Raw genomic sequence first — 254,529 nt, 5'->3', positions numbered from 1 at the left:
CTCCTTGGCAGGTTGGCAGCTGCCTGAGTGGAGTGTCTCTGGAAGGCAGAAGGGCCCTAACATGGTCACCGTCAGTCTGCACAGCTGCCAACTTTGCTAAAATACACCCCCACAGCCAACACTTTACAAAGAGCTGTGTATGATAGGATGAGAGCTCAAAAGACAAATAAGAGAATACATGTAAAGATGCTACATTTCCTGAGGTTTGAACTTAAACTTTTCAACCCTTTAAGCCTGCTGATGGTTTAGGCCAAAAATACATCTGTGATATGTTCAGAGAATATAAACCCAGCAGAGCTCTTAGATCCAAGGACTCAGGCCAGCTGGTCCAGTCCAGAGTCCAGACTAAACATGGAGAAGCAGCATTTAGCTGTTATGCTGCAAACAAGTGGAACAAACTGCCAGTGGAGATTAAATTTACCAAATGTAGACATTTTTAAATCCAGGTTAAAAACATTTCTTTTCTCATGTGTCTATGCATGGAATCTGCACGATATCTTTTAATTTATCTGGACTGTTGCTTGTTTTTAAATTCATTTAAATTATTTTATTTGTTTCTCTTTATATTCTTTTATGTATTTTTAATGCTTCTTCCACTCCCCGCTGCAATGCTTTTATTTTATGTGAAGCACTTTGAATTGGTTTGTACATGAAATGTGCTATACAAATAAATTTGATTTGATTTGGATTTGATTTAAACCTCCTTGGCTTTCCACTCCATTGGACAATCCCCGTCATTATCAGTGAAATAACTCCCCAGTTACCAATTTCACAAAGTCACAACACTAGTGTCAAAAAAACATCTCTTGTGTGGCAGTATATTTTAATAGGCCTCTTCCCATTACACGTGCTTTGGTCATTTGGGGATTGGGATGTTGTTTTAACATCTCTGAATGCTGTCAAACGTGCTGCACGAGCCTCATTTAGAATCAGGGTTAGTTGTATCAAGTAGCTTTTGTCTTTTTCAATGCTCCGATAATGTGCGTGCAGAGGTGGCGGGGAGTGCGAGTGACTGGGTACGAACGTGCTAGTGAGCCTCTCACAGTTATCTAAAGACCACTTACCCGGCGACTGTCAGCAGAGTAATAACACACATAGAAACACTTCTGCATGAACGACGTGGCACATGGACGCAGCGATGCAAGGCGGACGTGTCAGCAGATGTGAAAGCTTTGACAAGCACACAGAGTGTTGCCTGGCAATGCCATTAAAGTGTGCAATTCAGAGTTGAATGAGGGATGAAACCATGTTCTTGTATGAATTACTCACTCTGCTCTCATTAACTGAATGAATATATTGAATAGATGCCAATGTTGTTGTCATTACCTTTTGCTTAAGGTATATGGATGTTTTTCTGTGCCATCAGAGTTTGAATACGAATTTCTAATGTTGAATTTTTACAGCATCAAAATCAGACTTTGAATTGGAAAAACCAACAGTGTAAAAAAAAATAAAATTTGTAAAAACAAAAATCAGTGTAAAAAAATTCAACATTTAAAAAAAAATTCAATGGAAAAAATTTCAACTTCAAAAAATTCAGTGGAAAAAAATCTGTCCAATGGAGGGTAACTTGATTGGCTGCCGTTGGATGAATTGAGAACAGGGATCGATTGCTTCTCCCTGTTTACCCGGATGTTGAGTCTGGTTCTTTTTCCACTGAATTTTTCTTTAGATGCTGAATTTTTTTACACTGATTTTTGTTTTTAGAGATTGATTTTTTTTTTACACTGTTGGTTTTTCAAATTCAAAGTCTGATTTTGATGCTGTAAAAATTTAACATTAGAAATTAGAAAAGTAAAGACTATCACCTGTCCCTTTTCCATCTAAAAATGATTGACTGAATTAGACTATGGAGATTTAACTTGAAAAATGTGCTCAAAGGAAGGAATCAGTTGGCCATGAATCCAGTAATTAGAAATAGAAAATAAAGTAAAATTAAATGAAAAAATACTTCATACATTATTCATTATTTTTAAAGCAATCATTACATGCTTTCATGATAAGCAGTTGTTGCTACCGGCAGGAAGGACCTCCTGTATCTTTCTTTTTTTTGGCAGCGGAGCTGAAGAAGCCTTAAACTGATCACACACTCCATTGTTTCAGCCCCAATGTCTGTTAGAATTCCTCAATGTTGCATTTCCTGTCCAGGTATCGGTATTCCTCAGCCACCTCCATGTCCTCATCCAGGCTTACTCCTCGTCCTCCTTAATTGCACAATCATTTATTTTGCTTTGTTTGTGTTTAAGATGAGGGGATTGTTCTCACACCATGCGACAAAGTGATTAACTACCGTAAATTGCGGACTATAAGCCGCTACTTTTTCCCAGGCTTTGAGCACCGCGGCTTATAATACGGTGCGGCTAATATATGCTCTTTTTCTTTTGTTTTCATGCTGCCAAAAACATTTTGCATTAGCCCAATACAATTAAGGAATAGTTCACAGTGGTCCAATGAAGTTGTACGATAAATCAAACACACTTACACTACTAAATTATTGTAAATCAGTCATTTGCACTCACTCTCAACATGGAAATCAAACGAAGAAATGCGTATGATGCAGCTTTTAAATTGAAGGCGATCAATGACTTTTCCTGGTAGGCTACTGTCTTTTTTTTACCAGCCGTGTTACAGGCACTGTTCGGAAAAAAAAGCATTTGCAGTGTGTATTTGTTTCTGTTACCTTATGCATTTAATTAAAAGTTTAAAAATCCTCATGTGTAACATCTTTCTGTGTCTCTGGAAGTCTGAGGTCTACAGAGTAAGGAGAAATGGTGAGAGTACATTTCCCTGTGGTGCTCCTGTGCTGTTTACTACCTTCTCAGCCACCACCCTTCATTCTCAAACTGTGGTCTGTTTGTCAGGTAGTCCATAATCCAGGTGATCCTGTATTTTTTTGGAGCTTATTACATAACAGTGCCAAGTGACATAAAATCTTAAAATGTGGCACCATCCCACACTGCTGTGTGGAGGTTTGCGGAGTGTGGAACACTGGGTAAAAATGTTTGTATCCAGGCGCGTTAAATCTCCTTTTAGCGTTAAAAAAAAATTAAAAAATGAACACCTCAGCTCATCAGAGAATGAAAATATATCATTCTTATCGCTCTGCTATCTGGAGTGATCCCCCACTGTGATAGTTAAGTGGTGCACTCTTCAGATCAGGGCACTGAGGGACTGATGAGAATTTTTTTTAATCCCAGAGCCTGCTGAATATTTGCTCATCATCATCCAGAAACATCTAGTTTCTGAGCATGAACAGACTTTCACACAGATGTTTTGATGCGGACAAGTTCACTAAGTAGACACGAACATTTGACTTTTTTCGTAACTACTGTGAAACAAAAAGTAGCTATGTTGAAACCACATTGTCTCTTTTTTCCCCCTTTAGTCTGACATCTCTCTTTGCAGCCCTCTCTGAGCTTAATGTTCTTGCATGGACCAAATAGAGACGCGTCCTCGATCTGAATGACAATCTCATTATTCTGCCGAATGAACTTTGCCACCCCTGTCATTCCTCTCTGGCCCTCAGATGCTAGACTTCTAATATGTTGACTAGCGCGTAATTGTCCAGACTCAGGCCACTTGGAATGGTCTGGTTCCATTACGGTCCCTTTAGCACTCTGAGAATTCCTGAGAATGTAGGTTGCAGGAAGTGCTGCGACCAAAAGTAAAGCCCTTGGTTTCCAGTATCTTTTCTATACGTTTGCAACTCGGATACAAATTGCAAATAATTGACAATAATTTCAATTATTCACATAGGCCTGATGTTATGCTCAATAATGGCAGTTTACATGCTTTGTTAGTTGGGGCTATTAAGTGAAGGAGTGTGACCATGTTAACTTCCTTTGAAGGGTGAAGATGCATGCAGAACTGATTTTTCTACATTCATTTATGGAAGCCTTTAATCAACTCGCTCTTTCATCAACACATACAAAAAAAAACAACTGGTGGGATGGGATCAGACCTGAACTGAAATGCAGTTGACAGTTTTTGCTAAAACAAATGCTCGAAATACTCATATCTTAGCATAAAGAATGGAACACCATACAACCCCAAACAGAATAATCCAACTCAAACTTATTTCCATGTGCAACAGCAAAAAAAAAAAAAACGGAGCATTTTTGATGCAACTAGAAATTCAAAAGGGCTTCAGATCAGAATATTTATTTCTCCCAATTTTTTTTTTTGTCTCAGCAATAAATGCTTAGAGAGTTGCTCAGCATTGTTACAGAACATCTTAAACCCATTCAGGGCAGCAACGGCATTGATTTGAAACAATAAAAATAATTTTTATGAATTTAGATATTCAACTTTATTTATTGTTCAAACATAAGTGCAACCCAAACTATTTAAAAGTAAGAATTTTTTCAAAATAAGGATGGGAAATAAAAGACGATAGATTGTACAATTGTGACTGGGTAATATTAAACCTCGACAACCCAGAATTGGAGCAAGACACTAATATACTCAAAAAATATTTTATTTACAATAAAATTAAAGGCTTTAAAAGGTTAAATTGGTAGTGTAAATGCTGCTTATCACAAAGAGGAGGAGAACACCATTTCCATTTAAATATACTTAGCAGAACAACAAAGACACTGACCACACAAAAACAAAGGGAGACCATCTGGCATTACTATAGAGGCTGTGGTGGAGAAATAACAGAAATAACAACTAAACTAGCACCATACATAGAAATTAAGTAAGCAAAAAAAACGCTATAAATAATGGTAATTCACAACTAAAAATACTCCCAATTAATCCGTCCCTTTAATACAGCCAAATGTCCTAAACAAAGAAAAAGGCCCATTCAATTGGTCAGCTAAGACTACCCCAAAAACTAAAAGTGGGGAAACACAGTGGTAAACACCTCTGATGCTTTACTGGTAAAAGAACAGCAACAAAAAAAGAAATGTCAACATAAAGTGAAACATTGTCAAATCAGAGACACACAGATGACTGAAAGCTGTATAAAGCACAATGTTAACTATCCAAGAAATGTATATGAAGTTAAATAACTTTTTCCTGCTTAAGCATGCCTTATATCTTGGCTGTATTGCTTAAGCAACCACTCCAAGTTTTGTGATCCTCACCAAACATGATAACAGACAAACACTGCTCTCAGGTGTGTCAGGTCAAGAAGTCGGACCCAAATGAAACTCTCCACCCCCCTTTTATAGCCTCTCTGCCCCTCGGCTCAACTCTACTGCCATGCATACTACTGTAGTAACCCACCATTCCACATAATGATAAAGAAAACATGTAACATGTAAAGATCAAATGATGAAAACAATTTTAAAGCAATTTGCAAGTAGCATCAATTTAAAAGGAAAAAGAGAGGAAGAACAAAGGGGTTAGACATAAAATATTAGAAGAGGAAGAGCAAAAGCAGATCAACCCATTAAATACAAGTTCTTACAAAGATTATTTTTAGTATTAATTTAAAAAGAAAAACAGAGAGATTGTCAGCATTCCCTGTGAAGACAGAGCTGGGCCTGAAAACTATTCACCTATTTAGTCAAACAAATTGTTGGTACCATAGACATATCAGTATTTTGGGAGCAAGGAGCTCTTGTGGGGTTATAGAGAACAATAAGATCGTTCAGATAAAATGGAACTTTGCTATTAAGTTATCTGTATGTCCTCATAAGCATTTGAAATTCTGCTCTAAATTTCAACCAGAAGCCAGTGGAGAGTGGCTAACATGGGAGGAATATGATTTCTCTTGGTGGCACCTGACAGTACTCTGGCAGCTGCTCTTTAATCAACTGAAGGATTTTAAAAGAGTTGTTTGGGTATCCAGCTAAGATGGCATTACAGCAGTCCAGCCAAGATGCGATGAATGCAATGACCACTTTTTCATAATCAATTGGGGACAAGATGATTGTTGAATTACATTCTAAGAGATGTCAGGCAAAGCTGGTTATTGTAGGCATCTTTAGTCATGAAAGTGCTTTAAATTGTGACTTGGTTGCTAACTGTGGCCAAATGTGTGCCAGCTATAACACAGCACAAAAAGAAACATTAGATTGGATGCTACAGCTGGAGAAAACTCGGAGAAATAACAGTGCGACAGATGAATGCACTCTCTTGCGTTGTGCCGGGTTTGCTTTGGGTCTTGTTGGTAAAGTCGCAGAAGGTATATAATCAGGAAAAGAATACAAATCATGATAACTAACTAATATAACATGTTTATATACTTAAGACATTTACTCTGTATCGCAGTTGACAGAAAATTGGCAACATTAACATAACAGTGTGTGCATCTGTGTGAGCATTGCTTTGTCGCTAAGTCGAACCAAAGAAACGTTTTGTTTTTTAAATATAGTTTGTCTAGCTGCCTGGTCAGCTATAGCCTGAACGTAACATTACAACAGAAATTGCTGACAAAAATGAGAACAATGGTTAAATAATAGTAAGATTCCAGCACGTTTGATTCCTGCATTTTGGCCTTTTTTCTAAATATATTGATTTGACATATTTGTGTCCTTTAAGTTGAATTGAATGTTTTTAATATTTTAATACTCCTGTACTACTTTCATTACCTGACTCCCGCCCTCTGGTATTCGCATACCATCTGGGATGAGCCCACAACCGACATGATTTCAAATGGGGCTATTTTTTCTAAAACTCGTGCATGTGATTGGATGAAGAATCTGTCCGTCATCTTGACTGGCACGCCACTGCAGCCACTCCCAATGACTCAACCCGTGACGTAGCTCAGAGTTTACCTGACTCCCGCCCTCTGGAGCATGAATGGGCGGCCATAACGTGGCCATTTCATCCAAAGTCCCACCCAGCGATTAATGATTGGCTCTCATTATTTTCTAATCGGACGAAACACATATGACGTAGGAAGTTTTTCTGTGCCATAAGAGTTTGAATACGAATTTCTAATATTGATTTTTTACAGCATCAAAATCAGACTTTTAATTTGAAAAACCAACAGTGTAAAAAAAAAAATCAATTTCTAAAAACAAAAATTCAAATTCAAAATTCAAAACTTCAAAAAATTCAGTGGAAAAAGAACCAGACTCAACATCTGGGTAAACTGGGAGAAGAAATCGATCCCTGTCTCAATTCATCCAACGGCAGCCAATCAAGTTACGCTCCATTGGACAGATTGATTTTTGTTTTTAGAAATTGATTTTTTTTTTTACACTGTTGGTTTTTCAAATTCAAAGTCTGATTTTGATGCTGTAAAAATTCAATATTAGAAATTCATATTCAAACTCTGATGGCACAGAAAAACTTCCATATATATATACAGTATGTCAGTGGTTTTTTATGGGTTTTATGGGTCTAAAAGTATAACCTCATTCAGTTTTGGGAGTCTTTTAAGCATAAAGTCATGAGAAAACTGAGTCGCAGATTTATAGAACAGAGGACAAAAGGGTAGTGGACAGATCTTATCCACCATTCAAGGACAATGATTTGGAAAACATTGTAAACATTTTTGCGATGCTTGTTTTCCCTTTTCTGCATTAGATCCCCCCCACCCCTGTATCTAAAATAAGATTCTCACATCAAACCACTGTCAATATTGCACAAGTCTCAACCTCTGCAGTCATGTTAAGTGATTAATTGGCTCTATATGAATGAATTGGATTATTTTATAAATAATTATGATTACAATGAATTGAATTCCAATTGGCTTGAATTGGACTTTATTATTTAAGTGCCTTGAGAAGACATTTGTTGTATTTGGCGCTACATAAATAAAAATGAATTGAATTGATTGGCAAGCACGGTAGCGTTGGGTCTTAATTTGACAGATTTGGCTTTTTCAGGGGTATTCAGCCGATTGTTTTATCACAGAATTTTTCAAGCTCTCCTACTTCATGGTTTTCCCCATGATTATGAACTGTTTCTCATGATATCCCTGCCAAATGAAAGAGCAAAAACAATGCTTGAGGTGTGCCACAGCATTTGATATCCAGCTGCAGCTGCAGCTTCTGTTCTCTGCTCGACTGTATGCAATCTCTGAAACTGCTCCTATTTAAACACCATTATGTTTAACAGCATGCTTATTAGGCTTCTTATTAGACACACGGCAGTGACTTTGGATACAGTGTCTATATGTGAGGTGAACAGCCATGGTTGTTACTGTGGTGCAAGTAACCCCCTGACGAGTAAGAAGCCAATTAGATTTATTTTAACACCATCTGTTTAACAAGCTGAAACATTTAGAAAAGAAATGTTTCAGCTTGTTGTCGACTTGTTTTAGGAAAACTGACTCTTTTAGATTTGAATGTTCCACATCGCTTGTTGTACTGTCAAGTCTCATTTGGAAAATACTGGCTTTGTCCATCAGCGTGAAGGCATTCATTTGGAAAAAGAATGTAAATGTATTTTATTTATACAGCCCTTTACAGACAATCCTTACGATGTACCAAAGTGCTTTACAGCGGGTTATAAATAAAGAGAAGAATAAGTAAAAACAAATAAAAACAATAAAAGAACAGTGAAAGCAATAAAATACAAAAAAAAAATCAAATAAGATAAAATAAGATAAAAGTGTCATCATACTACTGCGTATTAAAAGCAATCCTAAATAAGTTAGTTTTTAGCCTAGATTTGAAGAGGCCCAGGTCAGAAAAAAGACGCAGCTCAACGGGGAGCTTCTTCCAGAGCCTGGGGGCAGCGACGGAAAAGGCTCGAAATTTAAAAAATTCCAAAAAAATGTAACCAATGTCAAAAAGAATGAATATGATCTCTTCAGTGGATTACTGAAGCCATCCATCCATCCATTTTCTATACTTGATTAATCTAATTTAGGGTCGTTGGGAGGGGGGACAAGAGCCTATCCCAGCTGTCATTGGCCGAGAGGCAGGGTACACCCTGGACAGGCTGCCAGTCCATCACAGGGCCACACAGAGACAAACGAGCCGGTAATCGAACCTGGGACGCTCTTGCTGTGAGGCGACAGTGATTACTGAAGCCATCAATGTGAAACATCTCATGTTTGAAAAGTATCAGGGTTCATTTCTTTACTACAGGAGTCACAGGATGGATATGAGAAAGAATGCAGTTTAAAGGCTTAATTTATTACAAGGTTGTGTCCATCAATACATTAAAAGCAGATTCCTTCAATGTACAATAGTGACAATCAACCCTCAGAATACTGTAAATATAATCATTTAAAACCTTTACATTGGAGAGGTGGAGATAAAATCATGATACCTGGCTATCATAATTAGAAGAAAATATCTCATCATTAGTATTAAAGAGCTGAACTTCATAATCATTAGAAAGAGTTAAGATGCTTATCAGTGTGCTGTAATAGCAGCATGTATGAGAGATCGAAGGCAGCATTTACAACATGAGGACTCTACTTGTATTTGTGCTAAATTGTGCTAAACTGTGAGGTATGCAAAATGAACTGGTAGCAATTTATTTTTGCTGTGTGTGAGATATGCACTGTATAAGTACCGTATGAGTGAAAAGCACTTCTGAGATTCAATTCAAATGAATTCACTTAAAAATATAGCTGCAAGCAGCGATGGGGGGGCCTAGCAGCATAGCACAATAGGGAAGGCTTGGGCTGCTCAGGAAGGCGTCATGAGTCCATGCACCAAGTTTGGCATCGATACATCAATGCATCGCAGAGATGCGGCCTAACATCCCGTTTGCGCGTCAGCGTAGAGTTTGATTGGCTGCCACGGGCAAACAGAAGCGAAATGAAAAAATCCACATGATAACTTTTGTGCGGCTTGGTCTGAAGATTCTATGTGCCAAGTCCCGTGAAAATTGGACAATCTGTGTGACCTGAAATGCTTTTTGAAGGTTTTTGATAAAATTCAAAATGGCGGAAAATCTAATTAGACAGAAAATGACGTCATAGATGCTTGGACTCGTCTTGATCCAAGGATTCATATGATGCCTCATTTGTTAATGAAATTTGAAATTTGGACCAAGGAGTCCAAAGTAATGCAACTGAATGCACTTTGAACTTTGACGTGTTGGTGGTGCTAGAGAGTACACTGTTGGGGCATGAAAACTCTTGAGGTTGATTTTGGCACTGTGCTGAATACGTGTGCCAAATTTCACAACTTTTTACCATTGCGTTCATGGAGCTGCCATAGACTTCAATTGCAGCGGAAACGGATCAATAATTCGCTGCTAGGCCCCCAATTCCACACAGAGAGGCCCCAGCTGGAATTCAAAATAGGAACCACCACATCATGATGCAGCCCAGCATTTCTCTCTTGTCTGCATTTTTTTTTTTTTAAATGAATTTTAGTGCTCCAACCCACCATCGATCCTATGAACCAGATCTGCATCCTTACACCGTTCATTTGAAGCGTTGAAGTGCACGGCCATCCCGGCTGATGTAACTCAAGGCAAATGAATGTATTTAGTAAGTAAAAAAATGCATACATTCTTTCTAGCCTAGTTTCATTTCAAAACTTAAGTTTTACTTTTGCACACAGTCCATTGATCTTCATCGTAAGTAGTTGTCACATTTTAATTTAAATGAGAGAGGAGCGCACGCAGAGTACATCTACATGTTCAACACAACCGAGAATCATTTTTCATATGACTTGCTCCTAATCTGTGTGTTACCTCGGTTAAACATTAATTGCCTCGTTAAATCACTGCCAGCGGCCTGACACCAGTGTGAGATTAATAAGGTCTCCTTGTGATGTGGAGAAATCCTTAATGTAGCTGCAGTGTGGATATTGCGCCGTTCTGAAATAGAGGAAGAATGCAGGCAAGACCGCCTCGAAATTAAACCAACTTTTCAGCAAACTCACCCCCAATTAATCTCAGCAGCTCTCTGTGGTCACAGAATTATTGTTCTTTTCCTCAAATTAATCATTGCTGTTAAAACGAGCCAATAGAGCAGGTACACTCGTCTGCAAGAGAGCCAGATTAGCTGCTTTATTAGTCACTGGGTCTGCAACTACAATCATACGTGTACCTCAGATTGCTCTTGTTTCCTCCCACTGAAAATGTCAAAACGCTCATAACAGTGAGTGTGAAAGCTGTATAACTTCACAAAACAAGTTAGAGGTTGAGAGTAGGGCTGTGCGATACTGCAAAATTTGGGATCGATCCAACACCAAGTAAATACAGGGCCAGTTTTACCGATACCGATACCAATACCGATACTTTTTACTACTACCATCTACTTTTGTGTAGGGGAGAGCAATGTATCATAATTAATTAAGTGAATGCGTCATCAATATGTATATTTGAATGAAAACTTGAATTTTCATGATTATTACATTATTTTGTAAGTTTTCCTTTAATTAATCATGTTTATGATAATAATAAAACGAAGGAAAAAGTTTTCAGGCAAATAAAAAGTAACTCAGAAATGTTTATAGAAAACTTAAAACTTAAATTTTGTCAGGATCTGGAATTTAAGTTGTGTCTTGAACTTGGTTTGGTGTCTTTATTCTGTACTGTGTGTTTTCGGTATTTAGATTTAGTCTTTGTTTCATTATAGTTCTGTTTATTCAGTATTCAGTTATGTTTTATTTTCTCCTTGTGTATTCCCTTAGTGTGCTCTCTCTCGCCCCTGTGTTCTGCCATCTCTCTCTCTCTCTCTCTCCTCAGTCTCTCTCCTGCTCTCATTCACTCACCTGCAACCCGTTTCCAATCAACCACCAGTTCCTACTCCAGTAATCACCTCCCCAGTATATATGTCTGTCTAGTTCAACCACTCCTTGCCGGATCCTCTTCATTACCTTCCCAACTTTGGTCTTCGATGCTTTTGTCTTGAGTCTTGTCATGTCCCCCCGGTCCCTGGTTTTTCCTAGTCTGTTCTTTTGCTAATGTTTTGTTGTTTTCTAGTTTCATGCCCAGTTTAGTTTTGGTATTCCAGCTTTGCTGCGCCTTTTGTTTATATTCCTTGGTCAAATAAACCCTTTAACTTTATTTTGCCTCCCGTCGTGTCTGCACCTGGGTCCTCCCTTAAAGGGGCACTAGGTAGCATTTTCACCTAAAATTATAGCCTTCAGGAGATTACCAAAGGTTAAACAAGTCAATAGTAAGCGAATGAAGCCTGTCTCGCTCCCAACAGGGGTCTGTATGCTGAAAATCCCATATGTAACTTCGGCAGGAGCGACCCGCTTCTGAAGTGTCGTGATGCGCGAGAAGAGTCGTTTGTGTTTACGGCACTTAGCTAGGTACTGTATGCTAGCTGTAGTTGTAGGCTATGTGTTCACTTGCGTTGAAGAGCCAACACCAAGCGTTTCCTATTCTGCCTTTCACAGACTGAATATGAAACGTTCGATGTTGGCACTTCCCATCTTTGTGAAATTTCTCCAATCGTGATCTTGTTCATCTACCATAGTGATCTGCGTTTTAGATCGTGAAGAGACAGGTGATGACGGTGCTCTAATTCCTCCTGAGTTCGAGACATAGCCTAGCTTCAGAAATACACGGACTGACCTGATTATAATAAGAATAGCGTGTTGATCCGAACAAGAATTGTTATCTACAAATGAAAATTGATTAATTTGTGATTGTAATCGGAATAGTGTCGAGCTAGTCTGCGTTTATTGCGGCGTGTATGTTGGTAGTGCCTGCGCGCATCTCTGTCTAAGATGTAACTTTTGTAAGTGTCTGCTAATACAAAGGAATCACTCCACGAATACACCATGAGGGAAGAATCCCATTCAAGATCAGCAACAGTCCATCCATACCTCTATCCATCCATTATCTGCCGCTTGTCCGGGGGTCGGGTCGCGGGGGCAGCAGCCTGAGCAGAGAAACCCAGACGAGCTGTCCCCGGTGGCCACTTCCTCCAGCAACAGTATTATAGCATATTATCTTGAGTTCTCTCTTCAGAAAATCTCTGATTATAGTATCTTACGTGGGCAGTCTACACTTGTGAATCAGATGACCTAACTGCACTGACTAAATAACACAATGGCAGCATTCGCCACGATGTTTAGTTAGTGGGTGTGTATAATACAAAGGTGGGCATTTTTACGACAGTGTAGAATTTCAGTTTGACCAATAGAGATCGCTATACTGCCGCTAAACTACCTTGTATCCCTTTAAACGCATCATGACAAATTTCCAGTTTGGGGTGCTAATCTGCATTTGCAATTAACAAACTCAAGATTTTTTTAAAAATTTGAAATGTACTAAGTAAGTTGTGCAAATAAATAAATACATAAGTACATGGTACATAAATAAATAAGAAAATACTCATCCTGTGTCCTAGAAATGATCCCCTGAGGGTCCCATTTTGAGACCTCTACCCTTGTTGAGAACTACAGATTTATAGGTTTTTGTTCAGAAACAATAACATGTATACATTTTTCCCTTTTATTGAACTTCTCCTCTAACTTACTAATTGACCTGCCTGGTACGGATGTTGTAATTACTGTCAGGGGAGGGGCTAATTGAGCATGAGAGAAGTGAGAGAAGAGCGGTGTTGTACAGAAGAGAAACTTAAGAATCCATCTCATCACACAAGTATGAATCAATACCCAATACCAACGTTAGTATCGATACTATCGATATTTTAAATCGATCCGCCCAACCCTAGTTGAGAGCAAGAAAAGACTCCACAAACTTAGTTGACTCAGAATCTTTTGAACAGCTAGAAGTTGATATTAGACAACATTCCTCTCCCAGAGGTCCAGTAACTAGTCAGTTCCCAGACGTTTAGAGACTATTGTTAAAAGAAGAGGGGGTGCTAATTTAATTGGCATCTAATTAAAAATCAAGAGCTTGTCATTTTTTCGTGAAATAGGAAAACGTCTCACTATGAAATAAAATATTGTTTTTTTGAGATTTCAAATCATTGAATTCTGTTTTTTATTTACATTTTACACTGAATCAGAATTAGGGTCGCAAAAAAGACACAACTGTTGACATCTTTCATCACAATTAAATTCATGTCGTGTAGTCGATTGCGAATAAACACGACTTTAATCAAAGGTGTGATCAATTAAAATTTCTTGACCAAAATGAAAGAAATTTAAAAAAAAAATTTAAACGCAAAACGGCTCCATTCAAATGTACTCTTACAGGTGCAGTCTTCATATTTAAGCGGTTGGGATTATGAGAAAGGTTAGATGTAATCTAGTAGCTGTGGGATGCAACAGAGGACAATCTGTCTGTAGCTGAAAATTGCATTCTGGCAAAGGTGAACCAATTACTTATGATCAGTTCAATTCAGTTTATGCACGTAACACTAATTCACAACAAAAGTATTCTCAAGGCTCTTTAAGGATAAAGTACAATTCAATCATATTATAATCCAATTACGTTCAATATGATCAAAATGACTCTGGTTAATTTAATGTCAATCGATAAGTTATGGAAGCCCGTTTCCGCCACCTAATAAAAATAAATTTAGAAATACCATCTTATGAGATACTAAGTCAAAATTATGAGATACTAACTCAAAATTATGAGATATTGTCGAAATTATGAGATAGTATCTCATAATTTCGACTTAGTATCTCATAATTAATTATGAGATAGTATTTCTAAATTTATTTTTATTAAGTGGCGGAAACGGGCTTCCATAATAAGGGCATGTCTCCAGTCAAAAAAAAAAAAGAAAAAAGACAGCAGTTTGACGTGCCTCCTTAAACCTCCATCAGTGATGAAGACCCCTTTGGTCTTTCGGAGCAGAGTGGACAATCCAAAGGGACTGAAATTATGTAAAGTAACACACTACTGGCTTTTTATAGTGAAAGATTGCCTCTTGTCGGCATGGTAACCAGCCACCATAATTGGTCCGTGATTATTAAGGGTGTGAATTTAGACATTCCTCCATTCACAGTCTCTTGCATGTACAATTCTAGATAATTGAGGGAATGACGGCGCGGTGAGCGAATTTGAACAGGCTAATCAACACATGCGTTTTACTTTACAGAGTTAACAGCAGCCTCTCCTGCACCCCCCTCTATCAGCAGCAGTAACCGCTCTCATCCTGACACTCCATTTTCATCCTATTTTAGCATCTGGCCTGGCTGTCTGATGCCATGAGTTGCCTGGCACATCACTTAATCTACCAGCGACATGTTTTTACCACTTCCACAAACAACATGAAAAGCTCAAAACCTCCTGAGTTGTAGTGTTAGTCATCATTCTTCGCACGGATCTGATATTTGGTATCCAGTGAGAGCATCATGATATGCTAAAGTTTATCAATGTTGTGAAATGGACCACTGATATTGAAGAAATCCTTGTGTTTTTTTTTTTTTTTTTGATGGATAGATTTTTATTTTCGAACATGTATAAAAAAAGAAAATGTATGTAACTATTTGTACATACAAAAGAAAGAAAAAGAGAAATTAAAAAATAAATAAAAAATTCAATCACATAAAGTGCTAATACATAATAAAACACCACACATTGTTAAAAAAAGGAATGGGAAGAAGTACAATACTTTTTTAGTTTCCCACCCCTTTTTAACTACTCTTCAGATTGTAAATATCCTAACTACAATACACCTATATAAATATAAGCCATATATACATTTCCTAAATATCTAAATAAATATATAATCACAAAAATAAATATATACTACACACATATCCTTGTATATATAAATGTGAATATGAATATATATATATATATATATATATATATATGTATATATATATATATATATATATATAACTATCCCCATAAATAAATATATACTATATTTACCATATACTAATTAAATTACAATATAACAATTAACCCTATTCTATTCATATATTTATCCCTCATCGTTCTCTGTTAACATATTTCCTCTTCCATGTACTTGTTTAAAAATAATTTTTTTGTACCTTTTTTTTTAAACAGAATTATATTTGCATTTTGTTTTATTTCTGTCTCCAGACTGTTCCACAAAGTCACTCCACAGCTCGGTACGCACATGCTTTTCATATTTGTTCGGACCTTTGGTTTTTTAAAATTTAGGTCTCCCGTTAGATTATATCCCCCCTCCCTATCACTAAACATTCCTTGTATGTTTTTTGGCAATAGATTATTTCTTGCTTTGTACATTAATTGTGCCGTTCTGAATGGTTGGGTCCATGGTTGGGTAAATGACTGAAGGTGTTCAGGTCCTGTGGCTGCAAAACAAGTCCAAACCATCAGCCCTTCCCCACCACGCTTGACTTTTGGTATGAGGTGTTTGATATGCTAGAGCTGATAATGCTGTGTTTAGTTTTCACCAAACATGGCACCGAGCATTGTGGCCAAATTTCTCTACTTTGGTCTCCTCTGTCCAAATAACATTGTTTCATGTGTCTTGTGGTTGTTCAAACTTACGCTGTGCTGTCATAGTCTTTTTAGTGACTAAAGTCTTTTTCCCGGTAGCCCTTCCTTGTCACAATTGTTCAGTCTTTTGTATTTTTTTACTGTCACAAACTATAGAATTGAACTTACGAACCTGTGGAGGTTGAGATGTAGCTCTTGGGTATTTTTAAATAATTTTTTTTGCGGTTTCTCTGAGCATTGCACTCTTACCTGGAGGTGAATTTGCTGGGACGTTTACACTCGGAGAGATTGGCTGTCTTGAATGTTTTCCTCTTGTAAATAATCTTTCTCGCTGCATGAATGATAAATTCCAAATTTTTTTTGGAAATGGCCTTATAAACCTTCCCAGATTTATTACTGCTGCACAGAGCAATTGATCACTAAATACTGATGACATTTGCAAGATTTAAAAAACAAAAAACCCCAGCCTGCTCAGCACTTGTTTGTGATGAAACTGCTTATCGTTGTTGAGCCAGTTTGCACACACACATGCCAGTCCTTATAGATCTTGCTGAGAAGTGTGAGACCTGCCAATATGTTATATAGAATATAGGATTTTTTGGAGTGAGATTTTATCTATTAGGGGAGGCGCGCCTTGAAATTAGCCAGCAGTGGCCCCTTTGGCCCCACCCAATTATCACATATATCATATATATATACTACTCATGCTGAGAAGGGTAAAACCAAGGTGTTCCGTTATGTAGAATTCATGGATGAGGCACTGGCATGCAGGGTGGACTTCTCTCCAAGTTAACAGTTGTCCCAAGATATACAAAGTTATTAGCCACCAATCTGCCAATCAGAAAATACTTTTAAAATATTTTTAAAAGGGTATATTACTATCTTTAATCAAGTGAGTTTTTTTTCTCCATATTTTGAGCAGACTGCCATGTTTTCACACTGAGTTATCATACTGTTCCCCCTCAAAACTCTACTCTCACACTCAAAAGTATCAATGGAGTGCCTGATATGCCGCTGACGTCACTGCATCTTGCAGTCATTTTACCTCGCAGGATCCTTTCTGATGATTTCTGGTCAACTAGCTTCAGTAAATCACACATACTCTGATGAAGTTTTTCCCCTTTCTTTGTTTGTATGGACACAGGAAACAAAGAATCATCGCCTGTGTGCATAAACAACATCTGCTGCAGCAGCTCAAATTGACACACTTCACTTTTCTACGATGTCATAACACAGTGTCACAGCTTTTCATCAAATAGGCCCGTATTGAGTGGTGCACCACATTTGAAACATTAAAGAGGCCACAGGGGTTAGAGGATGGCACTATATCCATGACTGACACGTGGGACAGAAAAAAAAAGCCCCAAAAAGTCTAAAAATCACACCCGTCATTTTTTGTGTAAAACTTTCTAATAACTTAGTGGAGACTTGTCCATCTGGGTACATAAAAATGCAGCGCTCTAAAATGTGTGTGCTCCTGCCAAAACAACTTCCCCCACCAAGGACAGACGCATGTTGTAAAGTCAAAAGCATATTTAACGAAAAGGTGGTTATAGGTTACAGCAGGAGCCGGTGTTGGGGTGGCTGTAATTCTGGAGAAAACAGCAGTCATATGCCCGTTGGAAGGTTGGTGGTTCTTATAGCAAAATGTTTTGGTTATTGTATTTCAGCTAGGCCTCTGCATAGATTAATTATTGTATTTGTGTATTTGATAAATGTCAGAGAAGAAGCAAAGAAAATTCTTTTTCATTCTGTGCCCCAAACTTTAAAAAGGTTGCCAGGTCAGAGGAAGAGGTGGTGGTCAAGGGGATCAATAAAATAAGGATTAGACTAAATGTAAGATTATTTAGATTATTACCTAAATGTAAGACGGGTATTGGAACATATATTCATCATTTTTGGAAATGTCCTGTTATATCCAGGTTCTGGAAATGTGTAACCAAAGAGATCAGTGGGATTCTAAAGACGAGAATTTATAAAGATCCTGGGCAGTGTCTATTGGGGCTGCCACCCCCAGACCAAAAAATAAAAGGGAAAAAACTCCTGCTCACTAATAAATTACTATTCTTGGGTCGGAAATGTATTCTGCAAAACTGGATTTGTGAAAAACCTCCTGCAGTAACTCAGTGGTATAGGGAAATATTTGGAGTTATTCCAATGGAGAGGTTAAGTGCAAAATTAAGTGTAACACTGAAAACTTCAAAGCTTTGTGGCGGCCCTTGATGGACTACCTGCCCGGAGATCTACGCTCTGACCTTCTTAAAGGAGAGCTTACTTTCAACTGGAAATAGTGCCTGTCAGTTTTATCTATTTAACTATCCCCCCCCCCCCTTTTTTTTCACATTTCAGTTTGTAACATAACCACACCAACTCTGTGTAGTGTTTGTTCTGTGTTTGAAAAATAAAAAATACTTTATAAGACAGCAGATGGGGAATGTACCGTAATTATATTTGATGAAACCTGATAAAACAAAACCTAAATTATATTTACAATATCATAAATACAGTTTATGATAGGGAAACTAAATGTCATGTCATGGTCATGTACTGACACAAACTACATACACAAATTATTTGCATGCAAACAAGTGCCTATGCTCATTTCAATACAGGGGTTGCATATTTTGAATTAATTATCTGTTAGAATAGTTTATGTTTTGATCATCTACGTCACATTCGTTCAAACAAATAACACATTTGTCCATTTTCCTTTTCAAAGTTAGCTAATCAGACAAACTTGGTCTAAATTCAGATCTGATGGCGTCGAAAAGCTGCTGATGTTTGCTTGGAAGAGCTCAGTGAGAGCTGGAGTCATTCAGAGGTTAGCAGAAACAGGGTCGTCACAGCTGACGGGCATGCTGCAAATAATGTGAAAGACTGTGTTGACAGACCCTGCTGATTTGGAGGAGAGTGAAAACCACTGATTTTGGCTTTTAATAAGCACTTCTACATATCTGTAGACTTTATGGATAAAATAAACTACTTTCACTACAACTCCAACCAAACAAAACTCAAGGCCAGTTGTATTTTTTTGATTTATCTTTTTCTTCTATATCGAAGGACATTTTTAGCTAATTTCATGAAGATTATTGGCAACTCATAGGCAAGGCAAGTTTATTTGTAGAGCACAATTCGTACACAAGACAATTCAAAGTGCTTTACATCAACATCAAATCACAAAAAGGCAAATAAAATCATATCAAAAACAATAAAAAAAAATCAAACATAAAAATAATCATTAACTAATTAAATTAAGAACGAAGAGTGCAGATAAAATACTTTAAGTTGTCATATGCACAGCTAAATAGAACTGTTTTCAGCCTAGATTCAAACATTGTCAGAGTTGAGGCCTGTCTCACATCTTCTGGAAGACGAGAGCATAAAACTAGGAGCATAAAACTGAAACGCAGCCTCACCTTGTTTAGTCCTGACACTGGGCACCAGCAGGAGACCCCTCCCTGAGGTTCTCAGAGCCCGAGTTGGTTCATATGGCTCTAACATGTCAGAGATGTACTTTGGTGCTTGACCATGAAGAGACTTGTAGACAAGCAGAGCTGTTTTAAAGTCTATTCTCTGAGCGACAGGAAGCCAGTGCAGAGACCTGAGCACTGGACTAATATGGTCGTATTTCCTGGTTCTAGTCAGGACTCGAGCAGCAGCGTTCTGGATGTACTGCAGCTGTCTTACAGCCCGTTTAGAGCCCAGTGAGCAGGCCGTTACAGTAGTCTAACCTGCTGGAGAGAATAGCATGGATGAGTCTGGTTTAGACACTATTCCTTTGATTCTGGCAATGTTTTTGAGATGGTAAAAATGTTCTCAGCTTTGTCACACAGGATGTTCTTGTTGCTAGGAAACATCTGAATAGATCTTTGACCTTGTACATTACATTACTGCGGTAAGTATTTCTTATCTGTATTGTTCCTGATGTCTGCTCATTTTATATCTGTCTGACAAGCTGGGTTACCAGTGCCAAGAGCTGATACTCTCCAAATCAATAAAGCATGATATCACTAGAAATTGCCAAAGAAAAGTCCTGCCTGGCTTATTTTAGAGTTTCTGCTTGGTTTAGAGTAACTTTTTGTAACTGATGGTTATTTTTGATTAATTTATGCAGTCTTCAAATGAAAGACATAAATCAGAGATATTAATTTGTTAAGCACTTGTTATGTTCATAAATGTGTCTGTGGGGTGTCATACCGTGCTTTCTAATTTTTCATGATAGTAACATTTGCAAAGTGAAAAATATTGACCCAAGCACAGAACCCTGAAGATTCCTTGTTTATGTCAACAAACTGAAATCTACAGGATAAATATGACTTGAACCAGTCTAAAGTGTTTTTAAAAAAAAATCCCAATAACATGTTCCCTCCGTAACAGAATGCGATCTATCGTATCCAAAGTATCACTGAGATCCACGAGGACAAGTCAAGATGAAGTTCCACTCACAGACCATGAAAAGATCGTTGGTAATTCAATCAGTAGCCTCTTCAAGAAGTAGCTTCTCTAAACCATTGCTCATGATTTAAAGTTTCACACCAATACAAAGTATTTGATATTGCATTTCAAACAACAGTGTGTACCAAAATGATTGTATATAAATTTTCCACTCAGCCATAAACAGCCTTGTCCACAAGAGGTGGGGTAGTGTCCCCACTATATATTCACATATTAGTTCAGGATTAAAGTTTGTTCCTCTTGTGAGAACTGTGCACCCCTTGATAAGTGACTGATCAGAGGTCCATGTTGAATTAACAGCTGCCATCTAGATGTAATGCTGGAACATCTCAGAGTCTTCGTTATTTCACAAAGCATGGTTGCAACCTGCTAAACTGTTCCTATTATTGCAAGAAATTTAAATTTAGTTAAATGTTGATAACATTTCACGTGTCCTAACTTCTAATCTATATGTTTTTTTTCTGTTCATGTATGATGCAAACACACACAGAAATTACCTAGCCTTAAATCATGATTTCCTCTGCCCTTTTTTAGATATTTAGGAAAAACTTGATGAAACATGATTATCGTTTAACTGATTTTGTTTGAAATAACAAAGTGAGTCTACTCTTCCTTTGGTAGAAACAGGCTCTGCTTCTGCAGCCACTGATTGGACTTCAGGTGTATTTAATGAGTTTGATTAAAACAGAGCACCTGTATAAGAGTAGCCTCTGCCTGCTGTAGAGAAGTTGTTATACTTGAGATACTGTTCTGAGGTAAACATGGTGCTGGAGTGTTTTGAAAGGTCAGTTTTTTTCAGTTTTATAGGCAGTCTGACTAGCTGTGATGATATCAAGGGTATGTAAATGTTTCACTGTCTGTGTTACAGGATTTCTCAGATCTGCCTTCTTTTAGGCATTGTTGCTTGTTTTCCTGCAGGTGAGTCATGATCTTTGAAGCTCTATAAATCAAAATAAAGACCCTCTTCTGATTTGCTTATGGGGCTGACACAGAAGGGACTTTCTAGCTTTACATGGTTATTTTAAACTACCTTGTCCATGCATTCTCAAGATGACAAACTACATGTATGAGATGTTGAAGCTCTTTGACTGTAGCTCAAAATGAATAACTTGGCATGTCTTGTCCAGCATCTGGGTTTCCTGACACAGATTTCACAAGATCATTAGTAAGCCTTCAATCTGAAGACTCTCCCATAGTGAAACTGTTCCCATCCAGCGCTGGAGCTGCCAGTACAGTTTCAGGTTCCTCACCAGCATTTGGGCCAAGAGGCTTTGGCTTGAATATTGACTCTTACGAAGATCCCATAGCCGCAAGATACACGGCTACTGAGAAGACTCCCAACTTCCCTGTACAGTCTCTGCCAGGATCAGGTAGTGGAGCCCCAAACGTGCCATCCAGAACCAGGAGTGGCACAGGCTTTCTCACAAGTGGCTTTCTTGCTGGCGGGCCTGGAGGCTATGCCGCTGGAAGCTCTGGCGGGCCTGGAGGCTATGCCGCTGGAAGCTCTGGCGGGCCTGGAGGCTTTGCCGCTGGAAGCTCTGGCGGGCCTGGAGGCTTTGCCGCTGGAAGCTCTGGCGGGCCTGGAGGCTTTGCCGCTGGAAGCTCTGGCGGGCCTGGAGGCTTTGCCGCTGGAGGATTCACCGCTGGCCCTCTGGAAGTTGACAAAGAACTCTCCAATCTGGGGAGCAGCTTGCTTAATGCTCGTCGGATGCCGCTCGCTCAGGCCTGGAATGCTGGCCAAGTGCCCCTGGGCATGGTTATGAAGCGTCCTCTGTATCCTTCATCCTACACTGCCCACTTCAACAGTGGCTACCAGCGAGCAAGGGACTCTCGATCTCATGCCAAATATTCCGATGATACCTTCGACCATATTCCTGTATCTAAAACTCACTCGACTGAACATAAAGGGCAAACGATCCAGAGGTAAAAAAAAAAGCTTCACTTGCTTGTGAACTATTGAACATGGTGGTATTTATCCTCACTTGCCTGTCTTGTCTTTCAGGGTGAACTGAACCTCCGCCTGCAAGCAGTCTTTAAATAAAGTTGCCATGAGAACTTGGTGTTTCTTTTACTGCTTTAGAGTTGTTACATGAAGCAGCCAGATCTAGGAGTTGGCTTTGACCGAAGCAGGTCTTTAGCTACATACTACCTCTGCCTACTGTTTAAATCGGGTGCCCAACCTTTTTTGACCCAAGATCTATTTTTCAAGTAGCCAACCTCCCGAGATCTACCAGTCCAGTGTCAACGTCGCAAACCCACACATTTCCAGCTTGCAGTAATTAACCTTAATATGAACCAAAAATAAACCAGACAAAACGGGTAGATTTCGAGTTTGAAAAAATTCAATTAAAACTTTATTTATCATTTGGGCAATTTTTCATGATAGTAACATTTGCAAAGTGAAAAGTATTGACCCAAGCACAGAACCCTGAAGATTCCTTGTTTGTCAACAAACCAGAGGTAGGGACTTGGACTCGAGTCCTGATTTTGATGACTTGCTTGACCAAATCAAGACTTCGACTTAACTCCCTGGACTCGAGTCAAGTCACATGCAGCAAGCACAAATATAAAATATTTTTTTAAAAGTGTCGCCTCAATACTGTAGCTGTCAGTGACACCAGGGGCCCGTTGCACAAAAGTAGGATTTAGACATCCAGGATGAGTTACTTAGCCAGGTTCAAGGAATCCAAAACATGGGCGCTCAGGCTTAGTTGGTTGCACAAAGGCCAATCCAGGATGAGCAGACACGGATTCATTAAGCCAGGTGAAAGCGATCCTGGATAAGTGCTGCACACGGCTTTCTTAAATAGACCCCACGATCGATCATAGATTCACTGATTCACCATGGCAACAAGGGCGGTGTATTTCTCCCCAGCGGAGCAATAATTATCAATGGAAGCATATGAAGAGGTGACGGAGAAAATAAAACAAAAAGGAAATACTGCCACAGTTAAAAAACAAAGGGAGCAAGCGTGGCAAACCATTGCTGACCGCCTGAATGCGTAAGTAGTGCACAAATACACACTCACCTCTCCACTGAAATCATCACAATTAGGCAGTGTTCGAACTACGGGGGACTCGGGGGATCCGAGACCCCCTGAAACTGACACGAGACTCCCCCGAAAACATGATTTGGGAAATGTTGAGGGGTCTCTAAAATATTGGCAAAATGTGATTTCCCCTAATGAGTTATGATTGCAGACGCGATGCGTGTGGAGCCTGTGTGCGTAATTGGCATAAAGCTGTGCTGTCCGCCGCGTATGATTCTGTATAGCTTCTCATGTGTTTTCGAGATCCGCGCTCTGAGTCAAGCGCAAGCAAGCAACCAAAATGGACATGGCAGCAACTTTTTATTAAGAATGTGCCTGCCCACACATTGCCTGTACTGTTTTAGCAGTGAAAAAAAAAACGCAATTAAAGGACTTGCAAGCATCTTCATCTCCTTCCCTGGGCATAGAAGACTCTGTGACATCAAGGAGGAGTTCTATAGGATTGCAGGTAAGAATTTTTTTTTTTTAAATTACAGTTACAATTACAATTTTAACATTCAGAGTAAGATACTCATTGCATCGTATTACAGGTTTCCCCAATGTCATTGGTGCAGTGGACTACACACACATCAAAATAAAATCCCCCTCAGGTGGCCATGAGGGGGATTTTGTGAACAGGAAAAACTTCCACAGCATCAATGTACAGGTGAACATGACTTTTGATAAAGTTAATGAACACTGTACATTGCCTGTGATGTGCATTAATTGGTTTAACATCTTATCATTTCAGATGGTCTGCAATGCTGACTATTTGATCAGTAATGTTGTGGCAAACTGGCCCGGCTCGGTCCACGACTCCTGAGTGTTTCGGAACTCAGAGATCTATCACAAGGTGAGCCACAGAACCTCTATTGATAACCACTTTTAACATCATGGCTGCGTTAAGACTGTCACTACTTATGAGGTTGTGATGGTAACATTTTGTATTCAGAGGTGAATTCCTGGGTGTATTGCTGGGTGACAGAGGGTATGCCTGCCAGCCTTTTCTGCTCACTCCATTTGCAGACCCTCTGGAGGCACAACTGGCATACAACCATGCCCATGCCAGAACAAGGGCCCGGATCGAAATGACATTTGGCCTACTGAAGGCACGCTTTCTGTGTCTGCACCACCTGAGAGTCAGCCCAGACAGGGCATGTGATATCACTGTGGCCTGGCTGAAAAAGGAGAGGGCCCCCAGAGTGCCAGCTCTCATAGACTGGGATAATCCTGCCATCTTCCCGGATGACGACTGTGGTCGGCTGGTCAGAGACCAATATGTGGTAAATTATTTCAATTAATATGCATGTTGCTTTAAGTTGGGCCTGCAGTGGCAGAGGAATTTTTGTTAGGTTTTTGTGCTGTATAGGCAAGGCAATTTTATTTGTATAGCCCATTTTTACAAACAGTTTGTCTCAAACTGCATGCTTTGATTCTGTGCTTTTTGTCTTGTAGAGCACTGTGTGACTTCAGTTTTGAAAGGAGCTGATGGTTTACTTGCTTTGATTCATCCTTGTTCAATAAAGGAACATCATGGTACTCTCTAATGTGTATTCATAGTTATATGGTGATGTACTTTATGTGTAGTCTGTGGGAAACTAAATTATCTAGTGGTTCATCTAAAATCATCAGTTATCTAAAATGATTTCAATTAATGATCACAAATGTTTCAATAATGATAGTGGGTATAGTTAAATGTTTTAACAATATGTTCTAGGCAGTGGAATAAATATTGGTTTCCAATTGTGGCGACCGCTGACTGAGATAAGGAATGAGATTAAATAGATCCTGGAACTTAGCCTGGTCTGGAGCAGGCTAGCTTCACAGAATAAATCTCCATGGTAACTTACGTCTGAACATATCCCACTTCCCTTATCCTACTTTTGTGCAACCGGATCACGGATAAGTTGATCCAGGATAGCCAACATATCCCCGCTTAATCCCTTATCCTACTTTTGTGCAACAGGCCCCTGAACTTCATGCAGCCCGTCACGTCTCGTTACCTTACGCACAGCTGACAGACCAGTGGTTCAACCTGGTCGCAGCTGGTTTTGAATTTTTTTTTTTTTTTACGTGCAAGTTTGTGTAGAAAAAAGGAGAAATACCTCCCAAAGTCTATTGATTTACAAAGGCACTCCTGTTATCAGTCTTGGCTGGGTAATTAATGCCAATACACACAAAAGATACTAAGGATATCGCCCAATTTTTTTTCAATTTCAAATAGCTTTATTGGCACAAGAAGGCAGTGCTTATATTAACGAAGCATCTAAACACAATATTAATAAAAATAAGTGGCAGAACATTAACAATAAGATATAAACAACTTGAGGCGTGGTCATGATCCGTATAATTAATTATAATCGATTTGTTAGGACTTGGTTGGGACTCGAAACAAAAATGTTAGGACTTGGTTGGGACTCGAAAACAAAAATCTTAGGACTTGGAATTGACTTGGACTTGAGAGCAAAGACTTGAGACTCTGCTTGGACTTGCAACATAGGGACTTTCTCCCACCTCTGCAACAAACTGAAATCTACAGGATAAATATGACTTGAACCAGTCTAAAGTGTTTTTAAAAAAAAATCCCAATAACATGTTCCCTCCGTAACAGAATGCGATCTATCGTATCCAAAGTATCACTGAGATCCACGAGGACAAGTCAAGATGAAGTTCCACTCACAGACCATGAAAAGATCGTTGGTAATTCAATCAGTAGCCTCTTCAAGAAGTAGCTTCTCTAAACCATTGCTCATGAATTAAAGTTTCACACCAATACAAAGTATTTGATATTGCATTTCAAACAACAGTGTGTACCAAAATGATTGTATATAAATTTTCCACACAGCCATAAACAGCCTTGTCCACAGGAGGTGGGGTAGTGTCCCCACTATATATTCACATATTAGTTCAGGATTAAAGTTTGTTCCTCTTGTGAGAACTGTGCACCCCTTGATAAGTGACTGATCAGAGATCCATGTTGAATTAACAGCTGCCATCTAGATGTAATGCTGGAACATCTCAGAATCTTCGTTATTTCACAAAGCATGGTTGCAACCTGCTAAACTGTTCCTATTATTGCAAGAAATTTAAATTTAGTCAAATCTTGGTAACATTTCACGTGTCCTAACTTCTAATCTATATGTTTTTTTTCTGTTCATGTATGATGCAAACACACACAGAAATTACCTAGCCTTAAATCATGATTTCCTCTGCCCTTTTTTAGATATTTAGGAAAAACTTGATGAAACATGATTATCGTTTAACTGATTTTGTTTTAAATAACAAAGTGAGTCTACTCTTCCTTTGGTAGAAACAGTAGGGATGGCCCGTTTGACACGGACGCTTCGGCGCTTGTTTCATCTTCGTGAAGCAGAGTGGTTCGGCACAATGTTCCGGGGCGTGTATCAAATGGCGCTGATCACGTGATTGTTGACGTCCGAAGCGCCGAATGCATTGTTTGGTCGAACCACGGTTCAGAGGTCTCTCATCGTTTGAACACTTGGGCGCGCTATTCTCTATAAAAGGAGAATGAATCCCAAACGATGTTTCCCGACCAGTTCTGTTGCCCTTTCAGAATTGAATTCAATTCATTGCTCTTTTCCATGGCTTCTGGCAAGAAACGTTCTGTGGCTTGGGATCCCTTCACCTTGGTTTCTCCTAATAAGGTGATACTATTGTACAATATACTATTGTGTGATGTAAGATGTTTGCTTGTTTTTGTTTTTCAACTGTAAATATAAGCTTTATTATTATTATTATTATGGGTATGCATGCTAATATAGTTCTCTTCTTAAAAAAAGGGGGCAGAACATTTAAGAATCTAAGTTATGTAGGACAATATATTAATTTTGGACTTGTTTATTTAGCGCATATCACAAACAAAGCGCTTACGGCCATTATTACACAGCTGTGTCCGACTCCTGTGTACCAAACACCTTTCTGTCTGTTCTGACAGAAAGGTGTGTTTATGATGCAAAGTGTCTCTGAATTTTTTAAAACAACTAAAGTGTACTATTATTTTTAGCTATTGATGTCTTTGACCAGACATAATGTGGATGGTGGGTGCAAACAGTCTCTTAACTGATAGCTCAGTGATTAGCTTAGTGGATTTTGCATCCAAAGGTTATGAGTTCAAAACCAGCATTTTACAAGTTTGCCCTGCGTTTATTTTCTTGATATGCAGAATTTTATTTTTATAGTGTCAAGGAAGCAAAAGCTTTATTCTGTGTTGGTGGATATGATTGTAATGGATGTGCAACCATTTTCCATTATGGAAGATTAAGGTTTCAAGGTACGGTGGCCAGTAGTCTATAGCATTTATAGTATCAATACATGTTTACCAAATGAGCTGTATTTCATTTAATGTCACCATAAGCACACCCCCCTTTCACTTTATACTTATTATTCACAATGTAACACAAGCACTTCTCATAGAAATCACACATTTTTTTCTTTTACGCTTTTTATTTTGTACATATTAAAGTATACCATGGACAACGAGGCTGGTTGAAGCAGATGATACTGCAGTGCACCATCAGATGTCGCTGTTCTGTGTGGTTTCAAAGCCCCGAAACTTTGATTCATTTACTGGCACAATCAGATGAACCCTGTGCAAGCTTCATGAGGCTTCATCGGCCATCCCTAAGAAACAGGCTCTGCTTCTGCAGCCACTGATTGGACTTCAGGTGTATTTAATGAGTTTGATTAAAACAGAGCACCTGTATAAGAGTAGCCTCTGCCTGCTGAAGAGAAGTTGTTATACTTGAGATACTGTTCTGAGGTAAACATGGTGCTGGAGTGTTTTGAAAGGTCAGTTTTTTTTTCAGTTTTATAGGCAGTCTGACTAGCTGTGATGATATCAAGGGTATGTAAATGTTTCACTGTCTGTGTTACAGGATTTCTCAGATCTGCCTTCTTTTAGGCATTGTTGCTTGTTTTCCTGCAGGTGAGTCATGATCTTTGAAGCTCTATAAATCAAAATAAAGACCCTCTTCTGATTTGCTTATGGGGCTGACACAGAAGGGACTTTCTAGCTTTACATGGTTATTTTAAACTACCTTGTCCATGCATTCTCAAGATGACAAACTACATGTATGAGATGTTGAAGCTCTTTGACTGTAGCTCAAAATGAATAACTTGGCATGTCTTGTCCAGCATCTGGGTTTCCTGACACAGATTTCACAAGATCATTAGTAAGCCTTCAATCTGAAGACTCTCCCATAGTGAAACTGTTCCCATCCAGCGCTGGAGCTGCCAGTACAGTTTCAGGTTCCTCACCAGCATTTGGGCCAAGAGGCTTTGGCTTGAATATTGACTCTTACGAAGATCCCATAGCCGCAAGATACACGGCTACTGAGAAGGCTCCCAACTTCCCTGTACAGTCTCTGCCAGGATCAGGTAGTGGAGCCCCAAACATGCCATCATCCAGAACCAGGAGTGGCACAGGCTTTCTCACAAGTGGCTTTCATGCTGGCGGGCCTGGAGGCTATGCCGCTGGAAGCTCTGGCGGGCCTGGAGGCTATGCCGCTGGAAGCTCTGGCGAGCCTGGAGGCTATGCCGCTGGAGGATTCACCGCTGGCCCTCTGGAAGTTGACAAAGAACTCTCCAATCTGGGGAGCAGCTTGCTTAATGCTCGTCGGATGCCGCTCGCTCAGGCCTGGCATGCTGGCCAAGTGCCCCAGGGCATGGTTATGAAGCGTCCTCTGTATCCTTCATCCTACACTGCCCACTTCAACAGTGGCTACCAGCGGGCAAGGGACTCTCGTTCTCATGCCAAATATTCCGATGATACCTTCGACCATATTCCTGTATCTAAAACTCACTCGACTGAACATAAAGGGCAAACAATCCAGAGGTAAAAAGAAAATCTGCACTTGCTTGTGAACTATTGAACATGGTGGTAGTATTTATAATCACTTGCCTGTCTTGTCTTTCAGGGTGAACTGAACCTCAGCCTGCAAGCAGTCTTTAAATAAAGTTGCCATGAGAACTTGGTGTTTCTTTTACTGCTTAGAGTTGTTACACGAAGCAGCCAGATCTAGGAGTTGGCTTTGACCGAAGCGGGTCTTTAGCTTCATACTACCTCTGCCTACTGTTTAAATCGGGGGTGCCCAACCTTTTTTGACCCAAGATCTATTTTTCAAGTAGCCAACCTCCCGAGATCTACCAGTCCAGTGTCAACATCGCAAACCCACACATCATTTCCAGCCTGCAGTAACTAACCTTAATGTGAATTGCACAGAAAAATAAACCGATACAGAACGGGTAGATCTCGAATAAAAACTTTATTTATTTTGGTAACTAAAGGCACATGGAGCAGCTGGAAATGACTTCTACCCTAGTGAGAGACCTGTCACTGGGAGTAAGCTAGCTTCTCGTAGTCAGGAGTGTAGGGGCTGGATGCAAGGTGGTCATTGTTGATCTGTACTTGGACTTGATTTTTATGTGTGAGAAGGCAGGCTCGCACAAATAAGTTGATCGAAAAAGAGCTGTCAAAGCAGATCTTCTGAGATTGGGATACTTCTCCACCAGTAATTTCCAGAACAGTACATGCTCTCCAGGTTGAGCAGATGTTGATCTGGCTTTGCTCTCGATGTCAGAATCTCATCGAGCTGAGCTTTCCATGTTGAAGTGATTCAAATTTGGCAGCAATGTCATCAATTCTGGCGCCAAATGGATAACACAAAGCTGGCTACAGGCTCGATGGCTGCAAAGTCAGTAAAACACATCAAACTCTGACGAGATGCTCTGAACATCTTTCCAACTTTCCTATTTGATAAACTTATAGTAAGGGATGGCTTGCGTGACCCTGAAACATCCTGCCGTTATGCTGCTACAGGCCAGAGTGATCTCCCATTACACTTACTTTCTCAGCATATGTTCCTCGCTTGGTGTTATGCTTGTTGTTTCCTCTTTTCATTTCTCTCATTCCATATTAAGGAAAATGGCCACCCTTCCTGAGTCTGGTTCTGACAGTGGTTTCTTTCTGTTAAAAGGGAGTTTTCATCTTTCCACCAAAATCTTGTGCATGTGCAGGATGGGAGATTGGATCAAAGAGAAGTTTCGGTGCAATCTGTTGGTTTCCTTAGGCAATGTATTTTTAAAAATTTGTATTTTTATGAATTGGACTAATTTGGAATTTAATGAATCTGACTTGACTGGATTATGAATGTATTACAGTGAATTAAATTTCTAATTGGCTTGAATTTGGGTGTATCTTTGAAAAATCTTGAGATGACATTTGTTGTGATTTATAGCTATATAGATAAAAATAAAATGAATGGATTTGAATAGAAAATCTTGAGACTTTCTGAAACTCAGGATTTCCTTGTCACACATCTTTCCCCAGCTTTCAAAGTGCTGCAGTGAAAGATCTGAAGAGAATTGTCAAGAGAGATTAGCTTTTTTTTTTTGCCTGCCTGTAAGATCTAGGAAAGAATTACAAATTCTACTCATACTCTGAAGGATAGTTATCTTGCATACCTCCAAGTTCCCTATTTTCCCAACAGCATTTCACTCAAAGACTTCAGGTTTATTTGTGGTTCCAAAGGTAATCTTCAGTTTTCAGGCCCCTCTCTTGAAGAATCAGTTCTCAGTTTGGTTTCAGAAGGAAGACACTAATTCAACTTTTTCTTTTTTTTTTTTTAAAAAGCACATTGTCAGGCCTGGCTGAGGCGACCCTTAACCTCAACTCTCACGATGCTGTTGTAGAAAATGGGCAGCGACGTCACAATGCATTGTTTTTGGGATCTTGCAAGGAATGGTAACAAACTCTAGTTGTAAATAAATTGAGTCTAATGCAAACAAGGGCTATGGAAAGAAATATGAGAAAGAATAAGTTTTATTCTGAAATGTTGACAAGAGAACCCAGAGACTGCTTTTTGAAGAAGATAGAACTTGTAAATGATATGGATTCACTCGAGAGTCCTCACAAACACTGAAAAGCTGATCCATGGCCCTCTCCCTCCGCTAAACACGCCAGATGAGTTTTATCTTGTGTGAGGTATTATTACATATGAAGTCAATTAATTCAGTAATATGAATCTCTTGACACACATGTACAGTTTACAGATGGCTGGGTACAGGAGTTACAAACTGCTGGCAAACTGTATGAAACAGTCATTGGCACAAATGTATGTGGAGTCTAAGCTGTTGGGCAGCCTTGCACCTGTCTCCATGTGTCTTTAGCATCTGTTTTTCAAGTCTAGCACAGCTATGTTACATAACCTACTGTGCCTTAGGGATGTGCAAAATAATCGTCCTGACGATGCATCGCGATTCTAATTTTCACGATCTACTGCATCGATTCTGGACGCCAAGTATCGATTATTTAAAGGGACACTATGTAATAAATTAAGTAATTTATTAGCTCAAATCAAAATATTCATTAATAAGTTAGTCCTTGTTGGTGTAAAATGATCTCTGTCAAAAATCTCACTTATCCTCCTGAGTGAAGAATAACTTGTCTGTATCTACATAGAGCAGGTAAACTCTATGGAGGCTGCCATGTTCTTCCGGTCTATGAAAAACGACGAAGTGCCGAGAGGGACATAAAGCACTTCGAATCGCGATTTCCCCGCCAGACCTCATTGTGACGTCATTACCGCCAAATGGCTTATTACAGCCGCTAATGCTAAATAGATTTTATTCCTTGGCACATATGTTTTTGTGTTCATTAGCTTTCTTTTTGTAAGTGCATCATGAAGGTCATCTTCTTATTATTATTATTCCTATGCTCCCCCTGGCTATCTTCTTTTTGGCGTTATGCTCACATGAAACTGTTATTTTGTTGATTTACTAATAAAGTAAAAAAAAAAAATGCTAAATAGATTTTATCTCGTAAATTATCCCACTAATAATGCATTGATTGTTACCAAACTTCTGCCGTAGTACACATAGGCTCTTAACTCACAAAACGAGGCATTAGAAAGTTTGTAAGTTTACCGGGAGTTTATTTACCGCCGCTAATGCTCCTATTGCTAACGCTGCTAATGCTAATGCTATGTCGACGTCACTTCCGGTAACTCCCGGAATATGACTAATTGCATTGCTTGCACACCAAAGGAGATGTTAAGTTATCTGACATGTTATCTGTCATCTGTATTTATAGTGTTGTTGTATGTGTGTTATGTAATCATTTGTACTGTGTGTCTTGATTTCTTTTTGTTTGTATGGACCTTGAGTCTGAAGCTATAGCTTCTTGAATCTTGACACATTCCGCTTGCCGTAGTTCAAGAAGTTGCAGCGCACATTTGAAAACGTGAGGCGCTAGAGAGCAAATTCATTCGACTTTGCAAAATAAAATTCCACCACTAGATGGGGGAAGAAATTACATAATGTCCCTTTAAAAAAAAATAAAAAAAAAATAAAAAATTATTTTTTATTTTTCATGCCTTTAATGATAGGACACATGTAATTGATACATTTCGCTGCAAGGGATGTTTGCAATATATATATATATATATATATATATATATATATTTATAGTTTTATAAAGCCTATGCACTTTTTTTGTCTGTACTGATCATCCCTATTTTTTTATTTTAAGTTTTATAAAACTTTATCACTTTTTGTGATGAGTGTGTCCAGTAATAGTAATATTTGTGTCCAGTAATATTTGTTTTAATGGCAATACCTCTAAAAGTTGTTTCAATAAATACAGTTATGAATTGATTTGCTTTGAGTTATGTATCAATTGAAGACACTATCCAGATCATACACAGCCAGTCAGCCACTGGTAATGGCTGTATTTTTTTTTTTAAGTATGTTCAGTGAAAATATCGCAATGCATCGCGATGCATCGCAATAATTCAAGTATCGTGATGCATCGTGATAGAATCGCATCGTGGCATGTGAATTGTGATTCGAATCGAACCATGACTTCTTTGCCAATACCCACCCCTACTGTGCCTTGAAGCAATTCTTATCATTTAGAAAGAGAAATAGTGATTGACAGAGATTTACTCAACTCCTATATAAGCATCTCTGTTTAATAAGTGCAAGAAAGCTCTAAATAAAATCCATGATGGATGACTCTAGTTTTGTATGAATGTGCAAGTTGTTAATAATCAGCAACAGTAGTTCCAACTTTGAAGGTAGATTTTTAACAGATTACAGACAAAGGCAATTGAAGATAATTGCCAATTACTCAGTCCACTAGGATCCCAGCTCAGCAGTATTTTGCATTTCCTCCACCTGGCCCAGTTCTATAATTTTTTTTCCCCATCAAGATGATTGGAAGCACTACTGCACTTGGTCATCACACAACCTTTTACCAAAATTACACACCTGAATAAAAAGTACGACAGAATTTAGCAGACACAGACTGTTCTTATACAGGCGCTCCATTGAATCCAAACTCATTAAATAAACCTGGAGTCCAATCAGATATAGAGCCTGTTTCTACTGATGGAGGAGTAGACAAATTAGTCAAACAATCAGATTTCCATCTACACTGTTTACTGATTTTCTGGAAATAATGAAATTATCATTTAAGGCTCTAAATGCACAGAAATAAATGCATTGGTGTGTGTACTAGGACATTTTTTTGTGTGTGTATGCACTGTAAATGGTCAGTTAAAAACTAACAGTTATACTAGACGTCAGGAAACTTGAAATGTTAACATTTACAGTTCATCATTTTGTAACCATATTTTGTGTGATAACATTCTGAGACGTTCCAGCATTAAAGCCACATAAAAAAAGGTTTAGTTCAAAACAGCTCTATGTCTAATCGATTATCTGGAGCTGCACAATCCTCAAAAGAGGAAAAAAAGATTATTTTGAACTGATAGAATCTGACAAATATTTGAATGGTTTCCTCTTTAATCTTATTTAGTAGCATTAGGTGTGCACACAATGGACTAGGCTGTTACTGCAGATATAAACTTAGATGGGATATCATATGAGGGTGGAGAAATGGTCATTTCTGGAATACATTGTAGTTATTTTGTGTATATTTTGATCAAAAGCTTCCATATGTTCACATGAAAGAGGTGACAAGAGAATCCTTATTTTGCCTTTGCTGATTGCAAAGATCAGCCATATCTTGTCAATCAAAGATGCTGGGGCGTTTGTGACTTGGATTGTCATAATTTCTTACTGTTTGATCAGAGAAGATTTTAAAGTGCTGCTGTTACCTAATAAATGATAAATGGCAAAGGACCAAGTCATTTAGCTAACCTTGTAAGACCATATGTACCTTGTGGTCACTATGTATTGGTTTTCTGGAGGTCCCAAGGATTAGAAAAAAGACGGTTGGGGAGCGATCATTTTAACGCCATCCATCAACCTTGTGCAATAGCCTTCCGTCTGATTTTAGACTGTTTCATTCAATTCAATTCAATCCAATTCAGTTTTATTTATATAGCGCCAAATACAACAAATGTCATCTCAAGGCACTTAAATAGTATAGTCCAATTCAAGCCAATTGGAATTCAATTAATTGTAATCATAATTATTTTCAAAATAATCCAATTCATTCATATAGAGCCAATTCAAAAACTATTTCCTAGCTAAGGAAACCAACAGATTGCACCGAAACTTGTCTTCAGTCCAATCTCCCGTCCTGAGCGTGTCTGAGGCGACTGTGGAGAGAAACGACTCCATTTTAACAGGAAGAAACCTCTGGCAGAACCAGACTCAGGAAGGGTGGCCATCCGCCTCCACCAGCTGGGGTTTGAGAAGACAGAAAAGAGGGGAAATAACCACTGTAACACCATTCAAAGGATACCTGTTGGAAACAAAAGGTAATGACCACAATAATGTCCCATGTACATTATGACATTTGAGAAATTAAACGGGGGAAAAAGAGAGTAAAGTGAGGCAGATGAGGCCCCCCAGCAGTCTAAGCCTATAGCAGCTTAACTATGGGATGTTTCAGGATCATTGAGGTTTTAAGAGCAAAGCTTAAGATTCTCTTGTTCTCTTCTGTTTACAGTGTGTTTTTAACCTCTTCTGATGTCTCGATATTATCTTAAATCTTTCTTTAATCATATCATTTGAAGGATTGTGTTTATACTCTTCATGACTGTCTGTGTTTCCTGTAAAAGCCCTTTGATGAAAGGGCTCTATAAATAAAAATATCATTATTATTTTCATCAAATGAAATATCGAACTACTTTGTATTACTGTGAAACTTATGATCAGTGGTTTATAGAGAGGCGCTGCAGAGTGGAGTGGTGGTTAGAACCATCGCCTCACAGCAAGAAGGTTCCTGGTTTGAATCCTGGCTGGGGCCTTTCTGTGTGGAGTATGCATGTTCTCCCCATGCCTGAGTGGGTTCCCTCCACATACTCCAGTTTCCTCCAGCCCTTCAAAAACTTGCATGGCAGGTTAACTGGTGTCTCTAAATTGTCCCGAGTGACAGTGAGCAATTTAGGAATACATTCTCTTGCCTTGCAGTTGCTCTGAATGGCATTGTCATGTCAGTCAGTGCGACCTTGAGTAAACCTTGGAGGTAAGTTTGACCAGGATTTGTAATTTAACCTAAAATGTAGAACGAGTTTCTAAGCTGCCTTATTTTCCAACCATTTTTCTGAATTTTCTTTTGGGATGGACAAAGCACTCTGTCTTAAAAGTACATGGGGAGTTTGTATGTGCGCATGGATACTGTTGCCGATAACAGTGCTGTCATTTAAAATGTTTTGGTAGTTCATATCTACCAAAGAAATTAAGAGAGAAATGAATCACACCCAGCGATTTCAAGATTCCTAAAAAATTTGGGGTGAGATTTTATCTCTTAGGGGCAGAGCCCCTAAGTTGTGACAATTTATTCAATTTTCCATACATTTTTCTTCTTAAAAAACATTTGATTTGACCCATTCTTCCAGCACAAATATTAATTCAAAATACTTAGTTCATCTAAAAAAAAAAAAAATACAAATTTAGACAAATTCAATTAATTGTTGTTTATAGATCTAACCCTTATTTTATTGGTCCTCTACTGTCTCCCTGACTGTCTCCTCAGGCACCAGCTCTTCTACCATCTCTTCGTCTGACCTTGCAACCTTTTTAGGGGCTTGACCCTTTGATGCAGAGAATGAAAGAATACTCTTTTGCTTCCAAACTGATATTTTTTAAATACAGAAATGCAATAAACACTGTATGCATAGCCATAATAAAAAACATGGTCCTTCCTGGAATATAATTACTAAAATGAGGCGTTGCATACGTATCGACATCTTGAGAGATGACACATTTTTTCTGCCTCTATATCACATATAAGTTGTTATCAGCATTTGATTGTTGTAACAGCCTAGTTCAAGGAAGCTGGAAGAATGTATCATTGAGATATATATTTGTTAAATTCTTGAATGAGCTCAAAATGATAGATTGTTCCTTTTTTGAGGATTGTGCAGCTCCAGATAATTGTGACCAGAGCCCTGCATTGAATTAACAACCTTTTTCATCTGCGTATAATACTGAAAACATCGCAGATTTCTTTTTCTTTTTATAATGAACATGGTCAAAGCAAACTGTTGCTGTGATTGAGAGAAATACAAAAAAAAAAATTCAAATGATCTCCTGCATTTTGTGAACATTTCATGTGTCCGAACTTCTAGCATAACTGTTCATTTTTTTCTGACCATGTGCAGTGTGCACAAATGAAAAGATAAAGAAAACAAATCAGAGTTTGTCTACTCTTCCATCAGTAGAAACACACTCTGCTTCAGTAGCTTCTGATTGGCCATCAGGTGTTTTAGATTAGTTTAATTAATATAGGACACTGATATAAGAGTAGCCTCTGCCTGCTGAGAAGATGTTGTTGTACCATAGCTACTGTTCTGAAGTAAACATGGTGCTGGAGTGTTTTGAAAGGTCAGTTTCTTCAATTTTATAGGGAGTCTGATGAGCTGTTATAATATTAAGGGTATGTAATTGTTTAACTGTGTTACAGGGTTTCTCAGATCTGCCTCATTCTAGGCATTGCTGCTTGTTTTCCTGCAGGTGAGTCATGGTCTTTGAAGCTCTATAAATCAAAGGAAGGACACTCTTCTGATTTGCTTATGGGGCTGACACAAGGGACTATCTAGCTTTACATGTTTATATTAAACTGCCTTTTCCCATGCATTCTCAAGATGCTGCATGTATTGGATGTTGAAGCTCTTTGACTGTAGCTAAAAATGAATAACTTGGCATGTCTTGTCCAGCCTCTGGGTTTCCTTACACAGATTCCACAGGATCATTAGTAAACCTTCAATCTGAAGACTCTCCCATAGTAAAACTGTCCCCATCCAGCGCTGGAGCTGCCAGTACAGTTTCAGGTTCCTCACCAGCATTTGGGCCAAGAGGCTTTGGCTTGACTCTAAATCCTCACGAAGATCCCATAGCCGCAAGATACACGGCTACTGAGAAGAATCCCAACTTCCCTGTACAGTCTCTGCCAGGATCAGGTAGTGGAACCCCAAACATGCCATCATCCAGGAGTGGAACAGGCTTTCTCACTAGTGGCTTTCTTGCTGGTGGGCCTGGAGGCTATGCTGCTGGAAGCTCTGGCGGGCCCGGAGGCTTTGCCGCTGGACGCTATGCCCCTGAGGGCTCTAGCAGCTTTGCCCCTGGAAGCTATACCACTGGAGGCTTTGCCGCTGGAGAAACTGGTGGGCCTGGGGGCTTCACGGCTGGCCCTCTGGAAGTTGACAAAGAACTCTCCAATCTGGGGAGCAGCTTGCTTAATGCTCGTCGGATGCCGCTCGCTCAGGCCTGGAATGCTGGCCAAGTGCCCCTGGGCATGGTTATGAAGCGTCCTCTGTATCCTTCATCCTACACTGCCCACTTCAACAGTGGCTACCAGCGGGCAAGGGACTCTCGATCTCATGCCAAATATTCCGATGATACCTTCGACCATATTCCTGTATCTAAAACTCACTCGACTGAACATAAAGGGCAAACGATCCAGAGGTAAAAAAAAGCTGCACTTGCTTGTGAACTATTGAACATGGTGGTAGTATTTATCCTCACTTGCCTGTCTTGTCTTTCAGGGTGAACTGAACCTCAGCCTGCAAGCAGTCTTTAAATAAAGTTGCCATGAGAACTTGGTGTTTCTTTTACTGCTTAGAGTTGTTACACGAAGCAGCCAGATCTCGGAGTTGGCTTTGACCGAAGCGGGTCTCTAGCGACATTGTGTTTAATAAAATGGCCACCACTATAGTTTGTGGTGACTGGTTCATCAGCATTTTGTTGAACTTGGATGCTGTGCTTGCAGATCACCAAAAAATAACTGAACATCAAAAGCAATCCAGAATGCTGTATTTGAGAGGATAACTACCATGGAAGACTCGAATAGAAACAACTCCTTTGCAGTTTACACTGACAACACAATGGCTGTCCCCTATAAATGTCTATATTATGTTTAGAAAGGAGCAGTATGAGATTTTGGGATTCAATTTCTTTACGGAGATGCTGCAGTACTTGCCAAAATAATGAAAATATTACAAAATAACCCAGAAACTAAATTTGTATTTCAGACATACAATGGCACTGACGCTATGAGTGGTCAGCATGTGGGTCAAAGTAAGGTAGTACCCATATGCACTTTTTATACAGTTATGCTCCTTTAGAGTTGGCTTAAGGAGCTAAATACATTCATGACACAAGTACTTTTTGTACAACTGGTATGTTTTCATGATCTGCTAAATGACCAGCTCTGAGGCTGGTTTAACATTAGTGCCAGGATGCCCTGCTGCACACTGTCAGTGTGAGGGACCGAGCCGGTTAGACATGAGGGCACAGTGGGTTTACAAAAAAAAATGGATTTTATTTCTGCAAAACTCAACAAAATGAACTTTAATCATTGCAGCAACTTAATCAACAAAATCTGACCTGACAAACGATGGGAATTTAAATACCTGCCGATCAGTCTGACACACAAAGGGAAACGGCTACTTACAAATAATCTAACAAAGTACCCAAAAAATTAGTTTAAAGTGACCGTTAAACTAATTGTAATCAAACAATAGTAAGTAAATAACTCAGAAATAAAAGAAAATACCAAATATTTGAGAAATAAATGCATTACCCCCCCATGATGGAGCAGTTCATGGTATGGCCCAACCAGCTATGCATGCATGCCACACTGCTGCTTCAGAAAGCTTCCCCAGAACCGGTAAAAGAAAAAAAAAACATGAACATAATTGAACATGCAAGAGTCAACTAAATGTGCGCACTACAATCGAACTTATGCATTTCAAAAATATCAAATAAATACATGTAAAGAATATTATATCACAACATATGAAATTAACTCATATAAAAGTGTTGGTGCATGGAGTTACCGACCTCGTTAGAAAGTAGGGTAGTGCAAGCAGGGGGAGAGGGTCTGAAATTGCACCATTGCTTGTAGCATGACGCTCAAGGAAAAGCTTCAAATGTGTATTTATCTATTTATTTATTTATTTGTTTTCGTTGTTTCTGAGCATTTCTTGCTACACAGAGGTTTTATTTCAAATTCTCTAGGCCAAGGACCTTTTGATTTAAAGCTGACCTTCCATCACTTTTATCCAAACCATAGATGGAATCAAAGTTCTTCATAGTTGTGCAAGATTCTGGGAGATTTATAACAAAGAATATAGGGACTGGATAGTGTAGTGGTAAGATTGCCACCTTTAATGTGGGTGACCCAGGTTCATATACATGAAAGAGATGAGACAATTAGTGATATGGAAAATCTGGACTTTTTCCATTTGCTTGATCCTACAGTATTTTCTGATTTTGCCAAGCTCAGAGGATTCCCAGATGCTGAAGTGGCAAACCTGATATGAGTCTATTCATTCTTTAATGTCTGCAAATTAAAAAACAAGATCTATGTGAGTAATGAAATTGCTCCACTCTACAAACTTCTGGTTGAGCTGCCACAGATGGTCATGTGGGATGAGAGTGCTGATGATCTGCCCAAGGTGGTCAAATTATTGAAACTGTGTTTGAGCTAAAAAGATTATTCTCCTGTTATAATGAGCGAAAACATACCCATGCATCACAAGTGGACAAAAAAGACAAAGACAAAAGACAAACATGGCAAATATTTTTCTTGGATTTCTGGGAAATGATACACTGTATAACAGTAATAAAATTACCACTTCTTCTACAAGTAAATAGTGAGTATGAATGTCCCTCCCATGATCGCTTATTGCAGCATTATGCATTAATTTTCTTCCACATGTTCAACTTGTAACGGTGGGTTTAATTGCCAGTGTTTTTCGTTGTTATGCGTAATCTAGCCTATCATTTGTCTTTTTGGGTCAGTGACTTGTAGCTCTAATTGACAATGGTATTAGTTAGTTATGAAATATATCAGATTAAATGAAAAAATTCTTTGTTTATGTAGAGGATTCTGGGCTCGCTAAAGCAAGTAGACATTGGCATCTTCAACTCCAATCCCAGGATGATTAGCAAATTGGAGCTTAATTAAATTTAGTTTTATTTATATAGCGCCACATCATAACGATGTCATCTCAAGGCACTTCAAAGATACAGTCCAACTGACGCTAATTAGAATCAAATTCATTATAATACTATCATAATCCAATCAAATAAATCACAGAAACATCCCCCACCCTGAGAGTGCACAAGGCGACTGTGGAAAGAAAAAAATCCCTTTTACCAGGAGGAAACATCTGGCAGAACCAGACTCAGGGAAGGATGGCCATCGGCCTCGACCAGCTGGGGGTTGAAAGGACAGGAAAGAGGGAACAACAAGCTCCACAACAGCAGACCAGGGATATTTGCTGAGAAAGAGAAACACAAGTTAATGACAGCATTAATATTATGTTTACATCAAGAGTAAAAGAGAGCAGGGTGAGGAGAGATGCATCATGAGAGATCCCCCAGCAGCGTAACTATGGGATCTTTTAGGGTCACCTATGCCATTCTTAACTATAAGCTTTATCAAATACGAAAGTTTTAAGTCTAACCTTAAAGGTAGAGAGGGTGTCTGCTTCCTGGACGTATACTGGAGTCCAGTCATCTCCAGAAAAACTCTGATGACTCAGCTGCAGTTGTTGGGTGCAACTTCAAATCTTCAACAAGTTTGTTGTGGAGAGTACAATCCTCAATAATGTGAATGCCATCTGTTAGGGCAGCAGTATTAGAGAATCAGAAAATGAACGAAGGCTGGCTTTGTGCTGGGGACTGCTCTGGAGAATAATGCTGCGCTTGTTGGTTAGCATAAAGAACAAACACTAACCATCCTTTTCACAACATCATGTTGAAACAATGGAGTGTGATCAGTTTAAGCTTTCTTCAGCTCCGCTGTAATAGAGAAAGATACAGGAGGTCCTTCCTGCTTGGAACAATAACTAGCTATAAATAGCTTGAAAAAGCTTGAAATTATTGCTCCAACAATAAAGAAAAAATAATTAAAATCATTACAGCAATATAATTTCCCTTTGAGATAAATAAAGTAATTCTTAATTAAATTTTCAATTTAATTTCATATTGCTACTACGCTCTCATAAGTACTCCAATCTTGCCCATCCTATTTGCTAGCAATCTCACATTCCCCATCAGGATCAAGGTGAGAAATGGCTTAAACTCCTTCCATCCATTTCTTCCTCTTTCTCCTACTCGAAATCCCTGCTGTTTCCTTTTCTACTTATCATCGATTGGCGAGCTTTTTTAAAGGTAGTGTTCAGCATTTGGAAAGTTCAATCAGCTGCTTACATTTGCAAACTGTTTTTCCATTGGCATGATGATACAACATAACGGATGTTAAAAAAGTGTATGAGGTATGAGCGAGAATCCACTTAAGCTGTACAGTTTTTAAACCAGCACTGAAAAATCTCTCAAAAAACAATGTTTTGTGTGAAACAAGTGGGGAAAAAAAGTTAAAATATATATGATTGAAGCCAATTCAATTTGCCACGATGGTGCAGTGCATTCTAGAATAGGTAGACCGGATGATATTCATGTTTAGTTAAGTCTGTGAGATTTCAGTATTTAAAAAAAAAGAAAGAAAAATAGACTTGCTATTTCAGATTTTCTATCTATATTAAATTACATGTTTGAGTTTGTGAGTTTTTTCGTGGACCACTAATCACAGTTGTTAAAAGTACGTGTTGCAAAGGGGTCAGTGCTCGCAGAAATGAGCCTTTTTTTTCTTGCCCTTATGCTCTGAAATTGGTTGTCAATAATTACTCTTGAGCTAAGTCTCCTAGCTGCAGGATTTTTAGGTTAAGTTAGGAACACTCTGACAAGTTTCTTAGAAATTCCCACAATTTCCAAAATCTTTTACCGACAGTTAACTCTACCCCTTCACAAGAAATGATCATTTCTGCTGAGGACTTGTTGCATCATGATATGAACTAAATACTCCAAGAGATTCATAAGAGCGGCACAACAAACTTGCAAAGTGGAAAATATCAGGTTTGAGCACTTTACAAATCTGCACTCTTTTCAATAGTTGTCTCTGCAAAGAGTTCAAAAACTTCAAAGCTCATTCATGTAATGAAAAACCTCAGAAATAAACGCTTCCCACCTGCAGCTCAAATGCTACGCATTGAACGAATTTAAACAGAAAAAAGCACGTTATACTTCTTTTCCCCTTTTTTTTTTTTTTCCCCTTGTCCTGTCCAGCATTATGGCAGCAGAATTGTAATCTGATTACCGTTTATGCTAAACACATTTGCTATCCCCCTTTTTTTTTTAAAGTTACTTTTTATTAGGTCTAAGTCACAGGTTCATAGTAATTTTTTTTATTTTCCCCACGGGGAATGAATAAAGTACACTCAACACTCAAGTCTTTAATGGCCAGCGAGAATAGAGATTATGTCAACCCTGTAGTTTTCCTAAGCACAAAGCCTCGGCTTTTGGTCCAACTATAATGTTAAAACTTCTCGGAGTAATATTGGAGCAGTCACTGTCACAAAATAGTGAGTAAATGCGGTGAATTATTAGGCACAATAGTTCAACTTTTTCAACATATTGAAGGCAAATTCAGGGGTGAGGAAAAAAAGAAAGATGGCCGAGTTTTGCTCATGAACTTCTGGCCCACTTGCACATTTACACATTGCACAGTACATGGGAATTAGGCGTTTAACCGTCATATTGATAATGAGAATTAAAAATGAATGCCTGCCTCTAATACAGACCTGTAAAAATAAGCATTTGAAGTAAATAAAGGTAAAAGTCAAATGTAAAACAAAAAATCTTTATCAGTGAGCTTTTTTCCATTCGTGTGAGATGCAGGTTTTATCGGATGGTTATTGCTTTACCTCGGAACTTGGTATGAAGAGAATTGTTTTTTTAACTTAAACAGAAAGAAAATATTATTTTGATTGAGATACATTTTAAAACTAAAATTAAAAGCTCTTGAGACTTTCGTTCCTATCAGTTATGAATAAACACAAATCTTTACTCCATTTTATGGAAAACACAACATTCCTCTTTCTCATTCATACTGATTCTGGGACATTTGACAAAGACACTGGACTCTCCCTTTCTTTAACACTTCAAGTCTCTCAACATGTTATGACATTTTTAGTGGCATCTGCTGAAATTCCAGCATTACAATGAGCTATTTGAATATTTTTTCCCCTCCTCCGAGTATAGTGGGCAGGGTAAGTTGATAAAATCAATCAATTTGGGGGTGGTCTGTGGCGTAGTGGGTACAGCAGCTGCCCCATGTACAGAGGCTACAGTCCTTGCTGAAGCTGGCCCTGGTTCAAGTCCTGCACCAGACAGCCCTTTGCTGCATGTCTTCCCCCTCTCTCTGCTTCCTGTCTCTCTCCAACTGTCCTGTTCATTAAAGGCATAAAAAGCCCCCCCCCAAAAAAAATCAATCAATTTGTTACTTTTAAGCCGACATGAAGACGATTTTCGAGTTCATGTCAACTGGCAGTCGAGACAGTTTGCTTATCTTTAAGCTTCTCTAGCAACTACTGTGGATCTGTGGACAGATCCTAAACAACTGTTATGGGTGGAGTGGACTGAGTGCTTCGGTCACCTCTTGTTTTTCATGTGGAATCCCATTTAGAAACCAGCAGTTGAGAACAACAGAGAATAGAACAGGCAAGCTAAGTGAGGCATAAAGGAAAACAGGGCTGCTTTTTTCCCCATGGGAGGCAAAAATGAAAAGAAGAGTTGAAAAAAAACAGCTGTAATCGCAATTATCTCAATTACATCTCATTGGGACCTGCAGGTAATTTGTACTCGGGTAACCATTCCAGCCATGAAGAGGAGACAGCAGTGACATCATCAGACCTGTCAAACATTCGCCTTCTGGGAGCTGCTGCTGACCAGATCGATTTGACTGGCTCTGATAGTCACGCCTCATCGGTTGCAAAAAGGACTCACTTTTCTATCTCAGTCCACCTGTCGTCATTTACATTTTGATAGGTCTCTAGTTGCCATAAATATTTATTCCTATCAAGGTCAAAGCTGTAGCGCCTGAAGGAAGAGAGAAACCCAGATGAAGGTGATGAATTGGTGTTGATGATGATGAAGGAAGAGGAGGAACACCTAGAGACTAGGTGAATAACTGAAAGGTCTATGACCAGTCTGATTGGACAAACGAAACTGAAATAGGAAGAGATAAAACACAGAAGCCAAGAAGTAGGAGAAGGACAATCAATGAATGGTAGAATAATTTCAGTTGAAATCGGTGCAGTTTTATTTTTATAGCTCCAAATCACAACAAATGTCATTTCAACAAGGACAGCTTAAATAAAATATTAACAAATTTATTAGCCATACAATGATAAAAGATTGAAGAACCAATGACTGGAATGAAGTTTGAGAAATGGGATTAAATCAAAGTTTTGGCAGTTAGACTCCAGTGCAGCATCAAAGCAGACGTCATCTGAAGTATGATAAGAAAACCCAGCAGATCCTGATGGTGGTCATCGGAGGGGACTCTATCTTGGGCTAAAGAATAGGGTAAAGTTGGGAGGGAGTTGGGATGTGTGACACATCTAGGTGGAAAAAGAGAGCTGAAATGAGATTTCAAAAGTAAAGGAAAAGAGTGATTCTGATTGGCTGGGAGAGAAAGGAAGTGGAGCTTCTATTGGAGAAAAGCAGTGACATCAGAATTAATGTGGAAGGCTTTGACAGTGTGGGAATAAGGGGAGTGGCAAGGGAGTAGAGGAAACCCAAGAGATAAGAAACAGTAAAATAAATGATCAAATCTTTTCTATGGAACTTTAGCAAATGTTTCATCTCAAGATATTTTGAAAATACAGTCCAATTAAAGAAAATTGTGAATTTAATTATAAGCCAGTTAAAAACAATTAATAAAAATCCAAATCAGTCTTAATGATGTCACGTCAGTTAAAAAAAAAAAGGTCCAGTGCTAAGGAAACCAACTGATCGTATTGAATCTTTTCTTCAATTATATCCTACATGCTGAGCATGCACGAGACGACAGTGGACAAGAAAACTCACTTTTAACAAGACGAAACCTCTGGGAAGAACAGACTCAGGATGGGCGGCCATCTTCTTTGACCGGTTCGGGGTTAAGGGGACAGGTAAGAGATTTTCAGAGCACAACAACCCCAGACCAGGGATTGTTCATAAGAGGTCCCCTAGCGGTCCAGGCTAAGAGCAGCAAAGCAAGCAGGGATGTTTCAGGGTCACCTGAGCCACCCCCTCACTTCACTCAGGACAAATTTTAAACACCATAGTGGGAATGACTGATGGTCAAAAACCTCATACAACACTCTGACAGATCATCCTCCAGCATACATGCTGCGATGCACTCATGCATACAAAAAAAAAAACACAAAGAGTGTACTTTTTCTTTTGAGCATGACAACACATTCTGTAATCAGCTTGAATGTTCTCAAAAACGGAATAATCAAAAAACAATCATATGCATGTCCCTTTAGGAGCGTTATCATAAATTACTATAGTTTTACAGTAAAAAGAGACTTGTTAGAAATTAAAACTTTTCAATGTATTTTAAAAAGTTGCGTTTTATTCCCAGTTCACTTTACAGTGAAATCCACTGAGACTGCAATTATGTGTCAGAAACAGAAGGATCAGACAGTTTTTGTGATGACATGCAAACAACATACATTTGTACAATGGTGCCATTAAAATACCCTTTTTCTTTTTTTCTTTTCTTTTTTTTTAACGTGTCCTGTCCGGCTGTGTGGCACTCAGAATTATCATCTGAATGTCAAGGTAAGGCCCAACAGATTTGCTTTCATAAGCGGAGCATTTTGGCTTTCGCCATGATGTTCCCCTTGGTATATAAAACGTTATTAGAAATTGCTTTGGGTTTATTTCGATTGTAATGGACACAAAGAAGAAAAAAAAAGAGAAAGGGGAAAAGAGAGATGGAGGAAAAAGTTTGAAGAGAAAAAAAGGGGATAAAAGTGGAGGAGAGAAAGAAAAGAAAAAAAGCATAGAGACAAAACAAGTCAACACCCTTAAAATCTGCCTTGGGACCTGCGGAAAGAGAAAACAAAACAAAGAATCCACAACAACAAAAAGCATATGCAGTATATAATGATAATTATAACTTCAATGGAATGTACACAAAGCCAGGTAATGCAAGAGGGTATTTAGTGACAACTGCAGCCCAACTGAAGGTGTATCTGACAGACACCTGAATCTAGATATCTGTGTATATGTGTATCTATAAGGTTTCTCCGTAAGAATATGAGGACGGCACGAGGAAGAGCGGAGGCACAGACACCCAGCGGCCCCCAAGCCGGAGCCCCGGGGGGCCCCCGCAGGGACAACCGGACCCCACCCAGGAGGGCAGCAAAGGCAATTCCCAGGCGACCCCCAGCAGCCATGATGCAGTAGCCCCAGGGGGCCGCAGCGACGAGCCCACTACGCCAGAGCAGATCCGGCCATGGATAGAGAGACCTGAGCCCAGAGGGCGCACCACCCCCCAGCCAGGGCCCGACCGAGCCCAGGCACCCAGGCCCCAGAAAGAAGCCACCAGGGCGAGCCGGCACATACCCCGGCACCCAGCCCCAGACCAGAGCCACCCACGCACCGGCGGGCAGAGGCACCAACCACCGGTGGGGGGTGTGATGGTGGGAAACAGGCCCTACATTTTAATGAGGGGCCCAAGATGATCCAGGAGAGGTGGCAGCCCAGAACCCAACCTGATAGATAAACAGCCATACACAAACACAATCACACATTCCCACCCACAAACTCACATACAGAAACTCACATCCACTCGTCCAACATAAATACAGACAGAAAAAGGACATAACACACCTACTCACACCCCCATACACACTCTATACTCCCAGGTCCAGGTGACGTCCCCCAAAGGGGCAGCCTATCCCTGGACCCAGGAGATGGTCCCCTTCTCTCTGGGGTGGAGACAACCCCGGTCCAGCCGCCAGCCCCGACCCCATCCAGAGACAGGCCAGGAAGAGTCCACCCAGTCCCGACAAACCAGCCAGTTAAAAAATACCCTTTTTTAAACCAACATAACACATTTGCATTCCGAAGTTATTACAGACTCTGTCAATAGCCCCTTGCTTCAGTTTCCAATATACATTGTGCCTTCTAATGTGAGTTTCTGAAGCAGAGAGAACAGTTCTACAGCCTCACATTACTAAACAGCCTTCCAGTGCTCTCACTGTACATGCGTGGGTCCTCTGGCTTCCTCCCACCATCCAAAAACATGCATGTAAGGTAAATGGTGATTCTAAATTGTCTCTAGGTGTGAGTGTGAATGTGCATGGTTGTTTGTCTCTGTGTTGGCCTTGGGATGGACTGGCAACTCATCCAGGGCAATTACAACTGAGATGTGACCCAGAATTGGGTCGCGGGGGGGCTGGAGCCTATCCCAGCGGTTATTGGGCGAGAGGCGGGGTACACCCTGGACAGGTCCATCACAGGGCCAACACAAACGCTCACACTCTCTCCTGGGGACAATTTTAGAGATACCAATTAACCTAACATGCATGATTTTTGACAGTGGGAGGAAGCCGGAGTACCCGGAGAGAACCCACGCATACACAGGGAGAACATGCAAACTCCACACAGAAGGGCCCGAGCTGGAATTTGAACCTGGAACCCTCTTGCTGTGAGGCGATGGTGCTAACCACCACATCACCGTGAAGCCCGTGTTGGGAAAAGATTGAATTAAAATACACAATAGCCTACATTTTACTGCAGAAAGCTTTGCTGACATTTTTCATGCTGCCATGGTGACCCATACAGTGACTCCCATTGCCAGCACACCAGGAAATCCAACACATCCAAAAGAGATGCTCTGGGTGTTACCATCTGCATTAAAAATTGACACAGCAGGCTCCTGGCCAAGGAACAACATGTGACAATTTGAGAATGAAAGTTGACCAATATGTGCAACACTTGATTTTTCAATTTCATCTGTTTAAAAATGTCTGCTAAAAAACCTAGAATGGCAAACACTGGCAACAAAGAACACACATGCTTCCGAATAGATGAGTAACTTGACAAAGAGAAAGGACAAGTCCTAAGCCATGGTAATGTGTGATGTCAGCCTTTATCCTGTGTGGACCCCAGCACTGATGTATCCACGGGGATATGTAGACATAACTTTTGCAGAAAATACAGTGTTTTTACTGGCATTTTTTAACAAATAAATCCTCAGAATTAGGAAGGACAGCCACCTGCCAACATATTGGGTGAGGGGACAGCAAGAGGGAAAAAAGAACAGTATGTTAAAAACAGAAAACAATATAGAATAGAGTATAATATTAAACACTGGGCAGGTTGATCAGGGCAGTCACCACATATCAGAAACATGCTCAGAAGCAAGAGTAACCTGCAGGTAGAGGCACAGGCACAGGAACACACAAAGTTCACCTAATGAAGGTATGAATGCACTGGGCAGGAAGGTATGGCTTATCAAAATTAGAAATAGATGAAAACCAAAGCAAATGTTTTATGTGCATGGTTATAATGGTCTGGGGAAGATTATACATTAGGCCAGACTCTCAGAAAAACGTCTAAATTTTGTAAGTGAGTAAGTGAATGAGGCTCCTAAAACAAGCACATAATCCCATCACCAGTGTCTAAGGAGTTTCTTGGTATTTTTGTTCATTAAAGCTATGGTAGGTAATCCTAGAGAGCTAGCAAGAGAGCTAGCAAGATTCGAAAGTGTCCCCTCCTCTAAGCTCCACCCCCCCTCCCCATTCCGTCAGTGCTTCATCCAAAGCCGGTAGAACCACGTGCGCACACGGAGCAGGGAGCCGACAGAGGGGGGCGTAGGCAGAAAGCAGAGGCATCTGATTGGTTTTTTGTAGGCGCTCCAATCCGAGATCAGCGTCCCGCTGATCTTGGATTGGTCAGCTTTTTCTCAGTCCTGCAGCTGCCACAGAGGTCTGATTATTTTCGTCCCTTTTTCTAAATACATCTTGTATAGATTTCTCTCAGGATAGACGGACCATTTTACCCAGTATTACAAAATGTGTTTCTGAACAGGATTACCAACCATGTCTTTAACAAACGGTTTGTCTGTTATTTGTTTGGTCCATCACTTTGTTCCACACTGAATGCAATAACTATCATTCAACTGGCCTGACTTAAAATTTCATAAAGCTACTGACAATTCCACCTTGAGTCATATAGCAGACGTCATTAAAAAAGGATAACACTTTACATAAAGGACCCAAAATCGTGAGTTGTTACAGTAGAATAAATGGGGAATGAAAGTAGTAACTGCTAGTTAACAATCACTTAAAACTACTTAATCAAATGTAATTAAGTACTTAATGATAAGTTAATTTAAAAAGTCAGAAACACATCAGGGATAACTTGGTAATTGATTAACAATACTTCCCTTAGAAATCCAAATGGAGAATGATTACTGGGTAACAGACTGCGAGATCCTTTATGAACGAACCATTTAGTATTCATTAGCTCATAAATATCTGTGAATTGACCACCCTAATTTTGTCTATGAGTGGCTCCTGAATTAGTCTGACCCAACCAGTGAACAGCACAAACCTGTCAACTCATTACTAATTACCTTGTTACGAAGTAGTCCCTTATAGCTTCATCTTTATCTAAACATTATTCAAACCTTTTTGTGTTCTTATGTAAAGTGGGTCAACATGCTGGGTGTTAAGTGAGTTACTAAATCATTACTTTTTCATTAGTTTCCAAGTCTCTCTCTCTCTCTTCACTGGTGCAACATTAAAATTACTCACAAAATGTAACTTGGTGATTACAACATTTTGTCCAATCTTCAATAAGATTGGTTATTTCTTTCAACGGCTGGAAGCCACAGCTGTTCCCAGCTGGAAGCTGTGGGCACACTGGAAGGGGGAGTGTCCTGTGGCGGAGCTGGTTAGAGTGTCTACCCACAGCAGCCTCTTGGAACAAGTTTAGGAATGTTTAGACGCTGGGGACCTCGATCCGAGACCACATCAGATGGGAGGCCGTGAAGGGGAAGCATGTTGCTCCAGAACTAGTTCAGCGGTCTCTTTGGCTGACAGAGGCTTGGGTGGAGGTACAAAGTGAGCCATCTTACTGAACCGGTCTACCACCATCAGGATAGTGGTGAATCTACCTGACAGTGGCAGCCCGGTCACAAAGTCCAATGATATATGGGACCCGGGCCTATGTGGCACAGGCAGAGGTTGCAGGTAACTGGCAGGGGCCTGGTGGGGAGCCTTATGCTGGTTGCAGATCGGGCAGGCATTGAAAAAACCTCTAGTGTCCTCCAAGGTGGGCGACCAGAACCGTCGCTGCAGGACCTCTTTGGTGCAATGAATACCTGGGTGACAGGTGAGCCGGCAGCCGTGGGCCCATTGCAGGATGTCAGACCTTAAGCCCAAAGGAACAAACAGGTGGTCATGGGGACAAGAACTGGGACCCGGCTGATCATCCAGCGCGGCCTTCATGTTTTTTAAGCTCCAATCACACACAGATGAACATATTGGGGGTGTTGTGGGGTTCAGTGGCTTCCCAAAAGACACTTCGACATGGATGCATTTGGGACTGAACCACCAACCATCCAGCCAGAGGACGGCAGCTCTACAAGCTGAGACTTGGCCACTCCTACTAATTTAATATTAACTAATCATTAGCTATGTATGCTACCCCTAATTTCAATCTAAGTTTACACTGTAGCTTTTACCTTAGCTCTTAACTCTACCCAGGAACCCAGAACCCAGAACCCAGCTTTGTCGCTTTAGGGTTGGGCTTTGGTCCTGATGTGGCTACTGGTTCCCAAGAGGTCAATAAGTATGCCAAGTCCCAATGAGGTAACAAAAACAAGCACTCACACACATAGACTCTTCAGATAAGAATTGCTGCTCAAACTCTCAGGTGCAGCTCATTAGTTTAGTATGACTGAATTTGAATTCCAAACTCACTTTCATCTAATTTCTCTTACATAATCCTTTTCATATCTTCAGCCTCTTTGTCCTTAGAGTGAGGTCTGTTGCTATGGTGACCTGTGAAGGGATGGATGCTGTTTGAAGGGCAAATGGGGGGGAAAGGACCGGCAAATGGACTGAATTAGGAACCCAGCTGACTGCATGCCTGTAGAGATCGACCCTGCAGCTCTCCTTCTGTCCTTCTATTCTTCCCTCCCTTTCACTCACCCCACCCCCCCAAACACACACACCGAGTCGTCCAAAACTACTTCTCTGTTGTCCGAAAATAGAGACACCTGCATGGGTGATACAGAAACAAACATGAGGCATCTGAGAGCAGATTTTTAACCAAAGACAAATTGCCTCCCTCTGTTGGGAAAAAGAAGGCCATGGCGAGAAAAGGACAAGGTAAGACCCAGCCTCTAGATTCTCAATAGCCCCTTTGAAAAATAAAACAACAACTTTGTTTTAAAAACTTCTAAATACTTGGCTTATTTGCTTTTAGTTGTGCAAGTTTAAAATGTATTTTAATTGATATATATAAATAAAAAAAATAGAGCTGACATCAGTTAGCATGACATTTTCTTTTCAACAACAACCAATTTGTTCATGACATTAAGAATAAATGATTGAAGCAAACATCACACACTTTGTCTGAACAGATACCATTGCAAGAAGGATGACCATTTTAAATTTAATACCAGTATCGGAGTGGATACACTGTTGTGTTTCCCAGCTTCGTTGATACACACAGTCATCCATGACATTAAATTACGGGCATCAGAGCCTACAAAATGTTGTTTACGCCCTGGGTCTAATTACTTGAAGGGGTTGTTTTCTCCCAACTGGCCATGTAGTGATGATAAATCTGCCATGACTGGAATGTAGCATTAATATTGAATAGCCAGCCACATATTGTAGGTCGAGCTGGTTCTTTGGCAGCTAGGAGCTTCGCTCTATCAATTAATTAATAGTAAACTTTTTCAGGGGCAGTAAAAAAGAATCCACAACAGCAACATTCAAGGCTGTAAAAAAACAAACAAATCATTGTCAGGTTGATCAAGACAAAAATCTTTTTTAAAAAACAAACAAAAAAAATCTAAATACCACGATCCATGAAAGGAAAGCGTAAAAATCGAATCAAACAAAAGCAAAAGTTAACACAGGTTCAAGTAGTATTAGAAATTGTACTTTTTTTTTATTTCTCAGTTAACGATTAACAGCTTAGCCGGTTAATGATACTTTTGATTAGTTACTTAACATTTACCAATAAATACCCACAACTTCCATCGATATTTCCACCCATATTGGGTCAATTTGACAATGGCTAAAATCATATTCATGATCATTCTGGTAAAGATTATGTTCGTTATGATTCAACACAATTACAAAATGACTTTGAAAGCAACATCAATTTGCTGTTTTTTATTTTCAATGAAATCCATTTTTTAAACGTCGGATTTTGTTGTATTTGAGTAGGAAAACATAGAGCTGTCAAGCACCAACAAAAATAGATATTTAGAAAAATAAGAGAGCAATGGAGGAGTTGGTGGGAAATACACAGTTATTGGTCAGTAGTTGTGTAGACAGGTCTACAACGTGTTTGTGATCTGCAACCTTTGAGATGTGCAGGGGCAAAAAAGAGGCCAACTTGTGCACCTGCACATGTAAAAGTTTCCGTAAGTTGTTACGACTTTTATTTCCCCTAAACAGCTCGTTACCAAACTCTCTGTCCAACTGCGTTTACTTCTGCTGAACTGAACATCCACACAGCCTGGGAGAGTCAATTTGTGCTGTACTAGCAAAAGTGGGCCTAAGGGTGCGCTGTATTTAACACAGAAGACACAAAACAGTACCATCGTTGTGAGATGGGATGTTGCACATTAATAGTTTTATGCTGATTATATCTTTTTCAACATTGTTGGAGGCCATGATTGTAAACAAAATCAAAAATTCAATTAATCTCTCAGCCCTATGGGAAAAAAAAACTGTTTTGCCATACTATCCATTTGCATTTCTTAGCAGCTACAGACTTACTTAGCTTTGCAGAGTTAGTTTTAGACATAACAGATAACCGCAAAATGATGATTCCAAGGCGCATATACCAACCAAGAATCTGACACAACTCACAATAATAAATACCTGTGCTGCTGTCTCATTGAGGTTGGATGTTTTCCTTTTTGATGTTTGTGCATAGTAGCTGTGGTGCTGTGGTTGGTCATTTCTGTTTTGCAAAGAGTATAGAGTTCTTTGTTTGAAAAAAGTTCCCACATTTTGGAAGATTTGTTTTGGAATAGTTGTAAAGATGATGTAAAGATGTATGATCCATCGCCTTATTGAAAATTGACAAAATTATGTAGTTTATGGCATAGATACGAGGTTGCAGCCTCCGATTCAGTGCATATATTAACTACGATAGATTATTTTCCGAATTCCTCTGTTGTTGCCTCGACCAATTATCTACTGTCTTCATTTGCAAATGTGGGCTGAAGGAAGGGTGAAGCAAACATTGACGCTTCTGGTTTCCCACAAAGTGTCTCCTCTCCTGTCTGCTCTAGACAGTCCCTGCTCCGCTTCGGCCTCTCTCTGGCACTATCCTAGGAGACTGGCTGTAAACTGGTATTTTCTTAAGTCTTCTGTCTGCCTGCCATGCATCCTAAGCTTGCTGCACCTTGTGGTGTCCATCAAGTTTGCTTTGTTCCCCTAAAACTAACATGACAGTCTCCAACTCCTTGTTAGATTGGGAAACGGGTGGAAACCCTTTCCAAACAGCCCATTACACTAATCACTGTTTTCTATACAAACCTATAGGATTACCACAATATGAAACTGGAGGTTTTAGGGTCTCTTTGGGTCTTGGCGTATTGCTCATTTGCTAATTATACTTTTGCTCATAGAGCAGTTTCTCTCTAATGGTTAAAATGTTGGCAGGGGCCTGAGAAATTCCAAACCAAAGCGGAGGAAACTGATTCTCTTGTTTCCCCAAACTGTCAAATCATATCACATATTCCGCCTCATGCCCCGGAACCAGCAGATTTCACAGATTTTTTTTTTAATTGATAAACAAATTAGGCAAAAGTTCCTATAGCCTACACGAGTAATCATATTTTTGTGCAGTAACTTAAGGTCTGGGTGTCAAATGCAGTAAATTTTGAAGAGTATTTTAAACAAAAATCGGTGATAGTTAATACCTTTATCAACAGAAGTTAAACATAAAAGATCATGCATTTCTTCACAAGTCCCTTAAAACATACAGAGGAAACGCAGTCATATTTAAATAGACTGAACTGAACTAGCCATTGGAAACCATCTGCCAGGTTTCATTTTTCACATACCGAACAGGTGTGTGGGCTCCTCTCAACAGGCATAATGTTTACTCAGCAGTCATAAACACCAACTGCTAAGCTTTGCACTCATTGTAACTGTCCCTCTGTTTCCGCAGTTTATGAATAACTGTCAAATTAATTTGCAGAAACATTTCAAAGAGAACTTCGTGTACATTCAGATATTATACCACAATATTTGCACTAGGAGAAGGGAAGAAAATATTTAATTTACAAATGCTTCGTTGTCAGAGTGACCATTCTCATCAGAATTTATATCAGGTATCTGTGTGCTGTCAATCTTTTGCAGCTTCTTTATCATCTTTATTGCAGCAGGACTTGTGTGTATTCTAGGTTGTCCATATAGATAGAATATTTATTACTTGATTTGATTATTTTTGTGCACTGGAATGTGTAACAAACTAAAATATAATGCAAAATTTAACTGACCAAACACAAACACTCACAAAAAAGACCACTTAAAATGTATTTGAACTCTCACATAATTTATATGCACTATCTGTGTTGAAGACATGTGGAAAAATTGCTATTTTAAAGAAATATAAACGTACGCTTGCAAAAAAAAAAGCTTCCACAAACACCAACCGTTGTTTAAACCAGCATTTATAAACTTGACTGGCAAACGTGAGACACCAGTTTGCATAGAAAAAAATGTTTTTCTTGTGAAGATAAACTGTCTCTCTTCATAGATGACAAGTGACATAATTACTTGGTTCTGTTGTGGTTCTCTGGCCATGGAAAATGAAACCAATTCTTAGCTTGAACCAACTTGGAACTGGCTCTAGCATCAGCCCTGAACAGCGCTGGGACTACTTTGATTTTTAACAAGTTAAGAAGTTTAGAAATGTAAGTATTTCAAAGAAATCAAAATGAATACTTATAAAAAAAAAAATAAAAAAAAATAAATAAGAGGGTTTCACACTTGTTAAAGGAAGAAAAGGTGGTCTATTGATAGAAACTAACGGGAACAAAGAGTGAAGAAAACAGACTTGGGCATTAAATTAAGCTTGCACATCACATGAATACATAGAAAATAACAGCAGACAAGTGGCAGATGCAGTGAAGGAACCTGAGATGATACTATTGGAGGAAGTGAAGAAAAAGAAATGGGACGAGAATAAACATCAGATCGTATTTTACTGCAGGAGACAGCTAAGAGAAAAAAAAATCGAGTGCAAGACAGCTGCAACTTTGTTGTTGCTATTATTAAGTAAGATATGATTATTTTTCTTGATGCAAATTTAGTTTTTTGCAGGTTTATAATCACGAGAAGACTTCGATCATCATTATTTCTCCCTCTGCTCTGCAAAGGTTGTAAATACGAGGGAACTTAAGCTGTGGTTTATTCCTTAAATAAAACTGATTTGTTCTGTTTAAATACTCCAGGTACCTGTGTGCTTCATATTGTAGCTGTTAGGAAATAGACAACGTTGGAATAGCAGCATGTTTAATCCTTGCTATGTAATTCGTCAGAGATTAAAACAAGTCATAACCTTATTGTTGTTGTCTGCCTCACAAATAATGCCTCAGTGAGAAATCTCAGTCCCGTTTCGCTTTGGAACAGGATCTTCTCTATTAAAAAACGTTTGGTAAATTTCTGAAAGGTTTGCACTTGGAAGTTTGCAACCTTTCAAAAGGTGATCTGCTAACTTGCAATCTGTAGGACTGTAGATACAATGCAAACTATGTTGCACATGGATTGATTTCACACATTTCTCATTCAATTTCTTAGAAGGTATAAATCCGAAAAAAACAACAACCAAAAACATATAAGTAAATCAACCTCAACTTTTTTTGTTTTTTTTCTTGTTGTGAGATGTTTTGTTTATCACATCTATTAAATTATATAAGAACATCCAGTCTTACTCTTGTTGTGTAACGTCACCCTACCTTGTCGATTGAAATTTTTGGCGGGCCCTGGAAATGCCTCTTGCATCGGCCTCTTCAGCATGACAACAAATTCACATGCGAAGCTGCACATGTGCAGGGCTCAGACAGTTGTTCTGTTTCTTACGAGTGTGGTGTTACATGCCACAACTGTAGGGGGAGCCAAAGAGATTAAAAAAAAAAAAAAAAAAACAACAGCCAAATTCTGTAATGGTGCTTTAATATAACAGCTTTTGAAAACCTTCTAAGTGTGCTACTCCAAAGTGACAAGTGATGCAGCTTGAGAGTTTGAAATGATATGTGCCCTTGGTTTCTAGAATTGTTATATGTTAGCACTTAACAGTGGTGTCCGGAGTGTGAGCATCCATTAATTTATGTTTGGCTCCCATTTAGCACTGTAAATGTTATCAAAGTCTAAAAACTTAACCAAAGAGCACTAAAAGCTTAACTTTACATTAAAAGAACTGAAAACAATTCGAAGAAATTACATCAGTTATCTGTACAGTACCCGTTATGTACTACATTGGTTACTAGATACATGTCAAAGCTGGTGCGACTGGTGTGAAGCCACGAGCGGTGGAAAAATATCTGTCCCCACACAGAATTTCCCAGGATATAAAAAGTCTATCTTGTGTACATGTGAGGACTTGCCAGCAAACATTATGCCAGATGGCCTCCTCCTGAGGCGTAGCTTACCCATATGTCAATCCCCAGTAATGACTCTCATCAGGTTGGCAGAAGGAAGAAAGGTTACTTGCTCAGCCATAGGCTTCACCCACCTCCCTAGGGAAAATTCAACACCTAGGAGTTAATGATGTGGCTCTTGCTGTAGATATAGACAAATTTGACCCACTCTGTGTTAGTTTTAGCTATTTTATCACTCTAATTGTGTCTAAACATAAGGAAGGGATTTGAACATAATTTTTTTTATAGACAGTCATATGTGTCACATGCGGTGATGAATCACGCTTCTTCTTTTTGAATGGCAAATTATGAGAAATGATGCTGTCTTTTATCTTACTGAACAGGTCAGGTCAAATGTCCAAGTGTTTCATTTGTCATTTCTTGCTGCAGTTGAAGACAAGATGTCTTGTCTGGATCTCCACCGGCCCAATCTGCCGTCAGCGGGACTTCGAAATGTCTGATTTACAGCGTGAGCACATGCTCACATGGGAGAAAGACTCAAAAGACTTACATTCAGTAGCACAGCCGAGGTGAGATGAAAAGACAGCCATTTCTATGGCTTAAGTTTTTCTGAAAGCTCCAAGGACGAATCCTTGTGCAGTGAGAAAAAAAAACCTTGGCACTTTCAACTGAAGGTTAACAACTTAAATTCAGTATTTCATGGTCTCCATGGGTACAGCATAAAAACTTTTTTTTTCCATTAAAGGGCATACAGTAGCCTCACTTTGACGACAGCATATTTTTTTCAAGTATTGGATTGCCAGTTTATTTGAAAAGAATTCAGAAGCCTTTCATTCAGTGTTCTGTGATGCAACCATTTCGTTCTTGTAAAGTACGTCAATACAGAACAATTACTGTGTGACTTTTTGAAAAATCTATTCAGAAGAAACTGGACATGACGTTGCAGCACTTATCCAGACCCGATAGATTCAGTAAGAATTATTCAGGTGATCCATCAGTCTGAAATAAAGGCTGAATTTATTTGTCCAGTTGACCTGAAAGCCCCAACAAAGTCATAATGTCATAATGCTCTGCGATAATGTCTGATCCTTTCACATAAGCCTTGTCAAAGAAAATCTGCAGCAAACCTTTCACCTAACCTTGATGTCTTCACTTCATAGACTATTAGTGAGTATGAACAAGGCTAGCAGAGAACAAAAATGTCAAACTTAACAAACTAAGGAAACCGCCAGAAATATAAAGACAAACACTGAGATGTCAACAATTGGGAATTTGCGATAGGAACGGCCAGCAAATGACACAAGACTGCTTCCGTTGAGTGTCTTACTTTTAACCTTGTTTATATGCTAATTTTATATGCTAGAAAATGTTAAATGAAATATTAAATTCCACGTCAGATATATATGTAGTTTACAGACAGTCTAGAAGCCACATATTCAAATAGTTAAGATTTCATCCGTAACAGACATAAGGAGTCAATCCTCTTCCCCTGACTGTCGCCCAAAGCTGGTCGGGATCAGTTAAAAAGTAGGGCTGAGCGAGTTAACTCGTTATTATCGCGTTAACTCGTTAATTATTTAACGTTGATAAATATTTTATCACGCATTAGCGCAGGTTTTATCATTTGTTTTATTATTGTAAAAGTCTGTCACTCACAGGCTTTTATTTTGTAAAAGTCTGTTGCTGTCTGCTGCGGAACCGGAAAAGAAAGTAATCAGCGGATCCACCAAACATGGAGAAGGGTATGGAACATTTACTCGGCCATTTTCATTTTAAAGTTCTTCCAGACGGCAGAGTCGACAGAACCAAAGTCATCTGTAAACACTGACAAGTTGAATTTTCTTATCACTGTAGTAGTTCCAGTCTAAAATATCACTTAAAGGCAAAACACACAACTGATAGCAGCAAGTCATTCAAGGAAACAGACAGTGGAGCGAGGCTTCTACATAAAAACTACAGAAAGATGCTGATGTTAAAAGTGTGTTTACACAACAAATATTATGGCACTTTCATTCATATGGCAGCACATTTAAAATAAAACTAAATGCTAAAAGCTATACACTACTTTTGAATTCATTTTTGGATTTTGCGTACAAATGCGATTAATCGCGATTAATCAGGGAAATCGTGTGATTAATTAGATTAAAAATTGTAACCATTGCCCAGCCCTATTAAAAAGGTTTATCTAACTTAGAATAATAAAGATCCTTTATTACTAATTGAATTGAATTGAACTGAATTGTACACTATTAATCCCTTGTTAGTGACTGGCAGGATTTTCCTACCCAGGCTCCGCCCTCGCAGTGACGCAACACCTTCGGCTCTGCTACACTTACTCAGGCCAACTGCTCATTCAGGTGGATTCGAGTTCCCGAAAAAATGGGAACTCCACCCACTTTGTCGGGAAGCAATCAACTTTGAGCAGCGCCAACCAAGGCGGGTTCAAGGTAGTGACGTGGTTGAACTGCCACTCAACCCATGGATTGTACACGGAAGCGCTTCATTCAATATCAACATGGAGCAGCGTCAAGCTTGTGACACTGCTGTAGATGCTGTAATGAAAGTGTTCGACGGGAGATTCTCGTTAAAAATCGAGCAAAGAACAGCCCTTGAATCGTTTCTTGACAGGAAAGACGTTTTCGCCTGGCTTGCTCCCTACTGGCTTCTGTAAGAGTTTAATCTACCAGTTAGCCCCGCTGGTAGCTAAATCATACGTTAGAGGAAAGAGTGGTGTGATTGGCTTAAGCTTAGGCACAGCCTTTTCTGGCCACAACCAGTAGCAACCCGAGGGAGGCGGGTTGACCAGGCCATTTCGAATCGTATTCGTTATGGTCTTGGTCAGACCAGAATCTCGAAGAGATTTGAAAGTCTATGTTAATCAGGCTAGGATTTTCCATTCCTCCTGTCCATTTCTCTTTTCCTGTTGTCTCCCATTAGTTTTCCTCTGTCTGTCTGGGCTTCCGCCAAGGTGCAGCTGTTTGTGTGGTGTACTGATTACCCACGTGACTCTTCTGTGGCTCGTCATCCTCCCAGCAGTTGTAAGTCCTCTCTGCTCTTCATCAGTTCATCTGTTCACCTCTGCAGTACACAACAGGCCGGTTATGTGTCCTGTGCTCATTGAAGATTTTATGAAACATCAGTTATCTCCGTTGCCTCCAGTTAGTCTCAGTTTTAGTCAAGAAGTGTAGTTCTAGCTGTGGGTAAGAATGACTTTCTGTACTGATCTTCGTTGCACCGGAGCTAAAGAAGCCTCTTACAGAAAACATCTTGCTGTTTGAACACTACAGTGTTTTGTTTTGTTTTCCTCACCAAAGCGGTTCCAGTGCTGGTTTTGAGCCAGAGCCTAACTTGGAATCAGTTCTTTTTTTTTTTTTTTCAAACGCCAAAGCACTGGCTCCTGCATCAAAAAAACTGTTACATCTGTGGCTAGGGGTGGGGTAATGGAGAACAATCAGGCCAACTAAAATGTGAGCACAATGTTTAAAGGGATAATCCGGAGTAAAATGCACTTTAGATCAATTTACGGGATGATTGGGAGTACATATGTTGAGTTGACGTCAAAATCATGTCATTTGGATGTGTTTTGAGAATTTCGATTTGACCGTTTTTAGCCAAAAGTCATTAGCCTGGAAGTGACGGGGGCATATCATATCGCCGCTACAAAATGCTATTTTTATACCTCTTCTACAGCTCCAAGCAACATAACACTTACGTGGTAGTGAGTAGAGGGTCCCTAAAGCCAAACCGAAGTGTCCCGAGGCCTTCATGTGGTCGGATAGAGAGTCCAGAATGAATTTAATCAAGCCAGTACCTGCTCTTCTCTGCAGCTCAATCAGAGCCTCTTCCGTCAACAGGAGGCTACCTCACGCGAGACATCACGTCACGTGAGTCCGTAGGAGTTGATTGCCGAGTGTGGAGTAACACGCTCTGGAAATTCACAATTTCGTTGCCGTTTTTTTTTTACAAACATAGTCCAGTATTTCTTTCGAAAGTGAAATGAAGTTGTATGCAACAGCAAAGCCTAGCTTACTAACAGGTTGGAATTTTGAAATGTCACTCCCAATCATCCCGTAAATTGATCTAAAGTGCATTTTACTCCTTTAAAAATCCCGAGCAAGTGTAGCTTCTAGTCTACTTACTTCGAGTGGAGGAACATGAGGTCACTGTACTTCTAATTTTCCTGCTGTTTCATGTTCTATATCACCATTTGCATCTGTAAATTCAGCTCAATGTAGTGTGTGTGAGTGTTTTAATCATCAGCTGACACTGGCATCTCATCAGCTGGCGTTGGCAAAAGCTCATACATATCGTGTTTGAATTGCGAGTCAGTGTTTCAAAATGCTGGTCTGCACTGCAAAGAACTTTCACAAACGCCAACTGTTGTTTAAACCAGCATTTATAAATTAGTCGTGAGAAACCACTTTGCAGAAAAAAATATTTTTCTTGTGACGATAAACCTGTCTCCCTGCATAGGTGACAAGTGGCACAACGGCTTGGTTCTGTTGTGGTTTCGGTTCATGGAAAATAAAACCAATTCTTAGCTTGAACCAACTTAGAACTGGCTCTAGCATCAGCCCTAAACCAGCGCTGGAACCGCTTTGGTCGATAGAGGATAAATGTTTAGTAGAGGGTGCCGAGGAGTCCCCTGCGCAGAGCCAGCCTGCACCATTTATGCTCCTGCTCACCATCCGTCGTGTTTCCTCTTCAACTTATTGGGGAATTGGGGTCTTATTCTGTTGTGGATAAAAAAAAGAGAGTTGTCAGGCTCATCTTTGCAGCCTATTAGAGGAATTTTATTAACATATTCAGCATAGGAACATGTCACCAGAGCAGCATCCAAGGATTCCCAAAGACAACATATTCTTAGACTTTCTTATACCTTCTAATGATTTTCTGTGTATCTGGCCAAAAAAAACACCCTTAATGTGGTGAAACAATGCCTGCGCCATATAAAGCAACAATTAAGCTTTTATAAACAAAATTCACACTATGGCATTGTTGACAGGGGCTTCATCTCCCTCCGTGGAGCAATAGGATTAAGCTCTTTTTTAACACAGGTTAGAAAAAGAACTGCCAAAATCGGTCTTTTGAATGCACTTGGACAGTGTAAAATCTTTATTCAATCCTGCATCAAATGACTCTGCTGTAGTCACAGAGCACATACACAACCGAGAACAATCTTGCGATTTTTTTTTTTTTTTTTTTTTTTAGGAAAGTGATCTCAATAAAAAAAATTTGATGGGTTCTTCCCTTTGCCGAGTTTCCAGAGTTCACCCATGAAACTCATCCCTGTGGTTTATGCACAGACACACATCAGTGATTCGATCCACGGCCAGTCGGCCACATCCATGTGTCAAAGCATCCTTGGACGTAATACTGCACCCCAAGTTGCTCTCAATTAATTCATATGTTTGTGAGTGAGACTAGGAAATGCTAAATGGATGTATGTGTGAAAGGGTGAATATGTATAGTACTGCAAAGCGCTTTTAAGTGATCAGCAGGAATTGTGCTATATAAGTAAATACTCAATTTACCATTTGCAGTAAAGCTGTGATGCACTTTTTCAAATGACTGCTGCCTGGGTATTGTGTACCACATTTAGTGTATCAGAGTCATTCTGAATATAGTAATGTCAAGAAGGTACTCTGGAATCATGTCTATGTCTGGATAAACAGCATGTGGCTTCGGTTACTCTAGCAGGCCATTATGAAATAGTAGAGATGGGGACTCGAGTCACTGTGACTTGGACTTGAGTCGACTCGAGTCACTGTTTTGATGACTTGTGACTTGACAAAAAAAGAAAAGACTTGAGACTCGACTTGGACTTGGAAGTTGAAGACTCGGCACTTGACTTGAGACACTATGACTTGAATGACTCGAGAGTTATTCAGTTCATGTTTTCAGTTTGAATATGAAATTAATAATTAAAAAAATAATATTGATTACCCGGTAGGAGCGCAGGATCAACATGTCAGCGGGAGGGGCACCGAGAGTCGTTGTCTTCGGCTTTCGTAATTACCATTTTGACAGCAAAAGACGAACAGCAAAGTGTAAGACATGCGGCAACAACATCTCGGACAGCCAGACGACAACTTCCAACTTTGTTCGTCATTTGAAGATCCATTCTGACCAGTAAGTGCTCGTCAAATTAGATAATATTATCCTGTTAGCCTAGTCGGTAGTTAGCTAACGTTAGCTTAATATGATACGGGGTGGGGGTGGGGGACAGTTACTTATATATTGTCTTGTATTAAGATCAGATTCTGCAGGTAAAATTGCAATAATAAGGTGACTTGACTTGCCCAAGAAAAAATTACTTGGGACTTAATTGAGACTTGAAAGCTAAGACTTGAGACTTACTTGACTTGGTCCCATCTCTGTGAAATAGCATTATCAGCTAAAGTAATTGTTGTCACGCCCATGGGGTTTTCCCCATGTTTTTAGTTTTGTTTTATCATGTTTTAGGTTGTTTTATGTCTTGGTTTTTCAGTTCATGTCTTGCATTTAGTTTACCATTGTCTTCCCCACAGTTTCTGTTTGCTCATTAGTTTCACTCACGTCACCTGTTCATTGTCCCCAGCTGCACTCATTCACAATCACCCAGTTCCCTATTTAGTTTCCAGGCTCCCCTGTCCTTTTGTGAGATCTTTACCTGATTTTCACCCCCTCATGCCACGTTAAAGTTAGAGTTAAGGGGTTTTTTTCCCACGTTTTGCCAAGTCTTTTGTTTTTGTTTTTGTTTTTCTTTTGTCACGTTCATGTTCATGTTCTTGTCCCACAGTTTAAGTTTTTTGTTATCCGGTTCAGCCGCGCCTTTTGTTTTAACTTAAGTTAAAAATAAAACCAAGTTTGCTTTCTACTTCTCTCGAGTCCGCATCCGAGTCCTGCCTACCCACCCCATCCTGACAATTGTCCTATCTGTGAGCAGCATGCCCCTTTGTAATTCACCAAGTCACTCAGTAATGTGCCACATCAAAAACACAAATATCTAAATACTCAAAATATTCAAGAATGTTTCAAATAAACATGTCAGTGACACACACACACACGGCCCGACCTGGACTGGCCATTAGGTGCACTGGAAAAAGTCAACAGATTCCCATTCTATAGGCAAGGCAAGTTTATTTGTATAGCACAATTCAACTACAAGGTGATTCAAAGTGCTTTACAGATACATTAAAACAGTAGAAATAAAAAGCACGATTTAAATTTTAAACAAGAAAGAAAGAGATAAGAACAATTGATAAAATCAGTAGTTAAAATGTGATTAAGCTTTGAAACTCAAGCTTCAAATTTGGAGCTTTATTCAAATGCAGCTGGAAATAGGTGCGTCTTCAACCTGGACTTAAATACACTGAGTGATTCAGCTGATCTGAGGCTTTCTGGGAGTTTGTTCCAGACATGTGGAGCATAGAAGCTGAATGCAGCTTTTCCATGTCTGGTTCTGACTCTGGGAACTGATAAAAGACCGGATCCAGATGACCTGAGGGGTCTGGAAGGTTCATACTGGGTCAGGAGGTCACTGATGTATTCTGGTCCTAGACCATTCAGGGCTTTATAGACCAGCATCAGAACTTTAAAGTCTATCCTCTGATGGACGGGCAGCCAGTGTAAAGACCTCAGAGCTGGACTGATGTGGTCCACTTTTTTGGTCTTAGTGAGGACTCAGCAGCAGAGTTCTGAATAAGCTGCAGTTGTCTAACGAACTTTTTAGGTAGACCTGTAAAGATGCTGTTACAGTAGTCAAGCCTACTGAAGAGGAACGCATGAACTAGTTTTTCCAGGTCCTGCTGACACATCAGATCCTTTAACCTTGATGTATTCTTAAGGTGATAGTAGGCTGACTTTGTTACTGCCCTAATATGTTTTTCCAAATTTAGGTCTGAGTCCGTTGGTAGTTTCAGCCAGGCCATAGTGTGAAATGGAAACAACACAGGACATCCGACGGCTTTGGGTGCTGTAGATGCTCACGTGTTAGAGGTTGCAAAGCATGCACAAGGCAACATTTCCTCGTTGAATAGTGTGCACATGACAGAACAATGTGAGAGAGAAAAAAATGGACAGTAGAAAGGGAAAGAGGTTGATCTGAGAGGAAACACAATGAACAGGAAAAAAATAGTCATGAAGGAAAGTGCAGCTAAACCATAATTAGGTCCACGAGCAAGTGTTTGGTGTTTCAGCATACATGACTGGAGTGCTGCTCTGATATCCATATATCAAATTCTGCTTTCCAAGTTGATTCTAGTTTTAAATGAATGGCATAGTACAGTCAGGCTGCTCTTATACGCTTAACTATGTCACTGTAACCTGAAACAAAAGCTTGTGCCCTTCTCAACTAAGTTAGACGCCGTCTGAAACAGTTACTGCGCAACAACTAAAAGAAAAAAGACTCAGAAAAAGTTAGAACAATCATGTTTGTTGCAAGCCACTTTTTAGTATTATTTGAATTTTTTTTTTTTTTTTTTTTTTAATGGTTCCCAAAAGCCGAAGCAATTTTAGCTGCACTCAGAGTGAATCAGCCACTACTTTGTCTGTCGATGATTGTCTTCTCTTTTTTTTTTTAATCCTCAGAGGAGTCATCATTGTGTACAAAGAGGTTGTTTTTCTGCTTTAGAGATGCCACCATTTTAGCATTGCGATTCACCTCTGTGCCTGTTGCCAAGCAACTCCCGACACTTTAGACATGCAGAATGAATACAGGAGACGCTGTGGTGTTGCCATATTGTTTTGCATTGTGCGCTTAAGGTTTTTTGGCTTCGGTTTTGCACTAAAATTGGCACAGCCTTTACAAAACAAAAAGTCTAAAATGGTTATATTTCTCAAATCCTGAGAGGAAAAAAATAACTGGAGAGGGAGGGGAGGGTGGAGATGATACAGCAAAATACAGTCTTCCCTTCTTTTTTACAAAGTCAATGTTATTTTTAAAAGAGAAGAGGGTTTCTTGGAGATCTTTCCCTAAAAGCCATACTTGTTCAGTCTTCTTATAACTTTACTGTAATGGACTTTAACTTCTAACAACTGAGGCCCGTAGAGTCTGAGATGTAGCTCTTGGGTTTTTCTTTGAGCATTGCACAGTCATGGAATGAACTTGCTGGGAAAAAGATTTGCAACTGTTTAAACTGTGTGTTGATGAAGATTCCCAGTCATCCAGGTCATGGTAATCATAAGAGCTTGAATAAGGGCAACTGGACTTCTTCTTGGATCTTGAAGACATTTCACCTCATCCGAAAGGCTTCTTCAGTAGAATTGTCTACCTGTCTGAATCCAAGGTGTGAACGCTGCATTGCAGGTGCTGGCAAGCTGATACTTGAGACCACCTCCTCTGTTCAAAGATGTTTATTCCAGTTTAACATGGATGGCTTCATTGACTCCTCTCTTAAAAACCATCTGTCTTCTCTGTCCAGAATGTTTAAATGTCCTCGAAAGGGTGTCCCTTTGGTTGAACCACTATTTGTCTTCCTCTCAGAGACTGGTTCACCCAAAGGACAAAACACCCAAACAAACAGGTGTACACATTGTCATGTCTGTTAGTTTTGTTAAGTTTTAAGTTCCTGGTTAGTCTTTAGTTTTTTGCCATGTTTTCCTTAGTTTCTTGCCCTGCCATTAGCTTCACTCACGTCACCAATCCCACTCCTCAGTATTTACTTTTCTCATGCACATAGCCAGATCCTCACCGTCCCTGATGCTAGGTTTGTCCATGTCGGGTATCTTCATGTTTTCGCAGTCATAGTCAGGTTTAGTTTCGCTAAGTTTTTCCATAGTTTAGGTTTTTGTATTCCGGCTCAGCCGCGCTTTTGTTTTTTTGTTTTTGTGATAAATCAAGTTTTCATTTTTGAAATATCTGCATCTGGGTCCTCCTTCGACCACACCACAACCAACGTGACACATGCGACTGTAATGACCCTCTCTGCTTATATGCTGATCCTCCCCACCATCGACTTTAGAACTGAAGAAGCCTTACAGATGAGAGCTGAAATGTCTTCAAGATCCAAGAAGTCCAGTTGCTCTTATTCAAGATCTTATGATGAGTAAACTGTCAGATGGTGGGCTTTAAATTGTTTGGAAATGGCCTTAATATCCCAAATTCCCAAATTGATGGGCAACAACAGTTGCTTCTCTAAGATCTTTGACTGTCCTCTTTGGCATTGTGTTGACACACAGCTGAATGCTCCAGACCAGCAAACTGCTGCTTGTATAAATGCTCACTTGGTTCTAGGATGGTGCCACACAAGTGGTTGCTTGCTGAAGTAGGTCTGAGCGTATTGTCTTTCTTTGTATTTTATGAGATTTAATGAGTATTTCCTGTGAAAACACACAATGAAACTTTTCTTTACGCTGGTTTGGATACTGTACTGCTGGAAGAATTTATTCTGATAACTGGACTTTTTTTTTTTTTTACATTTGTTATGACGCATAGCCATGGCAGCAAGAAAGTTGCTTGCATGTAAAAGCAGCTGATTGAGCTTTTCAAAGCCCAAGTAATGCCATGTAAAAGACCGTAAATCCACTTGAGCTGAAGAGAAGACATCTAGGATGCAGAGTAGGAACAAAACCGAGAGAAAGGAGGAGACAGTTTAAACCATTTTTTTTTCACACACATTCATTAGTTGAATTTAAAAAATGCTACCATGCTACTCAGTAGCATGGTCGCTGAGCAGTTGTTGTGTCGTCCTGTGGTTTAAGGTAATCTGTATCCACAGTTGTATTATATATGATTGCTGCTGCTTGTGCTTTTTTGTTTGTTTGTTTGTGTGTTTGTTCTCTGCTTGTCTGCCTACAGGTGCTCCTGGTGGCTCTAAGGCTGGATTCCCCACAAAAGCCGTGGATTGTCTTCAGTTTTGTTTTTACAGGTGTAGCAGATGGTTGTCTGATTTTTCATTGTTTTCTATGTTTGTCTCTTCCTATTTCTGTTCCTTTTTTTTTCTTCTTCGCTCTCCCTCTTTCTCTGTGCCCCGGTCCGGTTCGGCACTATCACATGTTAAGTGTTGTAACAAAAATAGATAAATAAATAACCAGTTGATGCAGCATCAAGGGGAGCTTTACATTCATAAAGGTTCCCTTGGCATAGCAAATGTGTTTGGCATAAACGGTATTCAGATTACAATTCTGCTGCCATAATGCTGGACAGGACAAGGGGTAAAAAAACAAAACATTTCTTTATAATGAATCCGGTCACATCAGCGAAGTTGCTGCCAAGGTAGAGAAACCACACAAATTCATGGAAATCTTTAAGATTTCAACCACACCTCTCTCTCTTTGCTACACTTTACTTTTGCAAAGTTTGTCAAGTGATTTGATTTTTTTTTTTTTCATTTCATTTTGTTATCTCGCTGTAACATTTGTTTTTTTACATTGCAGCAGTATAATTTCCCTTCAGGGATCAATAAAGTCATGTCATTCAACTGAACTGAATGAAATTGCTGATGATCAATGCACCTGGCTGCTATTTACTCTCCTAATTTGCACGGAGGCAACAAGGGTGTATTTAGTTTTTCACAAAGAGTAACTACTTCATTGTGGGACTGTTATCTCCATGCTCAGGAGTCCCTTGCTGGCTGCCTCAATCTATTAAACGCTGCTTCCCACAAGCTGCATAGGTAGCTGCTGTATTTACTCTCGCTGACAGCTTGATGGATGTAATGCAGCCTTGCTGCCGCTTTAAATGCTTCAGCTAGGTCTGTTTGAGTATTCTGCTGAAAAAGATAGACATGCTCCCACTGCAGTGTGCTAGAGGTGGGGGGATCGGTGCGTGCGCTTTATTTTAGGTAGTTAAACCAACCTTCTTTATCTTCTCACTAAATTCCACCTGACCAACTCTTCACTGAGCTTTCTGTTTTGTCACATTATCTATTGCAAATTTCGACCTGGCCTGTGAATGCAAACATGCTCTGCATAGTGGGTCTTTGCTTTCTGAAATTTGCATTTTCTGTGTTTCTTTTTGAGTTTATTGGTTAAAAGGTTGTCCAAATTTTCGGTCATCTCACTTTATTGTTAACGATTACACACATAATGTATATGCTGGCATACATGGAATCAGGGCTGGACTGGGACCAAAAAATGGCCCGGGCATTTTTTGGCCATGGCGGCCCACCATGAATATTTATACGATCACACAAGTAATCTCATCACTTTCTGTGAAAAATGCAATTAAATCCTAACACAAATGTATTCATTTAAATAAATCTCCTCACCTTACAAAAGCAGTTTTTTTCATTAAATCGCTCTTCTCTGCCACTCTGTCAATCACTGTGTCAGTATCAAGGGACACAAGAACATCTTTCTCGGTGGCCATCAACATAAAGGCTTCCAGTTTGCTGACAGAAAGGCAACTCCTCAGTCTGTGTTTGATGTAGCGGAGGGTTGAAAATGACCGAAAATGACCGAGGCAGGAATATTAATTTCGAATTTCTCCGGTTACCTACCAATCCATTTCAGCAAAGCAATGTTTCACTAATATTACATGGGCAACTGTAACCTGTTACACCTGCAAACAATATAGTTATCACAAGCTAAAATAACACTGAACACTTTGGTGTCTACATGAGTGTCATAAACATTAATGACACACTTGATATCTATGACTGATGTCATTGGGTATTTGCAATATCTGCACACCAGTCAACTTTACATAAGCCTACAAAATGGAATGGCACTAGATACGTTATAGCCTTTCCTACATTAATGATGGTTTAAGTACTGTAATACTAATGACAGGCGCATGTCACGTTTACACCTTCAAATAAAGTAAATCTACTCATAGCATTAGTTGAAAATAAAGACTGAATGATCTCTGTGACAGAAACGCGCAGACACACACACACACACACACAAACACACCACAGTCGGTGACCACCTCCTAACCAACAAGGTTGTGCAAAAAACAGGCTAGGCTTTTTATTCGTGTTCCAGCCTGAGTGGATAAAATAAGTAATAATTTCAGCATGATCAATTCCCCCCATACTGATGTAGTGAAGATGTAGCCTACCAGTCGTTTATCTATAGCCCCTTTCACACTGCGACCCGCTACCTTAGCGGGTCCAAATTGCACCTTCGACCCGCGTCGAGCAATGTGAACGCTTGGCTTGTCAGGGTGACCCGTGTCGCCTGAAGCCGAGTTCAGGGGGCGTTGCCCAGTGGCAGAGCGTCACACGAAACACATAAAATCAGGGCTCTCAAGTTTTCAAGTTTGCTTGGAGTGAGATTCGGGCGGGGCAGGGGCCGGGCCATGTGCGTGGGGGGGTTTCTTTCGGGTTTTTTTGGGGGGTGGTCCCTTGCAGTATCCCATCGCCATAAACTAGCTACTTCAATTCAATTCAATTCATTTTTATTTATATAGCGCCAAATACAACAAATGTCATCTCAAGGCACTTAGATAGTAAGTCCAATTCAAGTCAATTGGAATTCAATTAATTAATAATAATCATAATTCATAAAATAATCCAATTCGTTCATATAGAGCAAATTCAAAAACAATTTCCTAGCTAAGAAAACCAACAGATTGCACTGAAAACTTTTTGTTTTTCGGTCCAATCTCCCGGCCTGAGCGTGCCTGAGGCGACAGTGGAGAGAAACGACTCCCTTTTAACAGAAAGAAACCTCTGGCAGAACCAGACTCAGGAAGGGTGGCCATCCGCCTCGACCAGCTGGGGTTTGAGAAGACAGAAAGGGGGGGAAGGGGGAGGGGGGCGGCCGCAGCGGCGGCGGCACTGTAACACCATTCAAAGGATATCTGTTGGAACAGGGAAACACGAGTTAATGACCATAATAATATCACATATACATAAAGAGAGTAAAGTGAGGAAAGGTGTGACAGATGAGGCCCCCCAGCAGTCTAGGCCTATAGCAGCTTAACTATGGGATGTTTCAGGATTACCTGAGCCATCCCTATTCAAGGTAAACACAAGAAACTTGTGCTAACGAAAAAATAAATAATAAAAAGACTTAAAGAACAAAGAAATTGTTTTATTTATACCAAAATCACAAATCTTCACTTTTACACTAAATTCTGCTATATTTTAAAATAAATTGTTTTAGGTATGCAAAGTCTTAACAAACAAAAAAACAGACAAATTAAATTGAGAAAAACAAACATAACCCTATATGGGCCCCTTGAGCAGTCCCTCTGTGTGTGTTTGTTTATGAATGTTGTTGTAAGTGTTTGTGGCAGATTTTGATGCTTGATGACTGATATTGGGGGCTCCCATTTAAAGCACTGTGGCTCAATGTCAGCCATTTTCACAGTCATGATGGATGACAGAGTTCCATTCAGAAACAAAGTGTTCCTGGTCTTGGTTTTATTGAGCCCCACCATGGAAAAAACCCTCTCTGCATCAGCATTTCAGTGCGGCAGAACTAATACCAGTTTGGCAATTGTAGATAGCCTTATTGGGAATCTGTTCATACCAGTCACCTTTGAAAAAAATTAACCACGGAAGCCTAATTACACTCCTACATATTTTTAATTTTTCATTAAGTTGCTCATGTCAAAGGGTGTGTGCTGAATATTTAGGTCTACTACTCCAACGAACACTTTAATCGGCAGGTATTGGTCTTTTACAAGGAGTAGGAAAACTATAGTAACTAATAAAAGATTCAAATAAATGAAGATATGACCTGCTGATGATCCTGACGGTTCTCTTCCACCTCCAGCTCGTCTACAACTTCTGCACGCATTCAGAGCATAATAGGCTATGTCCGCTGTGCATTCATGGGACGCGTGCTTGCAGCTGAAAGCTATTTCACACCCGGCAACAAGAAATTCTGTTTTCTGATTGGCTGAGAAATTCTATTTTGTGATTTGCCGATGGGTTGCTAAATCAAGACAGCTGTACCAGAGCTATAGTTCTGAGCTGTACGAGCGCACAGTAACCTGCCATTGACTCGTTTATAGTATCGGCCATTAGAATTTCTGTGCGACGAAGTTGATCATTTCTCAGCGTGAGAAATGGCATGTGTGGCGTGTGAGCGTGTGAACTTGTTGAAATGCGTGTGTCTCACGCTCATTGCGTGAGACTTGAGAGCCCTGCATAAAATGCTGGGCGTGTACAATGACGTAGGCACAAGCCATGTGTCGGAGGTAGGGTTAAATACACCTTGAGATGTCATTTTACGGGGTGTGGATGGTTACAACGTGGGATGCCGCCGAAGAACATATGCGGAGAGAGCAAGAGCACTATAGTCCCCGAAATGTGGCGGTAAATAACGTCCTCTGCTCGGAGGCTGAGGAGCTCGCGGACCTCCTTGTCTCCCCAGTTGGCCATATTAAAAGATGTCTCGAACTTGATGTAGGTTAAAACAGAGTAAAACTTTTCCTCACCTGTCGCTGTTGTTCTGAATCAGCTGTCCATTCTGTCTTTTAAACTCCTCACATCTCGCCACGCCCACGTCCGACCCGCGTCGATTGTGTTCACATCACACTCGGCTCGGCAAAAAGACTAGGGTCCGACGCGGGTCGAAAGGCGAGTCGAGTTGACGCGGCAGCCCGGGTCGGCAGTGTGAACGCAACAGCGGACACGCTAAATTCGCGGATTAAACGCGGGTTATTCCTCAGTGTGAAAGGGGCTTATAAATACCTAATTTAAGTCTCCACGCACATGGAGGTATCCATTCTGCTATTGTCCTCAGTCCTCCCATTAAAAAAAACATGTAATTCTGCTAACATTTCGCCTAACATTAGCCTACCTCTTAAGGCCGGCGCACACCTTTACGATTCGTGTACAATTTTGTCGGCCCGATGACTTTGCATGGGAATCGTAAAGGGGTGCGGAAGCAGCCGACAGACGATTTTGTCGTTTCATCGGATCAAATCATACATGTTTGATATTTCCGTACGGATTTTCCTTGTGCCGAATACCATCGTATGTGTGTGCAGTCTCTGTTCCGATGTCATCACGCAGGATTATTTAAACAGCCAGTGGGAATAGCGCACTTAGTCACGTTGGACGACTACGACACAAACATGGCTGCCCCTAGTTTGAAAGTCACGTGATTTGTGGCTTCCTATTTCGGTCATGTGATAACATTCGGTCAAAAAACTCTTAGGTTCGCAAGTGTGTGCGGTGGACGTGCGAGCGTGTCAAATACGGTTCGAATTTTTATGCCGATCACCCGACAAACAATGCAACGATGACATCGTAAAGGTGTGCGCCGGCCTTTACCGGGCTGGCTATTCTGACCTCCTCAATCTGTCCCTGGGTCACGTCTGTCTCCTCCTCCTCCTCCTCCGCCTCTGAATCCACCTCGATAGCTTCTTCCTCTGTGTTTGGCCTACACTGTTCTACGGAGACACTCGTGCACTGGGGGCTGCTGATGATGTTGACGGCCCTGGCCCTGCACCTGATGGCCCTGCACCCGGTGCTGTGGTCGTGGTGGAAGCACTTGCAAACATGTCAGTAAGCTTCGCACATTTTGCTGCTTGTAGGCTTTTTAGCCTTTTATCTTGCAGCTTCTGTGCGCCGCCACCACCCTTTCGTTTCTGTTGTTTATCCATTTCGGTTTTTGACTGTTCTCTCCTAGTTCGTTCAGCTGAAATGGTAGGATTGATGACCTGTGTCAACGGTGAGGGGAGGGGCGGGCCAAAGAGGTGCTGAGAGATTTCATTGGACTAGCCCCGTCAACATTAAATCGTGGGCCGCCCGCCGGTCACTTTTTTTTTTTTTTTTACATTAATAAAAAAAAAAAAACGACATCACCGGCCCTCGAGGGGCGTCGGCCCACCGGGAAAATGCCCGGTATGCCAGACAGTCAGTCCAGCCCTGCATGGAATTTTTGTTTTACCATGACTTTTGGATACTTGAATTCTTACCTTAGGTTAACTATCTCAAATATATTTGCACAAATATGTTAAAGAAGTATAATTCTTTAAATATAATTCAGTATTGTCCTTGGATATTTCATTCTACATGTTTACACTAATTTTGTCATGTTTATTTTCATTCATTATTGAATATATAAGTGTCTTGAAAAATATATAAAAAAAGACATTTTAGGATTAATTCAGTATCACTCATGCATGATGTCATGCACGTTGCAACACAACATGCGTGAGTATGCATAATTGGCTGCTGAAGTCCACAGTTAGAATGAGTGAGGATTTTCTAAAGTAAATGAGAGCATTTGCTCATTTACATATAGGGTCTTTAAGAAGGTACGGTTGCATTGACGCAGCAACAGCTTGACTCATCAACAAGCAACTCAACTAGCCACAAGAGCTGTTTTGTGGGGAAAAGAGGACCAATGCAAAATGAGGAGGGTGGCCATAATGTTATGGCTTAAGCAAATAAAATGTTGGGTGTTTTTCATAATATGTCTACTGGAAGTCAATCAAGTTCTAAATAAACAGGATTGCATTCACATTTAATAGTGCAGCAGTCAGTTAAACGCGACTCTTAACCCAACAGAAATACAGTTGAAAAGGTTTGGACCCTCAGGAAGATGCTCGAGTCAGAGGTGAAGACAGCTGACAGAATGAATTTGAGATTTCCCTTCACAAGGTAACAAGCACATAGACAGTTTAATTCTTGAAGGAAGTCATGCAGAGCAAAGATGATCAAATTGAGAATAATATTATTTTGTTCGAAATATTCTTAATAAGGTGAAATAGGATCAGCTAAGGACCCATCCTATCAGAGATGCTTGCTATAATTAAGCGTTGAGTCCTACCTGAAGAATGTTCTGACTCCAAAAACCACACAATTTGTTTCTCTTCGCATGGTCTTATCAGGGAATCAGAAATATGTCCTAAGTTTTTAGATACTTCACAGTAACAAATCTCTCTAACAAAGCTTATTTTGCTGTCAAAAAATGTCACCTTGAGTTGGACGGTAGCGGTCCTTAAAAAATGTAAGATGCAGCGCTTCTGTGGGTATGCTAATGAAGGTAGCTGTGACAGATTTAAATATGAACTAACTAACTGCCTGCAGGGCATAGCAGTCAGCTCTTAAATGTTATGGCAGCATCAGTTGATCGACGCGTCCTACCAATGCAGGTGGACTACACAGTAGAAACGCATATCCTTAAAAACTTATGTCTTCGAGATATTTGGCAATAAGTCTTTTTGCCAGCACGGCGCAGTTAGAGACATGCAACAAGAACTCATTGGTGAATTTCAACTCAAACAGATCACCGGAGAGGACTTTTCCGTGAAAAAGTATGTGGGGTTTTTGTTTCAAGAAAAATACCTGTAACTGTCCAGCTTTTTGAAGTCCTATGACAATTCTGCAAATGGACTTACTTGTTAAATGGAGAGACTAATTGGGAATCATCGTCTATTTTCATTATTTTTCATTTATTTATTTATTCCTTTTGCATGCTGTGTTCTCATGTGTGGATAATTCAGCCGATTCAGCAAAGGACGGACCTCTCTGTGTGTGAGTGTGCTTGAGCAGCCCCAGTTTTGCATCCTTAGTCAGTGAGAGTGTTAACCTTTATACCGGAATTTGTTGTTTTTTGGGTAGTTCTGTTGTGTTGCTCCCACCAAACCAAGAACTTACTGTAAAAATAATTTAATTTAATCGAGTCCCAGCTCTTTAGCTGAGTGGCTTTGTCTGTTATAATTGCTTTGCGTATCACATACTGATCTATAAAAAAAGGCAGACTCTGCTCTGTTAGTGCAGCAGCTCCATCACCGACAATAAGAAGAAAGAAACCACAACAGACTGACTGACTATACGCTTCAGCTGTATTTACCCAAAATCTGACCATAAGGCATCTCCGCTTTAGAACTTAATTGTTGTGATACGAACCCAATATCAGCTTTTAGCACATTCAACAGCTCTTGCTTCCTGTCTCATCCACCTACTATGTCTTGCTTATCTGTTTCCTTTCTTCACTTGAGTATTGGTATTGGCTATAATGGTTGCGGTACCAACCTTTGCATATGCTAAAATTAAGGCCATTAATATGGAGGATTTCCCCTTATAGATACTCAATATTCCTTTACCCAACTGCCTTTACTGCCTCAAACCTTTACTGGGTTTTCACCTGGACCTGTTTTTAAATAAGGGCAGGCTGAGGAAGGTAGGGCAGGTTACCCTCTCTTTTCCCACATTTCCCAGCTCCAACTGTATGATTCCAAAACGTTTTGCATGCCACAAGGCAGATCCAATCCCTTTAATGTTTCTGCTCTGATCCTCGAAGATGGACTTGCGTGGAAAAATCCAAGTGATCCATCAAAGAGGCTTTTGTAAGATGATTTGGGGGGGCAGAGATTTTTACTAATCCAGACATTTGTGATAAAAACATCTCTGACTCACATTAGGCCTCTGTAACGCATTAATTTAGCCTCATTGTACTATTCTCAGGATGTGATGCATGCACAAGATATTACCTTCTTTACATTATCATCTCATTCACACCCAGACGGACGCTTTCAACTGTGAGCATGATGCCAGAGATACTCAGCTCTCAGACACTGGTAATCGAATGATATTAATGACACAAGGAGGCCTAGCGCCTGAGGCTCAGCGCTGGCCCGCCTCGGCTGATAACATAACCAATCAATTCATAGCACTTTGAACAGACAAAGGCCTGTTGGAAGAAAGGAAAAAAAACGAGAGGGAAAATAAGAATATTTTGCTGCTCACTCGTCCTAGCTCACTAGCTTACTTTCAGAGAATTGGCTAAAAACAGTATATTTTGAGTGAATATACTAAGTTAAAATGAACATGACCTGTATGGACTAGATTACATTAATCGGGTCAGTAGTTTTGAATGGGTGTGCCATATCTGACTATATACTATTGAACTATATTATTGAGCTGGAAAATACTGCATTTGGCTGAACACTGTAGTTTTAGGTTACTGCAGATCATACAAATCAATTACCATCAAAACAATGCACAGCATTTCATTCAAGATGCTATGCTAATTCAGCGAGCAACATGAAAAAACAACATCTGCCCAAAGAGCACTTACACAAATAAACCAACCAGTTCTACCTATTCTCCTCTCCCGTTATCTCCCCCCAACATATTGAATAAACAATAGCATATTTAATGTAACCAATATTTTTAAATAAAACATCATCTTTAAGAATGTATGAATTAGAATTTTCAAGGCCTTGTTTATTCAAGGAATCTATGATGAATGCAACTTTAAAGGGTTTCAATCTTTAAGCCCACTTTAATTCACCCTCTCTCACATAGTTGGTGGGGCCTCACTAGCTGTCTTTTCAGAAAGAAAAATTAGCCGTTCTTTTAGTTGCTTAAACTAAAAGAGAGGTAATATCTATCTTTTAGTGTTATAGAAGGTAGACTTTTGCCTTAGGCAACACAAGTAGAAAACATTTACTACTGTAGCCATCAATATATAAACATTTTTTTTTTTTTTACAAGCAACAGCCATGTTGAATTTTGAAGTAAGGACTGGTCACAATTCCTCAGAATCTTTGAGTAATTCAATTGATCTCTCTTTCTTGGAACTTGGAAAGTACATTTAAACTCATGACTCTAATCTCAAGGCTGCAGCATGGTAGACAAACCAAGAGGACATCATAGGGGCCACATCCATTTTCTTTCTATTCAATGAGTGTGAAAAACATTTTTGGCTGGTTTGAGAAAATAATTTATAGCTAACAATGTCTTTTTAAATTCTATCTCTCATCTTTTCTGTTTTTACCTTACTTTTCAACACAGTGCCTATGGTGACAATTTTATGTTTGGTATTTATAGTTTTTGCTCCAGTTGCTGTTTAATTGACGTTGTATCACATTATAATAGCTGCCATATGATGAGCAGATTTACAAGGATTTTGTGAGAGGGCTGTATACATGTGTGTGTATTTGTCTAAAACACCTCAAGTTCGCCACAGAAACTCATGTGACAAATCCATTTTAGAGCTTTGAAGTTGCAAAACCTTGACAGAACATAACAGAGGCATTAATTGGATAATCACTGGCTGACAAACGAGAGATGTGTAATGCTGCGTGTACACCAAGAGCGACCTACGCTACCTGAGCGCCGGAAATCATTATTTCTCTATGGAGGGTGAGCTACCTGGGCCACCAGAGCGGAGTCTCCAGTGGCGAAGCTACCTGAGCGACCAGAGCGGATTCCAGCGATTAAACTCAAGCAAACTTTATGGTAATGAGCTATGACGCGTTTCAGATTGTAGGGGTCCGACAATCCGCGGGGTTCGCGGAAACAAACGTGTAAACTTTGGTTCCTATCCAAACAATAGTCGTTTAATCCTGAGACTGTTGCAATTGCCGTGTCGAGTGCTTCAATACAATAGTGTAGTAACCCCACGCATACCTTTCTCACTGCAATTACGTTTGATTTCGGATTTATTTCGGATTTAGTTTATTTTCACAGCTGCCTCTGCTTTTCCTGCTCTTCTCAGGTGTACCTAATGTAGTTTTACATAATTTGTAACATGATGTATATCTTGTATAACAAATTGTAAATAACAACACGTTTATTCATGTCCCTGCCCTCTCTTTCCTCATGTTTTTTTCCGTGGGGGTGCTGCACAGCCGCGGGGGCCTTTAAGAATTGAACATTCTAAATGTGACGTCACGAGCTACCAAAGCTACCAAAGCAAATTCTCAAGCGAAGCTTCTCCAGCGACCTCCGCCACCAGGTAGCAGAGGTCGCTCTTGGTGTACACGCAGCATAAGACTCCAGGTGTAAGACCTTGCTTCTGCTTCAGCTGCACATGCACTCTTGTCTTATGGGGCTGAGTAAGCTTGGTGCACTGAGCTTTTCTAAAAATTACTATAATGGGCTATGCAAAGAAGGGGCTGGTATTTTTATAAAAAGCAGTATTGTGCAAGTCGGATGTAGGGAAATAATCCTGCAAACAAAAAGAACATAAAGACTTTGCTCTAAGATAAAACAGCAGGCAAAATGAGGGAGTTATTATAATTAACTTAGATTAGGCAAAGAGACTGTTTTCTTTATTGCTCAAGGCTAATTCCAGTGTTTTGACATGGTGACCCTGTCTGAGTGTTCCTTCCTATAAGCCACAATATAGGCTCGAATGTCAATGGCTGATTACAGGAACAGTGATGTTGTTTTTGTTAAGCCAGATCCTGGAGGTCCCCAACATTTAATCAGATTAATAAACTGATAAACCTAATGAATTCTGACTGTCAAAGCAGGTGAAAAGGGGCAAATGGAAGTACATAACTTGCCTGATTTCCGTTGGAGTGATAGCTGGTCCTAATTCAGACGATAAAACCTACGTGTAAAACTTTAACCCCATGATCACATCAGCTGCATGGCTAGGCAAGAAGTTTATGAGGCAGCGAATGAGGATGAGGAAATTGACTTTAAAAACAGCAAAACATTGTCATGGTTGATACTCCGCTGTTTCCATAACTTCAAACAAAGAATTCTAATGAAACACACAACTGACACGCACTATTTGACCTATCTGCACATCAACGCTGTTTTCTATTGTACTTGGGTGGCATGGTTGATTTATGCAATGAGTCTCTAACATAAAAAATAATGGCAAATGGCATTTCCCCACACAATACAATCCAACGTTAGCTTCTTTTCCCTTAAAATATTCATGTGCCATTTAATTTATCTGCAATTGAACACATGGTATAGTGCAGCAGTAACAAGAAGACTGAGTTGTGTGTATTCATGGGAATAAATTACAGCTTAATGCACTTGACTGAAGCGTTGTAACAAAAAAAAATCTGTTGTTTGTCAGCCCCGTCTCAAAAGAAAACCCACAAATGTGCATACATTTGTCCAAATCAATAAAACTTAGTACTGTCACAATAGATGGTCGGAAATAGTGAGCAGCAGCCCATCCCCAGTGTGTTGTTTGGAGACATCAACCTTGAACCATGTGTAGCAGAAGGAATGTTAAATTCCTACCTTGCTTTAGTTAACTGGTCCCCTTTAATTGCATGCCACTTACCAGCCTGTCACTCAAACGCAGCAGCCTCTATAAGCAGGTTTTGGCTGCAAATGGAGTGTATGTGTGTTCTCAGCTCCAGTCTCTGCCAGCTTCCTGGTTGCCTAGCCTTTGACATTGCTGCAGGTATGGTTTGCTGCTCCTGCAGCTTTGTTCTTCCTTTGTAAACTGAAGTACAATTGCTTATTGTAGCTGTTTCTCCTTACATCTTGTTTCAGTGTTGGCCCTTACTTGGATAATATGGATCACCGCTGGTACGTCCATCTTTCTTCATGGTATTGTACGATGCTGAGTTGATGAGTAGTAACGAGTGTGTTTCTAGACCGAGGGCAAATTAGATTTCTGCAACTGCGCACATCAATTGTCGCTTGGGTCTGGTCGCGAACCAGTTTTGCTGTTATGCATCTGCGCCCTCGGTCTGGAATTTCTAGGGACGCACAGCAGTTTCCCCCCAAAAGTATTCGAGAACTCGCGAGAATTTCGGTGGGCAGTGACGAGAACTTCGGCGGCGCTGGCGGAAGTGTTTCTTTCAAAACAACAATGGCGTGTATGCAAGATATGGATCTGGAGTTGCTCGACATCGAAGAAGAACAGCTTCTTTTATTGGTAAAATGGCGCGCCCCAGCACTGAACGAGAAGAACAACCACACAGACAACCGGAAAGGCATACCAATGACCAATCACAGCAGCTTTTTGTCTGCGCACTTCCGCTTGAGCTCTGCGTGGGTTTGCGTCCGTCCGACGTGTAGTCAGGATTTTTTTGAGGTGCGCGACGACGGGTGCAGACCCTCTGCGCGGGGGGCGTGGTCGCGCACAGAGACAGATTTGACGGTTGCAGAGGCTATGCGTCGAAAGCATAAACTCAGCTTAACAGGTTGAGCTCAAGCTCTTGGTCTCTCCCTGGAGCCAAAGAGCACTTGCCTGATCGGTATGTATGGTTTACCCCTAATGGCGTGGACTTCCTTACTGTCATACATGCCAGCTAACACGTTCTTTTATGCTTTATAGGATCTGTAAGCCTGGATTTAGCACCTTCTTGCTCTTGTTTCTATAAATAAATATTTGTACTGGGAAATGGAATCTTGCCTCCTGCTGCTTGGGTGAGCAAACCTGGGTGCCTTAAATGAAATTCACCTCACGGAACATATCACTGGGTGCAATTCCCAGGGTGGTGTTGTCGGACTTCTTCCTATTTCTACCATCCCAATCCCACATGGCAAAATCAACTACACATGGATAAGAAATGCCACTACCCATATATAATTGGTGACCACTTGTATTTTGCAACATATCAACCTCACCTTGTAGACACAGTTCTAACCATGTATACTTCACATCTAAATTAAGGCAATTGGAAGGTAGAGCATGAAAGAAAAGTAGGACTGTGGGATTACTTTGAACTATCTTCTATTGTACTTGTTGGACTAACTCATCCTACTTCCACCCATTTTCTCATCATGTATACCTCTCAAGTATCTGAAGCCAAATCAATGATGTAGAACATTTGCAACATTACATATCAAAATGTTGAATGTAACCAGTCCGTACATCTAAAACACTTTTTTTTTTTAACCTTTTCTTAATTCCACAAAGCACTTTCCAATCTTTGTATTCACACAAACACAGTGCTTCTGATTGTACTTTTTTTTTTTTCTTACTACAAACCCACTGACTATATTGGGGGCACCTTGGGGCTTAGTGTTTCACCCAAAGAAACTTCAACATTTGAAAAAGCTTAGGATCAAATTGCCTACCTTAGAGTTGGAGGATGACTACGGTATTTAACCAAGAAGATGAACGTCGCCACTTGGCGAGACATCAATGTTCTAAATAAGTGAGACATAAGCTGTCTTAATTTAGAAATGAAAATAGTCAAACGTCAATCATAGTCAATCATAGTCAATCATATGCATTTTAAACAACATTTGAATACAAGTCAACTTGGCATGCCTTTGTCCAACCTAGATGCAGAAGCAAACTACATCCAATGATCAGTTGATCATACACTATTTATTTTGAATTTGAACATTCCACAATTATGTTATTATGATATACATAATAAAAGTTAGTGAGTATAGGCTAGATTGAAACAAACTGACATGCTGTATGTCAGATGTGAAGACAATAATTCATAATCTCCTAAATTATTCAACAGCTTGGCTTTTCAGCAGTGGACAAAATGAGCTGCTGAGCATCATTAACAATGCTAAGTGCCTCACACTTACCTATGACACAAATCCTGATGGAGCGTCCCTCTAATAGCAGGCGAATGTTATGGATGACGGGCCAAATGTTGCTGCTGATGGAGAGAGCTGCAGCACTGAGATTGGTAAATGAAGAGATTATTTATTGTTTGGTGACATCATCACACCTAAAAGCAGCTGAATCCACACTGTATGAACATCTCATGACGACAAAGTGGAGTGGATAGAGGGGAATTAAAATGAGATTGATGTGCTTTAAAGCAAACTACAGAGCAACCCGAGATTGAGATGTTTACCCCATAGCCACTTTGTGCTATATGTTGGGCAAGAAAAGGGTCCTTCTTGTGCAGCTGTCTGGGATTATTATTATAACCACATTTTAGTTAACACATTTAGACAAGAACTGGGATTACTGTGTTGGTATTGTGGTATTAGGGGAGATGGATGACTGCAGTTTCTTTACTGCTGGACAACATTGGTATGCTGAAAACCACTGCTTTGACCTCTGTCACTTGTTTACACTGCAAGTCTGCTTAGAGTTTTAGCATCTGAAAAGAAAAAAATGATCCAAGAAATAATTCATCTTGAGTAAAGATGAATGGTGCTCCTTACTCAAACAGTAACTTGGCAAAATTGCTTTCTACCAAAGTACTCAAGGAGCAAGGAGAAGAGATTAATTACTTTTTTTTGGTACCAGACACTGACTTGTCAAAGACCAAAGATTGGAATCCTTCAATGAGAACACTGAAGCAATTTAGAATTTTAAACTGTGACAGAAATTTTGCCATGTGCTGTGATGTTGTTGATTTATGTGTTATACCATACTTTGCATGAGATATGTGTTCTCAAGTATTTCAGATAGCTGGGTTAACGCATCACACAATGCATATTACAATGCAGTTATTTCCTAAACTGATTTTCTATAAGATGAAGTGTTTGATGACATATTGATGTAGTGATACGAACACTGACAGAGGTCCTAACCAAGATCGCCTGAGTTATGGGAGAATAACTGTAGCTCAGAGCTTTTACTGGCATTTGTTCTGTGATTTCCAGTTTAAAGATTACATTTGAATAACACAACAGTGGTATCTTAGCACTTTGAGATTTTGTTGTAAATGTAAAGTGCGTTATAAATAAAATTTATTATTATTATTGTTATCTTTTTCTAAGTATGATTCACAGCCATAAATGGCTTGTTCGATGTGACAGAAGCAGTTCATAGATGACTATCTTAAATATATGTCTTAAAATTAAAAGATCAAGCAGAATCTTTTTAAATTGCGAGGATTAGGATTTTACCCCCTTTTATTGCCAGTTTTGTCCATTATATCAGGTGAAGTGCAAAAGGTGTAGCTATTAAAGTTTGGGCGAAAACTAATGCCATGAATAATCTTGATTTTGTCAGTTAACCTGAGTAAAGATATCCTGAGCCAACACTTTTATAAGCCAAAAATAAAGATGATTTTCTCTACTGAGTTGCTGCTGTGTCCAACATTTTCTCATGCCCAAGTAAAACTTGGCCAAGGGTCAGTTTGCACGGGTTTTCAACCTTTACTGTCACTTTCTGACACACAGGGAACTGCTCGAGAGCTGCATATCCCCAATTACTCTTCTGAAGCAGTAAGTGACGCGCTGGATACAACAAAATTAAAGGGCAACAGGAAATCTTTATTCCATAGTGCTGGATTGTAGGAGGTGATAGATTCACACATCACAAACATGAGACTTGTGTTTGACTTCCTTCACTTTACAACAGTATTACCTTGTAATATAAATTTGCTTTTTTTAAAAAATGTTTTGGTTACATTTAGAAAAACATGGTAAGGCCTTTAAATATTTCAAAAGCAATTAAAATAATCAAATCCGTCTTATTGCAGAAGGATTTATTTCAACATATTCGATAAAGTTGCTTAGGCAGGCAGTTTTGCAGGACAGTTTGGTTTTCGTATTTGTGTTCATAAGTCATGGCATGGATACATAGCATCAGAGGGTGTCGTACAGTGTCTGGTACTACGGCATTAGCAATACTGTAGATAATTTAGGCCCAGCGGGGGTTGGAACGAGGTTTTGTGAATTGGGTTTGCCTCCTAAAGATGCCATCAGATTGGTATCCAGCAAGTTTGGAGGTCTGGTGAACACCTCAAACTGTCTGTTGTGTTCTTTTTCCAAAGATAATATTGCTTGTGACTCAATGAGTAGTGTTACTCTGCAGGTCAGTGGCTAATGTGGCTGCTCAGTGTATGTTGAAGGCTCCATGGCCAACTGTTTGTCAGTATCCCTGCTCCTTAATCACTGTCCTTGCGCAGGATTCAAACTCACTACTGCAGATAAAGGTAGGGAAACTGATTAGAAACACTTGCAACATTGCTCATCACATTTGTTCACATTTGTCCGTAGCCCATTGTTTTCTGTAAGGCAATGTTATCATGGCATGACAGGAAATTCGATGCATGAATATAAAAAAAGATAAGCCGTAGTTATGTTGATTTTGGTAACTGTGTACTGTGTGTTTTATAACATTTATAAAAACTAGTCCATGCATTTCTTATTTCAAGGCTGGACTACTGCACCTCCTTCTGATCCAAAATAATGTAGAAAAAGTTCTAATAAAAAGTGCCAGTGAATTGGCCAATGAATTGGCATTTTTTTAAAATACTGTTATACTGACCTGGACTATGTTGAGCTGAATTAGAATGAATTGGATTTTAATTTGAATGAAATGGATTTTATATTATTTTGGACTTTAGCAAATTGTGACTTGGCATTAATTTTATTGTGAAGTGGTGCTATGTCAACACTGACTGATCAAAAACTCGACCGAGTAGCCAAGAAAGATTTGTCCTTTTCCTTTGTTTAAATTCATCATTCCTTTTAATAATTATTCGATAGTTAGATTTAAATACAGGACCACATGTAGACTCAATGTGTTCCCAGAGAAAATCATTTTGAAAGCATTTACATCCACTGACATATTGTTGTATGATACAGTTACATGGGCATAGTATCTGAGCTCCAGTGACTGCTTTTTTAAAATGTCTAATGGAATCAGCAATTCTGGAAATTCTCTTGAGGAAGTTGAGGAGTATTTTCAGTGGCAGATCAATCCATATTTGGTGGTCTAGAGTTTCTTGCTGCAAGTTTGTTTTCAATGAAGAAAATATGTGCCTTTTGGGGTTTGGGAGAAACATTAAAGCAATGCTCACTAATGTCTCAAACTGATAAGCAGTTGGCAGAACAAAAATAAAACTGGACTGTGTTTGCAGAATGCTTGAATAAGGCCTTAACCTTTTTCGTTGACCCTTCTGCACATGTCTTGTGATTCTTACAGATTTACTTCTGTGATATGAGAGAGTTTTAGAGTGATGAAAAAATGTAATTGTTCATAAATGCCAGCAGAAACCTCGTAAATCTGAACAGCATCGCATCCAGTTCAGCCTGAAAAAAAATCAGTGTGCTCATTGAGAGAAAGCTCAGTGGAAAATCCCAGAAGAAACAATATATGACGTGAGTTAAAAAAAAAAAGGAAAGAAAAACATTACTGTGTGAAGCTCTTAGTTGAACATCATAAAAAACATGGTGCTTTACAACCGGAAAAACAAGTTAATATCACAAATGCAATCAAATTTGTGAGAACACCTCTGTCTGTGGGGAAGCAGCAGTCTAGACTTTAATTGAAGCTCAGATAAAGGCTCTTAATTAGATCGAGGCAGGGCCAACAGCAGAAGCAATATAAGTCACATATTTCAACGCGTACCTCTGCAATACTATTTATGAATTAGTCTGCCGCTGGAAACTGAAAACAAGTTACTTGATTAAACTGTGATTCTATGAGTGCATGGGGAGATAATTCTTTATTAACAACAATCACGTTTACAATTCGAACAGGACTGATAAATAATGTCATTTTAATCTGGGCTTGGCATATATTAGGTAAAACCCACATTGGTTATGAGCTTGAAGGGATAGTTCGCCTCTTTCGACATGAAGCTGTATGACATCCCATATTAGCAATATCATTTATGACCATGCTGCGTGCTGTGAGCCGAGTTCCAGCCTCGTTTTGGCGTTGACGAAGGTAGTAAAAGGACAAAACGTCCTGATGTAGGCCAATGTGGGGTCTACCTCACCGCAACTTACATGGTGACTCAAAAGGGAAAAGCTGCAAAAGCCCACATACATAGTTTGTAGAATAAGTGTGGGTTTGCCTGCCCACACTGACCCACAGTAAACCTACAATTACCCACGGTGGGTCCACATGGGCATGTTTATTGGGTACAGTATGAGCTAGTACCCAAAGTCCAGCTTTTGGCTCAATTGTAGCATTCCAATATCAAAGTTTTTTTGGTAATTGCTATCCAAACCATGTCATCACAGTTAAAAAAACATCCCACTGGAACATTATTCTATACTCCTGTGAAGACAGAGTGTTTCTGTAATCTGATCGCATTCCACATTGGATACATAAACTATGGGTTTTACCATGGTGCATTCTTCATTCATTCATATAGTATCCTTAAATAAAAGTGCCACAGTACGTTGAAAAGCACTGCATAGTACATACTTTGTACTATGACACAATGCACCGTGGAAGACTTTAAGGTACAGTAAAACATAATTTACTGTACTAAATATATAAGATACATGTATGGCACATCTGTATGATGTCCAAGATATCCAGGATCAATCCTTTTTTTGGGCATTAAACTATGTCATTTAATACACTACAGTACATAAACATTCTACCATATACATACTACTGTAAAAAACTAGATCCATGTAGCCTACAGTCACTCCTTTTAAGAATGAAAATATTCTTTTTGTTTTTTGAAGGAACTGCCTCTGTAAACCTGAATAACTATCCTCATCTTTGCTATTTTTACATTTTAACAACGCAATCTTCTTTTTCACTTCTCAAAAGGCTAAACACTAATTAGATGTAGCTTCCACGATGTTGCTAAAGTCTGAGTTGCTTGGCAACGTGAGTGATCTCTGGCTGCTCACAAACTCTTTGAGCTCCCGTTCACTGTGTCTTTCTAATGTTGTCCCAAGTTTTTGCTTTGCAACTAAGCAGGAAATAGAGCCTCTGATCGGAACACGGGCTTACTGGGAAATAAATGTCATGTCTCTGAATTCACTTTTCATAACGAACAAACGGAGAGACTAACTTGCTGTCCCTCGATTAGGACTAAAGAGCAGTGAGGGCAGAGAAATACGTTCTGTGTATATCAGATATAACCCCAATTACAGGTGTAAGACAAAGTGTCCAGCGATAGCTTTTGTGGTGCTCCGTCATTTTTCCAGAAATGGGGTGAAAGTTTTCAGTGACACACAACTCTACTTGACAGTCGTGGTCACTCCTCAGGCTCCACATTCTCGTTCACTTTTTGTAAATGTATTGTCATGGTTGTGTTGTCTTGGTGTGTGCTTTTCATATTCTGAGTTTCAGGCGGGGCTGAGCAGGCTTCCAGGAAGTCCGGGGCAGAGTCCGTGTTGCTCCTGCAGGCACACTTGTGATCCATCTGCCTTCATTATGAGTTGGCCTCAAAAGGAGCTGCAGCAGAACTGCAGTCTCCACCAGATTAGCACACTACCTTAGTGGTAAAGACGGCCTTTCCTGTGCGGGTATTTTAAGCTGGAGCTGTCATTACTAACTTTGTTTCTCGTTTCTCAGCTTTACCGCATCCTGCATTTCCTCATGCCTGGTCATCAAGGCGGTCCTGACATACAGCCATCTGTTGCCTACCGCCTGCTTGCCCCCGCCAGTCCCGGACTACACGGACCAGCCTGCAACCACTGACTGCCTCTCCTACCCTGGACACTGTGGACCTGCCCACAATCCACTTCAACTCAATAAACTGTTTTCACCTAGATTCTTGTCTTTGTCAGTTTCTGCATTTTTTTCCATGATAAAACACACATACTGGATATTGTTCATTTGGGTGCTTATAAGTGGAGAATGACGTTAGACTTCCTACTTTCAGATAGAAGTCCACGGGATAGAGACCCATCCATCCATCCATCCATCCATTATCTTCCGCTGGTCCGGGGATCGGGTCGCGGGGGCAGCAGCTTGAGCAAAGAGACCCAGACGTCCCTGTCCCCGGCCACTTCCTCCAGCTCTTCTGGGGGGACCCCGAGGCGTTCCCAGGCCAGCCGAGAGACATAGTCTCTCCAACGTGTCCTGGGTCTTCCCCGGGGCCTCCTCCCAGTGGGACGGGCCCGGAACACCTCACCGGGGAGGCGTCCAGGAGGCATTCTCACCAGATGCCCGAGCCACCTCATCTGACTCCTCTCGATGCGGAGGAGCAGCGGTTCTACTCCGAGCCCCTCCCGGATGACCGAGCTTCTCACCCTATCTCTAAGGGAGAGCCCAGCCACCCTGCGGAGGAAACTCATTTCGGCCGCTTGTATTCGCGATCTCGTTCTTTCGGTCACTACCCACAGCTCGTGACCATAGGTGAGGGTAGGAACATAGATTGACCGGTAAATCGAGAGCTTCGCCTTCTGGCTCAGCTCCTTCTTCACCACGACGGGCCGATGCAGAGCCCGCATCACTGCAGACGCCGCACCGATCCGTCTGTCAATCTCCTGTTCCATTCGTCCCTCACTCGTGAACAAGACCCCGAGATACTTGAACTCCTCCACTTGGGGAAGGATCTCATTCCCGACCCGGAGAGAGCATTCCACCCTTTTCCGGCCGAAGACCATGGTCTCAGATTTGGAGGTGCTGATGGTCATCCCAGCCGCTTCACACTCGGCTGCGAACCGCTCCAGTGAGAGCTGAAGGTCACGGCCTGACGACGCCAACAGAACCAAATCGTCCGCAAAAAGCAGAGACCCGACTCTGAGGTCGCCAAACCGGACCCCCTCAACGCCCTGGCTGCGCCTAGAAATTCTGTCCATAAAAATTATGAACAGAATCGGTGACAAAGGGCAGCCCTGACGGAGTCCAACCCTCACAGGAAACATGTCCGACTTACTGCCGGCAATGCGGACCAAACTCTGACACCGGTCATACAGGGACCGAACAGCCCATATCAAGGAGTCCGGCACTCCATACTCCCGGAGCACCCCCCACAAGAGTCCCCGAGGGACACGGTCGAACGCCTTCTCCAAGTCCACAAAACACATGTAGACCGGTTGGGCGAACTCCCATGCACCCTCCAGGATCCTGCGGAGGGTATAGAGCTGGTCCACTGTTCCACGGCCAGGACGAAAACCACACTGCACCTCCTGGATCCGAGATTCGACTATCCGGCGGATCCTCCTCTCCAGTACCCCCGAAAAGACCTTACCAGGGAGGCTGAGGAGTGTGATCCCCCTATAGTTGGAACACACCCTCCGGTCCCCCTTTTTAAAGAGGGGGACCACCACCCCGATCTGCCAGTCCAGAGGCACTGCCCCCGATGTCCACGCGATGCTGCAGAGACGTGTCAACCAAGACAGCCCCACAACATCCAGAGCCCTGAGGAACTCAGGACGGACCTCATCCACTCCCGGGGCCTTGCCACCGAGGAGTTTTTTGACCACCTCGGCAACCTCAGCCCCAGAAATGGGAGGTCCCACGTCCGAGCTCCCCAACTCTGCTTCCTCATCGGAAGGCGTGTCGGTAGGATTGAGGAGGCCCTCGAAGTATTCCCCCCACCGACTCACGACGTCCCTAGTTGAAGTCAGCAGAGCCCCGCCCTCACCATACACGGTGTTGACGGTGCACCGCTTCCCCCCCCTGAGCCGCCGGATGGTGGACCAGAATCTCCTCGAGGCCGTCCGGAAATCGTTCTCCATGGCCTCCCCGAACTCCTCCCAAGCCCGAGTTTTTGCCTCAGCAACCGCCGAGGCTGCGTTCCGCTTGGCCTGTCGGTACCCATCAGCTGCTTCCAGAGTCCCACTGGCCAAAAAGGCCCGATAGGACTCCTTCTTCAGCTTGACGGCCTCCCTCACCACTGGGGTCCACCAGCGGGTTCGGGGATTGCCGCCACGACAGGCACCGACCACCTTGCGGCCACAGCTCCGGTCGGCCGCCTCAACAATGGAGGCACGGAACATGGCCCATTCGGGCTCAATGTCCCCCACCTCCCCCGGGACATGGTTGAAGCTCTGCCGGAGGTGGGAGTTGAAACTCCTCCTTACAGGGGATTCCGCCAGCCGTTCCCAGCAGACCCTCACAATACGTTTGGGCCTGCCAGGTCTGACCGGCTTCTTCCCCCACCAGCGGAGCCAACTCACCACCAGGTGGTGATCAGTTGACAGCTCCGCCCCTCTCTTCACCCGAGTGTCCAGGACATACGGCCGCAAGTCCGACGATACGACTACAAAGTCGATCATCGAGCTGCGGCCTAGGGTGTCCTGGTGCCAAGTGCACATATGGACACCCTTATGCCTGAACATGGTGTTCGTTATGGACAATCCGTGACGAGCACAGAAGTCCAACAACAAAACACCACTCTGATTCAGATCGGGGGGGCCGTTCCTCCCAATCACGCCCCTCCAGGTCTCACTGTCATTGCCCACGTGAGCATTGAAGTCCCCCAGCAGGACGAGGGAGTCTCCCGGAGGAGCACTCTCCAGTGCCTCCTCCAGGGACTCCAAAAAGGGTGGGTACTCTGAACTGCCGTTCGGTGCATAAGCACAAACAACAGTCAGGACCCGTCCCCCCACCCTAAGGCGGAGGGAGGCTACCCTCTCGTCTACCGGGGTGAACCCCAATGTACAGGCGCACAGCCGGGGGGCAATAAGTATGCCCACACCTGCTCTACGCCTCTCACCGCGGGCAACTCCAGAGTGGAAGAGAGTCCAACCCCTCTCGAGGAGGCTGGTTCCGGAGCCCAAGCCATGCGTCGAGGTGAGTCCGACTATATCTAGCCGGAACCGCTCAGCCTCGCGCACCAGCTCAGGCTCCTTCCCCAGCAGAGAGGTGACGTTCCACGTCCCAAGAGCCAGCTTCAGTAGCCGAGGATCAGACCGCCAAGGTCCCTGCCTTCGGCTGCCGCCCAGCTCACACTGCACCCGACCCCCATGGCCCCTCCCACGGGTGGTGAGCCCGTAGGAAGGGGGACCCGTGTCGTTTCTTCGGGCTGTGCCCGACCGAGCCCCACAGGCACAGACCCGGCCACCAGGCGCTCGCCGGCGGGCCCCACCCCTGGGCCTGGCTCCAGGGGGAGGCCCCGGTGACCCGCGTCCGGGCAAGGGAACACGGCGTCCAAAAGTATCACTCATCATAAGGGTTCTTGTGAGCTGTTCTTTGTCTGGTCCCTCATCTAGGATCTGTTTGCCATGGGTGACCCTACCAGGGGCTTAAAGCCCCAGACAACATAGCTCCCAGACTCATTGGGGCACGCAAACCCCCCCACCACGGTAAGGTGACAGCTCAAGGGGGAGGGGATAGAGACCCATCCAACACAATGTTTTTAACAGTTATTTAACTTTTCTACACCACTTTAAACGCGATTCCTTAAAGGGATAGTTTGCCTCTTTTGACATGAAGCTGTATGACATCCCATATTAGCAATATCATTTATGAACAATGACTTACCCCCCGCTGCGTCCTGTGAGCCGAGTTCCAGCCTCGTTTTGGCGTTGACGAAGGTAGTCCGGCTAGTTGGCAAGGGTCCCGAAAATGCGTTTTGCTTCTCAAAACAATATGCGTTCAAAAGAGTAATACATTTGCATCACAAAATCGTTAGCCAGAAAAAGTCAGACCTCACAATCGCTTGGCACTATTTTTGCCTCCCTTCATATCAATGCGTTCAGCCACCTAGCGATAGCCGCACCTGTTACGGTGTTTACTGCTCGGAAGCAGGGGACTGCTCGTTCTGCACTCACAGTTTACTCAGCCCGTAGTGATACGAAGGGAGAGAGAAATAGCGCCAAGCGATTGTGGGGTCTGACTTTTCCTGGATGAACGATTTTTGTGATGCAAATGTATTACTCTTTTGAACGCATATTGTTTTGAGAAGCAAAACGCCTTATTTTCGGGACCCAAGCCAACTAGCCGGACTACCTTCGTCAACGCCAAAACGAGGCTGGAACTCGGCTCACAGGACGCAGCAGGGGGTAAGTCAATGTTCATAAATGATATTGCTAATATGGGATGTCATCCAGCTTCATGTCAAAAGAGGCGAACTATCCCTTTAATTTTCTATTTTGCTCTCATACGTTGATGGTTGGCACTTAAAACACGATTTGGTTTAGAATAAATAAACATGGTTAGGTTTAGATGATAGCTGACACAGAGTTTTGATTTAAATAAGATAAACTGCAAAGAGCTTGTGCGTTTTAGATATTTACGCAGTGGCATCATGGTCATTTAAGGTGGACACCTACAAAAAAACAGGAAATATATGTATATGCTGACATCTACCTATTAAATCTATCATATTTGTTAAAGTGTCTCCTTTGTTTTTACCAGTTCTGGCTTCCTAACTAGTGTAACGCCTTTGTTTTTTTTTTTTACAAGGAAAAGTCATAAACAACTTAGCCTAGGGTAACAGTGGGGGAGTGTGTAAGCATCATTAGCTTTTCTGTTCCTTGGAACAAATGTTTTCTGCCTCGGTTGGCATTTTACCACACTTAACCACGTCGGCGCCTATTAACATGAGAGTAAACCGAAAAATGTTTAGATGTTGTGGAGCTCAAAGACGACATAATCCATAATGTTGCACGGTTGCAGGCAGTGAGCGTGTTTACCAAACAGAGATCTCCCGCTGTAATCTTTGTTGTGGTGTGTGTTTGTTGTCTTGCTCACTTTCATATTCTGGAATTGATTATCATTTGAACATGTACTTTGTGATTTGTGGTGTTGTGATGCTTAAAAAAACGCAGCATATTTGTCAAAGTAGTAGCTTCCTAACTGCTGTAACACTTCTTCCAAATCCTCCCTTTCTCAAGAGGACAATTCCCCCAGGAGAAAGCTCTCACTGGCTCTGAAATGATTACCAACTATTGTTTGTAGTGCACATCGAGGCTTTGGGGAGACAGGCTGGTCTGTTGTGCAGGCACTTATCTCATGAAACAAATTTACTAAACATGCAAACAAATCAAATGAAATGTGCAAATTAACTAGTAAAAGAAAACAATGCACAAGCAACAGCATTTGGGAGCGCAGTGTGCTAAAATCCTTTTTTTCTGTGTCTGTGGATTCATATGCTCAGCCTGATGTACAGTTACTTTTTGAAGAACTGAAAAAAGTGTTTTTCTTTAATGTTATTTCCGTAAGGATTCGTCTGTAAAGTGCACATGTTAGGACTGCAATTCAGTTTCAATTCAGTTTATTTATATGGCGCCAAATTACAACAAATGTCATCTGAAGGCACTTAAATAATATAGTCCAATTCAAGCTAATTGGAGTTCAATTCATTGTAATCATAATTATTTTCAAAATAATCCAATTCATTCATTCATATAGAGCCAATTCAAAAACTATTTCCTAGCTAAGGAAACCAACAGATTGCACCAAAACTTCAATCTCCCGTCCTGAGCGTGCCTGAGGCGACTGTGGAAAGGAACGACTCCCTTTTATCAGGGAGAAACCTCTGGCAGAACCAGACTCAGGAAGGGTGGCCATCCGCCTCCACCAGCTGGGGTTTGAGAAGACAGAAAAGAGGGGAAATAACCACTGTAACACCATTCAAAGGATATCTGTTGGAACAGGGAAACACGAGTTAATGACCACAATAATGTCACATGTACATAAAGAGAGTAAAGTGAGGAAAGGTGTGACAGATAAGGCCCCCCAGCAGTCTGGGCCTATAGCAGCTTAACTATGGGATGTTTCAGGATCACCTGAGCCATCCCTAACTATAAGCTTTATCAAAAAGGAAGATTTTAAGCCTGGTCTTAAAAGTGGAAAGGGTGTCTGCTTCCCGGACATTTACTGGCAGCTTATTCCACAAGAGAGGGGCCTGATAACTGAAGGCTCTGCCTCCCATTCTACTTTTAGAAACTCTGGGAACCTCAAGTAAACCTGCTCTGTTAGGAAAATATCTTATCATGAGAGAATGCATCATATTTCATCGCAAAACATAACAACATAACAGATTCCTCTGAACTTTTCTCTGTTTTTGTGTGTAGCGATTCTGATGATTTTTAATACTCTCTCTGAAGCATTGTATTACTCGCTTAATTTCCTTCCTCTGTGCAAACACAAACAAAAAAACACAAACACACAAAGCCTGGGTGAGTGCCAACTGGAAGAGGCCCAGACCATCTGAAGGCTTTCTGTGAGACAAAGTTGCCACTCTTAAAGCGATTATGTTTCATTACAGTGGAAATGGGAGAACAGGGTTTCCTGGCGCCTCAGGATCAATAACCCCACATCCCCTTCGTCAAACACATGCTCGCACATACGCACATCTGCTTTGTTCTTATGTGTGGGTTCCTGTTGGTTTGTTTATGAAAATGCTTGTAATCCTTAAAAGGAAGACGGTGATTATTATTCTTTATTCTTTACTGATATTGTGCAAATGTTTTCATCTCTTTTCATTTGCATTACTCATGAATTCATCTAATTTTTCACTCCTGAGAATGGAATCGTGTTCTTATTAGAGGCTGCAGGCATGAATGTATTTTTTATGCGGATGTAAGCACAGTTGTAGGTCAGAAGGCCACAGTGACTCAGGGTGTGTGTAGTTGCTGCTTGTATCTTGTTCTGTCTAGGTTGGAAGCTTTATTTGATATCAACATCAACCCCCTGTGAGTAACTATAACACTATGACAGCACAATTTCAGTTGCAGGATGTGTAAATGTATTTCTTTTTATTTCATGCTTCTATGAACTCTATTTCCTCTACAAATTCAATTTGTGCTTTATAGTTATACAGTATCGAGGATCAATATGGTGAACAAAATGCCTAAATAAGACAACTTGGATAGAAAGAAAAGGGCAAATAGACAGACTTCTGGTAAGTATTTGGCTATATTGTATCACTATCATCTGAATTATTCACTGTTTTGAGAACAGAGGGAGGGCCAGATGTGGGAGTTTTTTTCCCCTGTTGTCATTGGCACCGTTCTTTAACCCAGCATACGTGTCCAACCACTATCAAGTACATTTGAATTTACCTCGGAGACGGCCTCTGGCAATAGTTCAGCTGATAATTAAGAGCAGTGAAAACAAATTCTGTGATTTACAGCTCCCACACCTTTGATTCTACATTAAACATACATTTTCGAACCCTTAAAAGCTTTTTATCTCCCAGATATGAGATGACTGTTGGACACTGCTTCAAAACTGTAAGAAAGTCTAATTGTTAAAATCAGTATTAAGATCAGATTCATTGTCATGCATACACACAAAATTTGTCCTCTGCATTTTAACCCATCCAGGTCTGCACCTGTTGACACACACATGCACAGGGTCACACACTCTGAGACATATACTAACCTGGAACGGTGGGCAGCCATCCACAGCGACCGGGGAGCATGGGGGTACGGTGCCTTGCTCAAGGGCAGGTGGACTGAAGCCCCTCCAGCTGTCAGTTCCACCAATCTTTTTTTTTTTTTTTTGAGTGGTGAGAGTGGGAACTGAACCACCAACCTTCCAGTTATTGGATGACTGACTAACCACTGAGCCACAGCTGCCCCAAAAAGCTGAATAGCCCCTCTAATTGCCGTCTGAAGGCATCTTTAGTTTCAACAATTTTTATTGAGACAGCAATAACAATAATGAAATAAAATAAGCAATAGATAAGTACATTCAGATATCTTAAGAAATATACATACACAGTATACATTTAAAAAGGGTAAATAAAATAAATAAATGTGTAATAATAATGATAATAAGGGTAAAATAGAATAAAGTAAGATTAATTAAAAGATAAAATAAATAAGTAAATAAAGTAAATAATAATAATAATAGTTTGAAGAACTGCATTTAACTTAAATGCATTGCATATTTTTCACAGTGGAGACAGAAATTCGACTTAAGTTCTGTAATTAGGATATTACTAATAAGCTGAAAGATACACATAAAGAATGATTTTTTAATTGTCGTCTTGTTTTTTTTTTAAACACTAAGGACTGTAATCTCACATAACTCCAACAACTTGTCTACAATTACAAACTATCTCAGCAGTTTTCCCCTTCCTTGTACACTAGTCCATTTTACTGGTGGCAGCACCTGAAGATTTCCTGTCCAGATAAAGTGGAGTTGCTGATGTCATCAGCTGGACTAACCAAAGTGAAAGAAGCTACCCCATCATGTGGATAACATGTGTATCATTTGCTATAATTACATAATGGCACTGTTCTGTTACGGACTTATTAATGTTGCTCTTTGGGAAAAACATGTCAGATTGTGCTTTATTGTTCGATGTGTCTAAGAAGGACTGGCCACCGGGATTTGCTAAGATAAGAGCAATAACGGCTGAAAGAATTCCTTGAGAAACCTGAATGACCCAAACGATAAAAGGAAAAGAAAGAAAATCCTCGATGCAAACCACCTACTCCGATGCCCAATACGCACAAATATGACCCTCCAAGCGGCCACCACACCCCACACGGACAGCAACCGCTGCCACCAACGCGCCTAACAGGAGGGAAGCAGTGCACAGAAAAATGCCCCCCGCAAACCCTACCACTTGCCATACCGGGAACCAACACTAATCAATAATAATCCAAACATAAAGAGTGACTACCAGCCCTTTGAAATTTGTCAGAAAAGCCATCAAACTTAAATGAATCTCAGGGTGGTCACGACTGGAAGCCTAGCCACCAAACAAACACAGAACTCGATGGGAAGCAGAGTAATGAGCATTTATTTGTAAGAGGAGTTTGTGGAGGTCCGAGAGTGGAATCTGGGAGGATATGGAACTCTGTGGAAAGATGGAGAAGGTTAGAGGGATTTCCAGGTTGGTGTAAAGTCCAAAAGTGGTTGGTTTGTCCTTAATTATCTCCAGAGGGAATCCAAGATGGAGGGGAGGGTGCTGGCTGTGGTGCAACGTTCCTGAGTTGGTGGTGGGACGAGCAGACAGGTAAGTGGAACAGGCTGATGAGAGGAATCCAACCATGCATGTCGATACTGGCATGAGAAAACCAGATAATGGAGAGTGGGCGAGGGAAACAAGCACTAGGACAAAAAGACAAGGTAAATACTTGGGGGAAAAACTCACAATGACGAAACCACTGGAGTCAGCCTAATTACCGCTATGATAGTGAGATAATCTAGCGATGACTCGTTGGTCCTGCAGCTCCTAAAAAGGTGTCCTGATGAGAAGCAGGTGTGACAGCAGGAGCAAGCCAGACTCCGCCCCAGGCTCCCAGGAAACCTGCCCAGCCCCACCTAGGACTCAGAAACCAAAGCAACAACACAGCCAAGCATGATCGTGACAAGGAATAGACACATTTTGCTGGACCAACAGCTGCAAAGAACTACAGATTTCACCAAATTTCATCACATACTCTTTGACTTTGGCATACAGAGATACACTAATGTAAGGTTGGATTAATATTTAAGTGTGGTCCCTCTAGAGGAGCCAGATAGCAGCTTGTTATTGCCTACCATTCCATGGCAACCATGAAGTGTCATAAATGACACACTGAATAGTGAGGGTTGGATAAAGGGAAACATGAAATGAGTGACCTTTATTACACTAAAATAATTCAATTTATTCAGCGTTTAAGCACAGAGGAATATTGCCTCCACTCTGTTTAATTTACTTGTTCATTTTTCCATGTATAAAAGATGATTCCTGCAGCTTCCCTGCTTGTACCTAAAAACCATGCACAGCGAATGCAGCATGATTTGAAGTTGAATTTGGGTGAAGAGGCAGTTGGAGAGACTGTTTAAGTTTTGGAGTGTGATGCACTGCTGCAAGGTTTAGAACCTCTATATGAGATTATTCAATGTGTTATGGAGTGGAACTGCTTACATTGAGCGTTGGTAAATGTGTGTTAATAAAATAAAAAGTCCATTTTTCCACTTTTGCAAACTTGAATGAGTTTTTATTTTTTATTAGAAAGAGTGAAAGAGGCTCAAACGTGATAAAAGGTCCATAAATAGGATTTTAATGGTAAAAATTCACAGGCTGTTGAAAATATGTTGTGTAACAGTGAATGTTTAGAGCACACCTTTACATGTCACCAGCTGTCTTCTTAATGTCATCCATTTTCTGTGTTTGAGCCTGAGGAGAGTATTACCCCTCATTGCCAAAATACTGCAGTCAGTGAAGGACTTCGAAGGCATCACATGCTCTGAGTCGATTCATAAGGTCTCAATCTTTGCTCCTGTACATTTGAAATTCAGGTAAATGATGCTGTAATTTTCAATATCGGAACTGTTTGGTACAAATTTTAGTGAGAAACTAAATTGCCAAGCGAGTTATTACCAGTCAGCTCATTGGGTGAGCACCTCCAATGCTCCCTAGCACCATTAAAGTGGTCTGATGACAGATTTAGTCATTTAGGCATTCTTATAACAGCATCTATATCCAATACATATAATAATATGTTCTCTGCGAACTTTTTACCACTGGTTGAGAAACCCTAACTGGTAACCTTTTAGGTATTGACCCCCAACTGAAGAAAGGCATTTCTGTTTTATATTACTCTTCGTACACTGACTCTTATGGACAGCATGGGAGTGTGACATGAACATTAAATAAACAGATTCGCTATGGTAATGGAATTAAGTTTTCATCTCAGCCTTCTGGGCAGTTCATCTCATATATCTACCCCTCAAGGAATGAATGAATGAATGAATTAATTTAATCTTTAACATATCACACAAAATAGAGTATAGCACTTGTCAACCTGGAGGGCTAACCCTACTAGCGTGCTACAGCTGACAAAACAAGTGATGTATCTGTTACCCTATAATTATACCCTACCCTATAATTACCCTATTATCCGTGTTCATATGAAACATTGCACGTTGCATGTGGTGAGTTGTGTGAGTGTTGACGAGACTGATTTTCCAGATTTACATACTTATGACTCACCTTGTCAAAATATTAGTGTGCAAAAAAGGCCTGTCTGGTTTTCATTTGTTTAGTTGAAATGAAAGCCATACATCCTTTCTCAACATCATTAAAATATTTGACGCTGAAAGGCTTCAAAGACTCCTCAGGTTTGCTGACTGTTGTGGAGGAGATTAACTGTATTGAAGGGGAAAAAGCTTGTCAACCTCAGTGAGATCACAAATCCAACATACTATATTTAACCTGCTGATATGTGTACAGCTTGCAAGGCCTGATGGAATGGTGTGCACACAGGATTACCTTAGCTCGACTGGCTCATTAACACACTGACGGGTGTGTCTGTAATGACACAGAGGCAGTTGAGCTGGATAAGACGGTTCAACTGATCAATGGGAATATCTGATGTCAAATATTTAACACTCCAACCCTCAGACATTTATGGCTCAGCATGCTTAAAGTTTCACTTTTTAATGGTATGTCGTGAGACTCTGGTTACCTGAGGACGTTTGAAATGATAGCCTGTTTTTCAGCGCTTTGAAAATAGTCTCTATTTGGCTAGGCAGGCAATTACAAGACATCATGGCAGCATCACAGTGGGTACATAAACTGAAAGTGAGAACAGCTCAGAGATTTTTACCCATTACCAATAAAAAGACATTTCGCTGTTCTTAAAGTAAGCCCATGCATAAAAAAAATAACATTTCTTCACTTCATGTAATATATTTGAACCAAGAGATCATGGGAGGATACCAGCGGTGCTAACAATTCTCAAAATCTTGTATTACACTTATCTGTTAACTTATTTAAATATAGGTAACATGCCTGAAAGTTTTGTTATTGGACTTGAAGGGATAGTTCGCCTCTTTTGACATGAAGCTGTATGACATCCCATATTAGCAATATCATTTATGAACATTGACTTACCCCCCGCTGCGTCCTGTCAGCAGAGTTCCGGCCTCGTTTTGACGTTGACGAAGGTAGTCCAGCTAGTTTGCTAGGGTCCCGAAAATAAAGCATCTTGCTTCTCAAAACAATATGCGTTCAAAAGAGTAATACATTTGCATCACAAAATCCTCCCTCCAGAAAAAGTCAGACCTCACAATCGCTTGGCGCTATTTCTCTCTCCCTTCATATCACCACGGGCTGTGTAAACTGTGCAGACCGAAGTGCAGACTGAGCAGTCCTCTGCTTCCGAGCAGTAAACACCCTAACAGGTGCGGCTATCGGCAGGTGACTGAGCGCATTGATATGAAGGGAGGCAAAAATAGCGCCAAGCGATGTGAGGTCTGACTTTTTCTGGCTAACGATTTTGTGATGCAAATGTATTACTCTTTTGAACGCATATTGTTTTGAGAAGCAAGACACTTAATTTTCGGGACCCTAGCAAACTAGCCGGACTACCTTCGTCAACGCCAAAACGAGGCTGGAACTCGGCTCACAGAACGCAGCGGGGGGTAAGTCAATGTTCATAATGATATTGCTAATATGGGATGTCATACAGCTTCATGTCAAAAGAGGCGAACTATCCCTTAAATACAGTTTTAACGATATTGTATTGGCAAGATCTATTTTTGAATAAATGGGCATTTAAAAGTTCTCATAATCTCCTTTGTGATGGGCCCTACTGCAGAAAACGTACCCCATTCTGCTCCAGGATAAGAAAAAAAAAACCTTTATCTTGGAAAACCAATTGAAACTTGAATTCAAAGTCAGGGCATTATTTTCCCACCAGACAATATAGTCGGTCCTGGTTCGTTTAAACCTCAGGGTGCCAAATTAGAGCCAAATCTTAGTTTAAGCTAGGATGACTGAATTAACCCTGAAACCAAGTGGTCATTTCAGCAATGCCATGATGCAGAAAGAAAAAGGATAGTGAAGCAAAGACAGATATGTAATCTAAAACGGCAACAGAGCGTAAATTAAGTGTGGAAGTATGCATGGCAGGTAAGTATTAGCTATTAGCTAATACTTATTAGTGAATGGTGGAAAGCTTTGGAGACGAGCTTACGTATTACCTGGTGTGCTCAATCTTTAAGAGTAATGTTGCTGTACAGAAAACATGTGACAATGGCCCAAATAAGATCTTTACCATTTTAGAAGATGTGCAAACCTGCAAAATAGATTAAAACATGTCTTAGACTGTAAGGGCAAGCATGGTCAAATTTTGGAAAAATAGAGTGAAGACAGTTTTGATGGTGTGCTTTGTCTAGCAAATACCGTCGCTGTTGGTTTTTCTGTTATGATCTCAAATCTTTCCTATTCACATACATTTCTCTGTGGGTTTTTTGGCCATTTGGGCTCAGGCAAATGCGGTTTTAGGCCACTGAAAATAGCGTTTTTTTTTTTAAAAAGTCACCCTTTTACAGTTAGATCTATATCTATATAGATCTACATTTAGAAAAGATAGATAGATAGATAGATAGATAGATAGATATTGTAACAAATTTTTTGGTAACTAGTATTTCTTTTGTAGAATCTGCATACATCTTAGAGTGAAAAAATTAAGAGAGAAAAGAAATCAAAGCCTTTTACTATTCACTATTCACAAGATTTTTTTGTTGTTATTTTTTCAGGTGTGCTGGGAAAGTGAAAAAGCTCAGAAATAAGTAAACTAAACAGATAAGACTAAAAATCTTTACGATAGTTAGAGAACATTTGCATGGCCGTGCCTCTGCTTCTTGCTATCGCTAAATAAAGAATGAAACTCGAAGTATCCCACATGCTGAAGTGAAGTGGTGAACAGGACTGCTGAAGGGCCATTTCATCCCACAGCTGGATTATCTTCACCGTTTTCAATTTCTCGCATTTCATATCTGCTGTTTATCTATTGTTTTTAATCATTTCTCAGTTTTCTCTCTGAGCTGAAGTTCATATTTGCAGTCTGTGCATTTAGCGCACTCCACTGCACACCGCTCCTGTTCCTACCAATAAGGGGCTCTATGTCAGTGTGCGAGTACTTTAGAGCGTTCTTGTGGCTTTTTGAGTATGCACCTTAAACAGAGCCTGTAAACGGAGCCCCCCACTCTGCTGCCTGACTCACTCTACCATTGTATGGTGTGTCTAAGCACACAAAGGCTGATCATCACTAGTGCTGGATACCTTCATCTAAACACCTGTCTGGAGCATCACTCTGTTTCCAATGTTTCCACTCTTAAATTGGTGTCAGTTTGATTTGAACAATTTCTCTGCTTTAGCGTTTTATATAATATCCAATACCCAGTTTTAGTTAAACAGTAGCTTGGCTATTCCAAGCTACCATTCAACATACCACGTCAAGTTATCTTAACACTACTATTTTCCTAAGATGACCCACCAACTCACTGTTTGGTGACACATCTAAAATTTGTATTTTAGACATGGAAAGGTTGTTAGCAGTAATAAGCACAGTTTCTTACTTTACAACAACGTAAACAACTGTTTCCATCACACGTACATGTACTATAAGCTTGGTGTCGGCAGCACACAGTCGTGTGAAATAGAAGCAACCTATTCTAATTCTAAGGTTTTATGTTGGAAAAATCCTTACCAGGTCTTAGAATGATGTTAATAAAACTTCAGATTACTCACATTACTTGTTTAACGACAACTAAGCCAAAACGTAAAAGCATGTGAATAACTAAGTACACCCCATGATTCCATAGCTTGCAGAACCAACCTTAGCAGAAATAACTTAAAGTAATTGTTCTTTGTAGGATTTTTATCAGTCTCTCACATCATCATGGAACAATTTTGTTCCATTCTTCTCTACAACCTCACTGCAGTTCATTGTATTGTGCAGGTATTTGTTAATGCATTGCTCTCTTAAGGTCCCACCAAAGCATTTCAATAAGGTTGGCTCTGGACTCGGACTTAACCATTGCAACACCTTGATTCTTTTCTTTTCAGCCATTCTGTTGTAGATTTGCTGGTGTCCTGGGATCATTGCCCTATGACCCAATTTCAAGCTTTAGCAGATGGCCTCACATTTGACTCTAGAATACTTTGGTATATAGTTAGGTTCGTGGTTGACTCAAGTCCTGTGGCTGTGCATCGAGGACAAACATCTGCAATTTCCCCTCATTGGTCCAAAAGACATGGCAGAAGTCATTAAAATGTATCATTTAACATACTAACGGATGCCTGTAGAGTTTGAGATGTAGCTCTTGGGTTCTTTGCAGTTGACCTTGGGTTGAACTTGCTGGGATGCCCACTCCTGGGAAGACTGGCAACGGGAAACATGCCCGAAACCCTTCTCAAATTGACAGGCAGCATCAATTGCTACTCTAAGATCTGATGTCTTTCCTTCTTGGCGTTGTGTTCACATTCAACTGAATGTTTCAGACTGGAAAGCTGCCAAATTCTCAGCTTTTAGAGGTGCTCACACTTGCTGATGATCAGCAAGTCAAGTGCATTTGATTATCTGCTACTTACCTACTTAATTCTAATGGGTGTATTTAGTTTTTCACACAATGTTTCTGAATTATGACTTAGTTTTTGTTCAATTAATAATGTCACACTGTAAAATATTATGTGCTGTTGACAATCTGAGGTCGTTTTTTTACTTAATTTTAAGAAATTTTTTTTTTAAGGAAGAATTCTTTAAGAATAATTTCAAGAATGGAAAGCAGGTGTTTGAATTACCCCTCAGCACACACTGGGCAGTCCAAACAGTCCCTAAACTGCACATCTGCATAATCTGCAAAAGGCGGTGAATTACCCCCCAAAATTTGATTCGCATTTCAAAACTTAGTTATTGTATCATTAAATTGATCATTGCCACAGATATAAAAAGTTGCTTTGACCTGCAAGGTGGTTTTTTTTCAATGACAGCAGTCAAACATGAACATTTTGTCTCTGAAATCTCTGTTTTGCTTTAACTTCAACTACTCGCTATACTCGACATAGATGTCAGTTTTCTATGGATAAGAGCTGTTTTGTATCACATAGAGTTTTACAAAGCACAATGTATACCTTAATATTTTTTCGTGTGACAAAAACATTTCTTACACATACAATGAAAATTTAACAAAAGGATTTTCTGCACTGAATGGATCGGCTGTGACGTGTTTGACAGTTTTGATCAGAATCAAGTCATCCATTTTTAATAATCAAGCTCTGTACAAGTGATCCTTTTTTTCTTTTTGCAAATTGTCAACAGTTTAATAGTTTTTTTGCACACAAGTCTGCAATTTGTTTTGATATACGAGCAATTAAATCTACTGCAGAAAAACGAGCTTTTTGGGAAAGGCCGTGATAACTGTCTGGATGTGATGTAGAATCCATGGACCATGGGGGATAAATCTGAAGTTACATTCCATTTCCATTCCTTATAGCTGTTTAAATGTTTAAAATACAGTCCCAAAATAAGACGCAGTACAACTGCTTATCACTACGAAGAAGATAGGAAATGTTATTATGCCAGTGGTTGTAAGTGTTTTATAAGAGATTTACCTGCATTTTTAGCCTCTTTGGCTAGAGTCATCAGTTTGTTCGGTAATGAAACTGGACATTAATAAAGCTTTCTTAATGATTTATTTTATAAAACTGACATGGAACACTGGTAAAAAACTAATCAAACAGAATTAGCCTGATTCTTTTTTTAAAACTAACACGAAAATTGGATTTAATGAGAGTGATATAAAAGGGCAGCAAAGTATGACCTTTTTTTATCACAGTCCCTCTTGTAGTTAAAGCTTTTATCCAAAGCAACAAGTGCATAACGTGTCCATACACTTAAATAAACGTTGGCACTGCAGGTTTTAGCATCTTGCTCAAGTACACAGTAACGGGGGATTCCAACTGCAAATCTTTTGACAATAAATACCTGTTTCATTATCTCTTTTTCAGATTCAGAAGTTATTGTCATTGTACAGCAGCACAACAAAATTAAAAGCTTAGCCTTTAAAGTTTAGATCACTTAACAGACATTAAACAATCAACAATCGGTGCCATCATTCAGCATTCAACAGTTATTGCCTGAGCTGAGTATGTAAAGTGCGAATGCATAACAAGATAAATGTACTCTACCCTTTAGGCTGGTCTGGGTGAAGTGTGTGTCTTTTCAACCAGTTTCAAACAGCTTGGGATACAATATTCATATCACGAATTTGGTATTTTGGTATTTTAAGCAGCCGGCCCCAAACACCCTGCCCCATCCCCAGGCAGGGGGTGGAGGTTGGTAAAGTGGAGGAAGGAGTCTTGTTCTGAAAACACACTTGCAACTCTGGCTGTTTACATCTTTTTGGCACGTCTGCGGCTGTTTCCGTGACAACGGGAGTAAAGATAGTTGGGATGTCTCACAGAGGCAGTACGCCGGGTGGTGCCAATTGCTGGACGTGAGCTGAAGGAAGAACAGCAAACGCACGATGTGGGAGAGGACAGTGCCGCTGGTGCCATTGCCTCAGCGTGAACCTGTGGGAGAAATCAGCAGACAAATGCAGCTTCTGTTTTTAGGCACCAGCTGCCTTGTTTGCCTTTCACTCTAACCCGGGAAATGACATTTCCAGCTGCACTAGGCTTGATGTTTGGTTAAAACACACCTGTCTTATTAAAATAAATGGCAATGTGTCTACAATCACCTCCACTTTTAATTGAGGTTGCTGGTCTTTTGACCAAATGACATTGTCGGGTAAAATCAATAGTCTGTATTTTTGTCTTTAGTTATATATACATTATATATTCAGATACATAATTATTTTATCATATCATTTTATCATAATTATTCAATCCACTTGTGAAAAATATTCAAACTCTGCCACACTGAAGTCTTCCAGCATCTGGTTAGCATCTGTTGCTATGGTAATAAGACCAACCTAGCTGATATGTGGTACTTAAAGTACAGAATTTAATAATTATTCATGGTCCAGGGTGTCTTTTTTGTGTGTCCTGTGGGCAAAACAAGATTATTAATAGAACACACACCGGGGACAAAAAAAAATAAAAAAATGCAGGTGCAGCCTGGTAAAGGATATGCTGCATGAGGATAGTAAGGAGGTGTGGTATTAAAAGAAGCCACCAAGCAAACTTTAGTTTTTCCACTGCTTTCGAATTGGATTAGTTCAATTTGGTGCAGGAATGCCAAAGAATGGCAGGGAATGTATATATCAAGACAGAATAATTAATTAAATATATATATATATATATATGGTAATTACTTGTGGCCGTATTCACAAAGCTTTTTATCTTACTGCTAGGAGTGCTCCTAACTCGCGCTAAAATAAACTGAAGTAGGAGTTTTTCCTTAAAAGCAATTCACAAAGTCGCTGAGACCTACTCATACTAAAGATATATCACTGAGAGTTAACTAAGAGTGACGCACTGTTGCTATGGATTACGTCGATTCTTGTGCACGACTTTAGAAGCGCTCAGTACGGTGATTGGTTGTTTGAGTGCAGGCGGTCTTGGCGAAACTCGATGCTCGATGTAGTGACACAATGTATCTACAGGCCCGTGTTCTCCTGCCGTCAGTGACACGTAGATCTGAGTGTCATCTGCATAGTTGTGGTAGGACACATTATAGCTGCGTATTAGCTGGCCTAGTGGAAGCATGTACAGATTGAACAATACGGGTCCCAGGATTGACCCCTGGGGAACCCCACAGGTCATAGCCATTTGGTCTGAGACACAGTTACCAATTTCAACAAAATATTTCCTGTCCTCCAGATAGGACTTGAACCAGTTTAAAGCACGAACAGAGATTCCCACCCAGTCTTCTAACCTCTGCAATAAGATCGCATGGTCACTGTGTCAAAGGCAGCACTCAGGTCCAGCAGAACTAAGACTGTGACTCTACTTGCATCTGTGTTCAGGCGGATGTCATTTGTCACCTTGATCAGAGCTGTCTCAGTGCTGTGGTGGGGCCTAAAGCCTGATTGGGAAGTATCAAAAGCATTGTTAGACAGGAGAAAGTCACTAAGCTGTTGGTATACAACTTTTTCTAGGACTTTACCTAAGAATGGCAGGTTTGATATGGGCCGGTAGTTGTTCAGTACTGTGGCATCAAGAATGCTCTTCTTTAGAAGGGGCTTAATGACAGCAGTTTTTAAGGCCTTCAAAATGTTCCAGTCTGGAGTGAGATGTTGACTAGATGAGCGAGTTGTGGTAACAAACTGCTCAGCTCAGACTTTAGAAATCTAGTGGGCAACTCATCAAGGCAGCACGTTGATGAACTCAGACTGCAGATGATCTCTTCGACTGTTTTGTCAGTAACAGGTGTGAAATGTGTCAGCTCTAGGTGTCTAGCTGGCTGCAGAGTTAATGCCTTGAACTTTGTCATTAAAGAATATTGCAAACTCATTACACTTGGATGTAGAAATGAGTTCTAAAGGCAGTGAAACTGGAGGGTTTGTTAATCTGTTTACTGTAGCAAACAGGACACGAGAGTTGTTACTGCAGTTTTTGATGATTTCAGAAAAGGTGCTACTTTTAGGCCTAAAATCCTTTGTGAATTGCTCTTAGTGAAAAAAAATAAGGAGTCCTAAATTTAAGACTGACACATTTCTCCTAAATTTGCCAGTTAGGAGCTACTTTTAGCCCTAAGATCCTTTGTGAAGATGGCCACTGGTCTTTAAATGATGTCAATTCAACCTTGCATCAACAAGAAGACAAACATTTTACAAAAAGTAAGGCAAAATGCACACCCCATTATTCAGTAGCTTGTAGAACTGCCTTTAGCAGCGATACTGTAACTTGAGAATATAGACGAAAACAAAGAGATTTATAGACAGGCTTATAATGGAACCTGCAGAATTCCTTTCAATTTTAACTCTTAATGTATCACGAATTAAACCTGCTGGTAGGAATATAGGGTCATAACTCCTAACATAATCCAAAAAACAGGTGCTGCAATTAGTTTGATTTTAAATGTTTAAAAAGTAAGTGGTGTTTTATAGCACAGCCAACAATATTGTGAGAGAAAAAACCCAAAATGAATCAAAGAACACCAGCAGTTAAAAGATAAATAGTTTATGTGAATCCCTCACATAGCATTTACCTTTACTCTATACACAGTGTGATATACAGTATGTCATCTTTTTTTGTACAGTTTGACATAATGTTTTTTTTTTTGTTTTTTTTCCTCAGCATGCACTTTAGAATGCCAACAAAAGGCTCCACAAATACAGACTTCAAACTAGTATTTTTCCTCACAGTAAAACATACAAAACATAAAACTGGATCAAAAGGCTTGACAGTTTGAGGACACGGTGGAGAAAAACACAGCATCAGACTACCATGACTTTAACAGGTAAGAGCAATGCACTCAACAGTAAGACACAAAAATACATGTTCTGGATTTAAAAAAAATAATAAACACCTTTTTGTCTTAAAGTTACAACATTGTCCGAGAAATACACAAACAATGATGCCCCTTTGACATTTCAAAGAGTAAAGCAGCATGTTTACTACACAAGGAGGATTATGGGTATAGAATGACACTTGAACAGCTAGCCTATAACTGTGCAGGTCGCTACCAACATGCCACATAAGTTGTGCCGCTTGTCAGTCCTGCCCTTTAGCATTGTCAGCTGCATTTTCCCCCTTTGCTTTTCCTTCTGCCTTCTTGTTTAACCGGGCTGCTGAAATCACAGTGTGGATCGGCGCTTTTTGTTGTCGGGTGCTTATTGCAAATCCGACCTGATTGTTTAGGTACATGGGATTGCTACTGTGCAGATGTAGCCATTCTAGAAGTCCCGCTTTATAACTGAATTTCTGCTACACTTTTGCTCCACCCCAAAAAGGGGAATCGTTTGGAAGAATCAAGTCATGCAGTTCTTTTTTTTTTTTTTTTATTATTTGATTTTTTTCTTTAGCCACCAGGAGTTATGAGGAATATTCTGGTAAGAATAATTTGGTTTTTTTGAAGAGACAAACATCTGCAGCACTGACGCAGGGTAGTTGCATGTTGAATACACAGGAAGAGGGGACTTCTACAACGGCATCTGCACTGACAGGGGAGCTCTGTCTCATTCACCTTTGTGCTAAAACTAATTGGGAAGAGTCCGCATCAGGTCCACTCGCTGGTCTTCCCTGACCTGTTCTTTCAAACTGCAGATCTCAACCTGGAGTTTTAGGATATACACACACACACACACACAAACCAGACACACACATTTACACACAGCTGAGCAATTAACCTATTGCAATGACCAATTAAAGCAAAAGCAGAGAAGACCAGAATGTCACATTTATTCAACTTCGCACATTTGTCTTTCTATACTGTATATACTTTTAAGTAGAATTTCATATGAATACACCCCATTTTTAGAACACAAAGTGACTCAACTGATACATCTCAATACACTTTTGCGAGGGGGGGGATACCACAGCAAGAAAAGTGATCGACGTTGAGTGTCATGGCGCAACTTGGCAACCACCAACCTGGTTAACCGACTCGCCATTTAGAGGACAGACATGTGGACGGAGCCACCTGACCCAGATGTGCTGTGTTCTCGTATTTACAGGAGCAGTAACTATCCATCACTTAGATAGTATTTTTTTTAAAGACATGTTCATTTTTTTCCCCCTTGTTTTTCTCCAGATTTCCAAAACAGAAGCAGAAAAAAATTGAAATCAGGTAAATTTGGAGGCATATCAAAGTCCTCCCAGAATTCTTCTTTTTTTTTTTTTCCAACATTAAGTTCTTTCCCTGCTGGCTGAGCCTTTTACTGGGCAGCTGTCACTGAAGAGCTTCTGCGAGTCCTCGTCCATACTGTCCAGTAGGAGTGGCCTTCTGGCTCCAGATGTGGTCCTCCACTGCAATAGGTCCTCATTACTGATGACATTCTCATCCCGCTGTCATTTAAACAGGAAATGATTTGTCTAAATAATCACATCACAGAGTATCAGAAGCACATCATCTGTCTGCATCATTTCAGAAGACTCTACCGCGCTCAGACTTTTTGTGTCAAATACAGTTGATGCACAAACATGAAAACAGTACAAATCTACGGTGCTCTATATGTCTACTTCCAGAGTTCTGAAAGCTTTGTTGTACATTTTAGTGGTTTAAGGTGGGATAATGGGCTGTGAGTGAATCAACAATTAGGAGTACAGACAGAGAGAAATGTTTGCGAGAGCAGTTCTTTTTAATTGTTCAACTTTTTGCCGAGCTGTGTGTAAGATGAATCTAGCTGTGAGCCAGTTGCTAAGCAACCTTGTGCTACGGGTATAGACACACTGTAGGGATGGGTGGGGCACATTGCTGCACGGTTGTCTGCTGTCCCACACCTGTTGGTGTGCAGAGACAATTTAACACCTGCCATTGCAAAAAACAGACCAATTAACAAATACAAAATGCACCCTTTCAGAAAAACCAAATGGCTGTTTTCAGTTTGATGTCAAAGTTATTATAAAATCCTGCAAGATGTTCTCAGGAAATTCCGACTAGTCTTTCTGGTTTGGGGATTTGAGAGCATTAAACATCCCTTTTAGTGCAGACAAACAAAAACACAAACCATAATTATTGACCAAAAACGTTTTCCACACTGCAATCTGACCCTCGCACCCCTACAGCCGGTTACCTTTCTGCCACGGTGGTGCCTTCCCCCAGACCATTAAGATAGAACGCTGCTCTCTGCTTGTGTGAAACCAGTAAAGACAACCTCTTTGCAGTTATCTGTGAGTAAACCAGAAACACAACAGTGGTACTCCATCAAAGGAAAAGTTGAACAGAAATGGATGTCAGCAGCTGAGCAGAAGTACACATGCAGAGAGAAACGGACAACCGGCTGGCATTCTGTGTGTCTAGTCTGCTTGGTAGATTGTTGGTGAAGCCAAAAGCAAAAAAAAAAAAAAAATGAAACAATATACAAGTTGATAACCCCCCAGCATAATAACATTGAATTAATAGTTATTTTCCAAGCTTTCCTTACTGTCAGCCTCAATTGTTTGCTGAGAATGGCTACACGATGATCCATGCACAAACATGAGCAGGCAACAGCCGGTGAAGAGAGACAGACTATGTGAGTGAGCTGAATCTAAATTCTGAAAGATTAATTCCTCAGCCTTGCACACCATCCCCCCCCCCTCCCAACCCAAAAATGACAGCAAACCAAAATCAAAGTCGCAGTTGTTGTGTGGATAAAATGAAGTGACATCTCTTTTTTTTTTCTATTTTTGGAAGCACAACTTTTTCAAGGTATCTAAATATAGCAACACCTAATATCCCTGATTATTAATATGTATTAAATGTCATGGCTGCTACTTTTGAAGCCATCAGTCAGAGTTGTTTTTATTGCAAGTCTCAAAGTACAACAACACCAAGCAAAAGGGAACTCCAAGTTACACAGGAGAACAGACAAGTTACTTAGGGATGTTTACTAAGAACATGTACCTTCGAGGAGAAGGGGAAAATGGGAGCTTGCTCATATTGCCCTGACTGTTAACATTGGTCCCAGCTACAGTTTTAAGTACTTATCCACACATCACAACATCTAGAGTAGAGTTCAGACAATGATTCCAAAGAGAAGTGGTCTGTTAAGGGGGTAGGATGTGGGTTTTGGGCCAAAACGGCAACAGGATGGACGTCTCACAGGATGGAGGGAATAGGGGAGCGAGAGCGGCGCAGCGGACAGGGCGATCCATAGGGCGAGGTCACAGGAGACAACCTCAAGGTGTTACCAGCCATGCCCGCTATGTTGTTTAAGCTCCGAGATTTCTCATAGCCTTCAGATGAGGGGGCGACAAAAGGTGGTGGTGGAGGTGGTTGTGCAGGTACAGGACATGAACACACACAGGCAGGCAGGCAGGCAGGCAGGCAGGCAACGATCCGAGTCCAAGCCAGCCGATTGAACCAAGACAAGACAGGAGACAGGAGTGAAACAGAGCAACAATAACATACTGTACTGTGAGTGCATGCACATCACATATCCTAACTGTGACAGTAGGGCAGACTGAGCTCAGATTTTTAGAAATGGAGTTGCTTTGGAAAGAGAAATAACTTAATTGGCTGAGTAGGTGTTATACTGCAGTTATTCTGGCTTAACATGAATACCGTGTACATTGGAAAGTTTAAAGGGATAGTTCGCCTCTTTTGACATGAAGCTGTATGACATCCCATATTAGCAATATCATTTATGAACATTGACTTACCCCCCCGCTGCGTCCTGTGAGCCGAGTTCCAGCCGAGTTTTGGCGTTGACGAAGGTAGTCCAGCTAGTTTGCTAGGGTCCCGAAAATAAAGCGTCTTGCTTCTCAAAACAATATGCGTTCAAAAGAGTAATACATTTGCATCACAAAATCGTCCCTCCAGAAAAAGTCAGACCTCACATCGCTTGGCGCTATTTTTGCCTCCTTCATATCAATGCGTACAGCCACCTAGCGATAGCCGCACCGGTTACGGTGTTTACTGCTCGGAAGCAGGGGACTGCTCGGTCTGCACTTCGGTCTGCACAGTTTACACAGCCTGTAGTGATACGAAGGTAGGTGGCTGAACGCATTGATATGAAGGGAGGCAAAAACAGCGCCAAGCGATTGTGAGGTCTGACTTTTTCTGGAGGGACGATTTTGTGATGCAAATGTATTACTCTTTTGAACGCATATTGTTTTGAGAAGCAAAACGCTTTATTTTCGGGACCCTAGCAAACTAGCCGGACTACCTTCGTCAACGCCAAAACGAGGCTGGAACTCGGCTCACAGGACGCAGCGGGGGGTAAGTCAATGTTCATAAATGATATTGCTGATATGGGATGTCATACAGCTTCATGTCAAAAGAGGCGAACTATCCCTTTAACTGGAGCCAGAAGATACAGGGGGCCACCACATTGACAAGAAGACATCATCAGAGACCAGGAAATCCTAAGTTAATTTGCAACTTCATAACTTATCGACGACTTTGCAAATAACACTTTTGATAGTACTTTTTTATACACCGTTCTTTACTTTGATATAAAGGTATGGCTCATTTTGAGGCGAAATACTAATATTGTTGATATATTTTACCACAGCTCAAATGTATGGGCTGTATCGTGTCACCAAAGCCATCATTCTCAACAACACTGTACAGTCATACATAAATCTTTTGCAAGACACTGGATAATTAGTGCTGCAATTACTTTTGACCTTTCCAAATTGTCTTCAGTATTCACGTCTTTGTCTTGTATGCTGCTGTTGTTCTTGCTTGTGCCAGCTGTTTCAGCATCCACAGATTCAGTAATGGTAGGGACTCACTCTGATGTTTACTCTGATGTTGATGCAGAAATTCTCGTTTTGACTTTGATAGATTTTAAGGGTGGAAACGTGCCATGGAGTGGTTTGTGGCACATTTTATTCATACCGACATGAATATATTTACATGGCGATTTCTTTGCACTCCTAGGTCAATCTTCTTTACTTTTAAATTGTTTTGGTGCCGGGTACTTTATGATAGTCTCTCGCTAGCTAGAGAAGCCGGATAGCTGAAGTGTCGATATTCCAACATGATGAATTAAATAGTTCAGAATGGGTTAATACAATGAAATCACTTCCATTCTTATTTTGAACCGTTTGAAATTTCTATCGTACCTAAATGTAGCTTATCTCATATTAACTGCTTGTTCATACTATGGCATATAAATTAAACAGGACATGAATCTTACAAATCATCAAGAATACATTTCAGTAAGAAATGTATCAGATATTGTAGAGTCTATTGTGCATTTAAATCTAAGTTGCACATGCTCATGATAATGAGAATCGTCCTAAATATCTCAGTTCAATCATCTGTACAGGTTTGCACTCGTAAACACAAGCCGCATGTGATGCATGCCGGCAAATTTGCATTCAGTGCAAAGTAAACAAGCGAGCCAAACCAATCAGATCATTAATGGAGCGTGCCAATCAAGCTGGCGTAGAACACTGATGAGGAGCAGCTAATGGAAACGTTGCCTCATTATCATACTGCATCCACCACCATTTGTTTCACTGAGAGTGTATTTCAAACTGGAGCCATTTCAAAAACCAGCCAAGCAAGCACAACAAGGGATATCTTGGGTCTGTGCCAATAGGTAGCACAGACTAAAGCGTATGTTTTATGCATTAACAGTAGAGTGGTGGCGACTGCAAGCCCAGCCGCCGGCCGAGGTGGCAGAAATAAAGGCACCAATGCTACAAAAAAGAGCCCAGGCCAGACGTCCTGCTCTGAGAGACACAGCAATCATGTATTTCATTTACAATTGTAGTGTAACCTGCTTTAGTATTTCACCCACCTTGAAAACAATCACCAGGTTATCTAAATTTAGTACAATTTCCAAATAAGGATCCACCAGCAACCCTAAATGATTTATAGTATTCATCAAAATTTGTGTAAAATGGCAGTTAAAATCACCTTGAGAAAATCATCACTATATAGCCTAAGGGTATGGTAACAGTGATTTGCCTGCTATAAGCTGAGTGCAATACTAACATGAGCAATAACACTTAGAACATTACGTTTGATATTTTCAGGGAGAGGAAGTTAACTTCAATTACCCAAGGCCTAATGGTTCCACTTTATGTCAGCAGGGAATTGTAAATGAAAGTATGTTGAAGAGATACGATGTTCTCATTTATCAAATCAACTGCAGTTTGACCTTATTTCAACCGTCTGAAATGTTTGTTTGATATTGTTCTTTTCGGCCTTTGAAAAGAACAATATGCAAAAGCGCCAAGCGATTGTGAGGTCTGACTTTTTCTGGAGGGACGATTTTGTGATGCAAATGTATTACTCTTTTGAACGCATATTGTTTTGAGAAGCAAGACGCTTTATTTTCGGGACCCTAGCAAACTAGCCGGACTACCTTCGTCAACGCCAAAACGAGGCTGGAACTCGGCTCACAGGACGCAGCAGGGGGGAAGAAAATGTTCATAAATGATATTGCTAATATGGGATGTCATACAGCTTCATGTCAAAAGAGGCGAACTATCCCTTTAAAGAACTATTTATGTGCATGGCAGACCAATCATTTTCATGCCCTAACATTAGCTGTTAGCTTTAGCATGCCTATTTAGCCAATTCGTAAACTTCGGACAAAACATGACTTAGCACTACTTCCGATTCCATGACTTAACATATCATTAGCAAACAACATTAACATGTTTGTATCAGTTTATCACTAATAGAGTCTCACATCTATACATAAACTGTTAGTATGTGTAGGATAGTCACGTTTTTTTAAACATTACTTTATAAGCAAGCAAACATTGATGTTTCTTGTTTGTTTTTAAAGGTAGCTTTTAAAGGTAGGTCCTAGTTTGTAGCTAATACACTTTAAATTATAATTCACGATACATATATGCAACTTAATGTCGCAAACATTGTATTATAGCTTTTTCCCCCCCTTTTTCTCCTGGTTGAGGTTAACAGAATTCGGATGCAGTAGAGCTTATCCTTAAAAAAAACAATCAAGCCCAAGACTGCTCCAGAAAACAGACTGAATTCCTCTTTTCCTTCATTATTATCGTCGTTAAACTAATATCAATCACCAAAGTAATTTTTCTGTCTGGTGTATTTTTGCGGATGAAGCGAAACCTTTTTTGTGAGGGTCTAGTAGGGCTGGATGATCAAACGATAATGATAGCTATCGAGGAAAAGTTATTCCTCGATTGAAAGCAAACTTTTACAAACACAGCCCGGAACAAGTGCTAATTTTCTGCCAATAACAATGCCTATGCAGCAGCAACAGAAGACCATAGAGTCTGCTTATTCCAGCCCCATGCCGTATGAAAAATAAAAAATCTAAGAGACACCGTTATATTACAAATGCAGTCGCATGCAGACTTTTTCCCACATCACCCAGCCCTAGGGTCTAGTATTTGATTCCTCATGGTGCTGGTAGAACTGTGGTAAACTAGCTTCATCCCACATAATGTGCATTGGACTTTGTTGTCCAGTTGAGTGAAATACTGCCATGCTTTGCTTTGTTTTGTTGCCGACATCTGCTCCGGGTCTGTTGCTTCTGCTGTAGGTGCAAACTTCAGCAGCATGGAAAAACATAACTCTCCTTCTGCCCCAAACAAAAATGATTTGAATCTTTAAAAAAAAAAAAAGTGCGCCGTTCTGACTAATCAAGCACATCCCTAATTAATACATTATTCTTCAAGTAATAATATCCAAGGGATATATTTGAATGATTCCTGTTGGCTATTAATATAGTATACTTCTTTTGTGAGAATATAGAGAGACTACATAAAGAATATATTTAAAAGACAACATTTAAACTCTAGCACTAATCTGAATAGGACCACCAGAAGAGTGAATTATTTGCCATCTAAAACAAGTCAAACCTCAGTGCCGTTGGGGCAAATACTTTGTTTTTATATTTTTATATGGCGTCACTTTGGCATGAAACAGTTACACAGATTTGGTTCCTGTGGACTGTGGTGCAACGTGCGCTTTGCAGTCAAGACCATGTGAACAACTGTCTGATGCTGAAGTGATGTGCTTTTGAAATTCTAAACATAAGTTTCACAGGAACAGCTCTGAAATTTTTGAGGCTTGAGTTGTTTTCGATAGGATTTTTTGAGAGTTTTAGAAAAATTCACACTTCTCGTAGCTCGTTCTGAACAGCTGTTCTCTCGGCTCGTCTGTCAGATTTCCCCTCTACTTTTCCAAACTGAGAGCGCTTTGGTTGCTGTCTACTGCAGACAAGACACTTATTAGTACACAATCCCACTACATATCCCTTTAAGTAATGAAAACAGTTGGCATCGGTAATCAGTGAGTGACCGGCAGCTCCTAAATTGTAAGAGTTGTCTCAAGGAGTCTTTTTTTAATTGATTAATTAAATTAATTTTTAATTTAATTGATATGATTTAACTTTCTCTGATACTGCTTGATTTTAGCCTAACCTAACTCTTTGATTCATTATTAAAACCTTTTCTTGCATAATTATGACACATGGTTTAAAAAAATTAAAAAAAATAGTGACACCACATTATAAAAGTTTGAGATATTACTATATTGTGTATTTTCTTCAGTAAACATCAGAATGTTTCAATACAGGGATAATGTCTTTATTTCTCTTTTATTGCGCCTCGTATTTGTCACAATTTCAGAGATGCATCATCAGAGCAAACTAATGAGGGTTTGACCTGCATAGCAACAGTAACTAAAGGGGAAGGGACTTTGCAAAGGGTCAATAATATGACAGATTTTTGTTTTCTGTTTTGCTTTGACTCTATGAAACTATTACAGTTTTATATTATAACTGAAAGTCATGCTTATGAGTTGACAAGATCAAAAGTGCTCCTTTGAACCATTTTCAGTTCCTCTGGTAGAAAAAAAAATCTCTGCTTCTGCCTCATCGTCTTGGGGACAGATGATACTGGGAACTTATGTTCGAGCTGTGTACATGGGCAATGGATGTGGCAACAGCAGAAAAAAGTGCAAGACGCAGTCAGAAATTTATTCAAGTGTTTCCAAGCAACAAGAAAAACGTGAATAAATTGTCAGAGAGTCAACTGCATGTATGCACTGGCCCCTTAGAGTTGCCAAAAAACATTGCTGTGTATGTCATTGCTGAGAGTCACAACAGCAGATGTACAGCTGCATTACCTGAGCTGACTAGCCCTGAACAAACAGCCTTCCCCCTTCCAGGGATGTGTTTTTACCTGTCACTCAGGACATGGATCAACTGATGAGGACCCGTTTGATGTCTGTGTCTTGAAGGCCCTTTTTATTTCCTTTTTCTCTTTTATATCTTCTATAATGTTAACCGCTAAAACATATATTACGAAAATAAGTAATAGGCATGGAAAAAGAAAAGAAACCTGACTCAAACTTGTAGGGGATTTCTAATCAATCAAATCAGTATAAACACTCAGATTTTAGAAAGAAAAGAACAAATTTACTTTTTTAATTTAGTCTATGTTCAACTGAATTAAATACGAAATCAGAAGTTACCTGTTTTTCGTATCCCTCCATCTGCCGGGCAGGTGTAGTCACTAGCAGCAAGAAGGAAACATGTCCCCCCACTCCGGCGGTCCTGCTCCCGGGTGCTGGATCTTCTCATGGGGATCCTCTCCTCTGAAGACATGGTAAGGTCACTGCCCCCGCTGCAGTCTGCAGATAGAACTGTGAGAAAAGGAAACAAAAAAATGCAAAGTTCCTACTTTTTTTTACAGGCCTAAGAGAAATACATTTAATTTTCCATCTCTATGATTCAGGCAATTTTGTGATATTCTGACATGGAACAATTTAAACCTTGGCTTATAATTTAACAGTCATTACATTAAAATGGTGGCGTCAATATTTTCAAGTGCTTAACAGACACATAGATTCCTTTTTTTCTTTTCTTTTTGCCAGTTGCCAAGCAACTGAAATGACTTTTTCTCCAGTGATAAAAATGGAGGTCTTCTTCAGAGTAACATTTCCAAAATGAACTTTACAGTAACATGCTATTTCGTAGCACGGTCAAGTTGTGATTATGATTTTTGGCTATGTAAGTATACATACATTTTGTAGTCAGAGCACAGGTATATCAATCCAAAACAAATGGAACCAGAATCAAAGTGTGATTTGCAACTATTAAGCAGCTCCTACTGTAGTCATTGCCAAACTGAAAGAGCCAGAACAGTATTTCATCTGGTCTTTTCCATCTTTTTGTTCGAAGACTTTTCAACAATTACTTAGTATTTTGGTTCTTTGGGGGAAGAAAATCTAGAAGCCTGTCTCTAGTTGGATGCGCTGTGAATTCAACTCACACAGCACGAGATTTACTAAATGGCACTGCATTAAAAGAAAAGAAAATTAAGATAAAAAAAAATACTTTACTGTGCAAAAATCTTGAGCCACCCCTTCATCTATTTCCAGTATTGTCGAGAAAAACAGGAAATGCGGGGAATGGTTTATTAAAACGTGCAAACATTTGTAGAAATACAGTAGATAAGGCAAAAACTTTGTTTCTAGAATTCTAACAAGCTTGAAAGTCCATATTTTTTTTATGGTCTAAACCCTTTTAGAAAAGCTTTGTGTGAAATGTCTATGAGTAGTCTTCAGGAATAGTTCACCAGGCTTCCTGAAGGACACTCCAAGGCTCTTCTTTGGATGTTGGCTGCCTTTTGTACCATTCTCTGTCAAGATGATCCAACACTGCTTCAATAATATTGAAGTCCGGGCCCTGGGAAGGATTAATCACTCCATGGGACTTGCTGTCACTGATTTTCAGTCTAGTTCCTGTGTCATTTGGCATACCTCAGCCTTTGCTATTAGTCTCCCTTCCTTAAGAATGGCTTCTTGACAGTTAACCTTCCATAAAGACCATTTCTGATGAGGCTTCAGCAGCTTCAACAGTAGATGGATCAACTGAAGCTCCAGATGCATCTCTCAGGTCCTGTGTCAGGTCTTTGCTATTTCTTAAGGACATCACTTTCAGATAATGTCCATCTGCTGTAGATTAATCATGTCTTCTTTTGTTTTCCACCCTCCAGAGTTTTCTCAGATTTCTTAAGGATTAACTGCGCACCATGCTGAGATTTGCCAAGTTTCCAGCTACTAACTCTTTGGGAATCCCTCTCTTTTTGAGAAAAATACTAGTTAAAGCAATACTATGCAACATTTATACCTTAAAATAACAGCTTGAAAAAAATTGTGCGGCTAGAATGAGTTTTAATATTACGACTGGCCTGTCTCCTATGCCCTTCGGGGGTCTGAGTTGGAAAAACTGCGCTATGTAACTTTGCTGGACCGGCCCGGGAGCTGAGCGGAAGTGCTTCAACTTACTTTCTGGCACACCTACCGCAAAAACAAATAGACCCCTCTCACGCTCCCAGGTACATTTGATTACTCTTACCTTCAAGGTCGACATAGCTTGCACCTTCTGACTCCTCGCTGGTTCGTCAACAAACGTGAAAGCGAAAGGGTGTTGTATTTACGACAGTGTAACCGTACATTACCTCCAAGCCTGTAGGGGGAGCTCCATAGTGGGCTTTTTGAGAAGTTACATAGTATTGCTTTAATTCCTGTTAAACTGTGCTAATTTCTCACTTTTGTAAATGCACCTGTTGAAATGAAAGCTGAGAATGTCTTTGTGACAGGACGCTACCAACAAAGTTCCTAAAGACGCAACTCAAAAAGGGTTCTTTGGCAAGTTGTCTCCTATATGTGGACATATAACTGCTTCATATGGAGCAAAGAACTATGGAGTAAACCAGCAAAAATACAAATTCAAAAAGCATAATTCTGGATCAGGTCAACTGATGCAATAATTTAAGCAATAATCTGGTTCATCTTTTAAGTTAAGTGCCTCTTTTATGCTTGAACAATTCATAATCAGTGTTTAGTGGCTTAATAAACAAAAAAAAAACAGCATTCCTCTGAAAATGGTCTAATACAAGGACTGGACAGAATATGAGTAAACAATCAGCCCAAAGAATTTTTTTATTATTTGATTATTCTTCCTTGCTCTTGTCAAAGCAGGACTAGATAGGAGGATTTCAATCTTAAGGGAGGGTGATTTCACCACAAAGATACAAACTTTGGCAGAACATTAATACCCATCTGAAGGATTGAATGCCACCTTCAGTGAATATTAAAAGTGGCAAAAATTACTTTTTTTCATATAATGCAAAACATAGGCATGGGACAACTTTAAAAGTTACAGTGTGTAACAACAACAAATGTCTATGAGCGAAATTGTTATAAAAAACTAGGTTTTAAGAGGTACCTTATTTCTTAAATCTTAATTGAGGCTCTTTTACAAAACCATACATGGTTCAGTTGCAGCTGTGGGCGAGAAAACAGGAGAGCTTGGGGTGACGGATGTCTTGGAGTCACGACAGACATCAAAGACACCCCACATAAAAAGTCTGCACACCATCATGCAGCATGGTGGAGGTCAAAGCTCAGTTGTCGTGTAGCGAGTGTGGATAACAAAGATTCATTGTTTCCTTTAGAGAGTTTTTACAATAAAGGTAATTTGTTTCTCGAAGTGTGCTTAAATGTAACATGTAAAACGCCATATTCAAAGATATAATGTATTTTGTCCCAAATGTATCATTTACCTGTGTCCAAAAAAACTGATAACATCACATGAACAGTTTTAATGCTGATCTTTAGACATTTCTTCTCAGTATGGATATAATATGTTATAAATCAAACACATGCAGCTATTTTATGTGGTTTTAATTGCTTCATTATGACAAGAGAGGTCTTGTTCAAAGTGAAATAAGATATAAAAAGGTGTCACTAGATACTGGTAGTAAGATTGACCCGCACCTCCAACCCCTTTTTGTCTTTTCCTTGCGATCTTGCCACAGAATTGGCTGAGAAAAGGTGAGAAGAAGTAGTGAGAAGTAGTGTCTGTCATCTGCCATGGTGGATATCCAGTTTTAAAGTGTGAGCCATCTATCCAACAAACAATAAATCAAACTAAGCAGGCTACTCTTTGTTATTCTTTAGCTGCTAAACTACAGTACAACTCCTGTTTAGAGAGTGGATGAGCAAAATGTCAACCATAAAAAAAAAAGGATGAATGAAAAGCAATAAAAACAATCAGTGTAGCACAGAGCTAATTGTATAGCAATACCCATGCCCCGCTGTGTTAGTCAATTAAGTGATATTGGCTGTGATGCCACATCTTGATCACGAGGAAAGTTGATTAGATTGAACAAAAGTACTGAATTTTTAAAAACTGTTGCGATAATGCAAGTGCAAAAGTCAACAAAATATTCAACAGTTGTCCAGAAGTATTTAGACATTTCATTGTAGCCGTGATAAAACCGTATTTATCCTTTTCAATTGGAACTTGATGCATGCATCAATCTAAAGAAAACTGCACAGTAAAGTAATATGGGTATCTTAAATGACCTCTAAAGAAATCACACAGGACTAAGCAAGATTGATTCTGTTTGTGCATTCAGTCTAGCCATAAATCATTCTATGCCTATCAAATACAGGGTTCTAAGACCTAATAAACTAGTATACTATGAGGAGAGGGAAGTGCACACCTACCCTCAGAGGAGTTTCTACACTAGAATTTAAGAAAGCCGGCACACGAACGTCAACACTAATTTCCAGTAAATTATTGACATGAGCCTGGAGGAAAAACAGCCACCTACGGTTTGAACAACAAATGAACAATCCCCTCTGGGCGAAAGACTTGGACATAAGGACTGAATTCTTATCAGCCTGAGCCATTTCTTACAGCCACCTCTTTATCTCACTATCTTTTCCATTGCTTCCTCTATCACTGTGGCAACCACAGAGGCAGTCTGCAAGACATAAATGCTGTGAAAGTCATGCTCTGGTGCACATGGGTCACAAGGTGAAACCATTTCTAGTCTCAAGGGGGAAAAAACAGCTAAATGTTTACCACTTTCTACCTGAGATCAGGCCCCTCATGGATTCTCCTTGTTGTCACTGAATTTATCAACAGCTTAAGTGAAAGTATTCATTATTTTTCTCATCCACATGGTCTTACCTGAACGGTTGCGCTCCAGCACCCTTCCTCCTTTGACGTGGCACAGTTCACCTTGAGTGCTGTTGCAGGTGGTGTTGAGATCGGCTTTGCAGTAGGATGGAGAACCTCCCTGCACTACCTGAGGGATGTGTTTCTTCCTCTTCCTGGGCAGCTTCTGCTTGGCCATGGCCAGAGAGTAGTACATCCCAAAGTTATTTACAATAACTGGCACAGGCATGGCTATCGTTAGTACACCAGCTAAAGCGCATAACGCGCCCACCACCATGCCTGACCAGGTCTCTGGATACATGTCACCATAGCCCAGTGTAGTCATGGTTACCACTGCCCACCAGAAGCCTATGGGGATATTTTTGAACTTGGTGTGAAGGCTAGCAGTAGGGTCATTGGGCTTGGCACCAATTCGTTCAGCATAATATATCATGGTGGCAAAAATTAGCACTCCCAATGCCAGGAAGATGATGAGCAGCAGGAATTCATTGGTGCTGGCCCGCAATGTGTGCCCGAGCACCCGAAGCCCCACGAAATGACGTGTCAGCTTGAAGATACGTAAAATACGAACAAAGCGCACGACCCTGAGGAAACCCAACACATCCTTGGCAGCCTTTGAAGAAAGGCCACTTAGCCCTACTTCCAAGTAGAAAGGCAGGATAGCCACAAAGTCGATGATGTTGAGAACACTCTTAACAAACTCCAGCTTGACTGGGCAGAAGGTCACACGCACAAGGAACTCAATGGTGAACCAGAAGACGCAAACTCCCTCCACGTACGTGAGCGCGGGGTCAGTTTCAATCTCATACTGTGGACCGGCGTCCGGCCCGCTGCTATTCCGCGTATCCGTTTTGTTGATGATTGTGTTGAAAGCCTCGTGAGTCTCCAAGCAGAAGGTGGTGATGGAGACCAGAATGAAGAACAATGATGCAAAAGCGATAAACTGTAGGAGAGGAAAAGAGAAAAGAAAATATTAATGTCAATACATCCCAACATTTTAGCTTATTTAGACAACCAATACACTGATTCATTGTGTGCATGATACCTACAGACCAATCAATTAGTTTGCTCTTAAAGAGATTGAGTTCAGACAGGTTCGATTGACTTGCACCAGTCTGAATAGATTCTGCTGTTGGCATGTCAGTGAGTTGGCAGAAACACAAGTAGGACATTAGTTAAGCTGACCAGGAAAACACAACATAACAAAGAATAATCGAAAGAAAAAAAATCTTAATTGCCAGTCGAGTTTGTGCAATTGCTTAAATAGACGTCTAACTGATCTAAATAGCACTAATAGATAGTTTTGTTAAACATTAATAAACTAAAACACCTAATAAAAGATGCAAAGTAATAAAAAAAGATACTTGGAATGATTAATCTTAACTTAAGATGCGCTGTTTCCCTCTCAATTCTATTCAAGGATTGAAGAATGTGAAAGTCTTCCCTGAAAACGTAAAATTCCCATCACTGACGTGCTGATGAGTTCTGTAAGATGGCAAAAATAGTCTGTTGTAATTGGTTTATCATAACTGATTCCCTGTAAACAGATTTATCTTTAGTTTAGACGAGAAGAGAATTTGTAGAAGACTGAAATAAAAATGCTTTTATAGACCTACTTTTCAACACTTTTAATAATTGGAACGTTTCCCCCGTGCCCAACATGGTCTGTGACCATGTGAGTCTCACTATAACACATAACAAACGCATCATCATGTTGAATTGGCTGCAGATTAAAGCCATCATTCTCACTTGCCCCCCCTGTGTCTGGGAAGTATTATCGAAGGGCAAACTCAGGCAGAGACTGGAGCAACTAAATGGTCCTCTTGAGTGCTTTTAGTTACCCCTACATTCACTTTTTTTTTTTTAACGGCCATCGTGAAAAAGAAAAGTAACCCAAATAAACGTGTTTTATTGGGCTGCTATATTATCGCCAGCTTCAGGAAAGGGAACAGAGAAGAGACAAGGTGACGTCAAGGAATATTCAGTTTGTATAAACGTCATTGTCAGCAGGGAAAAAAAGAAAGACATGCGTGACAGTCAGCTCAGCAGCACTAACAGATAACATGAACATTTTTAAGTACAGGATGCAGAATACATTTATTTTATATCTATTGTACTGATCATAAATAAGGTCTGTTCCCTCAAAGAAACAGGATCATTCATTGGCTACTGAAATAAAGTCTCTAGGCTTACTCATTTTTTTTTTTTTACTCCAAATGTAATCTGGTCTCCTGTCAGACTCAGAGCTCACATCCAGAAGCTCGGCTGCCCTGGAAGAAGCTCAGGCTGACTTCGCAAGCAAGAGTGTTTCTCCTGGAGCTGATTGAGCAGATTTCCACACACAGCCTACTATGCTCCTTCTCCACTTTCCTCCCACCATCCGTCCACTAGTGCGCTCTGCCTACTGAGCTCTGAAGAAGTTGTTTCACACTTTGCCTTGTTTTTGGATCGCATGACTCACACGCTCTTAAAATATCACTGCCACTATTTGGGTCACCCTGAGCCTGAACCGTGTGCGTGCATTCCCTCTGCTGCTTCTCTTTATATATACTACCAGCCTCTTTATTGCACTATAATTGTGTGTGTTCCAATCTTCTTTCACTTTGACTGCTTCAAAGGCACCACATGACACCAAATGGTACCTTGAGTTTAAAGAACATCACACTACTTTGCCTGTAGCCACTAATGGATCTCACACTTTTCATTGATTAGAACATAAATTTACAGTATGATCATTTTAAAGGGATAGTTCGCCTCTTTTGACATGAAGCTGTATGACATCCCATATCAGCAATATCATTTATGAACATTGACTTACCCCCGCTGCGTCCTGTGAGCCGAGTTCCAGCCTCGCTTTGCGTTGACGAAAGTAGTCCGGCTAGTTTGCTAGGGTCCCGAAAATAAAGCATCTTGCTTCTCAAAACAATATGCGTTCAAAAGAGTAATACATTTGCATCACAAAATCGTCCCTACAGAAAAAGTCAGAACTCACAATCGCTTGGCTCTATTTTTCTCTCCCTTCGTATCACTATGTGCTGTGTAAACTGTGCAGACCGAAGTGCAGACCGAGCAGTAAACACCGTAACAGGTGCGGCTATCGCTAGGTGGCTGTACGCATTGATATGAAGGGAGGCAAAAATAGCGCCAAGCGATGTGAGGTCTGACTTTTTCTGGCTAACGATTTTGTGATACAAATGTATTACTCTTTTGAGCGCATATTGTTTTGAGAAGCAAGACGCTTTATTTTCGGGACCCTAGCAAACTAGCCGGACTACCTTCGTCAACGCCAAAATGAGGCTCACAGGACGCAGCGGGGGGTAAGTCAATGTTCATAAATGATATTACTAATATGGGATGTCATACAGCTTCATGTCAAAAGAGGCGAAATATCCCTTTAAAACTTGAAATCATGCGCTTTTACATACATTGACCTACTGAACCTGTTGCACTCACGAGTAAGGAACATGTAGTGGATGCAGAGGGTTTAAGCATCACAGTAGCAGGGCACCAAGGGTCTAATGACCTATTTTCCTTCTCTACACACAGATCTAAGTTGAATGCTTAAGCAAACAAGACATTATTCCTGCACTGGTATGTCTTAGTGCAACCCACACATAAACACTGCACAGTATTAGTAGTAGAGCACTGTACTGTATGTGAAAGATATTACCTTTTTTTTTTTTTTTTTTTTTTTTGTTTTGCTTTTGCTAAGATATTGCAGCATTCTATTCACATCATAGGTAATAAATCAATTAGTTACAGTTACTTCCTGGTTGCTACTGAGGCTGTCATCCACTCAAATACGTCCCCATGGTGCAGACCGAAACAGCCTATAATTACAATTGTAGAATATGTGACCTCATGCTGTTGTTACAGTAACTGCCTGTCAATTACAAAGATGGTAGTCGCAATCACAATATTATTTTATTACTCGGTCATCACCTGCAAAGTTAGCTGCAGCTGAGACAGTAAAGTTGCAGTTGTTTTGATATCCCTAAAATGGTATATACATCAAAGTTATCGTGATGTTCTCTCCTGGGTTACTTATTAGGCAGCATAAAAGAAGAAAGAAAGAAAGGGCCAGGGGCTCAAGTGAGTAAATGTTTCTAAAACAATGAATAGGGAAAGAACATCAGACATTGATGATGCATGTCGAGAGGTTACGATCTCTAATCTTTGACCTGCGATATAGCCGGAGAAATATGATGCCCCTTAGAACTGTAGACAGGTCAAGGTATAAAAGAGGAGTTAAAAGACAGCTGCTCCAAAATATGCTGCACACAAGTGTTTTTGAGTGCTTTCATTGCAAGACACTGAACCCCACGTTGCCCAACAGTGCATCCATCGGTGTGTGAATGGATAGGAAGCACATAGTTCTGCACAGACTAAGACATGCTGTATGAGTGTGTGTGAATGCATGTAGTGCTAGAAGCGCTTTGAGTGGTCAGTTCGACTAGAAAAGCGTCAGTCTCCATAAATTCAGGTTCCACTCTAGGTTCTTTCGGTGTGCCGTAACATTATGCTTTAAACAAAAAAAACAACAACAACAACAAAAAAAAAAACTGTTTAAACATCGTCACACTCACAGTGAGTGTAATTAATTTTCTGCAGTACAGGACAAAATGTGCGATGACACTTTAAGAAAGGAAACTTCAAGTTTTCTGTTTTTTCATTTGAAAAAAAATAACATGATGACGCCATGATTCCCTTTGGCCAGAATAATCGTAAAATGACAATCTGATACTGTGACAACCTGCCTTGTTCAGAAGCGTCTGATATGGAACTACCTAAAAAAAAAAAAATCACATAAAACTTGATGCCTTGCAAAACAAAATATTACATTTAACAAATGTAAGTCGCTTGAGTGACAGCTTTATTGAAACTTATATTTATGAAACTGCACGACTACCAGAGCTGTCTGTTTGCATGCAGATGACAATTGCTATCTGGTGCTGAGCTACAATTTAGTTGCGTTCACTTCTGTAGAGCAAGAAAATACAATCTCCTGACGGACACCTGCCTGTAACAGCTGAACCATGTCACATACAAAAGACAGACACAAAACGTACATGACGCACACAGGACACTAAAATAGTGGTGCCACTGTTCATACAAACACACGCACACATATTCATAGATGATTATTTATGATAGACATTAAAAAAATGCAATGGCCCTAACCAACCAATCACATGGTTGGTGAAAGGCAAAGACTTCTCAACATCCTGATATCCAGCGCACACTCTACACGCTAAATAATTCCCGTACTTCTCTAAAATGACTCTTTGAAGGCAGCGAGGCTCAGATGTAGCCCAGACCGTCCAGCTCTGAACAAAGCAGATGTAATTTAGCCTGAGGATGAGTGCCATTTTCATGCCAAATCTTCATTACTTTTAAGGCTACAACAAACGAACGTCCCAGTGAGGATAGCTCACAATAACTCAGGTGGCTCTTTCACAATCCAAAACCTTTGATTTTCACATGTGCGCAGGTTTTCATCTCGAACACTCATAACTGATTACCTCAAACTTGGTGTTTTTTTTGTTTTTTTTTTTGGGTTCACCATTGAGAGAGATGAGTGAATAGAATAGAAAAATACTTTATTTATCCCCCAATGGGGGAAATTCAAATTCGTCAAGTAGCTCAACCTTTTTTTTTAAAATATTTACAATGATTGAATTAACAACAATAAAACAACAATAATAATACTACTACTAACTAAATTGTGGAAGGGGCGTGGTGCATCAGCTGCAGGAGAGAGGTGTGGAGAGAGCTCAGGGGAGCAGCACCAGGTGAGTGATTGGAACACCAGCATCCACTTGGCTAATCACTCTCCTCTATATAACACAATAGCGTGCTGGAACCAAAAAAGGGAGGAGGAGAACGAGCCGGCTCGCAGCACAGGAGGAGACCGGATCGAAAAGAGCTGAGCAACAAGCCGAGCAACCGAAAAGGAAAAAGAATAAAATAAAACGGCTTAACTGCCACCAGGTCTCAGTCTTCATTACAGCTGATAGAACCCGCAGTGGCTGTAAGAACGCCACATAAATAATAATAAATGGCAAAATAAACAAATAAATAAAAATCAATCAATCAATTTGAGAAGAACTCAGCAGTCACTGTTAAAAAGCCTTATGGCTGTGGGGACAAAGGACCTCCTGAACCTCTCAGTCCTGCAGCGCAGAGAGATGAGCCTCTCACTGCAGCTGCTCCTCTGTCCTGTCAGGATGCTGTGGAGAGGATGTTTATTGTTCTCCAAAACAGAATATAATTTCCTCCTCATCTGTTGCTCCACCACAGCACTGAGAGGGTCCAGCCTTCTGCCTACAACAGAACCAGCCTTTTTCACCAGTTTGTCCAGGCGCCCACAGTTTCTGTCTGTAGTGCAACTCCCCCAGCAGACAGCAGCATAGAACAGTGCACTCTCAATGATAGTGTGATAAAACATGCACATCATGTCACTGCAGACATTGAAGGACCTGAGCCGTCTCAGGAAGAAGAGACGGCTCAGGCCCCTCCTGTACACTGCGCCTATGCTGGCAGACCACTCCAGTTTATTATCCAGCAACACCCCCAGGTATTTGCAGGTCTGAACAGTATCTATCTGAAGATAGAGTGCTATATTGAAGAAAGTGCGGGAGAAGGGAACTTTTATTTTTATACATTGAAAGCTCAACAATTATTCACTGACTAGTCTTCTTTATTCTGTTCCCTACACTGACGCAGCTTCAATTTCAATTTGTCAGCACGGCACTGTGATCACTTGACTAGTTTTGCACATTTTCCCCATTTTTTTTTTGGCGCTCTTCTACTCTGCTCCTACTCGCAAAATCTTTCTGTTCTACTTTACTCTCACGTTATGGTGAGAAGTCAAAAGTAATTGGTCAGGGCTAGAATTGACATAATCGGTTAGGGCCAATATGTCACAAAACTGCTTGCTTTAAAATTCAACATGTTTACAGTTTATACATAGTTTACAATTCATGTCATGTCACAATATGAACACATTCTAGGTTTAAGTTGCCAGCTAACAATATACAACTATGGATTGTGAAAATACAACCTTTTGTGCATGATAGCAAACAAATATTTTTCCTTTTTATTTTGGGAAGACTAGGATGGAATGAATGCCAGCCAAATTTAAAAGGTAACACTGTAAAAGCTTCTTTATACATCAGTTACTTACTTTTTGTGCCATATGCACGGCAACAGTGGTTTAAAGTGTTATAAAGTGTCCTGACAACTAAACACCTACCAGCAGCGTTGAATTCATTTTCAAGGCTTTTTTTTTTTTTTTTTTACAAAAAAAAGTAAACATGTACGTTTAAAACCACTAAACGTCTTAATGCATCAATATCTTTAAACTAGCCAAAAATTATGTAACCCAAAATTAAATTTCAATCTAACACAGAGCCACTTAGCAGCTTTAATTGTGCAAAGCTTTTTAGACAAAGAACCTGGTTTAGTCTGTGTAGAAAATGTAGAATTCCAGCTCTGTATCGCACATAAGCAGCTCATTACACGAACTTGTGATTACATGAATGTGTGGTTGTCACAGCATACACATCGCAGCAGAATAAAACAAAGAAGCTCAGATTCCTACACACAGAGATGAGGAGTGGCTTTGTTCTGTTTTATGTAGTAGTACATGTTTTCGTAGCATAAAGTTGTTCACTTCAGTATCGCGATTTAAAAAAAAGAAAAAAAAGAGATGATTTCCACAAGTCAATTGTACACAGCTTTGCACGCTTGCACAAAAAGGGAATATGAGCTGGATTACGTCGTCGTGAGTCAAGTTCGTTTTATGTTACTGATGTTGAGTTGTTGCAACAGTAATCCCACTTTTGCAACAACAACAGCAGGAACTGCTCATCCCAGCAGACAGGGATGAACATTTCAGTTTCCAAGGGCAACGAGCATTAAACTCCGCTGCTTCAAGTGTGAATAAACGCATCTTTTCCTGTTCCCTTAAGAGATACCTTACGCTTTTGTTAATCTTTATAAACTAAAAATAACTGGCTGGATGATTGACAGTGAAGCCTTTGTTTCAACGTTGTTTCATTGTTTGATGTTTTCCTATCAGTCATATCATTTTCATATCACCCTCAGGAAGAGCTGAAAGTCTCCATCATCACTCTATCCATTCATTCTTATTATATGTCATTGAGAAAAACTTCAGGAGGAAAATACAGCTCTTGGAATCTATTCCAGAGTAACTGCAAAACACAAAGCAGAACAAATAGATACAAATGATGGATAAATTCCTTGTCCATAGGGTTTGTGTGTCTCTTAAATGTTCTGCTCAGTCAGAGTGATTTATTACAAGTTAACAGATTCAGTCAGCAGTCGCATCACCACCCCAAACACTGATGGGATTTGATCTGTGTCACAGTCCTGAAGCTAGAAAAGAGGCTTCCTCTTAATCACATCATTTTTCACCAGACGTCTCTGTCACCCACTGGAACTCAGCCAGTCCACGACCAGGGGAAGAGACACGAGGAAAATTCCACATCAGACAGTTTCCGTCCCCTGCCGGATTACATCTGCTATTTGGCTTTAAGCCACCAGAGCCGGTGGGCCAGGATGCTGACACCGAAGCTATGCAACTTCAGTGAGTGATAAGCCTACATGGGCGTCACAGAACTCTAATGGAAAATTAAAGCTGGCGGTCTATTGGTTATAAGCCTGTGAACAGTCAGTTACATATCAAATGTGACTGACCTGTATCTTCACGCACTCTTTCATTTCCTACAGGGTATTCTGTAAATTTGATCATTTTTGTGGTAATGATACATTTTAGTGGACATTTATTTCTTATGGGAACATAAAATTTTCTTTGATACCAACTTGAGATGTACAGCTCTTATTCTCTGCAATGAATGAATCCATCCATCCATTTTTTGTACCCGCTCAATCAAAAATCAAGGTGACCTGCCATTAGGCAAAAGACAGAGTAAATTATATCAGAATCATCTACCAGGCATATTTGTCATTTATTTGTGACCAGTTGGAGACACTCTTTATAATTAACTTTGGTAGAATTTGATCTGTTTTGTGGTTTATTCTGGTTGTTCCGCACTAAATCCGGGAGCTAAAGAAAAAGATCAAATCTCACAGGTCACGCAATTTTCCGCATATCTCACACAGCAACACGATAGATGGGCAAACCCACCCACCACACACACAGACACACACATGCAAAACCAAACATCCCACTATCATGTCAGGTTCTGTTTCAGAAATGGCCCTGCTGGCTAGGCCTTGCTGCTCCCACCTCCTTGGGACAGCCACCATCTGTTTGACACCATGAGCTGAAGATAGAGCTCTGATTCTCGCTTGAGATCACCATCCAGCACCATGCTGGTTCTGTCCTTTCTTTCAAAGCTGCTGTGACATCATCAAGCTAAGGGGACCCCGGAGGTCCTAACCCACTCTAAGAGGATCTCAGACAATTGCGCACACACACACACACACACACGCACACACACACACACACACACACACACACACACACACACACACACACACACACAGACATAATTAAACCTGTGGGGCTTGGGGGTTATAAGCTTGTGCTTTGCCTTCTGCTTCTGCATGATTATCCTTGTTTTAATTTCAATTTGGTTTCAGTTCCTTTCCCCCTGTGTAAAAACACAAAGCTTGCTGGTGTTTTTAACAGTAAAACCACGATGCCGCCATAACTAATAAATGTGCAAAGACAGCATATAAATACTTATTGGAGAACAGGTCTATTCTTAGACAGCAACTTTACAATTTCCTTAACTACCTACAAATTTCTTTGGGTGCCATGTTTGGTGTTTCATATCCAGCTCAACAAGTGTGTTGATTTTATTTTTTTTTTGCACCTAATTCATCCTCCAATAAGATCACTAATCATTGACCATGGACTGCAATCCTAAAACATTAGAACGACAATTCAAATGAAACCAGGTTGGATTTCACGTGTCTATGAATTATTAAGCTTTACAATTACAGACATACATTTGTTTGTCTTTCATTCCTAGAAAACAAGAAAGACAATATTAATATGCTATTCTTTTCTCATGTGTCTATGCATGAAATCTGCACGGTATCTTTTAACTTATCTAGATTGTTGCTTGTTTTTAAATTCATTTAAATTATTTTATTTGTTTCTCTTTATATTCTTTTATGTATTTTTAATGCCTCTTCCACTCCCTGCTGCAATGCTTTTATTTTATGTGAAGCACTTTGAATTGTTTGTACATGAAATGTGCTATACAAATAAATTTGATTTGATTTGATATTCATAACCAGCAAGAAAAATTAGACTCTTTAGCTGTGCCAGTTTCTGTCCATAAAGCATTTATATCTGCAAAGCATTGATGAATGATTTATTAAATTTCTAGTGTGCAACATTTACCACAATCTATTGACTGAAATGTATTGTAATATTTATAGTATAGAAGAATAAGAATAGTGTTTTCTTTTTCTTTACCGTAGCACAAGCATCCCCACCTTGTTTCCATATATGTGTCTGTTCAGTCCATAATATTTGGCAGCAATATTAGGAGTATACCCCCATGTATTTCATGTAAGGAAATAGATTTTTTTTTTCTCCAGTCCACTTTTATGTAATATGTGCACGGCATTGACGTAACAGAATGACACATATTATTCAAAGAGAGAGGTAAATCAAAAGAGTCTGCCTGGTGGTCATTTTTTGTTTAAGGCATTTGAACCACTATGCATGCACTCCATTTGTTACACAGCCTCCCATACCAGTGTTGAAAATACCACTGTGGAGTTCCATTTGATTGTGTTCAAAACTTAGTAATCAGTTTGACTGTAAAGCTAGTAGCAGCGTGTTTGCTCCTGGCTTACTGTACGGTCTCTGAAATTCACAGCAAAAGTTAAAGGGATAGTTCGCCTCTTTTGACATGAAGCTGTATGACATCCCATATTAGTAATATCATTTATGAACATTGACTTACCCCCCGCTGTGTCCTGTGAGCAGAGTTCCGGCCTCGTTTTGGCGTTGACGAAGGTAGTCCGGCTAGTTGGATAGGGTCCCGAAAATAAAGCGTCTTGCTTCTCAAAACAATATGCGTTCAAAAGAGTAATACATTTGCATCACAAAATCCTCCCTCCAGAAAAAGTCAGACCTCACAATCGCTTGGCGCTATTTCTCTCTACCTTCGTATCACTGCGTGCTGTATAAACTGTGCAGACCAAGCAGTAAACACCGTAACAGGTGCGGATATCGCTAGGTGGCTGTACGCATTGATATGAAGGGAGGCAAAAATAGCGCCAAGCGATGTGAGGTCTAACTTTTTCTGGAGGGACGATTTTGTGATGCAAATGTATTACTCTTTTGAACGCATATTGTTTTGAGAAGCAAGACGCTTTATTTTCGGGACCCTAGCAAACTAGGCGGACTACCTTCGTCAACGCCAAAACCAGGCTGGAACTTGGCTCACAGGACGCAGCGGGGGGTAAGAAAATGTTCATAAATGATATTGCTAGTATGGGATGTCATACAGCTTCATGTCAAAAGAGGCGAACTATCCCTTTAAATATTTTAACCGAATGAATAAATAGGCAGCAGGTCTGTGGGCTGTCTGTGGCAGTAGCACGACGAGGACGTCAGTAACACCCACTTTACGACAAAAAAAAAAAATCAAAATTACAATAACCCGGATTTTTTTAAGTAAGCGACGCACCTCCACGTTATCAGTGCTAGTGTAGAGTAATTAATAAATTATAAACAGCATAGTTTGTGCCTGTATAAGCTTGCCCATAGGAAACCGTTTCATGGCCGAATATCTCAAGAGAGCAGCCAGACGCCTCGCGAATATCTTCGGAACAGCTCCAAATGTTCAACAACAAGCAGGGGTGAGTAGAACATCATGCTATAATGTGAAATCAAGGGCCCAATGTCAAAAAACCGGTCTTATCCTTTAATATAAGACACAACTGCCTAACAAGCACTATTTAAGCCAGATACAGGGACTTGTTTGAAAACAATACATCTTGAATATCTTGTTAAATGAAAAAGTCTTGAAAACAAATTGTTTTGAGTCACATATCATATGAAACAAGCTTTTTTTGACATTTGAAGAGGTTTTTAAGCTAATTTCAAGATCGCTTTTATCTCAAAAGTTCTAAATACCACATCTTATTTCAAGAAATCTTGACCAGCCAAATTTCACTAGTTCCATTGGCAGATTTTTTTTGCTTAGTTCAAGCAAAAACGTTTTATTTACTTATTTTTGGAGGGGCATTTTTTCCAGTGTAAATAGCCCTCCTCTTCCCAGAAATTAAGCAGTGTCCTGCAGTATATAAAGTTATACAATGAAATTTACAATGTTTGCATCTCCAAAAGGTATTATTGTCTATGGTTGGTAATGACGACACAGCAACGTATCATTAGTTTTTTTTTCTTTTCTGTAGGGCATACATGTGACCACATGTAAACCTCCTGTCCACCACTAAACAGCAAAGAAAGTTAGCTAGCGACTGATGTTTCAACTGTTTGCTTCAACGTGGGCCAAAACAGCTTTGTGAGATCATAATGCCTCCTGTTACTGGAGGTACGTGTTGCCCATAACTAGATGTGCATGCAGAGATATGGATGCTCACATAAGAGCTGCCTTATTTGTTTCTGTCTTCCTTTCACACAGACACTGAGCTGTGTGAGCTCAGCTTCCAGCTGGAGCTGGAAGCTGAGACCCCCGAGCAGAGATATCTGTCCTTCTGTTGCTCTGGTGTCTGTCACTCAGTGGTGTTGTGTCTCTTCAAAGTGAACCCCATCCTTACCATCATACCAGCACATCCCAGGGTACAGACTACACACCAGGGAGCGACACTGATCAGCTTCATAATGACAGGAGCTTCTATTTTAATGCACTGTTCCCTTTCTCCATACTTCCCTTCTCTTCTGTTCTAACCCAATGAACTTGGGCTTATAAACAAAAAAAATTAATCGATTCCCCAGTTGACAGTTTGTGAATTTTGACAACCTGTGATCCCACCAGGTTGAAGGTTTTGGCAGGTGGTTGGTGATAGCTTAAAACTGATTCCGAGCACTATAACACTCACTGTAACAAATGTTTTTTTTATATCCTCTTTTCTTATCACATTGAGATTGTAGTATCCGCTCTTTGTCCCCACCAGAACCCCGGGGTCAAAGGCTTATCTGCAACAATGCCCCTGTGGGGAAAAAGCCAACAATCCCTCCCACTCAGGATAACATTTTTATTCATAGTGAGTGTAAGGGCTCACAGGTGTGTCTGTTATGGGTGTGTTTGTCTGTGAGTGAGACAGATGCTGAGTCAAAACAGTGCTCTACGATAATGTATTTTTTATTTTTTTTATTTCAATTTTAAATCGTAAAACCAAAGAGATCGATGTTTGAATATGCTGCCAAATATGCTTTAGGGTTTTTTTCTTCTTTTTTTTTTTATGTGTGCAATCCAGAGGATCTTACTCACTTATCTCTCACAAATATCCTTTGGGATCAATAAAGTGCACTGTAACAAATTGCTGTATATTTACAACAGTATCCGACTGTATTTTACAATAATTGTAAAATACTGTTGAATATTCATCCCTCACATGTAAATGAACAGTTAAATCAGCCATTTAACAATACCAGTAGATAACTGTATTTTAACAGCATAAAACAGTATTTGTAATGAATTGCTGTCCAAATCCAAAATATGTTATTATACTGTAAATTACGGTAGATGCGCTGTAAAATTACTAAAACACAGTTATCCTTCCGTCATGCACTGTAATCCAGAAAACAGTATTATACTGTTTGATAAATAACAGTAGTTGCACTGTAAAATAACTACAACACCTACCTTTATTCTACGGTCATATAATGCAATCCAAAAAACGGTAATATACTGTTAAAATAAATAACAGTAGTTGCACTGTAAAATAACAGTAAAACACTGGCAGCAGGGACGCCAGTATTTTACTGTTATTCTTTACAGTGTATTAATCTGTCTATCGATCTATCTTTCTGACCTTTCATGTGTAAATGAAGTAGCTGCTTATGTTTATTATGCTGTTTTCGATTGCTGCAATGTTCTCACTCTTACAAGCCCAAATCAGAAAAAGTTGGGACAGAATGGAGAATGTCAAAAATGAAATTTGAAAATGAAAAAAAAAAAAGCAGTGGCTCTTACATTTACTTTGAGTTTTATTTCACTGCACGAACCCAGGATTTTTCCTGTTCTAACATTGATTGACATGAATGAAATTAAAAAAAATACGCAGTGTGTTTTGAGAGTTTAAATTCTGTTGGAATTTTGTAAAGTTTTTCTGTAGAGGGTCCATATGAAAGATGGATCTTCCAACAAGTCCTCTGATCAGAACATTTTGATAACTGTCTTGTCAAGAACCCAAGCCATTGACTGCTGTGGATGCAAGTTCAGAGTAAAGTTAAAAATGCTATGGGTTATAGCCTTGCCAGCCTGTAGGAGGAGGAGCAAGCTGGGACACAGACACGACATCTGTATTTGCAAGTTCTCTCAAAAGGAGCACCTCGTTCTCAAATTAAACAGCGGTTAAATCAACATCAAGCAGTGTAGTTATATGAATGATTCATTTAAAAACCATCGTAGTGCGTTAATAATTAAACCGCCTAGTAATTGATTTCCATCATCTTGCCTTATTCTCCGGAGACAAGATTGGATGATATTTCTTTTATTAAATAAAGCACGATAAAAAAAATAAAAAAAACAGGTGCCTGAGAGAACAACAATGAATCTCAGGGACTATCAGAGACGGGGAAGAGCAAGAGACTGCTAATGAATTGTCCTACATTGCAATGAGGTCCCCAAGCAAAAGAATGGGTTTGCTCGACGCAGAGCTGCGCTCTTTTTTTCCCCCACCTTCATCATCTGCCACCATGGTAACAGCACCTAGTCCTCGTCTTTTTTTCTTTTTTTTTTTTGACAGTCGAAGATGGTGAATCGCAAGTGTGAACAGAGAGAGAGAGAGAGAGAGACGGAGGGAAGAAAAACGGGAGGCAATGCAGACAGCGGGAGGGGAAATGAGCAGTCGCTTATTGGCAGGGAAAAGGGTTTCCCCTCTTTCATACTCACCCCACCCCTTCTCTGAATATGTTGAAATAATATGTTTATTTTTGTTGTTGTTTTTGTGGGGTTTAGCACAGACAAATGGCAAAAACAAACAAACAAACAAAAAAAAAGAGTAGGCGTTGCTGTCACTCACTCGACTTAAAAGATGGGTTTCAATTCAATCTTGTCGGTGCTAATTGGGGACTAATAATTGACAGAGGACAGATGTGAGCAGGCAGCAATGACAGCAGATAACTGACTACGAACTAACTAAAAACACAGACGCGTTTTCAAATGACAGAATGATGTGCTGCTCCCCTTGTTCTCTCTGTCACTGTCTCACACACACATATTTTTCCTTCCTTTCCTCATTATGTAGCTTGCTGTGACATGACAGCCAGCACACCCAGGGAACCCTTCTAAACCCATAGCTTTTGGCAAACAACCACATGCTGGGGCTAAAAATAGCCTATCAAAATTTTGCAGACATGCTTATTTGAATAATTCATCGTCAATTTACGTCAGTGAAGTCATCGATGGAGTAGACGAATGGGCATCGGAAGCCTTTGTTGACTCATTTAAGCAGATTCAAAGGGTCAAGAAAAAGCCAGATGACTCCATTTTCGGATTTTAATCTGTGGACAAGGTGAAATTGAACATTTTAAGGAATTAGTTTGCCTTTTTGTGAGAGCTATTGTGCTTAAATTACCACTTGCATGATTAATACAGTGTCCCAAAAAATTAAATTACTGGAAAGCACATATGTTCACAAGAAAGTGCTTTGCAAACTAAGATTTAGTCAGACTGTAATCTTAACTTAATTTGAGATGTTAATCAGTCTTGATGTTGGGCCCAGATTATATGGTAATATGTGCTACTTGGAGATCAAATCTTAAACTAAACTCCCTAAATGCTTCCTCTGGCTAAACAATAAAGAATGAAGGATTATTGACTTCCCCCGAACACAGACGAAGCATGCATCCTTAGTGAAGCAGAGCAACGGACCACTTAAGAAAAGCTTTGAAGCGTACCCGGTGGAATACAGGGGTAAACGGTGCACGGTCCACACTTACGTGGTGCATTTTAACCTCATCTAGGTTCAATAAAGCACTTCACAATGTGTTTGACATTCACTGATTCACACAAACATTCGTACAACGCTTTTTTAAATCTATTTTCTTTCTTTTTAAGGATTGTTTTTGCGCTCTAATAACTTTTGTTTGAAAGAAGCTGGACAGGAAAGAATGGCTGTGTCTGTTCATGGGGCGTCTGCTCAGCCAGTTGAGCCATCTGGTGCCTCAATGCTCTTGTAGTCTTGTTGACCACTCAAAAGCCACACAATCGTACAGTTACATTGGAATCTATACATTGAGAGCATGTCCCTACCAGACACACTGAAACAATGGTGGACACAATGTCAAAAGTCAGGAGTCAAACCTCTGACCCGTTGGCTAATGGATGATACTGTTAGGTTTTTAGCAGATACGGTCATGATTCTAAACAAGACAAAGTTGTGCCTGTGCAGAAAGTTCAGGGAAAGTACCACAACGTTCAAGCTGGAACAGTTTACCAGCTTAGACGCAGGTAGATTTCAACATTCAAACCACTTTTCTCGGTCTGCGGTACAAATATAACTTTATTCTCTTCACTCTTCAACCGTCCCACTCTCAGAGATGTCCGTCTTTTTCCATACATTTATAATTCATTCTGTGTCTTCGTTAGTCACAGTGAAATGAAGGGCAAGCTGTCAGCGAAGAGTGCCCAGACTACCCTGCAAACTATCCTCTAGCACAGTGGTTATATGGTTATATCCAGAGACATATCCGAAAGGACTGAGTTACAGCTCTTGCTCAATTGTATTTTATGTATTTTAATGCTTCTTCCACTCCCTGCTGCAATGCTTTTATTTTATGTAAAGCACTTTGAATTGTTTGTATATGAAATGTGCTATACAAATAAATTTGATTTGATTTGATATTGATTTAGAAACAATATTGACATGTGGATTCGGGAGCAGTCATGTTCGGATGCTTCTGCACATCCTTTTTGGCAACAGTATTGCATTAACATTCTCACTATTATTTGAGAAAAACATGTTAGAAAGCAATTGTCTTTGAATAAAATATTTCTTTGGTTGTTGTTCCTATCAAAGCCAAAAAAAGCCTGGTTACAAAAAAAAAAGACAGAAATTAAGATTAAAGTGAGCAGTGGGCAGACGGCATGCGAGCTTATCGTAACATCACTCAAAAACCTACAACAAAAGCTGTTTTGAACCTCCTCAGTCAGACAAAAATATTCTCTTGAAGATCCCAGGGAGACTGGGATACTAAATATAACCAGCACGCCTCTCTTCTCAGTGCTCCTCTCTTTTATCTGTTCATCTGCCCATCAATATTTCAGCACTTTGCCAATGGCTCAGACAAATCATTGACTCATGAAAGCAAATGTTTTTGTGAGCGCGTCGGCAGCGTAGGTACATAAATATTAGCAGCGGCGGTGCTGATGAGTTCGGGGGTTCAGACTGAGTGCGTACACAGTGCATCACCAGGATGCAGCAGGTCTGTTTTCGGTGGTTTGTAGGAATGCTGTGTGGAGGTCTTAACTGGCAGAAAGCACTGTAACAGAAGTAAAGTCAAAACCAAAACCATCAGTGATGTAATTAAAGATAACGGAAAAAAGAATTGAAAAAGATTTATACTTTTCCTTCTGTGTCCTGTACAGAATTGAAATACCTTTGTCTATGTGCTCAGTAAGGGACGCTAGCTTCAGCTCGGTTTCCTGCTGAAAAAGCTCTTGCATTACTTGTATGGATACAACGGTCACACATCAACACAAACCTTGGACCAATAAGACTTACATGAGCTGGAAGGTGACCGCGATAAAACAAACTCAGCTCTTCGCACCATGATTACGTTGTCAATTTGTATCGGTCTGAGAGCTGTCAGTATCCTAAGCAGATATGCCCCCGGTGTCTCACATTCAGTTCAGTTCAGTCGATTCAGTTTTATTTACATAACAACGAATCAGAACACAAGAACACTCTCCATCTTCTTAAGATTTTAAAACCTCAAATACTTGGCAATTGGTTTAATCATTCACATTAAACTGAGTGGTTAATAACACATTTTTCTTTGATGGGACAAGACTCAGAATTCATATTTATTATTTAATGCTCAGACTGTAAAGTTGTGTAAATATGTGCCAAAATTATTGAAATAGGAAAATAAAGAGAAAAGAGCAGGTTAGAGATAAATAGATATATTAATAGGAATACTGGATAATTATCTGATTGTTTTAGAAAAGTCGGATCGTATTTGAAAAAAATACTAACAGCAACTTGCACAATCCTACTCACACAACCAGTCAAAGGTTTGGACATATCCACTCATTCAAAATGAATGGAAAAAGTGTGTCCAAACTTTTGACTGGTACTGTAAATACATTTAAATTTCTGGAAATATTAGACATTTATCTTTGAACTGTAACACAATGTGATGCTTGCATGCATAGACCTAAAAAGACTCAACAACCTGATAAGGAAGGCTGGTTCTGTTCTGGGGACGACTGTGGAACCTCTGGAGACAATAATGCAAAGAAGGATTTTGCATAAAATCAAGAGAATTATGGACAACCCTGAACATCCTCTCCATGAGACTGTTATCGGAAAACAGAGTCTCTTCAGTCAAAGGCTTCTTCAGTTTGGATGCAAAACGGACCGCTACAGGAAATCATTCCTGCCCACAGCCATCAGCATCTATAATAACTCCTTGATTTAATTGAGCTACATCAACATTTAATTTCCCTCTGGGATAAATAAAGTATTTTTGAATTTGAATTTGAATTTGAATATACGCCTCTTTCATCCTTTCTTGGCTCAACATCACAATGGGATTGAGCTGATCCCAATTGTCAAAAAAAAAATATCGTAACATTCTCCCAAGTTCTATTTCCAAGTAACCACACTAACTGCCCGTATTCCCAGCACAAGATTTAATCCTCTGATTCCGTTACATTAAAATCCTGTGACATTAATCACATTTCAAAGGTTGGTCTCAAAGTCCAACATGGTAATGTGACATAGGGGAGGATGAGAGAGACAAGTGTCGAATGGAAGACAAAGTAACCTCATCCGACTTAACAGCCTTGATATTTCAGTGGCTCTCTGTGTGTTTGATTCAGTGTGGCACATGGTGCTCGGGGTCTGGTCATGTCTTGGGCTGATGAATCCCAGCTTGACAACAGGACTGTTTTGTGGGACAAGGTGAAGAAAGGCAGTGAGGTGAGTTTTTTGGTGAGACTGATCTAGTTTGTCTGACTCAGCTCTTGCACAGGTGGCTCAGACACACGTAGTAGAATTCAGACTTCCAGGGGCAAAGTTCTTTGCATAAAATTTGCATCCCTTACTACTTCAGCGTGGAAAAGCAAAAACAAAAGTTGCACGGGCAGATCATAACAAATGTCTTATGGGAAAACAACAAATACGCCTTAAAATGGCGATTACAAAAAGTAGTATCTGGCTATTATGGTGAAGGTTGTGTGTGGAGGCCCCATTGGACTAAGAAGGATTTTTCCTACTCTCAGTGCCTGTACTTCAGGAAAAGTGAAATGTAAGCATTTGAGAAATAACACATCAGGTTTTATTCATTTATTTGTTTAGCAGTAGCCAAGGTTAACAGCTTAAGTAATAAAGATAATGAAACCAACTTCTAAGGAGTTACTTTTTGAAAAATGAACATTATTGTCACACGGTGTTTAACGGTTCTGTTCTTTAATTCGGACAACCCGCAGCGGTGTGGATGAAATACTTTCTCGGAACGACACCAATCCTCTCCTTACTCTCGTTGCAACATTGACCGGTCTCCGGGTTTTAACATTGTGTTATTGGCATGTTTCTAATAAAGATGCAAGTCTCCAAGTACAATCTTTTAATTATGTTAATACATGCAAAACGCAGCAATTAATGGTACACATGCATTGCCAGCAGATATCATCTAATTACCGGAAGGTTGGCGGTTCAATTCCCACTCTCGCCACTCAAAGATTGGTGAACTGACAGCTGGCAGTCCACCTCCTTGCCACAGCTGACGGCCAAGGTTGAGCCCTTGAGCAAGGCACTGTACCAAAACAGGCGCCAACCTGGATGGGTTAATTGCAGAGGAGTAATTTTGTGTATTTCCCAGTATCTACTTGCATCTCTTGCTTACAGCTGCACCTCTATACAATTTACTTCTTGGATCAATAGAGTGACTACCTATAGAGATAGACTGTTTTCGGTATGACTTGAGGAAAAGCTTCATTATGTTTTGGTAGATGGTACGATGAATGCCTTGATGGCTGAACCTCTCCCGGAGCTCCTTCTTGTTCAGGGTCTGATGTCAGCACAAACTGATGTAGTTGCTTGGTTCTATCAGAGGCTGTCACTTTTTCTGTTTGCCAACTCTTATCCTCCCCTCTGCCCATTCAATAGTTGCGATAGTGAGGAGAATCTGTTGTCGTTCTCTAGAAAAAGCCCAGGAGTTTGTACAATTTAGTTAGACCTTATGAAATTATGTCAACTTCTTAAAAAAGGGCATTATATATCTCCTTTAATGCCTGATTTGTACTTTTCTTGTCTTTCAAGAAACTTGACATATTGCAAGTAATCTGAGACTTTATTATAAATTTGTATTCATTGACTTAAGACTTGATTTTCTTTGTTGACACCTTTAGTTGAACTCACTCATATCGGACTTGTTTTAAACAAATTTGAGAGCGAACCTGAGAGCCACGGCGTGCCTTCAAACCGTTCTATGCAAAAAAACTGGTAACCTCAGAACCAGTTTTACCACAAGAGCCTTCAATGATTAATGCAGGCAAAGATTATTATGGCCACAAAACCCTGTGACATCTAATATTTTCAAAGATTTTTGAGCATCTGTCATTTAACACCACGAGTTTCTGGAAAACAGAACACAGCGTACCATAGTAAAGCATTAAAGCTCGCTAAAACACAGATTGTGTTTGTCTCAATGCTACAGTCTAAAAAAAACTGATGTCAATATCTGGGCTTTCTTCTGTTGGGATTAAAAGCCTGGATACATTACTACATTATTGTAATTTGAAATAAACAAACATGCAATTGTGTAGAAAGTAGGAATAACTGTAAATGTAAATGTAAATCTAAATAATAAATAATGTATTACTTTGATATTATTGGTGCTCTGATGAGTTTCCTTCTTCAAATTTCTTGTCTTAATTTAGTCAAAAGCTCCACTGAAGTGGGCCCTATACACACAAATAGCTGGGATGAGTCCAAAGCAGAGAAGTCTGGGCAAAGTTCTTTCCCCTGAACACAACTTAGGTTGCACCACACTACTAGAATTCTACAAAGTAATCTACGGATTAAAATGATCCCAGTTTGCTATCTTTTAAGTCAGTGGGGGAGAGTATATTGTTCACCTCCAGGCTCTGATAAATAAACCATAGGGTGTGATGTCTCACAAGGTCAAAATCTGATGGCTCTGCAGTGGGCATTCAGTTTCTTTATGAATGCCATGAATTTAGGTGAAATGAAGTTCGATGGAATAAACGTTTACCGTGCAGGAAATGTGAAACTCATACATTAACCCAAAATGAAGAAAGAAGCGAAAGACAGGGAACATAGTTCTCACCAACTCTCCTGCTGAAATTCCTAATTCCTGCAATAAATTACAACACTACTTGTATTACTTATTATTCATTTGTTTCAGTACAAAACAGATTGTCCTCAACTGGTTGTGTTTGTTATTAATTAGTTTGTCAGGTTTTTGCAAGACATTTTAGACTTTTTGCATTTTCAGGGAACGGGGATGATGAGATAACAGTTGTTAAAAGCATTGAAATTCAAGATGATATTGATATTTATGTAAACATTCCTCTTGCTAAAAAAAAAATAAATAAAAAAAATCGGTTATTGCAATCACACAGCTAACTGAAAGTCTTTCCATTTTGGAAAATCCTTTGGACCATTATTTTGGGCAATTAAGAGGTGCCAATTGTCTATAATGGCAAAAAAAAGTAACTGCGACATATACATATATTTATAAGTATATGTATAAAAATATATGACATTGCCAAATGCTTTTACATAGAAAAAAGTAGAATTGAGAAAGAAAATAATTGTGTAGCGTGCGTACCCGGGAAATCAGTCTGAAATGGATTCAGAGGAAAAGTCTCATTCTTGAAGGTGATAAGATTTTAAAATCAGTATAAAATCCAACAGGAAGCTAGTGTGGGAGACAAGCACATGAGCGATGTACCTGGGCCTGTAGTCCTGCAACTAAATAGGGACGGTGGATGGAGCATCGACTGATACCTAAGTGAATAAAGTAGTCTAGAGCAGATGAAAACAGCATCCCTTTTTGTAAGTCAGTCCTGATTTTAAATGGAAAACACAACGCTAAACAACTTGATTGACTAGATTCTAGTCACTAGAACATCAAAACTGAGGTTATAGTCTAATATCATTCAGATTCCTGAAGCCTGGTTGATATTTGACAGACTGCCAAGGAACAAACTGGACTGAAAACTATGCCGTTGTGTAAAGCTTTTGCTGTGGGCAGGATTGAACATTTTTTTGTCGTAGCAGAGCTAAAAAAGCCTCTGAACATACTTAGTTGCTTGATCACTACGTAGTGTAGCGAGTGTGCAGTGTTGTCCGTTATGTTGAGCAGCTTTTGCAACATTCTTCCCCTGCATAATAAGCTCCAGGGGCTCCAGAGCAGTCCACAGCAGAGAGACAGTCATCTTTGTCAGTTCATTTAGTTTCTTTGAGTCACTGGCTCTGATGCTGTTGTCACAGCAGATGGCTGCAATATTAGCCTCTCCAGGAATATGTGCGATGTTAGGACAACAGGTCTGCAGTCGTTGAGATAAATGGACCGCATTTGTCTAGCACTTTTCTAGTCTAGTCGACAGCACATTTACAAGTTTATATAAAGCCATCAACACAATCGCTCTCATACAAGTTTGGGTTCAATGGGCCTCGTGCAAGAACCGTTCGTACGCACAGATTTGTTCTTAAATCGTCCGTACGAGTGATTTAAGAGAATTTGCGCATTCACCAATTTTTTCGTATTTTACGTTTTCTTTCAGGTACGAACAGAATTTACGAGTGATCCAGACCTGTCGTAGGAGTTTCGTAAAATAGTCCGCTGTTATTCCAATCAAGTTTGCTTGACTAATGGATTGTATATTGAATTACTTTGAAGAAAACATAAATAAATATACATTATACCCCATAATTATGCTGACATTATTTTGTTTGACTTAAATTGTGCACTATTGAAGGTTAATTTGAATCTGTAACGGGAAGCGCAGCGGCTGTCTTGCTACTTTTGGATGCCTTAGTGCGTCAGGCTCTTGGAAGAGACCGTGTGGAGACAGACGAATGGCTGACATCGCGATTAAGATTCCCAAGGACTGTGCTGCTACAAATATACAGCTTCCTAGAGCCACGACTCCAGAGAGAAACACGCCGATCAAACCCAATTCCACACACGCCCACCATCCTTACCATCTTTGGATTTTTGGCCACTGGAACCTTTCAGAGGGAGATTGGAGACGATCGGGGGTGTCCCAGTCCTCTGTGAGTCGTGCGCTCCCTTTGGTCATCAAAACTCTCATCAGTTTATCACCCACGGTACATCAAATTCCCACACACCGCTGTCCAACAAGTACAAATTAAGAGGGACTTTCATCCCGTGGCTGGACTGCCAATCATAATTGGAGTACGAGACGCATATACGCATCAAAGCACCCGTGCCCCTGTCGTGCAGCGCACTGAGCTGAAGGCCAGGTGGGTGCCAGATTTTGCGCAATATTGCCATGATGAACGAGGGTATCCTACTAACTGAACCAGCCCAGGCAGACAGGAAGGTGTGGTGCCAGAAGACCCCCCTCATGAACCACCCCATCAAAGTGCCATCATGATGAGGCAACAACTGATCGCACGGCTTTAGTTGCAGTCATCGATCGCTTGCCCAGGGCGAGACATTTTTTTTAAGCCATTTTCATATCAAACCATTTATTTTTTTATTTCTCTGACATAGTATTAACAGCACTCGTAATTGCTTCCCATTTCTTCCCTTTAGCAGGTCCCGTAATTCCACTGCTTACACTGCTAAAAATGACAGATTTTCCTTTTTGGATCTCTGAAAGCAGAACTTTAATCTCAGAGCCCGTATTCTCATGACTCAACACTCAACACTTCCTGGCACAGGAGCGAGGAAGCACAGCCTTATATGGTATTATTTTGGACGTGGAGTATGCAAATCTACTATCCTCGTGCACGTGAACTTAAGATACGCACGGGTGTGATTCATCATTTACGCAGGTCGTTTACACACTTTTTCCGAAGTGAAGAGCGCTTGTTGAATCTGACGTGGCGTGTTCGTACGAGACCTTCATACGAAAAAAGTGAGAGAAATTTAGAATAAAAATACGAAAATGTTCTTGCATGAGGCCCATTGTCTTGCCAAAGAACATTTCAAGGAGGATGGAGGTTGGAGGAGGAGGAGGCAGAGAAGATGTCAGTGTGTCCTGATGTGGAGGGAAATGCAAGGGAGGCCTATCCATGATTGATGGGTCGGATGTGAGGTCCTGTTCCGAACATAATGAAAAGCAGGTTTAGTTTATTGCCTCTGCCCACACTTTTGAGTTGGCTTTATTTCAGGAGGAAAGTGATCCTCTGCTTCTCGGTAGGTTGGTGGTTCAATCATTGGGTTTCCCCATACCTCATGCCGAAGTGTCCTGGGGCAATACACTGATTCCCACATTACGTCCACTGGTGTGTGAATGTGTTTGATTGAAAAAAGACTTTATAGACCAAGAAGTGCTGTATGAATGAGTGCGTGTGGAATGTTGTAGTGTAACAACACGTTGAGTGGTCAACTAGACTAGAAAAGCACTTTATAAATTCAGTCCATTTACCAATTACGTTCACCAGTCTGATCCCCTTCTCGTGAATCTAACCACAAATCCCTCACCTGCAGTTTGTTTTCCAGCTTTTTTCCTCTACACTTCCTTGCTCTATCTTCTTTTCAACTGTTTCTCCTTCCCTAAATGTTTGTGAACGCATGCCTTCCTTGGTAATCCTGTGCCTCCAATGCGCAGACTGGCTTGATGAGTTTTTCTGTTTGGCAGCTGATTGGCCCCTTGAAGGGAGGAAATTGACACGCATCATCCAACTGCTCCCATTAATCTCCATTCTCGAAATCTCATACTGGGTTTGACCATTTACCATGGAGCAGTGGAAATTCACACTTTAAGTGATTCTGAGAACAGTTCACACGCATGGACAAAACAGTTCAACATAAAGGTCCTGTTGCATGCCTTTTCCAGTTATTTCAAAACAATTACATGGTCCTCTTCAGCACCTGTTTCTTCTGTCAGGCATAAATTATGAAGCACATGTCACAGAGGATGATGGTTAGATACTCCTAAAATATTATAAAGAAAATGATGTGAACTTCTGCTTCATGAGAATTCAAAAATTGAATCGGCAGATGTGTCATCCATTTCACAACAAAAGCGTGGGGGCATGTACTGTAAATTGCAAATGAAGTCTGATGAATTGAAATTAATTATGTCGAACAGTGAATCTCTCATCCCGCTAGACAAACTCATCACACTGCGCTGGCCTTATTCATTCCCACAGCAGATCGGCATTATTCAACATCTTCACGGCCGTGGTGTTCACTGAGAGACGAGGAAGAGAAAGCCACTGTTGCTATGGCAATGAGGAACGTGTAAGAGGTGGCTGGGACAGAATTCTGTGACAAAAGACGAGGCCAGATGAGACAAAGCCTGTATTGATCAGCCCTAAGCTGAATGCTGATGTGTTTTGACAAAATGACGATCTCAAGCCAACATTCAGAAACGCGTACCTGAGGCTCCCTGCTCTCATTACGCCATCCGAAGTACTTAGAGCAGCAAACGTTTAGACATTTAGACATTGAATACACAGTGACATGACAGTTTATGCCAATATAAAAGTCGGACAAAATAGAAATCAGCCACTGCAGTCCACTGGCACTGCCTTTATGGTGGACCTGTGGAGGCTTCTTGTTGTTTTTCTGCTGGTTTTGTAAAAAATAATGCTATTCGAGACTCTGTAATCACTGTGGTCTTGATTGTATACATTCTCAGCAACAGTATGTGAAATATCAGTCACGATCTGAATTTGTTTGGAGGAAGCATCAACATAACATTAACACTGGTCTTTTTAAAGACAAGTCGGACCGTAAGCAGAAGACTGAACAAATAATGATTCTGTTTGATGTTGACATTCTTTCTTTCGAGAACGACTAACAATTGACAGCACACACATGTATTTTTGTAACTGTTCTGTGATGGAAAAATTCAGCTGTGTCCTTATGATAAAACTTGGACTATTCAATAACTTTGAAACTGGGCCAGTTTGTTAACAGAGCTTTTTTTCTATGTGGGCCATCTGCATTAGGGACCTTCAGCCCCTTATACAAAGTGCCCGTTGCATAAGGAGTTAAGCTACCTGGTGCCCCGGATTTTATTTTTTTTCTCTTACTCAAATTTGACATTCAATATTTCCATTAAGTTTTTCTGATTATGAAAAGAAGAAATTAGAGACAAACTCAATTTGTTATCATGAATAATTACTAAAGTCAACTAGGATTTTTTTTATCTTAATGAACACATTATTTTTGTACCTGCTTACAATGCCTGTTCATAGTGAGATCAATTATTTAAGTTATTTATTTAGTCAATAAATGAATTAATGTAATTAATGGTAACCGCCTATTATCAAGTATGACATCAATGCTTCCAGTCTCAGAGAAAAAAGTAATCAGTTAGACTATAACAGATGTCATCGCTAGAAACTATTCCATTGGAAAATATAGTTCATACCCTTTCTATCTGAGATTCTTTAAAATAGCTCATTGATTCCACACAGCTGCCATGTCTGGGTGTGGATTTATCTCTGCTCCAAAAGAACAACAATAAAAATCTCCCTAAAAAGGGTGTTCTACAAAACAGTCTGGTGAAACCACTCAGCGTGACATCATTTCTCATCTAGCTTCTCTGTGTATCTGTCCCCAGCTGAACAGCAGGGAGTCCTCTGCTCAGTCTGATTGCAGGCACAGCTGGCTTGTGTATAGATCCTCCTCGCCTACATCAGGCCATTTCAAATTGCAGGTCCGAAATTGCTATTATAGTCTGTAAGATGGACAGCCACAGGCAAACTGTAAATGGGTACAATAGCTTGCCATATAGAGCCGTCCAGCCAGTGATATATCCCCATAGGATTGACTGTTGACCCAGTAATACAGGCAGGCTATAAAGTGTTGGGATGGCCTTGAGTTTCTATATCGATGTCCTGGTGAATATACTTTCCTGAAAAACTTCCAATGTTTGAGGGCGAGTTGATTGGTTTATTCCCCAACTCACAAAATACTTATTACAAATACTTGCTCATAGTCATAGTCAGGTTTTGGTTTGTTTCAAGTTTTGTTTTGCGAGTTCAGGTTTTTTGGGGTTTTTTGTATTCCGGCTTGTATGCCGCGCTTTTTGTTACAGCTCTGTGGAATAAATTAAGCTTTTATTTATATATCTGCATCCGGGGTCCTTCATCCTCACCACCACACCTTGTTGACAGAAGGTTCTGACAAAGAACTTGAACCAACTGGGAGACCAGTGGTGGCTCCTGACATTTTTTTTAGGTAGTGCAATTTCCAGTCAGTTAAAGCTGCATCAGAGTGTGCTGTGCGAAGCTGAACCGATTGCACTGATGCAAACCTCTTATGTTCCCACACAGGAAATAAAATGTCCAATCGTCCAGAAACTCCTTGTCTTCCTTAAATAAACACAACGCAGAGTCGAGGGGTTATTTGGTCTTCCAAATAACCAAAGTGACTCTGCAATTTCCCCCGTTATGTCCATAAGTACCATAAAAGTCCATAGGACTGAGGTATATTTGTCTAGGTAGCATAATTTATTGTAATAATTTTAAATAATTTTTTGTTATTTTTTGCATAATTTGCCAATCAGTTCATATTACACCTTAACCAATATTTATTTATTTTCCTCATATTGTTCCAGGATTCTATGAAATAAGTAAACACATAAGCTCTTAATGATAAGATTCATTCAATTTTCATTCTAAAGAATGTAATTAAAATGACAGCATATAAATCCAAGTCAAGTGTTTATTGAAGTTTTGGAAAATATGACTTAGAAAAGCATAACCAGTTGTCAAACATGGTTAAGTGCAGCTTACTTATGTGAGATTTCTCTCTTTTTTAAATATAATACTGCACCATTAACAATGAATGCATCATTATACATTCTGCTATCATTGTCAACATTATATAAAAGATTTAAATCATTACAAGTCAATGATTGAGCACAAAAGGGTAAGTTATTTAGCTACATCAAATACTACCTGGAAAAATAGCAGGGTTGGTGGAGCTCTGGGTTTCATCTTTGCCTCGCAAGGCGAGCCCGAAAATCCTGCAAAATTCTTCCAAACTTCCTTCTCCGCATTAGTACGACGACGACTAAAGGGTACTTCTGTCAGAAACACTATCGTATTGTTGCACTCGACACTCGCCATCTTCTTCATAGAACGTTTTTTTTTTTTTTTATTATTGAAAACCACAATGTTACAACAACAAGTAGAAAGTTCATGGTCCCGCGCAACAGACATATGACGAAAGCACGTTGTGCGTCGTTTGTGCGAGCACATAAACCCTCATAGAAAATGCATTGGGAGCAGGATTTTTGAAAAAAACCGAGGTCCCATTCATGTCAATGGGAGCTTCCTGGTGCAAATTCGACCCTGACAGAAATCGCACAAAACGGGCGTAGCAACACCAGGCGCGACCTTAATCTGATTGGACAATGACATATACAACCAGTTTGCGTACAGTAGATCAGTCCTACCTTAGCAACTAGATTAAAAAAAAACAAAAAACTCTGTGTTTGGTAGTGCGTCACACAAATCGCCCCTATGGAGGAGCCGCCACTGTATACTGGGTGAGGACCTCACATATCCGGAGAGAATTCGGAGTAGAGCCGCCACTCCTCCCCATTGAAAGGAGTCGGCTGAAGTACTTTGGCTATCTAATTTGGATGTCTCCTTGTCGCCCTCCTTTTGCATATTTAGGGATTATATATCCCTTTTGGCCTGGGAATGTCCCAGGATCCCCCAGGAGAAGCTAGAGAATTTTCTTGGAGAAGGATGTTATGTCATGTGGACACTGTCCTATACAAAGCAACATGCTAGGGATACTTTGACATCTTACCATGGATTATGAGACGACTATGTTTTGGACATATAATATTGGACAAATATGCCTCTTACAAATGTTCTGGTAAGACTGGGCAACACATACCGTTTTGAAAGCTGGACAAGTCAATGTAAAAGTAATTATGAACGATTATGTGATTTATTATCATAGAATTCTTATCACTGGAACTTATTTTGACATTTATAGTTATTTGGAATTATGTATACTGTATTACCAATTGCATTCCCAGATAATGTATTGAGTTACAATATAAAGCAATATTATGATATAAAATCAAATATTTTTTCATATTTATGATGTATGATCAAAGGTCGTTGTGCACATAAAATTTCAAATCTGCATTCAGATGCAATCCTGGTTTCAATGTACTTTGATTTTTCATAGCACTGGTATGGATCATATATCATGGGAATCGGAGGTTTGTAATGATACGATATGTGATACCGAATCACATTACGGTAGATCAAACTTCTGCAAAGTTGTATCTTTACTGGTATTTTGGTGTTTAGTCATTTTCACATTCCTGCTAATAAGTCAGACATCCCTTGTGTTACACAACGCACACCTCATTAAAGCATTTTAAACCAAAACTTGCTGCATAGAGGTAAGGGTAAGATCGTGCTCTGCTTTAAGTCAGTATAGAAATTTAGAAAAACTTGATTTGAGAGATAAATTTGCATTTACTGTTGTAGAAAAACGCTGTTATCTTCAGTAGTTCCCTTCGATGCTGAGTGTGTGTATGCTCCTCAGTTTTTTTGTTGACCCTAAACTTTATTATCTGAGCCCATTTTTTTCTATATTTTTCTATTTTTGTGGTTATAATATCTGAAGCTGCAAACACATTTTCGTGAAATTTGTCAGAAAGCTGATACATGCCATGTAATATGCTAAAATAGCATAATATTACGTTTGTATATAAACATTTAACATTACACTACATAACACTAATTCTGCTTTTGTTCTGATTGAAATTGACTTTCTAACGAGGAATGTATTAGGGGCAATGTGTGTTTTGCCATGGACACTTTGAAAGATGAACTTGGTTATTTGGGGATCAAAACACAACAGTTATCCTACTGTCTGTAAAAGTACTTTTGGACTACTTTTATCTGGAAGCTGCTTTCAAAATAGATATGCATTTAAGTGTGATCTATTTTGCCGTAGCAGTTTAGTGCATTTTACATTTGTTTTCTTCTCTCCTGCTCGCTCGTGTTCAAAGTCCAAACAAAACTCCTCGCATTCACACATTTTTCTTTCTTTGTTGTCGGAAATTGTGACTGTAGAGTGTCCCATTAAGAATAAGTGTTCCGCTGCAGTCCATTTGAAAGACGACATCAATTGACAAACAACCGTACTCTAAGATGATGTTAAATGTCTGTGCTGAAAATCTAGGCTATGCGGACATGTTTGATGATAATTAGAAATGGCGTGACATGCTTCAGTTTTATTTGTATTGTACTCTTCTTTGAATCAAACAATGGGAGTGCAGTGGTACTGGAATCATGTCCCAGTGCGCGCAGCGGTAGGGAAAATACATCATATGCATATTAATTATAGTAATGCAAAGTCGGATGTCCTTTAGGGTGTTGGAACACTCACGAATATATTTCAAAACTAAGACAGACGTGCATAACAATGTGTTTGAATGTTTACAGCCTATAGGACAATTATGGCACAGTCCTTCTTACAAAAGGTTCGATAACAAAGCTTTAGAATTTATGCCTATGTGCCACGGTAGCTTCTCAAAGTTCTCTGGGATAAAATATACCATTAGTCCTATAATTACATTTCTGTCAGACACCTGATAAGTGAGAAATCCTCAGGGAGAAAGAGACAGAAAAAGCTATAAAATTGAGAGTGAGAGTGGGAGGGAATCGCTACTGTCGCGAAAAAGGGAGGTATGACGAATGAAAGCGTAAAGAAGAACAACAAAACACAAAACATGAAAGAATTGGGGAGCGGGGGGGCTGAGAAAGACAAAGACTGGTGATAATGAATGTGAAATGCTGGCTGTGGCTCACATTCTACGATCCCAACCATCAATCTTCCAACCACTTCTTGTTGAATAATAAAGATTAGACGGAAAAGCTCTTAGTGTCCACATCCATTTAGCCAAATCGCAGGAAAAAAAATATGTTCAATGATTCATGAAGCAGCTCCCATTACTATCACACTAACTTCTAGTGAAACTGTGAGCAAGAGCCAGCTGAGTAGTTTAACTGCAACAGCTCTGACATTTTGACTTTCATTATAGGAGAACAACGCTGTGGAACAACTGATAAAAGTGCACATTGTGTGTATGTGCCAGGTCAGGAACTTGACTCAAATATCTGAGCTTAAATCAGCTTTGCTGTGGTACTGTCCGACAAAGCTACAGTTCCATAGATACTAGCGATGTCCCGATGTTTTTGCCCTCGAGTCCAAGTCATTTGATTTGGAGTATCTGCCGATACCGAGTCCCGATCCAATACTTCTACAGTACATTAAAATTACAAAAAGTACAAAAGTACATTTTATTCACCTTATTTTATGATTTAACACTTATAAACAGGGCACTTCTGTGAGGTAGCTTGAACAAAACAAGTAATCTAGTAATAAACAAATTCTTCACATTGGAGTTTAGTGCAACAATGTCTAATATAAAAACCAGCAGCAGCTCGACTTGAAATACCTGCAGGCATGTAAACAAAAAAGCAAATAAAATTGCCACAGTGTTATAAAGTAAGGCCAGTAATGTGCTTTTCGGAACTGCACTCCTAATTCTTACTCTCCTCCTCTGGCTTCAGAGAAGGAAATGTACGTTTTTCTTGATGAAAACCAACAACTCTACCTCGTAAGGTTTGAGACTGTTCCTGTTCTCATCAAGGATGTTAGCGATGTCCTTGCCACCTCTTGAAATCCCAAGTTTGCATATCTCACAGTTTGAAATCGCAACGTTTTTGTCATCCACTTTAAAATACCTCCACACCGCAGACATTCGCGCCCCCAGCTTCAAGCTGCTGCCGCGTTCTGCTTCGCTTTACGACACGCATCAAAGTGACGCCATGCTGCATGCGTTGTTTCTGTGTGTCGTTGAGACGGTCTGACTCTGTACCACCACATAACAGTAAATACTAAGCTGTTATTTTTTCCCATTTGTTTTGAAATATTATCGTTCTGATAAAAAAAAGAATAATGAGAATAAATATACATATATAGATAGGATATCTATCCGATCACTGATCGGGCTGCCATCTAGTATTAGTCCATGTAATGTTGGTTATCAGTCAAAATTTAAACTCATGCTTCAATCAGGTCAGACGACTATCTAATTATAATGTAATTTATTTACAAGAGTTCAGTTATCGTCTTTTACCAAAGAAGATCATTGCTTTATTGCATATTGCTTTCCTACAAAGTCAATGTTTTATAACCTAAACACAATATGGAAAAACCTGAATCTTGAAAAAAAGAAAAAAAAACCTAAACAGGACTATCCTCAATTCATTAGTGAGAGATAATAATTCTTTCTTATTAATAATGTTATGCCAAACAGCCTACAGATACAGTTCCCAGACTGCAGCAGTTACAATAATGGGATTTATTATTTTCAATTATAAGCTTACATAAGAGGGGGTTGAATTATGATCATCTGAATACAGAATAAGCAAATCTGCATCAATTTCACAACAATGTGGCTCCTCATCAAATCAGTGTGCTCACCCAACCTCAACACGCTGCCAGGCAACCTGCACAGCAGAAAGTGACATTTGGGAGCAGCTAGCATTCAGTGTGTTTGCACTGTAACATGCAGACAGTCTGGCGTGCATTTGAAGATAGACACACACACGAAATCACAACTTAATACACACGTAGACGTGTTATCTACTGTTACCCCTACTCACCCCTTCTCTTCCCAAACACACACTTACTCAGGCAGTATGCTGCTTTTTCTGAAACACAAAAGAGCAGCCCTCAGAGAATGACTATCAGCGCTAAGCGCTATGGGTGAAACTATCTGGTATTTCAGATCAAGTTAGAGCCAATTGGCCTGCAGGGAGTCGCAGGAACACTTAAGAAGCTGCTGAGATAAAACAGCACATAGATGACTGAGGAGGCCCTAGAGCAGTGATAAAAAAACAAAGACTACTTCACGACCCCGTCATGAACTCAAATCTTTTGTTTAACCTAAAATACTGGGAAAAAAACTAATCTACAAAAATCTACCAACAACAGCTAGCATCTGTCTTTTGAATGGAATAGGAAACTGTAACAGCATTCAATCTTGTATCAAATTATTCTGCAATAGTCATTGCATCAGCTCTGAATCCAGTCAACATACATAGTCCAGTACACGCAACAAGTTCTCCAGCTGACATGATCATACAGGTTGTTTATTCATACCCTTAAACATGAGCCATATCGGAGCACCGCGAAATACCACACTCACAAGCAAAATGAGTGAAATACAACTCATATGAGCTTTCTACATCACAGCAGATGCCATTCTCATTTGATGTCATTCGTTATTTAAGGTTGCCAAAAAATTTTCAGAAGGAGGTAAGAGGGGTTTTAGTTGACATGGTTATGCCTAGCTCTTTTAATTATTCATCCATTCATGACTAAAGTTCACAACTGACAAACATCTTTTTTAACTCTTTCTAAAAACCTTCTGTAACATCCTGGTTTGGTTTAAACAATAACATTAGTTGGTTAGAATTAGAAATCATCATGACTGCTCATGGATTCCATTTTTACAGTTTACATGCAGTATCTCTCAGGACCACTGGAGGTCACAAATTCTACAAACTTAATCATAGGCCTGCATGAACAAACACCCAATTAGGAAGTATTTTGGCGGAGGACAGTTATGAATACAGCAACTAGTTACGCATACAATTTTTTTTCCTTTTGATTGCAGCACATATAGCTCCAAAAGTGGACAAAGCCAACTTTTGTTTTGTCTGCGAGACGGCTGGCCACTCACTCTCAGCGTCTTTGTATTGGGCTGATGTCCATGGTTCAGTCAGAAATGATAAAATATTTATATAAAAAAACTTGTGATTTTCAGAAATTGTTACCACCTCAGTCTGCAGGATTCAGTATAATCAGTTTAATATGCCGTCATAGCTTACAGACTTGTCCGTTGCATGATAATGGGCGGCCGTGGCTCAGTGGTTAGAGTTGGTTGTCCAATAACTGGAAGGTTGGCAGGTTTGGTTCCCACTCTCGCCACTCAAAAAGATTGGTGGAAGTGACAGCTGGAGGGGTGTCAGTCCACCACCTTGTCACGGCCAAGGTGCCTTTGAGCAAGGCACTATACCCCCATGCTCCCCAGGCACTGTGAATGGCTGTCCAACAGGTGCCAACCTGGATGGGTTAAAAGCGGAGGACAAATCTCATGTGTATGCATGTATGCATGACCAATAAATCAGATCTCTTTTATATATATTTTCTCAATGTAACTTCAAGGCCTCAGAGCACTGAGGGTAAAGATGCTGTAACTGGCAATGGGAAAGGATTTGGACCCACCTTTAAAAAAAAAAAAAAAAAAAAAACTGTTTCGGTACTCTTAATGTAAAAACTGTAACAGTCATTACATCAAAACCCAACACAAGCTTACATGTTGTCACTATCAAAGTTTGTCTCCTAAACTCTATATTATATTTAGAAACAGGAAAGGATGATAATGTTTGGTGCTCAGCTGTTTTTCCGAGAGGAAATGTCTCTAACTTCGTCATACCAAGCAAAATACTGCATATAATTTGTACACTCACTGACCTCAAGATATGACCATAACCAGTGCTGTGTTTGCCGGAACCTATATTCTCCCACTGTACCCAAATCTCTATGTCTCCATCTTATTGTCATTTGGAGGTTTGTTAGGAATATTAGTCCACTGAGCCGAATTATGTACTCCTCCTAACCATGATGTCAAATTCTATGAAACCTAAATTTTTGTTCAGATTGGGATCCGATTGCTAAAATGTGAAATACATGTTTTGCCTCGGTGGAGGATAACTACTCTTCACAAAAAAGATGATAATGCAGCAGTAGTGATTGCCTGCCCCTCATGCTCAGTGATGAGTCATAGCTTTTGTTTTGATTCATGAATGTGTCAAAATGATCTGGAGAGTAAACATTCTTAATGTTTGCTGAACTATAATGTTGCAGTTTGATTGAAACCAGCCCCTGAATTTAAAACTGAAACACGCAAACATTTAGCTGATATATATATATATATATATATATATATATATATATATATATATATATATATATATATATATATGTCAAAAACTTTATCCTGCTTGTTTTTCATGGATATGTCTATTGTTGTATGCTCTGCATCCATTTTTTCGTTTCATAGTAGGGTTGTCAAAAAATATATACTAATCAATACCAAAAATTATCATCTGATTAGCAGTATGGATACCAACGGTGCCATATTTTACAAACAGCTGCATGTAGCAGCACTGCAGGGAGGCACATAGCCCCTCCTTTTTACTCAAAGACACATTTAAATAATGTAGCAAAGTGTGGATTTGATGTGGAACCTAATCTTTCGGAGGCCCCATCCACATTCCTATGTGGTAATGTTGATTCGAAGACACAGATGGGGGATATCCACACCAGGAAGAGACGGACACTATCCTCTATTTATAACAACCTTTGTCCTTTGGAGACAATTTGAGGGACTCTCTCCCACCAGACCTGTCACATAACTTATCTGGAGGACATTAAAATAACATCTGGCAAAAAAAAGCTTCCCGTGAATGAAGAAAGGAACCCATTTTATGCGAAAATGGAGGGAGAATCCAGACCAAATGTTTCTTCCCCCTTATCTGGATTTTTAAATCAAAGGTGACACCTCTCCGCCCATTGGGCGTCTCCATGGCAAACCCTTTCCAGGAGCTGGAGGTAAAACGTGGAGTGGATTTCAGTCTGCTACGGCCTCTACAAAGATTTGTTGCTTCTTTTAACATCAACTTTGAACTGTTAAATGCACAATCATTAACAAACAAATCTTGCCTCATTCAAGACCACATAGGGGATAAAGGTCTGGATTTAATGTGCATCACAGAGACCTGGCACCAACCAGATACCTTTTCCTCCTTGAATGAGAGCTGTCCCCCAGGATACAGTTATCTCCAGAAAGCCCGCAGTACAGGTCGTGGTGGCGGCCTGGCAGTCATCTATCGCTGCGATCTGGAGCTATTTCTGCAGCCACTTCCTGAACTCTCTTCTTTTGAATGCCTTGCATTTAAGAGTATGTCCCCTTCCCCCGTGCTGTTCCTCCTCTTGTACAGACCACCAAAACCAAACTCATCCTTCATTCCTGAGTTGTCAAATCTCCTCACAACCTTCTGCACCTCCTCTGCTAATGTTATCATCCTTGGCGATATCAACATCCACGTCGACACCCCCTCCTGCCGCTTTGCTGATGACTTCCTCCAATTACTGGACTGCTTTAACTTAAAGCAACTTGTTGATGTCCCCACACACATCAGGGGGCACACCTTGGACCTGGTCATCACAAACTCCGCCCCTCTCACCAACCTGCAGGTGTATGACCTTGGTGTCTCTGACCACAAGGTTGTCTCTATGGAGTTGCTATCCTCATCCAACCCCTTCAAGCCTAAACGCAATATCTCTTTTAGAAACCTCAAAAACATAAACCCAGAACTCTTGGCAGCAGATTTCCAGCATCTTTCCACTCTTTTCTCATCAGCCGACGAAGCAGTGGACTACTACAACAGCCATCTGAATAGCCTCCTGGACCTTCATGCCCCTGTCAAAACCAGAGCAGTCACCTTCACCCGCTCAGCGCCCTGGTTCACAGATGAGCTTCGGAGGATGAAGACGGCGGGACGGGTCCTTGAGCGGCGCTACAAAACCTCTGGCCTCACTGTCCATAAACAAATCTACCGGGAGCACCAAAAACAATATTCAAAATCCCTTAAAGGGACAAGGTCACAGTTCTATTCCGATGCCATCAGAAACAATCCAGGAAATTCCAAAAAACTTTTCTCCACCATCAGCTATCTCCTCAAACCACAATCCCCTCCACTGATGGGCACTACAGCAGAGCAGTGCAATCGTTTTATGGAATTTTTTCACCTCAAAGATTGCTCACATCCGCTCAGCCCTTTCCGGCCCCCCCACTCAAGCTGATCCCCCAACATCTGCCATCACCCAACCCCTGACCTGTTTTCCTTTGGTCTCACCAGAAGAGGTGCGAAACATCATCAGGAAGATGAAACCCTCAACTTGTGCCCTTGACCCCCTCCCAACCTCCCTGGTAAAATCCCATATTACTGTCCTAAGTCCCCTGATCACCTCTGTCATAAATCACTCTCTCCAAACCGGCCATGTCCCCCCCCGTTCTAAAAACAGCCATTATCAGACCACTTCTCAAAAAACACAACCTTGACCCAGAGGTCCTCTCAAACTACAGGCCCATCTCCAATCGACCCTTCATTTCAAAAGTACTTGAGAAAGCAGTTGCCACCCACCTTCAGAACCATCTACAACTAAATAATCTGTATGAAAAATTTCAGTACGGTTTCCGCCTCGCCCACAGCAAAGAGACTGCACTAATAAGAGTCACAAACGACCTTCTTATGTCATCCGATGCCGGCACTCCCTCCCTCCTCATCCTCCTGGACCTATCTGCTGCTTTTGACACAGTTGACCACACTATTCTCCTGAACAGGCTCCACCTCACCACTGGACTCACAAACACTGCCCTCACTTGGTTCCAGTCATACCTTACAAACCGGACAGAGTACATTTCCATGGGTCACTCCACATCGAACCCACACAGTCTGCGGTGTCCCCCAGGGGTCAGTCCTTGGCCCCATCCTGTTTATCCTCTACCTCATTCCCCTTGGTCAGGTCATCAGCCGCCATGGCTGTTCATTTCATTGTTATGCCGACGACACACAACTATATGTAAATGCCACTGCTGCAACCCCCCCTCTTCATCACCGCCACAACTCACCGCCTGTCTGGAGGAGGTAAAGCTATGGATGGAGCACAACTTCCTCCAATTAAACAGCTCCAAAACTGAAGCTATCCTAGTCGGCACTCCTCACCAGACCAAATCATCTCCCATAACCAGCATCACCTTTTCCGGCTCCAACATCCCCCTCTCATTAACTGTGACCAACCTTGGTGTTAAAATGGACCCCCAACTCAACTTTGATTCTCATATCAACCTCCTCTGCAAAACCTCCTTCTACCACCTCCGGAACATTTCCAAACTCCTCCACTCACTCCACTGGCTTCCCGTCGCCACCAGGATCGAATTCAAAATATCCCTCCTCACACACCAATGTCTTTATGGACATGCCCCCCCCTACCTAAAGGAACTCCTGGACCCTCTCAAAACTTCACGTCCCTCCCGCTCCACTCACTTAAACCTCCTCCACCAACCCAGAACCAGACTGAGGACCATGGGAGATAGGGCCTTCTGTGCTGCTGCCCCACGCCTGTGGAATGCCCTCCCCGACACCCTGAGAGCACCACAATCAACCGATTGTTTTAAAAGGGGTCTAAAGACATTTCTTTTTAGCAAGAGTTATGGTCCCCTCTCTTAGATGTTTATTTCATTGCTCTTATTATTCTATTTTATTTTTTTTTTCTCCTTCTTTTTATCATTTTTAAACCTGTAAGCCCTTTGAGATCTCTGATATAAAGGGCACTACAAATAAAATGTATTATTATTATTATTATTATTATTATTTCAATTTTGACCTAGCAAGACAAGAAACAGACTTCTCACACCTCTACCAAATATTGGATTTTTAAAACTGTGTTAAATGTGTTTTATAACTTTGTACAGAGGTTTTAAGTGATATCCCAAGCTGCATTTTGATACCTTTTCGACAATCGTACTTGGTATAATAAGGCAGAAATCATTATTAGGAAAATGACTAACTTTTCTAAGGAGCTATATGGGCACCTAGTGGTCTGTGGCACTGAGCAGTTAAACCTGAATTAAATAAGTTATCAGACATTTATATGAAGTAACTCAACTGTTAACCGATGTTCCCAGTTCTTACTTTTTGTGCTCCATTATTAAACACAGGAAGATAACATTGTTTGGTTCTTTATTCATGTCATAACTTTACAGATATCCATCTGAATATGAGAGGTTTTGAAAGTCCACACCCATAATCTATGTTGTTTTAGTTCAGAGTATGTTATTTATTTAATTTCTTCTTATTTTATAGATTTATTTCATGTCTTCATTTTTATGGTGTTTTCAGAACCCGATGGACAAATGTGTGTCAGGAGAAAGGATGGAGAAATTGAGTTTTCTTTGTTTTATCAAACTCTTCACACTAGAATTAAAACTTCTACTTTACACGCCCAGACAAATGCTACAATGTTTTCAGGCATACTATTGGCTGAAAGTTGAGCCGGAGCCTGCGTCATGCCCCGCCTCTGCGAAACAAACCCGGAAAAAACGTCAGAAGAAATCGGAGTAAGAAAAAAGAAGAAAGAGAAAAGAAGAGAAAGAAAGCAGAATAAAATAATAGAAAGATATACGTTTTTTTTTAGTTTTTTTGTTGTTCCGTCATTATCTCGTCTCCATGTCTTTTGGTTTTCGTTGCACATTTTAAACTTCGCTGCTGCATCATACGTAATATCACAGTCATATTTTTCCCAGTAAAGTTGACAGACAGTGTAAGCTTGTCTACAAACCAAATTCCCACACTCAGGTAAATGCATCTAAAATTGCACAGTTCATTTTTAATGGTGAAGTCTCGATATCAAGCCTCTGTCTCCCTGGCAACGTGAAGCCCCACTGGAGAAAAGTGACCTCCCACAACTTCCCAGGCACGTTGAAAGTCCAGAATTTCATCCACAACTAGCTGACAACCGAGAAAAGACAGTGGACCCGAGAGAGACCCACTTGGATACCGTTGGCCATCAACCAATAGCTGTGGGTTCACAGCTGACCAACTGGACTTAGTGCCAACCAAAGTAAGGTCTACCATCTTCTTCTCCTTTTGATTGATGGATAAATGATAGATGACTCCAAAGTTGTCGGCCTTTAAACCGTAAATAGTGACTAAGATTACGACCCCATTTTAGGAATTCCGGTACACGTCTCCATTCTCTTGCCCCTTTCCTGAACCAAAAGGTGTTCCCTATACCGCCATACATAGTCCATGTATTGCTCCTGTTTGTACATTGAGGTTTATGTTTTTGGTTGCATCTTTCAATAAATAGTTCATATATATTTCATAAGTTGCTGTCGAATGCTTCTTTATGTCATTTCGGTCAATTCAAACGAGAACTCAAGATTAATTCAATTTTTCCTTCTGCCGAAGGATTCATTTAAAGGCGGGGTAGGGGATCTTTTTCTGGAACATTTTTTTACATATTGCTTGAAATACTCTTCACACCCTCATTGCAACCAATTAATTAAAAGTTTTGACACAAATATGAAAAGTTTTAGTGGCCTCTAGAACGTACAATCTAGGAAAAACAGTATCCAATCATTGTGAACGGTCCGTTCACAATGATTGGATTCTGATGCCGTCTATCAAACTGCAATCTGCTCCTCCCTCCCCCTCCTTCCCCCTCCTTCCCCCTGTGCGCGTACCCTGCTCCGTGAACGAAGCTTGGCAGGAAGCTAAACAAGAGCCAGCTTGGCTAGCACCTAGCATTATTAAACGTATAGTTAACATATACTAAATACGGCAACGATCGATGCTTGCTGTCAGAACAGCGCTCATGCACCTTCGTGCTCGTGCGCGTTCATGTACTCTAGAGGCGTGGCTTCGGGGGGAAAGTGAAGAAAAGGGTTGGGACTTTTTACCTGTGTATTTTCAAAATGCAGCTTCGCTGGACTCAAAATCCAGGATCTCCTACCCTACCTTTAATAGTGAGAATGCTACAATGAACACTTTTTATTCTACGTCATAATGAGCTGTCTTACATTATCGGCATTAAAACAAACTCAAGATTCTTTTATTGATGTTGGGATATTACTGCTATTACTTAGTGAACATTTTTCGTTATAGGTGCAACAGCACCAGTGCAACTGCGAGATGAAACACCAGGATGGAGGGAGAATATATGTCTGCACGCAAGTGTTTTGTTTGAGTGAAGAAAGAGGAAAGAGTCTGTATCACAGTCATTGTAACCACCAAGAGTGGGGACAATTAAAACTGTGCTGGTCATAATCTACCCGTTTATATTAAGTAAGGTGCTTATTCTCACTCTTTTTTCCCTCAGTCCTTAGAACTTTTGGCTAATTTTTCAAAGGAGACAAGCATTTAGACCCTCCTGTGACATGAGAGTCCTCAATGTTCATTGATTTTAAATGGAATCAGTGGTAATATCAATATTAGCATGAAATTATCTGCAGGTTATATTGCATTGATACTGCAAAGGGAGCATGGCTGTGTATTTCGTGAATCCATATCTGTTTGGCCCAGCCTTTGCAGAGTTTGCCGACTTGACCAAAAAAAATATCTAAAAATGAGACACTTGCGAAGTGTAACATTTGCATGGTGCATAACATTCACTCATAGATTTTATTGAAGTGGTGCTCTGTCTATTTTTGGTTCAGCGCACCAGTGCTGTCAGGGAAAAGCATTTTATGCCATTTCATTTGCAACTTCACTCCCTGTGGTATCACAAATGGTGGCGAGTATCGAGTATTTTCCTGGATATTTGAGATTCTACTATTGTGTCAGCCCTCCTTGAGAGTACAAGCTTCACTTTAGCAGGGCAGATACAGCACTCAACACATCAACAGCCCGCTTTCAGTGTGTAAGAGCATCACAAACACAACACGGTGGAGATAATCTAAGCGGCGAGGCAGGACAGATATAAACATTTGTTTTCCCTAAAAGTGACTGAAATAAGTAGCGCCGCCGTGGCTGGAAGTGTTGGGTGAGAGGGCAGCCACGATGTTATGTTAACATGAAATGAACTGCCAGAGGGAGGGAAAATATGTGGTCTTTTAAGATATCATGAGACACCATGCAGAGATGGAGGTCAGCATTTGTACCGTGTGTTTGTGTGGGTTCACGTATTGTTTGCGAATATGCTGCTCAGAGAGTAAGTGGCATACGTCACATACAAGATGATATATATGATATATATATATGTAAAGTCAATGAGAAAAAGTAGTAGTAGTAGTAGACATAGAGAAGGAGGACAGAAAAAAGTAAATGTGAAAGAAGACAATCTTGAGCAGTCTCACATTACCCAACCGTCTGGGATGCAGGAGCCCTTTTTTGGTCTTTGACTCTCGGCCTTGAATCTCCCTCTCTCTTTCTGTCTGTCTGCCTCTCTCCAGTAGGTCTAGGTATCAACTTCTGTAATAAAAGCCCACACTTCCCCTTACTCGCAGCCCCAACTTCTAAATGAGGCTTGAGACCTCGAAATCCATCCCACCCGTGACTCTCTTGCAGGTTTGCGATTTCCCAATTCTCCACCGCCTCAAGGTCACCGCCATCCATGGCCAGTGAGTCAGTGAGTGTATGAACATAGAACTCTCTATGTGTGTGTGTGTGTGTGTGTGTGTGTGTGTGTGTGTGTGGTTAGTGGGAGTTGTTATTAAAAGCAAATGCAAGGCCGAGGAAGAAAGGCACTACTTAAGAGGCGTTACTCGTCTATACTATAGATCCTTAATATAAGAGGGAAAAATTTGTCATCGACGATGTGCTTCACTGAATTTCATAAACATTTGTCATAACAGGTGTCTAATGTAATGCATTCACCACAATACAAGAATCAGTGTCCTGCCCTGACTTTAAAGAACGAGACGAACAGGCTGTTCTCACATAAAAGGCCACATGTTGAATAGCTCTGATGTACTAAATGTGCTACTGCACTGGAAAAAATCAAAGTCTTACCAAGTATATTTGTCTCATTTCTAGTCAAAATATCTCATTACACTTAATATAAGACACAACTGCCTAACAAGTACTATTTCAGCAAGATATAGGGACTTGTTTGAAGACAATACATCTGGACACATTACATCACATTACATTTGAAGAGGTTTTTAAGCTAATTTCAAAATCACTTTTAACTCAAAAGTCCTAAATATCACATCTTATTTCAAGAAATTTTGGCAAGCCGATTTTCACGTTGTAAAGAGAATCCATTTTAGTCCGAACCATGATCGTTTTCTACAGTTACCCAGCATTTTTGATTTCTAACTCAAACCAAGTTTTACATTACATTACACAGTGAAGTTACTGGCGAAGTAATGGTTTGCCACGGGCGTGGCCTCGATCCTGAGATGCATCTCAATGTGGACACGAGCGATTTTGCATCGATCCAGGGATGAAACAAAATAGCCTACACAAGATTATAGTATACGAACAACGATTTGTCATTTCCAGCTCTCAGCAGCACGATAACGTTGCACACGTTCTCGTGTTACGCTCAACTGTCATAAAACAGAGACATAAGTAGAGGCACACATTTCTTAATGATACACGAACACAATGCAACGTTTTGGCTGATATACCAGAGGAAGACAGAGCTCAGGAGGGAGTGATTAAAAATATTCGAAAGCAGACATCTGGGCTCACCTTGGCTTTTTCAATTAGAAGGAAAACACGAATTAGGGAAAACATACACGTAAAATCAGCATCGTAAAAATTTGTTCTCGCGGTAACACAGCTAATCAAAGAAATCCCATCGGCTGTTTTTCGGCCCAACCAAACATCTGCAGCCTCACAGCCGGCCGACTAATTAGTCAAGAATTAATGAGGTTCTGTCAGCTTTGTGCTCCAACTCAGAGAGAGGGAAGAGAATAACTAAATCAGTGACAGCCTTCACAGATAATGATCCACATTGATATTCGGCTTTAGAGAACCCGGGTGTCACGGGCTGTTGAAGTTTCTGGAGCCAGGTGTTGGAGCCATGGTATGAGCAGACTGTGTCCTACAGGAAGAACTCCACCTGCACTATACAGCAAAGTCAAGATAAAGGTTTTCAATGAGGAAAGCTACTCAAATAGGCATTACATGAGATTTATGGACTTGAGAGCCAACTGACTACAGTATGTACAGCATTAAGGTAGTTCACTCACCGACACCGGCACTGACAATTAGATTGAATAGAAATGATACTGTTGCAGGGTTGATTAAAAAAAAACCTAAAGAAAAAATTTTTTTTTTTTAATTATTATTCTGAAGTCCATACCTCAAAGAATATAGGCAAGGCAAGGCAATTTTATTTATAGAGCACAATTCATACACAGGGCAATTCAAAGTGCTTTACAGCTACATAAAATCACAAGAAGGCAATAAAACCATTAAAAAGGAATAAAAAAAATAAATAAATAAAAGAAAGAAATTAAAAAAGAAAGAAATTTAAAACCCATTAAAACAATCATTAAGTAATTAAAAAGTGAAGAGTGCAGATAAAATACTTTCAGGTGTCATATGCACAGCTAAATAGAACTGTTTTCAGCCTGGATTTAAACATTGTCAGAGTTGAGGCCTGTCTCACATCTTCTGGAAGACTGTTCCAGATTTTAGGAGCATAAAACTGAAACGCAGCCTCATCTTGTTTAGTCCTGACTCTGGGCACCAGCAGGAGACCCCTCCCTGAGGTTCTCAGAGCCCGAGTTGGTTCATATGGCTCTAACATGTCAGAGATGTACTTTGGCGCTTGACCGTGAAGAGACTTGTACACAAGCAGAGCTGTTTTAAAGTCTATTCTCTGAGCGACAGGAAGCCAGTGCAGAGACCTGAGCACTGGACTAATATGGTCGTATTTCCTGGTTCTAGTCAGGACTCGAGCAGCAGCGTTCTGGCTTATAGGCTTCCCTAAGAGGCAGAGGAGGTGCAACAAAGTTTTTTTTCCTCTACTTGATCTGAAAGAAGTGCCATATTATATCAAACTTACTTAATAAATTTAGTGATGTTTTATTTAGCCAGAATGTTCAGATGTTATATAAAATCACTTTCTGTCATTTCTTACAGTTGTTTTTCTTTTTTGTCCCGCTTACAAAAAAAAATAAATAAAAATCAGAAATGAAAAGCCTCCACGAGAGGTGATTCTATATATTTTTTGTGGGTTGTGGAAGGTGATTTTGCACCCAACTCTAGATCACCTCTTAACATGATGAATGGCCAGGGGCCGGTGGGCTTCTTCATGTTTAAATGGTGACCAATGACGGTGTCGGGAGTGCAGCGGACGCTATGCTTCGTTGCACCTGGAGTTAAAAACACTTCACAAATCATTCCCACTCACCTTCACCTCCCCTTGGTTTTCTTCCACTTACAGTAAATTTTTAACCCCTACGGGGGGAACTCAAGAGGGCTTCTGAAAGAAAACAAGGGGATCCACTGACATGGAGTCAACTGTGTTTTAAATGAGTGACAATATTGTGCGGCCCTTTCGCGTTTATCCTGCAGAAGGGCTGAATCCCCTTTGGAAAAACTCTGGTCCTTGACCACACAGTTACACACAGAAACTAAGACCTATGTGTAAAATATTACTATCCCTCACTAACATTTATATGTAATTCAATGATGTGCTCAAGTGTTAATGAGGAGAACTGGATTTCAGTCTTGCGGGAGGAGACGCGGGTGGTGTGCATGCAGATATATTTAGAAACATTCATGTCTCAGCTCAGCAGCTTCAAAGCTTTCATTCAGTTCTTTGTCGATTTCCATTGTACTGTATAATCATCGTTGAAACCAATATGTGTGCCTGCACCTCCTTTTATAGACTGAGCCAGTTGTAGAAGTTGGATATACAGCAATGTGCAAAAGTCCTCAGCCACTTCTCATCTTTTATATTGCCAGGAATATATGGAAAATAGGTGCAGCGATTTTTATTGGAACATGTTGAAGGTCAATGTCTGGTACAGCCTCTTAGAAATGTTTTCCTGTAATTTCTTTAAGCAGTCTATAGGTAATAGTTCTCCAGGCTTCTTGAAGTATACATTCCAAAGCTCGTATTTGAATGTTGGGCTGCCTTTTGTTCCATTCTCTTTCAATGCCATTCCAAACTTCTTTAATGCTGAGGTCTCTGGGGCTGAAGTCTCGGGCTCTGGGGAGGATCCATTGCTCCATAAAACCTGTTGTCACTGATTTTTAGTCCATTGCTTCTGTCATCCGGCATACCTCAGCCTTTTTCTCCCTGTTTCCCTTCCTTAAGAATGGGAGCCACCCCTCCATGCTGACCATTTCTGATGAAGCTGCAACCAACTGACGGTCCAGATGCGTCTCCGAAGTCTTGCATCAGGTTTTTTTGGGGATTTTTTTTTTTGGATTGTTTCTTAAAAACGTCACCTTCAGATACTGTTATTCTGCTATATATTGTTTTGTTTTTTTTAGGCCGGCAACTTATTTTATCCTTAAATCAATGATTTATGGACACACTGCACACCACGCTGAAATATGGCAAACAGCTCTTTGGGAACCACCTTGTTGGTGCAAAAATCATGAAATATCATTTTATGTCTGAAATCAAAGAAATGCAAACAGGAGTCTTTGTTACAGGCTGCTACAAATTGCCTACAGATACGCTTTTGTATGTTATGTGTTAACACAGCACTGGACTCATAGGTCAGTGGCTTCACAGTCAGTCAGTCAGTGGCTTCACCAAAAAAAAAAAGAAAAACGGCAATGATAAAATATCTAAACCTAATTTTCAAACTTAATTACTCAGTAAATTAATAATCTTGTGATTGGGATTTTTTTGTTTTTGGGGGGGTCTCTGAACTGGGCATATATTTAGAAAGTTTGTCAAATTTGGAGTAGGACTTGTTTTTTCAAGCTCACAAGTTCCAGCCTGTAGTCATCTACAGGTATATTTGTCAAGCATTTAGACAGAAATGTAAAAATTCTGTGTACATCTCTTACTCGGTGCCATTTAAAGTGCATCAGAAAATTTCAGTGTTACTTTTAAAAAGAGAAGGAAAAAATAGTCCAAAAGGCTGCTGGGTAGCTTTTACTTTAATTTCAACATGCATTACACAGGGGACTTCAAGTCAAGGGGCCAAAAAGTTGGTTAAAACAAAGTAGCTTCACCAAAAAAGTTGTATCTATAAGGCTGTAACTTCCTCCCACTATAACTTATGGATTACTGTATATATGAAGCAGCTTATATTGTATCTTTCTTTACTGGGTAACAATATACACAGAGGAGGATAAGCCCGTTGGCATGAATCAGGGCCAGTGAGTTAAAAATCAATAAAAGGCCTGCAGAGAGCAAGGCCAACATCTTGGGCTGCCCCTCAGAGGGCAGTTTGAGCAGGTAGCTGCTGCTTCAGAGATAAATTACTCCTCATTACAATTTAATTTGTACTTTAAATGTCAGTTGCTGTGTATCGTGGTCTTCTTGTGGGGTCTCATTTCCATCCGTGCACACTGAATGATGGAATTTTTTGATCTGCAATCAATAAAGCGACAATATCTGAAAGGGAAAGGTGGACACTTATCTGGTTGTTTGCCGAGAGCTACCTATCTTATGTGTGTCTCTTTAAGTTTATAGTTGGAAAGAGAATACGGTTGGCTTGGCTTGGCTATGACATTTTAAGGAGGGGCAACTCGTAGTCTGACTTGTTAAGAGGTTCTCAGATAACTTATAAGAAATAAGGCATTCATTCTTGGCCAGACAAATTGCTTCCTTATTCTCAATGCATTCAAAGCTAAGATATAAGTCCTGTGACTGCAGCTTCAGAAGGTGAAATATAAGCCAATTACTCAAAATGTCAAACAGTACCTTTAAGATAAATGCACAGTGGCCTCAGAATTCAGCTCTGATAGCATACTATTAAAATGAATTCCTATCTCAACAGCACAAGAGATGATAGACTATTTTTTGTTGTTTGCTTTGTTTTTAATTTTGGTTTAAAAAAAAATCCTTTTTTTCAACACCCATTTCTTTGAAATTCAAATAAACACTTATAGGTGGGAAAACTAAGCAAGGTGGAATACATTCAAACTGTGGGACAAAAAGGAGAACATGTTTTGCTGGAGGCTCATTATACACCGCAGGGACTGAAGACTTTATGTACACTTTAGTGCAAGGCTCACAGGCACGATTAAACAGTTGGGAAAGACATCCTCTTATGGTGGAGGATATTTATGTCTTTGTGTTTGGCAGAGAGTGCCTATGGGCTATGTGTGACTGGGGAAGTTGAAGGAGACCCTGGAAGAGATGGAAAGCCTGACTCCTCATCCTGGCCTGTGAAATACTGGCCCCTCTGGCTCCGGTAGATTGGCTTGAGATGACTTGGCCAAACAAAGCTAATTCCATCTTTCAAGCTCACTAACTTCATTCTGATGAAAAATGACCAGCCTCTGACCTCCTGTGGTAGCCATTACAAACTTTTACTCAATGCATTAATGTTCTAAAGATAGCCAGATTCAAACAACAGCACACCTCAAGGGGTGCGATCGTGGGAAAACTGATAAGTCACATGAACATAACAGCTTTGCCCCACAAGAATAACCTGAAAAAAATAATAAAATAAAAGATTTCTGTATTTACATCCAGAACTCATGCTGTGAGCAGCTTCAAAACATAGCCAAAGAGGTATTGGGCCTTTTTGCTACGGAAGCCCTAAACGGCCATAGATACATACATTTTATTCCATCTGTTTTCTCGTGATAACGAGAAAATTTTCCTCCGTTTTCCTGTGATAACGAGATAATTAATTTGAGATCTCGAGAAAATAATGATCGTTTTCTCAAGATAACAAGTTAATTTACCGATGGTTCTCGACACCACTTTTTCTCCCCAGTCCGCCCCTGTTTATAGATACACACCATATTAGAGCTGAGTCATCATCCACATTGGCTGCTGTCACGAGTGAATGCTGGCGCGATTTGCTGCCGCTGCTCGCCGGTAACTTTTAAAGTTTTCAAACTCACCTGGAGCCTTTTTTCTGGCCGTCTACGCTACCCGAGCCCTCATCAATAATGTGGACCGGTAGGACATACATCCTGCTTGTCTGCGTCTGGCTCCTTCTACTGCCCGTTCACCTGCAAGTGGCGGGTTTGCTACAATACTCGGCCACTGACCTGCTCCAGCTGCGCTGTCACTCGCCTGGACCCGCGCCAGAGGCACTCCACCTTCACCCGATCATCATCTTCCAGCCTCGCCGGAGATACATCCACCGAGGGTCCCGCCGGGATTTCCAACACAACAGCTCAACAGCAATAAAATCCATCTGGTCCAGCTCTCAACGTTGCCCTCCACGCTCCACCAGCCGGGCTGTCGACCACAGCGTGTTAGCCCGCCTAGCTCGGTCGGCTAACATCACCATCAGCTGCGACAACACCTCACTCAACTTTGGACTACTCAACATCCGCTCACTGACACGCAAGGGACATCTCATCCAGGACCTCATCACCGACCGTAAACTAGACTTTCTTTGCTTAACCGAGATATGGCAACAGCCCCAAGACTATTCACAGCTGATTGAATCCACTCCAAGTGGGTTTGTTTACACCTGTCAACCCCGTGTCTCTGGCCGGGGAGGAGGCCTCGCGATAATCTATCGCGAGAATTGTAAAGTCTCGCCGGTGCCTGTGTCAGTCTCGAGCTCGTTTGAGTCCATTGTCTGTCAGTTGTCTGGTCCCACTCCAACCATTATTGCCACTGTCTACCGCCCCCCAAAACCGAATAGTGACTTTTTAAATGATTTTACTGCTTTTCTCACACATCTATCCTCTCTCTCACCAAACATAATACTGGGTGATTTTAACATCCACATGGACAATACCAATCTGCTTCTCACCAAAGACTTCACTTCCTGTTTAGATGGTTCTGGATTTCATCAACATACCACTATTCCCACACACTCCAAAGGACATATTCTGGACTTAATCTGCTGCTCTGGTGTCACCCCTCTCAACATAACAGCTGATGAACTCCCCTTAACTGACCACTTTCTCCTCTCATTTACAGTGAAGCTCACTCTCTCAATCGCTAAAACACCACGCCTCATTTCTTTCCGAAACATAAAGAACATTAATCCCTCCACTCTCACTGCAAGTATCCACTCTTCATGCCTCCTTGATATCAACAATCTGTCCACCCCCGATGACCTGGTCTCTCACTATAACACTGGTCTCCATAATATTCTTGATTCTCTGGCTCCACTGAAAACCGATCTGTCTCCTTCACCATCTCCGCCCCCTGGTTCACCCCCGATCTCCGACTCATGAAAGCCAAAGGACGACAACTGGAACGACTTTACAGAAAAACTGGTCTCACTATTCACAAAGAAATATACCATAACCACATCTTACAGTATAAGGACTTCATTGCCAGCACCAAATCACACTACTACTCCAGCCTAATCACTGCCAATCAAAGCAACTCTAAGTTACTTTTCTCCCTACTCAACAATACCACCAAACCCCAGGACTCTCTCCCCCCTCACCTCTACACAACCTCATTCTGCAATGCCATCATGTCATTTTTCACAGAAAAAAATCAAGAACATCCACCAGAACCTCGGATCAATACCTCACCTCAGCACCCCAGTCGACCTTCCCCCACCTACACACTACCTCTCCTCCTTCCATCTCCCCACTCTCTCAGAAATCACAGAGCTCATCCAGAAATCCAAACCATCCACCTGTCAATTAGACCCCCTCCCAACCCAACTTGTCAAAACCTGCCTCCCTTCTCTGGTCCCTCTCATCTCCGCAATCATCCACATCTCCCTCACCACTGGAACTGTCCCTACATCTTTTAAAACTGCAGCCATTACCCCAATTGTAAAAAAACCTGGTGCTGACCCCTCCAACTTCAACAACCTCCGTCCTATCTCCAATCTACCCTTCATTTCCAAAATCCTCAAAAAACAGTTGCCTCCCAGCTCCATTCTCACCTATCCCACAACAATCTGTATGAACAGTTCCAGTCCGGTTTCCGACCACTCCATAGCACTGAAACAGCACTCATCAAAATCACCAATGACCTCCTCATGGCATCTGACTCTGGACTACTCACCATCCTCATCCTCCTCGACCTAAGTGCAGCCTTTGACACATCTGCCACACCACCCTCCTCAGCAGGTTATCTTCCATTGGCATAACCCACACTCCCCTGGACTGGTTTACCTCCTACTTCTCTGGCCGCACTCAATTCATTCAACTCAAGACCCTCAAATCAACTCTCTCCCCCGTCACCTCAGGTGTGCCCCAGGGCTCTGTCCTGGGGCCCCTCCTCTTCATCATCTACCTCCTTCCCCTTGGCAATATCTTCCGCAAATTCAACATCCACTTCCACTGCTATACTGATGACACCCAGCTCTACCTCACCACTAAACCTTCATCCTCTCTCCCGCCCACCTCCCTCACAGATTGCATATCTGAAATAAAAGCCTAGTTCACCCAAAACTTCCTCAAATTAAACAGTAGCAAAACGGAGGTTCTCCTCATTGGCACAAAATCCACTCTATCCAAAACCAACAGCTTCCCACTCACTATTGACAACTCCTCCGTCTCACCCCTCCCCCAGGTTAAGAGTCTGGGCGTCATCCTGGACAGTACACTATCCTTTCAATCCCATATCAATAACATTACCCGGTCAGCCTACTTCCACTTACGAAGCATCAACAGGCTCCGCCCTTCCCTTACTCCCCACACTGCTGCCATCCTTGTCCACAGCCTTGTCACCTCCCGCCTGGACTACTGTGACTCTCTCCTCTTTGGCCTCCCTCAAAAATCCCTCCACAAACTTCAACTGGTCCAGAACTCAGCTGCCCGCATTATTACAAGAACCTCCTCTATCCACCACATCACCCCTGTCCTCAAACAGCTCCACTGGCTCCCTGTTCAGTTCCGTATTCAATACAAAGTTCTCCTAGTAACATTCAAGGCCCTTCACAATCTCGCCCCCCCATATCTGTCAGATCTCCTCCATGTTTTCACCCCCTCCCGCTCTCTCAGATCCTCTTCTTCCATACACCTGTCTATCCCCTTCGCCCGTCTCACCACCACGGGCAGCAGAGCATTCAGCCGCTCTGCCCCCCGCCTCTGGAACTCTCTACCACCCCTGCTCAGAAACACAGACACACTCCCCCATTTCAAATCACAACTCAAAACTCATCTGTTTAAAACTGCCTATTCCATCTGATACAATTCCCTTCCCCCTTTTTTGTTGTAAATGATTTTCTGTGTTTTATTGATTTCTGGTGTTTTACTTCTTTTAATATTAATGTGTTTTATTTTGATGTTTTTTATCCACTTTGTAAGGTGACCTTGAGTGTCCAGAAAGGCGCCTCTTTAAAAATAAAATTTATTATTATTATTATTATATGTGTTTATATGTATTTCTGGCAAAGGTGTACCGATTTTTACCCCCCTTTCACTGAAAACTGAATAAAGTAGCCTATGTGGAGCGTTTGTGTAACAATTCTGCTTGTGAAAATGCACAAAGCAAATCCCGCTGGTGTGACGAGCATTTGAAGAATGGAATCAGGTTTAACACACACCAATCATGCCGATATCGTTTTCTCGAGATAACAAGTTATTTATAGCCCCTTTCACACTGACGAATAACCCGCGTTTAATCCGCGAATTTAGCGTGTCCGCTGTTGCGTTCACACTGCCGACCCGACTCGACTCGCCTTTTGACCCGCGTCGGACCCTAGTCTTTTATGCCGAGCCGAATTTGGTGTGAACGCAATCGACGCGGGTCGGACGTGGGCGTGGCGTGACGTGAGGAGTTTAAAAGACAGAATGGACAGCTGGTTCAGAACAACAGCGACAGGTGAGGACAAGTTTCACTCTGTTTTAGTCTACATCAAGTTCGAGACATTTTTTAATATGGCCAACTGGGGAGACAAGGAGGTCCGCGAGCTCCTCAGCCTCCGAGCAGAGGACGTTATTTACCGCCACATTTCGGGGACTATAGTGCTCTTGTATTCTCTGCATATGTTCTTCGGCGGCATCCCACGTTGTAACCATCCACACCCCGTAAAATAACATCTCCATGAACTGCATATACAATTGCAAAAACGAGTCCTCAAGGTGTATTTAACCCTACCTCCGACGCATGGCTTGTGCCTACGTCATTGTACACGCCCAGCATTTTCTGTGTTTCGTGTGACGCTCTGCCACCAGGCAACGCCCCCTGAACTCGACTTCAGGCGACACGGGTCACCCTGACACGCCAAGCGTTCACATTGCTCGACGCGGGTCGAAGGTGCAATTTGGACCCGCTAAGGTAGCGGGTCTCAGTGTGAAAGGGGCTTATCTCGTCATCTCGAGAAAACGATAACGGCACCTCTCGTGCACCATTCGGTAACCATGGAGACGGCCTGGTCCCCTCAGCTGGGCACTGATGAAGTTGACCGTATCAGCAGGATCACTTAGGTGTAAACGCCTATTGAGCTGCAGTCGAGCCGGCCGTCTCCGGCTACTTTATTCAGTTTTCAATGAAAGGGGGGTCAAAATGGGTACACCTTTTTCCAGAAACACATATAAACACATATAAACAGGGGCGGACTGGGGAGAAAAAGTGGCCTCGAGAACCATTGGTAAATTAACTCGTTATCTCGAGGAAACGATCATTGTTTTCTCGAGATAACGACATAATTATCTCGAGAAAACCATGAGAAAAACGTTTATACGTACCACGTCCGCTCTGGGCTTCCGTAGTTTTCTGCATCTGTGTGGCCAGCTAGGTAAGCAGAGCCACACTGTCTCGTTAAGTGTGCAAAAGCTTCTCCTCAAAAGGAGACTAAAGAACAGGCTCTGCCAGGAAGATCAATGCCAGGCAGACTTGGAGGAATACGGCTACGCATCTTGTCTTACCAGAGATGTGTGTCTCGCGGTGAGAGGATTTCAGTGGGGATTATACAGGAGGTAAAGAACACAGGGCAAGAGCACTGAGAAGCAAGGCAGGACAGAAGAGAAGTACATACCTCTGCTAGAAATAGTTCAGCACAACTTTACAGGGTAAGATGGGTTTTGAATCATGTACTAAATTCAAAGATAACGTGCTTACAGATGCTTCCGGGAAGAATTGTCTAAACTGCACTTAGGCTTCTGAGGATTTCAAATGTGCCATTACAGAAGATGACCAACATTTGCGGTGACTCAGAGATTAAGTCATCAAGTGTCCAGCTTTTTGGCACCAAGGGTTTGGCTCTCACATTTACTCTCTAAGACCATTATATACTGTCCGTTTCCAGCTGAGAGAGTGAGTGACAATGTGGGAGAAAAGGATCATGTTCAGTTTATGAATGAGAACCAACCCAGATTCGATTACAAAGGGGAAGTTCGAACTGCAAGCAAACCAACGGGAAAATTGGGCCGAATTCATCCACCAATTTAAATGAATGACATTCTAATGATAGTCCCCATCTAAGAATACCTGCTCGTGGAGAAAGGTTGTGAATATAGGCCAAAGTCAGTGAGGCTCGGAGCGTAAAAAAAAGAGAACACCAGGAGATTTGCCCCAGCCTGAGCAGGTCCCCCATGTGTCTGCTCTCAGCTCCTGACTGACCTCCACTCCATCGTCTACAGGGAAGTCTCCCTGTTCTGCTGCCTTTCACTTTTACCTGGGCTGAGAATACATGCTGACAGGTGAGCTGTAGAATGGAGTCAGTGCATAGAAACAGAACTCAAAGAGGACGACACGGTACTAAAGGGCAATGTTTCACCCAGACTGGAGCGAAATCTGCCAAAGAGAAGCCTCTTCTCTAACCAAACTCAAAGCAAATTATGTAATTAATGTAGGTCTTAATATTCACTTTTCAATCATGACAATGTGAAAACCTGTCAAATATTGAGCAAATAAAACAGCTCAGACAACTGAGGACCTAAACAAAAAGCATTTTAGGGTGTCTTGGAGTGTCTGGTGCTGATACATTAGCATGTCTGACCCCATGAACAACCCAGAAAATCACAAAAATTAGATGGCCTTCTTGGCTCATTAAGGTATGCACCCACTATGCTGTCTGAATTCATCAGAACTTCCTTTTGGCATCCCAGAACAGAGACTAATGCCCACACAAACACAAACACAAGGGATGACATCTCTGAATGCATCCAGTCTCCCCAATTTGATATGAATCCATCTGTCTTGTCATAGTAGTGGACATTATTCTACCATTATGTGGTGACAGTTCCCAAATAAAAATATATCCCACTGACAGGTTATCTTGTTAGGCCTTTGTGACCATTCAATTCATCTCCTGATTTATTTAAGGACAACCCCTAAAACTGCAAACATGATATAAATGTCATCTTCTGCCTATTGTTCTTCTCCCAGCAGGCCTGTCTTAACTACACATCAAGGTGTCCACAAACTAAGTCAAAAGCGTGCAAATTATACAGCCATTCAAAGCATGTAAATATTAGATCTACCATTTTACAGATTTAAACAAAGCCCCCCAATCTGTGTTTTGCTTCATTTCAATGTTACCACAAGAATGTCTCTTCTACTCTTGTCAGGCATTAGGAGTCATGATGCTTTTGGCAGTTCTTACAGCTCAGTAAATCACTCATTGATTACCTAAGGTCACTTTCATTTGAAGCCATTGTTGGTTTGACCTATGCAACAGTTGGTCTGCAGCACAAACACAGGCTAAATGCTGCCAGTATGGGATTTAAGACAAAATGACCCTGATTCAAATGGAAAGGCAGAAGGGCAGATTTAGAAGCTGCTGGCAGGTGAGGATTATCGGGAATGAAATTGGAGTCAGGAAAGAAGTGTTGTTTTGTAGTTGCACTTTGTATTTGGCACAAGTACACAGTGGCTCAGATGTAGTTCGGATCAGAGCGCAGTCCCTTTGGCTGTGAACTTGTAAACTATCCTTTCAAAGGCTTAAACTCCAAACTTGTTCTTTCCACCCTCCTTGAAATAGAAAATCGAACTGCATTGACCTCTGAGATTGTTCTCAGTCTTTGGTTTCAAAGCGAAATATTGGCTGCTTGAAAAAAAACAATGATACCTTGGGATATCCAAATAAATTTGGCAAAGTGCATATCAAGGGACTGCAAGTAATTCAATTCCATTTTCCAGAAAATGGATGGACACAATTTAACAGTTGACAGGAAGTGAGTGTTGAAGGTCAGAAACGTATGCATTGACTAAAACATATGACTGTGAGTTCAAATATAAAGTTGATAAAGGTTAAGATGTGAAAATCTATGAGCACTGACAAAAAAGTGACCTTTTCAATGCGATATTCGACATTTGTTGAAAATCTTTTGGGTACAGAGATTTATCCATTAACTCTGAGAAAGTAAAACAAACAAAAAAAACAAAGGTTCAAATTTCCTGCAGAGATCTGAAACACAATCTCTGCTTGCCCACCAACATGCCAGGCAGGCTAATTGTAGTGCACACAAAGCAATGACAATGACAATATCAAGTCATTTTTCCATCCATATCAGATAACAGCAAGTTATCTGGGGCATCACTTCATTCAATGTAAACACAAGAAACTTGTGCTAAAGAAAAATAAATAAAAGGACTAGACTCAGTGAGTAATTCCCTATACTCCCTATAATACAGATCAGTGAGCAGTGCTGACCAAAATGTCATTGGGGTCATCAGGTGGGAACCTCCTTTCATCAGTGTTTCGTCTAGTTGGGCCCACGACACCTCCAGGAGGTTAGACAATGACCACTGGCGTCCCAGGGTTAACCCCCTAATGCCAGCCATCACTGCTCCTCACACCACAACAACCATGTTTTACAGCCACAATCTACCTCAGCCTCTCACCATCTGCACACCAGTCTAAGTCATCTTAGTTAGTCATGTCAATAAATGTCTTCTACAAATTTGAAGACTTTCGGCCACTATATGTATCACAGCCACGAGTGTCACATAGTAGTTAAAGGCTTTGTGACTATAATTATCTAAGTGTCAAATTGGGAGGCAACAAAAGGTACTGTGCCAGGACATCAGGCCACTGGATATGTGCCCTCCTGCATAATCACCTCTGCTTGGAAGGGTTAAAAGAAGGGCCCATAAAACATGACCTTTGCCGTGGGGTCTAATCGCTCTTCCGTGGGCCAGGGAACTTCCATTCCCAACATGACAGTTTTACAAGTCCCTTCTGACACCATCGCCTGTGTTCAGGGACACTAAACACACATTAGCACAGACTAGCGCAGCCAAGGGAGAAAAGTATGAGGAGGCATTAAGGGGAGAGAGGCATGTTCTGGCACATGGTCAAAGTCGGTATCAGGAACATCAAGAAGGACAAAGAGAACAAGATGTCGATTAACATCAACCATGTGCTTCAGGTAGCTTTGATCTCAGCATTGAGTAAACAGGCACTTGTACAGCAGACATTAAAGGAGCATCTTGCATCTACAAAGTGGAGACCAATATTGCAAACGCTGTAAGTCCTAAATGTATTATTGATATCAATTTAACCCTGAGCACTCCTCTGTTCTAGCTCAGTTTCCACTCCATTTAGTTTCAGGAAAAAACAAGGATTTCAGATTAAATGTTCTGTGGATTAATTTATGGCGGTGAGGTACTCTCAAATTTACCACTTATTCAACCCACTATTTAACCTTTTTCTGTCAGTGTCACAAACAGGAAGATAGGCACTATGAAAAAAACATGAAAACAAGTCATTTTCTTATGAGAAAAGGCATGTGACGCCATAGATGATGTCATGGCAAAAAGACTCTTGACTCAATGACTGCACACTGGAACAAAAACACAAAACAACCTGACAATTTCATCGTAACATTTACGGGTGTATTCTGCTAACGAAATTAGTTAAGGAAGTGACGTGACTTTTTGAACGTTTGCTCCATATACATTCAAATGAATTTTTATTGACATTTTGATGGATGGATAAATCTCCCTCCTAACTTGCCTTTGTAATCCTGAACCCCAGGTTCACATGTTTTTCCAATGGTGAAGGATTTAAAAAGGGGAAAACGCCTTTTAAAGCTAAGCAAGAGACACTTTTAACCTTAAAGTATGTGCTTCTCCTTCATTTTTTGTGGGGCTGAGATACCACAGATCACAACTTTGTTTCCAGTCCTGCACCACACCATTTTGCTTTACAGTCACTTTATATTTTTATGGGCTTTTGATGGTGTCTTTGTGGTCCCTTCTAAATGACAGCAAATTCATGTGTACGGCTGTATGTGTGCAGGGTTCACATGGATATTTGTTTGTATGACATTGGTGTTACATCCCACAACTGTAGGGGAAACTAAAGAGCAAAAAAATGATCAAATTCTCCCGTGTTACAGAAAAAAACGAGATAGAGAGGATATGATCGTGCCGCTTCGCATTGCTAAACATAAGAAAGATCAGGCCATACCTAACCCAACACGCCACCCAGCTCCTGGTGCAGTCTATGGTCATCTCCCGCCTTGACTAATGCAACGCTCTCCTAACTGGTCTCCCAGCCTGTGCTGTGAAACCTCTGCAGATGGTCCAGAACGCGGCGGCGCGTCTGGTCTTCGATTAGCCGAAAAGAGCACACGTCACCCCACTGTTTATTGAGCTCCACTGACTACCCGCATCAAATTCAAGTCATTGAAGTTAGCCGACAAAGTGCTTAATGGAACGGCTCCCGTCTACTTGTGCCTGCACTGTGTGTCGTTCCACGATGGTGGAATGGCCTACCAAGTGCTACAAAGACTGTCTATCTTTAAGAAACTCCTAAAGACCCAACTCTTCAGAGAGCATCTCCTATCCTAGCACTTACCCTGTACTTCCCTACCCCCTCTACTGCACTTTATCTTTCTGGACTTCCCTCTATGCCTGCACTCTATCTCTACACTGTCACCCCTATCACCTCTGACAGAGTCTGACGAGTGGTTTCCTTCTACGTAGCTTATTGTTAGCTTTAATGTTTGCTGTAATGTTATAGCCTCATTTGTAAGTCGCTTTAGATAAAAAAGCGTCTGCTAAGTGCAAAAACATTAAACATAAACATTTTTAACTCTCACAACTGTGCTCACAAACCATAACATGGGTAGACATACTCAATGTTCTGTAAGTAAACAGTTTAACTTCATTTTACTTTTTTAATGTATCAACATGACCAACCAATTCACATACCCAGGATGTACAATACTGCCACTTTGTCAAAGCCAGTGAATGTTCTCCTTTGTCCTTGGTACCAAACCCTGGCTTCTTAATGGGTGACAAAGGCTGGGGAAGTGGGACTTTTGGGTTTAACTTTTAACTTTAACTCGCACATGCAACTGTTATTTTTCTATTTATGCTCTCCATTATTATTTTATTATTTTATTATTATTATTATTATTATTGTTTTTATTAAAGTACAAAAACTACTTGGTCAGAGTAAGGAAAACAGCAAGGTTTAGAATAGACCCCGTCATGTCAACCCTTCATTGAAAACATACACAATGGTACCCCAAGCAGTCCTGACTTTGTTTTTCATATTTTGCTGGCAATGGTGTCACCCAAAGGGAAAAAAAACATTTAGCAGGTGTCAATGACATAAACTGAGTGACTCACAATCATGGAAGGTTAAATGGAAAGGAAAAATAGACCCAAACGAGAAATGAAGATATATGTCATAGAGCAAATCAAAGCTTCAAGTGAAAGCTTACACTGTCCTCCTGCACTACCTTTCTGTAACCTTTCACATTCAAGAACTGTTTCTATGAATATATAGCCCCCATCCATGCACACATAACTCCATCATACATCATAGTAATCGAGTCTACTGGAAATGAATGCATGGATGAGTTTCTCCTGGTCTTTTTGGGAGAGGAAACCTTTAATTCTGTTGATTTTTCTGAGATGGTAAAAAGACAGCTTTGATGTGGCTGCTGAAAGTCAGATCTGAGTCTATCAACACTCAAAGGTTACGAACTTGGTCAGTGATTGTAAGGTCCCGAGTCTCAAGATATTTAGAGGAAATATTCAGGTCTCAAACAATCACAAAAATAAACTACTGACATCTGAAATCTATTTCAAATGGGAGCCACTAATAAAGCTACAAATGTACTCATACTATGCCACTAACTGCATAATTTATTCTGCATTTTATTCTAACTCTAAGTTCATAAGTGACTGAACTTATGAATAACTTATGAACACGTCATTACCTCAGTGGCTCAGAGAACTGAAATTGACATTACATTGAATAAAAAACTTTTTCGATCGGTAAAGTATTGCAGGTTGGATTTAGTTGATGACAAAAAAAAACCCAACTACAAACAGTTCAAATTGTTTAATGGACAGATGTAAAATTCTATAATTAATTAGAGCAGTTAGTGATCAAATTTGATGAATTTGTGAAGCATAAACAATGAAAATAACAAATGCCAGAGAGTTGTCATACTGAGATACGATGTTTAAAACTGTTGTTTGGATCTATGTTGGCTGAGTGTGTGGGTTGTTGGGTGTTAGGATTGCTCGGAGCATCTTCGTCTTGCCACTTTCTTTTGAGTAACTTTACATGTCACAACCTATAACAGCTCCACAGAGAACAACTGTAAAAAAGTTTAGGTCTGTTCTGTGACAATTTGCACCGAGAAAAAAAACTGTGGAGCTGCTGAGCTAAACTGGGTTATGTACAAGTTTTAAAAAGGCAGTTCTGGAACCCCCTTTGTTAGGTTTGCCAAACAATGTCAGGATTCATCAATTAATGTCCATGAGGTGCCTGAAAATGTCTCTTTCCATGTCAAGGATTTCAGTTCTGTTTGTTAGTGAACAAAGCAGGAATACAGCAACACTTCCAAAATGCCAGAGTTTATGAGTTCAAGGAGAGTAATGTTTACATGTCTGCAGTTTGTCACAGTTGGAAACTGGACAGAGGCCAAAGAGCTGATCGTCTGATGGTCAGACTCAGTGCAATGAGCGAGAAATCCATTATTGTAGTCAGAAAAAAAGGTTCCACTCTGGACAAGGCCAAACTTTGATAGATTATCATGATTTTCATAATTGGAAGCAGCACTGTTGTGTATATAGTCAGTGCATCCTCTCTGAGCTGCTGGATCTGGTTTAGTTTTAGCTGCTCTGAGAGCCTAACGGACCACATCCAGTCAGGATTACAGGAGTTAGTCTGACAGCTTCAATTTAAGGCAATAATCCAAACAATTACAATGACAGCTTTTGCTGATATCTGCAGAACTCATCTCTTAGCATTTGGTGAATCAAAATTGATTTGTTCCACATATGCGTCTTTGCTTGTTTTGTTTTGTTAAGGTGTACTAGCTGTATAATATCAGCAGCTGACAACACTGAATGGTAAATATCATGAATACCTCCCATTTTTCATCAGACAAGCCCCATCACTGCTCATTTTTTTAAAACTCGTCTTAAAACCCATTTTTATTCCCTGGCTTTTAAGCCAGACTGTTTCTGTTATTGTTTTATTGTTTTTATTGTTTTAATACTGTGGTTGTTTATTCTTGTTTTTGCATGGTTCTTGTGTTTTATGCCTTGTATTTCGTGTTGTACAGCATTTTGTTTCAGCCACGGCTGTGTTAAAAGGCTATATAAATAAAGTTGAGTTGAGTTGAGATGAATATAACATTAATAGCGTTGCACTTGTACACATGACAAAAGGCATGTTCACAACTAAGAATAAAGAAATTAGTGCTCTAAATGGATGTATTCTTTTTTGTGGAAAGTTACTGAGAAATTGTTGTGTGTAACTTTGAGTCGTACGGCAGACTGTCGTCATGTTATGTCGCCAATAAGACCAAAGCCGCATTCCCACTGTAGGAACCTTTGGCAGTTCCTATAACCTTTTCAGGAATGGGGGCGTTTTTTCCCGTATTCGCACATACAGGAACTCGGGACCATGGCCCTCAGTTCCTATAACCATCTTAGCTCCTTCTCCGAGGCTGGGCCTTTTCTGGGTTCTATAGGAACACATCTGACGAGGGTGTGTGGTGGTCGGTAGCTACGCCCCTTGTCATGTTGTCACGGCTGAAATGTTTACTCAAATGACACAGACACAACCTGCGCGTGTTTAATAAGTTAAACTTACACATGGTCTCCTTTGTCTGCGGCGCCTGCTCTCCTTCCTTCATGAAACGAAGAAGTATTGCCTGCGCTCGATCCTGACTAGGGTTGCCAACCGTCCCTTGAAAAACGGAATCATCCTGTATTTAGAAACAAATGTACGCGTACCGTATTGAGCTGAAAAGGGACACACTTTGTCCCGTATTATCGTGAGAATAAAAAAAAAATCAAATGTCAGTGGAATAGATGAATAACACGGCGCTTTATATGAAAATGTAAGGTAAACTTGCTCCCTGGCCCTCTCCTGTTCTGTGACCAATGAGCTGACAGCATATTCAAAAAGGAGTACGACAATATGGAATCCCGCTCATCAAGTAGCTTTGAGTTGCGCATGCAAAATTGCATTGAGTTGAGTTGTGCATTAAGTTCATAAGTTCTATTTTTAAATATGTTTACAAGTTTACAAGTCTGTTTGCACTTTTGTTATTGTCTATCTATTGTTTTATATTTATTTATGCAGTTTTAAGTTTAAGACAGATTTCTGTTTAAGAAAGATATTTATTTTATTCAGTTATTTTTTTATTTTGTGATAAAGTACATTTCTGGTTAAACATTTGTTTTTCATGTGTTTATATCACTCAAAAATATGCATTTAATTCAATTCAGGTTCGAGTCAAATAGTTAAAAAATCATTTCACTTACAAAAAAAAATCACCAAAAAAAAAAAATCACCACGCCAGGAAGGGTGAAGGCAATCGGGTCGGCCGTTCCTGCCAATGAGGTGTCCCTTATTTTTTTTTCAAGGAGTTGGCAACCCTAATCCTGACTCTCTCTGTGAGCTCTTCCAGCCTCGAAGTTAGACGCCTGATGTGATCGTCCATGATTAATATTACCGTCATGCAGACCATAAACACGATGGCCTCCCCGCTCTCCATATTAGCTTCTTGGTGGTGTTTTTTCTTCTCTCCTCCTTTTCGCGGGTTTTGTTTTGTTTTGTTGTTGAGTGTGGTGCTAAACTAACACGTCACTGTCGCAGACGGTCGCGTCCCATCAGTCTCTGTCAGGTCCCGACTTATGTGCGAATGCAAACTGAAACCGTTCCACTGGAGAAGGGCAGTTATTGGAACGGAATTCAAGGAGGACCGTTCTTAGAACTGCTCTGTCCGAAATTGGCTCAAAACAGTTACTTCTGATGTAGTTTTAAGGGAAACCTTTTGTGAACTGTGCCACACTTTCAGCCAAAAATCTACTGTAACTTTACTCAGTAATGCTGAAAGCAGGCTCGACTACCACCAGCCTCATTAATGCAACTTATACAGTATGCTCTGTGAATGGGAGTCTGCACGTCAGTTGCCGCGGGCAGTGCAGTGACGTTACTGTTAATCATGTGATGGTGAGTACGGAGAGCCAGAGCAACACAGATGGTGTCGAGGCAGGGCTCCTCCAGTGTCACGGCCCTCCTGCTGTCTCAGCTCATAGACGGGGAGCAAGAGATCAAAAGGGAGAGCAGAGACACTTCGCAGGAAGGAAGCCATGACTGAACTCGGTAAACACACTTATGTTGTCAGGCTGATCTTTGTAAAACAAGGTCAAATGATGTGGAATCGATTTATCGATTTTTTTATTTTTTATTACCTGATTAATGTAGAGCTGCGCTGAAGTGCATAACTCTGAAATTCTGTATACCCTCCCTAATGAGCTCGGACAGTTGTGCGGATCATTAAATAAGTGCTTAGTGCCGCTAACAAAAAAATTTCCTACACAAATGGGACACATCAAAAAACGTGTTAGGTTTGAGACCAGAGTACTTACGCTACACTAGATCATAAATGTGAAAACTTTTTCATAAGGGCCTTGTTTGAGTATTTTTAAACCATATTTGTGTATTTTTATGTTCTGTGGCATCACACTGACCGTGAATGACAGAAGATGAAGATAGGACTTCTTCCTCTCTTACGCTAAGATTTCTCAATCTTGTGAAAACCACTTATACGCACCACGTGTGTCTGTGTGTGTGTGTGTGTGTGTGTTTTCGAGTGAAAGAGAGACCCTCTCTATTAACCCTACTAGCCTCCCACAGCATGCAGTTTAAGTGACTTCTAATGGGAAGAGAGTCATGGTTCGAAGTAGAGCCTGGCAGAGAATGAATAGCATAATTGCTCGTGTTTGAGAAGGGAAGGGAATACGAGGGTGCTACAGAGGAGAGGGTTATATTTACATGCTGGGCTGTGAGCGCGAGCGAACACACCACGGCATTTAAATCTGACACTGCAGCTGACAGACCTGTAGATCTCACACAGCTCCTGATTGTTTTTACTCCTATAAAGCCTCGCTGCACAAATGGTAGAATGATAATTCACTGATGGCACATGTTTAGCATGTAGAGTCAACACACTGGAATAAAGAACATGCGGAGGATATTGCTTATAAATGGCACAATGCTAATGTTTTCAGCAAATCGATGAGCGAATAAAGTCCAACTCTCAGCTTGTCTAATACATTTATAGAATTAGAATCTCAACATGTTGGTGAAAATGAATGACAAAATGGAACACAACCCTCCCCCATAAGTTCAAAAGTTAAGTTTATGCTTGAGTTGCAGAGCTAAGCATCCAATTCTTAAACGCTAGGCAGATTTGACGAGACGACAAGTTTGGCTAACTTGCTAACTTTCCGAGTTGAATAGAGTAAGAAGTGCTGAATGAAAATGTGTGTATCGGTGGAGATCAACAAAAATTGCTGAAAACTAGCTACCACGGTCATTTGAAGCTAATTAGCCTAGCTTGTTTGACTTCTAATTTTAAGAATGGGAGGCAAGCCCAACAGCATAATGAGTCCTGTCAGCAGCTCAATGTTGCAAAAGAACCGATACCCTAAATGGCTAATGGTGTACAGTTAATGCTTTGTGTGAAAAAAAATTAATACTATGTTTTGTTTAGGATGTTTTAAATCCTTATAATGTACTTTAATTTAAGTCTCTGTGACACTGGAACAACTGGTCAGTGACACTGAAGAGGGCTTAGGCCCCGTTTACACAATAGGAAGACGCAGATATTTTCCTGCGGTTTGGCCTCTCATTTACACCAAAACCCCGTTTTTATCACAGAAAACGATTATTTCTAAAACCTCCGGCCAAAGTGGAGATTTCTGATAACGCCGGTTATGTGAACTGGGAGAAACAGCGTTTTAGGTTCTTAAACGTCACATTATGCGCCAGAAAATGCAAACGTCATGCGCCTTATGTTTACAGTTTCTTTGGCTACTGATCAGGATTGTCATGGATGATGTTAAAGTTCTACTAATTTTTACGTTTGTGGCCTTATTGCATTTGCCACCCCAAACCTGCTCGCACAGTTCAAAATAGAGGAGCACCACTCTTCCGTGGCCGCTCCTGCGTCCAGTATCCACTGACTGTCTATATTTCCCTCTTATTGCCTTCAGTTTTGTTGTGATATTTGCTCGCGTTATCTCCTCCTTCACATGAGGAAAGTCCTCGATTCTGAGGATTTTTATTGGCTTGCATGGCTTTATTCCTTTCCCTACACTGCCGCCAATAGGTTTGCCATAGTTATTATGGCGCTTGACGGCGTATTTATGCGGGTTGATGTAAATGACAAGTATTTTGAAAACGATGTTGTGTGCACGATGTTATTATTGAAAACGGAGGGGGGGAAATATTCGTTTCTCTAAATACTATGTGTAAATGTGGCCTTAGACTTGCAGGAGTTCTGCCTTTTTGTTAACAAAAAGGCTCAAAGTGCCATTCTCTCCAAGCCAAACTGTTATCATCAAAATCAGAGCCAGGCCTGTTGGAGCGAACGTGATATGCAAGGTTATTCAGATAAAGCTCAAGACACACTGTGACTTTGCTTTTTTTTTTTTTTTCTTTCTCTGTGTTGTTTGTTCCTCCTGCTGTCCTCTCCTCACTTATTCTTGTCTCCTTTCCAGCGCTCGTAAAATAAGCAAGAAGCTATTTTAGAGTGGAGCTGCAGCAAAACAAACCCCGCTCTGAGTTGACTTGGTTCATGAAATATGTTGCAGGTAAAAACAGTAGCTCTGGATCGTGGATCACCAAGGCAACAGGAGAAAATCAGCTTAGAGAGCAGGGACATCTGCATGCAAGTCAAAACTTATTGCTGTTTCTAAGACAAACCTCAGGTATCAGAAGAATTCTTATTTTATACATTAATTAAATCAGTTACAATTCCGGTGTTGTGCTTGTTAAAATAAGTAGGAATACCACAGACTCTTTCTGAGAATGTTATAATAACATTTATTATGCATATCTTTTACTTTTTGATTATTCTACTGCTTCATATAAGACAAAGAGGTTCACACATACAAAATTAATATTCTTTTAAATGATCATTAATATCAACTTTAAATCATTGACTGAGAATCTTCACAAAACCATGTCTCTGTTTGTAATTATTTGTCACGCCCATGTTTTTAGTTTTATGTTTTATCATGTTTTAGGTTGTTTTATGTCTTGGTTTTTGAGTTCATGTCTTGTATTTAGTTTACTATTGTCTTCCCCACAGTTTCTGTTTGCTCATTAGTTTCACTCACGTCACCTGTTTGCCATTGTCCCCAGCTGCACTCAGTCACCTATCACTCCCAGTTCCCTACTTAGTTTCCAGGCTCCCCTGTCTTTTGGTGAGATCGTATCCTTCATTTTAACCCCTTCATGCCACAAAGACATTATTAGCTCTATGCATATCCTTTACTTGTGCTGTACAACCCTCAGTACACCAATATACTTGCATTTAAAAGTGTAAGAGGAAAAAAACCACAAAACAACCCTCTGTCTGTGTATTAACTGCAGATCGACTAAGTCTACAGAGCACTACAGCAACAGAGAGTTAGAACAGCAAGCACTTCTTTAAAGTGTCTTGAGATGACAATGTTGTGATTTGGCACAATATGAATAAACGGAATTGAATTGAATGAAATTGCTACAGACTACAGAAAAAACGTTTAAATAAAGAAAGGAGTTCAACAACAGTCATGATAAGGATAGCTTTTCCATGATGGCTACAATTTCAGGAGCTGACAATATGATATTGGAACAATATCTGACAATATTTTTTTTTATGGTTTCTCTTTCTCATAAACTGTGTCTACTGTGTGCTCAGAGAAGCATTTCCCTCCCTCTTTTTTTCCTTCAGAGGGATGAAATGGGAAACTCTTTTACTGATCTATTTGTGAGAAAAAAATGTTGTCATCCTGCTATGCTGGCTCATACTCAAACCGGCTCATACTCTTTTTAACATTGGCAGAAACATACAGAAACTGAGGAAGTGAAGTTTAAAAGTCTTGGTTATTTCCTTTCTACACTGAAAAAAGTGACTTTTTGGTGAAGTAAACTCTATTAGGTTAACATAAGGTCATAATTTCTACCTTGTATTTTTAAGATTCAGTAAGAACTAGAGCTTCTTAAGTAAAATTAAACATTTTATCAACGTAATACATGAATTATGGGGAAAGAGTAAGTTTTACTTAGGTTTCCTCATACAATTTAAATGTTTAATAGTTGTATGTACATAAACCTAGAAATACTACATAAACTTTACTCTAAAAGTGTATCGTTACTTCATAACAGCAAATACTACAGATTTATAAAATTTACTTTAAATTTTGAGTAAAATGATGTTCCTGCCTATGAAAAACAAGTAGACTTTAAACTTAAAACTTAAAACTTAGATGTAATTAAGTAAATGTTACTTAATATCTTCAAGACTGTTGTGTTTTATGGTAAGTAAAATTTACTTGATACTGGCAAGTGAGTGTAACTTGATATTGCAGCATTAAATATTACTAAAATCATCTGAGTGCAAATAATTACAAAAGGTTTTTTAAGCAAATCTTATGAGTTTTTTTTTTCAGTGTAGTTAGAATCTGATGCTGAAATAATATCAAGCTGCACCATGCAAAGTGTGGGATCCTGTCAATAAAAATAAGGATCAAACTGGTCTTGTGCAAGTCGACTTGGATCAATACTAACCTTCTGGAGTATCCACTGGGTCAGATTAGAGAATAAATCCAGTCACATTATCAGTGTTGGCCATCTATGTTTGTTGCATTTCCCCCTTGTATGTTAAGGCCTTAACACCATGTGTACAGATTGTTATAGAGTTGTATTGAGTTGGGATTTACGACAAGAAAATCTTTCCCGCTGCTGTGCTAGGTGGAATTGCCACTCAAGCTGCACTGAATTCAATATCAAAGCTAGGTCATTTAGCAGACAGACATGCTGGCTTACAACACTCCTCTCCCATTTGGACATCAAGCTGCAGTGATAATTTAAGAAATATCACATGCCAGGAGGCTTTATCGACTGGTACACAGTGGCATGCATCTGCTCAGAGAAGGACTCAGACAGAACGGTGTCCTCCTTCTACACAGCAAAGCCGGACAGGGAAGCAGTTGTCCTTGGAATCTACCACAGGTGGTCTGTGAGGGGTTATGGACAGCTTTGCTATGAATTACAGAAGGTTCTAACCTGTCAGAATGTTGAAAGGTTAACAAATTTTACCATCACTTTAAAGAAAAATAAATCGATCAATGATGGTAATGGGACCTGGGTTGCCGGCTGTCCGATTTTCTCCAAAACACATCCAAACTATTTTTAATCTGACCACTTTAAACTTATAAGGAAAGCTACGATTGGGTCCCACTGGGTCTATGTGACCTTAAAAGGAAGCCTTAGCTCAAGCAGCAAAAAAAAAACCTCTAAACAAAACAAAAAAACTCTAACTGGTTGCAACAGAGACCAGCCAGGGTAAATCTGCCTTGTGTCATAAAAAATGTTCTATTCTTGAACGTGTTTTGCTGATTTTAGAAAACCTTCAGCCGGTACAGATGGAGCGGTTCAGTAAAGAGGCCTGCAGCAGCGTTGATTTCTTCAGCAAACGTGGTTAGATGTCACCGGCTGAGACACAGTCATACTGTCAATGACTTTCAGAGTGTATCATTAAACCGATTAATTTCAAGCCATTTCGAGAAGGGGCCTGGAGTAATACTCACATCCCTCCTTGATCCCAATAACACTGAAGGCTTGTGAGTCAACGACAAGATTGCTGTTGTGGGAGTGAATCAGCTTTGTACTCTGATACACCAGCAAGAGAAAAGCCCCCCTTCTTCAGGCCATTTAAATTGTTACTCTAAGACTGAGGTCCACTCAAAAGTCATTCAGACTACGCGTCTCTCCCACACATCATTTTAAATGAATGACTTAACTCAACACCCACTGAGAGTCTTACCAGGGAAAGGCTGATATCATGGAAGATTTTCATTTTCGAGATTAAGATGAGTCATATCCGTGCATAAACAGATAAACAGAAGTTTGTTTTCACACACTAACCCTTAGATCATTCTTATATCCAACCCTGACAAATACCCATGTAGTAATAATAATTGAGGATATGCACCTGTGTCATTGTTCTATCTGGAGACGCCAAGATTGCTTGTATTGATGGCCCCCGAGAGGCAAAACATTCAATGTGGCTGCCGCCATTAGTCTTGGAATGTGGTGCATTACAAATTAATATCATCTTAAAGGGACACTATGTAATTTCTTCCCCCATCTAGTGGTGCAATTTTATTTTGCAAAGTTGAATGAATTTGCTCTCTAGTGCCTCACGTTTTCAAATGTGCGCTGCAACTTCTTGGACTACGGCAAGCGGAATGTGTCAAGATTCAAGAAGCTATAGCTTCAGACTCAAGGTCCATACAAACAAAAAGAAATCAAGACACACAGTACAAAGGATTATATAACACGCATACAACAACACTATGAATACAGATGACAGATAACATGTCAGATAACATAACATCTCCTTTGGTGTGCAAGCAATGCAATTAGTCATATTCCGGGAGTTACCGGAAGTGACGTCGACGCAGCGTTAGCATTAGCCTGTGTTAGCAATAGGAGCATTAGCAGCGGTAAATAAACTCCCGGTAAACTTACAAACTTTCTAATGCCTCGTTTTGTGAGTTAAGAGCCTATGTGTACTACGGCAGAAGTTTGGTAACAATCAATGCATTATTAGTGGGATAATTTACGAGATAAAATCTATTTAGCTTTTTTTTTTTTAAACTTTATTAGTAAATCAACAAAATAACAGTTTACAAATGTGAGCATAACGCCAAAAAGAAGATATCCAGGGGGAGCATAGGAATAATAATAAAAAGAAGAAGATGATGCACTTACAAAAAGAAAGCTAATGAACACAAAGACATATGTGCCAAGGAATAAAATCAATTTACCATTAGTGGCTGTAATAAGCCATTTGGCGGAAATGACGTCACAATGACGTCATTTCTGCTTGTAGGCCTGGTGGGGAAATCGCGATTCGAAGTGCTTTATGTCCCTCTCGGCACTTCGTCATTTTTCATAGACCGGAAGGACATGGCAGCCTCCATAGAGCTTACCTGCTCTATGTAGATACAGACAAGTTATTCTTCACTCAGGAGGATAAGTGAGATTTTTGACAGAGATCATTTTACACCAATGAGGACTAACTTATGAATGAATATGTTGATTTGAGCTAATAAATGACTTAATTTATTACATAGTGTCCCTTTAAATCAAAGGCCGTTGTGCTCGACTGGGATCTATGAGACATCCCTAAGAATCATTGGAACATGGGCCGTAAAAAATGTTCAAAGCAAAGCCCGAAAGCGTAAAAGTCTGGATGCTTGGTGATATACTTCACAGAGGGATTTGTCAGTGAAATTAAGGTGGTGAAGATCCAAATCACTATTCTGGCTTGAATACGATCAGGTTTGTAATACATTTCATTCTATTTTATCCAAACGTCTATATTGAAAACTGTAAGCATGGATGGAATTATTGCATGGAATCCACTGTGGCGCCCAAGTTGTGACTCGTGGCAGTTGTTTGGGGGCACACTTTATGCCACTCTACTGTTGTCTCTAATAACTTTTTCTTCCAGTTAACCTTTGATTTATAACATTGGCAAGACATTTAAACTTGTAACTCAGGGTATCAGGATAACAAAGGCAGATCTAAAGTGTAATTCAACTATCCATTAAAACGCTCATAATAGCTCATCACGTCTATGCTTTGTAATAATATTGTACATTAGAAACTTTACTCTGATCCTGAATACTGGACACTAAGTATTCACTACAAATCCCTGTTCCCAGGCTTGGATTCCAGTCACTGTAATGGCAGAAATCCATTAGAAAACCCAGACTTCTTTCTGAATCTGTTGGTACAGTTGATTGCACAACAACTCTTCACCATTTTATTACAGTATCATGTCTGATGACATTACGAGTAAACATTATTTTCTATTGTAGCAAAGGGCTGCTCATCAGACTGTTGAATAAATTATTTTTAATTTTTGAGGACTTCAGCTCAACACACTCCAGTAACATGGTACCTGGAGAGGAAAAGAGGTCATTTTTAATCGCATTTAAGCCTCTGCATAGCTGGCGATTTAGTTTTTTTTTTTTTTTAGTCACAGAGAATACAAAGGTGAACAGTTTAAAAAAAACTGAACAAATTAACTATGCAGTGCGAGGTTATGACAAAGTGCCGAACCCAGGAAGACAACACTCAGACTGCAATACTGTGTGGAAGTGGCTTCTAATGAGTAAAACCTGGAACAAGCCCTGTTATTGTGTGTTTTCTTTGTCACTGTGGTGTCCCAGGGGTCAGGCATGAAGAAAAACTGAGAATTTAAGCAAGAAATAACAACACAACGCATTACATTCAGGCATCGCATTTCTTTTGTAAACATGTGCCGTTCAAATCAAATGTGTGATATTAGCATGTGCTTCCATTCAGGAGTGACATGGCGACATAGATGATGAAGAACGATAAGTACTGCTGTTATCAAATCGTGAGGTATTCCGGTTGCACGTTTTTGTATGATTTTGATTAACGGTGTTGGATTCCACCATTTCTAATGAGTTGGCAAAAATTAGTCTCCTGCATTCAAACATGCTCATTTATTAGGTTTTCCTCAGTCCATTACTGTCAGCCTGCAGCTGTCAACAAATAGTTTCCATTTGATGCTGGTCCAAATGTTCTGTAGATGTCCTTGAATAACCATGAACATAACTTCCAATCTTTTTTAAATAGTGATTTATAAGAAAATGGCACATTTTCCAAAGTGTTCCATGACTTCTGAGGATGATAGAAAAGTTTGATTTTACCGTTACTCTGTATTCTGATTTGATTCTGACTTGGCTGTGCAGCAATTGCAAGGTCTGCTGATACCATATCCCCAAATCGCCTACATCAATAAGTGTTGACCTTTTCGGATGGTTGCATTGAGCTGACTGCAGAAGCAGCTTAGCTCTTTAAAAATGACTAAAGGTGTTTGAGCTCTGTACAAAAGTGTTTTCAATGATAGCATCAAAGCTCAAATTAAACGGCTGATAAGTTGCAACTAGATGCCCTATGATCAACAAAAGCTATATAAAACATGCTTTTCGGTGTTTCACAATTTAAAACTCAAACGACTGGAAATCTCATTGCAAATAAGACAGATTTCTATTAAAGGTAGTGTCAGTCTAGTCTAAAAAAGGTTTTGGCAAATATCTCATTATTACGTCTTTTCATTTCTTTAATAGAACCCATAGAACTACAACTCTCCGCCTCACTTGGCTCTCCCGGCTGGTTCAAGAATCATATCGTTTGAAGTTTGAAAATTGTAATGTCAATTTGGCCAGAAAAATCATGCAAGGAGGATTGCCTCTTGAAAGAATTGTCATGAATAAATCATTCTTGTATTCTAAATTTTGAAAATCTTTTTTTTTGTGTGTGTGGAAAACATGGGGCACTTCTTCCAAAAATTCGGTTGTCCCCACCAACCCCTTAAAATGTGGCTGGATTCTTTCTGCAGGTTATCCTTCGATGCAGTACAAAGTATATTAAATCTAGTATGAAAAGCATGCAGGGGGAATGTAATCAATGCAAATCATGTTCAGTGGAATTTTTCCATCAAACAGCTTGGATAAGAGCGTGAGGTAAATGTTTAAAGTGTCTGCCTTAAACAGCTTTGAAAGTCGTTACGAGCACACAGCGAGAGGAGAGAGCGATCTCTTCAGGCGGACGCACTTTAACCTCTTCCTTCAGAGACGGGACTCTATCTTTGTACTGGCAAGCCCCTCGTGGTTGTTACTGAAGAGCAAACGTACTCAGGCGTGAACATCCTCTGTCTGCGAGCCTTGTGAAGAGGAGAGGATTGCACGAGTGGAGGGCTTCTCTGGGTCTCCAGAGGCCTGAATCCAGCAGAGAATTACTAATAGGACGGGTTCTGTCAGGTCTGTATCAGTGAATTATAGAAGGCAACGCAGACAAAGGCTTCTGCACTCCATATTGGAGTTGGAGTCAACTTGCTTTCGCTTCAGTCATTCCACAAAGCTTTATCAACACAACAAGAAATGAATTGTTTGCACACCATTCTTAGTCATGCAATATGATTCTGGGAGTGAAGGAAAAGTCTTTCTCTGCATTCATAATAAAATCTTCAGACAAAACTTTGAAAAACTTGAATTTAACAAGAGTTTTCCTAAGACTTTCGGGATAAAGAGTCATGTTACGTATTGAATTTGTTCTTTATCTTACAGCAGTTTCCGCCTGTAATCCCCAGGTGAAAGTTTCATTATTTCCCCATAGCAACGCTTGAGGCAGGGTGAGATAACATTTATAAAACCCTTACACGAGCCGAGGTTGCTGTTGCTATGGGAAAATTATTTCAGTTGCTTACAGACATGGCACCACAGGAAGGCTTAAAAATCCTGAGATGACGTTTTAGTGGACAGTTGTTTTGTGTCACGTGATGGGAACTGCACCTAGTAAGTATTGATCTGTATATTCAGCCACAATCTTACGTTTTCTACCTTCAGTCGAGTATTTTGAACGCCTCAAATTAACCATGTAAATTACTTCTAACCCTTTTCGTGTACTTTCAACTCCTAACAGTAACCATTAGTAAACCATTTTTTCCAGTTGCGTCTCCTGGCCAAAGTTAAGATGACAGTCATCTGAGGTTGGACAAACAAATTAACGATGTTGTTAAGACTAGTTTTTTCCAGTTGCGACTCCTGGCCAAAGTTAAAATGTTTTTAAGTCGTCATGACCTTGAGAAAGCCATCCGTGCCCTAATAAGTTCAAGGTTAGACTATTGCAATGCACTTTATGTCGGCGTCTCCCAGTCTTCTCTCAGTCGCCTTCAACTTGTGCAGAACGCTGCTGCCCGTCTTTTAACCAACACTAACAGACGTGAGCACATCACTCCTGTTCTTAACTCCCTCCATTGGCTTCCTGTTCTTTATAGAATTGATTTTAAACTTTTGTTTGTTTTTAAAGCTCTTAACGGCCTCGCCCCATCATATTTATCTGAGCTTTTAACAGTCCGAAATCCTGGTAGAGCTCTGAGGTCAACAAATCAATTTCTGCTGGAAGTGCCCAGGTCAGAATACAAACACTGGGGTGACCGAGCCTTTTCCGTCGCTGCCCCCAGGCTCTGGAATAAGCTCCCCGTCCAGCTGCGTCTTATTTCTGACCTGGGCCTCTTCAGATCTAGGCTAAAAACCTACTTATTTAGGATTGCTTTTAATACCCAGTAGTATGATGACACTTTTATCTGATTTTATCTTATTTGATTTTGTTGTATTTTATTGCTTTCACTGTTCTTTCATTGTTTTTATTTGTTTTTACTTATTCTTCTCTTTATTTATTACCTGCTGTAAAGCACTTTGGTACATCGTAATGATTGTCTGTAAAGGGCTGTATAAATAAAGTATATTTACATTTACATTAGTGGGTGGGAATGAAGCAGAAAAGTGAGTAATTGTGGAAGTACAAAAGTAAAAAGACTGCGGAAAAGATTCTGCAGGATGTGGTTTGAGTCAGCAGACAGTAATTTAAAAGTCATGAGTTTAACACCACCTACCAACCCTGCCTTCATCCTAACACAGCATTTTTGTCCTAGTCAAGAGCGGCAACTGTAGACATGATTGCATCATGAGTGTCCAATTCGTCACAATGCGACAGTGAGAGTGAAAATGTCATTCGTAATGAGAAAGGAGCTGTATCACAGTAAAGAAATTTAGCTATTTGTACAATTTTTAAGCTTTTATTGTAAAATGGACTAACGCACCGGTTTTACATTCTGTCATAAGATCGGCTTTCAGCAATCAGTGTTCAATTTTCCCTCTTGATTTAGCTCAGTTTTGGTCTCCTCCGATTTAAAGGTGAAAACATCTCACTTATCATTTAGTTAGCAAACGTTCCATCATGTTCACTAGCTGGTCTTTATTCAGCTGGGCAGATGACGTGGGGCATTTTGTTGCTGCTGCCTGTTGTGAAAATGAGAATAACAAGATCAGGCCAAGACGCATGCTTGGAAATGCTCCAAGTGAGGAAAAGCTGAAGAGCTTTGACAGAGTCCCTTACTGTGAGTGACACTTTCACATCGCACATAGACATTTGACCTACTGTTGATATTAGAGTTCAAGTATCTCGGGGTCTTGTTCACGAGTGAGGGACGAATGGAACAGGAGATTGACAGGCGGATCGGTGCGGCGTCTGCAGTGATGCGGGCTCTGCACCGGCCCGTCGTGGTGAAGAAGCTGAGTCAGAAGGCGAAGCTCTCGATTTACCGGTCAATCTATGTTCCTACCCTCACCTATGGTCACGAGCTGTGGGTAGTGACCGAAAGAACGAGATCGCGAATACAAGCGGCCGAAATGAGTTTCCTCCGCAGGGTGTCTGGGCTCTCCCTTAGAGATAGGGTGAGAAGCTCGGTCATCCGGGAGGGGCTCGGAGTAGAACCGCTGCTCCTCCGCATCGAGAGGAGTCAGATGAGGTGGCTCGGGCATCTAGTGAGAATGCCTCCTGGACGCCTCCCCGGTGAGGTGTTCCGGGCCCGTCACACTGGGAGGAGGCCCCGGGGAAGACCCAGGACACGTTGGAGAGACTATGTCTCTCGGCTGGCCTGGGAACGCCTCGGGGTCCCCCCAGAAGAGCTGGAGGAAGTGGCCGGGGACAGGGACGTCTGGGTCTCTTTGCTCAAGCTGCTGCCCCCGCGACCCGATCCCCGGACCAGCGGAAGATGATGGATGGATGGATGTTGATATTAAAATCTAAACTGGAGCTTCGGAGAAAAGATTCACAAGGTTTTATTTACACTGGAGCCGAAGCATTCAGGAACAGATGTATTTGGAATGATGAATGATGATTGGAATTTGGTGTTACAATGTGCATATTTATGATTGTCTTCGAAAGAAAATCTTATTACTTATAAGGAAACTATTAGACTTTTAGGTCTTTTCCAATCCAATTTTATTTATGAAGCACTTTACAACAACCTCAGTTTATCGAGGTGCTGTATAGAAAAATAAAAACAAAGAAATTAAAAGAATAAAATACAAAAGACAATAAAACAGCTATATAATTTAAAACAATAATAATACTAAAATTAATAAATTTAAAAAAAAATGTAAATACCTTCCAAAGTAACACATTAAATAAATTTGCCGTTATGTTGCAGGTCTATAAAAATCATTTTGCATAAAGAAAGTTGGTTGTACGTTCTCATGCTGCAGATTTGTGTGTGACCTCAGAAGAAGAAATACTTTGTCCTGCTTATTCCTACTCTTCTCATGTAGGTGTACTGTCCGTTTCCCCTTCTCTCATTCCAACATTATCTCTGAAGAATCAGATTTTTTGCTCCTTGAGAAAATAGATGTTTGATGTAAGAGCGTGTCAAAAAGGTTAATTGCACGAGTCTCAGAATCAATACGTCAGAGAAAGTACTCTTTGATTCAGTTTTGTCATGAATGTCCCATCCTGACGGCTGAATGCTGTCCAACCTGTGAGCGAGCGTCAGGAAAAACAAATCGGTTCAGCAGGTCACTTGAGAGTAATGCATAATTTTAGCTAGTTTCAAGTTTTCAAGGGGTAATCGGGACAAATAGGTCAACCTAATCTTTTCCAGGGTTCCTTTTTAAAACAATGATTAAAATGATACTTTTTTTCTGTAGCATGATGGGTTTGACTGACAGAAAACGCTTTGTGTGTGTGTGTGTGTGTGTGTGTGTGTGTGTTGCATCACATGTTTTTGGAAATAATAAAATGATCACTGTTACAGGCTGTCAGAATGTAATCACTGCTTGGACTGTTTCATGGGCTCGTCAATGAGATTTTTTCTCGTAAATTTTTGTTAACAAATATTTCCGGAGATTGTAGTTGCAAATCAAGCTTTGTCACCTTGTCATTAATTTGTGAGATGTCCCACAGGGTCAAAATATTTTCACTTGTAAATTCAGAGACAGTTTTACAGTTAAAGGGGAAGTTTTTTTTTGTTTGTTTGTTTTTTAACCTGGACCTTATTTCTGGCATAAAATACGTTCATTTACTCACCGATAACAGTTTGGTGAAAGTCGGCGTCCTTCGGAAGATATTTAAATTACTCGAGATCCGCGTATATCCACATAACGGGAGTGAACAGGGCATAGACGATACAGCCTCTAAATAAGGCATTATCTGTCTTTATTTCACCAATACTTTAAGCCGAATGAATGAATGATCGTGTACTTTTGCACTGTTAGCTCAGAGCTGCCGTGTTGTTGTTATCCGGGGCTATCGGGGGGCTTGTGGGGGCTTTCTACACATGCGTCTAGTGGGATGACTTCATCTATGCGCGCCGCTGCAGCATAAGGTTTAAAAAAAAAAAAAAAAAGAACTTCCCCTTCAAGAACATGACCGTTTCTTTCTTTCTTTCAAATAAATTTTCTTTTGTTTTTTTCATGAATACACATTTTGTTCTATACATGGACACACTTCAATTTTTAATATAGTTCATGAGGTGTCAAAGCTCGATTTGCATCTACAAACTCTGAATCATTCATAAACATTCATTTACAAGCTCAAAATCTTAATCTAATTTGAACATATAGTGTGTGATGGTTATTTTTTAAAGACATTAATAGTAAGACGAGAAAACTATCAGGGGTGCATTTGTTCCACTTGTTTCAATGCTCAGTAGCATATGTACATTCTAATGTCAGTGTGGGATGCATATACGTCCCCATTTGATTCACATACAGAAAAAGCCTCAATAGAGTTTACATAAATCAAGTAAAGACTACCTAAAATTGGGTGACAGTATTCTTAGAGGATGGGGAGATTAGTTGATCAGAGCAAGATGTCTACTCAGGATTGTCATTTACTTTAATCTGCTGAACGAATGTTCCTGGAGAATGTTTTTTACAGGTTCATTGGAACCTGAAAGTACAAACAGCACTGTAAAGCCCAATTTGCACGGGATAAGTATTACCTATGGATCACTGGTAATTCGCAACTACTCCCGCACCCCTGTAACTTTTTGTGGCGCATTCGGACGGGACAAGCAAAAGTCTGTAATTTACTGAAATCACAGACATCATGAGCGGATATTCCGTAATTGTCGTAACTTCCTGTTTTGCCCCGTTGTACCTGGTTGTACACATAGGTTGAACACACAGGTGTGCGTTCAGACGGGACTTAAATTACCACAGGACGTCTGTGTTTCGCCGAAATACAGTAGGTAATTCGCGGCGGAATTATTACCCCACAAATCACGGACATGGCGCATTCGCACAGGACTAAGAACTCAGACATTCTAAGCAATTATTCCGAATTACGGCGGGTCCATAGGTAATACTTATCCCGTGTGAATTGGGCTTTAGTCACACTAGGATTTAAAAATGAATTACACTTCCAAGGTGTTACATTAACACTTATTAGTAGAGTTGGATGTCTCGAGACCGGTCTCGAGACCACTTTTATGTGTTCTCGGTCTTGTCACAGTCTCGACTGTCTTTGGTCTTGGTCTTGTCTTGGTCTCGGATCCCTCTGTCTTGTCTTGGTCTCACTGTCTTGGTCTCGGGAGATTTGCAACAAATAATGTCCATGATACAAAACATAACATTCGATAATGCAACATTAAATTACTTCGCCTTTCACGCCTTTCAAATGCAACCAATCAATGACATGCATGTATTTTGTTGTGATTAAGAAACTGACGCTCATCCAATCAAAAGACGCAAGTGTAGAGCCAGCGCAAAACTTTAGGTTTACGTCGTAGCTCAGTCTCAGTCAGACCTAGTAGCCTAACAATAATGTCAACGAATTCCGGCATCATCAAATTTGCATTTACGGACCATAAAGACATTTGCAGTTTTGCAAAGTGTCTCTCACCAAAACAGCCGGGACCACATCAACGTTCACCAGACACCTGGAGCGGAGACACCCGGAGAGGTAAGCTAGCTAGTTGGTACTGGCTCCAAACTCTTTATCCGTACCAATCTCACATGACCAGATCATGCATGTGCTAGTATTATTTATCATGACATGCTCTTCTTACACTCGCGGTATAAATTATTTAGGGACGGATAATTTTTTGCAAGCTTCAGTTCTTTGCAGACTTACTGAAACATTTTTGGCTAAGAGTGTAACTACATGCAAAGTACAGGTAGTTAACTTATCAGTGGCTCTTGGCTACTTAACAGTTTTCACCAACGTTAGATATTTTGGCGAATTCATTGAGTAGAAATACTGTATATCAAAACCGTGTCAGTGAGCACTTTAAGGCCTGGTACCATGTGGTTTGTTGTTAATTTTGGCATAATATGGTTGCTGACACGCAAGGAAGGATGAGCCATTTGGGTGCCTCGACATTGCTAGGTTAGCACTAGCGGCATTCTCGCCGATGAAGCCAGATATCAGAGCAGCTGTTTTCGACTGACATTGTGTCATAAAAGCTGTGAGGTAAAAACCTAAAACCAGAGACACTTATGAAGGAGAAAGTACAATTTGACATGTTGATTGTTTAGCGACAGCTCGAAACTCCTTGCAACGAGTTTGATTCACACGCCGCAACTCCTCTACCACTGTCTCGTCATGAATCTTGAGTTTGAATTGACCTGAGCATAATTGCAACTGACACCCATTCTACAAAATGTACAATTATGTTTGACGTGGTTATGGTGGTTAGGCGTCTTGTCCTGTGTTAACTGTAACCAGTCCAGCGTGTAGGGCTACCACAGCATGTTATTATTAGATAGGTAGATGGATGGATGGATGGATGGATGGATAGATGGATGGATAGATAGATAGATAGATAGATAGATAGATAGACAGAGTAATGTATTTATCTATCTTTCTCTTTCTATCTATCTATTATGGGACACAATTCTATTGTATAGTAACTTAAGACTTTTTTGAATATGTATATATTTTTCTTTCATTTCTTGTCATTAGCTGTGTCTGATTGCTGGCTGACACATAAGGAGGCTTAATGCAATGTGAAAAAATAATTTTCTGTTAATGTGTCACACTGGATTGGATGAGGTTATTTTGTATGTAAAGACCTGCACTCATTGATAGATTTGAAATTACTGCATTTGTAAGATACAGTAGTTTGTTGTGGTTGAATAGAAACAGATGACTTACAGATTCTTTTCCTCCTATGTTGTAGGTACTTGGAGTACAAATCTCTGCATTGTTCTGTCTGTAGTTGAAATAATACCTTCTTAAATTGAATTTAAACTGGGACTGAACCTCTTACCCCAGTATGCTGCTTTTATTCAATTGATGCAAGTTATGGTGTAACACTAGTTCACTAGCTGTTTTTTGTTTTGTTTTTTTTGGTCTCGGTCTCGTCTTGGTCTCGTCTCGACTTTGTCTTGGTCTTGACTCAGTCTGTCTTGGCCTTGGTCTCGTCTTGGTCTCGTCTCGACTTTGTCTTGGTCTTGACTCAGTCTGTCTTGGCCTTGGTCTCGTCTTGGTCTCGGTCTTGATACCCTCTGGTCTTGGTAGTGTCTTGGTCTCGGTTTAGGCGGTCTTGACTACAAGTCTACTTATTAGCTGTATTTCATCTAATTCAATAAGTGTACATCAGAATATACTGGTTTCTTACTCAATGAAGCTTTTAAAACAAACATTTTCCAGAGCTCAACGCCATGCCTGACTATGGTTTCTTATTCCTGAGGGCAGAGACAGTTCACCGACCCTTTGTGTAACTAACTTTTTTTTTTTCCTGAGGAAAAAAACCTCCTGGGAGGTTTCTGTTACTGACCGTGGTCGATATCAGGCTGGCAGAGGCTGCATTATCATATATCATCATCAACAGCCAGAAAGACCCCGGATAATAATGACATGTTACATTAGCAGTTCGCACAGTTATAGTTCAACAGAAAAGAAGCATTGGCTCTTGTGTCTGGTCTTGGAGAGCTTTGAATATTTCATGTTGTGTCTTTTTTGTGACGTTCAGTAGAAGACACTAGTCACTGATTACCAAGTGAGGTAAAAGGATTTAATTGTTGGTACATTCAGTAACACTGCTGTCAATTTGCTATGGGTTTTGTTCCACTAACATTACTATGAATTAATTTTTGATACCAGGCAGCATTTCAATGAGATCCCCGTCCAAAACCAGAGACCACAGTCCTTTAAAATAGCGATCTGTATTTATATTCGGAGACAGCAGCAAGACTAACAGTTGCAGCCCATTTACGACCAATAGAAGATTCATCAAATGGGCCACAAGTTGATGTTATTCACCAAACGTATAATGAAACGGACAGTACTCCAGCCAAGGCTTGTGATATTTCACTAAAATTCAAAAACAGAATATAAAGCCATAGCTTGAAAAAGAGTTAGTTTAAAACAAAAAAAAAGTTACAGTTGGAGTCTGTATTTGTGGCACAAACAGGGAGTAACAGTTAATTTTTTGGAGCTATTTTCAGCGGCAAATTAATCCACAAGGATGATGTACTATTTCTGCCAGAGGAATGCTGAATGTGGGAATGAATCAAAATACACATGAATGTGTGTGTGTGTGTGTGTGTGCGCGCCCATGTTATTGAAATAACATATCACCCAGTGCAACAGTTTTGCTCACTGATGTGATTTTGGAGAATAATGGAGGCCAGTGGTAAATGGACTGCAGTTATATGGCACTTTTCTAGTCTACTTGACCACTCTAGGTCACTACAAGCCATATTCACACACCCACACACTCGCCCAGCACTTCTTAGTCTTTACAGTTTTCCTCACACATTCACACAGTGATGGATGCATTGAAGGGAGCATGGGGTATGGTGTCTTCTGGTTCAGTTCAGTTTCTTACCCAAGGACACTTCTACCTGCGGTCCACGAAAGCTGGGGATCAAACCGCTGACCTTTGAACTGGCAGATGACTGCTCTTCCTCCTGAGCTACAGCTGCCGAACAATGTCAGGTATGAATAAGATGTACAGAAGAAAAAAAAATAATAGGATGTACAGTATATCGCACTAATTGTACACGTAACACTTGCTGGATCGCATCATCTTTGGTCTGGCTCTTTTGGTGAGATTTCTTTAAACAACAAGAAAAATGTTAAACAACACCAGACTTGGAGAAAACTTTCAAATGCAGGAAATGAGCAGCATCATAAGTATTACTCACATACAACTGACCAATAGCATCCTTTTTGGTCAGCAATTTTTAATTTCGGGCATTTCTACAGAAAAATAGAAAGTATATGAAATGGCAGAGATGGGACCAAGTCACACATGTGCAAGTCTCAAGTAAGTCTCAAGTCTTAGCTTTCAAGTCTCAAGTAAGTCCAAAGTCATTTTTTCTTAGGCAAGTCAAGTCAAAGTCAAGTCACCTTATTATTGCAATTTTACCTGCAGAATCTGATTTTAATAAAGTGAAAACACAAAGATATAAGTAACTGTCAGTAAACATCATTGGCCGATGTGTCCAACCTGTCCACCCCGTATCATATCAAGCTAACGTTAGCTAACTACCGACTAGGCAAACAGGATAATATTAGCTAATTTGACAAGCACTTAGTGGTCAGAATGGTACGGAAGAGTATTAGGGCCATGCATAAGAAAAAAAATAATATTTTGCTTGTCGAGAATAAAGTCGAAATGTCGAGAATAAAGTCGACATGTCGAGAATAAAGTAATTAGATGATGGACCAAGGGAGTTGTTTTCTCGTCTTACTCTTAATGTCTTTAAAAAAATAACCATCACACACTATCTGTTCAAATGAGATTAAGATTTTGAGCTTGTAAATTAATGTTCATGAATGATTCAGAGTTTGTTGATGCAAATCGAGCTTTGACACCTCATGAACTATATCTGCCTGAGAAATTGAAGTGTGTCCATGTATAGAACAAAATGTGTATTCATGAAAAAACAAAAGAAAATTGATTTGTATTTGTAAAGTTATGCAGACATTAAGAAAGAAACGGTCATGTTCTTTTTTTTTTTTTTTTTAAACATGGACCTTATGCTGCAGCGGTGCGCATAGTTGAAGTCATCCCACTAGACGCGTATGTAGAAAGCCCCCATAAGCCCCCCGATAGCCCCGGATAACAACAACACGGCAGCTCTGAGCTAACAGTGCAATACTACGCGTTCAATCATTCATTCGGCTTAAAGTATTGGTAAAATAAAGACTGATAATGCCTTATTTAGAGGCATGTCGACTTTATTCTCGACAGGCAAAATATTATTATTTTTTCTTATGCCTGGCCCTAATACTCTTCCGTAGAATGGATCTTCAAATGATGAACAAAGTTCAAAGTTATGCTAGATGCTTAACACTCAAGTCACTCAAGTCATTCAAGTCATCGTGTCTCAAGTCAAGTCAAGTGCCAAGTCTTTAACTTCCAAGTCCGAGTTGAGTCTCAAGTCTTTTATTTTTTGTCAAGTCACAAGTCATCAAAACAGCGACTCGAGTCGACTTGAGTCCAAGTCACAGTGACTTGAGTCCCCATCTCTGTGAAATCGTCACATGAGCATTGACCTTAGCTCCACATGTATTCCAGTTGAGTTCTGCCTGTTCGGATGTGACTGCATTGCACAGAGGATCCTCTTTATAGCCTCTTGTCTTTGAACTAGAGTAAATGATCAGTGGGCTGAAAGCCAGAGGTTGATCCAGCCCAGTAACCAGGCATCCAATTAGCATCATACAAAGTAACCAAGTACAAGTGCCATCCACTTCATTACCATCACTTTGTGGGAACAGAAATAAACAACACATCTCACTGCTCCAGTGACAGACAAAGCTGTCAAAGAAGGTCAGCCTGCAATATTACAATGAGATAACATCTCTTTTTGCACACATCACACCCTGTCATCTCCTCACTCTTTGGATATTTTTAGTTTTCAGCCTGGACCCTTGAAGCACAGTTTATGCCAAGATTATCAAAAATCCTCTTTTTTTTTTTTCTTTTTTAGCAGATAATGATGAGTAGAGCGTGTTCACCATCCTCTGCTGTAAATGTGACTGTTGGCATATAAAAAAAAGATGTTGTTGAGCATAAACATCATCTCTGAAAATGTTTGCCTGTGAAGTCTGGTAGGCTCTGTACGGTAGGTACCATCTTACCAAATATGAGGTAATGCAAGCAGCGGCAAAGAGTCACTTCAATACTTACTGTCGCTTGAAAGTGGTCTCATGTCTGTTCAGCTTTTAAGAGCACTCTTCGTTTGCTTTGTGACAGAATATCAAACCCTGGACAGAGGAGGCAATGTTGTTGATTTTATTTGACTCAGGCCATACGACTGCTGCAGCTTGTTACAATAGCTCTGTTGATGATTGGGACTAAGAAGAGATGGCATCTTCAAAACATTCCAGAGCAATGTCATTGTATAGGAAATCAACATTTTAGGTCTTATCATGTCCACTTTAGCTGTGGTGAATAGTAATGTTTGTACATGGTATAAAAGAAAAGAAAAGTTTTGCAATTTTCTATTGAGTTTTTTTTTGTTTTTTTACTACGCAAGTTTGGATGCTGTGCTGCTAGAATGCTAGAATTTGTGCAGTGCACTTTTTTAACATCTGACATGATGAAATATCGTTGCCGTTTTCACGTGGGAGCAGCTGATCAAACTGTACAAAGCTCAGCCAAAGTCGGCAATAAGACTTCAATTCATTTTCTTGAAAAAAATAAATCCCAACCGGTCACCAATATGTCCTAAATGTAAGACGGGTATTGGAACACGTATTCATTATTTTTGGAAATGTCCCGTCATATCCAGGTTCTGGAAATGTGTAACCAAAGAGATCAGTGCGATTCTAAAGGCGAGAATTTGTAAAGATCCTGGGCAGTGTCTATTGGGGCTGCCACCCCCAGACCAAAAAATAAAAGGGAAAAAACTCCTGCTCACTAATAAATTACTATTCTTGGGTCGGAAATGTCTTCTGCGAAACTGAATTTGTGAAAAACCTCCTACGGTAACTCAGTGGTATAGGGAAATATTCCAATGGAGAGCTTAATTGCAAAATGAAGTGGTAACACTGAAAACTTCAAAGCTTTGTGGCGTCCCTTGATGGACTACCTGCCCGGTGATCTACGCTCTGACCTTCTTAAAGGAGAGTTTACTTTCAACTGGAAATAGTGCTTGTCAGTTTTATGTATTTAACTATTCCCTCCCCTCCCCTCCTTTTTTTTTTTTTTTCACATTTCAGTTTGTAACATAACCACACCAACTCTGTGTAGCAAAACAAGGATCAAGGAGTAGCAAATTCAAACCGTTGTATTTTTCACTGAGATATGGCAGCAGTCACAAATTCAAGACTCTGGTGCCCTTCTATATGACTGCCAGACTGTACATACCTGTCTTACCTGCTGACACCAAAATTGGGTCATCAGCTCAGTTGTTGCCAAGCTAGAAATACAACACCCAATCAAAGAACAAGGCCTGCTAATTCTACTTTATCCCCTCTACGACATGAACACAACACATGGTGTTTTAAAATCTAATTTAAAATGATTAGATTATCTATTTTTCAAGCCCAAAAAAGCCCATGGAAGCCCAAATTCAGTGTTATAGGGAGACAGTTAATGGGCAGGAAGGTCAAACATGCATTTTCGTTTCATGCTGCAAGATGCTTCGATTAAGATCAAATGCATATCATGCTGGCTGCTGTCAAAAGTCAGAGAAAGTGGTTGAAAAAAACTTTCTGAAAGCAGAGACAAACTGCCTTTCTTTATGGCAGCTATTTCATCAAAGGCAAAGAAATCTCCATAGCAATTATTACCCACAATGCATCATATTTTTTAAAAAGTATTCTTTCATCAGCTAAGAAGAAAGCAAAAAAAAATGCCTATTTATAGTTGACAGACAAAAGGCAAACTGAAGACCACATAAACATTTGAGACAGAAATTCTATAAATGAGGCCGAGCAAATGTGATGAAACACCTGCGATTATTATTTTGAAAGCTGATTTCAAATTTCTCTTTGACTATTCTAGAAATATTACAAAGACCTCACAGGGGAAGGAAATCAGTCGTAGAAGACCTGTTTTAGAGCCTCGGAGTGTCACTGTCATCATGTATGGCAAATCTGGCACTTCAAGCTGCTGTGTAATAATCTGAATGTCTATTCACATGAGAGAGAGAGCGGGCATGTGTGTCATCTCTGTTGAAAAAGTACGACTTTGTGTGTAAGACATAAAAAGACCAACACCCAGATGGAAAGATCAAGGCCTGATGGAATGCTGTTTAGAGCGAGCAGCTGAACTGAGGTAAGGGGTCCAATTATGCATGCTAAACAAGTCCCCTGCATTAACTATCCAACAGGCATCTCAGTGTCTCTTCTTTTGTTTGCACGGTGACACGTTTCTGCACCATATCATTTTATGTGGCGATGGATGGCAACTACATTGTTGTACTTATGTGCATACACATCAGTTCTGTTTTATCTTAATATCCTGAGTCCAGTGTATGAGTTTGCACTTAGGCAATTTATTATCTACAACCATGACCCCGAACACAGCCAAGTGCTGAAGCTACCTTGGGTGTGCCTTTAAAGGGATAGTTCGCCTCTTTTGACATGAAGCTGTATGACATCCCATATCAGCAATATCATTTATGAACATTGACTTACCCCCCGCTGCGTCCTGTGAGCCGAGTTCCAGCCTCGTTTTGGCATTGACGAAGGTAGTCCGGCTAATTTGCTAGGGTCGCGAAAATAAAGCGTTTTGCTTCTCGAAACAATATGCGTTCAAAAGAGTAATACATTTGCATCACAAAATCGTCCCTCCAGAAAAAGTCAGACCTCACAATCTCTTGGCGCTATTTCTCTCTACCTTGTATCACTACGGGCTGTGTAAACTGTGCAGACCGAAGTGCAGACCGAGCAGTCGCCTGCTTTTGAGCAGTAAACACCGTAACAGGTGCGGCTATCGCTAGGTAGCTGTACGCATTGATATGAAGGGAGGCAAACGTAGCGCCAAGCGATGTGAGGTCTGACTTTTTCTGAAGGGACGATTTTGTGATGCAAATGTATTACTCTTTTGAACGCATATTGTTTTGAGAAGCAAGATGCTTTATTTTCGGGACCCTAGCAAACTAGCCGGACTACCTTCGTCAACGCCAAAACGAGGCTGGAACTCGGCTCACAGGACACAGCGGGGGGTAAGTCAATGTTCATTAATGATATTGCTAATATGGGATGTCATACAGCTTCATGTCAAAAGAGGCGAACTATCCCTTTAAGGTTAATTCCAATTTAGTACAGAGTAGGCTTTCACACTTTTGAGAATCCACTTTCTATGGATAGAATGACGATGTTCTGAAATACTGACATGACAGAATCAGATGTGGAAACAAATTAGCAATAATTAAGTCGAATTAGATGAAAAGTAGCCTATAAAACTATGTAGAAATATATATCTTTTAAATGGCATGTTTCCTTAAAGCTAGACTATTAAATTTTATTAGACCATGTGCTTTAACCCATTAAGGCACATATCAAAATAGATTCTACAACCTAACTAATATTTAATAGCATCGTCCAAAAGACTGGAACTCACCACTGGATTTAAAATGAATGCACTAAGCTAATATGTCATATCTATCAGATTTACATTTCTTGAGTTAAACCGGATTCATCTACATTGTTTTTACCTCAAAAAAAATTAAGGACTGTGGGCATTTAGCCAAGGCAGACTGTTTGGTTGGATAGCTCCAAAACAGTGCATTGCTCTTGGCAATTACTATACTTATAAGGTTGAAAGGTCGAATGAAACAGAAAGGAATAGACCTCATCGAACTCGCCTAGAAAAGTTATAAGGGCAGAAAAACAGACAAATATCTGAGACTGCTGATACAACTGAACTGCATGTAATGTTCTCCGATCTCAGGGCAAAAATCAACAACAGCAAGGACACATACAAGAGAATGCTCCATTTCAAAAGATTCATATCTTTTTTATACTGCCCCTATGTGGCTGAGCAAAGTTACAACAGGTGGTTGGACTTCCACAAACTGTGAATATCACCAGCACAGAGGGGACGGACACACAAACATGCCACACAACTGAGCCGAAGTCCAACAGCTGTAGGGTTCCACAAGGTTCTGTCCTCGAGCCAACATTTTTCACTTTCTACAGTACATGCTTTCCTTAGGCAGTATTATCAGGAAGCACTGCCCTGTCCATTGCAATACAAATTATATGTAGCTATATTTTTCCCTGAAGAAAAATGGAGCCAAAAGTATGTTAGACTACAGATTTGACCTCACGATATTTAATTGAAGTTTAATTTTTCTTTTTCTAAAATTCAGATAAAACTACTTTTTTTCCCCCAAACACCTGAAAAAAGCTCTAAACATGTAGTTTAAATGGAGGGCATTTGCTAGGCCTCTGTTATTACTGTATTTTTTCTAGCAGGATAATTCTCTTGGACTGCCTAATATTACTGAAATGAAGAACACAAGTCTCAGAGCAATGGAAAAGAAAAAGTACAAATATTACTGTTTCTTGTTAACAGGGTGTCTAAGTAGCTCGTTTAAAAGCATCCTGGTAATCCAAAATGCTACTGTGAGAGTTCTGAAAGGAGCTTAAGAGAGACTGCATTTCTCCAATTTTTTTGCTTCTCTTTTAGTAGTCAGTGTGCTTATGAAGCTATCCAAGCACAAGACAGTTCAGTTAACCCTCCTGTTGTCTTGCAGGTCAAAAGTGAGCCACTACCATGTTTAGCTGTAGAAAAAATACCTTAAACTATCTTTTTCCAACTTGAAATTTTATGACTTTTCCTACCCATCATTAGAAAAAGTCATACTTTATTTTTGTTTGTTTCCATGTGGGCTGTACACCACTAGGGTACAAAGATTGTATAATGGGTCATTTGTGACCCGTGAATTATAAAAACATTTTAAACACCAGAAAAAAGTTCACTGTTTTTTTTTCCCTTTCAATATAATTAATTCAGAGGTAATTACTTCACATTTATATAATAGCAATAATAAACCTTTATTATGTAAAAGAAAACTGAGAAAGCAAGAAAACTGTTGGTCCAACTGACCAAAAAAAAGTGTAATCCTGAAAACTGGTGATTGTCTTTTTGTATTGTGTAGCAAAAAACACATGATAAAAAATGTATTGAATTGAGTTGAATAGATAAATAACAGGTGGTTTCATCATACAAAATAGATTTTGGATTTAAAATTCAATTAAGTTGCTTAGAGATGCACCGATTGCAAAATTCTTGGCCGATACCGATTTCCGGTTTTTGAGGAGGTCTGACCTGCCAAAACCGGTTTTTCCGATACCGATTTTCTATCTAAGAAATAATTATAATCATATAATAGACACTATATTTGTTTGGCTTGAGTACCCTTTCCCAAATTTAATACAAGTACCCTTCTCCCAGACAACATTTGGCAGTGCTGTGTCAGAAAAGTACCGCCTACTTGGTCATTTGTACCGTGGACTCAGGTGTTTCATCAGTGCCATGAACTCCATTATTTTCCTAGTGGTGGCGGTGGACTTTTCAGTGTTGATGTTGAACATAGCAGCCACGGTGGAGGGTTGTTGTGGTTGCTGCGACTCTGCTGCATCCCTCCTCTTAGCAGCAGTGTCCTCCTTATATTTGCTAAACAAACCTAGGTGCTTCTTTTCCAAGTGGCGTACAGTGGAAACCGCTTATAGTGATCACGTTGGTCCAGAGCGAATTTGAACACTATAAGCGGTTGATTACTAAAACCAAATTTGTATCACAGGTATTTCACTTATTTTTTTATGCAGAATATCATCTAAATACCATTTGTATCGTTTTTCAATGAGAAAAATTAAATGAAACGAAACGAAATGAAATGAATAGCTTCAGCATTTACTGAATTTTATTATCATACAAATTTAATTACAGTACTGCGCAGTGCGCAGACATACTGTAGGCTAACTCAAATACAGTACGTTACTTATTCTCTGCTGTGCCGCCGGTGCATTTTTTTTTTTTTTTTACAAGTCTGAAAATAAAGTTTGAATTCAATCCGCCTTTCAGCACCCCTGCTCGGATCTATGCTCCTCCGTGCCAGTGTTCTGTCGATTTGTGCTACTTAGCGTGAAAACGAAACTTAGAAAATTGGCTCGGCGCATGCGCAAAACCACCGGCCTCCCATCTTACAAGAACCAGCCTGGAGCTTCCAGCGGTCACACGCGCATTCAATCCGCTCTCCAGCACCCATCCTCGGACGCATGCTCCTCCAGGACTTCCTTTTTCCAGCCATGATTCGCGCGCTTGCTGCCCGGTGTCAACTCGTTACGTTAGCTAGCGAGGCAGAAGCAGACGTCCAGAAAGGAATCAAGGGAGTAAAAAATATAATAGCTACATGTAGTTTTAAAATTATTTTTGCACATGTTTACATTCATAAAATGGCCAAAAATGAACATTATAAGCGGATTTCTTGATTACTATAAAACAAATTATTTAAACAGCATTTGTATAGAAATGATTCTGTCCCAAGCCTACTATATCCGTGACCACTATAAGCGGTTTCCAAAGTTTGTTGTTCCAAATGTCTTAGGCGTTGATCCTCCGCGGCTTACTTTTGACTTGCAAGCATTACAAACAGCGTGTTTTGGGTCGTCCTGGCACAAAGTGAAAAAAGTCCAAATCAGTGACATGTTTTCTTCCTGAGTCTTGCTAGTTTTTAGCTGTTTTGCTCTGGGCGCGTTGAGCTGCTACGCACCGCGCATGCGGGTCAGTTTGATCAGCCGAAAACCGGAAATTACGACAGTGACCGGCCGGTCACCGATTGGGGCCGATTGGATATAAAACCGGCTTTTTTAATCGGTGGCCGATTGATCGGTGCATCTCTAAAGTTGCTTTATTTTGGGCCTTTGGTAGGGCGGGTCATTTTTTGACCCGTAGGACAAGGGGAGTAAACACAATGTTAAGACCGCACAAGGGTTAAGGTGTCACAGATACCACACGGCGAGTTAATAAGCACAAACTGCAGAGCGTGAGCACTACAGCCATTAGCGCTTAGCAACCAATACACCATCAAATGTGTAAAGAAGCAGACATCTCCCATTATACCTTTCACGTTTGCATCTTCGGTCCTGTTAATGTCTTCCTCATACTAACCTCAGTTACAGCACTCTGAGTTATTACGGTCAATCAAGGCAGCAGAAGATGATGATTGGCGTGTCAAATTAACGTGACTGGCGGTGGTTACAAATAAGCCCAGCAGTGTGCTGTCAACGCCCACGCTCGGGCAGCCATTTGCCCTGCTCTCCTACTCAGTGTCAGGTTTGCTACTGTTTACACATCCGACTTTATTTACTCAGCAGGGCCTTGCCGTCTGTTTGCAGCAGATCAACCACGTTTCCTGTCCTCCTAAAATGCTGCACAAAGCACTTAAGTGGGCTGTTTTGATGCGGCACTCTCAGCTGATGCACACCTGTAAGCTCGTGGTAGACGGGGTCAAAAAGTGAAAATGCTGAAGCGCAACAACCATGTCAACCCCTCCGACAGCAATAAGTAAGCAGTTAAAGAGACATGCACACATGGATCATCAGTCGTGTTAGTGACACTTCAACACCCTTTTTTTTTTTTTTTTTTTTTTTTTCTTTTTTTGCATCACTGCCTCGGAACTAACAAGCTAGCACACAAGAGGTTACTAAGCAATAAGGGTTCGCGGTCGAGCAGGTTTCTGAAATCAGTTTTCCAGACCGGCCAGATCTCAATGAAAACAGGCCGTGGTGATGAGTGATGATGTTGCTATGACAACAGGCAGGCTGAGCGTGCGGCCTGGATTTGGTATCTTCAGGCATGCGGCAGGCAGCACCCAGACGGTTTGGGTTTTTCACCTCTTAAGTGGCATAAAGCAAGCTGCAGTCTCAGATGGGATCATGTAGGGGGGGTGGGGAGGAGGTGTGGGTGGGTGGGTGAGGGTGAACTGTGTATGTATGTTGAGAAGAGGGGAGGGCTACAAAGTCAGGCATCAGTTCAACCTCTGCTTCAGAGCGCAGACATGAGAAATGAAAAAGGTGGGTGTTTTCTTTTGTTTCTTTTTTTTTTTGTTACCATCCCAATCCAGCAATGGCCAACTACAGAGATATGAGAGGGACAAATAAACAGATTAAAATGTAGGATCACACATATATATTTATTTATACACACACACAGAGAAAAAGAAAGTAACCATACATGTTGGCTTTACCTTTTCATAAACACAGTCAATCTGAAATTCTCACTTTTCTCACACAGACCAGTGAACATACTGACGTCCACTCTTAAAAATGAAAGAGGCAGCACTTAGAGAGAGAGGAGAGAACAGGATGGCTACAACAATAGAAACCGCGTGGGGAGCCAGGAGAAACACGCCTGCTCCTGCTGACTGCTGGCACATGAACACTCGTGAAGGAATTGGTTGAGAAAAAAAACAAGGAAAAAAAAAAAAAAAACACATTACACTTTGGGGATTTCAGCTTACCTGGAGAGACAAACTCGTGAAAGGCTAAATACAGCTCATCCAACTCTGAGGTGTTCTCTGACATCACTTGTGGTGTTGTTAATGACGCCATTGTAAAAATGAGAAATGGTCAAATTGACTGTGATATGATCATCTTCAACAAAGGAGACAATGACAGAAAGGACTGGAGTCCTGTTATGATCTGGGTAACTGAGCCTGGTGGATTAGGCAACCATGAACTGAAATATCGCCCGTCTGAATCCACCTATTTCATGTGAGGTTCATGTGAATACCTAAAATATATGGCTACTTTGGCTTTATGTGGAAATAAATTTAGGTCAATTATTGTGACAGTGTAACAAATATAGTAATTACTTATTTTTTTGCACAAATTAAGGACTGAGTCTTGTCCTTTCTATATGAACGTACAATATCATCACCATTAGCCCTCGTAAAATCATGACACTGGGCACTGCAAACTCTTCCAATTGGTACTCAAACTGCTTGATTAGTCCCTACAAGAACGTGACAGAAGCGTAAACACATTTTGATAGTATCGATTCAATTGGAAACGCAACAAAAGTATTGAACAAATCTGTTTTGCTTTCATTTCTTTATCTCTAACGACGACATATGCGCAGAAAGTGTTTTTCGTCTCCTTCCCTCTGGCAGAATGTAAAAAATTTGCTGCCTTCTGCGGGGTAAAAATAACAATGTATTTGCATTTTAAAGATGGAAACTATGCATGCGTTGGTTTAAGAACAGAACGGGAAAACTAGATGCGATCGCAGGTGTTGCCTAAAGATGCACGCGAGAACATAAATTATTGCCGGTTGTGAACAAGCTAAAAGTTCTCCACTTGCGATCTGATCAGGGGTGGAGCAGCGATTTTAAATGTATTACAGGGGGGGGCACATGAGCTCTACATCAAGCCCATAGACACGACGCTGAAGTTGGCACCTGATTCGCGAATTAAAAGGATGGGCATAAAGGGCCATTTCACTGCATTTTTTTGAATTTTGATCGCCCTAAACTGGGTCCTGTATGGAAACTACAATAGTTACACTGCTCAAATCTGGATGGAATTGTTCTAAAGAGGCTATAGATTCATTAAAACCTTGTTTTGGATTTGTGAAACCTTTTTCTGATTTGTACAAATGCAGAACAGGGCCATTTTACTGCATTTTTTTGGCATTTTGATCGCCCTAAACTAGGTCCTGTATGGAAACTACAATAGTTAGACTGCTCAAATCTGGATGGAATTATTCTAAAGAGGGTACAGAGTCTTTAAAACATATTTTATGATTTGTTAAAACTTTATTTGGTCATTGAAAATTCAAAAAGGTGAAATCATCTTGCTGTAAAAGTGGGGGTGTCGAAACACCCCCACCCCCCACGGGTGCGACGCCCATGGATCTGATCACCCGGAACCCATTACCACCAGGTCTGAACAGGGCCAGAGATTCAGGCCTTTTTTTTAATGGTCACTGAAAACACGATGATAAGTGTCATATAATATTAAATCCACCTTTTTACTCGCTACCACAGCTCCATGATGAATATTACTTCAGCTGTTAAAGAGCACTTCTGCAGCAGCCTCTGTGCTGTTGGGTTAAAGGGTGAACTGGCTGAAGACACGCCTTCACTTTCCATGGCGGTTCATTTCGCACGGCCCTCCCAAAACACCTTGTCAGTGAGCAGATTAGTTCCCTGAGGGTGTCCTTTCAGACAAACACACACTCTGCCTTAAGTCTCTTTTTTAAACTCAAACACAAAGCATTTTCTCTTGTACAAATCAGGGGGTGGGATTCTCTACCGACAGAAAACAGACACATGTGGGTCGTAAACAAGCATTCGGCTGCGTCAACTCCTTACTGCCAATAAAGGATTGATGAAACCAACTCAATATGCACGACAGTTCTGAGTCTGTCATTAGAGTAGTTGCCAAGAAACACTTCCAAGAAAGTACCAATGAGGTCTCGTAGATGAGGAGAAAGAGCAGCAGAATGACAGAATTCCGACTTAGTCATTCACATGCTCCATTTAACAATTCAACTGTGGCTGTGGAGCTAACTGTTATGTAATGCTACTTAATTTGTTTCAATGGCTTTGGGATTGATATCTAGGTGTAACATCAAGTTCAAGTGTTACACTCTCCTAATTAGTCAAATGTTGCATGTTTCGTATCAGCTTTCCTTTTGACGTCAACAAAAGTTCGAGGAGGGAGTGAAAAAAAACAAACCCACACAGCCAAACGCCTCCAATTTTATCAAAAATGTAGCTGAGAGTCAGACTCTGGAATCTGGCAAGAAAGGAAACGCATATTGATTTCCGATGGAAGTCACAGACTGGCCTTCCAAATCTAAGAAACTGGGGGTCACGAAAATGATGAGTTTGAACTGTGAGACAAATACACATAAAGTAGATATATTGGCTCTTGTCACATTGATTAACATGAAAAATTCTCATCCTCAAAAAATACAAAGCATAGATTTAATAATGTATGTTTGTGCATCTTCTCCTGTTATCCGTTGGGGTGTTATGTAAACCTACAACACTGCTTTCTTTGTTTAAACATCAACCTCATAGTCCTTTTCATTCCGCCACCTGTAGACAGTGAGGAGGAGGAATGATGTAATCGCAGCGCATGAAACCAAAGCTGACTCCGCTGCTCTGTTTTTAGCTACTCAATATTTTGAAGAGAAGTCTAGTATTTATTACAATTTATGAGAGCTAAAAATATTGGCACGGGAGATTTCAATCAATGAATGTAAAACTAACGCAGGGCAAACAAACAGAATATGCATGACAATAACCCTAATCTCTGTGTGCTGCTGTGATAGCGGTGCACGGTGATAATTGCATGAAAAATTCATGCCAGTGTAGCAGGTGTTCTACATAATAGTCTAATGTTAAAATATTTAATAAAAAAGCAAAAATATGAGCATTTGATTGCTCATCACAACGAAACCTTTTGAAGTTCTGTGTATGCATGCAGAGTTGTTTGTGGGTCTGCAGTAGCATTTAAACAATGGCCACAAAGTAGTTTAATTATTCATGAAGATTAAATAGATAAACGAGCTACAAGTTCATATATTTAATACTAATACATACCTTTTTCCATAAGTGATGTACTTCTTAGTAGTGATTACATATCCTGCAGTAGTCAATGGTCAGAGCGCTCTCGGTTTTGGAAAGTCAAGCTGGGGGCTGATGAGCTAACCAAGCTAGTAGCTGCTCAAAGCAGGGACAATAGACAAAAGAGCTACATTCACCCTTTAAAACAACGATTTAGGTGGAGTCTTACGCCATTTAATTTTGGACACAGATACATTTGCACTATGTTTCCACTGCCAAAGAAAAAACAACCGTCGTATGCTAATGTGAATTGTGTGGGAAAAATCTACGATTTAGCATTCAGATTAACCAGTGCAAGTTTATTATGTTTGGGTTGTTGCTCTTCCTCGTTTGAGCAGCTGCTAGCCCCTCAGCCCCAGCCCATGCATCTCTAAAGGGTGATCCTTCTGTTTGCTTTTTACTGCAGGTAAGAGGTCATATTCACCATAAACAATTATCTAATAAAGCTATACAGAGTATGCTGAAATTGGTCGCATTGTGTAGATATTTTAAACCCCTTTATGACACCACTGAACCGCAACTTGAGACGCACACTACTGTTGTACAACATAAGTTCTGTAAGCGGTTTTGGGCTTGTTTTGTAGGAACACTGTTGTTTGCGTTGGGCTTGATTTCATGGATATCAGGCCGCTTGTTTCTGTCACAAGATCTGGCAACACCGGGTCCGGCTGAGTTCGTTGCAGAACAAGAAGACTGCTGTAAAAAGAAGACAAACCTTTGGGGCAATAGAGGAAAAACTCCTCAGTGTTTTGCGGGACATGGATATGATCAAATTTCCGAATATATATGCATACATATCAAGTGGCTGTAAGATACAGACGATTAAAAGTGCAACACAAACTTTATTTAACTTGTAATGAATAGAATATTTTGCATGTGAATAAATTTGTTTGGAGCCCTGACACTATGAAATGTTAAAACTGATCTAGGAAAACATGCAACTTAATAAATCAAATGCAAAGCGGGACAAATTGAAATTTGTAACTGAGACACTGCTTTTCTGAGCCTTTAATGCAGAAATTCACACATAACATTGTGCTGCAGGGGCTGGAACTCTTAGGCAATGTGACCTCCAGTCACACCCTGCTCAGTGATGTCACAGCAGGTGTTTGCCTCTGACAGCAGAGATTAGACAGCAGCAGCAGGTTTCATCCTGTCCAACCATCAGTCAAAGCTGACATACTGCGTGTGACATCGTGAATGCTTTTGTGTATTTTCTTTTCTTTTTCCTTTCATTTCCATTTAAACAAGATGACGTCATTGCTGGCAGTCAATGACTCTCGTGTGCCAATAAGGGAATGACTTGCTGTCCATTACTCAAAATTCGCCTGCAGCCCAGCCGAGCTTAGCAGAGCCCCTGTTCATCTCTGATGGTAGGCATCGGAAAGTGTGAACTATTCCAAAACTGTTGTTCATGTAATGATTAATGCTGCAACAGAATAGGATGATAGAATGACTTGTGTCTGTGTGTTGCTATTTTCTTGCAGCTTTGTTAAATCTAAGCATTCATTCTTTGCTGAACTGCACTCAAACCAGCTCCAGTGGTTAAAAATTAAAATAAAAAAAAAACAGATAAAAACAAGGGAAAGACAAAGATGGCAACTGTAGCCTGTACGTTTACACCTCCTCTATCCCCAGCATGAGGTATACTGCTCTTGTTTTTGGAAAAGTCCCACACATTTCTTTTGTTATCATTCTAAATCTAAATGGGATGTGGGGTATGAAACGCTGAAATCTAAATGTTGTTTTTTTTTTTACAACAGTGTCGCTCGCTGCTGAAATGACATTTCATAGAGCTATGACCCTCCGGGCAGAATTTCTGGATCTAAAGATATATGCTCAAATGATCAACATCATGCAGGATTCTGTGTTTGACACACATTCCACAGCCCTCTATAAATAACCCTTATATCCTGGCAGTGTTGACTCTTGTTTTTGTTATCGGTGCAAAAATCTGCTCATTTTGAAGTGAGTTGATGATATCTGTTCTCAAACGCAGGCTCCAAAATTAGAAAATGAAGTTGCTGAAAACTGTACAATTCAAACTATAAAAATAGACTGAACAGAAACTTTAAGGAAACTCCTAGGACTTGTTTCAGTGTGAGCTGTTATGTGTTTCTGTGAATGAAAGTGAGGTAACAAGTGGGGGTTAGTGTGTGTTTAAAGTGTTGGAGAGCCCCAGACGCAGCGGTGCGCCCTTACCCGCGCTGCCCTGGAGGAGTAGGGATCTTCGAATAGATTCCAGATCACCGGCTGCCACTTCCTCCACAGGCTGACATTCCCGTCGGCAGCCACGTCCTCAATGCCGAGCCTTTTGCCTATCTCGTCGTCCTCGTCCCCGTTGTCCACGTTGAGTTCAAAAACGTCCAGAGCCTCCTCCGCGTCCCGGTGCTGCCGGTATGTCATCCAACAGCAGGGCTCCACGTCCGTCTCATCGATGCCCCAGAAGGAAAGCTCTTCCTCGAAGAGCGGTCCGCACACATCCGCCGGGCAGTGGAGCTTCCCGGTGCGATAGTAGTTGAGCACGTAGGCGAAGACACCCGGGTGGCGGTCGAAGAAGTACTCGTTCGTCCGCGCGTTGTACTCGATGAAGCCGGGGACTTGTTGCAGCTGATCCAGCACGGAGTCGATGTCCGAGTCGGAGGCGAGCAGGGCCAGTCGCGTCCCCGGAAGGGTCTTCAGGGTGGTTTTGTAGGTTTCGTGCCTGGTGCCCCCGACGTTGAGGATTATCCTCTCGTTATCGTCAAACTTGCCCATCGCTCTGTATCAGACATGACTTGATGGAAAGCGGGGGAAGTTGGTGAGTGCAGTCCTGAGGCAACGGCGAGCCCGACGCGCACACACCCACCACAGTCCTTTTCAAAGAGGCTCCACGGTTTTGGTCGTGGTGCGCAGCATCTCCGCTCGCGTTCATTCGTCGCTTCCGTGGCTGTTTTGAGGGCCGAGAATGATGCCCATCCTTGTTTGGGGAAGATTCCAGAGAGATTATAAGGGCGTCAATTTGTATTCCGCGCTCCGCTCCGAAGGTCGGCGCTGCCGTGGAGTGTTGAATGATCTCAACCGGTGGCACCAAACAGACTGAGCTGCTGCTACTGTTGCGCTTCTCCGGCGTCCTTGCCCTCTCCAAGACGCACGGCCGCTCGTCAGCGTCGGACACGTTACTTAAAAATGTGCAACGCAGTTCTTAAAAATCCTCTCTAAAAGCGATACCTGTGTCATTGCAGTGGATCAGAAAAGTAACTCATCACTTACATCTTCTGTAAGAAAAAACTCCACGCCGTCGTCTCGTTGTTTGTTGCGGGAAATCAAGGGCCAGCTTCAGTGAATTTGATGAGCGCCCCTCCTCAGTCTTGGCTTTGGTTCAGCAAAAATAACGTAAAGAGGAAATTTCCACCCCCGAGAGAGGGACATCTTTCGTTTTAATCACTAGAGTAAAAGATGAAAAGCTGTAACAGAAACCTTCCAAACCTTCAACAGGTTTTTTCTTTTCTTTTCTTGAAGTGGACCTGAGTGTTATGATTATTACAGGATTGAGGACATTAATCTATTCTTGTTTGCAAGATGTTTCACACAAAAGTTTTCCCCGCATTTTCACAAGATGAGAGAACGTCACTGCTTTGTGTTTTTCAAGCATTATTATCCTTTTTTTGCGCATTTTCTTCGGCACATATAGCCAAAATAAGGCCTAAGTTTGTTTTGTTTTATTAATCTTCTATAGCACATTCTAGCATCACCACCGACGTCACTCTGAACGAGAAATCATTATCCCTAACAGCAAGTGGTTATTGCGTGTACGTATATTTGCCTGATACTTTAATAAAGTAGCAATAAAGCAGGAGTAATCTCTTTTTGTTGAGGTTAGATTCTTATGTTTATCTATATTCACTCAAAAATGAAACTATAGACTACTCTATCACGACTATATGTTTCTAGTTAAATATATATCTGATATATATCTGATATGCATATATATATATAAGCTGCGGGACCAAATGTCTTACTTCACATTTGATGTTTTTTCAACTATAATGCATACTATATTGATGTCTCTATGGATAATGTTTAGGGCAGCATATTCAAAAAAATGTACACATGGTAGGACTCAACACCTCAGTCCAAGGAAATTTGGGAGATGCTGAGTCAGTGTGTAGTTTATGCAGGAAAAGGTTAAGAAATGATCAATTTTCTGTTCAGTCAAGATTTTGTTATTTAATTCACTGTGGACTTCGCAATCTCTTCCTTACCTCAGCTCCTAACCTCGTGAGTCAGAGGAGATCCTGCAGATGTTGTAACCAGTGTGACCTCCAGCCACACCCAATGAGTGACATAAGAGAGTGTGTTTTGCAGTGGCGTGCACAGGGGGGGGGGGGTCGCCCCCCTTGTGCCCTCTCGGGAGCCAAAATGTGTGCTAAAGTGCCCTCTCGGGAGCCAAAATGTGTGCTAAAGTGCCCTCTCGGGAGCCAAAACGTGTGCTAAAGTGCCCTCTCGGGAGCCAAAATGCGTGCTAAAGTGCCCTCTCGGGAGCCAAAACGTGTGCTAAAGTGCCCTCTCTGGAGCCAAAATGCGTGCTAAAATGCCCTCTTGGCAGCCAAAACGTGTGTTAAAATGTCCTATTTTACTGTCGTTCCACTTGCCACATATGGGCACAAAGACTTGAGACTAGTCGTCGTCGTTCATCATAGTTTGTTTCTTTTGAGTTGTCAAATAACTAGTTTAAATGTGTTTTGTTCCCTGTGTGATTTTTATCACAGAGCCCTCTTGGGTGAAGAAAACACATTAAACTCCAGAAGACTATTAGGACAAAGAAATACCATGACTCATTACCTTTTGCAATGACTTTTATGTTGGACCCTTTGTTGATCTATATTGAGCCAGAACTATATGTCACAGAACCAGTTTGGATTATCTGGATCTAATATGGTGTTAAAATGCCCTAGAAAACAGGAAATTCCTCAACCCAAAACTCAGTTTGGTAGCTCTTCTTTTTCATGTGTGGCCATAAGTCAGTGGAATGTCCGTCCCACAGAAATGATCTCATGTATAAATCCCCACACATTCTCATGCTTATCAAAGCGCTGGTTATTAAGTAAGCACGCTTGCACACATTGAGTGATATGTGAGTGTGTATATGTCTGGTTGCTGGTGTGTGTAATGAGTGTGGTTGTTGGGGGAGGATGGGGAAGGGGAAAGTTGGACTGTTATCTGTGTGTGGGCTTGTGTTTGAATGTGTGATGAGAGTAAGAGAGAGTATGTGCTGTTGATCCCTATTGTGCACTTCATGATTTTGGCGCCCTTGTTTCCTGTTTTCTTTTCTCTTTTTTCTTTTTTTCCAGTGTATTTTGTCTATTTTTTAAAATATTATGGTCTGCTTATTACTTTTATCCGTCACATTTTACAATCTTAATCTGTTTTTACCTTACTTGCCCAGGGACTACAGGTGGAAATTAGCAAATGTTGCTACAACCTGGCACAAGGCATCTCTTCTCTCGCGATTAATGCTTTGGTGCATTGTCCCTGTTTTAAATAAATGAGAAATGGCATCTACTTAATTGAAAATGTCCTGGGGGAAGACCCCCAGACCCCCTAGGGATTTATTTCCTTCATACATCCATGTCGCTGTGTTCTTCACAGTCCAATGTTGAAATCCACACAGTTTGCATGAAGGCTGATTCTAACAGCAAACTAACCTGAATAGTCGGTCTATTTAAGTCTGTTTTAAGGCTATATAATGTGCCATTTGTATAACATTGAAAACGTGTCTAAAGTGAGGACGGGCTATATGTGCCCTTTTTTTTCTTTCCGCCCCTGCCCTTCTGTGCACGCCACTTGTGCTTTGCCTCCTACAACGGTAATTAGATAATAGCAGCAGGTTGGACCCTGCTGACTGAAACTTCTAGATCTAAAAAGTCCATCTTCTCCCAACGTCAACTAAACGTGGTCTGTGCCCGAATTTCCAAGTTTAATAAGATCAAAAATTAGTCTGATGTAGGACAATTAATGATTGGAAGGATAAATAGTTATTATAGAGAGTCATTCAATGAATTGCTGTAGGCTTCTTGTCCCTGTCCTTGTTGCAGCAGAGTTAAGGAAGCCATTTGATCACCATGTTGCACTGAGGATGGGCAGAGTTTTCCATTATGTTGTGCAGCTTATGCAGAGTTCTTCTATTCACAATCCTCTCAAGGGACTCCAGAGCAGTCCACAGCACAGAGCCAGCCTTCTTTTTATCGGTTTGTTAAGTTTCTTTGGGTCACTGGCTCTGATGCTGCTGCCCCAGCAGGTGGCTGTTATGCAGATTGCACTCACTGACCTATTAAAGATGTGCAACATCTTGGTGCAGACACTGAATAACCTAAGCTCCCAAAAGACCTAGCGTCTGCTCTAGCCCTTGTTCTAGACACAAGTGCTGCGCTACCATTTCAGTCAGATGAACACCCAATTATCTTTAGTTCCAACGAGTCCTCCAATCAACACAACCACACGGGTCGTTTGTTCATTCCCTAAAATAGGATTCATTAAGGCATCTTGTATATTACCACCCCTACGAGTGGGAGAGGAAGGGAATATGACTATTATGAGCATTTCCACAATGGAGCGGACGTCATTCCCAAGACTTTCCCTCAATAGAATAGAATTTACGGAACGTTGTGTCATTTGTCTTCAATTCAGTGCTTAAGAAATTTTAAGACATACAGTAATTAAGAAGCCTTTCTTTTAACCAAAATTAGCAAAAACAAAACAAAAAAGAGGTGCTTTTTCCTTATCTAACAGTAAATCTTTTTTTTTTTCTTTTCTTTTTTTTTTAAATGGGTCACCATTTTTGACAAGTTTTCATTCAGGCTGGGAAAGAGGCCACTATTCAGTCAGCACTTGGAGTACTTGGTGGCGTGACATGGAAGAGTGTCCTGGAGAGAGGTTATGGCCCTCTTGAATGCTGCAGACCTCTTCCCGTTCAACAGCTTGAAAAAATAAGAGTTCTTCATTCAGCTGTCTCGATTTTGCCAGTGATGTTGGGTATTGTTTGCTTCCTATTACAGTGCAGCACAAAATGGCTATATTATGAAAGTTTGATTGGCATGCTGTTGCAGCTGTCAGCGCGGCACATAGGCGCTGTATGGATGGGTGTGTGGCAGATTTTGATGTGGTTTCATGATCATGTATTTTCACATTGTCAACTCTGTTCCAGTCCAGACTCTGTTCTTGTTAGACTGCTTTTTTTCTTCTTTGACTGCGGAACAACTCACCCTTTACGCTTCCTAAAATCACGTATGCTTGTTGGAAATTTTTGTCTGTTTGTTTTCTATCTGAGCTCTTTTGTCACCTCCTCTGTTTTAGTCATACATATTGACCTTTTTTTTCCCCTTTTTTTTTTTACCATTCATCAATTACAAGTAGAAATGTTAAAACTTGTAATAATCAGGTTGTGCGCATCAGTGAGACAAGCCAAGCATTGTGACTCCAAGCTAGCACTGACACTGATGGAACAGTCATCCGCTAACAGGATTTGCTGTTAAGTAACTGTCAACCAGAAAGGACCTTCATCTGACAGTCGCCACAGTGTAAGAGGAGGGAAGAGTGACATCCTTAGGGAGTCTCACTCAGCTCAATCAACAAGGAGCCCCAGCGGTGGATTTTTCTCATAATTACATGCATCATTATTCCCTGATGCAAGGCCAGTTTGTAAAGCTGCAACCTCTGAGTGACCTCATTTTTCATTGCCTGTCTTCATTAAATGTGCCGAAAATGTGCCGAAAGACTTCTTTTAAAGTCTGAGTTTAAAAAAAAAATAAAAAATGCTGCAGCCAGAGTTCTGATGAGAACTAACAGGAGAGATCATATTTCTCCAGTTTTAGCTTCTCTTCATTGGCTCCCTGTTAAATTCAGAATAGAATATAAGATTCTTCTCCTCACATATAAAGCTCTTAATGACCGAGCTCCATCATATCTTAAAGGTCTCATTATAAGATATTTTCCTAACAGAGCACTTTTATGAGGTTCCCAGAGTTTCTAAAAGTAGAATGGGAGGCAGAGCCTTCAGTTATCAGGCTCCTCTCTTGTGGAATAAGCTAAAAATAAGCTTTTTAAGACCAGGCTAAAAACTTTCTTTTCTGATAAAGCTTATAGTTAGGGATGGCTCAGGTGATCCTGAAACATCCCATAGTTAAGCTGCTATAGGCCTAGACTGCTGGGGGGCCTCATCTGTCACACCTTTCCTCACTTTACTCTCTTTTTCCCCCGTTTAATTTCTCTAATGATATTTTGCGCATGTGACATTATTGTGGTCATTAACTCGTGTTTCCCTGTTCCAACAGATATCCTTTGAATGGTGTTACAGTGGTTTTTTTCCCTCTTTTCTGTCTTCTCAGACCCCAGCTGGTGGAGGCGGATGGCCACCCTTCCTGAGTCTGGTTCTGCCAGAGGTTTCTCCCTGTTCAAAGGGAGTCGTTCCTTTCCACAGTCGCCTCAGGCACGCTCAGGACGGGAGATTGGACTGAAGACAAGTTTCGGTGCAATCTGTTGGTTTCCTTAGCTAGGAAATAGTTTTTGAATTGGCTCTGTATGAATAAATTGGATTATTTTGAAATTAATTATGATTACAATGAATTGAATTCCAATTGGCTTGAATTGGACTATACTACTTAAGTGCCTTGAGATGACATTTGTTGTAATTTGGCAATATATAAGTAAAACTAAATTGAATTGAAAATGAACAATCGCATGATTTTTTTGATGATCATTTTATATATTTATTACAGTGACAAAATTGCTTGTCATCATTTTAAACTAAATTAACAGGGTCTTAACGGGTGGAAGGAAATGAATCACAATCCCAGTACTGTAATGAATTTGTTCCATGTATTAACATTTTCAGCTGGCAGACACTCAGGAGTGTTCCATTTATAGCGACAGCTGTATTCCCACAGTGATTTTAAGTGGAGGTTAAATTAATGTGTCGAACCCCTGTGATTAAAGATAATTACAGCAGGAAGGACTTTAGCTCACTTTAGTAACATTCACAAAGAAACTGAAAATCCGAGCACTCAGACTTTAGTCACATGCACCAGAATCCTTCTTCTGTGTTGGTATGTGCACAACTTCGGACATATTTGTTTTCTTGTCAGTTGCATTGGTGATTTGTATGAGGATCAGAGAGTGGTGGGGAGATAAGCTGAATCTTAGCACAGACACAGTTTGGATTCCACATCAGCACATACGATAATTGTTTAATTAAGGGAACACCTAAGCTGCATTATTGTACACTTGATGCCTGCTTTAGCCTATCTCATTTACATTTTTACAATGGCAACATTATACATATGTCCAAATAAACCATTAGCAGATTTTTTTCAATGCAACTGTTTCAGGACTATCTTAGACATTAAAGAAATGTGATGAGTCAATAAGGAACTGGCCTTATTGATTGATGCGGTCTCTGCTCTGGCCGCATTTGTTAATGATCAGCGTGTGAGATACAGAAATTCTATAATAAATCAGAGTGGATCTGAATACATGTGGTAGGATAGCAAGAGATATCCTATTTCTTCAATTGGATTTTCTCTATATTTAGCTCAAGGTAACATCTAGAACAGCATTTTAAACTCTTCTCCCTACATGTATGACCCTATTTGGGCTCTTGTGGAGTGCAAACAAGCAACAACTGTGAGTCCCACTACCAGCATGAAATACAGGGCCCATGTGGTTCCTGTAGTGAGGGGCCCAGATGGGGCACCTATGGAAGACGAAGCAGAACGGGCACCAGGAGGGGGCTGCAACTGGGCCCCTGCCTAGCCACCACCTGAGTATGTGTCGGGCTCACATTTAGTGCCTGATGGGAAGCCCTTAATGGCAGACTTCATTATATCTTAAAGATCTCATTGTACCATATCTTCCCAACGGAGTACTTTGTTCTCAGACTCCAGCATTACATGGGGAGGCAATGCATTCAGTTTTTGGCCACTTTCCTGTGGAACTAGCTTCACGTTTTGGGTTCAGGAGGCTGACAATCCCTCCATTTTTTGCATTTGCATTTACAATTAAAATTTTGGTTCAGATGAATCTGAGTCATCCCTTTAGTTATCCAGCTATAGGACTAGACTCCTGGGAATTGTTATACTGAGCATTTTACTTTGCTCTACTTCCTCTTTGTTCTTTTAAAGTATATGCCATTACATTATTAGCATTATTAACTTGTGTTTTTTCCTCTCTTTCCCATTGCACAGATACTTGGTCTATCGTTTTTATGTTTGTGTCTGTCAAGTCTGGTCAGGTAGATGGCCATTCTTCCTGAGTCTAGTTCTGCGGTCACCCTCTGTTCATAAGGAGTTCTTCCTCTCCACTGTCACCCAGTGCTTAAGCGTGTAGGAGTGACTAATTCCTGGTGGGCCGCTCACAAATTAGGCAAGTGGTTTGAGTAAATCACTCCTGCGGCTGCTAACAGAAAACACCTGTCCACAGATGCTTTTTTAGAGTGATCTACTCATCTAAAGCTGCTGCCAGATTTTAAGTTCAAATATTTGAACTTTTCAGAAAGCTTCTGGCGTCACTACTGTTGCTACCTTTAGCCACATGGCTAAGAAGTGATTTCAGTTGCCTTTTCTGTGTTAAACGTGTATCATCTATCAGGCAGAAATGGTCACAGCAAACACTGCTGTAGGAGCAGCAGATCGCACAGACACTGGTGATGCTGGGGAATGTTATGCCTTTTTACACACACAAAAAGAAAAAAGGCCAGATTTGTCGATTTTATAAATTTCTAGTAGCATAACCAATTTTCATCCATATGGATTAAAGAGTTTTCACATAATACATACCAATATGTGATGTCCATTTGTGAGTTAAGCATGAGTTAACTGCATAAAAATGACAGCGATGCAAAATGACCAATAGAGATAAAGCAATTCAAATTAGCAGTAATCAGGGACATGTATTTGTATTGCATATTATGTATTTGTAAAAATCTCAATCATAAATGAATCTCCCTTGTTCCACACCATAAAAGATCTTAATTTATTTCTTGCATTTGAGCATATTGAATTAAATTATTTTGACAACCAATACATTAATTCATATTCCATATATATGATACAAATCTAATTGTTGTGAGAAACTATGCCACAGTCAACATTTTTCTTCTTTTAGTATGTCACTGTACGTGTTGCAAGCTTGTTCTTGTATTTGTTCTTCACAATCTGCCGGTGTTTTACCACCAGAAGAAAACTCCAACTTTATTAGAACTACAAACTTGACTGCCGTTATACTACTTAATCTACTTGACATGTTGCACTTTCCACACTTGTGACTGGATGCTACCGGCCAACTAGTTTCTCCTCCCAAACTGAAACCATAGAGTCTGACTCAGGTTTCTTTAAACCATCTCTAACATGGAGATAAAAGAACTTTGAAAAGGGGAAATTTGTAAGATGAGAGAAAGGGATAAAAAGTGTGAAACCAATTTTTCACTGGGCGTTTAGCATGGGGTGCCATATTGTCAGAATGTTGCCCAACAAGGTCAAATGAACAGTTGGAATATTTATTCAGATATAACTTAAACGGGAGAGATTAAACAGGATCTTAAAGTGTTTAAAGTTGTTGAGAAGATTCGGATGTTTACATTGTAAAATCAAGTGACAACAGATGTCTGTTGAAAAATCATTGCCATAAATGTTGTAATTCTACTATTAAAATACATAAATGAATTGTATTGTACAGCTTCAATGTATTATTTATAGATAGCGCATTAAAGTTGTGAAATCAATAGTTAAATCACTAACTCATGTTGTCAGTGAGAGAAACTTCTCAACACGGTAGTTTGTGAAGAAAAGCCAAAGAGACCCTCTCACTAAAGGAGATCCTTGTGTCTTATGACAAAGTCTTTTTCACAAATGCACTGAATCGCTTTAGAGATTTTCCAGAGTAGAGGCATGTGAGAACACAAAAGTGCACGACAATGGATTCGGATTTCTTGCCAAGATTTTCCACCCAGCCCCAGCCCCAGCCCCAGCCCCAGCCCAACTGTAAAATAACTAAAGATATTTAAAAGTGTTCAGTTAACGCCAAATCCTTGGAAAAAACTTCACTTTTTATAGGACTGACACTACCGCTGTAGACTCCCTGAAATATATGATCCTTTATGTATTATTAAATCTCAGTGGAGCTCCTACTGATCACCAACAGAGGCCAAATTAGGTCACAGGGAACTGTGATAACATTAGAATTTTCCATGATGTACTGCTCACCATTTCAGTTTAGAGTGATGCAGAGCTTCTAATTTCTTAATTTGAGGTGCTGAGAAATATAGTGTATAAAGACAGTCCTTGCCTACAAACATGCATCGTTGCCTTCAAACAGCACCAAACAGCATCCAGAGCAGGAGTCTCTACACCCCACCACATCCCCCAACCTTCACCATCCCTTAAGTATCTTCACTAAAAATAGAGCAGCCAGATTGCTGATCTTTATCGGAAACTGGCGGGCAAAAAAGAAGGAAAAAAAAAGCCTTTTGGAAGGCCAAGGTTCTCTCCCAGTCCATTTTTCCCAAGTAGAGTCACAGAATCCGTCCCAGAGGGAGGTGGAGGCTAGACACACAGCCTTGGCTGGTACCCAAGAACATCATTCAAATGTACAAGAATACTTGCACATAACTACTATAGTCATGTGTATATATATATATATGTCAACGCCTGTGTCTCAATTTAACTCACATTGAATAGGAAAAGTATAAAGTCATTCAATTAAGCGGGGACTGATGTAAAAAAAAAACAAAGAAAATCACTGTGGCAACAGAACAAAAGAGAGAGAATGAAAGAACTGAACAATGTTCCATAGTTCAACATAAAGTAAATGCCATCACCACAGTCTGAGTTTCAGAGAAATCAATTGGATGATGATAGATGCTTTTGAAATGTATTTCTTTCACTGGAGTACAAAGGCAGTGGTCTTGTCAGACAGACGGGGAGAGTTCTCTGCCCTTTCAGTCTGAACTTTCAGTACAGCTCTGCTGTCTTTATATCTGATGAGGCACAATACCTCTCCCTCCCTCCCAAAGCTCTGACAAAACAATCCTGCCTACTTTGAAGACATGCGACGACCAAAAGGACACTTCCTTGTTTGAAATCCAAAATGAAAACTCTGTTATTTCAAATGTCCCTTCAAAAAATGGGCAAAAAACTGAATTGCTTACGAGCTGAGATCTTATTTCTGCCGCTCTGAGAGGTACTCACTTGAACTCCTCTTGAGAAAGACTGAAGAAAAATTTGACATTTTACCCCAACAGTCAATTAAAAGAAAAGAAACATGTGACATGAAAATAAAACATGTGATTTTCATGTATAATGTACATATCATTTAATGTATGTATGTATCATTACCTCCACAGTTGGGATGCTTTGTAAAATGCAAATAAAAACAGAAACGCAATTGTTGCTGAAAATTCAATATTTTACAAATTCGGGAAAAATATTGGCTCATCTGGATTCTCGTAGCAGCAACACGTCTCAAAAAAGTTGGGACGGGGCAACAAAAGGCTGGTGCAAGCAAACGGCACTAAAAGGAAGCAGCTGGATGGATATGTAGCTCTTTATTAGCCTAATTTGCAACAGGTCAGTAACGTGTTTGGGCATATGGAGAGCACTCTAGAGAGGCAGAGTCTCAGTTTAGCAATCTGCAAAAAACTACATTTGAAAATTGTCGAGTGATTTCAGAATTCATTTCCTCAACATAAATCAGGAAGACTTTAAATATTCCATCATATGCAGATATTTTGTCATCGTGTCCAAGAATCTGGAGACAGGACATGGCTGAAAATCAATATTGAATGTCTTTGGTCTTTAGACCCTTAATGAATTTCTATGTTTTTCCTCACGGCAACTGTCCACCACAGAAGCCAAGCTAGAGGGCTGACCAAAGAGCATGTAAATTGTGCCGATAAACATATAAAGTATGCTGAGTTTTGTTTGAAATAGTATGCGCCTCACACCAAGAAACACAATATAAATGCTGTAACACTACTGAGAATATTTCACGGTGTGACTGGAAGACCGGTGTGGCCCTGAACAAAGCTGTGCTGGGAATTAGTTGATCCGCAGCTCATGGAGGCTGTGTTGGGAAGACTTTAGATCAATTCATAACTATGATGAACAGAATAAAAATAATTATTCTACTAACCACAGGCCTTTGGATGGAATTAGACAGAAATCCCAATGGAAGACAAGTGAGCTGATTAAATGTTGCTTTCCTAATTGAAAGAACCAAGCTAATTTGCACTGCATCCCCAGTCTTTTTTCCTGTGCTGCTTGAGAGGAAGTCATTAATGAACTCCATGTGTTTAATTATAAGCTATGATTAGAAGAGAAGGTTTATTTCACCAGGATGCATCAAAGAAGTTGGATTGAAATGAAAAGGGGAGCTTATATTACAGTTTGATCTTTGTTGCTCACTCTTTATCATTTTCCATTTGACTATGCCTAAATGAATCTATTTTTGATCCATTTCCATGTTAAGTATATGAAAACTGAACATTAATTCATCTGATGTGTCCTGCAGAGATAGGCCTTAGCCTCCCGGTTGCCAGTTGACTTTTTGTATCTTGTTTCCTTATTGTTGCTGTGTTCCTTTAAAGCTGCAGTCTGCAACTCTTTTTCAAGCATAATGCCTGGAACTGTCCGGGGATTCTGAAAGCAGTACATTAAATACCCCAATACAAAAAAAAATGAGTTCTCTAGGTCCCCTATATGTCCCGCTAGGTCCCTCCAAAGCCAGCAGGTTTGTTTACAAAATTGCAGACCGGACCGGTAAAAGGTAACCAATCAGGTTACGAGCTGGGCTCTGCTGCCTGTCAATCACCGATTGTGCACGCGCGATACAAGGTAGGCTCGTCCCCACGCTTATTTATCTAGACTATTGAACTTCATTACGGGCTAGTCTACTTACTGTGTCTTCCATGATCGCAAATGACAGGTGAGTTGATGAATGAGGAGTCGTGTAGGCGCATCTGGTCTACGTGCACGAGTTCTCATGTGTTTTGATGGGGCGGGACAGGAAGTTGAATAACTTTTTATTTTTCAGTTAAAAAATAAGCATTTCTTGCATTTTGCGACTACGGAGGTCACCGTTTTCAACTTCAAGCGTTCTGATAGATCATGTAAACTCTTAAAATGCCAAAAATTAGGACTTTACGTATGACAACAACAAATCCTGCAGACTGCAGCTTTAACGCCATCTGCAGGTTGTAGATGGTCATTGGCACGTCCTCCAGCTTTTATACTTTACAAGCTGACAAACTTTTACAATATCAGAACAGACATGTTCATGTTGCCGACTGGCACGCTTGTAGCTTGCGTGCTTGGTTGTGCGTTGTGGCTGTAACGTGGCTGCACTCGCAAAACACAGTGAATTTGATGCCATGTTGAAATATTTGGCAATTATTACAAAGGGCATAATAGAATAAGGGGCTGCACAGAGGTGTGGTGGTTTCGCACTGTTCCCTCACAGCCAGAGGATTCGCATCCCGGCTGGGGCCTTTCTGCGTGGAGTTTGCATGTTCTCCCCATGTATGCGTGGGTACTCCGGCTTCCTCTCACCACACGTCATGCAAAACATCCATGTCAGGTTAATTCAGGACTCTAGAATTACCCTGGAAGTGAATGTGGTTGTTATTCTGGTTGCTATGTGGCCCTGTGAATGACTGGCAACCTGTCCCCCCCCCCTGGATGAATGATATAATAAGTTTCTTGTAGCAGGGAGGTTGCAATCGACATTCATAGGGCTAAAAGAATCAGAAATGGTGGCCTCACAGCTGAATGGGCCATAACATTATACTGAAGATGCCCATGAAGCCAACTGGAATGGATTTTGATTCGTGTTTCCATTGTGGGGCCTCATGACATATCAAATTTTACAAATTACCACAAAAAAAGCACATCATTTTCACATGTTGGAAGCAGCTTGGAAGCCAGTGATTCTAACATTTACTTTGACTTTTAATTTATTGCAGTCAGACAGTGTATACCTGGGCTATTTCATGTTTCCTCTCATCAACTTCCTTTCATACCTGCATTTTTCCTTCTTCTCTCCAAGAAAAGGTCAGGAGAAATTTAATGAATTTGTGAAGATGGGCAGAGGATTTAAAAACAACGTTCGCCCAAGAAAGATTGGGAAGGATTCAAGTAATTCTCCCCCTAAAGTGCAGCATATCACTGGCAAAGATTCAAGGAATTTAGAGAAAGAAGCCTTGCCCAGAGGCTGTGTCAACTTCTCATCTGGGACAAACCATAACAACGTAGTGCATTGTGGGCAGACCAATCAGCATTCCAGATCGTTTTTTTGAACAGAAATGGACGCAGTCTGCTCTGGACCAAAGACAAAAAGGACCATCCAGATTTTTATTGGCAAGTCCCAAGTTCAAAAGTCCAAAAGTCAAGGCTCTGTGATGGCTGTGAAGTTCAATGAGGAAGAAGCGGGAGCTAGCCTGCCTTCGGTCCTTCACTATCCCAAATAGAATGAGTGGAGCATTTCTAAATGAAAAAAATGTTTCCCATTTGTAGGTGTAACTTACACGTTGGCATACTGGGAACTGCTCATAGTGTGAACTTCCAATATCAATTTAACACAACAATCACTTAACCTTTTAGCAAAAATCGAATCACAATCACTTAATAAGCCCATCATCAAGCTCAACGCTTAACCAGTTCTTCTCAGTCTTTATGAAATCATCCCACGCAATTGCTCGGTCTAATAAATCCAAAATCGAATAAAAAAATAAAAATAAAAAAATGTGTCAAAAGTAACAGAGATCAGCAGTTTTGTTTTCTTCAGTTTTTTATTTTCTACTAAGGCAAGCCGAGTTTGTTTGCTCAGCTCCCACGGGAAGCACACAATTGACACGGATGTGTTAACAATGCACGTAGAAACACAAGAGATGCAAAATATTGATTAAACAAAATAAGGCAAAGACTTGTGGTTTCCAAGTTGATGAGAAGTGTCCCACTTGGGGGGGGGGGTGATGGTGAAAGAGACGACGCTTGGCCAACACAAACAACATGATGCATCTAACACAACTAACCTTTCATCCCAAAATAAGCTAATTACTTGAGGAAAACACAGTAACGAGGATTAACGCTTCGACGCATCACTACTGGATCAATTCTGTTACAAGAGCTTACATTGTAATTACTGTGATTTTCCTCCATATTTCAGCACTTTCTATTTAATCAGCTATTTCTGGCGACCATGTTATTCAGGTAGCAATCATTTGTATAGTGTAACTGGCATCTGTGCAAAATACATCTACTCCTGTTGAACCAGTACCTCCAACTGTATGCATTAAGAAATTCAGTGGTACATATATTCACAGTAGTGTTGATGAGTGGAACGTGGAACCCTTCGGCCTCCTCACGGTGACCTCTCACAATCGTCCTTTGACATAAATGATTACATAGCACACAAGGTGAAGCGCTAAATCTTCTAGCAAACCAATCTAAGTGAACAAATTAAAAGAGGTGCGATTGTGCGTTACTGGTGGGTTGAATGATTGTCGTTTTCATGCAGTCACACTAAAAGAAAAACATGCACCAGTATGTTTTAATGTTCAAACAACATGCCTCAAGCTCACACCTTCATATGATTATATTCTGCAGTCGAAATACCATCTAGCAGCAATCGAGGGGAAGTCCCTTTATCGTAAGGATATGGAGAGGATTTCAAATAGAAAAAGGAAAGCACACACTTTCTAATCGTAAACTATCAAGGCAATTTTCTCTGACTAATCCTTCCTGACGCCAGATGGATTCTTGCTACTCCAAAAGCAACCTGTGGGTGGAAGCGCATGATGGCGCAGGGCTTAAAATGCAGTAGCAGCCAAAGGGCCAAAGAGCAGATTTTTTTTTCTTTTTTTTTTTTTACCTGACAGAGATGGACCACACGACACGAACGCCAGTCTTTACAAAGTCTGTGCACCTGAGGGGCAATGACGCCACAATTAAGTGTTGGAAGATGTCCGACAGGTCGAGGTGCGGGCTGGAAACCACCTCCTGCGGTGTTTTTAGGTGTCTTAAATGTTTGGCTTCGGCATTCAAGCGGGCGCAAAGTGAAACTAATGGCAAGGAAATCCGGAACGGTTTTAAAGATGGACGTTAGTGTTCTGAAATGACCCCACAGCTGAGGAGTGAGGGATTACGTTGGCTCTATTTTCACGTCCACGCAAAGACTTTCAGCGAGTGGCGCTACACTGGGATTTAGATCGGCTTTGAGCATCCGTTTGGCTTTTGTTTCTTCTGTATGTGTGTTCAAATGTTGAAACATGTCAGCAATAAAACTACTTCCAGTAAAGGTGTTCTTTTGTGTTGTTACAGTTATTCTTTGATCAGAGAGGAGTAACTATTGACAGAAATATCAGCGACTTTAGAACCAGTTTTCTGTCTGGCAGTGTGCCTAAAACATCAAGTGACAACTAAAATTTAAGCTATATTATATTCATAAATACATACATGTTCCCACAAAAGGAAGTTAGCTGTAAACAATATCTATGGTTAGATTATTATCTTCTTTTATGTAAGTTTTAGGATTTGTGGACTTTGTGGTGACAATCAGAGAAAACTGTTTCTGTTTCTGCTGGAGGTTTCCTCCTGTTAAAGGGGGGTTTTTCCTCCCTACTATCGCCGAGTGCTTACCCGAGGGTACCTGCTGGGTTTCTCTGTGGAACATCGGAAAGTCTCGGCCTCGTTCGCAGAGTGCGCCGATGTGATTTTTTAACTGTCACCTGTTTGCACGTTTCCAACAAACCTAACTTTCTCTCAAATCTAAACGGCGTCCACTTCAACGACTTTTCTCTACACGGTAGACTTAGCAAAAAATGGGTGAAGGACTTTGCCGCGCCATCACTGAACTAGTGCATCTCCGCTCAGCAGCTCATGCTGGTCTTTGTGACTGGAACACAAAAATAGAGCCATTTGTATTTCCTGTTGGATAACTTTCTCGGCCCAATGAATGCACTACATGTTTCTAATCGATATGCAGACCGCTTTGTGGAATGGAAGCCTTTCAAAAAATAAATATTAATCATAATCTGTCACATTTCTGTACAGTGAGGAAGTCTTGCGGTGAGGTCATTCGGGCCTGTTGCGCCGCCTGAGGCTGGTTGCAGTGTTTGTCTCACGCAAGTCTTCTAAAGACGCCTTAAGCTCAGGATGCTCCGACCCTTCGTCTTCTTCTTCTTCTTCTTCTTCTTCGTCCTCTGCCTCTACATCCTCTCCTTCTACCGCTGCTTCCCCATCGGATTCTTCTGTTCGGAGCTCCTTCATCCTTTCGCCTTCTGTTGCGGCGTCATCGTCATCATCTGAAAGCCTTTCGTAAACCGTTTCAGCCGCGTTCGCCGTCTCTGAGGACGGCTGCTTGTCCGCTGCTGCCAAAGTGTCGCTGGCTCCGAGGGACTCAATGAGGTCATCCAGGTTACGCTCACATGAAGCCTCTGAAAGACAGGAAATGACATGTTTTAATTCTAATGATAAAAGCCAGAATGGAGGTTGTTTTACTCGGTTTTTTTTACTGTTTAATAATCATTAGTATTTTTGTTTTTAAAGTACATACAATATGTATCATGTGCAAATATCCACCACAGAAGTGTATGCCCTTTTGTTTGACATTTCAGGCTTTCTTTCTCTTCATACACATCCCACTTGTGAGTGAGTGTGTAGTTTTTTTCCCCCTGTGGTTTTAATCAAACAGCCTCTGGTTATCACACCGAAACGCACACAACACACGGCTGCAAATTTGTATTCTGATGGATTTGCAAACCTGACTTCAACCGCATTCAGATGTGTCAAATTAGATGCAAAACTGATTCAGAGGAACATGGCAAAGCCGCTCGAGCTCGAGTCAAAAACCGCGGTTGATTCCGAAAAAACATGTAGCATCGAGAGCGACTGTATTAGCATCTCATTTTCCAGCCTGTGATATCAATTTCAACCCTCAAGGTCCGCAATGACCTGGATAACCCATGTGTGACCCGCAGTGTGAACAGTCACAGACTGTCCCATCAACCCACCATTGACGTTCAGGGGCGGCGTGTCCATTCCTCTCTTCTTCATCAGGTACCGGATGGTCTGCAGCTGGGACATGATCTCGTTCTTTTGCTCCTGGGCCACTGACTTTACACTGCAGAGACAAGGACAGGGGAAAAAAAAGCAGAGTAAACTCATAAATTCATTAACAAAATGCTGCACTGTTCCTTTCATTTCCGAGAAATAAAGAATTGTTGAGCGTCTCTCCCTGCACCCGCCGAACCTTCCGTCGAGAGGGGGAACATTCACAAGATTGAATAGGAAGGAGGGACAAAGCAACAGAATAGCGTGGCAGTGATTTTACACATGGGGTCTGTTTGTAGAGAATCAGTCGGATGAGGATCATGTTTCAGAGCCACAACTGTGCACATGAAGCATGAATGGGAGTTGTGGTGACTGGGGAACACGTTGCATGCAAACTGACTTGAGTCAACAACTCACCAATTGGTAAGTGGGTCCAGCTGGGTCAGGATGGAGTTGAGCATCCTTTCTGTCTGTGCCAGCCTTTGTTCCAACTCGTTTAACTGGTTCTCTGCACAAAAGCAAACGCGCCAATGTATTGCCGACATACGAATTACTCACAGCAAACACCCGGACACGCAAAAAAAAAAAAAAAAAGCATGTTGCACGCACCAGCCTCCGCAGATTTTTTGGCCCCTTTTGCAAATTTGTCCTTTTGTGCCTTGTCATCTGAAGACTTGATCTGCAAAATTAAAGAGAAAAAATACAAACACATTTTTGTTTTTGACCGCCAATCAGACCTAGATTTCGTTCGAGTAGCTTGTTGCATGTATTCGTGGTAACCTTCAAAAACTTGTAGGCTGCAAACACTCCCACTCCGATGGCGTACAGAGGCATCAGGGTGAACACATAGCCCTTGTTGTTGTTGGATTTGTACTTGTCACTCTTCAGCTCCTGTTCCAGGCGTTTCTTCATCTGCTGGATGTTCTCGGGGGTCTGATGCGAGCCGGGAGCGTTCACATTGATGGGCTGACCTTTTGCTGCACCCGGGCCCGGACCTACAACGTCATGAAATAACGCCAGACATGACAACTATGCCACCGAGCTACGATCCACAAAGCTCAGGAGGATTTGTGATGATAACATGAAAGATGCACTTATCCCCCGGGGAGGCTGCTGAAATCCACTAAACTTAATGGGTTGGTGTCATGACTCAAGCTTTGCTAAGTGTATTAGCATGCTGGAAGTAGCCATTAGAGGATCATAAAGTGCAACTATAAAGAGACACACATGTTCAGCAGCTAATGGGCTGCGTTCAAAACACTGTGGATTGGTATTAACAGGGGCAAAGCGGGCCGAGAAAACTTCAGGCCAGCAGCGACCTCCAAAATATGCAGTCGTCTAAAAGAGAAATTCCAAAATATATACAACTTTCTGTTGGATTGTGATTGGGTTACAATGAATATGATTCTAATTGGATTGAGGTGGACAGTATCTTTGAGGTGCCTTGAGATGATATTTGTTGTACTTTGTACAGATCCTAAACAAATCCCAAATCTACGGTGCATATGCTAGACCTCACCTAAACATCACCAAAGACATGTGGATAGTCCTCAGAAGAGATATGCATAAATTCCACAGAAGTAGAAGTCTCTTACAACAAGAGAAAGGACCTAACTCCAATAATATTCAAAGCAAAGATGTTTTTTTAACCAAACTGTGCATGCTAAAGACCATATGGACCTTTTTATCATAAAACACAAGTGATGAAATCGTCATAGTAGTTACTCCGAACCAACAAAACTCACCCTCACTGCAATCAAACTTGAAAGAAATGTGCAGATTCTGATTATAAGTGTACCGTGATGCTCGCGTTATAGATTGGACTGTGCCTTTAACAAACGGGCACTAAATATCAATCTTGACAGCAATCTGAGGGTGTTGTTCTCATTAAGGATGTTTTTAATTTGGTAAACCAATCACGCATTCCTCGTGATAGTTAATGTAATGCGGGGGCTATGAGTTAAGAGGTAAATTGCTAAGGGCCACGCACAGAACAGGGGCTCGGGTACCATAATGTGATAACACGTGACAGAAATGCGTCTTACCTCTCCTGTTGTAACGCGAGTCGAATTTAGTTTCCTTCACCGCGGCCCCACCACCGACGCCGAACAACCTCGGCAGGACGACAAACGTGAAAAGTACGCCAGTAAAAGCCAGGGCGACTTGTTGTGATGTTGACAAAACCATCCTCCCAGTCAACACACACAAAAAAGGCACGAAACACAAGAACTGTCCGCTGCAAAAAGGATAAGACTGGAGCCGGAGACTGGAACCAAACGTAACGTGAAGCTGTCAAGCACCTTGCAATGTCAATTTTGTCATTTGAGACTCAATTCCAGGCTGTTGAATCCAAACAACAGCTATCTGCAGCTAGCTACGACAAGGACTTCCGGGACACAGACTTTCGGAATAAAAGCGTCTGCAATAAAAGCATTTGAAAGTAAAACTTTCCTTTGATAGGATTTTTACCAAATAAATTACTATCAACAATAATAATAATAATAATTACATATAGAAATTATATATGTGAACATTTATCGCCATGTTCGAGTGTTATGCTCAAGCTAATGTTCTAGTTTGGAAATTTGGATATTGCTCGGATGAAGTTAAACTGAACTTGTTTAGATCCTATTGTACCTCATTGTAAACGGCACACTTATGGTGTAATTATATATATATAAAAAAAAGCCAGCCTTCAGAGATTGAAGGTGGCTTATAATGATGCATTAAGACTTTTGTTAAAGAAGCCCAGATGGAGCAGTGCCAGTGAACTTTTTGTGTTTTAAGAAAGCTTATGTATAAATGTATTTGCCGGCTAAATGAGTCTTATAATAGAATTATCCTACTGTTGACTAACATTAAATATAGTGCAGTAAGATATACATCTGTATACTGAAAACATTGGTATGATTGCCTCATAAGAGTGTTTTAATTATTATTATTTTTTTTTATGAATGTTCTTTTTTATGTACTTTTATTATTGATTGTTTTTTCTATGTGATCTGGACTACGAGTCTTTAATAAAATCTATCTATCTATATAAAAAGGTGCAATACAATGGTGTCAGGTATACAATACATATACATACATATGTGTATGTATGAAAAACAAATTAAGAGGTTGAAGAGATTAACAGGAAGAAACCTCTGGCTGAACCAATCTCAGGAAGGGTGGTTATCTGCCTCAACCGGCCTACAGTTGAGAGGACATAGGGGACAACAAGCATCATAAGACCAAGCCTGTTGAGAAAAGGCATAAGTCAATGGCAACAATGTTGCCACATGTACAGGGAAAGTAAAAGAGAGCACAGTAAGCAAAAGTGAGCAAAAGTGCATCATGGGAGGTCCACCAGCAGTCTAGGCCTATAGCAGCATCACTATGGGATGTTTCAGGGTCCCCCAAGCCATCCCTAACTAGAAGGCAAGTTTTAAGCCTAATCATAGGGGAGCCGTTGAAGGGAAGCAAAAACTGGAGAAATTTGATATCTACTGCTAGTTGTTATCAGAACTCTGGCTGCAGCGTTTTGGATAAACTGGAGGCTCTTGGTACACCCCAATTATTATTCTTTTCTTAATTATAACAATAACAACAATAATAATAACAATAATAATATTGTTTTTCTCCAGTTCTTCTTCTAAATTACATCAATTTGATATATAGGAATAGGGAAAACAAATAAATAAATAATTAATTAATCCATTGACTAATCAATTATCATTATTAACAACAACGGCAGTAGTAATAACGATAATAACAATAATGATTATGATAATAAAACAGATAACTACAACAACCATCTTCATCGTCATAACAAAGTAATACTGTTTGTGAAAAGATTAAATATATTATATTAAATATAAATATAATAAACATAATATTGACAATGCCTGTCACACTTAGAGAACTGAGGACGCAGATGCAGGAGATGTGATTCCAAGAGCTTTATTATGGAGGGCAGCAGATACACCAAGTTCCTCTTCAGAGAAACTAAACAGGCTATGAAATGTTATTCTAATAATATACTTTTCCAAAATGTAGAAGTATATCTATATACATTATGAAACTCAAAATCACTCCTCTAACGGAGGAAAAAACAAAGATCTATGAAAAGTTAATATTAAATAAGGATCACTCCTGCTGCGGAGGAAAAACCAAAACACCTCTCCTAAAAACGGAGGAACTATACATTATATTACAATATTACAACTGAAAATCACTCCAACCGGGAGGAAAAAACAAGAGGGCTATAAACATAAACTATCTCTGTAACTCTTACAGGATTAATTATCAAAGATTAACAGGAAAACAAAAAACACTCTGATGAGGATAATATCAACTGGTAGACTTGGGATACACGAGGCTTAGATCAGGGGGGTATTCCTAGAAGGTAGCTAAAGAAAGCCAGGCCAGTAAGCGTCGCTTGAACTACCGCCATCTCCCATTTAAGCCTCAAGTCGTTCCACGAAGACATTTTAGCTGCATCTCGGTGAGGCTAATCCAAGCGAGGCTTACATAGCCTAGCTTAGTGCGAGTGCACGAGGAACGTAAAGGCTGATTCTTAAGCCTGATTTATGCTTCAGATGCAAAGTCTCTGACGCTGGGACGCAGAGCCTCTGCGAGCGTCAAAATCTTGACCACTCCCCCACGCAGAGGCTCTGCGCACGTTGTCGCCACCACCAAATCCTGACTACGCGACAGACGCACGCAGACCACCAACGGAAGTGCCCAGACAAAAGCGGCTGTGATTGGTCCTCGGTGTGCCTTTCCGGTTGTCTGTGTGGCTTCCTCCTTTGCATTTTCGCCAACTCCAATAAAAGAAGCTGTTCTTCTTCGATGTCGAGCAACTCCAGATCCATATCTTGCATACACTTTTTTTTTTTGAAAGATAAACACTTCCGCCGGCGCCGCCGAAAGTTCTCGTCACCGCCCACCGAAATTCTCTCGAGGGGAAACTGCTGTGCATCCCTAGAAATTCCAGACCGAGGTTGCAGAACCATAACATGAAAAGTGGTTCGCGACCAGAGCAAAGCAACGCGTCAAGACGATAGACGCAGAAGTATAATCTGCCCTTTACTCGGCGCAACCTCGCTCTTACTAGCTGGTCGCAAATGGCGCAAACGGTCACGTGACCCAAAATTCCGCCACGCCCCCCGTCGCAAGCTAGAAAATCCTCGCGCGTCGCAAGGTCGCGCACACAACTTTTTTTCTGACTTCGCGTGCACTCAACCGGAAACAGCTGACCAAGAAAAAGAAAAAATTAACACTGCAGAGACCGCGGTGACCAAGAGGATGCGCCTCTACAAACAGAAGTTACACTGGGACAACGTTTGACAAAGTTCGTCTTGTTGCAAAGGACGAACATTCCACCTTCTCTTCTGTTTTTGCCGCAGCCGCTTAGCTCTGAGATACATATACAGTTCTACACCCAGAGTAAATTCATTCCGCATCAGATGTGCCAGCCTCTGCTGACGTGACACCACAGGTGGCATTGTGTATGCTTTCTTCGTATGCTTTTCAGCTTGTTTCCTCAACAGTGACGCCCGCTGGTCTGGAGAGAACTGCAAATGTGACGCATACTCGGCGCAAACTGTGCTTATGAGCTGAAGGAACTGTGAAGGGGCTGGCGCTTTCGATGACGTCATTAATGGTTCTCGAGCCAGAACAGTTGCGCGTTTGCGCCGAGTAAGAATCAGACGAGTGGATGGTGGAAAAATGGAGATCTGTGTGAAAAGGAGAGCGAGACAAGCTGTTGTTTTTTCAGCAGCTGAACAAATAATGCTGATGGAGCTGTATGAGGATTTTAAAAGTGTCATCACTAGAAATGGTAATACAGCTGCGGTCAATAAAGCGAAGAAACATCATGGCAAACAACTGCAGACAGACTAAATCCGTAAGTTCTGAAAGTTTCATACCATTGTCAATTGTTAGATATTTATTTTACTGTCCTCATATGCTCTCCTCTTGGTGTTATAATTTGTTTACATACAGCATTCTGAATTTTCTCTGTATGAGATGTACAGCACACATATACTGGCCCTGCTCAGTTTATTAATAACCCAATAATCGACACGCATCATCATACTTTGTGACTATATTATCCTGTGTGTGACCCACATATTAATTTTTCACTGTTACATCTCAACTGTTCTAGAATGCGCTGCTGAGGGTGGCAGCATGTTGGAGTAGCTCTGTACCTCACATTGAGATTTTTCTTTTTCTCTAAATTTCATTCCTGTTATTTCTTGGAAGAAATTGCATTTTTTGGACAACTGTTCCTTCCTGCCTTGGATGCTGTGCAGCTGGATTAATTTTTCCCAATACTTTTGTATATTTTACTCTTTTGTCATGATGCATCACCATAGCAACAAGGTGGTTTACAACAGGGAGCAGCTGAATAACATTGGAAAAGCAGAAATAATTCGACAACTGAAGCCAGAAATCCCACTGGAATTGAAAAGGAGGCGTCGTGGATGCAGAGCAGGAGCAAAGAGGAGAGAAAGAAAGAAGAAGTTCAAACCATCTCTGCCATCCTGCATCATGGGAAATGTAAGATCGTTAGCTAACAAGTTGGATGAACTTTTAGCCTTGATAAGGACTCAGCAAGAATATCGGGAATGTAGCATTATGTGTTTTACTGAGACATGGCTACAGGATCATATACCCGACTCCAGCGTCTCTCTGCCGGGCTTCCTGACTGTACGAGCAGATCGAGATATAAAGACTAGCAGGAAAAGGAAAGGGGGTGGATTGGCAGTGCTTGTCAACAACAGATGGTGTCACCCAGGACATGTTACTGTGAAGAGTCGTCTCTGCAGTCCTGACATTGAACTATTGGCAGTAAGTTTTCGTCCATATTATTTGCCAAGAGAGTTCACCAGTGTTGTTTTGGTGGCTGTTTATATTCCACCATCAGCTGTTGCCGACACTGCATGTGATGTCATCAGTTCCGTTGTTGCTAAGATACAGACTCAACACCCCAATTCTTTTGTGGCAATATCTGGTGATTTTAATCATGCCTCACTCTCTGCTACACTGCCAACTTTTCAACAGTTTGTCAGCTGCTCTACCAGAGAAAACAAGACATTGGATTTGTTTTACACAAATGTCAAGGATTCATACATTTCCAAATCAAGACCTCCCCTGGGAAAATCAGATCACAACCTTGTTTTTCTCTGTTCAGCATATAAACCCCTTGTTCAGAGACTACCTGTCACAAAAAAGACTGTTAGAAAGTGGTCACAGGAAGCTGAAGAAGCCTTACAGGGTTGTTTTGATGCAACCGATTGGATTTCTCTTTGTAAGCCACATGGAGAGGACATTAATGCCATGACTGAGTGTGTGACTGACTATATAAACTTCTGTGTGGACAACACCATCCCCACCAGAACAGTGAGATGCTTCCCTAATAACAAACCCTGGATCACCAGTGAGCTAAAGGAACTATTGAACAAGAAAAAAAGAGCCTTTAGGGAGCGAGACAGGGAGTTACTGAGGAGTATACAGAAGCAGCTCAAAGTCAAGATCAGAGAGAGCAAGGAGGTGTATAGAAAGAAACTTGAGAGTAAACTGCAGAGGAACAATATCAGAGATGTGTGGTCAGGAATGAAGAAGATCACAGGCCTCAAGCAGAGGGAGGATCGGATGGATGGAAGTCTGGACACAGCAAATGAGCTGAACACATTCTTCAACAGGTTCAGTTCAGGAACAAGCTCACCATCCTCCCCTCCTGTTCCCAGCCAAAGAGACATCCCACCCTCCTCTGACCCACAGCTTTCCTGTAACATCTCCACCTCCACCTCAGTCATGGATTCTTCTGCTTCCACTAGTTTGTCATCAACCCAATCAGGAGATGCTGCTGTCCCCTTTGCCTCCCCCTCCCACTTTTCTGTTTGTAGAAGTCAGGTGAAGAGGCAGTTGGAGAGACTGAACCGGAACAAGGCTGCAGGTCCAGATGGTGTCAGCCCCCGAGTCCTGAAGGCCTGTGCAGAGCAGCTCTGTGGGATTCTGCAACACCTTTTCAACCTTAGCTTGACCCAAGAGAAGGTACCACTGTTGTGGAAGACATCCTGTCTGGTTCCGGTACCAAAGAAAACTCACCCCTCAGACATCAATGATTACAGACCTGTTGCCCTGACATCCCACATCATGAAGGTCCTGGAGAGACTCCTGCTGACTCACCTGTGTAAGCAAACCAGCACATATCAGGACCCCCTGCAGTTTGCTTATCGCCATGGAGTTGGAGTTGAAGACGCTATCATACACCTGCTTCAACAAACCCACTGTCATCTGGACAAAGCAGGCAGCACTGTGAGGATCATGTTCTTTGATTTCTCCAGTGCATTTAACACAATCCAGCCTGATCTGCTTAGTCTGAAACTCCAGAAGACTCAGGTGGAGGCCTCAACAATCACCTGGATTAACGACTACCTGACAAACAGACCACAGTTTGTCAGACTCAAGAAATGTGTGTCTAACCAGGTGATCAGCAGCACAGGAGCACCACAGGGGACTGTACTCTCACCATTCCTTTTCACTCTGTACACTTCAGACTTCCAGTACAAGTCAGACTCCTGTCATCTACAGAAATATTCAGATGACTCTGCAGTTGTCGGGTGTATCAGAGATGGACAAGAAGCTGAGTACAGAGAGCTGGTGGACCGCTTTGTGGCATGGTGTGGGAACAATCATCTCATCTTGAATGTTAACAAAACAAAGGAGATGATTGTAGATTTCAGGAGAAACAGGGTCAGATCAAACCCTGTTAACATCATGGGAGAAGAAGTGGAGGTGGTTGAGGAATATAAATACCTTGGTGTTCATGTGGACAACAGACTGGACTGGAGACACAACAGTGAAGCCATCTACAAGAAAGGACAGAGCAGACTGTACTTCTTGAGGAAGCTAAGGTCCTTCAAGGTTTGCAACAAGATGTTGCAGATCTTCTACAAGTCTGTTGTTGAGAGCGTCATTTCCTCTTGCGTCATCTGTTGGGGCAGCAGCATCAGAACCAGGGACCTAAAAAGACTCAACAACCTGATAAGGAAGGCTGGTTCTGTTCTGGGGACGACTGTGGAACCTCTGGAGACAATAATGCAAAGAAGGATTTTGCATAAAATCAAGAGAATTATGGACAACTCTGAACATCCTCTCCATGAGACTGTTATTGGAAAACAGAGTCTCTTCAGTCAAAGGCTTCTTCAGTTTGGATGCAAAACGGACCGCTACAGGAAATCTTTCCTGCCCACAGCCATCAGCATCTATAATAACTCTTTGATTTAATTGAGCTACATCAACATTTAATTTCCCTCTGGGATAAATAAAGTATTTTTGAATTTGAATTTGAATTGAACAGGAGCAATCTTAACAGCCAAAAGCGTACCTGGCAGCAGGTGAAGGTAAAGTACAGGAACATATTTCAGAGTGGTAAGTAGCCTTTGAAGAAATGTGTTTGTCCAATAAAGAGAGCACCAAACTAGATATGGAATACAAGAAACTGAAAATAAAAAAGATCAAGCCAGAGATCATGAAACTGGAGAGGGATGTTAGTATAAATTCAGATAAAGGAGAATTTCGTATTGTGAACTGTATTTAATTCTGTTTTCTCTCCACAGCTTGAGAAACATGTAATAATAATTAAACAATTCAACACAACTTGAACTCAAACTTGTCATTATTGTACGGTTCAGAAATGTGTTTTTTACATTTATATTCACAGTGGGGTGCCATGACCTAAACGTGTGGAAAATTATAAATCATCTCTGTCCATTTAGCCTTCTTACACTTGCTCTGACTTAAACTGCTACTGTGTCAATGCTAAATTATGAAAAGAAGTTCTAACTCAAAGGTCCCAACAATAAGGATCAAAGGAAATATTTGTCCCTGTATAGGTCCCTCACTGTGTCAGGAGAAACTGAGTCATTTCAGGCACTGGAACCTCCAGGGTCTCAGACTTCAGCCTGAAAAGTTGTCCACAAGACAAAATGTATAAAATATGAAGTATACTATTAATTTAAGATGGCTCTGTCAGAAGTCAGCCATGGTGCCTGAGAACTTTAAGCAATGAACCTGTATTTAATTTGGCCAAAGGTCATTTCTATCCGTGCCCTTGTTTTAGCATGTGCATGTGCATGTGCATGTGCATGTGCATGTGCATGTGCATGTGCATGCCCTTGTTCCTGGATCAGGATATGGCGTGAGGAGGTACGGCCAGCATGCGTAGCCTCTGTCCCCAAGCAGGACACCATTGAACTCTCCTGCAGAATAAGATAAATGTTGAATGGATATACATGTGTTAAGACTTGGCAATTTGATGCAATATGTACCTTATATGTCTATCTATAATAAAGTATGATGAGCACTTTAAATTCCTTAAGATGACCTCTACACCTGACCTCTCATTACATTACCAACACTCTGCCTATGCTACACCTTACTTCAAAAGTACACTCCTTCGGGTCAGTAAAATTCTCGCGCCTTGTGCAAACCTCTGTGCCAGTGAGGATGCTCGGAACATCCGAGAATCATGAACTGATCCCGGCCATTTAGTCTCAATGTTGGAAATGAAATGAGCTCCATCACAGATCATCTGTATGCACGGGGGATAGGAGTCAATGATGAGCTTTCACAGGGCATAAATGTAACATTGCTCAGCATTACTCAAAGGGGTTGATGTGGTGTTTTTCAAAATGAGAAATCCAGTTCAGAGTCTATGGACAATTATCCCCAAGTGTACCTGTACATTTAGGATATGGAAAAATGTTCGGTTTACATAGTCAGCCTGCACGGGTCCAGCAGGGGCCAGGACAATGTGACAATGTTTAAATCCAGACTGAAAACAGTTCTATTTAGATGACACCTGAAAGTATTTTATCTGCACTCTTCACTTTTAAATTAATTAATTAATGATTTTTTTGTTTTTTGGAATGATTTTATTGCCTTCTTGTGATTTTATGTAGCTGTAAAGCACTTTGAATTGCCTTGTGTACGAATTGTGCTCTACAAATTGCCTTGGATGCGTACATGGGTACAGTGTAGTGCACCGATAACATTAGGGAAGCCTGAGGGAGATGATGAACTTAATGCAAATACTTCAGCCAGTAGGTTGTTTTACATTATCGGCTACTGTAAATGTGGAGCAGATGCCTGAAAGGACAGAGGTCTTGACCCCCCCCCTAACATTCGCAATACTGACACTCTCCCTCTGTTCAAGTCTTAACTCAAAACCCATCCGTTTAACTTTGCTTACCTCCATTTATTGCTCCGTTCTGTGTATTTTTAATATGGCATGATGTTTTTTAATTGCTGTGTTCGAATATGTAATATCTTATTTGTACAGTGTCCTTGACTGTTTTGAAAGGAGCTTTCAATAATTTGTATTATTAACATTATTACCTGTCCCCCATTTTTCTGAGTCTGGTCCTACGTGGGTGTAGATCGGATGTTTGTTAGGTATTGATTAGTTTTAATGAATACCATGTTCTCTCTCATTTAATTTCATGTTCAATACGTGTGTATAGTTCTTTAGTTGCACTGGCACCGACTGATTGATTTTTCGAGACAGTGAAAGTGGTGATATGATGACCACAGTTTTTGTTTCGTTTTTTAGACAAGACATGAGTTGCGGGAGCGCAGAATTCTAGGTGAACATTTCCTTCCGGAGTCTGTTTCAGCCGTTCGGACATTTTTTGAGTTGCAGCTAAGCTAAGCTTCAACTTTAGCCTGCCCGCGACCAGGCTAGTTCAGCAGCATAAACTACCATGGTTACTCAGCGGGCGTTCAAATAAGCCACCTTTATGAAACGGAACTCTCGCTAAATTTAGCCAGAAGTAGCAAAATAAGCCAGGCTTTCCGCTAAGCCAGCTTCTAGGAATACCCCACTGGAAAAGATGATGTAACATTCAGCAACATCACAATTGACACTTGACCAACTCTGAAACCCTTTCTACACACTCTTAATTCAAACTTGTTTGGTGAGTGTCCTCCAAAGTCCACGTATCGAAATGTGGAAACGGAAAGGGCGAAGCTGATGACATGTCCTTCTACAAATCTCGTAGTTTTAAAATGGCGGAGCGACATGGAGACATACATTGGGGTGTAACACTGTTACGTACATTCGCATGCTGAATATAAAGAATATAAGAACACTGCACTTTTGTGATGGAGGTAATTAATAACGATTGAGGTAATACTTGTGAATGAGAATAGACTCAAATTTGTTAATAGACAACGTGAAATATTACACATTATAGCTTTAAAGTCCCAACTCTGCGTTATTGGGTAAACCTAAACAGGAAGTGACAAAGTTCCATCCTAATGTGTTGTGTTTACATGTGAACAAGACCACAAGTAAAATGAACACTACTTGGTTTTGCTTCTGTAAGTGATTATGGTACAGAGAGGCCAGTTATTTAAAAGTAAAGTCTGTCATATTTAGGAGCACTTTCACATGTGACTGTGTGTGGGTTTTTCCTGTGATCAGCTATCACAGTCTTGAAAAGCAGGTGTCCTGCCCAACAACGGGGTCAGCCCCACTTCCTCATGAGATGTGTTTTTTTTTATTTTTCTTTGCTCAGAGGTGCTGTGATATTCAGGCTCAATAATTACTCTTAAACTATGATTCCGAGCTGCAGGACTTTCAGGTTAAGTTTGCAGCTCCGTGAGAGGATTCTTAGCTTTCTGGCCACAGCCCAGAGGAATTCCATGATCGCCATGGTTCCCTCCTCAGAAGCATCATCGCAGCATCATTTAAAAACAAACATAAACACCATCAGTCTACACAACTTTTTTTCTTCACATTTCACTCCACCAGTTCTGGAAGATTGTAACTTCTGCTGAGGACTTGTTGCATCCCAACATGAAGAAAACGATCTGAGAAACCCAGAAAAGTGGAACAACATACTTCCAACAGGAAACATATCAGGTCTGAGAAGATTTTTAAAAAGTTCAAAGTCACTCATACTGAAATGACCAAAAACCTCTGAAATAAACACTTCCTACCTTCAGCTTAAAGGAGAACTGCAGTATTTTCAACATTAAGCCTCTTTTCTGAGTCGTCTGCAATGTTTTAGAACCCCCCTCACCGCTTTTCTGATGTTTACTGCTGTCTCCGGTATTTGCCTAATTTTGATTCTTCTCAACCTGCTTCAGAACGGCAAGTCATGTGCATGTCCAAAAAGGTCCGTAAAAGCACCATAAATGTCCGTTTTCAAAATCATCAACTCACCGGAGTGGTTACTGGTGTGCTCTGGTAATCCGTATCAAATTTCGTTGCGAAAAGTTGCTTCTGTCGTGTTTTATTTGACATTGAGTTCTATTGAAGACTGGATGTTCGTTTATATTACTGCGCCACCGAAAAGAAAATAGTTTGAGCATGAACGAGTTGGAATCAAACCTGCCAACCTTCTGGTTATTGGATGACCAACTCTAACCACTGAGCCACGGCCGCCCAAGCTAATGGAACATGTCATGGGAAACTTGACTTTTATATATAATTAAGTTGGTCAGAGAAGACAATTTTAATCATTTCTTTATTCAAATGTCTGAAGTGAAGATTTAAATCAAGACTTTCAGATTTAAATTGATTATTATAAATAAAGATTTCATTTGTTGTATATTAATCCTTCAGGAAGAGGAATTGTTTCTTTGTTCAATTCAATTTTATTTGTAAGAAAATAAACCGGTAATCTCACCACACATCAGATCACAAACTGACGACAGGTTTTTATGATTGAAATATTAATTAAACATATGGACAAATACATTTCTTATTTATATATATATTTTTTTATTGTAAATGATATGTTCGCATCTAATTATAGAATAACAATTAGATTTTTAAAAGAGGTCAAATTTTAAAGATATCTGGGTGTTTCTGTATGTTTTCATGACTTTTCCTGAATTCTGAACTCTTCCTATATGTTTAGTGGACGCCTGGTCCTCTCAAGATTTATAATCAGAGTTAGATTCAAAGCATTTTTTTAAAAAGAGGTCAAATTTTAAAGATATCTGGGTGTTTCTGTATGTTTTCATGACTTTTCCTGAATTCTTAACTCTTCCTATATGTTTAGTGGACGTAGTTCTCAGTCACAGCTGCGTCAAAGTCAGAGCTGGACTGGATGAAAGCAGCTGAAAATGTTTCTAAGAGTTCTGTCAAATGTGTGTCTAAAGAAGGTCCATGAAACTATGGTGACTAAGAAATATAAGCAGGTTGATATCAGGTTCTTGGAGCTGCAAGATCATCTCTGGGTTCAGTGAAAAATATTGCAAATCCTTCTTTGAATCTTATGAAAAGCAGCGAAAAGGCCTCTGAAAAGAAGACTGAGTAACATCAGCCAACCAAAAAGTAAAACCATAGTTATCTCTGGAGACAAATGATGGATTCTCATGAAAAGCAAAGCAGGTGTTTGTTTTATCCTCTCCACACTAGATGCAGTTATTGTGCAGGCTCGGTTCGTCCAAAGCTTCACTCTTCTTCTGGTGCTGTCAATCGCAGCTTTGATATTGCTGCAGAACTGGTGGGACTTTCTGATGATCCAACAATTCTGATCTTCATGCAGAGCCAAGCTGCTTCTGGACAAAGCATCCTCATTCCTTGCATCGGCTGCTGGGTCTCTCATCGTATCAACACCTGCAAGAACATCCCAACGTTCTCCATGCTGGACTTCTGGAACTATTTGATTGGCGGTTAAATTGTGGCCACTGGTTGAGGGAGAGTCATCCTCAGCAGCTGTAACTTTAGTTTGAACTGTAGGTGAAACAGCTCCTCCTTTAGGGGGCTTTGGTGTCTCTGTGTCCTCTGATTCATTACTTTTTTCTTCTTTCTGAACTACAGGTTGAGAATCTCTGACATCGGCGGAACGTCTCAGATTCTCATTATCTAAATTCCACCTGTGCATCACATAAGGATCATCAGGTGTCTCATGAGATAAGCAGTCCAGTCCTCTTGAAATGGCAGATTTCTGATGCAGCTTTCTTAATCCTCTGAAGGCTCCTTCTTTAAAATGTGTTGGAGCTGCAGGCTGGTTCCTGTCTTCTTGATGCTGGACATCTGGAACTTTTTGTTTGGTAGGAAATTTGTGGCCACTGGTTGAAGGAGAGTCATCCTCAGCAGCTGTAACTTTAGTTTGAACTGTAGGTGGAACAGCTCCTCCTTTAGGGGGCTTT

The 254,529-nt window shown here is 40.5% G+C and overlaps 2 protein-coding genes across 5 annotated transcripts; both read right to left on the bottom strand.

Annotated features, from left to right (window-relative positions):
• Window positions 1-108,597: 108,597 nt before the first annotated feature.
• On the bottom strand, window positions 108,598-222,630 carry kcnc2 (potassium voltage-gated channel, Shaw-related subfamily, member 2). Of its 4 annotated transcripts, XM_075471926.1 has the most exons (5): window positions 221,492-222,630; window positions 123,166-124,096; window positions 118,650-118,820; window positions 111,313-111,407; window positions 108,598-110,584 (listed from the first exon to the last, which is right to left on the bottom strand). In XM_075471926.1, the coding sequence occupies exons 1-4, from the start codon at window positions 222,044-222,046 to the stop codon at window positions 111,346-111,348; spliced, it is 1,719 nt and encodes a 572-aa protein (XP_075328041.1). In that variant the 5' UTR covers window positions 222,047-222,630; the 3' UTR covers window positions 108,598-110,584; window positions 111,313-111,345. The 4 variants fall into 4 exon arrangements, with proteins under 4 accessions (XP_075328041.1, XP_075328040.1, XP_075328042.1 ...); XM_075471925.1 differs by having other exon boundaries at window positions 108,598-111,407; XM_075471927.1 differs by lacking the exon at window positions 111,313-111,407.
• A 13,463-nt stretch (window positions 222,631-236,093) lies between these two features.
• Window positions 236,094-241,759, bottom strand: LOC142385398 (uncharacterized). The gene is made up of 6 exons (XM_075471923.1): window positions 241,413-241,759; window positions 240,148-240,362; window positions 239,977-240,046; window positions 239,785-239,875; window positions 239,328-239,437; window positions 236,094-238,751 (listed from the first exon to the last, which is right to left on the bottom strand). Exons 1-6 carry the CDS (start codon window positions 241,552-241,554, stop codon window positions 238,390-238,392), a joined length of 990 nt encoding a protein of 329 aa, XP_075328038.1. The 5' UTR covers window positions 241,555-241,759; the 3' UTR covers window positions 236,094-238,389.
• Between the last annotated feature and the right edge of the window lie 12,770 nt (window positions 241,760-254,529).

This window comes from Odontesthes bonariensis, chromosome 8 (genome assembly GCF_027942865.1).
Source record: "Odontesthes bonariensis isolate fOdoBon6 chromosome 8, fOdoBon6.hap1, whole genome shotgun sequence".
Taxonomy (NCBI): Eukaryota; Metazoa; Chordata; class Actinopteri; order Atheriniformes; family Atherinopsidae; genus Odontesthes; species Odontesthes bonariensis.
The sequence above is the reverse complement of the archived record's forward strand: the minus strand, read 5'-3'. Positions and strand labels throughout refer to the sequence as shown.

What these genes read in the sequence shown, in the direction of transcription:
- kcnc2 (XM_075471924.1), bottom strand. Translation starts at nt 222,046, where the DNA reads ATGGGCAAGTTTGACGATAACGAGAGGATAATCCTCAACGTCGGGGGC. An exon ending in GCTGGAGCGCAACCGTTCAG is followed by an intron (nt 118,821 to 123,165) that starts GTAAGACCATGT and finishes CTTTTCTCACAG; the next exon opens with TTCTATCTGCAGACTGCAGC. An exon ending in TGGAGGGATACGAAAAACAG is followed by an intron (nt 112,457 to 118,649) that starts GTAACTTCTGAT and finishes CCTCATCTGAAG; the next exon opens with GCTATGAGAAATCTCGGAGC.
- LOC142385398 (XM_075471923.1), bottom strand. Translation starts at nt 241,554, where the DNA reads ATGGTTTTGTCAACATCACAACAAGTCGCCCTGGCTTTTACTGGCGTA. An exon ending in CTGGACCCACTTACCAATTG is followed by an intron (nt 239,438 to 239,784) that starts GTGAGTTGTTGA and finishes TTGTCTCTGCAG; the next exon opens with TGTAAAGTCAGTGGCCCAGG. An exon ending in GCCGCCCCTGAACGTCAATG is followed by an intron (nt 238,752 to 239,327) that starts GTGGGTTGATGG and finishes CCTGTCTTTCAG; the next exon opens with AGGCTTCATGTGAGCGTAAC.